This window comes from Hibiscus syriacus, unplaced genomic scaffold (genome assembly GCF_006381635.1).
Source record: "Hibiscus syriacus cultivar Baekdansim isolate YM2019G1 unplaced genomic scaffold, ASM638163v2 tig00113096_pilon, whole genome shotgun sequence".
Taxonomy (NCBI): domain Eukaryota; kingdom Viridiplantae; phylum Streptophyta; class Magnoliopsida; order Malvales; family Malvaceae; genus Hibiscus; species Hibiscus syriacus.
Window position 1 is genome coordinate 1413510 of NW_024063440.1, and position 288358 is coordinate 1701867.

At 33.8% G+C, this 288358-nt stretch overlaps 2 protein-coding genes and 6 pseudogenes across 2 annotated transcripts; 5 read left to right on the forward strand and 3 right to left on the reverse strand.

Moving 5' to 3' along the window:
* Positions 1-27938: 27938 nt before the first annotated feature.
* Positions 27939-29221, forward strand: LOC120185318. Its single transcript, XM_039189570.1, has 4 exons — positions 27939-28089; positions 28183-28389; positions 28520-28789; positions 29083-29221. Exons 1-4 carry the CDS (start codon positions 28084-28086, stop codon positions 29131-29133), a joined length of 534 nt encoding a protein of 177 aa, XP_039045501.1. The 5' UTR covers positions 27939-28083; the 3' UTR covers positions 29134-29221.
* A 6346-nt stretch (positions 29222-35567) lies between these two features.
* Positions 35568-51752, reverse strand: LOC120185274 (annotated as a pseudogene).
* Positions 51753-52416: 664 nt separating this feature from the next.
* On the forward strand, positions 52417-53581 carry LOC120185289 (annotated as a pseudogene).
* A 243-nt stretch (positions 53582-53824) lies between these two features.
* On the forward strand, positions 53825-132878 carry LOC120185290 (annotated as a pseudogene).
* Positions 87542-88304, reverse strand: LOC120185341 (germin-like protein subfamily 1 member 7). The gene is made up of 2 exons (XM_039189587.1): positions 88147-88304; positions 87542-88103 (listed from the first exon to the last, which is right to left on the reverse strand). The coding sequence occupies exons 1-2, from the start codon at positions 88302-88304 to the stop codon at positions 87566-87568; spliced, it is 696 nt and encodes a 231-aa protein (XP_039045518.1). The 3' UTR covers positions 87542-87565.
* Positions 128303-132308, reverse strand: LOC120185276 (annotated as a pseudogene).
* Positions 132879-146687: 13809 nt separating the features above from the next.
* LOC120185268 lies at positions 146688-230990 on the forward strand (annotated as a pseudogene).
* Positions 230991-267374: 36384 nt separating this feature from the next.
* On the forward strand, positions 267375-268182 carry LOC120185301 (annotated as a pseudogene).
* Positions 268183-288358: the final 20176 nt, after the last annotated feature.

Below are 288358 nucleotides of genomic sequence, written 5' to 3' on the forward strand. Positions count from 1 at the left end.
GTCAAAATAATATTACGCTATTTAAACTTTCATCCATCAATGTAACATATTACAATAGTCATCATCATTATACACTCGTATAAGTTAACATCTTTAGTCCCCAAACATCAAAGTGACAAGTTAAGACATTTTCATGCTATTTAAATTTCGATCCATCAATGTTACAACTTCCAATAGTCATCATCACTATACAGTTGCATAAGTTAACCTCTTTAATCTCTAAACATCAAAGTGTCCATTAAAATTTTGTAAGCTACACAAATGGTCATTAATGTTTGAGTAACTTTTCATTTTCCCATTAAAGTTTCAAAAGTAACAAATTAGTCACTAAAACATCAAATAGGTCCTTGGACAATGATTTTATATCTAATTTACCCTAAAAGCTTTCCAATTTTTTCCAATTTATATATATACTTTTTAAATTTTAAAAAAACTTAAAAGTTAACTTTTTTGGACATGAAACAATCGAAAATTTTGAATAATAAATAAATAAATTAGAAAGTTTTTGGAATAAATTAGATATAAAATCATAGTTCAAGGACCTATTTGATGTTTTAGTGACCAATTTGTTACTTTGAAAACTTTAGCGGGGAAACGATAACTAACGCAAACATTCGTAACCATTTGTATAGTTTACCCTTTTAATTTTATAAATTTATTGTGTCACGTCAACAATCTGTTAAAGGTCTAACAATAGTCAACCCTCAATGATCACATCTTATTTACATAAAAACGAAAGTGGACAAATCTTAATTAAATAAAAACAAAAGTGACCAATATTATGTTTTTCTGAATTTAGTGAGGAAAAGTATACAAAACTTAAAATAAAGTAATCAATCATGTAGTTTACCCAACTATATATTTTGTACTGAGTTATTCTTTAAAATATTTTTAGGGACATTTTGTCCCTTAGAGTTTAAATTGATACCTCATTTGTCTCAAACCATTAACTCTGTTAAAAATAAAAGGATAAATTACATATTTAGTCACTAAACTATTCCAACATTTTCATTTTGATCACCCAACTATTTGTTTTCAAAATCATTTCTAAACTTTTTTTTGTTTCGTTTTGGTCATCCAATTCAATTTAATTTATTTTCTAAATCTATAATACATAAAATTTCATTTATATCACATAAATTTTAACTAAAAAAATAAATTTAATTTATAATAATAAATAATATTATAACGTCAGAAAATGGTTCAAATGAATCCAGTCGAGCTGACCAAGATGATAACGAGTTAAGTTGAAGATTACATTCCCCCCCCCCCTCACTTTGGTTTTTGTTTCACTCTGTATTTTTTTTAAAGTTGAAAATTATGGGTTTTGATTATTGAAGCATGTTCCAATATATCTTAGTTTTATTTAAAACTGTTCTCTAAATTCATAATATGTTCGATTCATTATAAAGATTCATTTACAATCCCCCCCCCCTATAAACTATTGTGGGTTCTCAATTTTTTTGTTCCAATATATCTCAATTTTATTATTTTTTTCCAAGCAATGAACATTCATTTTAAGTAAATATTATTTATTTTTATAAATTAAATTTATATGTAAAGTGAAAAAATGTGATATAAATAAATTCTTATATATTACAAATTTAAAAATAAATTTAATCAAATTGAGTTACCAAAATAGAACATAAACTTAAGTTTAATGATGATTTTGAAAAAGAAAATAGTTGAGTGACCAAAATAGAATACTAAAATAATTGATTGACAAAATATGTAATTTATTCTTGTATTTGTTGACAGAAATAACAGTTTGAGACAAATAAAATAACAATTTCAACTTTATAGAGCAAAACGTCCTGAAATAAATTAGGTCATGTGGAGGGAGATCTTCTCCTATCTTTCATTGTTAAATGCATAAATGAATCGAGATTGAATAAATTATGTTATATTTTGTACGTTTATTTATTTTTGAAAATATCCATGTTTGATTTGTGTTCATTTATTTATTTTTGAATATGTTTATGTTCGTTTATTTATTATTCGTGAACATATTTGTTTAACGTTCGCGAACATGATTGTTTATATGTTCTTGAATATTTTCATTTATATTTTCAAAAATGGTGAAATTATACCACTAGTCCTTTAGCTCTTTTGGGTTAAAATTTTAAGTTTTATGCTTGTAAAATGGGTAAATTATACCACTCATCACTGAATTATACTCTCTCTCCTATTTTACTCACTATACTTTCAATTTTTCTAATTTAATCACTAAACTTTCTTATTGCTCCTATTTTGATCACTTTGAATTATTTTATTATTATTTTTATATGATGATCCATTTTTATTATTATTTAATTTAAAATAATTGAAAATATAAAATAAAAATAGAAGGTAGTTGAAAGCCACCGCCGACCACTATTGATCGCCATAGATGGTGGTCGTTCGGTCCCAAATTTCATGGGTCTTGTTCGTCTCGACAGCCTGATTCCAAATATGTCCTATATTTTGCTAGAACTTGCTCTGAAGTCCACGAAATAGAGATCGAAAGTGAGAAAGCTGAAATGTTTTAGTCGAGATTCATAGGTTTTGGGACATTTTTTGGTGAAACAACCATCAGATTTGAACTCAAGGGATTGAAACGAACAAGAACTATGAAATTTAGGACCAAACGACCACCATATATGGTGGTCGACGATGGCATCTAGCCACCTTCTATTTTTATTTTAAATTTTCAGTTACTTTAAGTTAAATGATAATAAAAAAATGTCACTTCATACAAAAATAATAATAAAATAATTTGGAGTGATAAAAACCGGAGCAATTCAAAAATTCAGTAGTAAATTAGAAAAATTAAAACTACGATGAGTAAAATATGAGAGAGAGTATAGTTCAGTGAGAAACGATATATTTTACCCCTGAAAATATTGTAATAGGTTAACCATAAGTTATCCTATAACCGAACTGTTAATAAGAGTTAACCTAACGGTTAACAGTTTCTTAATAGTTAGGTTATAGTTAACAAAATTCAATAACTGTAACGGTTATCCGACCGTTTAAACTTAGCAGTACAGTTAACCGACCATGAACAACCCTACTAGACATCACTAGATACACGAAATATACATGAAACATTGTTCTGAAGTTTTAATGATGCGTGTTATAAGAATATGATTTTTTAGAAGATATATATAAAAAGTAAATACCCATATAAAACAAGAGACTTACCACAGAATCAAAGTCCTATGGCATGAAAATCTTGAGTTTAATACGAATTACTAAAAGTATTAAGATTTTAAATGATTTAGGAGTATTTTATTTACAATATCATGATAATTTTTTTACATCATTAAATTTCTATTATATTTGTTATTTTATTTAAATAAATATTTTATTTTGTATTTGTTAATGAAAATATTAAATACTTTTTAGTATAAATGTAATATTTAAAGAATTTAATATATTGAACATTTTATCGAACAAATTTTTAAGCTCCATTAAGCAAGTAGGGTTAAGGCATTCAAAATTTAGTATTTTTTTCTTTTCTTTTAATAGACTAAGATGATTATAAGATAGTATATACTTATAATCTTACTTAATCATTGACAATGCACATACCTTACAGATGCAACTGCTCAAATCCAAAACCTTAAAAGAAAATAATAGTATCTTTAACCACTGAAACTACTCAACAGATTCAATATTATTATGTAAGTTAAAAGATGATATACGGAGGACCTTTGACAAAGATACACTATAAATATTTAAAATTAAATGTATTTTATGTCAATCATTTAGTGGTCATATCAATCCCCCATTAAAAATTAAGGTATACTATATAATTATTATTGAATTTTTCTCTCTCATATTTTGGTTATTAAACTTTAATATTTTTTAATTTACACAATAAATTTTGAAGATTGAATTTTTTATCACTCCATCATTTTTATGTAATTGTGTGATGACAAGTATTTTTTATTAATTTTTAAATTTATTAATATTATTTTTATATTTTTCATTCTCCACCACCTACTTTTCTGCTCATCTTCTTCATTCAAATCCTCGTTCCAAAACAATCATTATTAATAGATTAAACGTTAGAGAGAAACTACATTTCGCCAACAGTTCACTAATATAGACATCTAGAGGTATTGATGGTGGCCTAATGGGTGCATTTGGAACTCTCGTAGATGCACTTAAAGGCTTGGAGCTGTTGCAGGTGGTATGGTAGTTCTCCAGCTTCTCTGACTTTTATTCTTAGTCTTGACAAAAGTACTATGCTCAAAGTCTGACAATCACTGGAGGCGCATCGAAACACCACCCTTACGTCGACACCCAACTTCCTTATCAACATTTCTAGATCATAAACATATCTAAATCAAATATAGATGTACGCATAAAATTTCTTAATACATAAAAATCTCTTTATAATTATAAACCAAGCAACCCATTTCTTAGTTTAACCTAAAACAACAAAACAATTTACTTATAAAAACAAACACCAAATTTTTCCTTCTTCATGGAGGCACACTCAGATTGCTTCTGATTTTATTTATTGCATTCAAAAGCAAATATTTTTCTTCCCAAAACTTCATTTTGTTTCTTATTTTTCTTTGCATAATTTGGTTGGTCATGGCCTTATGCTTCTGATTCTATCTTAGAGGTCCTCCTGTTGCCACAAAACCAAATAACACCATTCTAGCACCACAATCTATTTTGATTGTTGGAAGCATGAACCTCATGGTTAACCTTGCTCACCGTAAGCTCTCCGCTATAACTAAATCTTTTGGTGTTAAGTGACTCATGACTTTTAGCTTGGATGATTCATAGATTATCATTATATGCAACCTTGATGTTGCCAAAAAGATTCTTAACAGTTCTATTTTTATTGATTGTTTGATTAAAGAATCGGTTTATAATTTATTAATGTTCAGTAGTGCAATCGATTTCGCTCCTTGCACTGTTTATTGGCGAACATTAGGAAGAATCATTGTAATACATTTGTTTTACCCTAAACCAATCAGCTTCATCGAAGCACAAAAGCTAGATAACACATCTCAAATGGTGTCTATAATTGCATGTCATCGTGAAGAGTTCTTCGTACGCGATATACTCAAGAAAGCTTCTCTTAACAACATGATGTGTTCTGTATTTGGTACTAATTATCAACTGTGACATCAAATAATTAAACTGAATAACTCAATCAGCATGTTGAAGAAGATTGCATCCTATTTAGGAACAGTGGCAGAACTTTGTGATAAAGTTTGGGAGAAAACTTAAAACTTTAAAAACTTCTGAGGTTTAAATTAAAATTTTTGAAAACTTTAAAAATCTAAATTATAATTTTATATTTCTTCCTTAAAAAAGGAAGAAAAAACATTCATATTTATAGATTTTAGTGGTCATTGAATTGTTGACACGTGTTAACATCCTAGCCATTAACATTACAACTATCTATATCCTTCTAATAGATAATTCTAGACAAAATATTAAATAATACAAAGATCTAGATTATTTTATGGGTATATCTGGATGATAATTTTATATTTACCTAGAAGTTGTATTGGATTTCAAAAAAAATTTTATTTCCTTTTTTATTAAGCTAAGATTATTATAAAGTAATATTTGTTCTAAATACTCTCAGCCATTTGACAATGAATACTCAATCACCCTTGCAATCACTGGTACGATAAACTTATGACCTCTATGAACAACAACAATTCCTTTAACCACTGAGGTTAGTTGATTTGTGCTTTCAACAACAATGTTAATCAACTTTATCTTCAAATATTTAATCTTTTAGTCCCTAAATTTAACATGATATGCCAAAATGCATTAAATACCTCATAAACTATCATATAACATGCTTAAAACAAAGTATAACATGTCTCTAATCTAAGTATATAACACATATATCCACTATGTATCACAATAGACCATCATTAAAATGTTTTTTCCCTTTGTTTTGAAACTCCATTTTCAACCCTATTTCACCCATGCCAATAATTTTGGGCATACAACATTACCAATAACTCTAGAAATTTGGGTGGTAATTTTAACCACCGGGTAAGTTGGTTTGTGCTTTCAACAACAATGTTCAATAAACCTTATCTTTAACTATTTAATCTTTTAGTCCCTAAATTTAACATGATCATGCCAAAATACATTAAATACCTCATAAACTATCATATAACATGCTTAAAACAAAGTATAACATGTCTCCAATCTAAGTATATAGCACATATATCCTGTAACCCCCTAGACCCGACCTATGCATTATTACCAGATCTAACGGATTACTACAAGATTTTCCAAAACATTTTACAATAATGTAAAACCATATTGCAAATACATATCTTTAAAAATGTAGTTGATAACATTAAAATTCAATTCCATATAATTAAAGTCGTGAATTGAATAAAATAAAATATTCTAACATTTTCAAAATATAGGCACATGTCACCCAAAATAAAGGCAAATCGAAAGATAAAAACATTACAACAAAAGGTACAGTATGAATTTGTTGATCCTCCAAGTGCCAGGTACGAGGGACCTATAAAAAAGTATCTGAAAGAGAGAAATTTGGTAGAGTGAGCTAGGGAGTTCAGTGTGTTCCAACAGTGCATAAATAAAACATGTAATTTAGATTTCAAAACCAGTTTATCAATAAAGTCATGAAACGTTGGTAGAGATTTCAAAATTAGTTCAGTTATAAATTGTGAAAATGTTAGTAGTTTTTTTAGCTTAAAAATACATAATTGTCCTCCAACCGAACACCATTTGCAGTTCCCAGAACTGCATCCATAAGGATTTACCCTAGGCTCAAAGGGAGTAGATGTCAACCTAAGGGAACACCTTAGGTCCATAAAGTCTTACCCTAACCAAAGCGTAGGTGCCCACCTGAGGGGAGTGCCCTCATGCCCATAAGGACTTGCCTAATGCATTTAGCAGAGGTGTCACCCTAAGGGAGTACCTTAGCGTCCATAAGGTCTTACCACTAGGCTCATTAGGCCCATCAGCCCACCCAAGAGTCGCCTTTGGTCTATAAGAATTACCAGTTCGATTAGTCTGAACCTATATAAGAAATTATCGGTTTGATCGATCTGAACATTCAGAGACTTCATACTAAATCCCAGAGTACCCCAGAGAAAAGTATTTTTTAGAAAATAACCAGTGATAGCAGGAAATAAGAGTTTATACATATTTATTTATCAATAAAAACAGTAATCATAGAACATGAATCAGACAATCAAGCTTAAACTTTAGTAAATCGGAAATCATACTTTAAATTAGATAAATCATACGGAATCAAGTCAAACAAATAATCACATTGCAAAAAAGATAAAACAATCATGTGCATATGACTTTTCAACATATATTTAAAACAGTTATGTGGCACACAAAGAACACACCTCACAAAAAGAAATATTCCAAAATATCTACCGAGCAGTAGCTTCACTACATTATTTGACTGTATGAGAACCTAAGTCATAATAGAACATAATTATTACCAGAGTAGTATACTAAACTGAGTATTTAACAGGATTACAGAACTATACGAGTATTCACGGGCTCGCGCTAACGGATATATCAAAAAGAATCGAGTCGAGTAGACGAACGGTCAGGAGATACTCGAGTACCTTAAATATACGATAACATAAATTAGTCATGGACCCTTCAGTTAAATTAGATGCACTGAAATAAATACTAAATTTCCATATGCACGCTCAGATTTACATGTCAATTTAAAGGCTTTCGGGTTCAAATTTGGCAAAACGGACTTCGTATTTGGACTCATGACGCCGAAAAACATGAAATATGACTTTTTGGTCAAAGTCAATGAGTCAAAATAAACGGGTTAACTCAGACGAGTTAACTTAGACGAGTTGACATAGTTTGGGTTAACACAGTTCGGTCCAAGTTGACTCAGACCGAGTTAACTTAGTTGGGTCAAAAAAGACTCGATTCAGACCGGGTCGAGCCAATTTGGACCTCCTGGACCGATTCTAAAAAGAACCAGACCTATAGATGAGCCCATGCATACGAGGTGGTATGTAGCGGCGACAACAGGTTGGGGGACGACTGTCGATTACTACTACGACTTCAATTAACCAATTACAATTGAGTTAAAGCCAAATATAAGCCAAAACCATGCCAAAAATATCCGAAATATAATTAGAGCTTAACCAAGATGGAGGTCGATGACGAGACGGTTTTCGACAGACAAACCCGATCGGGTTTTGGTCGCACGGAGCTGGAGATTTCAATGCTCATGACGGTGAGGCAGATCGATGAGCGAGGTGGCCGAAATCATTGAAAACTCAAATGGTTGGGTGGGGGTTTTCGACCGAACTTCTTTGACGTCTCCATGGTAAACAACGACTCCTTTCGATAAATTGGCAGAGGGGTTTCAGTCGGACGACAACTATTTCTTCACTGGGATGGGCGGTGACGTGCACCGCCAGTCAGAGGAGGGAGAATTGAGGAGGAAGGCAATGAGAATGGTTGATGAAGTTTGGTTTTGGGGTTTGGAATTCATCGGGGGGTTTTTGTATTTGGTTTTGGGTTATAACCCCAAACCAATATAGTATAATATATATATATATTATTTTTAGTCACAAACAGTGACCTAAGCCGATTGGTAGGGGATGGCTAACCATACCCTGGGTCACGGGTTCAAGCCTGGTCAACCCCCTATCTCCAATTTTTTATTTTTTCTATCAGATAAGTATGGTAAATTACAGTGCTAGTCCCTAAACTTCCTTCACATTCAAATTTAACCTAGAAATATTCAAAATTATTTATTTTGGTCCCTTAATTAAATCAAATAATTTAAATAATTTTATTTAAATTCGGGGTGTGATATATCCACCGTGTCTCACAATAGACCATCATTAAAATATTTTTGTCTCTTTGTTTTGAAACTCCATTTTCAGCCCTGTTTCACTCGTGTCAATAATTTTGGGCATACAACTTACCAATAACTCTAGAAATTTGGGTGGTAATTTTTACAGTTGTGTCAATAGCAAAGTCAGAGGATAATACACATGCTTTCAGCTTTTTCCTATGAACCTACTAGTTCTCCCTCAGTGTTTTTTTCTAAATCCTCCATAAGCTTGCAAATTTCTTCGTTTGATGCCTTTTGGGCAAACTTAACATGTATTTTAGCATTCTTACATGTCACTAGCCCTCTTTCAATTGTCGTTTGAGCCTCATAGTTGGCTTCTTCAGTTTTAACTCAATATATGAAAATAGGTTGAGTTAATCGATCGACGAAATAGCCAAGAGGAGGTGAATTGGCTTTAAAAATTTTGGTGGAAGCTTTTGCAGAAAATAGAAAATATTTGCACAGCGATTTAGAGTGGTTCGACTTTCTCAACCAAAGTCAACGTCCACTACCTTAGCTATCCACACTAAGGATTTTCCAATAAATTCACTAATTTGTTCTTTCTTTTGAGGACAAAGAGTAACCTTACAACTCCCTCAAGAATTATACCCCAAATTCTTAAGAACACTCTCTCCCAAAGAGAAATACACAAATTTGCAAACTTACAGAAAAACCTCACAAGGCAAGATGTTTGCACAATTCTAGAACAAAGAAAGAACACTCAAGAATAAATACAATTGAGCACAAATGGTGTTCTTGAAAAAAAATGAATATTGAATGAAAATAGGCTTGAAAATGCTCAAACGATAAGTTTAAGGCTTTCTCTTTGATTCTCTAGCTTCTCTTCTTAATTGTTGTTGATCAATGGCTTCTAAGCTTGTTTAAATACACCATGGATCACATCTGGACATTGGGGATCATTGGTGAAGTCAATAGAGTCGTTATTGAGTAATTATCATTTAAAACTCTGGTGGGAGTGTGGGTGCATTGGTACACACTTAAGGGTGCATCGATACACTATGTGTAAAATTCAAATATTTCGACCGTTATAAGACCTAGTGCATCAGTACACTTGGTGTGCATCGGTACACTAACATTCGATGTTTTAAAGGAGACATGAGTGTAACGATGCATGGTTTATGCATCGATACATAGAATGTATTCGATGTTTCAATAAAATTAGGAGTGCATCGATGCATGGTTGTGCATTGGTACACAAAATACATTCGAATTAGGGTGTGCATCGATACAGCAAATAGTGCATCGGTACATCCCTTCATAAAATTGATTTTTGGCTCGATTTTGGTTTGAAATACTTTGTAAAAATTATTTCAAAAAATATTTTAGGTTTAAAACACAATTTTACACTTTAGTAAGGTTTGAAATTGAACTTCGAAAAACTTAGAGTAATATTTGTGATATTCGAATAATTTAATCGAACATACTTTAAAAATTATTATAAAATCTTAAAATTCAATAACACTTAATTTGTTATATCGAAACATAAAAATATTTTCAACAATCTCCCCTTTTGATATAATAAAACATTTGAGTAATTTTAAGATTTTGCTTTTGAAAAATCATTTTTGAAAAACAACTTTAATTTCGAGAATTACTCCCCCTTACTATATTCTCCCCCTTTTTGTTAAATCAAAAATACTCTATAAAACAATTTAAACAAGGTTTTGAAAATTTAGCCAATTGATATTTAGATTGAGCTTAAGCTGCTAAGATCATAATCAAGAGAAAGATTAACCATTAGTTCCATAAATCAATATTTATAATATGAGATGATAATTGGTCATATTTCAACTAATATGTAAATGATGCAAAAACTAATAGACATTAAGCTCAAAATAAAAATTCAACCTAACCACATATATAAATATAAGCATTTAAGTTCAAACATTTCCAAATATCCATATCAAATTCAAACATTCAAACATCCAAACATCCAAATATATCAATCCAAAAACATCAAAATGTTTTAACAATCCAAAATATAAATCCTAAGTTCAATCAAAGAAAACAAAGCAAGGCAAGGTCTAATCATCATAGGAAGATCGGGAGGAGGATAATATGCTCTCATCTCGAGTGTAAACGCATTTAATCGTTCGTTCATAGCTTTATTGTTTGCACGCATCTCCCGTTGATTTTCCAATTGTTGAGCCCCCATAGCGGTTAAATAGGAGTCTATGGATGCAAACCTCAGATCAAATGACTCCAAAAATGATCAAAAATATGGAGGCATTTGATCCTCTTGTTGTGTCGGCTCGTTCTCGGGTACGTGATCGTCGATATCTTGAAATAACTCTTGAAGTTCTGGATCATCGTCCGCAGCCGGTGTTGGAGGAGCTCATAAAAAGCTAGCTCCCGGTGTTTGCTCAGTGGATCGAACCCAATGATCCTTATCCCCGGTCCATCCAGATTTCTTTAACGATGTGAAATTTATTTGGTTCTTGAGAGGGATGGGAATATCAAGTGATATCCTAAGGTTTAATTTGATAAACAAGTTGCTAAGAAGATAACCGTAAACTAAAGTTTCTACATTTTTGGATGGGACAGAGTTTATGGTATCTACTAATTCACCGAAAATGATCTGTGGAAAATTTATTTTCTTGTTATGTTGGATACAATGTATCCACCATAAATCTATAACTCTAAGAGATGAGAACCTACCTCTGGATGGTCTACCCACCAAGAGATGATCAAGTGCAGAAAACGCTCGTGATGAGTCCTTAAGGTACTTGCACTAGCCTTAGCTTTATAAGGTGTTGCCACAGTCTCTTTTTCATTATCTAAACCTATGTTATCTAGTCCAAAATTGGAAGCAATTGTGTCGGAGTCAATATAAATGAATTGACCTAGAAGATAGGATTGAATTCCTATTGTTTCAGTATGAGCTTCGTTTTGGACACAACCCGCATTAAAGTAGAAAATGTGGACTAGTTGATGATAAAAAATAGGTTTGAGGTAAAAGAGTTTATCAAATTCCCATGACTTAAGGGTAGGAAGATATTGAAAATTCATATCAACCATAGCTTGGATCGAGGGGATACACTCTTCCCGGATTTTGTATGACTCAAAACAATTATGATACCTATGGTAGAGATCTTGTCTACGACCAGGCTCATTGAAATAGGAGTTTAGAATAGTCATATTCGGGTCGTTCGGGTTTGGATTTGGATTAGGTGGAGGAATAGGAGGTCAGTTTTGAGGTTGGTTTGAAGACTGACTAGAGGATGACCTAGGACGTTTAGACATGATTAAAGGTCGGAATGGGTAAGATTACCTGTAAATTTGAAACACATGTATGCAATATAATCAATCCAAAAACTCAATACGAGTCGTCAATATTCAAGGTTCTCTAAAATCCTAATAGGAAAAATTTTGAAAACTATTTTGAAAACCAATGTATGAAAAAGCATAGTATGTATAGTTTTCATAATAATAATATAATTCAATAAAAAAACAACACTTTTAAAATCAAAAACAAAATATTTTTTATTTATTTCGAAAATTTCCAAAATATTTTGAAAATTTGTGTGTTTTTGAAGAAATTAGTTGTAAAATCTAGTTTAGAAACATCATATAATCAATGCCCGATATAAAGTTCAACCTAGAACAAATTAAAAACTAGTCCTAAGTTCAAGATTAATAAAATAGTAGTTTTTAGAAAAATACCTTGAAGATTTTTGGATTTGAGAGGAATTTGATGATTTTTGCACAGATTTGTTGATTCAAGCAGGATTAGGAGTTGATAAATGAATGGAATCCGACTTAAATTATTGGTTTTTTAGCAATTTTGAGAGTAGGGTTGAGAGAATAAGAACGGTGACAATAGAGTGATATTTGGGTTTTTGGAAAAATGTTAGAATTTAGGGATTTAAGCCTAAAACCCGACGAGTGTATCGATACACAGCAGAGTGTATCAATGCACATTCAAAGAATGCATCGGTGCAACTTCATAGTGTATCGATGCATATTCAAGGGATGCATCAGTACACTTTCATAGTGTATTGATGCACAGTGCACAAAAATGTTAAAATATGTTTTTAAACACTCAAAATGCTAAATTAATTAGCTCTAGTGGTATTGGCAACTCAAAGATCAAAAATTAACAATGTTCAATCAAATAAGACTATCCTTAAATTTTATTTGAACATACAATTAATTTTCACTACAGATTATAAACTCCCCCTAACTATTAGCAAAGAATGCAATCAAAAATATTATTTTTATAAGCATTTTTCAATTCTAATTTAAAAGTGCTAAAATTATTTTAAACACTAAGTCAAGGTAGGTTGGTCAAACCTAATTCTCTCCTAAGTGTCCAAAAACTTTCTTTATCTAAAGGTTTTGTAAAAATATCTTCTAATTGATGCAAAGTATCAACATATTCTAGAACTATATCTCCTTTTGTGACATGATCTCTAATGAAATGATGTCTAATTTCAATGTGCTTAGTTCTAGAGTGTTGGATGGGATTTTTAGTGAGACAAATAGAACTAGTATTATCACACTTGATAGGTATAGTACTAACTTCATAATCTAAAAGTTGTTGTTTCATCCATAAAACTTGTGCACAACAGCTACCGGCTGAAATGTATTCCGCTTCAGTGGTAGATAATGCAACACAATTTTGTTTATTTGAAAACCAAGAAATCAATATATTTCCTAGGAACTGACAAGTACCGGAGGTGCTTTTCCTATCTATTTTGCATCCTCCATAATCCGCATCAGAGAAGGCATGCAAGCTAAAGCTAGAGTCTCTAGGATACCAAAGTTCTAAACTAAGAGTGTCTTTAAGGTATCTAAAGATTCTCTTAACGGCTATTAGATGTGATTCCTTAGGGCATGATTGAAATGTAACACATAAGCAAACACTAAACATAATGTATGGTCTACTTGCAGTTAGATAAAGCTAAGAACCAATCATTGACCTATATAATTTAACATCCACACATTTACCTCATTCATCTTTGTCAAGCTTTGTTGATGAGCTCATTGGAGTGGTATGAGGTTTCCCATTTTCCAATCCAAATTTATTGAGCATATCCTTGATGTATTTTGCTTGATTGATGAAGATACCATCTTTTCTTTGCTTGATTTGGAGTCCTAAGAAAAATGAGAGCTCCCCCATCATGCTCATCTCAAATTCACTATGCATTAACTTAGAAAATTCTTAGCAAAGAACATCATTAGTAGAACCAAATATTATATCATCAACATAAATTTTAACTACTAATAAATCTTTACCTTTATGCTTTAAAAATAATGTAGTGTCAACCTTCCCTTTTGAAAAACCTTTTTCAATTAAAAAATTTGACAATCTTTCATACCAAGCTCTAGGAGCTTGTTTTAAACCATAAAGCGCTTTTGTCAATTTAAAAACATGATTTGGAAATTTTGAATCTTTAAAACCAGGAGGTTGTTCCATATACACTTCTTCTTTTATAAAACCATTTAAAAATGCACTTTTAACATCCATTTGATATAATTTAAATTCATTGAAACATGCAAATGCTAATAACATTCTTATTACTTCCATCCTAGCTACAGGAACGTATGTTTCATCATAGTCTATGCCCTCTTCTTGATTATAGTCTTGAGCAACAAGTCTAGCCTTATTCCTCACGATATTACCACTTTCATCAAGCTTATTCCTAAATACCCATCTAGTACCTACAGTAGATTTATTACTAGGCGTTTCAACTAATGTTCATACTTTAATTCTCTCAAATTGATTTAATTCTTCTTGCATAGCCATAATCCAATTTTCATCATCTAATGCTTCTTTGATATTCTTAGGCTCTATGCATGAAATAAATGTAACATAATTACATATATTTCTAAGAGAATATCAAGTTGTTACCCCTTTAGATGGATCACCTATAATTTCACCATCCTTGACATAGTTGTATTCTCTTGGGTAAGAGATTTCCCTTTCTTCAATGGTTGGATTCTCGAGAACATCGTGAGTTTCCTCATTTTTCGTTTCTTCTTTTGATGATGGTTCTCCAACGTCATGTCTAACGTCATTTGCTTTTACAATACCTACGTCATCATCAACACAAGAATCATTCCTCGGAAGGGGATTATCATCAAAAACAACATGTATAGACTCTTATACCACTAAAGTTCTTTTATTAAATTCCCGATAAGCTTTAGAATTTAAGGAATATCCTAGAAAAAATCCTTCATAACTTTTAGCATCAAATTTGCCAAGATTTTCTTTACCGTTGTTTAAAACAAAACATTTACATCCAAAAGGATGAAAATAACTAGTGTTAGGCTTTTTATTTTTTGAAAAGTTCATATGGAGTTTTCTTTCAAATTGTCCTAATCATTACTCGGTTTATAACATAACAAGCAGTATTTGTGGCTTTCGCCAAAATATTTTGGCAAATTATTTTCACAAAGCATGGTTCTAACCATTTCTTCTAAAGTTCAAATTTTCCCCTCAACAACTCCATTTTGTTGAGGGGTTCTAGGTGTTAAAAAATTATGGCTAATACCATTTGAATTACAAAAATCAGTAAATCCAAGATTTTCAAATTGAGTATCATGATCACTCCTAACACTAGTTATGGAGTAACCTTTTTCATTTTGGATTACTTTTAAAAACGTGATGAATTTTTCTAATGCTTCATCTTTAGTACTTAAGAATAGAAGCCAAGTATATCTAGAATAGTCATCTACTAATACAAAGCAATATTGTTTTCCACCCAAGCTAACAGTCCTAATTGGCCCAAAAAGATCTATATGGACCAATTGTAATACTCTACTAGTTGATACATCATTAATGGACTTAAAGGAAGCTCTTCTATGTTTTCCTTTAGCACATGCATCACAGATTTTATCATTATCAAATTTTAGCTTTGGCAAACCTCTTACTAAATCTCCTTGAATTAGTCTTTGTAAAATACTCATGCTAGTATGTCCTAGTCTCCTATGTCATAACCAACTATCATGTTCATCCTTAGCAACTAGGCACAAGTTAGTCATATTTATTCTATCTAAATGCACCATGTAATGTTTCCTTTTCTATGACCAACAAGCATAATCAAAATAAATGCAATGTCGATTTTCGAGATTAAGAGCATATGCATAAAGTTTTGGAAATGTTATGCATTAAAATTTTTTTGAATTCTATGCATAAACATTAAAAAGTTTAAGGTCAAATATTTACCAAAACCAAAGTATTTGAAAAATTGATATCAATTGTTAAAGAGATATCATTTACATTTAAAAATAATTTTGACCAAAAATTATTATGATGAACTAAAGTTATGAAATTTTTTTGAAAAATTTAGATTGTTCATCATAAAGCTTTTTCCAACATACATGAGATAAAACATAATTATTTAAGCTTAAATACTCATGTATGCATAAACTAAATGAGCAACCAAATAAAATAATAACATTAAGTTTAGAGGTTACCTATTCCTTTTTCATGTGTGGCTAGAGCATCTTGAATATCTTCACTTTTTTCACCATTGCTCCCACACACCTACAAGAGATATTTAAGTAGATTTTGGTATCCAAATTTCTTTGGATCCTTGAGCGTTAGTTTCAATGCCCCTTGTTCCTTTTGGAACCCATACTTTTCTAATTTTAAACCGTTTTCCTTTCTTTAAAGGACAAGTATGTTCCTTATGACCATGATAATGACAATGTGAGCAAATTGTCATTATTGAACTAGATGAATTATTTAAAATGATTTCTTTTTCTTTTGTTAAGCATTCAAGCTTAACTTTCAAATCGAAATTTTCTTTTTCAATACTTTCAAACTTCATTTTTGAAAGATCTAAATTCTTCTTCAATATTTTATTTTGATTTTCAAAATCCATTTTTGTTTCTAGAAGAAGTTTGCTTAATTTGAAAATTTCTTTTTCAAAGTTTTCAGATTTTATTTTTGAAAGCTCTAACTCCTTTTTCAACATTTCATTTTGATTTTCCAAGTATGTTTTAGCTTTCAAAAGAAGATAATTTTTAGCTATAAATTTAGAAATCAATTTCTTATATTTGGAGTTCATGGTCTCAAACTCTGAAAATAATTCATCATAGGCATCTTGTAACTCATTAAAAGAACCTAATTTTAACTTATTTGAGTTTGAAGATACCTTTGGCTCTATTAGAGCTAATAGAGACATCACCGGATTTTGCTCTTCTTTCTCGTCTCTATAGATTTCCTCAAGTTTATCCCACAGCTCCTTGGCATTTGAACAAGAAGAAACTCCTTTAAAGATTTCTGTATCAATTGTACAACATAACATGTGCATAGCCTTTGTGTTTTGTTGAGCTTTCTTCCGTTCTTGCTCATTCCACTTCTTTGCCTTCTTCATAGGAGAATAATATCCTTTCTTGATTATCATCCAAGCTTCCATATCATGTGCTTGGATAAATATCGTCATGAACCTCTTCCAACGACGATAATTTGTTCCATTGAAGTAAGGAGGAACGTCAATTGGTATGGATTCTTCCATGGAGAATGAACCGGAAGTGGACGCCATCTTTATCAATTTAACTCTTCCCGAATCGACTTAAGAGGTGGTTAAACCTTCAAATGAGTGAGGCTCTTATACCAATTGTTGAGTTAATCGATCGACGAAATAGCTAAGAGAGGGTGAATTAGTAATAAAAATTTTGGTGGAAGCTTTTTCAAAAATAGAAAATATTTGCACAACGATTTAGAGTGGTTCGACTTTCTCAACCAAAGTATACGTCCACTACCTTAGATATCCACACTAAGGATTTTCCAACAAATTCACTAATTTGTTCGTTATTTTGAGGACAAAGAGTAACCTTACAACTCCCTCAAGAATTATACCCCAAATTCTTGAGAACACCCTGTCCCAAAGATAAATAGACAAATTTGCAAACTTATAGAAAAACCTCACAAGGCAAGATGTTTTCACAATTCTAGAACAAAGAAAGAACGCTCAAGAATGAATACAATTGAGCACAAATGGTGTTCTTGAAAGCAAAATGAATATTGAATGAAAATAGACTTGAAAATACTCAAACGATAAGTTCAAGGCTTTCTCTTTGATTCTCTAGCTTCTCTTCTTAATTGTTGTTGATCAATGGCTCCTAAGCTTGTTTAAATACACATTGGATCACTTCTGAACGTTAGGGATCATTGGTGAAGTCAATAGAGTCGTTATTGAGTAATTATCATTTAAAAATCTGGTGGGAGCGTGGGTGCATCGGTACACACTTAAGGGTGGATCGATACACTATGTGTAAAATTGAAATATTTCGACCGTTATAAGACCTTGTGCATCGATACACTTGGTGTGCATCGGTACACTAATTATATTTGATGTTTTAAAGGAGCCAGGAGTGTATCGATGCATGGTTTGTGCATCGGTACATAGAATACATTCGATGTTTCAATAAAATCAGGAGTGCATCGATGCATGGTTGTGCATCGGTACACAAAATGCATTCGAACTAGGGTGAGCATCGATACAACAAATAGTGCATCGGTACATCCCTTCATAAAATTTATTTTTGGCTCAATTTTGGTTGTACTTTGTAAAAATTGTTTCAAAAAATATTTTAGGTTTAAAACACAATTTTATACTTTAGTAGGGTTTGAAATTGACCTTTGAAAAACTTGGAGTAATATTTGTGATATTCGAATAATTTAATCGAATATACTTTAAAAATGATTATAAAATCTTAAAATTCAATAACACTTAATTTGTTATATCGAAACATAAAAAAAATTTCAACAAAATATCATTATTCATTACTTCATAATTATAGTTTCATGAATAAATTTTACACACTAACAACAATTTATAAAAATGAGATGTCAAAAAATAAAATATGCATAATCAAATTAACAAATATCATATTAGTAATTCGCTAATCTGATCTCCATGTCATTTTTCTACCAACTCCTTAAGCTCAAGCATTTCTTGCTTGGAGTGACCCTTCTAAGAAGCATCATCTTCATTTTGGTGATGGATAGTTGTATCTTTTTGTCACATGAATACAATCACACACTGACACACATCCCTACTTTACACTAAGTTCCCAAAAGGAAACACTAACCTTAAGTTCAATAAATAATTCACCAGAATATGGTTGCCCACCATTTTGGTGCAATAATAGTAAGTGAAAAATCTCAACATTATTTTCTGGCGGGCTATTCAATTTTTTTTTAGTAAACCAAGGTTATTACTATCATGTTTTTCTTGAGAAAATAGATAATTAGAGGAATAGATTTGATTTGGACTTGCACTTAAGTCAAATTTCATCTCGTTTATTAACTGAATATTCCTACATTGACTTGTGTAACACGAGATCACATTTTATAAATGAAAGATTACGTTTTCAACCTCAATAATCAGAGACATAGAAGGAGTGTATATGTGCGTCTGCACGTGCATGCGTGTAAGTGTAAATTTTTTTAAAGATTAAAATTCATGAACCCACATAAAAATATATAATAAAATCATAAATATTTTTGAATTAATTTTTTTTGAAAAAAATTATCTTCAACTAAGATGAAACACTTTATAATTTTATTGAAGTCATCAACTCAAAGAAGATGAACAATTCAAAGAAGATGAACAATTCAAAGAAGATGAACAACCAAAGAGGGAAAAATACATAATTTTTTGTTATTTTTGAAATTAAAAAAAATGACAAAAGAAAATGGATATTAATTGTTTTTAATAAATACTATTTAATTGGTTTTCAAATTCTAAATTAATATACATATTTTATAACACATATCAAGATTCAAACTCACACAATATGAGACAATATGAATATCATTGATTATTTAACCAATTAATAAATTTCTAAGACAATTGAATTTAATAATTTATTATACACGTCTCTTGAGGAGATCATCCAGCTCAGTTGGTAGAGCACAAGGTTCTTAACCTTGAGGTAGTGGGATCGAGTCTTATGGAGGGCATTTCATAATTTGGAGGTCTCCTACGGAAGTTGCTCTTAACCTAGTATTGGGGCAACCTACTATCTTACCTCCCGCTTACCCCATTATATATGAGAACAAGGGACATCCATTTTTTTTTCTTGAGGAGACCAAACTTAATGATTTAGTATATATATATTAATAGTTTTGAGGGGCCAAGATCCCCACTAGCCTTAAAGGGCGTTCTGCCCCTGCTTAGGAAGCTCAATTGGTCTAATCATCTTCCATGGCTTGCTGGTTTAAACATTCAAAAAATTTGATTTATTTGGGTTATTATTTGTAATGGCTCCACACTAACGCACTTGAAAACTGTTTCGTTTGCTGGAAGGTGGAGCTGAGTCTCGCATCTCTAACACGTTGTTTCTTTCTCCTGTCATGTTGTTGAGGAGAGAAGGGAGAGGAAGAAAAAAGAAAAATAATTTCCTATAAGGAATTAAAACGATGTCATTTTGATCTAATTATTTTTAGGATATAAAATGATATTGTATTGGTATAAATTGTCATCTCATAATTTCGTTAATTTATTTAACGACAACATGATCAAAAAATTTCAATCTTCAAAGTTCAATGAATTAATTGAAAAGTTTTAAAGTTTAATGAGCAAAAGTGGAGATAGAAGAAAATACATTGGTAATTTATTTCACGTCGCTTGATTCTGATTTGTAATTTGTCGGTGATTTTTCAATAATTTGATCCTTTTTTGTGGTTCTTTTGGTTTTGAAGTCAGATATGTTCATACATATCTTTTGTTAAAATGTTTGGGTTAGATTTTAAACCTTTTCATTGTATTCATTATATGATCTTAAGTGACTAATTTCATGTGTTAATAATTATAAAAAAATATACTAATTATATGTTTAATTTACAATTATAATTATAAGTATTTATTTAAATTTTGGATATATCATCTTTCTAATAAAGCTAGTTGTTTCTATAATATATATATATATATATATATATATATATATATATATATATATATATATATATATATATATATATATATATATATATATATATAGTGATTGAAATGATATACTAAAATAATTATTTTAATATAAATATATTTTTCAAAAATCAAATAACAAAAATATTTATCTTATTAATAATCTAATAGTATTATTATTATCAAAGGTAATAATTATTTTGCGAAAAATATTCTTTTTAAAAGTCATTTCAGGATAGAGAATGGCACAAAAAAATAAAGCCTGTTTCCAACCCAGAAAATAAAGAGAAAGCCCACCCACTTTCATAAATCTATATAACACAAAAGGAAACATTAACCAGCAGTTCTAGGACGGATCTACATGACATCCATATAACATTGGTTTTTAATTTTTATAAAATAATTTATAAATATTAATAATAGAGGTGTACAAATTAATTTGTAACCATTAATTGCAACTATTAATTGGTATAATTGTTATATTTTATAGATCAATTAACTCAATTATTGAGATTAAATATCTTTGATTAAACTACTAAAAATAACGGTTAATGATTATTGATTTTGATAAATGATTAATCATAAGTTAATTGTTGTTAAATTATAGATATCTTTTTAAGGTAATTATATAAATACTAATGGGTTTAAGGATTGATTCTGTAATTAACTATTTTTTTAGCTTTAAAGCAATTCTGTTTCGAATTGATTTGAGAGTTGAGACCTATTCTTTATTTTTCTTTCTTTCTTTATTTCTTGATTTATTTTATTTATTTATATATATATATATATATAATACAATAAACCCTAAATGAGATCAATTTCAACCCTAATGAGTAAAAAACCTATAACCTATCATCCATATACCGAAGAGTTAAAACTGCGAATGAATTTGTAAAAAAATTGTTTACGCCTGTGAAGGTAAGTTCAAGCTATTTTATTGTTATTATCAATGTCCTTTTTTACTTATTTGTTTTATTCGATTCTTTAATATACATAAAGCTTGGCGATTTAATCTTAGAATTAATTTGTTGTGGCTTGTGGTACTAGATCTTGGAAGTTTCATTTTTCTTAGGTTGTATGTCGGAGTTCATTAAGTCGTTGTAGATTTTGAATTACCATTTTTATTTTATGTTAAAATAAAACAATTAAAATCTATAATCTTAATTCTTAATACTTAAATCCCAATTCTCAATCCACAACCTCACCGAAATCACTCTCAACATCCCAACACCAAAACCTCATTGATCACCCCAAAATCCACCAATCTTAAACCACGTATCAAACCCTAAACCCTACACTCATACCTTAAACCCAGACGCTAAATCCTACACTCATACGCAAATGTCTATTGCTCTATTGGAAGTTCTTTTTTCTTCAAATATAAGGTGAGATTAGTGGAGGTTGCTGTGGTCGGCGAGATTTTGGAGTTGTGGTTTAGGGATTGATGTTGAAATTATAGATTTTAATTAATTCAATCTTGTTTTGTATTAAATATTAATAATTTTTTCATATACTAAAAATAATGATAAAATAATCTATATCATCAAAGAGTGGCCAAAATAGGAGTAATTCAAAACTTTAATGATTAGATAGAAATTTTTTAAACTTCAACGATCAAAATAAGAGTAAGAAAATAATTGAATGATGAACGGTGTAATCTATCCTTATAATTAATATGTTTAATAAAACAAATAGAATTAACTTATTTATAATTTATAAATATTGTTAATAACTTAAGAACTTCTTAACTTGATGAAGTGATTAGGTCATGACTCTTTCTTTAAGAGATCCAAATTTAAACCCTATGACTTCTTAACTTATTTTTAAAAATTCTCATTAGGCCATAAAAATATACGACACAATGTAACCCATTGCAATGATTTGAAGGAGTTAATATGGTCCTCCATTTTATCTGTAATTTGCTTGGAGGACCACGTGAACTAATTTTCCAGCATGTTCTCATTTTTTCCATGGTGGTCCCCCCCACCGTCGACATTTTCTTTCAAGCCAGATAAACAAGGGCTGGTCAGCTAACAGTGCAGATCTGGTATTTGTTTATATATTTTCCACTCGGTGTTTTGACTTACACAACATCACCGTCAAAGTTTGCCTTGTGTGGTCTTTTGTTGTTATTGGGGATTTTGATACCCAAAGTCAAGCACTGATGGCATTTTTGACTCATTGTTGCTGGTGGCTTTTGGTCGTTGTTCAAGCCCCTAGGTCGGTTTATTTTTTAAGCACTTGGAAAATGGTGACCTTTTATCACTCCACGAGGTTTTAGCCTACCACGGCAGCTTGAGCCAATCAAATTACTTTGCCTTTTCCCATTTTTCCATGCCCAAAATCAACTCCTAATAAAAGGTTTCAACAAACTCGCATGCCCCATCAATTTTCCTTTTTCCCTGGCTCTACAACTTTGTGTCTATTTTAAATTAGGACATAATATCAATATTAATAGTCTAATAACGGGTCGATTCGGTTTATCAATCGAATTAAATTTTTAAAACTTTATTAATTGAATTTTTCTTTAACCGTTAATCGAATCAATTTTTTTTTAAATAATTAATCGAACCAAAAAAAGTTTGATTAATCAGTCGGTTGATTTAATTAAAATCAAACTTAAACACTCATAAGGCTAAGTCATATAAATAATTTATTAAAAATTTAAAAATTTCAGCTAACCGATAATCGAAGCTTGAGAAAATCATTAATCGTTAACCGATTGAACCTAAAATTATCATACCAATTAACCGATAAAAACTTGGGTTTGATCGGTTAAATCAGTTTTAACCGAAGTTTGAACACTCCTACGTCTAACATTTATTAAAAATTATTGTAACTCCTATTATTTTTGAAGTATTTTGATCATAACATTTTATCTTGGGATAAAAAGGTTTCTTTGCATATGAAAATCATAAGTAAACAAATGATCAATGCTCTAAAATATGAGTCTTTTTATCATAAAATGAAATATTGAGAATAAAAATATTACACAAAAGAGAGTAAGAGTCAAAGTGATTATTCAGTCAAATGTTAAAGACTTTTTTATCTTAGAATAAAATATAAAAATAAGAGTCAAAATAACTATTTTAATAATGATTGGGATTAATTTTAATATTATACCTTTAATTGTAGCTTTGGGCATTGGTATATTCTAAAAACATTTTACAAAATGGTCACAAAAGCAGAAGTTACTAAGCGAAAAGGCACAATGAGGGAAGTTCTACAGTACGACACCTTAATATAAGATTAAAATAAAATGTTATCGGTTTTATTATTATTTAAATAATAAAGCCGATAAAAAATTACTTAAAATATTATTATTTTTACTTAAAACATCAATTTTTTTAACATTTCTGGTAAAAGTGCTCAACAATAACAAAATCGATAGCACCTAATAATAGTTCCGGTCATTTTTATCAAATTCGATAAAGCGTCCAATAATAACAAAACCAGTAGCGCCTAATAATGTTTCCGATCATTTTTACCGATTTTATTATTTAAATAATAATAAAATCGATAACGTCTTTTTTAATCTTATATTAAAACTGTCACACGTGATTATTTTCGCACAGTGATTCGGTGCTGCATTTCACTTTTGGTTCATCTTTTTGGATGGTTTTTAATAAATGCAAACTACGTAGTCATCATCTTTGTCTCCACTCACTTACTCAATTTATGTCTTTATTTACCCCTCCCATCTCATACATTGTTAGTGTTCCATTTCAAGCAATATTCATATTTTTATTTAATTAAGCATTTAATTTAATTTCAAGGTTGAATTTAGTAAATAATTTTTTTGACCCAATCCCATACTTAAAACTTGTTTTTTAATAGTATGGAGTGTTTATAAGATAATATTTGTTCAGAAATTCCTTAATTTATCGAAAACGCACACATGTTTTTATAGACAATTGCTTGAATCTAGAATCTTTAGGAGAACAACATTACCTTTTATAAGACAATATCAGTTCATAATTCGTTTTTTAGTTTAAATTAATGCTTAAATTTAGTTATTCGGTCCAAATTGGTACTTATAGAAAATAGATTATTTAAATCATAAAATTCAATTTATATATATATTTGGAAAAAAAAAATTAAGTAACTAATTAGATATAAAAACTTTAAATACTGAATTAAATCCTAAGATCACATTTAAGTATCTAAAAACAAAAACTTAAATACTAAATTAACTCTTGAAATCAAATCAAGATGCTATACATATATATATACCCCTACACCAAAAGCTTTTTTTTTTATAATAAAAGCAGTTATTTTATCAAGAAAGAAAAAAATTCAAAATTACAATGAGAATTTATAATTAAATTTGTAAATTAATCACATAATTAGGATGTTCTCTCATAACTATTAAAACAAGAACTAGCTACTTGAGATTATATAAGGACTATACAATGAAAAGGTGAAAAACTCATTCGAAAAACTCTACGAATAGGTTATACGTACATATTTGACTGCTATGACAAATGGACCATAACAAGAGATTTAACTATTGAAAGACCACCGATAAACACAAATCAGAACTAAGCATCATGAGAAAACTATCTAAGAACGCATGTTTCGTATCCAAATCTAATTCGAGAGTCCAAAAGAGGAAAGATCAATGGGTTAACAAATGAGTGACATCTTAATCAGTCGTAAAAGGTAAAGAAAAATAAATAATAAAAACGACCAAAAGACTGAAGAAAAACTCAAAAATCATGCTAAATGGTAAAATAACGTATTAATAGAGAAAATATGTCATAAAGATATTAAATAAGAAAATAAAAGAAATAAAGAAATATCGAGAGAGACAATCAATATTATAAGACTTAAAGATAATAAAAAAAAAACGGGTAGTTTAGAGAGAGAGAGAGAGAAAAAGCAAGAGCCCCCCTCCCCCACCAAAAGTTGCATAAACTTTTGAAAAGGGTATTACATTGGCCAAGGAAGATAGCAACTATGCCTTTTTTGGCATGGTATGGTCAGGTGGGTTAAGTGGGTTTTGGCATTTACCATTTACTATTGAGTTATGGCTGAATTATTGATGTTTTTCGTACAAACAACTGCAAATGCCCTCTTTTGCCTCTTGTAAATGATGTTTATCAAATTTGCCAAAAAATTTCATAATTTTCTTTAAATATTTGAATATGATTATCTTTAAAATTTAAATTATTACCAACATATTTCAATAATAAAATTTATAAATAGATAATACTTTATAATTATTTCATATTAATAAAAAATAAAAAAAAATTAATATATTATCCAAAAAAAATTAAAGGAACTCTAATAGGGCGGATATCAATCTTTATCGTGGGCAAATAGAACTCTCATAGGGTAGATATCAATCTTTATCGTGACAAAAACAAATATTGAAATGAAAGTTTAAAGTCTTAGCAAATTCAAAGTTTGGCCAAATTTTTCAATAAAATTTCATATACAATTCACCCAGGAAAAACAAAACCAACACGGAATAAGTGAGGTAAATGAATTATTGTTATTTTTTTAGGTCTCGAGTTCAAACATTGATAAGTGTTCAGAATCGGTAATATTTACTCGTTAATTCTTCGATTTTATGGAATTATTGTTGTTGATTTAGTTGTGTGATGCTTGTTTTCGTGCTGGGTCTTATTTTCCAAAATTAGTAGTAAAACGGGCGTATTGTGTATTTTTTTTTATTAATTGGTCACGGCTAGAGAAATTGGCACGACTCTGTGCATGACACGGTTTGACGTGGTAGTTTCTAGAAGGTCCAGTCAGCGGCGGTTTCTAGAAGATCTAGTCAGCGCGCCTTCTCGAAGATGGACGAGCAGAGTTGCATTAGGAGACTTGTTTAAAGTTTGAATTTAGGAAAAACAATTATCTTTAGGATTATTTCATTTTAATTTCTTTATTTATATTTAGGTTTTTAAATGCTATAAATACCCTCTTGGGGTAAGCCTAAATTCACAACTCAGATTACAATTTTCTTTTCTTTCTAGTTTTATAAAAAAAATTCTCTCCTTTATTTTATTTTTCAAGTTTTCAGTTTTTACTTTATTTTCAAGCTTTGTTTTAAATATGGTAAGTATGACATTTGTCATGCTTAGCTAATTTTCTCATAAGCCGAGAGTTGAAGCGATCACTCAATTCTAACGGGAGAATTAAAACAGACCCTTAATAACTTTGGAATATCTCTCTCAATCTCTGCACTTATTTTTCAAAATCAAAACAGTTTTCAAAATCAAAGATTGACTTTGGTCAAGAGGTTATTGTGATTAAATGCGTGGGAGGAAGAATCGGCTTATTGAAAGCACATTCGACTTCCTGGGAACACATTTGGTGAGATAGTCTTGCCAAGAGGGAATTGAGATCGGAATTATTGGTTATTGAAACAACAATCCGAGTCGGTTTTAATGAACTTCAACGGTAATTGATCTACGACAATTGATGTTGATTTGATCAGTTTCTGAAGCCGAAATCAAAGATTGCCTTGGGTATTCGATACACAAAATTGAGTCACGGGGATTGCCCTTGTAGACAAAGTAACCGACGTGAATCCCGAAAGGAAAATCTAATTCGATGATCTGAAGGAAATTGAGTCAAAGCGAGGCTTGATGTTATTTTTACTATATCCATTTTCAATCTTTACTCTCCTATTTTACTTTAATTGCCTTTATTTATTTAATCTCATTTTACCAAAATCCCCCATTTTACTATATCACGCCTGGTATAAACAACTCAGAAAAAAATTCAGAATTTTCTAAGTCTATGTGGAATTGACCCTTACTTCTCTTTACCATGTATTTCCTTATTTATTAATTGAGAATAATGAATTTATTTTGACATCAAAATGACTGTTTTCAAACACCATAAATGTTAAGGGTGTGAAGGCTTAATGTCAAATGATTAAGAATTATCTTTGAACATCAAGTGCCTTGTACCTTACCAAGATAAACTAAAAAGAATAATAAACAATAACAGAAAATCAGAATAAAGAGACAAGATCCATAAATTAATGCATAATACAGGGACTAATGAAGAATTTGACCCTGATCCAAATCCAAGTGAACTGTGAACACACTCAGCCTGCATTCTCTTAAGGGTCCCGCTTTTCTGACTTCGACGCGTGAAACGGATTAAACGGGGAAAAATACAAACATTTTATAAAGGGAGAAAGTTTGACAAAATTAGTTCTTTTTTGTCTACTTTTAGGATATAAATGTGTGCTCCAAAGGCTCAGAAACTCCATATCTTTTCCCCTGTAGATTCTCCTCTTCGAAGTAATTCCTGAACCAGAATTTATCTCTTGTGTAGGTTTCTTCACAATCTGCAGAATTTATCTTGTTCTTCACAATGGGTGTAAGTTGTTTACATGAAAAAGTATTCTTCTTTGGATCTCGAATGGATCTGTTGTTTAAAGCTAATTCTCTCATGGGTTTTCTGTGTTTCTAGGATTATGGTAAGAGAAGTGGGCAGATACCAGCATTTGGAGACTGGGATTATGCAAATGATCTGCCTATAACTCAGTACTTCGAATGTGCTAGACAAGCAGGTTTGATTCGTTTCAGCTCTTCATCTGGTGAATCTAATCCTTATGTTCATGACTTGTATGAAGTTGATTCAAGGAAACATTCTCGTGGTCTTGCTCCTTCTAGAAAGGTTTGTTTGTTTGCCTGCTTTTCTCCATTCTAGTTTTAGTTTTACTCATCTATTTGCTTGCGAATTCAATTTTTTAGAGTCAGTTTAGTTTTAATCGTAATAATGGAGGGTGGGCGGTCGTGTATGGCAGGTGAGTAGGGTAAGGGAGAAGGGAGGAGCGCATGTTAAGGAGCAAAAGAAGGGAGGCAGAGTCCGTGACGTGACGGAACCGCCGAGGAAATATCAGCCCCACCATCATGTGTCGTTGTCAAATAATAATTACAGCACGACAAGAAATGGTAAGCAACTTAAATACGACGACGTTGCTACCAGTCCCAAGAGAGTTCCTGTTCGACAACCCAAGCCTGTTGATGAAGATCTCTACAAAATCCCCCCTGAGCTCCTCCACTCTTCCAAGCGAGTAAGTCCCCTCCACCATCTCATTCTTCAAATCTTTATTTAAAAAGTTTAAGATTTGAACAATTGTATCTATAAAATATGCATGCATTTATTGTATATGGACTAAGAAAATTATCAGTGGTGAATCCATAGCTTTTCTAGGGTGGGTAGGTATCTTCCCTGAAATTTTAATTTGTATTTACCCATTTAAAAATTTTGTATTATTAATATACGTGTTTATCCTAAAAAAATATTTTTCGATTCGCTACTTACGAATATTTGTTTCATGCATTGTTGTTTTGTTATGGAATGCAGAAGAAGATGCCAGGATTCTTTTCATGCTTGGTTCCAGCTTGTGCAACTTGAAGCTCTCATCGTTTTGTGCATGAAAATGAAGAATTTAATGTTTATATAGAAAGGAAAAAGATATGTAGTTCAGTCCAGTTTGTTTTTTCATTTTCATTTTGTTCCATCTGAAAATATGTTTTGACTAAACAAATCTTCAGTGAGAAATAGCTATCAAATGGTAATTTTATATAGAAGTGACTTGAACAATTAAATTTACAATCTTTACCTTTTTTTACACAACCTTCTACTTAAAATTTCGTGTTTCAAGTTACTTATGATTTCTAAAGTGACTTGATTTGTAACCCCCAGACCGATGCGGATAACCCGATCTGATCTGGGTTGTCACTTTAGGGCCACCAGAGCGACCCACCGTAAAAATAGCGGAAATTTTAAATTTTTTTATCAGAACATGTAAACTTATAAAATCATTTATCACTATTTAAAAATAAAAAAGATTTCCAAACTCGTATATAAATCAAAATACAATTACATGCCCCCTAATCACAAGTATCATACTCTGCAACCACGCCGGAAGAACTCCCTTACTGAAGTCGATAGATGCACTGGTACAATTGTTTTAACCTGAAAAGGTGAGTAATAGAGTGAGCTTTGGAAAGCTCAGTAATACAGAACTACCAGATGATGCTACATGACATGTAGATAAATGAAAAGCCATATAATTTCCTTATTGAATCATACGTATACCAGCTTGCAGAATAATTTGGGGTTCCCTTAGAAGTTCATCGAGTAGAAGCCATGAATATCAGTTCATAAGAAACCTTTCAAAGTATGACATTTTCAGGAGATCGAATAGGATGTCTAGTGTGTTCCAACAGTATAATAAAATCATAATAGGTACAAATCATAGTCCAGTAAATCTCACAATTTCGTAAAAGAGTTTAACTTTTGAAAATCATAGTTTAAACCCTTTTCTGGTACACCATCAGTAGTTCCCAAAATTATTTTCCATATAGCTTACTTTATGCACATAGCAAAAAGAAAGCCGACTTAAGGATAGGCTATGAAGCTTGTATCCTTAAGCCTAAGTCAATAAGTCCATATAGCTATCCTAAGCACACAACAAAGGAAAGCCGACCTAATGAAACATCTTGGGGCCCTCAAGAGTCACATTAGGCCCATTTAGCTTGATCAGAGCTATTCCATCGTAATTCAATTCCAAAATTCAATTGCACCGTGACATAAATTCCATAAATCCAAAAACATGGTAATCATATACCATTTCAAAACAAAAATTAGATAGCAGCCATATTCCATAAATTGTCACATTAAATTGGTGCATCCATAAAACAATAACCAATGAATTCGGTGTACCACATATTAAAACCAATAAAACAGTTCAGTAATAAGTAGGGAACACACTAGAGAATCCAAGTATTTCCAGAGGCCATTGTAGTTATCATTTTGGATAACATGAAACTTATGAAATTTGAACGAATTCCTGGAACAAGGTCCTATTGAGGAGAATCGATTACTAACCGATCTAGCCAGACATTTAATGTTGATACATTAGAATCCCACTATATTTTCGTATGCTTTAGGAAAACGTTCAGGAACCTTTATACATAATAATTCTAAATTCAGATTTACTGCGAGTGATTCCATTACCCAAACAATCAGGGGTATTCAGGAATATACTTTAAATTCATAGGATTTCAGCCCAATTGAACCAAATGAGATATTCAGAATCTTTTCCATCTGCGTTACTTGTTTTTTTTTCAAACATGACCGAAGTGATTTTAGATGAAATATAGAATCGAAGATTCAAGTCATTTAGAATCTACGACTATCGATCATATTATCAAACAACTCGAGTTACACAACTCTCAAACTGATGCATGTCAACAAGTCAATTCATTATCCTTCCAGTGTATTCACTCTTTAATACCATAGTGCAGATCCATAGATCATCCCCATAATCATCACTAAATAAATCTTCCAACGGTCTTTATTTCATTTCCACGTTTCAACAATATCAGGAAATACTGACGTACTTGATCCATGGCTCATAACCCATAATGACAATTCATCATGTAAGTTCAACAATGTTTCCAAACTCATCAAATCACCTATTTAATCCTTAGTCATTGATGTTACTTAGTTCGTTTGGTAAGCAAGTCTATCCCGATTACTTTAAAGTTTTCCAGAATAATTCAGACGTTTCTGAATTTCAAATACACGTTGTACTTCATTTCATTTCAATTTATTCATATAATAAAGTCATTCTGTTATTCGTGGTTGATTTGACTAACGACTACCCACTTATTAGTACTGTATGCGCTCTAGAGTTGAGCTGCGCCAAGTACTTCCAGAATTATCATCGATCCAAATTTGAGAAGATGAACAAACATTCAAGTGATACTTATATCATTCAGGTAATGATATAGTACTAACGTTGGTTAATCACTTAAGTTGCGTTCCACAACTTTTACTGGTAGCACAACATCCATGTTTATTTGGATTTCTTAATTAATCCAAGACATTTACTTATTCTAGGTCATAAGGGCATTTTGGTTATTTTGGTGCTTAACATTTTTTTCTATTCATTTCAAAGCTTGAGTATATCCATTCATTCCTGAGCTTGGTGACATTCTTGAGTCATTTCCATTCCAGGGGTAATTTGGTCATTTTATAATTCTAGAATATTTCAATCATTTCCTTCCATCCGGTCTTATTATTTAATTCAATCTTATCATTTACTTCAGTCCTTTCGAACAATTCTGTCAGCAGAATACCTCCGATAAATTACTCTTCAAGTATTTACTCCTTATTCGAATATTTTCGGGTCAAGTGTCTTCTCAGATTTTACAAACGGAATATTATAAATTTTTCTGTACAAAGACAGGATCTTAACAATTAAATTCGAACTTAATCGAGTTAAGTACAAATAACTCAAAGTACTCTCTCATTCAGGGTCAATTCAGACTATTTTATCTCTCAAGGGCATTTTCGTAATTTCTTAACCAGATAATTTCAATATTAGCTCTTAACGAAAATAATTATAATTTAGAGATCCTATGATCAATTGCTTTCCCGAACATTCTTTGATTTTGAAATGATTCCTTCACAAACTCTCATAGGATTAAAACCGGTTATCCATAATTTCCAAATAAAACTAACATTTCTTATGCACATCAGTAGTTATATCGGATCAATATGTCTTTTCAGAGTTATTAACCAACTTCCAGTGGCAATTCTTATCATTTTCCAACATAAGGGTAATTTCGTAATTTTTACCATATCGGAGTATTCTCATAATTTTTCATCAAAGTATCTTTAACATTTAACCCTTGATGATATAAAATATAAGTTACAAATCCAGAGCTGATTTCTTTATCACCAATCACAAACTTGTAATTTAATTCTAACAATTATCAATCTCTTATCTTAGTCATTCGATCCGTATTCAGTTACAGAATTTCTACCACATTCATATCGAGTGAATAAATTATTCAACTCCACAAAAGTGACCAACATTATCTTATTCATGCATTTACCAATATCAACATGTTCCATAAAGCATAAAGAGGTAGTAAAGTATTACCTCGATTTCCTTGCCATATTGCTCGACCATTTAAATTAAATTCGAACGCCCTCGATCTTGAAATCGACTTCCAATAATTCCTCAGATACATATTAACAGAAATTTTATCAAAAACGGAACTTAATTCCGAAAAACGGATCGAATTAGGTGATTAATCAGTGAAAAACAGCTTACCGGATTTGAATTTGGCAAAACGAACCTCAAAATCGGAACATCAACAAAACCCAAAATATTAGTCTTAAATTCCAGCTCACCAACTTGATTTCTAGCTTTCAATCTTTTTCTAACGAACACGGATAATTTATCGTACAAATACGACTTCCAATAATTTTCCTTTCCATAAAAAAATAACTTATTAGAATCTAATTAATAATTTGGAAACCCAATTTGCATAACTAAAAACTTGAAGAGCTAGTAATATTTAATTACTAACATCATGGACTAAATTGATCTTGTAAAAACAATTATGTCATAACTATAAACACTTGGAAATTAAGAGACAGTAAAGATCTCACCAAACTTGGATGACATACCTTATGGTTTACCCCTTTATTTTCCTAGACAACACCCACGCGAATTTTCATGTTGGAATCATAACCCCATTTTCCCTTTGTCTTCATATGATATTCCTTTTTGTTTTCCCTTAATTTTTGAATTTCCAAGAATCTCTTGGATCTCATTCTGTCTCTCTTAAAAAGGCAAACTGCCTTTTCTTTCTTGGTTTTAACGGGGCAGTAGTAGTAACCATAGTAGAGCCATCGTTAACTGCTCCATCTTCTTCCTCTGTAGTTTGAACCCCTCGGTTTGCTTGCTGGTAACTATGACCACCACAGAACTTAAAGCTGCTACAAATAGTAAGATCCGAAGAGCAACATTGACTAGCGAATAATTAAAAGTGAACTTAATTGGCGCTGCGACCGCTTCTTCTTCCGGCACTTCTTTACCAACAACATTTTCTCCGATGAAACCTTGAAAATAGTAAGTTTTTTTTTTCTGAACAAGGTCGACAATACCCTTAAAGTTTTCTTCTAAGCCAATCGGAACTTACACAGCTGCAACATGATGTCGGAGCTAGGACCTAGACTGGTTGAGAACTTTCCATGGTTCAGCAGAGCTAGTAGAGAACAACGAAGCATGAGAACGTGTGAAGATAAGGATAAGTTTGGGTTTGTATTTTGTCCTCCCAAATGATTTCCTCCATTACGTATATACACTATATAAAAGAGATACTTTCAAAATATCTCAATTGTATGGTTCATGGAAATCTAAATAAAATAATAATATATAAAAAATAATAAAATTCTCATCTCACCCAACAATTTGTCCACATTCAACCTAATTCTAAACCAACCACGTGAATGTTATAATTAACTAAAAATTGAGGTGTTACATGATTTATAGTTAATTTGCATATGGATTGAATCTTATAAAATCAAACTTTTCCTTTTTATCCATCATATCTTCATAAACATTTTTCATTTAAAATATGATCATATTCCATCGAGTTAAAAGTATTATTACAAAATCGAGTCTCTGATAATTGAAAACAAAATACAAATTAAAGTATAACACAATAGAATTTACAGATTAAAACATTTAGTAACGGTTATACCAATAATATTTATCCTCTAAAAAGAATTAAGGTATTGTACTCTGATTATCGATGCTAAAAACTCCTTTGATAATGTTGATGTTCCGACTCGAACACATAATCTAACAACTAATGCATAGTAGAATAATTAAGATCGATGAGCTTTGCGAAGCTCAATAATGTACAACTACTTTGTTATATTTCATGAAATATATAAACATAAAGAAACTAGTGACAAGCGGTGCATGCATTTTGTTTCAAGATTATGATTTAACATATCCTTATTGAGAAATTTAATATGTACATAAATAAGTTATACAAATAGGCAATCATTTAATAATCACATTAATAAAGAAGTCATATCATATTCATAACATTTAATAATCTTCATGATATGAACACTCGTTGGATTTGGTCTTCCATTAGGCCTGGAGTTGACAAAATTGTGTGGCATAAGATGATATGGTTTTCTCTCCATGTCCTTAAGTTTGCTATCATTGGATGGATGACCATTCCTGGGAGGCTTCTCACTAAAGATAGGCTGCTGCAATTGAGTGCTGTTTTTCTAAGGGTATTTGGGAGGCTATTTTGGCTCAATGTAACATTCACAGATCATCGTTGAGTTGGGAGGAGGAGTTTGAATGGGCTAGCTCTATCTTAAGGGTAAATCTTTGTAATCTTTTATTCTTAAGGTGGCTCGTAATGCTTTGATCTATTGCGTAAGGAAAATGAGATTATTTAGGGGGTATAGCCAAGTATCAGCAGGCTATTTTTGATGTTATTAGTGGCACTCTTAGAATTAAGCTTGCACATAGGAGTGTAGATGGGAGGGATAATGTAAATATGACACTTTGTGATAGTTGGGGTATTTTGCTGTAGGGTATCAGTTGATTGTAACAGTTTTACTTTTTTCTTGGATAATACATACATACTTATCCAAAAATAAATCTTGTTCACTCATTTATTGTATATAACTGTATAAGAAATGTGATTACCGATGTAACATACTCTAATATATGTATTTTTCGGTTGTATGATTTTATGTGAACTTAATGTTTGAGTTATTATGTAAAAGCATGACTTTATGATTTGTCTGATATGTGAATGTTATGAATTCTGAATTGATGTTATAAATTGATGTTATAAATTATGCAGAATATGTTATTTTGAAATTTGTATATGTGATTTGTTTTGTGTAAACATATTGTTAATTTGTTATGCATATTGGTAGTATGTCTTCTCATAATCTGTATCTCTGATTAATTTATGTGGTTTCTTTGATAGATGTGGAAGTGGTTGATTTTAAGATTTAATCAAGCCTTTATTATTTCTTTGTATGATTTCCCTCATGGTGATGAGGAGATTTTGCAAACAAGCTACACCACTTCATAGCTATTACTTCAAAGCCTATCCCCTCAGTTGTTTTTCCACCCGAAACGAGTCTGCAGATACTTCACTACGTTATTGTCAAGCTGGAAAGCTCTGGTAAGAACATCGGGATTGATGGGCGGATTCGACCCGAAAATGACATTCACTATGGTGATCACCCCGGGATTCTGGTTACTCAAACCAGCAAAGGCGACAACATTAGTCTTTCCCACAATAAGCTGGAAGTGAATGAGATAATAGGGAAGACCGATAGGTAACAAAACCGACATACAGCGTGCCTTCCAGAACAACTAGGATCTCGGTGGCACGAGGGTGAGTGTGAGGCGGGTTAAGCCCTCCGTAGGGTGCGTAATCAATACGAATCAAGGATACACCTAGAGTGTTGAGGCCCGGTATTTGCTCAACATTCACTGTAGTCACAACTGATCCAACGGGATTATTTGATGTGTCTGTTGGGGTGTTGAGCCATGAGAAGAAGAAATCATCTGTTGTGACAAACTTCAGGTCCTTGTAGAATTTTCCATTGACTAATACTGTAACAAAAAAATGTTTGGTTACTTAAATAGCAAGAAAAGGAGAGCATTAATTCAAACTTTACTGCAAAAAGAGAACATACTTACATTATTTTGGTCATTGATGGCTACACAGATATCCTGGAGAGGGTTTGTGTAACACCCCCAACCCGTACCCGACTCGGATATGAATCCGAGATGTCACATTGACTTTTCAAACATGTACATTTATAAAAACCACAGTAAATTTTAAGCTTTTATTAACATAAAAGCTGTATGTTACATAATTAAGTTCAAAACATTACAAAATTGATCTGAGCATACGTACTTTACAATCCTATTTACATGCCAACATTTCTATTACATAACCAAAACATACTGTGCTAAGTACTCCTGATCTGATTTGATCTGGTCCTCTTGTTTTCCTGTACCTACATGTAAAAACTTACACGCTAAGTCATAAACTTAGTGAGGCATAAACATATAATAATGAATTCCCTATAAATATGAACATGCACTATACTTTCCAAATACAATTATGCTAATCATATCGCCAATAAACAATGCCATATTAGAATCAATGTAAACAATGAGAACATGTTAATATGCAATCACGTACTTACTCTTTATATCCTTTATAAGCCCATGTACATCATTGAGAACTCAAGGTATGTGAGTATTATGAGGTTGTGCACACATATGTTGTCACCATAGCTCGTATAAGAATCCACTAAGTGGCATATAAAATCTATGTCCCGAAGGACCTATCCCTATGTTCTGAAGAACATAGGTAGTTTTCCTTATATCCCGAAGGACATAGGTAACCCTCGACTCTTGGCATGCCAACTATACCTAGAGCTCTCATATTATATAACATGGGCACTATATTCGTATCAACTCTCTTATGATCACATGTTTCCTCTCTTCTGTCACATATCACATATATGTGTAACATCATTTCATATCATATAACATGTGTTTATAGTATATTCACATAAAACAGATAGTATATATCAAATCATATAAACATATATAACTCATGCATGCGTCTATAATGATCATAACATATGCATATTCTTATCTATTAACTCATGAAACTAATATAGGAAATAGACTTCTCATAAGTCTTATTTCAATCGAACTAATCCTATAGTATGCACTCACCTTGATATCAACTACTTTTATGGATTCCTTTCTTTGGATCGAATTCTAACTCGGTGGTCGTTCCGAAACTGGCTTACACTCGATATCTACATAATCATACATTATACATATCAGTATTTTAAATAGCATACTCTGATTTCTCATTCTTAAACTAAAGGAAAGACGGAATTTCATTTTCTATTTGAAGTAGTATCGATACCCCCTATAGGGTATCGATACTTCCATAATGGTGGTATCGGTACCATGCCTAGGTATCGATACCCATATTGCATTATGTAATTCTTGTCCAAAGATGGTATTGATACCGTCCTGAAAGTATCGGTACCCTTGGTATCGATACTGTTCTTCAGGTATCGATACCTCATGAATGCCTTCTTTATTTTACTCTTAAAGTATATGTACCTGATGAATCAATACCGATACCCATAGCCCGAATTTTCCTTTTTAAGCCCGAAAACTCACTCAATCAACTTAAATTCTTCATGTTTTAATCTATTTCATACACTTAACTCAAGTGCACATACTTAAACCAATTTCTACTAATTCAACACATCCTTAACCTCAAAATCCTATCCTCCATATGTAAATCAAGAATTACACCAAATTTTCAATATGTTCTAATTCCAATTCTAGCACTTCATATCTCTTAATTCAATTATTGACAAGTCAAATTTAATTTCAAAATCCACTTATAAACTCTTTCATACTTAAAACTCCCTTTTCTTTAATCTCTCATAACTCTTTCATATTATAGTTTTAAGATAACTTAAGTTTTCCTTAAGCTTAAGTATTACCTAAGGATCATAACCCAACCTTAAATTCAAAAAATAATCAATTAACAAGGAAACTCACCTTAGCAACTTGGGGTTCACGGTTGAAAAAAAGAAGATGATGAAGAGAACTCTGGAATTTTCTTTTCCTCTTTACATATCCCACGTGTAAAATATATCTCCCCACTTTCACATTTTTAATTCATTAAATGATCAAATGACCATTTTGCCTTTCCATTAATTATTCTTTGATATTTAGTCCTATAAAAAATTTCCATATAAGTCACTGAACTATTCAATTTATCTACTTTAGTCACTTAATTCTGAAATTTTACAATTTGGTCACTAACCCGGTATTGAGGATGTTACAAATCTCCCTCTTAAGAAAATTCATCCTCAAATTTTCACTGCACAAAGAGATGGGGGTACTGATTCCTCTTGTCCTCTTCACGCTCCCACGTTGCTTCCTCTTTTTTATGATTCCTACACAATACTTTGACCAATAGAATAGTTTTGTTCCTTAACTGTTTTACCTCGTGAGCTAATATTTGGATTGTTATTCTTCATAATAAAAATCAGGATGAACCTCTATCTCTTTTGGTGTAACGATATGGGAGGGATCAGATATATACTTCCGAAGCATTGAAACGTGGAAAACGTTATGGATCTTCTCCATTTCAGGTGGCAAAGCTAATTGATATGCATATGATTTCTGCATATCAGCTGCCGCTTTCAAATTATTCTGAATTACTTGAACTTTTTTTCCACTTCCTGAATCAGTTCAGGACTAAAAACTCTCGATCCTTAAGGTCATACCAGTTCAAAGGTGTACGACACTTCTGCCCGTATAGAGCTTCATAGGGAGCCATTTGATACTTGACTGGTAATTATTGTTGTAGGCAAATTCAACAAGGGGCAAATATTTTTCCCACGATCATTTGAACTCTATTGTACAGGCTCTCAACGTATCCTCTAGAATTTGGATAGCTCACTCGGATTGTCCATCGGTCTGAGGATGAAACGTTGTGCTGAAGTTCAATTGAGTCCCCAACGCTCCATGTAAAGACTTCCAAAATATAACACCTCAACCCGTACCCGACCCGAATACGAGTCTGAGGTGTCATATTGACTTTTTAAACTTTAACTCTTTTGAAAAACAGAGAAATTTAAAACTTTGTTTAAAGAAAAATACGTTAATCTACATAAAAATGACCACAAAATACAAACTCCATCAGAGTACTCGTAATTAATGACTTATTACATGCCAACACTCTATACACAACAAAATACATACTTTGTCAATTACTTCTGATCTGATCTTCTAGTAATAATACTGTCCTTGTCACTTCTATTCTTTCTCTTCACGTTTCTTGGTACCTACGTGTAAATCACTTACACGCTAAGTCATAGACTTAGTGAGGCAATAAATTGATCATGATATTTCAATATGCATGGATATATTTCCTATGACATATATAATCAAGTCATGCACACATAAAACTTACCTTTTTGCATCACTTTCACTTTAATTTATATTTCAATTGTTGTTGTTGTTGTTGCCCATGTATATTATTGAGAATAGAGGTATGTGAGTACATTGAGGTTGTGCACCAATGCTGTCACCACAGCTCGTATAAATTCCCTCATGGGGCACCGAACATTTGTTCAGTATTCATCCCGAATGACTGCTATATATCTCGTAGGACCACTACATCCTGAAGGACTACGTCCGAAGGACTACAATACCCTCGACTCTTGGCATGCCAACTATACCTATAGCTCTCATATCATTACTATGGGGATTTATTGTGAATATATTTCTCATCACTTATTCTTTCTCTTCTGTCACATACCACATGTATGTGTAACCATATATTTCATTTCATATCACATATTGCATATTCATATTCATATGTCATTTCATATATTCACATAGCTTATTTCATTTCACATTGGTCATATCTCATAGCATATATCACATATGCATATAATCATGTATATCATATCATATATCTTATGTTTCATGCTCTTATGTTTATACATATCATGTATTCATGTACATATAAGAATAACATATCAAATAACATTTTAGGAGTCACTTCTTACCGTAGTAACTCCATCATTGGCTCATCGCAAGCCAATGTTCGTTCAATAATATAAGTACAATTAAAATTGCACACACCTTAGCCTTGCTTTGATTCGATTATAATCTTTTGATTATTCCGGAACTTGTTTAGGCTCAATATCTACATAAATATATCATTTCAAAACAACTATCAGAAGCCTAAACTTTAAACTTGATGTTAATAACCTAAATCGGTTTAATGAATCAAATTCCATTTTTTCATTTAGGGGGGAATCGATACCCCCCAGGGGGAATCTGTTCCCGGGGAATCGATACCCCCCAGGGGGGAATCTGTTCCCCCTGCACATACTGGAATTTTCGTCCAAGAGGAGGAATCGATTCCCTTCATAGGGTATCGGTTCCCTCTACCCATAAATTGTATTTTAACCCCAAAAATCATCAATTCTTCACTTAATTCTTCTATTTTAAACCCCGATCATGTCATTAAACTCAACTACCATTACTTAAACCAACTTATATCCATGAAAATCATCTATAACTTCAAAATCCTATCCTTCATATGTAATTCAAGAATCATACTCAAATTTCAATATGTTCTAAATACAATTCTAACACTTCTATCTTCTTATTCTCATAGATGACAAGTCAAATTCAACTTAAAATTAAACTTATCAACTTTATTCCATGATTTCATATAAAACTCGTTTTCTTAAATCTCTTCTAACTTCTTCATCTTTTGATTATAAGACAACTTAAGCTTTCCTTAAGCTTAGTTATCATCTAATGATCAAAACCTAACCTTTAATTTAACAAATAATCAACAAATCAAAAAACCCTTACCTTTGCCTAGCTTCCACGGTTGGGAGAAGAAGAAAGGAAGAAGAAAGAGTTTTCAGATAACTCTTTCCCCCACCCCCCATGTGATTTATTCATATTATTGGGGAAAAATATCTTTCATTCTAAATGACCATTTTGCCATTTAATTCTTTGGATAATTACTATAAACTTTTAGGAAATAATTTTGAACAAATCATTGAACTATTCAATCATCTTACTTTAATCACCAAATTCTGAAACTTTACAATTTAATCATTAACCCGTATTTTGGGATGTTACAAATCTCTCCCCCTTAAGAAAATTCGTCCTCGAATTTTCACTGTACAAATATATGGAAACTGTCTACTTATATAATATTTGCACTTCCATATTATACTACGATCCACCTCTTTTAAAGATCCATAAGGTCTAATGAATGTAGGACTGAGCTATACTATACAAAGAATCTTATTCGGAACAAGACATTAATAAATACTTTATCACTTATCTAGAAATTCCATTTTTTTTCTTTAAATATATATAGAACTTCTGTTAACTATCCACAATCTTAATTTTTTTTCCACTTTTCTTCAACTTCTTTGATCCAATCCATCCATACAAAATCTCAATATTTCTATTCAACTAACTTAATAGTTTCCAGCATTTCTTTTACACAATGTCACAAAAAAAAACTATTTTGATATCTTTCTTTACTTGCAAACCTACTACTCATTAAACAAACTCAATAATAACTCTTCCTATGACAACATTATCTGACTTTAAATCTTTAACTTTCCCTTCGTGGTTGCAATTACTAAACTTATTTTCAATCAACAAGGAATTACATTCATTTATATCTTTTCACTCATTCGATTCTACACATTTTAATCTTTATAAATTCATATAAATATAATGTCACTCATCATGGAAATAATAAGGTTCCATCCATACGGTAATCTCAATCCTTATCACTCAACATCATGAGTCCGTTGATTTCTTTCATCAATCTCTAATGACTTACAGCATAAACCAAACATTTATTCTTATACCATCTTCATCCAAATTATTATACACCTTTCTTTCTAAATTTTACTCATATCAATCTTGAAATTGATGTCAATACTTTTTTTTTTCATCTCAAAAGTAACATACTTATCTTTAACAACTTGATTAGAGAGAATACTATCATTCAAATATATCTCAAGTTTCCTTCATACATATAAATAAATCCTTATCTCTTTTACTATATTTACATGGCTAAGAAACACAACCTTAAACCAATACATGTTACACTTGGTTAACTTAGTCTGACATTCTTTTTCCGATCTTTTAAACTCTATTATACGCTCCCCTTTGCATAATTAATTTTTTTTCTAATACGATACTTTAAGAAAACTTTATCGTCTTCATAAAATTCAAATTATTTATGTCTCAAGTCTGCCTAATACTTCTGTCGATTAGATGTCATCTTGAAATTATCTTAAATTATCTTTACTTTATCCTCAATCACTATCAATAAATCCTGGAAAATAAAATTCTGATCCTTTAACTTGAACCAAATTAATGATGTCTGATATTTTCTCCCAAATAAAACTTCATACAGAGTCATCTTAATGCTCAATTGATAATTATTATTATAGACAAATTCTACTAAAGGTAAATAATTTTCCCATGATTCTTTAAACTCAATCATACATAATAATCTGTTAAACTCACTATTTGTCTATGCATAGATATCAATGCTACAATTAATTTAAATTCCTAAGACCTTTTCAAAGATTTCCACAACTTTGAGATAATCTTAAATCTTCATCAGATATAATTAAGACATGCAATTTACAAAATCCAACAATCTTTTCATATAACCTTACATATTTATCCAAGAAATATTTACCTCAGTATGATAAAGGATACTAACTTAATCAGTTTCTTCATAAACCTCCAAATTTAGTCTCTACTGAAACTCTGATACAAAATTCATAACTCTTTATCATTTCCACTTAGAATTGAAAAATTCTTACTTTTATACCAAACTTATACTTTACACCTTATCATAACCCTTTTCATTCTTAAACCTTTAAACTCTATCATTTAATTTCCTTATCTCTTTATTCCTTCACAAATCAAAATCTCCTTGCAATCTAAATCATTTCATTCATTTTTTTTACTCCATTACGTTTTTCATATCTATATGAAAAACATCATAATAACACTTATACTTATATTTGATTACTAATATTTATCACATTTTCATAACCTTAATATTTAACATTAATTTCACATAACTTTATTCTTTATCCTTTCTTATACTTGCATTATTTTTATTTCTCAAAGCGCCTTTTAAAACTGTAAATACTCTTCTCATTTCCTTAATCATATATATATGATCCAAATACCTAACCATATTCAAATCCATATCATACTTGATTAATTCACTTTATATTTTCTTCCAATCAGAATTATCTCAACAATTGTTTACTTAACTTATCAAATCCACATTCATTCTCATGTATCATGAAATGTAACACCCCAACCCGTACCCGACTCGAATACGAGTCTGAGGTGTCACATTGACTTTTCAAACTTTGACTCTTTTGAAAAACAGAGAAATTTAAAACTTTGTTTAAAGCAAAATACGTTAATATACATAAAAATGACCACAAAATACAAACTCCATCAGAGTACTCGTAATTAATGACTTATTACATGCCAACACTCTATACACAACAAAATACATACTTTGTCAATTACTTCTGATCTGATCTTCTAGTAATAATATTGTCCTTGCCACTTCTATTCTTTCTCTTCACGTTTCTTGGTACCTACGTGTAAATCACTTACACGCTAAGTCATAGACTTAGTGAGGCAATAAATAAACATGTAACAGTAGATTCATGAATATGCATTCTTACTATTTGATCATGATATTTCAATATGCATGGATATATTTCCTATGACATATATATCAAGTCATGCACACATGAAACTTACCTTTTTGCCTCACTTTCACTTTAATTTATATTTCAATTAGTGTTGTTGTTGTTGCCCATGTATATTATTGAGAATAGAGGTATGTGAGTACATTGAGGTTGTGCACCAATGCTGTCACCACAGCTCGTATAAATTCCCTCATGGGGCACCAAACATTTGTTCAGTATTCATCCCGAAGGACTGCTATATATGTCTCGTAGGACCACTACATCCTGAAGGACTACGTCCCGAAGGACTACAATACCCTCGACTCTTGGCATGCCAACTATACCTATAATTCTCGTATCATATACTATGGGTATTTATTATGAATATATTTCTCATCACTTATTCTTTCTCTTCTGTCACATACCACATGTATGTGTAACCATATATTTCATATCATATCACATATTGCATATTCATATTCATATGTCATTTCATATATTCACATAGCTTATTTCATTTCACATTGGTCATATCTCATAGCATATATCACATATGCATATAATCATGTATATCATATCATATATCTTATGTTTCATGCTCTTATGTTTATGCATATCATGTATTCATGTACATATAAGAATCACATATCAAATAACATTTTACGAGTCACTTCTTACCGTAGTAACTCCATCATTGGCTCATCGCAAGCCAATGTTCGTTCAATAATATAAGTACAATTAAAATTGCACTCACCTTAGCCTTGCTTTGATTCGATTATAATCCTTTGATTATTCTAGAACTTGTTTAGGCTCAATATCTACATAAATATATCATTTCAAAACAACTATCAGAAGCCTAAATTTTAAACTTGATGTTAATAACTTAAATTGGTTTAATGAATCAAATTCCATTTTTTCATTTAGGGGGGAATCGATACCCCACCCAAGGGGGAATCTGTTCCCCCTGCACATACTGGAATTTTCGTCCAAGAGGGGCAATTGATTCCCTTCATAGGGTATCGGTTCCCTCTACCCAGAAATTGTATTTTAACCCCGGAAATAATCAATTCTTCACTTAATTCTTCTATTTAAACCCCTATCATGTCATTAAACTCAACTACCATTACTTAAACCAATTTATATCCATGAAAATCATCTATAACTTCAAAATCCTATCCTTCATATGTAATTCAAGAATCATACTCAAATTTCAATATGTTCTAAATACAATTCTAACACTTCTATCTTCTTATTCTCATAGATGACAAGTCAAATTCAATTAAAATTCAACTTATCAACTCTATTCCATGATTTCATATAAAAACTCATTTTCTTAAATCTCTTCTAACTTCTTCATCTTTTGATTATAAGACAACTTAAGCTTTCCTTAAGCTTAGTTATCATCTAATGATCAAAACCTAACCTTTAATTTAACAAATAATCAACAAATCAGAAAACCCTTACCTTTGCCTAGCTTCCACGGTTGGGAGAAGAAGAAGGGGAGAAGAAAGAGTTTTCAGATAACTCTTTCCCCCACCCCCCACGTGATTTATTCATATTATTGGGGAAAAATATCTTTAATGCTAAATGACCATTTTGCCCTTTAATTCTTTGGATAATTACTATAAACTTTTAGGAAATATTTTCGAACAAATTATTGAACTATTCAATCATCTTACTTTAATCACCAAATTCTGAAACTTTACAATTTAATCATTAACCCGTATTTTGGGATGTTACCCAAAACCTCGATGTGAATCTAGGATCTCGATCAGAAATAATGGAAATTGGTACACCATGCAATCTGATAATCTCTCTGATGTACAATTCAACATACATATCCATGGAGAAACCGATATCACAAAATCCATCATTACATTCTCTCATTTCCATTGAGGAATAGACATTGGTTGCAACAATCTTGATGGAACTTGAAGCTCCGCTTTGACTTACTGACAAGTCAAACACTTGGACATAAATTCTGTAATATTTCTTTTCATTCCTGGCAACCAGTAACGATTCTTGAGATCCATATACATCTTGTTTCCACCGGGTGTATTGTCAAAAGACTACAGTGAGCTTATGTTAACAGATCATTCTTCAATTCATCATCATCTAGAATCACTAATCTCCCTTGAGAATATAGGTTCCCATCGGCTTTAATCTCATAATCATTAAGCTTTCCATTCTTTACTTGCTGTAACTTCTTTTAACACTTTTCATCTTTGGTTTGCAATTCCATGACTCTATTTAGCCATGATGGCTTAAGGGTTAATTCAATACATATTGCACCATCACCATCCAATGACAACTTAGCATCTAAAGCTCGTAAGGCTGCAAACGTCTTTCGGCTTAATGCATCCGCCACCACATTTCCTTTCCCAGGATGGAAATCGATTACCACATTATAGTCTTTTAGAAATTCCACCAATCTTCTTTGTCTTAAATTCAACTCTTTCTGAGTCATCAGATACTTCAAACTCTTATGATCGGTATATAAATAGCATCGTTCACCAGATAAGTAGTGACGCCAAATTTTAAGAGCAAATACCACTACAACCATCTCTAAATCATGTGTTGGATAATTCTTCCCATGCGGTTTCAATTGTCTCGACGCATAAGCTACCACTTTACCCTCTTGCATCAATACACATCCCAAGCCATTATGAGACACGTCACTATAAACCACATAGTTCTTGCTAGACTCTGGTTGAACTAATATTGGAGCTTCTGTCAAAATCTTCTTTAACATTTTAAAATTTTCTTGGTATTCTGAAGTCTAAGCAAATTTTATGTCTTTTCTCATCAACCTAGTTAAGGGTAAAGCTATCATCGAAAAGTTTTTAAAAAATCTTCGATAATAGCCAGCTAACCACAGAAAACTTTGAACTTCAGATACATTCTTGGGAACCTCCCATTCCAAAATGGCTTTTATCTTCTAAGGATCAACCCAAATTCCTTCAGCAGAAATTACATGTCCAAAAACGTTACCTCATTAAACCAAAACACACATTTGGATAGGTTGGCATATAACTTTTTGTCTCGCAGAGTCTGCAAAACTATTCTCAAGTGTACACTATGATCCTCATTCGTTTTTGAATACACCATTATGTCATCAATGAACACTACTATAAATTGGTCAAATAAGATTGAAATATTCTATTCATTAAGTCCATAAAGGAAGTCGGTGCATTTGTAACTCCGAAAGGTATCACAATGAACTCATAGTGGCCATACCTTGTTCTAAATGCAGTCTTTGGAATATCTTTCTCTTGAACCTTCAATTGATGATATCCAGATCGCAAATCAACTTTAGAGAAAACCAAAGCTCCTTTCAGCTGATCAAACAAATCATCAATCCTAGGGAGAGGATACTTATTCTTAATGGTTACTTTGTTGAGTTGTCTATAGTCAATGCAGAGATGCATTGACCCATCATTCTTTTTGACAAACAACACTGGAGCTCCCCAGGGCGAGACACTCGATCGTATAAATCCTTTGTCCAATAATTCCTACAACTATATATTTAACTCTTACAACTCCTTTGGAGCCATCCTGTATAATGCCATGGAAATAGGTGCAGTTCCAGAAATTATTTTGATTTGAAATTCCACTTCTCTATCTGGAGGTAACCCCAACAACTCTGCTGGAAAACATCAGGAAACTCTCCGATTATAGGGATTTCTTATAAACCTTTCTCCTTGATTCTAGTATCCATTATATTAGCCATGACACCCTGACATCCCTGTAGTAATAGCTTCTTTACTGTCACTGAGATAACATTTGCCGATGGATTCCATCTTTCACTGAACACTATCACTTCTAGTCCATCTGAACTGATTAGTGTTACCCTCTTCAGTCTACAATCAACATTCGCATGATAGTGATATAACTAGTCTATTCCTAGTATCACTTCCAATTCTCCAAAGGGTAATTCCATCAGATTAGCAGGGAATTCAATTCCCTGAATTCGTATAGGACACCCTCGACACACTCTATTTACCCGAGCATTGTACCCTAATGGATTCGTCACTATCACATCATTACTAGTAGCTTCTAATTGCATTCCCAATTCTCTCACTAATTTACTACTAATATATGAGTATATAGACCCTGTATCAATTAACACCATAACACATTTATTATACAATAGAAAAGTACATGCGATTATCTCTGGATCATCCCGGTCTTTATTGGTCTTGAGGTTATACACTCGAGCAGTAGAGCAAACTTCCTGCTGAGTGGAGGACTCTGGCTGACTTCTACCTCTAACTCTTCCTCGTTCTCTCTGAGACATCAAAGCAGTTCGCTCTAACTGTGAAGGCTCTCCTATCCCTAATGGACAATCTCTCATGAAATATTTTGTTTTCCCACATCGAAAACAATCTCTGGATTTTACTCTACATGTCCCACTGTTATATCTTCCACAAGTCTGACAGTGTCTCTGTCGTGTTCTTCCATCATAAGACCCTACTGATTGAGTCTGTCTAGCTCTCATATCATTTGATCCTCTAGCAGTGGATGCCACCAATTCAGACCTTACTTGAGATCAAAATCCAGAATCCCTGCCTCTCTTGGGTGGTGTAGAACTTGATAAAGCTCTAGTTCTTTTGGACGGTTGGGCTCTTTGTTCCCCAAACCGTTCATTCTGAGCTCTTTCAAGAGCTTTTGCACAATTCACTACTTCCTGGAATGATGACAAGTTCAACACAATTAACATTTCCTTTAGCTTTGGGCACAATCCCTCCACAAACCATTCACATGCATCCTTCTATGTAGGCACCAATTCGACCATAAAACGACTTAATTTATTGAACTCACACTCGTAATCATACACATTGCGGTTTATTTGCTTCAAGTTCAGGAATTCTTGCTTCATTTGCTTGATGAATTGATCTCCTATGTACTTATGCCTAAACTCTTCAAGGAATAGAGACCATGTCACCTGATCACTGGTCATCCTTATAGTAACATTCGTCCACCAGATTCTCGCTTGCCCAAGAAGCAAAGAGACTACTATATCTAGTTTCTTCACATCAGAACAGTGGAGCCCCTCTAAAATGATCTTTACATCATTGAGCCAAAGGTCCGCAGCAACATGACCTTTTTCGACTTTCCCCTTGAACTCAGGGGCTCCTAATCATTTTAACTCTTTAGCTATATTCATCCTTTGAGTTAAGGAGACAGGAGGTTGGAAACGCATCAAGATTGTGTCCAACGTCCTGAAGAAGACTTCTTGATCTTGCATAGGCACTCCAAAAGGTGCTGTCCTTTACCTTGCCTGGCCAAGGCAGGTGAATTACTGCTTTCAGCTAATCTCTCATCTACCGCTTCACTTCAAGAGCTATCTTGTCCGAAATCTAATAAGATATAACCAAATATCTCTATTAGCATAACAACATACTTATTACTCTTATCAGATCAGAAGTTCTTACTATCATGTTGGCATGTACACATTTTAAAACACTCTAGACTCCAGTTTATGCCGAGAATCGGCTAAACCATAGTTTTGATATCATTAAATGTAACACCTCCAACCCGTACCCGACCCGGATACGAATCCGAGGAATCACATTGATTTTTCAAACATGTATATTTATAAAAACCATAGTAAATTTTAAACTTTTATTAACATAAAAGATATATATTACATAATTAAGTTCAAAACATTACAAAATTGATCTGAGCATACGTACTTTACAATCCTATTTACATGCCAACATTTCTATTACATAACCAAAACATACTGTGCAAAGTACTTCTGATCTGATCTTCAAGTGAAGATAATACTGCTCTGCTGATCCTAAGACTAACACTTACATGCTAAGTCATAGACTTAGTGAGGCATAAACATATAATAATGAATTTCCTATAAATATAAACATGCATTATACTTTCCAAATACAATTATGTTAATCATATCGCCAATCAACAATGCCATATATGAATAAATGTAAACAATGAGAACATGTTAATAAACAATCATGTACATACTATTTATATCCATTATAAGCCCATGTACATCATTGAGAACTCAAGGTAAGCGAGTACTATGAGGTTGTGCACACATATGCTGTCACCACAGCTCGTATAAGAATCCACTAAGCGGCATATAAAATCTATATCCCGAAGGACCTATCCATATATTCCGAAGAACATAGGTACATGTCCATATATCTCGAATGACATAGGTAACCCTCGACTCTTGGCATGCTAACTATACCTAGAGCTCTTATATCATATAACATGGGCACTATATTCAGATCAACTCTCTTATAATCACATGTTTCCTCTCTTCTGTCATATATCACATATATGTGTAACATCATTTCATATCATATAACATATGTTTCTAGTATATTCACATGAAATATATAGCATATATCAAATCATATAAACATATATAACTCATGCATGTATCTATAATGATCATAACATATGCATATTCATATCTATTAGCTCATGAAACTAATATAGAAAATAGACTTCTCACAAGTCTTTTTTCCATCGAACTAATCCTATAGTATGCCCTCACTTTAATATCAACTACTTCTATGGCTTCCTTTCTTTGGATCGAATTCTAACTCGGTGGTCGTTCCGAAACTGGCTTACACTCGATATCTACATAATCATACATTATACATATCAATATTTTAAATAGCATACTCTGATTTCTCATTCTTAAACTAAAGGAAAGATGAAATTTCATTTTCTATTTGAAGTAGTATCGATACCCCCTATAGGGTATCGATATTTCCCTAATGGTGGTATTGATACCATGACTAGGTATCGATACCCATATTGCATTATGTAATTCTCATCCAAAGATGGTATCGATACCGTCCTTAAGGTATCGGTACCCTTGGTACCGATACTATTCTTCAGGTATCGATACCTCATGAATGCCTTCTTTATTTTACTCTTGAAGTATCGGTACCTGATGAATCAATACCGATATCCATAGCCCATATTTTCTTTTTTAAGCCCAAAAATTCACTCCAATCAACTTGAATTCTTCATGTTTTAATCTATTTCATACACTTAACTCAAGTGCACATACTTAAACCAATTTCTACTCATTTAACACATCCTTAACCTCAAAATCCTATCCTCCATATGTAAATCAAGAATTACACCAAATTTTCAATATGTTCTAATTCTAATTCTAGCACTTAATATCTCTTAATTCAATTATTGACAAGTCAAATTTAGTTTCAAAGTCCACTTATCAACTCTTTCCTAAAATTTCACTTAAAACTCCCTTTTCTTTAATCTCTCATAACTCCTTCATCTTATAGTTTTAAGATAACTTAAGCTTTCCTTAAGCTTAAGTATTACCTAAGGATCATAACCCAAACTTAAATTCAACAAATAATCAATTAACAAGGAAACTCACCTTAGCAACTTGGGTTTCACGGTTGAAAGAAAGAAGAAGATGAAGAGAACTCTAGAATTTTCTTTTCCTCTTTATATATCCCACGTGTAAAATATATCTCCCACTTTCACATTTTTAATTCAGTAAATGATCAAATGATCATTTTGCACTTCCATTCATCATTCTTTTATATTTAGTCCTACACAAAATTTCCATATAAGTCTCTAAACTATTCAATTTATCTACTTTAGTGACTTAATTCTGAAATTTTATAATTTGGTCACTAACCTGTATTGAGGATGTTACAGCTTGGGTCATAGGCTGAAGATCCCAAAAGGAAAGCCAATGCCAATAAGGCAAAAGCAGCTAGGAAACTATACTTGCCTTGCATTTTCACAAGCTAATCTTGAAACCCGCAATTATTGATAGAATCAGCGCAAATTCTTTCAAGGATTACAAGCTTATTTATAGGACCGAAACCTGCAATTATTTTTTTAAAACTCCACAAAGAAAATGTGGGATTTGCCAAGTCTTCAATGCTTATCCCGTATCTTGTTCCTACTTCAACCGAGACACATTTAATCTTATTTAATTGCCTTGTTTCTTCAGTTTTGACATCAAATTGATGAATTATATTTGGGTGCCTTGCTGCTAATCCCAAGATGTTCTGCCTATGAACTAACAAAATATAAGGCTTATTATAACAATTTAAGACAACTTTGACCCAAAAAGAGGCATTATCTAATATCCTGAGAGAAAAGTTGACACACACAAGTGGTGGGCGGCCTGATGAGCGAAGAAGTCATTGAAGGGTACGTGATGAATATGATGCAGTATCCACTAGAACCACGCACTATGAGAGTGGAAGTCGATGAGCTAAGATTAAGATTAAGGTTGAATATTTGTAAGTTTTGAATTATCTAAATCTTAATATACAAATTTGTCTAAAAACTGAATTCATTTTTCATTTGTTAATTATCTAGTATTGTTATTATCTAAATCTGAATTAAATATTATTACACGCCAATTATCCAAAAGCACAAAATATTTTTAATAGAACTAAAACAAAGGAAATTTGTACTTTCTATTCTCAAAGAAGCTGTTATTCTGATTTCTTCATGGCTGACAAAGAAACATCTTCAGCAACGGTGGAAGAAACAGAATTAAAGAAAGAGCTGCAGAGGGTAATGAATGTGATTCTCGAAGAAGATGACTGTGGGACTGATACGGTATCAAATGTGTAAGAATCTTGTCTCGTTTAGCAGAGTTGAAACTGCAACAATCTGTTGGTACACTCTCGGGTTCAGACCAGGTTAGATTTATCGCTCGATTCTTTTTTCTCGCTTCTGTGTTGGTAGATCTAATTTTCTTTAGTTACTGAGAAATGTTCTAATTCTTGGTTTTATTGAAGAATCTTGACCATGCCATTGTCTTTAGTTGACAATGTATATTCATCTGGTGTTCAGTTACAGAATCTGTGGTGGTGCGAAGAACATGGCGTTGCACCACTAAAGGTTGATCATGATAACGAACGAGATCCAGTGACCGATAAATGTTACGTTAACTCGTTGCTTGAGAGGTTGTCTTCACTTTATCATCAGAAGGAAGCTGCTAAAGAGCTTCAAAGACTGAAAAAGACAATACCATCATGTAGATGTAGGGCAGTTTTTTCTGAGTTTCCCGATGGCATCACTAGATTGCTTGATCCACTATCATTAACCAAGGTCGATTCCGATCCCGAGCTCCAGGAAGATCTGATCGCTATGGTTGTAAACATTTTGACTGATGACAACAATAAGAAACTTGTAGTGGATCATCCTGTTGTAATCCCTTTACTTGCTGAATGTTTGAAATCCGGAACCATTGCAACAAAGTGAAACGCTGCAGCTGCTCTTTTTTACATTATCGACACTCAATTCAGACAAGTTCAGAATCGGAAATTCCGGTGCTCTTGAGCCTCTACTCGAACACTAGTGTGTAGGGCATCCCTTGGCAGTCAAGGAAGCTGCCTCTGCAATATTAAGCCTTTGTGAAGTATCTGAGAACAAAGCAAAGCTTACTGAATTAGGGGCAGTGAAGCTAATCATACAGAAGATGGGTGATGGTATATTTGTTGATGAGCTATCGAGCATTCTTGAACTTCTATGTCAACATCCAGACGCCATTGATGAATTCATGGATCCTAAAATTTTCTTACCCATTGTTGAGATCAGAAAAGCATCTGACACTTTTTCTTTAGTTGTTATAATCTCTGGTGTATTTGGCAAAAACTGTTTTGTTTAAAGGAATTAGCAGAAATGAATGCATTAAAGATTTGGTTGGCCTATACTTGCCATACGTTAAAAGAATATTTAATCAAAGAATGTACATCAAGAAAGGGGAAAGGATCGAAATTGTAAATTAGCCATTAAAATATCATTTTATGTTATTTAAATTATAAGGTATGGAGCAGTTCAAGCTCACTGCCTATAGATAGACTTGTGGACCAACGAAAGGTGCTTGTTTTCATTTGGTTTCGGCTTCCTCATGTACCACTGCTTTTATGTAGCCATCAATGATACCAAGAATGGAAGTAACTTTCTTTGTCATATACTATGATTTTGTTCAGTGTTTGTGAATGGGAAGTTGTGCAAGGACCCAAAGCTTGCCAAAGCAGTTAACTTCTTCTTTTCAGGGTTCAATATGGGCAGAAACACGTCGAGTCCAATTGGATCAACTGTCACTCCTATCAACGTTGTGCAGATACAAGGACTCAACAGTCTTGGGATATTGTTGGTTCGAATCTCTGTTATAGTTTCACAACCAATTATTCATTTCTTTCACCCTCTCCTTCGTTCTTTTCAATCTCCGTCAACAAATGAACAATTGATTGAATGAAACTATAAAAGATGGATTCGGGAGAACGACGTTTACGATCATCATCATCATCATCTTCAACCATCATTCATTCAATTTCACCGTCTGTTTCTTGAGAGGTTCTATTTCTTGAGCGAAAATCAGAGAAGCTGTTGAGGGTTTATATAGAACTCTTTTTTGTACGAATGATTCTTGAATCTTACTTGATTGTGTGATTGTGTGACAGTGACTGTAACTGACAAGCCAAGGAGATAACGTAACGCCATGTCAAATTCCATAATCCAAAGGAGGAGAAAGGGAAAATAAAACCTAATAGTATGATGCATTCATTTCAATACATATTTATATCATCAAAATAACATGTCGATTTTAATAATCCCAATCATATATAAGCAAACGTCTTTATTTTTTATATTCTAGTTAGAGTATCGATTGAGTCGAATCAAATTTAACAAAAAAAATTGAATTAGCAAGTTGAACTTTGTCATTCAAATTTTATTTGAATTTCTTTGTCAAATTTATGAAATTTAAGTCGAATTGTTCAAACTTCAATTCAAATTTAATTATAATTATTTATAAAATCATAGTTTAAATTGATTTCAATTTTACAATATTCTCTAATCATATAAGATATAAACATTAATTTTGTTTGGGCCAAGCCCATTTAGTAGGCCTGAACCAAATTCAACACAAATCCAAATCCCATTAACACAAACCAAAAACCCATTCAGCAAGCTTAATTGATCCCAAAAAGCCCAAGATCCAAGTCAGTCAACCCCCCTTGTTGCTCTCATTTCCGAAAACCCCTCAACTTGGTTAGATCCAAGTCTCCCCACTCTAGCCTAAAATCTCGTAGCCTCTCCCATGATCCCGGAATGATCAGGACCACGAAACCATCCTTTAGATTTAAGCGCAAATTACAAAGTTCACCAATCTACTATCTTCTCATTCCTATTTTAGTCATCGAAGTTTAAAAAATTTCAATTTAATAAATAAACTTTTACATTGCTCATGTTTTAATCACTCCACTGTTTAAATTTTCAATTATGGTACTTTTTTCTTAATATTTTATACCAAGTAGGATTTAAAATAAAAATTAAATTGAAATTAAAATTACTAAATCCTCCAATCTCAAGCCCGCCAACCGTTTGAAATCACCAACACCACCCGCAAGTGCAGATCCCTTTGTAGGCCTGAAAATGAAGAATGTTTTTTTATATTATTTTCTAGAGTAGAGATTCTTAGTTGATCAAGTCTGCAAGGACGAGCTAGGTAAAATAAAAACTAGTAGTAGTATGATGCATTCATTTCAATACATATTTATATGATCAAAATAACATGTCGATTTCGATAAGCTCAATTATATATAATCAAATATCTTTAATTTTATATTTTAGTTAGAGTATTAATAGAGTCAAGTCAAATTAAATAAAAGTTTTTGAAGTAACAAGTCATATTTTGTCATTCAAATTTTATTTAAATTTTTATTCGAATTTATGAAATTCAAGTAGAATTATTCGAGTTTCAATTCAAATTTAATTATAGTTATTTATAAAATTATGATATAAATTAATTTTGATCTAACGACATCCTTTAATCATATAAGATGTAGACACTAATTTTGTCTAGGCCCAAAGCCTATTTACCAGGCTTGAACCAAATTCAACCCAAATCCAAAGCCCATTTACTTATACCTCTATCCAATCCAAACACAAACCCAAAACTCATTCACCAAGTCCAATTGACCCAAAAAACCCAAGACCCAAGTCGAACAATCTCCCATTTATGCTCTCATCTCCGAAAACCCCCAACTTTTCCTAGTCAAATCTAATTCTGCCTAATCCAACATAAAGTCTCGTAACCTCAGTCATAATATAATCCTTGAATGATCAAGATCACCAAACCACCTTTAGATTTAACTTGAAAAAATATAGTGAATGAGAGGTTAGCTACGAAAGAAATAGGTGAACTGAAAAATACAGATAACACAGAGATAAGAAAAAACAACTGACATTGAAGAAAAAGAAAAAAAAAAAAAAGGCTATAGCCAAGAGGCCGTAGTTCCACCATCACAATTGAACACCAGTACACACCTCACCCGTGTCACAAACATCCAAAAAAATTAAAAATAATAATTTTAGGGCTCCTTTTTTTACTAAAATTAGGCATTTTCTTTTTTATTGAAAAATGTGATTCAAAGAGTCAGTATCAATCTTTATTTAGCGTGTGTTTGGATCACCCAAATATATTTTGTTATTTTAATAAAATTTAATTTAAAAATCAGGGTAAACTACACCATTCCTCATTGAACTTTATTATCTCTCTTATTTCACTCACTATACTTTCAATTTTTCAATTTACTCACCAAACTTTTGAATTGCTTTTGTTTTGATAACTACATATGAAATTGGTAATGTGTCGCTTACACGTTGTCGTAATGGTGGAAATCCTGAGTCAAATATCAAGTTAAAATATGATCCATTTATTAAAGATTGATTAACTTGCTTCAAATCAATTGCTAAAACAGAAATTTAATGGACATAAATAACAAAACATAAACTGAAGTGACTAAAATAAAATAACAGAAACTAAGGTGTCAGAATCAGAAAAATACATAAATTTAGATGCTGGAATGAAAAACATGCATAAATATTTAGGGACTAAACAAAAATTATACAAAAATACATAATATGCATCATAAATGATTCGCCGCCATCGTCGCCATGCCGTCGTGCCGCCACCGACGACTTTCGTCGCGCCACCACGATCACCGGTGGTCGATGGTTACCAAATTTCACCAGAAAGTCCGTCTTGGCCTCCTCATCTTGGATCTAGAGTCGGTTTTACGTGAATCAGGTTCGTATTTATTTTTTCCGATCTTACGTAGTCCACCGTCTAATCGTCCTGATTTTTCAATATGTTGTTCGTGTTGACTTCACTCAACTTTAAACCGTTCGGAATGTTGATCGGAGATCCTTATCTCCGACAAGAGATAAAAAATGTCAAGATTTATTTTCTCCAATCTGCCACCGTCCACCTTCCGATGTTCTTAATTTTTCAGTATGTTGTTCGTGTTGACCGTGCGCAACATTTCACTATTCAGAATGTTGATCGGAGATCCCGATCACCGGCGAGAAATCCGGCAGAATCAAAGAAACTTTCTTTCTTTTTTTGTTCAATTTTCTCTCCTGTATGGCTCTCTGGTATCTCCACGTTTTTGCTCCTGGTATCCCCTCCCCCTCTTGTATCTATCATATTACCTATATATATCATAAGAAAATAATTGTTATGAGTGGAGAAATAAAAAAAATGGAAGAAAACATGGAATGATGGCATAAATCATGAAGTAGTGGAAAAGTTGAATGAGTTTTTATTTAATACTTAGTGGATGATTTGGTAGATAGTGGTATGGGTGGAGATGTAGTGGTAGGTTTTAAATAATAATAATAATAATAATAATAATATTTTTTTGACCTGGACAAAAACGGGTGTTTACACATGTAAAGGCTAAATTCAGAATCTTTAGTTACTACATTGTTTGATCTTGACGATGCCATTATCTTTAGTTACAATGTATATTCATCTGGTGTTCAGCTACAGATTCTGCGGTGGTGCGAAGAACATGGCGTTGCACCACTAAAGGTTGATCATGATAAGGAACGTGATCCGATGACCGATAAACGTCACGTTAAATTGTTGCTTGAGAAGTTGTTTTCACTTGATGATCAGAAGCAAGCTGCTAAAGAGCTTCAAAGACTGACAAAGACAATACCATCATGTAGGGAAGTTTTTTCTGAGTTTCCCGATGGCATCTTGCTCGACCCTCTATCATTAACCAAGGTTGATTCCGATCCCGACCTCCAGGAATATCTGATCGCTACAGTTCTAAACATTTCGACTGATGACAAAAATATGGCAATCTTAGTGGAGAATCCTGTTGTGATCCCTTTACTTACTGAATCTATGAAATCCGGAACCAGTGTAATAAAGAGAAACGCTGCAGCTGCTATCTTCACATTATCGACACTCAATTCGAACAAGTTCAGAATCGGAAATTCCGGTGCTCTTGAGCCTCTACTCGAACTCTTACGTGTAGGGAAGCCGTTGAAATGAAGGAAGCTGCCTCTGCAATACCCAGCCTTTGTCAAGTACTTGTGAACAAAGTAAACTTTACTGAATTTGGAGCAGTGAAGCTAATCATACAGAAGATGAGTGATGGTATACTTGTTGATGAGGTATCGAGCATTCTTGCGCTTCAAACTCAACATCAAGATGCCGTTGATGAATTTGAGAATCCTAAAATTTTCGTACCCTTTGTTCAGAGCAGAAAACACTGCACTTCCAAACTTGCTAAAAGGAACTGCGCTACCATCTTGCATAATTTTCTAGAGCCGAAAGAAGATATTAAAGAGAACACTCCAAAAGCACTTGCATCATATGGTGCCTGAAGAAAAAAATCCTAAGGGAAAGCCATTTCGTTTACATCTTCATTGTTCTTCTGAAACAATTTCAAGCTCACTCGCTTGTGTAAAAACACTAGACATGTCTACAAATTCCACACTCATATCAGTCAAGTTTTGGCAATATGATCTGCTTTTAGTTTCAATTGAAGTGATACTTTTTCTTTAGTTGTTATAATCTCTTGTTTATTTAGTTCGCCAGCCGCTTAGTCGTCGCATAGATCTATACGTGGTGAGACATTTTTTTTCTATTGAGTTGCGTTAAATTCTGGATAACTATTCCCACTTCAATGTGTGCTACATCCGACGATAGGCCAATGCTACTGCTCGTGCTTTAGCCCAATGGTTGTTGTCCACATATGTCTTAGTTGAGTTTTCAGAATTCATTTCAGCTAATGTACTCCAAGACGTTATTTCTTATTAATGCAAATTCGTATTCCTTCAAAAAAAAATTATAAGGGCAAGAATGGAGGTAACACATCTCGAAGAACACATCAAATTCAGTTGGATCAGTTGTTCATCAAAGTAAATGTTTTTATATTGACATGCACGATTGAATTAGTGGTTGTGGCTGGCTATGATACTCATATTATATTATTTTCATTGAATAGTATGAGTGATTATAAATAGCATCTATTCAAAATTTTCTTAACCGATTAACACCACCTCCTACAGACGCAGCTGCTCGAAGGGAAAACAACACTCACTTTTACTGTTGAGTTCACTTAATAAATTCTATGATACTCATATTATCATATTATATTTTTGGAACCTTTTCTACTTTAATTCCTATGTCAATTAGCACAGTCTGGGCACTATCTAACAGATCACATGCAGCTGGAGCCTAACTAACGCTAATAGATATTAGTTAAAGACCTTGTGCAGAAACATGTCGAATCCGGTTGGATCGACGGTCACTCCGGTATGCAAAGACTCTTGTGCAGCGTTTGGAAAAACGCAAGGCCTTTAAATTGGACATAAAATGGTGAAAAGTCTGCAATCCAAATTCGGATGATACAGCAAAATGTTGAATGCAAATTCTTTTGGAAATGTAAAAAAAAAAAAGTTGCAATCTGTTCAATGCATAAAAAGAACATATTCCATTATAGATCTGTAGAAGAAATACAACACATTACATTACTTAATTCAATGTCACCAACAGGAACAAATGATGTTATCTAAAGAATCAGACTAAGCAAGTTGAAGACATTGGTAAATCTAAATGAGCTTGTAATAGCAGTTTTTTCCAGAGAGAAGAATTTTATAGCCTTTGCCGCAGGGGCACTTGAAATGAAGGTCCAAGCATTCCCCAATCTTCTCCACTTTCACAGCTTCTTCACAATCTACATCATCCTTATCCTACATCAACAATCTTAACATGTTAATACCATGAAATCAAAAAGTTTTTTTTTCTTAACACCAAGATCCAAGTCAGTCAATCCCCCTTGTTGCTCTCATTTCCGAAAACCCCTCAACTTGGTCAGATCCAATTCTCCCCAACCTAGCCTAAAATCTCGTAGCCTTTCCCATGATCCCGGAATGATCAGGACCACGAAACCATCATTTAGATTTAAGCGCAAATTTCAAAGTTCACCACTCAACTATCTTCTCATTTCTATTTTGGTCAACGAAGTTTAAAAATTTTCAATTTAATAAATAAACTTTTACATTGCTCATGTTTTAATCACTCCACCGTTTAAATTTTCAATTATGGTATTTTTTTCTTAATATTTTATACCAAGTAGGATTTAAAATAAAAAGTAAATTGAAATTAAAATTACTAAATCCTAATCCCAAACTTCAACTCCAATCTCAAGCCCGCCTACCGTTTGAAATCACCAACACCACCCGCAAGTGCAGATCCCTGTGTAGGCCTGAAAATGAAGAATGTTCTTCTATATTATTTTCTAGAGTAGAGATTCTTAGTTGATCAAGTCTCCAAGGATGAGTAAGGGAAAATAAAAACTAGTAGTAGTATGATGCATTCATTTCAATACATATTTACATGATCAAAATAACATGTCGATTTCGATAAGCTCAATAATATATAAGCAAATATCTTTAATTTTTATATTTTAGTTAGAGTATTAATCGAGTCAAGTCAAATTAAATAAATTTTTTTGAAGTAACAAGTCATATTTTGTCATTCAAATTTTATTTAATTTTTTAGTCAAATTTATGAAATTCAAGTCGAATTATTCGAGTTTCAATTAAAATTTAATTATAAGCTCAATAATATATAAGCTTTCTTTCATTTTTTTGTTCAATTTTCTCTCCCGTGTGGCTCTCTGGTATCTCCACGTTTTTGCTCCTGGTGTCCCCTCCCCCTCTTGTATCTATCATATTACCTATATATATCATAAGAAAATAATTGTTATGAGTGGAGAAATAAAAAAATGGAAGAAAACATGGAATGATGGCATAAATCATGGAGTAGTGGAAAAGTTGAGTGGATTTTTATTTAATGCTTAGTGGATGATTTGGTGGATAGTGGTATGGGTGGAGATGTAGTGGTTGGTTTTAAATAATAATAATAATAATAATAATATTTTTTCGACTCGGACAATGTCTACACATGTAAAGGCTAAATTCAGAATCTTTAGTTACTACATTGTTTGATCTTGACGATGCCATTATCTTTAGTTATAATGTATATTCATCTGGTGTTCAGCTACAGATTCTGCGGTGGTGCGAATAACATGGCGTTACACCACTAAAGGTTGATCATGATAAGGAACGTGATCCGATGACCGATAAACGTCACGTTAAATTGTTGCTTGAGAAGTTGTTTTCACTTGATGATCAGAAGCAAGCTGCTAAAGAGCTTCAAAGACCGATAAAGACAATACCATCATGTAGGGCAATTTTTTTTTCTGAGTTTCCCGATGGCATCACTAGATTGCTCGACCCTCTATCATTAACCAAGGTTGATTCCGATCCCGACCTCCAGGAATATCTGTTTGCTACGGTTCTAAACATTTCGACCGATGACAAAAATAAGGCACTCTTAGTGGAACATCCTGTTGTAATCCCTTTACTTACTGAATCTATGAAATCCGGAACCAGTGAAACAAAGAGAAACGCTGCAGCTACTATCTTCACATTATCGACACTCAATTCGAACAAGTTCAGAATCGGAAATTCCGGTGCTCTTGAGCCTCTACTCAAACTCTTACGTGTAGGGCATCCGTTGGAAATGGAGGAAGTTTCCTCTGCAATACTCAGCCTTTGTGAAGTACTTGTGAACAAAGTAAAGTTTACTGAATTTGGAGCAGTGAAGCAAATCATACAGAAGATGAGTGATGGTATACTTGTTGATGAGGTATCGAGCATTCTTGCGCTTCTAACTCAACATCAGGATGCCGTTGATGAATTTGAGAATCCTAAAATTTTCGTACCCTTTGTTCAGAGCAGAAAACACTGCACTTCCAAACTTGCAAAAAGGAACTGCGCCACCATCTTGTATAATTTTTCTAGAGCCGAAAGAAGATATTAAAGATAGCACTCCAAAAGCACTTGCATCATATGGTGTCTGAAGAAAAAAATCCCAAAGGAAAGCCATTTCGTTTACATCTTCATTGGTCTTCTGAAACAATTTCAAGCTCACTCGCCCATGTAAAAACACTAGACATGTCTACAAATTCCACATACTCATATCAGTCAAGTTTTGGCAATATGATCTGCTTTTAGTTTCAATTGAATTGATACTTTTTCTTTAGTTGTTATAATCTCTGGTTTATTTAGTTCACCAACCGCTTTGTTGTCGCATAGATCTATATTTGTGTTAAAACTATATCGCGGTTAGATTCATGTGGCTAAGTAGTTAGTTGGTTATGTTATTTCAACAACTCTTTGGTGGTTAAGCAAGCTCATGTTAATCTCTTTAAATAACTGCCATTTCTTGTATATGATACATTGCTTGAAATACAATTGATGCATATTTCTTGGACTTGAAGGTTTTCTTGATGAGTCCATGGTGGTTCCAGTGAAGTTGATTCTTAACGGTGCTGGTGAGCAGATTATAAACCCAACTTATTTGTATTATGTCAAGCAAGATGATAATGTTCAAGTCAATGCTTTGATGGTTGATGGTCATTTGAGCTATGCTAAATGGTTCCTGATTTAGGAGCCACGCATCATGTGACTGGTACTTTCTCTACTATCACAAGCAAACAAGCATACACTGGCAGTGGTAAGGTTCATTTAGGGGATGGTTCAACTATTGCAATTACTCATATTGGTCGAAATGTTTTTCAAGCTTCTTCTAGAGACCTTTTGCTTGATCAGATGCTATATGTTCCAAAAATAAACAAGAATCTTTTGTCAGTTTCAAAGTTTACTCAAGATAATTCAGTTTACTTTAAGTTTCATGCAAATGTTTGCTATGTTGAGGATGAAAGCAAAGGAGTCGTGCTGATGGAGTGAAGGCTTGATGGAGGATTGTATATCTTTGTTTTTTCAAGTTATGGGAGAAACAATAGCAGTTCATAACACAAATGTTAAAGATACCAGTGAGTATTGGATTTGGCATAAAAGACTAGGACATCTTACAGTTGAGGTGGTGAAGTCAACACTTAATAAACATCTAAATGTAGATAAAACTGAAGTTTGTGCAGCATGTCAAATGGGAAAAAGTCGAGTTCTGCCATTTCCTATGTCACAAACAGTGTATAATCGACCCTTTGAGTTGGTTGAAATTGATGTATGGGGCCCTGCCCCTATTGCTTCTAGTAGTTTTAGATATTTTGTGAGTTTTGTGGATATGTACTCAAGGAATAGCTGGGCATATCTTTTAAGGAATAAAAGAAAAGTTGTTGTTTCATTTGAAATGTTTGCTGCTCTAGTTTCAAATCAATTTAATTCAACTATTTTAGCATTACAAACAGATAATGGGGAGAGTTTCGACTCCTATAGGATATCTCACATCGTCTTGGTGTTAAACTCAAGAGGTCATGTCCTCATACCTCACAACAAAATAGGGTAGTGAAAAGAAAGCACAAACATATAGTTGGAACTACTTTAGCATTATTGACATAAGCATCAATGCCTCTAATGTACCAGTCTCATGCAGTCCTCAGTGCGATCTATCTTATTAAAATGATGCCCTCGAAGCTTCTTGGTAATATTTCTCCTCATCAAAAGCTGTATGGTAAGCTCCTGACTATTGTTTTTTCAAAATCTTTGGTTTCCGGTGTTTTCCTCATCTCATGGTGTTTAATACACATAAGATGGACTTTTTTTTCCAAGGCATGTGTTTTTCTGGGCTATCCTCCAATGCATCACGGTTATCAGTGTATGGATGAAAATGGCAGAATATATGTGTCACGAAGTGTGGTGTTTAATGAAAATGTCTTTTCTTTTGCTCACAAAGCATTACCCTGTAGTAAAGGTGGCAATGTGATGTTTCGATCGAGATCCTTACCGGTTGTTTCTAATCAACAAGGAAATACCAGGCATGTGCGAGGATCAAGTCCCAATGATGACAAGATTTTAGAAGTTACTAATGTTGATCAATCTAAAGCTACAAGGAATGAGACAAATGTGTAGACTGTAGAACAAACAGATGATGTTTTTGGTGATGTTTCTCTTTCTCTTGATTCTGAACAAGATGTACCCGGTTAACAAGATCATAATCAAGAAAGTGTTCAGGGGACAAGAACAAATAATACTCATACTATGATCACTCGAAGCAAGCATGACATTTTTAAACCAAATTTTTTTTCCATTTAGTGCAAAGATGTACCTAAAGACATTCAAGTTGCTCTCAAAGATGATGACTGGAAGGTGGCTGTTATGGATGAATACAATACTCTTCTTAGTAATAACACATGGGATATTGTGGAATTACCAGCTGGAGAAAAGCCATTGGTTGAAAATGGCTTTTTAAGGTGAAGAAAAATACTGATGGATCTGTAGAAAGATTAAAAACTCGACTGGTTGACAAGGGGTACTCTCATATACTTGGGCATGATTTCACGGATACCTTTAGCCCTGTGGTTCATTTCTTTACAATGAATATTTTGATTTCATTGGCTGTTACATGCAAATGGCAAATGAGGCTGGTGGATGTGAATAATGCCTTCTTAAAAGATGACTTAAGTGAGGATGTCTACATGCAACAAACTCTTGGTTTTGAAGAGCGTTCCACTGATGGAGTTGACTTGGTGTGCAAGTTAAAAAAGACATTGTATAGATTAATACAAGCTCTAAGAAATTGGTTTCTTAAGTTACGCTAATTTTTACTTAGCTTAGGGTTCAAGTCTTCAAGGGCAGAATCTTCGTTGTTTATTCGAAAAGATGGAAGTGAAGTGGTATATGTGGTAGTCTATGTAGATGACATTCTTATCACAGGGAGCTCTCACCTGGAGATCGATCAAGTAATTCATAAACTGCATGAAAAGTTCTCCTTAAAAAATCTTGGACAACTTAAGTTTTTCTTGGCATAGAGGTGCATAGATCAAGCAGTGGTTTGTTTCTTTGTCAGAAGAAATTTATCACTAAATTGTTGCAAAAACCCAGAATGCTTGAAGTGAATATTGCCTCTACTCCCATGGAAACAACAATTAAGCTTAATAAAATGATGGGGAAGTGTTAAGCAATCCACAACAGTACCAAAATGTAGTAGGGGCATTTCAATATATTTTCCACACTAGACCGGACATCTCATTTGCAGTCAACAAAGTTGCATAATGTCGAAACGATTTTTTCCTTAAGAACGCGAGATTTTGAAAAACACACCAATTTTTAATTATCTTCTTTTTGATTGATTTTTATTAAAAGCTGAATGTGATTTAAAAAACCTCTCGTTTCGAAAATTTGAAAATTCCTTCACAATAAAAACACAGGTTAAAAGAGTTGCCACTAATCCTTGATTAGGGTGTGATTGGGCACCCAAAAATGTTTCGTCATTTTAAATAAAAAATTAATTTTAATTAAAACAACAAATTGAGGTATGTGTTACTAGAAAATGAGTTTGGGAGTCGGCTACGCATGGGGAAGGATTAACACCCCCACAACGCCCTAAATTGGTACCTAGTCGATTAATTAATGTATTCACAATAAAATTTACAAATTAGAATTTAATTTGATTTATGATCTCCAACAAAATAACAACATACGAATTTCACCATATTCAAAAACACCCAGATTGATTAAGTCAAAATTATCCAGACTTTAGAAAGATGAAGAATATTCGATTATTTAAAAAATTATCGAGACCAGATCTTAAATAGTTATAATAACCTTTTCTCGATAAATTTAAATAGTCAAATATTTCTTTTTCTTCCATTACCAAATTTTAAAGTGATGAGTCAATTTCTTAGGTGCCAATGATGGAATACACTTTTATTTTAAAATCGTTAAAAGCGGACCTCGAATAAGTTAAGACAACCCACTTAAAACGATTTTAAATTAAAAGAGTATTACCCTTAATCCAATTATATGATAGGTCGAGTTATGCACATGAGCATGTTGTACGTAACAAATACAAGAAACGGTGTCTATATACATTTGTGCCATATGGAAAACAATGGTGATAAATGGCAAGGGTCACTTGTACATTATAAGGCATATGCATTTGGCATGAAGTAATTATACATAGATATATTTACTTGCAGTGCACCACACATAATTTGGAAAGTAAAGAACTTAAAATAACAAGCCAAACACATAAACCGAATGAAATATAAACAAACAAACCAGATAGAATATAATAAAAGAAAGCTAAATGTGAGGACTGATTTAAGCTAAATATGCTAATTTTAGAATAATGACTAAATTCAAGTAAATGTAAAACTAAATATATAAATAAAAAATAAATCAGTGACTTAAATATAAAAATATGCAAAAATTATAAGGTTCTATATGCAATTTCTCCTATTTAATTTAAGTTAAAATAATATGGAAAAACAACTTAAATGGTACCTGAACATTTTAAACAAATCAAAAAAATTAAACGAATAAAGGATTGTTTCGTAAACATACGCATAAATTGAGAGGACCTTAACCTAATTTACCCCTACAAACTCGATGGCTTAACATTAATTTACCCATATTATATAATATAAAACCTATTTTACACTAACCCTAAACTAAACATGATCATTGTTATCAACCAATTCGGCTGCTTAGCTCTCTCCCCTTTCAAACTCTCATCTTCTTTTCATCATCTCTTAGCACGCTGCAGACACCAGAGAAGGAATCGGACGCTGCTTCATCGCTACTCAATAACGCTTCCTCCCTCCAATCGCCACCCTAACTCCACAAGGTAAACTAGATCGAAAACTCCTCCCCTTTTATTTTACATTTTTTTATCCTCTCGACCGAAACCTAAGGTCACTCGAATCATTCCTCCCACACGTGGGTCGGTCCCTGACAAAAAATCGAAGCCACTCTCCTCTGTATACCATCCATGGTGGCCTAAAGAACCTAAAAACTGACTCTAAAAGTAAAACACTATTTTCTCATTTTTTAGTTTTGTTTCGAAACTTATTTTTACTAAACTAATCTCAACCCATCTTCTGAAACAATGCAATCCTAACCGAGATGGAACAGAGTCATCGAGACTCCAACTGCGTTTGTACAACCCAAGTAAATCATCCCTAAACCCCTCTTGTTTGTTTCGAAATCACCCACTCACACACCCACACACAGATCGCACATTGGAGATTAAAATGAATTTCAATACCTCAAGAAATTGTTACGGTTTTTGTGAATGGTTGGTATCTTCCTTCAAATGGAAGAGTGAAATAAAGAGAAACTTTCTTTTTATTGCTTCGAAAATGATGGTCGAGAGACCTTTACAAACTATTTTTCCTCTTTGAATGGTTATACCTCTTTTGTTGATGTCTTCTCCCGTTATGGTTCTGGTTGTAGTGTGACAAATTTTCTTGTTCGAATCCTCTCCGGTTCCTCCTTTTTGTGATGTCTTCTGCTTTTTCCTTCCTCTTCTGTTCGTGAGTTTTCTCCCCTTTTAAGATTTCCAATATCCACTGAATCCTTTGTCCTTGATGTTTCTTTTCTCTGCATCTGGTGAGATAATAACAGGTTTAGGAGAAATTATCCCGTGATTTTCGGGTTAGGTGCTTTCTTGACTTTGGTTTGATTTTTTGTGTGTAATATGCTTCTATGGTGGCACGATTGGAGGCAGTGACTTGGCTTGAGCTAGTGTCAAATTTGCTAAATGTTTCATGTGAAAGGCATGGGTGGTGGCAGCATCTAAACGAGTCAATTTTGGATCCGGGTCTTGTAATTTGGCTGCAAAATAAAATAAACAATATTAATAATATAATAATAATAATAATTATATCCCGAACAAAATGAGTGCCTACAGCTGTCCCTCTTTGCTCATTATTATGTTAACAAGAATATGGTAAAAATAAAAAAGACAACGCGTTTTCGTCCAGTTCCATCTCATTGCTTTAAAATTTTGATATGGGATATGCTCCACCCTTTCTGCCGGGGAAGTCGGACTCAAGATCGATTTGCTTCACTACTCTTCGGTGAAGGCTTAAGATTGATTTGCTTCACTACTTTTTGGTGAAGGCTTAAGATGATTTTGCTTCACCACTCTTTGGTGAAGGCTTAAGATCGCCCAAAGGACTTAATCATCATGCTCGGAAGGCTTATTGATGGATTTGCTTCACTACTCTTCCGTGAAGGCTTATGATGGATTTGCTTCACTACTTTTTGGTGAAGTCTTAAGATGAATTTGCTTCACTACTCTTTGGTGAAGGCTTAAGATGGCCCGGATGACTTAATCACCATGCTTGGAAGGATTACTGATGGATTTGCTTCACTACTCTTCCATGAAGGCTTATGATGGATTTGCTTCACTACTCTTCGGTGAAGGCTTTAGATTGATTTGCTTTACTACTCTTTGGTGAAGGCTTAAGATGGCTCGGAGGACTTAATCATCATGCTCGGAAGACTTACAAATGACCTGAAGGATTTAAGCATCATGCTCGAAAGACTTACTGATGGGCCGAAGGACTTATAAATTTTTAAAATAGTTTACTGGATAAGAAACATTTCTTACTTTTCAAAAATTTTAAATTTCAAATTTAAATGAGAAACCTTTCTCATTTTTTGATAGACATGTGAAAAACATCCTGCCCGAATGACTTATCATCTTGCTCGAAAGACTTATAGATGACTCGAAGGATTTAAGCATCATGCTCGAAAGACTTACTGATGGCCTGAAGGACTTATAAATTTTGGAAATAGTTTACTAGGTAAGAATCATTTATTACTTTTCAAAAATTTCAATTTTCATATTTAAATGAGAAACCTTTCTCATTTTTTGATAGACATGTGAAAAACATCATGCCCAAAGGACTTATGGATAGCCCGAAGGACTTATAAATTTTGGAAAAATTTTACTAGGTAAGAAACCTTTCTTACTTTTCAAAAATTTAAATTTTCAGATTGGAATGAGAAACCTTTCCCATTTCATTTTTACTTATAAAACAACTTAATGGTTGGGGAACATGCCCCACTTTAAAGTAATGTTTCCTCTGTGAATTGGTCCCACCCTGTTCTTTAGGTTTGCCTCTCTAAATGCAATTTCTTGCGTTTGAGGTTTAAATTATAGCTTCGATTTGTTAGGATTTGGATATCATGAATATTTTTCCTTGGAAGATATGTAAAAACCAAATGTTTATGTGTGAAAGTGAATGCAATGCAATGCATTTTTTTATGCAAATGATGTTCTCATGCATGCGTAAATGCTGATACAATTTTCCTTTGACTCCAAAGTGAGGAACCATGCCTTCTTCCTTTTGATCATTCTTCTCTAGGGTTTACACAGATATTGCTGTAGCAGCTTGCAACTTTTGAAGATCTGCCCAACCATCTTGTGGTCTTTGTTTTCTGTCTTCATTTCGAAGGAAATGTTTTCTTTCTTGAATTCTTGCTACGACCATTAATATGATCTTGAGGCCCCCTTCTGTCCTTGGCTCAATTACGCTTTCTGAGTTGTTCTTTCAGGACTCTGCCATTGATTGATGCTCGGTTGGTTTTCTTTACAAGGTAAGCTCTGCTCAAATTCACGGTCTACCCCTGACACTTCAATTTGTGAGACTCATTCTCAATATCTTCTTGGTCTGAATCTTGTTATCCCAACATGATCTGGGTTTCTGGTCATGTCCCAAAGAGTAGTGAACCAAATCAATCTTAAGCCTTAACCAAAAAGTAGTGAAGAAAGTCCATTTTAAGCCTTCACGAAAGAGGAGTGAAACAAATCATCCCAAGCCTTCACCGAAGAGTAGTGAAGCAAATCAATCTTAAGTCTTCACCGAAGAGTAGTGAAGCAAATCCATCAATCTGATATTCCCTTTAGAAGAAGTGACACATGTCACTCTTTTGCAAGATTTGATATTCCCTGAGTGACAACGGAACAAGTCTACCCCATATCTGATATTCCCTGAGTGACAACGAAACAGGTCTCTCTTTTCCAAGATTTGATATTCCCTAACTGATAGCAGAACAAGTCTGCTCATATCTGATATTCCCTGAGTGACAGCGGAATATGTCAATCTTTTCGAAGATTTGATATTCCCTGAGTGACAGCAGAACACGTCTACCCCAGATCTGATATTCACTGAGTGACAGCGGAATATATTCCTCTTTCAAGATTTGATATTCCCTTAGTGACAACGGAACAAGTCTACCCGATTCAATGGATCAAATCCCTCAGATCTGATATTCCCTTTAGAATAAGCGAAACATATCCCTCTCATTCCAAGATCTGATATTCCTTGAGTGACAGCGAGACAAATCACTTATCAAGTTATAAAGCATGAGTTGAAACTGGACAAAAACTGATTTTCTTTTTTCGTCTTTGTCCTATTCTTGTTAACACAAAAATGCACAAAGAGGGGCAATTGTAGACACTCATTTTTGGCCGGGCTTAAAAAATATTATAAATATTAATTATATATTATTATTATTATTATTAATACAAATTACATTTTATGTAGGCCTGAAGCTCACGCCCGTATACAAATCAATTACAAATGCAGTTGGAGCTCAACAAGACTGACATCAGCTCAAGCCAAGTCACTGCCACCAATCATACCATCCATTGAAGCTGATACAACATCAAAACATAAGCAAAATCAACAGAAAAATCAGCCAGCAAAATCAAAGACAAATTCCAAACGTAATTTCACCTAAACCTATCAAAGTCACACCAAATGCAAAGAAAATATGTAAGAAGAGGACAAGGGGCTTTCGATAGAAAAATAAATAAAACGGGGTTAGCAAATCAGAATTGAGAAGATGAAGGAAACAAATTGTAAGCAGGGGGCTTATTTTTACCGATTTGAGGGAGAATTACATTGTAACGGGGTTCTTCCCCATTTTTTTTCCGAAAGCAATAACAATACATGGTTTTTTTATTTGATTCCTTTTTCTTATAAGAAACATACTACTACTATCTCTTTGGAATATATGATTCAATCATAGAAAACAAAATATTTCCAGTGTAACAATAAAGAGCATATTTGTTCTTTTGGTTGGCAAGATTTCGAAATAAAAAGAAAATAGTAAAAATAAAGAAGCCTTTCCCTGTTCGAATGATCCATCATCACTGTCGTCGGAGCAAAAACGGAACCTCTCTTCTGTTGAAGGTAGTCCCTAAGTCCTCTTTTATTTTTCTATGATTCAAGGTTTAGAAGAGGACCTAAGGTCTTCGTGGAGTCGGGTTTTATAGAGGGTTAGTTTTAGGAGCTCCAAATTTTCCTCGTCAGAGCCCCCGACTATAGTAACCGAGGGATAGAGATGGAGGTAGCCATGGTGTTTACTTTGGCCAGTGGAGAAGGGTTTCAAGTAGGTTACGTCGAAGAAGGAGATGAAGATTAGGGGGTTTTGTTTCGATTTGGCACCATGGGGGTTCTATAGGTTGAAGAAGAAGTAGAGAGGAGAAAAGTCCATGGAGGTTCTGGTTTAGGTGGGTGCGATCGAGAAGGAGATGAGAGCAGAGGGATGAGAACGGCGCTGTGAGATTGAAGGAGAAGAGATTACGAATGGGTTAGGGAAAGTGGAAGGGAATTAAATGGGAGTTAGGTTAAGCATTTTCACTTAAAATAATATATATATATTCATCAAAATGGCAGTATTTTAGGGATTGAAAAATGCAGGCTTTAATGCATCATAATAAAACGATAATGTTATCATAATTAAAATATAAGTTTCGTATCATCTTTGCTCTATATGTTTCAACACTTTATCGGTTATTTTGGAAGTAAACCCTTCCATGTTATGTTTTGATGCATTTTAATCCATGGTTTTTCCTTTTAAATTTTTTGGTTTTGCTGTTGATCTTTACGCATGCTACATCCTAGTCCTAGATTGTGTTGTTTTAAGTTCTTGCTATTTTGCATATTTGACATAACATTTTCATGGTTCCCATTTTAGTCTAATAGATATCTTTAGGTTTTTCTTTCTTTTTCTCTTTAGTTTGAATAGTTTATGAGCATTTCGATTTAAGGCATTGGATTTATTTTCAATTTTATAAGTTTAATTTTAAATTTATTTGAATTTAATCATTATTCTAAAATTGTTGTGTTTAGCTTAATTTAGTCCCTAATTAAAGGTTTGCATGTTTATAATTTTGTCTATTTATTTTAGGTACATTTAATTCCAGTCCTACTTGTCATTTTATTTAAATTTTTTAGATTTTATGATTATATATTTTTGCATGTTACCTTTTAGTCCTACTAATCTTTAGGGTTATTTTGATGTTAGTCCTTTATATTAGTATTTTGTTTTAATTCAGTTTATTTGTTTATTATGGTATAATATTCTCATTTCCATCTTAATTATTATTTTGTTTGCATTTAAGATAATAAAGTATGTTTATTCAAAATTAGACACTACTTTTCGGTGAAGGCTTAAGATGGATTTGCTTCACTACTTTTCGGTGAAGGCTTAAGATGGATTTGTTTCACTACTCTTTGGTGAAGGCTTAAGATAGCCCGGATGACTTAATCATCATACTCGGAAGGATTAGTGATGGATTTGCTTCACTGCTCTTCCGTGAAGGCTTATGATGGATTTACTTCACTACTCTTCGGTGAAGGCTTTAGATTGATTTGCTTCATTACTCTTTGGTGAAGGCTTAAGATGGCCCGGAGGACTTAATCATCATGCTCGGAAGACTTACAGATGACCTGAAAGATTTAAGCATCATGCTCGGAAGACTTACTGATGGTCTGAAGGACTTATAAATTTTGAAAATAGATTACTAGGTAAGAAACCTTTATTACTTTCAAAATTTCAAATTTCAGATTTAAATGAGAAATCTTTCTAATTTTTTATAGACATGTGAAAAACATCCTGCCCGAAGGACTTATCATCTTGCTCGAAAGACTTACAGATGACCCGAAAGATTTAAGCATCATGCTCGGAAGACTTACTGATGGCCCGAAGGACTTATAAATTTTGGAAATAGTTTACTAGGTAAGAATCATTTCTCACTTTTCAAAATTTTCAATTTTCTGATTAAAATGAGAAACTTTTCTCATTTTTTGATAGACATGTGAAAAACATCCTACCCAAAGGACTTATGGATAGCCCGAAGGACTTATAAATTCTGAAAAAAAAATTACTATGTAAGAAACCTTTCTTATTTTCAAAATTTTCAATTTTCATATTGGAATGAGAAACCTTTTGCATTTCATTTTACTTATAAAACAACTTAATGGTTAGGGAACATGCCCACTTCAAAGTAATGTTTCCTCTGTGAATTGGTTCCACCCTGTTCTTTAGGTTTGCCTCTCTAAATGCGATTTCTTGTGTTTGAGGTTTAAATTCTAGCTTCGATCTGTTGGGATTTGGATATCATGAATATTTTTTCCTTAGAAGATTTGTAAAAACCAAATGTTTATGTATGAAATGTGAATGCAATGCAATGCATTTTTTATGCAAATGATGTTCTCATGCATGCGTAAATGCTGATTCAATTTTCCTTTTACTCCAAAGTGAGGAACCATGCCTTTTTCCTTATGATCATTCTTCTCTAGGGTTTACACAGATATTGGTGTAACAGCTTGTAACTTCTGAAGATCTGCCCAACCATCTTGTGGTCTTTGTTTTCTATCTTCATTTCGGAGGAAATGTTTTCTTTCTTGAATTCTTTCTATGACCATTAATATGATCTTGAGGCCCCCTTCTGTCATTGGCTCAATTACGCTTTCTGAGTTGTTCTTTCAGGACTCTGCCATTGATTGATGCTCGGTTGGTTTTCTTTACAAGGTAAGCTCTGCTCAAATTCATGGTCTGCCCATGACACTTCAATTTGTGAGACTCATTCTCAATATCTTCTTGGTCTGAATCTTGTCATCCCAACATGATCTGGGTTCCTGGTCATGTCCCAAAGTGGGTACTCATGGATTTCTTCGTGTCTAACATATCCTAATTTGAATGTTCTCATTCTGGTGTCACTACACAGTAGTGTTGTCCAGTAGTTTGAGGGCGTCTCTTTATATCGTCATAAACACTTTTGAAATGATCAATTCTTCTAACAAATTGTCTTGTATTTTATACAATATGTAAAATTATGAATAATGAGGTCATTTTCTTCTTGATGGGTTATTGACAACGTCACCGGAAATGTTAGAAGTTCTTCATTCATTTTGTTCTCTTGGACCATCTACTTCAAGATTGTGGAATGCTTCATGTTCTGGAATCTTATTCCTTTTCTCCAATAGAACCTCACCAGCTTCAAGGACCTTTCACATTTGAAACTGACTGTTTGAAAATGTTTTATCATTTTTTTTTTGGAAATGTGAAAAATTTATGAATAAATTTCAAAAATACTGTCATTTTCTTCATACTCACAATCAAAACAAATTGTAAAACAAGAGTTTACTGAATATCAAATAAGTTAAATTTTCTTTTAATCCTTTAAAAAGTTATAAACATTTGAAAAGTGTAAAGATTAATGCTAATAAAAGGCTCAGGCTGACTTGGGAAGGTAATGTGGTTCAGGTTAATTTGGGGAGGTAATGTGTTTCAGGTTGGCTTCTTGCATTTTTAATTTTGGCATTAATTGATCTGATGAAACAATTGTCATGTTTCCCTTCCGAAAATGCTCACTGGTTCTCAGCCCTCGTGAGTGCCTTTGGACTGTACGATGCTTTATCAAGAGATTTATAAGATCTTCCTTCTGTACAGTGGTTGACAATCTTCATGTTCAGGCTGCCTTTTTAGGTTTCAACTTGAATCCTCATTTGGTTTCAAAATGTCATTCAAAATTTATGTCTTGAACCCCCCTTTGTTATTTTTCCTATCATGCATTAAAGATGTTATAAAACCTATTGCAAATAAAGATTAATCCTGATGGGCAGGATGAAATATGAAGATAGTCTCTCCACTTTATAAATTCATGTATGATTAGAAGTGACTTTTTAGGCACGTAACGTAGGCTAGGGCTCACGGTTATGAAAGAAGGAGATAAATAGACCTAAACAAGTGTTTAAGGGTTAACAAACCAAGGATCAATTCGTCCTGCTGTCTTCAATCTTGTCTTGCTTGACTTAAATTTGCTTTACTACTTGTCTTTCATCATTTCTTTTTCTGGATCCCTCTAGACCGTCAATTTTTGGGTTTATTTCCATTTATAGTATTTCTTGTGCTTCTTATTGAATATGAATCTTTGAACTAATTGCACTTGATCAACCTTGTAACTTGAAGCTCAATGATTTACCCATCTTGATTCAATTTCTTTTTTTCTTCTTTTATTTTCTCTTTTATTTTCTTTTTTTCTTTTTTTTCTACTTTTTTCTTCTTCTTTTTGATGGATGAGTATAAGACTTCCATTACTTTGAGTACCTTCTTTTCTTCTTCCATTTGTTATTCTTGACTAGATTTAATCATCAAGCACCTCATATTTGATCTACCTTGCAGTATCTCGTTATTTCTCACCTTATTTCATCATGACTTGCTTCTATAACAAAATTTGGATTGATGATCATTATACATGCGAACAGATGTTCTTCACCTTTTCCCTCAAGTGTGAATGGTGATCCTTGGTTTGGGTTAAATCAGAAGAAAAATACTATAGGCTCAAAAGGGGACCACAAGGGATATATATATATACATATATTAAAAGGATAAACGAAACAATGTTGTTCATTATCTTATACATAGAAGTATTTGTAAAAGAGGTATCCCGAGGGGGACGAGTATTCAGGATTAACCTTATTTATATGAAAACAATATAATTAATACATGATAGAATTATTTCAATGATTCCCTTTATTTCTTCTTCTTCTACGTGGTCTTAGTGTGCCTTTGATCTGTAATACTTCGTCTTGTCTTTCTTTTAGGAAAGGTCCTCGTCGTGCCCTTAGGATTTATTGAGGCTGGGGAATTGATGTCAAAGTTCAGTCCCGATGTTACTTCCGGGTGAGGAGCCCAATAATGGTTCTTTTGGCTTTGGATAAGATATGGAAGGTTTAATCTTGCCTCTTGTCAAAAGCTTATAATTAATGAAGTAGTAAAAGAACCTTTAATTCATTTGATATTCAAAGAATTAAAAGATTAAAACTTGATTCATTGCTCATGACCTTGGAAAATGACGTAAGTTCGTTTAAAAGTCCTTTCAAAAAACTGAGAAAAGGGACAAAAATATGTTCAAACAAAATGTTGCGAATGACAAAAAGTTTCACGATGAATTAAATGATTTTTCACATAATTAGGATGCCCCATTATTCTTCTGATGCAGTGGCGTTTGACTCGATCGTGTGTTACACATTGCGCTCGGATTCCCTACTCAAGCTCATCATCCATTGTTCCACCAATTCTTGTGTCAACGTCCCATTTTCAACAAACATCTCTATCTCCTTGAACAAGATCCTACAATTCCCCTTAGCATGCCCCAATGCCCCTAATTGAAAATCACAGTTACTATCTGATCGTAGTTATGGGCAGAAGAGTTTGGTGGTAATTTCATTGGCTTCAGTTTGAGGTATTGACCTTTAACCAAATGGGGATACATATCCAAGATAGAAGTTTGGAATACTATCAAAGTATTTTTTGATCTTGGGTTCATTCGAACGACTCGAGTATCCTGCTACCCCTTTTCTTTTACGGTTGTGGAAGCTCTAGATGTGACATTCTATCACCTCATCAGCCTTTTCCTTTTGATCAGTTGGACGTTTGAAAGTGACTTTCAAGTTTCCTTTGCTAATTGCATCTTCAATTAATTCTCCAACCATTATAAGATCCTTGAAGCTCTTCGTCGAATTTCCCAACATTAACTCAAAGAAAGAAGCTGGGAGAGAGTCGTGAAACATACATAATAGTTCTTCTTCTAGCAAAGAAGGCTGAACTTGTGCTGCCACTCCTCTCCATCTTAGGGCATATTCTTTAAAGCTCTCAGTAACTTTCATTCTTATCTTTAAAGCTCTTTGTTCAAGCAGTTATACCATACTACAGTTGGCCCAGCAAGGTTGTCATGGAAGAAATTAATCAGCAAATTATCATCATTTAGGTACCCTTTCATCTTTCTGCAAAACATTTTTAGATAAATTAGGGGGCAACTGGTGCCATCATATTTCTCAAAATTAGGCATCCTAAATTCATGTGGGATGACTAAATCAGGGACCAAACTGGGTTCCTTAGCTTCTAACTCCTTGTGAGAGGCATTAACAACCTTTATATCTTTAATAGCTTCCTTCAACCTTTATATCTTTAATAGCTTCCTTCAACAACTTGAACTCACCTTCAAATTGCTCAAAATTGACGAGGCCCATCCCTAGGTCTGAGTTAGATGCTCCAGAGAAAATTATCACTCTTGATGTACTAGTCTGATGAGATTGATTTCCTTTATCCTCAATTTTTCTCTTTACCAGCAGCATGTGGTACCAGCACTTGGATCATTTGATTCGATACGTCTTGCAGAGAACCCGATGCTTGATTCCTCGTTCCTTGTTGTAACCCGACCAACTGCTCTTGCAACCGATTTTGTGATTCCTTGTGAGATTGCTCCATTATTTCCATTTGTTTGTTCATGACGATGAGGAGCAATATGAATGAATGATCTGGTTATTACTAGAGCATTACCTTTCATAAGTTATTTTCGTGTTTTCATAATTAATGCATATAAAATGCTTAAATGAATACATGCGATGCTAGTGCAAATGCTAAATGCAAATACAAAATGTGTCATTCCAGAGTGACCATCTTAAAACAACTTTCATTGAACACAAAGGTCTCGGTACATCAAAAAAACTTTATATATAATGGACAACTTTCACTCCGAACTTTTCTACCTCATTCAAAAGCCAATTTAACTTCCACTCATGCTCGGGTGTTGAATTGTCAATATGCTTCAATTCTCTTGCAAAGCCAGCTAAATCAACCCATTTGTGAGCCATATTGTTTTCTTGGGTCATAGCTTTTTTTATGACTTTGTCCCTTTTCTCTATCTTGAGTGTCAATTCTCGGAGCTGTAGACACTGCTGTTTAATCTTCCTTGTAAGAAAGTCATTGTGGTTATGAAGCTCTTGCATATGATCACTACAATCATCCATAATCTTCATCAACTTCTTGTTCTTGGCTTTAGTGACTTCTAGCTCAGCTTCATTCTCCCGCTTGTGGCGTTGATATGAAATTTCCAAGTTGGCTATGGACAAATTCAACGTTTGATTTTCGGCTTGATATTTTCCCAAATTATCAACAGCTATATTGCACATTCTTTCTACAATCTGTAAATCATGAGCAAATTTCTTGGTTCGACCTTCGTGTACCTTGCAATTCTTTCTCCATTGTTCAGTGTCATTCTTTAGTTTAGTGACCCCTGTTATCCACTCATCTGGGACATTTTCTATACCAGCAAATTTAAAAGCTTGACTGATCCTTATAAAAATATCTCGCATGGGTTTCATCTCTCTGCTCAATTTATTATTTTTTCTCCTTAAATGACGAATCTGAGCTTCATATTTTGGAAAACAATCCTCTTCTTGGATGCCCTCACTGATACCCTTACCTTTGGTCACTTCTGGTTCAAACTCAACAGGATAATCCATTACCAAACTGGGTTATCCTTTCAATTCAAACTCAATACCCCATGATCTAGAAGAAGTTGGACTCGACATTTGAATGTAGAATAATTCTCAATAGAATGTCCTTGAACTCCAGCATGATATTCACAACGAACGTTGACATCATACTAACTTGGTTATGGAGGCTGCAGAGGTTTCACGTAATGCGGGGCCACTTCTCGGGCTTCTAACAATGTATCATACAACTCCTTATATGATATTGGGATGAAATCACAACGAGAGCCAACTCTCAACTTGGGTTAGGCTGGAGTTTTCAGTTTTACTTCCCCTGATGTTGGGAGTAGACTATCAAACACCAACGAGTTCTGACTGCATGGCTTCTTTTTATCCTTCTGAACTTCTATAGTTTCCACTATTTCCTTGGCGTTTCCAAACAGCTTGTTTATACGAACAATGATTGTGCGTGATTTCTCATACTGGCTAGGATCAACGGGCTCTAAAGTAATCTCTTGTATATTTGACACCTCAAGATTGTTTTCATCGAGCTCTTTCTGTTCTGTTGTAGAAGTCTCACTTCCTTTTGCCAAAGCATCTATTCTAGCTATCATCTTGGACATCTTCTCTTTTAACTCTCTTATATCCTTGTACTCTTAATCAAACATATGATCTTTGTGTGCATAACTCTTTACTATTCTCGAATCTTTCATAGGATGCCACTTTTTGACTGTGTTATAGCCTGTTAGATCACGAAATCCTTTGTCCGTCACAAAACCCTCTTACTATGATGACCACTAACAAATCAACACCTTTTGATTATATCATGATCATGCAATGCATACAAAGAGAAAAACAACATAACAAACAAGTTAGTACAAATAAGATGACAAAAAGTAATAATAGCAAAATAAATAAATTAATAAGTTTATGTAAAATAAGAATGCAAATGCAAATGTAAATGCACAAGGTGTTAATTCCAAAAGTGACCACTATAGAACAACCTTCATTTAGACAATAAGATTTCGTTACACCATGCAATCAAAATACAATTTTGATTCTTCATTTCTTCATTTCCTTATATCGTACTCTTCATGGAATCTAACATTACACCCTAAAGTTATCGGCGTATTCTATCACCTTTGATGACGTCGGGTGCCTCCATATTTACTTTCAATGCAAAGTGATCTTCATGTCTTTATGAAGGGTCTTCTCATCCTTAGTATTACTGTATCTATCTCCTGAGGGAACATCTTTGGCCTTCGCTCGTTTGAAAAAATCTTCGATCAACTTCAAACTTCTTCATTCATCGGATGTCTTTCTTCATGAATCCTTTGAACATCTTTGGATCTACTGATTTTGACTACATGGTCAAGAATTTCTTGTCTCATTATGACCAGTCTTCTTATTAGTCAATCACTTGTGAATTAACACCTTTGAATGACATGGAGATGCAAAAACAATAAATCCAAAATAAAAATGGACATAAAACCAAAATGAGTTAGTACACATAGTACGAACAACAAAATAATAAGTATCGAAATCATTAAATAAAACCTACCCTTACATGCTGACTACCCAATCATGCTTAGTAGATCCTACCCAACATGATATCTACCCTCATGCTTTGTTTATAGAACATCCTAACCTCATACCATCTAGTTTGTATGCTTATTTGGAAAAAATAAAACGAACCGCATGATTTCTAGTTTGCATACATTTATTCGAGAAATTAAAATTACACTAAAGAATGCTCAAATAAGTTTTTCCTTGTGTACTCTCATCATAGGATCATATGGTATGGGTAAGGCCGTATATGAGTTATAAGTTTACTACATATTGGGTTCGGCTCTAAAGTAAGGGGTCCTTGAATTGTCCTTTGTCGGTGCCTCCTTGGGCTATCGAACCCTCAATCCTTACCCATCACAGGGTTTCGGATCGAGTTCAATTCAAGGGGACACACTTCCTTATGTCATTGCGGAGGTGAAAACCTCACGAGGATCATAAGGCGTGAGCCCAAGGAACGTTTCACTATCACACACGGAGGTGAAAACCACACGAGGGAGTAGTTACTTACTCCTACTTAAATAGGAAAGAGCGGGGTTTTACCTCATGTTATGCAAATGCAACTGTGCAGTGTGTAAGAAAAAACAAAAACAACACATAATCACAAGACATTAAAAAAGTCAATCCTCTTTAGACATAATTAATCTGAAACCATTAGCAAACAAATCAGTACAACTATTTATTGGTTAATCAAATTTTGAACAAACAATATTAAAACCAAATAGGGGATCAAAACCCAAATTATAAAGAATTTATAACTTTCAATTTCAAAGATAATCAATTAATCGACTATAGCCCTGACTCTCTAAAAATTCCCCAGCAGAGTCGCCAAGCTGTGGAAACGATTTTTTTCCTTAAGAACGCGAGATTTTGAAAAACATTCCAATTTTTAATTATCTTCTTTTTGATTGATTTTTATTAAAAACTGAAAGTGATTTAAAAAACCTCTCGTTTCAAAAATTTGAAAATTTCATCATGATAAAAACACTTGTTTGAAGAGTCGCCACCAATCCTTGATTAGGGTGTGATTGGGCACCCAAAAATGTTTTATCAATTTAAATAAAAAATTAATTTTAATTAAAACAACAAATTAAGGTATGCGTTACTAGAAAATGAGTTTGAGAGTCGGTTAAGCATGGGGAAGGATTAGCACCCCCACAACGCCCTAAATCGGTACCTAGTCGATTAACTAATATCTTTGCAATGAAATTTATAATTTCGAATTTAATTTGATTTATGATCTCCAACAAAATAACAACATATGAATTTCACCATATTAAAAAACACCCAGATTAAGTCAAAATTATCCATCCTTTAAAAAGATGAAGAATATTCGATTATTTAAAAAATATCGAGACCATATCTTAAATAGTTAAAACAACCTTTTCTCGATAAATTTAAATAGTCGAACATTTCTTTTTCTTCCATTACCAAATTTTAAAGTGATGAGTTAATTTCTTAGGTGCCACTGAGAGGATACACTTTTATTTTAAAATCGTTAAAAGCGGACCTCGAATAAGTTAAGACAACCCACTTAAAATGATTTTAAATTAAAAGAGTATTACCCTTAATCCAATTATGTGATAGGTCGAGTTATGCACATGAAGATGTTGTATGTAACAAATACAAGAAACGATGTCTATATACATTTGTGCCATATGGAAAACAATGGTGATAAATGGCAAGGGACACTTGTACATTATAATGCATATGCATTTGGCATGAAGTAATTATACATATATATATTTACTTGCAGTGCACCACGTGTAATTTGGAAAGCAAAGAACTTAAAATAACAAGCCAAACACATAAACCGAATGAAATATAAATAAACAAACCAGACAGACTATAATAAAAGAAAACTAAATGTGAGGACTGATTTAAACTAAATATGCTAATTTTAGAATAATGACTAAATTCAAGTAAATGTAAAACTAAATATATAAATCAGAAATAAATCAGTGACTTAAATATAAAAATATGCATAAATTATAAGGTCCTATATGCAATTTCTCCTATTTAATTTAAGTTAAAATAATATGGAAAACAACTTAAACGGTACCTGAACATTTGAAATAAATCGGAAAATTTAAATAAAGGACTGTTTTGTAAACATGCGCATAAATTGAGAGGGACTTAACCTAATTTACCCCTACAAACTCGATGGCTTAACATTAATTTACCCAAATTATATAATATAAAACCTATTTTACAGTAACCCTAAACTAAACCTAATCATTGTTATCAACCAATTCGGCTGCTTAGCTCTCTCCCCTTTCAAACTCTCCTCTTCTTTTCATCATCTCTTAGCACGCTGCAGACACCAGAGAAGGAATCGGTCAGCGCTTCATCGCTACTCAACAACACTTCCTCCCTCCGATCGCCACCCTAACTCCACAAGGTAAACTAGATCGAAAACTCCTACCCTTTTATTTTACATTTTTTTATCCTATCGACCGAAACCTAAGGTCACTCAAATCACTCCTCCCACACGTGGGCCGGTCCCTGACCAAAAATCGACACCACTCTCCTCTGTACACCATCCATGGTGACCTAAAGAACCGACCCCAAAGGTAAAACACTATTTTCTCATTTTTTTAGTTTTGTTTCGAAACTTATTTTTACTAAACTAATCTCAACCCATCTTCTAAAACAATGCAACCCTAACCGAGATAGAACAGAGTCACCGAGACTCCATCCGCGTTTGTACAGGCCAAGTAAATCATCCATAAACCCCTCTTGTTTATTTCGAAATCACCCACTCACACACCCACACAGACCACACACTGGAGATTAAAATGAATTTTAATACCTCAAGAAATTGCTACGATTTTTGTGAATGGTTGGTATCTTCCTTCGAATGGAAGAGTGAAATAAAGAGAAACTTCCTTTTAATTGCTTCGAAAATGATGGTCGAGAGACCTTTACAAACTGTTTTTCCTCTTTGAATGGTTACTCCTCTTTTGCTGATGTCTTCTCCAGTTATGGTTCTAGTTTTAGTGTGACAAATTTTCTTGTTCGAATCCTCTCTGGTTCCTCTTTTTTGTGATGTCTTCTTCTTTCTCCTTCCTTCTCTGTTCGTGAGTTTTCTCCCCTTTTTAGCTTTCCAGTCTCCACCGAATTCTTTGTCCTTGCTGTTTCTTTTCTCTGCATTTGGTGAGATAATAACAAGTTTAGGTGAAATCATCCTGTGATTTTCGGGTTAGGTGTTTTCTTGACTTTGGTTTGATTTTTTTTTTGTGCAGTATGCTTCTATGGTGGCACGATTGGCGGCAGTGATTTGGCTTGAGCTAGTGTCAAATTTGCTGCAGGTTTCACGTGAAAGGCATGAGTGGTGGCAGCATCTAAAAGAGTCAATTTTGGATCCGAGTCTTGTATTTGGGTTGCAAAATAAAATAAACAATATTAATAATATAATAATAATAATTATTATATCCCGGTCAAAACATATGTCTACGTATTATTTTTGCAAGAGCTCACCGAGGTATATTGGCTAGCTGTCAAGCAAATTTTACGTTATCTACGAGGAACATTAGAGGCTGGTCTTTAGTTTTCAGCTCAAGTACAAAGAATGATGGTACTTAATGCTTTCTCAGATTTTGATTGGGGTGTAGATGCTGATGACAAAAGATCAATATATGGGTACTGTTAAAATGGGAGTCATCTACTGGCATGGATTTTGAAAAAAAAGCGGGCAATATCTAGATCCATTGCAGAAGCTGAGTACAGGAGTCTTGCTGATGTTACATCTGAGGTTGTATGGGTAAAGGTTGTTCTACATGAAATGGAAGTTGCTTTGCCTGAAGAGCCTGAAGTTTGGTGTGATAACACTAATGCGGTTGTTATGGCTGCAAACCCTATTTTACATGAAAAGAGCAAACATATTGAGCTAGATTTACACTTTGTGTGAAAAAAGGTTGCAACACATGAAGTCCAAGTCAACTATGTTCCAACTAACAGCCAGGTTGCAGATATTTTAACAAAACCTCTTCCCTTGGTCAAGTTTGAATTGTTTAGGAGCAAGCTGTGTGTTTTGAATTTAATGAAATTTGTAAGAAGAAGGGTGAATGTTAAAACTATATCTGGTTAGGCAGTTAGATTCATGTGGCTAAGTAGTTAGTTGGTTATGCTGTTGCAACAGCTCTTTAGTGGTTAAGCAAGCTCATGTTAAGCTCTTTAAATAGCATTCATTTCTTGTATATGATACATTGCTTGAAATACAACTGATGCATACTTCAGTATACTTTCTCTCTGTTTAACAATGTGGTGAGACATTTTTTTTTTCTATTGAGGTACGTTAAATTCTGGATAACTATTCCCACATCAATGTGTACTACATCCGACGTTCGGCCAATGCTACTGCTCGTGCTTTAGCTCAATGGTTGTTGTCCACATCTGTCTCAGTTGAGTTTTCAGAATTCATTTCCGCTAATGTACTCCAAGACGTTATTTCTTATTAATGCAAATTCGTATTCCTTTAAAAAAAAATTATAAGGGCAAGAATGGAGGTAACACATCCCGAAGAACACATCAAATTCAGTTGGATCAGTTGTTAATCAAAGTAAATGTTTTTATATTGACATGCACGATTGAATTAGTAGTTGTGGATGGCTATGATACTCATATTATATTATTTTTATTAAATAGTATGGGTGATTATAAGTAGTATATGCTCAAACTTTCTTAACCGATTAACAACACATCCCCTACAGACACAACTGCTCGAACCCGATAACACAAAGGAAAACAACACTCACCTTTACTGTTGAGCTAACTTAATGAATTATACGATACTCATATTATCATATTATATTTTTGGAACCTTTTCTACTTTAATTCCTATGTCAATTAACACATTATGGGCCAACTATCTAACAGATCACATGCAGCTGGAGCCTAACTAACGGTAATAGAAATCAGTTAAAGACCCTTGTGCAGAAACATGTCGAATCCGGTTGGATCGACAGTCACTCCGGCATGCAGAGACTCTTGTGCAGTGTTTGGAAAAACGCAAGGCCTTTAAATTGGACATAAAATGGTGAAAAGTCTGCAATCCAAATTCGGATGATACGGCGAAATGTTGAATGCAAATTCTTTTGGAAATGTAAAAAAAGTTGCAAATTGTTCATATCCATTATAGATCTGTTGAAGAAATACAACACGTTACATTACTTAATTCAGTGTCATCAACAGCAACAAATGATGTGATCTAAAGAATCAGACTAAGCAAGTTGAAGACATTGGTAAATCTAAATGAGCTTGTAATAGCAGTTGTTTCCAAAGAGAAGTATTTTATAGCCTTTGCCGCAGGGACACTTGAAATAAAGGTCCAAGCATTCCCCAATCTTCTCCACTTTCACAGATTCTTCACAATCTACATCATCCTTACCCTACATCAACAATCTTAACATATTAACACCATGAAATCAAAAATTTGTTTTTTGTTATACCATTTTCTTGGAAACCAAACAGAAACTAGAAAGTAACCTTTGGCTCTGAGAGTGCATCTTAAACTTCTTTTATAGTTTCACCCCACCAATTGTTCATTTCTTTCACCCTCTCCTTCATTCTTTTCAATTTCTGCCAACAAAACCTCAAGATTATTCATTTAAAGAAACACATGAAAAGAGTTCCAAGAAGAAGAAAACAAATAAAACCCACCTTGGCACTGGGACTCTCTTCCTGTATCAATTCCACACACGTTTCTTGTGGGCTTGAATTCCTCGACAAGGGCTTATAGGGAGAGAAAATGGGATCAGATATCGACCTGATTAAATCACGGGGTTTGGGAGGCAATGAAGAAGAACCAGTTGCTTTTGACAATGAGGAATCTTCCAAGACCTTGGCTAGTTTTGTAGGCGTCAAAGGTTCAGAGATAGTGCGGTGAAGCTGTCGAAGTGGGATCTTGGAGAGGCCAGAGAGGGAGTAGGGATGATTCTCTACCAATGGCCTTTTCGATTTGGTGTCAGGAGAAGGGCGTTTCATTGGGTCGGAAGCAGCGAGATTGCATGCGCAGGTGGTGCATGAATGGCTGTTTTGGTGGGTGGTGTTCTTGAAGTTGTCGAGGTGGAGGAGGGATAAGTTGATGGAATCCTGGAGTTTATGATCATAATCTTCTTCTTATTCTTCATGGTGTTGAACTTCAAGCTTTGGTTCTTGATTCATTTCACCAATTATTGATTCTTCAAGCTCTTTAATCTTTGTTTTTTTACTTGAGAGTTGTGTTCTTAGTTGAATAGATGTGGGTTTATATAGAATGTTGTTTTAAGGATGATTCTTGAATTTTACTTATGGCATTATTTGAATACATAGTTATATGATAAAAAATAGCATAAGTAGGTTTGACCGAACTACATATAATCAAACATCTTATTTTTTATATTTAAATTGAGAGTAAATATTAGATCGAGTAAAATTGAGTAAAACTTTTAAGCTAACGAGTAATTTTTTAACATTTAAATTTTATTTAATTTTTTAATCAAATCGAGTTAAGTTAAATGTCGAAATATTTGAATTTTTATTTAAATTTAATTATAATTATGGTATATATTAGTTTCTATTTAACTACTTTCCTTAACTATATATATATATATATATATATATATATACTTTTTCATATTTTAATATTATTTAATAAATTAAATAGCATCTACAATTGTAAAATATATTTATTATTTTTTAAAATAATTTTTTTTGGAGATAAAATATTGATGAGGATATAAAGGAGTTAAGGAATTGATTAAAAAAATTTGCAAAAAAAATATAATAAAATATAAAATTGATGGACTAAATTGCAAAAAGAGTAAATTTATTGTTAAAAATAAGAATTGAAGTTACATGAATATTCTATGTGATAGATGAACATTTGATTCAAATTTAATAAATATTCTATTTTGAATTAGGGGTAAGAGGAATTAGGACAAAGTGTTTGATTAAGTTGAGTTGAATCGGGTTAAAAAATTTCGAATTACTCCAGTTGACAAATCATATTTTATCATTCAAACTTTATTTTTTTCCAAATCGAATCGAATTTTATTCATCCCTAATTTCGATCTAATTAAATAGAGTTAAAATTTGACTCAATTGAGTTGACAAATCATACTTTATCATTCAAATTTATTTAAAGATCAAAATTGATTTTTTTATACAATCGGATTTTACTCATCCCTAAGTTCAATCGAGTTAAAAATTTGGAATTAATCGAGTTGGTTTAAAGATCAAATCGATTTTTTTCGATACAATCGATTTTTACTCATCCCTAAATTCAAACTTCATTTAAATTTGTTTTGAATCGAGTCGAGTTTTCGAATCGAGTTTTACTCCTACTTTCAATATCAATAAATACTAAATTCAAAGCAACAGGTGAAACGTTATCTAGACAATCAGCTCCTTAACTGCATTTGGTGAACAACATTCTTATCCATCCGGAAGGCCTTGGCAAGAACATCAGGATCAATGGGAGGGTCTGAGCCGAACACTGCATCTGAAATGGCAATATCCCCTGGGTTTTGGCTATTGAAAGCAGCCAACGCCACTGCACAACTACTCCCTATGTTCTCCTGGAAATGAATCAACCCCGCAGGGAAAACAAACACATCTCCAGGGTTCAACTCTTTAGTGAAGAGACGGTTGTCGGGGCTCGACGTAACGAAGCCAACACGAAGCGTGCCTTCCAGAACGACCAGGATCTCGGTGGCACGAGAGTGGATGTGAGGAGGGTGTTGGCCACCTAAAGCTGAATAATCAATCCGTGCAATAGATATACCTAATGTGTTGAGCCCTGGTATTTGTTCATCATTGGCTAGTGTGACCACTGATCCTACTTGGTTTAATGGATCTCTCGGATTGTTAAACCCTGAAAGGAAGAAATCCTCTGGGGTTGCAAGGGTTGGGTCCTTGCAGAACTTGCCATTAACGAAACTGCATAATTGGAGAAAGAAAAGTTTTATGTGTCAAAATGAACATCTTTTTGAAGAAAACAAAGAACATACCACCATCTATGCCATTCTCATCATTAGTTGCTACACAGAAATCCTGAAGAGGGCTGGGATCTGAAGCTGAGACGAATGTCGAAGCTGAAGCCAACAGGACAAATGCTACAAGGAAATGAACACCTTCCATTGTTGTAAGGAGCAGTGTTGTTTGCTTGAAATTGGCTTGAAAGCTGGTGTATTTATAGAAGGGTTTTTGAACTGTGTTAGGGTGTACATGCATATCTCAGATGAAACCACAAGCATCGAAGATTCTTTTGCAATTTTTGCATGTGCAAAAACGATTTCTTGGATTTTTTTTACAATAAAATAGTGGAGAAAAAAAATGAAGGACAAAGTAAAACATCTCATTCCGACTGATCTCCACCCTATACTCCATGGATATGACCTCATTTTCTATGATTGGCTACTTAATATCAATTGAACACTATTTTGAATATTTATAATTGAGTTAAATACAATAATAAAAATATATTTCATCTTACTAGTTTTAAAGTAGATCAGTATCAACTGAATTTTATTTTTAAATATTATTTAAGTTTAAATAAAATAATAAAATTGTGTATTTGTATAGGAGAATTATGTTAAATTTTAAATATTTTAGGGTTTTAAGTCTTTTACTTCTGATATTGTGATGTTTACACTCGGAGAATTATGTTAAATTTTAAATTTTTTAGGGTTTTAAGTCTTTTACTTCTGATATTTTGATGTTTACACTCGGATATTAAATTTTCATTACTTAACAAAGAGGCTTCTGGGTACATGATCAAGCACCTTTCTTATTTATTATTTTCATTGACTAACTCGTATTTGACCCGTTAATTATTTCATATCTGATTCGTTGATTTATTCGTATCTGACCTATTGAATGATTTGTATATATTGATCATTGACCATTGACTTTAACTCATACTGATAGCTTTGATTTTGACCCATTTACTTTAGATTTCCAACTTGCTTCTTTTGTACGTCCTATTCTACATATTCTGAGTAAGTTAATATTGTCGAAACGATTTTCAAGTAAGGGGCGAGATTTTAAAAAAACCGCATCATTTTTTAATTATAATCTTTATAATTGATTTTAATTGAAAACAATACGATTTTAGAAAATTTCTCGTTTCGAAGAGTTTGAGATTTTATTTACAAATAAAAATGGTTCGAAGAGTCACCACTAATATTTGGTTAGGGTGTGATTGGATACTCAAAAACGTTTTGCCATTTTAAGTAAAAAAAATTAATTTTAATTAAAACAACAAATTTAGGTATGCGTTACCAGAAAATAAGTTCGGGAGTCGGTTACGCGTGGGGAATGATTAGCACTCTCACATCGCCCTAAATCGGTACCTAATCGATTAATTAATGTCTTTACACTGAATTTACAAATTCGATTTTAATTTGGTTTATGATCCCCAACAAAACAATAACATACGAATTAGAATATTCTAAAGCACCAAATTGATTAAATTAAAATTACCAAGTCTTTAGAAAGATAAAGAATATTCGATTATTTAAAAATATCGAGATCAGATCTTAAATGAGTTATAACAACATTTTCTCGATAAATTTAAATAGCCGAACATTTCTTTTCTTCCATTTCCAATTTTAAAGTGATAAATCAATTTCTTAAGTGTATTGATGAGATACACTTTTAATTTAAAATTGTTAGAAGCGGACCTCTAATAAGTTAAGAACCCACTTAGAACGTTTTAAACTAAAAGAATATTACCCTTAGTCAGATTATGTAATAATGCCGAGTTATACACATGAGGATATCATACATATTATGCAAAAGAATGTCATGCGAAGATTAATTAATCAAAATACTATTATTACCTAATCACTAAAAATTATCATGCAATAATATTTCAATATCAAAATTACATATCTTTTATAACTATGCATCATAATCTATATATATTAATATGTAATACATCCATGTGACTAAAATGAAGAGATGAAACAAAACACCTTAAGGAATATAGATTTTAGAAATCAAGTGAACTGTCTAAATTAAATACTAAATAAAAACAAAAAAAAATTCTATTTTGTTAACATAAAAATAATGGAAGTAAAAATAAGCATTAAACCATTTTAATTACCGAAACTAATATAAAATCACTATCGTCATAATATACTGAAACCAATTAACCCAAACATCTTCAAGACCAAAATATAACATGTAAAAAGTTAAAAGTTAAATGTCCAGAACAGCAAAAATTAAATTCCATAATATTTAGGACTAAATAAAATATGCATAAAATAAGGAAACTAAATTAAATACTAACACATTCGATTTAAGAACCAAAGTGAATTACAAATAAAATCTGAATGGCTTACAAAGGAATTAATCATTTAAATAAGGCTTAAACTAAAGATAAAAGCTTCTAATAATGACTAATATGAAAATACCCCTTAATTACATAAATTTCGTGTAACAACCCGGAAAAATTTAGAATAATATTAAATTGAAATTGGAGGTTAATTGTGAAAATTGGTAAATTTTGGGGACTAAATTAAAAGATTTTAAAACATGGAGCTTGTTTTAGAGTTAAATGAAATTCTGAGACCAAATCCTAAATTTATCCTAAAAGTGTCGACAGCTTTGGTGATTTAAGCATGTTTCTGGTTTCAAATTAGAAACCACAAATGTTAAATTGCTTAAGTTTCTCTCCTTCCGTACCCTTACTTCCAAGTCCGATTCTGAAGTCGTTCGACCTCCAATCGTAAAATTGAAACCACCGTCGTGTTCATCTTCGACCCGTGAACAAAACCCAGTAAATCAATTATAGCGAAACGCTGCCAAACGACGTGAATTTCGAGTCAAAGTCTCGACGTTTATTTAGCACTACCGTCGAGAAAATCTTAAATTCATCTCCGATCGTTGATCGGTTTTCGACACCTCCTACACCATCGTGTTCCTTGTGCCGTTTCGAGTCCGCCGGTGTCAACTTTGTTCGCCATCGACGGCTGCGCGTGAGGAGGTGGAACAGTCAAAGATTCGGCTGAGTTGAAATTCGAGCTCTCCGCCGTTCAAAAATTTGAACCGATCGTTGTAAGTATCTCGAAATCGCTCAAAATAATTTTTAGAAATTTTTCTGGAATTTTTAGGCCACCGGAGAAGTCCTCACGCGCCACACGCGCCGCCACAAGGAGAGTGAACTGCTGGAAAATCGGTTTGACCGGTTTTCAATCGGTTTTGACCGGTTTTCGATCGGTTCGAACCAGTTTGACCGGTCTAAACCGGTTTGACCGATCTGACCCGACCCGACCCTACTGACCCGACCCGACCGTTGACCGTTGACCGTTGACTTCCTTTGACCAAAACATAAAATAGCTTTGACCGAGCATTAAACGACCGTTAATCTTTTCCGAGTATACCTATCCTGATAGTTTTCGACGTCCCGAATCCGTTTCCACTGTCCGTTTTGTAAAATTCGAACCCGAAGGCCTCCAAATCGACGGTCAAAGTGGTTGACTTTGACTTTGACCAAGAATCCGAATTTTCGGAAAGTCATACCTTATGTTTTTCGATGTCCTGATTCCGATTCTGTAATTTGTTTGGTCAAATTCAGACTCAAAATACCCCAAATTGATAGTCAAACCCGAAAAATGCTTATATACTTAAGAATTCTAGCTTTGAACAATTAAATAAGATTTGAGGCTGATTAATTATTATTGTTTGAAGGTACAAGAGACTCTCCAGATCGTTCGACAGCTCGACCCAGCTCTTCTAGACCAGTTAAACCACGTGTGCCAGTATTCACCCGTAAGACCCGTAAATTTTATGATTTTAGAGATCTATTTATATTACTCATAAGTAATATAGTGTTATTGTAAAATATGTTCGAAAACTGTAGCAGAGCGTGGTGAAATCAGCAATCAGTAGATTTGCTATTTGAACCTATTGTTGAGGTGCGTTCCCTACTTATTACTGAACTGTTTTATTGGTTTTAATATGTGGTACTCCGAATTCATTGATTATTGTTTTATGGATGCACCAATTTAATGTGACAATTTATGGAATATGGCTGCTATCTAATTTTTGTTTTGAAATGGTATATGATTACCATGTTTTTGGATTTATGGAATTTATGTCACGGTGCAACTGAATTTTGGAATTGAATTACGATGGAATAGCTCTGATCAAGCTAAATGGGCCTAATGTGACTCTTGAGGGCCCCAAGATGTTTCATTAGGTCGGCTTTCCTTTGCTGTGTGCTTAGGGTAAGCTATATGGACTTATTGACTTGGGATTAAGGATACAAGCTTCATAGCCTATCCTTAAGTCGGCTTTCTTTTTGCTATGCGCATAAAGTAAGCTATATGGAAAATAATTTTGGGAACTACTGATGGTGTACCAGAAAAGGGTTTAAACTATGATTTTCAAAAGTTAAACTCTTTTACGAATTTGTACTGGATTATGATTTGTACCTATTGTGATTTTATGGAAATGTTGGGACACACTGAGCCTAGCTCACCTTTCAAAAATGTTTTCCCCCTTTTAGATACTGTTGGTTAGATACCTCGGTTCGAGCACTTGGAGGATCAACATATCTCTTGAAGTAAATCAGATTGTAATGTTTTTATTTTGCAAGTTGACTTTATTCTGGTGAGATGGACCTATTTTAAAGTATTGGATTTTATAATGATGATTCTTTTGCTATTACTATTTAGTTTATCATGGTTTTGATTTTTAAGATATGTTTTAAATTAATTTATTACTGATTGGTTTTATATTTAAGAGTTGAGTTTTAATAGTATAATTTATTATAATTTCATGTCATGAATAATGTGATTTTACATTGATTGGATAACGGTTTTGGAAAATGTCTTTGTGATCCACTAGACTTAGTCGAAACGCATAGGCCGGGTCTAGGGGGTAACATTTCGAACAAACAGCAAACCAGCAAATAAAAAGGATTAAAACATAAATATAATAAACTAACAACCCAAATTATGAAAATGCCAATTTTGATTGATGACTGAATCGAAACAATACAGAATACAAAAAGACCTACACGATCATTACACCAATTTCCTAAAATGCGGGTGATTCTAACCCTCAAAGTGCCGTCGTTTTGACCCTATACTAAGTGATACCGTTTCAACAAGCCATATAGAATGTTTTAGGGTAAAAATCTTAACCTAATTTATTTTTTCATTAGCTTGAACAAATTCCACACCTCCCCAGCCGTTTCCTCTCATTTCCTCTCCCTCAATCTCTCCTTTGCAACCTAAACTCACAAGCGAAAACCCAAACATACATCGAGACCTCCTAGATTACTAACACAAATCATATATCGAAGGTTTAGAGCGGTTACCTTGGGCAACTGGTTATGGTTCGGACTCCAAGCGACGAGGAAGGTAAGGGTCTTACTTTCGTTTCTTTCGTTGTTTTGTTTTCTGGTTGATGATGGATATTTTGGGTTCGGATCCTTTCTTTGGCTGTCGACGGATAGATTCGAATGGGTATATTTTTTGGGTTCGAATCCCCTTTGGTTCTTGATGGACTGTTTTTTTTCCGATCCCCCACCTTTGTGATTTCCTCATGGTTAATATATGACCCCCCCATTTTAGTTGATGATGATCTGTTTTTGTTTTCTTTTTCTTTAATTTTCGTAATGGCTATTTTTTTTATCGTAACCCCCATCTCTCTTTGCTTCCTCATCCTGCTGTTACAAGGCATATGCGTGATCGGGACGAGCATGGCCGACAGGCGTGGGTGGCGCCATGTTTCGGTGGGTGGCTGACCAGCATGTCTTACTTGGTGGGTTCACGTGTTGGCTCGGGATTTCTGGGCGTGTTGTGAGCGGTTGGATCACATCAGATCCAACGGTAATCCCGTTGTGGCGCTGGAGTCTTTAGGGTTTAGAAAACCCTAAATTTGCCATCAATCTTCTTGAGCCGTTGGATGAGAGCCTCCAGATCCGACGACTCTCTAGGTGCGGCGCTGGGAATCCCTTCAGAGAAAACCCTAACGGGTTTAGGGTTTCTTCAATTGGACTTGAACATCCAAGTCTGGTTATTCTGATTTTTGGGATAATTTGGTCCAGCTTATTGTAATTTGGACTGTAACAAACACAAGTAAAACGCTAATTAGTATTTATTTATTTATATTTTTATATAATAATATATATACTCGCATATATTACTACTATAGAATACTTAACACTATGTAATCAAACTAATAATAACATCAACTAATATCAACCCACAATTTTAATATTAACCGAAAAAGAAAATAATTAAAAAAATATGAATATAAATTCAAAAGAACATCCCGGACTAAATGAGCATCTACAAATATGTCATCTGTTATCTAGTTTAATTTTCTGACATTTTGTTACATAGTCTCTTATATGGAATCTAAGTTATAAATATATTATGTTCATTGATAGAGTTTTCGGACCACACTGAATCTTTCGCTCAGCCTGTTTCTTTCTTTCCTTCAAGACAACTATTGCTTTGTTTATTAAATTGTGATAAGAGTTTGTAAAACTATTATTTTGTATGACTGGTTTTATCTGTATGTTTTCGAACTAATATAATTTATATATATATGATTTTATATTTGTTTAAATATGAAAATTTTAAAATTATTTTCATGTTGCTTCACTGATAACTGTGGCATTCTACACTCAATCGTAACATCTAGGTCGAATGTCGAATTACAATTGAAGTAAGAGAATCCAATTGTGAAAGAAAATAAGTTGAAAGGTTCATATTAAAATATCATCATTGTTACAAGTCTTCATTGAATGAGTATTTAATTAAGAACATGGAAAAATCAAGGGGGTGCTGAAAGGTGATTGTATACCCTTAGAAATTTTAAATTTACAGATAGATATTTATTTTGATTTTTATTGATAATTTAATTTTGCGCTCCTTGAAATTTTATAATTTTACGTCATTTAATTTCTCATAGAACTTTCTAAAAATTTGCACTCTTTACATAAAAAAGTATGTACGTTTCTATTGAAGTTATATGTAGTGCATCAATTTTTTGACGATCAGGAAACACTATTGATAGAACAATGCAGATCATCAGAAAAATTAAATATCAATCATATAATTGTTGTCCCAACTCTCGATGTGGTGCTTGCGATAATTATATTTAGGAGTGTAAAAAGATGACCCGACCTGTAAAATTGACTGAAATCGTCTCGAGTCAAAATTATTTTTGACATGCGCTGTGACGATTCGAAACTGATTCAAGTCGGAATTGGTGTTAACTTGAACTCGAATTGGACCTGGAAATTGTGGATCTGAACCCGACCTGAACCCGAATTGAACTAAAAATATGATACCCGAACCCGAACTGCATCCGACTGATATGAATCCGAATCCAAGATTGACCTAATAAATAACTGGTATTAACCTGTTTTCAACCACACATGTTATGAACCTGACTTGGTTTCAACCCGACATGTAAACGATCCAACTTGTTATTGATCTTATATGATATTACTTGACTTGATATTTACCTAACTTATATATTACCATGATGAAAATATAAGATTTTAATAAAATTATGAGATTTTAAGTTTAATAAATCATACTAATTAATATGATTTTTAAATGTTATAAGAAAATATTAATTATAATAATTATATTATGATTCTTATGTTTAAATCTTCAATATAATCATTAAATTTATTTATTAAGTAATTTATGTATTGAACATTATTAATTAAATTAATTATATTATTACAAATTAGAATAATTTATTAGCATTAAACATTAATATAATTATTTTAAATTTAAATTCTATAGTTTAATTTATGCAAAAAAATTATCTAATAATTATAACATATAAAACATAATATAAAGATTAATTTAATTGATATTGATAATGTAAATAACATTTGATCTAAAATTTGAATAACATTTGATTTATTATAGTTGAATACAATAAGATGGCAATAAATGAAAAAACAAAATTTTTAAGCTCTTGATCTTAACAAAAGTTTTATAAGGCTAAAAGTCTAACTTTGCTACCATAAATTTCTTCATCGAGCTTTTGTATCAAAATATCTACATGCTATCAACATTATTAAATTATTGGTAACTTTTCAGCTTTTCAACTTTAAAGCCACCAAAATAATTTAACATGAGTAACAATATAGAAAAAAATGATAAGGCAACAACATCCAAGAGGCAACAAGCAACAGGCAACAACGAATATTTGTGCATTAAACAAGCATGAAGTCAGTGGTAAATTCAAAGGGAATTCGACGACCAACAATGCTAAACATTTCCGACTTTACCAAACCCTTACAAAATCAAGCATTCAACATAGTTTATAATAAAAAACAATATCAAGCAGAATGAGGAAAAAAGCAGCAAGAAGCATTTAGAATAATGCTTGTTGTAACTTGCAAGGTACCCTACAAAAAACAGAAACATTAGTAAACAATGGTTTCAGTTTCTATTAAACATAATAAATATAATAAGTCATTAGTAAATAGAAGTTACCTGTAAAGGTAAGAAACAAGACAAAATCTCCAATTCCAATGGTTTCACTGACTGTGAAACACCCTAAAACAATTAAAATTAAAATTAAAATAATTAATAAATAATTTGAAATATTAATGAAATTAACATAAAAAAATAAAACAATTTGGATTACCTTTAAATAGAAGACTCATTAACCACAGTAACATAATCTTCATCCTTATCCTTCGACACAAAACTATACAACCAATTATGGGTTGTTACAAAAATATCAACATTTTTAGGTAAGAGTTTAGCTCTTAATTTGTTCAAAAATCGACCTACTAAAGGACGATTTAGATGTAACTGAAGTAATTGGAATAGCCAATATGTCTCTCTCCATGCGAGAAAGTACCAGATATGAAATACTTTGATTTTTCCAATTATCCAAAATATCAAAGTCAGATTCACCAGTATGAGGGACAAGGGGCAAACTAATGTAAGAATCAACATCAGATCGTCCACTCCTTGAAGCAACTAAATTGACATCAAAATTCTAAAAAATAAAAGAGAAAAATTAGTAAATGTAAATAGGAAATAAATAAGATAAAATTCAACTCGAAATTATAATAACTAACCTAAAATAGATATGACTTTCTAAATGTTCAAGGTCGATTGGAACTTGAGTCACTTATGCCTAAGGATGTGTTACTTTGGACAGAAGAAGAAGATAAAGAACCACAAGGTGCATTTTTCTGAATAAAGTATATATAACTCAAGAAACTCATTATAAATGAGACTTACCCTCCGTTGAACCTCATCCTCAACATAAAGAACATTGTACAACTCTTTCAGAAGTTGTAATTTTATATTGAGGAGCAAGTAAAACATCAAAAGACAAAATCATTGAGTGATCAGACCAATATTTCTCATATAGTTCAAGCATGGGTCATGCCATTGTAGAAATACCTTCATAGGGATCATTTTGAGCATTACACAATGAGTTTTCAGTTGCAACAACGTTAGCCAAATACAAGTTAAAAGTGGGATACTTAGAACCAGAGAACATGGTAGTAATTTCATAAAAAAGGCTCAAGAAAATCACATATTATTTGAACAATTTCCCACTCATGATCAGTAATGAAATCCAACTCATTTTACCTATTAACAAACAAGTTAATTGCTAATATAGCCTTAAGTGTCCTATGAATAATCAAGTAAGTATAATTCCATTGAGTAGGAACATCCAATACTAAGTTACCAGAGAAAAAAGAATCACAGTCTTTAACAGCTAATTCAAATGCACAATTAGAAGAATAAATAAACTTAACAATCTCACACAGTTGAATAACAGAAGAATCAATTACCTTCAAACCTTTTTGAACTATCAAGTTCAAAATGTGGGAAACACACCTTATATGAAAGTACTTACCATTTCAAGGAAGAGGAGAAATGCCATTCAAATCATCTTTCAGTCTCCTGACCATTTTATCATTTGCAGAAGCATTATCAAGTGTAATGGTAAATGCTTTTTTTTAAGACCCCACTCACATATCATCTTTTTAAAAAACTTAATGTAACAACTCGAATTTTTACAAAAATAATATTTAATTGAAATTGGAGGTTAATTGTAAAAATTGGAGAAAATTGGGGGCTAAATTAAAAGATTTTAAAATTTGGAGCTTGTTTTAGAGTTAAAGAAAATTTAGGGACTAAGCCCTGAATTTACCCAATAAAATTAGGTAAATTTTGGTTATATATGTTATATGCGTGGGTGGTTTTCTGTTTCAAAACAGAAAACCACCACCCTAAATTCCCTTTCCCCTACGTCCGTTTCCGACCCCGATCTAGACGCCGTCTGAACTCCGATCGTCGTTTTGAAACTACCGTTGTGTTCATCATCGAGCGAGAAACAAACCCTTTAATTTAATTGAAGCGAAACGCTGCCAACGTCGGGAATTTACAGTCAAAGTCTTGACGTTTTTATTAGCTCTATTACCGGGAAAATCTTAAATTCACCGCCGATCGTTACTCCGTTTACGACACCTCCTGCACCATCGTGTTCCTTGTGTCGTTTCGAGTCCGCTGGTGTCAACCTTGTTCGCCGTCGATAGTGGCGCGTGAGGAGGTGGAGCACTCAAAGATTCGACCGAGTTAAAATCGAGCTCTCCGCCATTCAAAAATTTGAACCGATCTTTATAAGTATCTCGAAATCGCTCAAAATAATTTTTAGAATTTTTTCCAGAATTTTTAGACCCCCGGAGGAGGCCTCACGCGCCGCCGCAGGGAGAGTGGAGGGCTAGAAACCGATTTGACCAGTTTTGACCGGTCTGACCCGACCCGACTGACCCGACCCGACCGTTGACCTGACCGTTGACTTCCTTTGACCAAAACTTAAATTGGCTTTGACCGACCCTTAAACGACCGTAAATCTTTTCCGAGTATACTTATTTTGATAGTTTTCGACGTCCCGAATCCGTTTCCGAAGTCCGTTTCGTCAAATTCGAACCCGAAGGCTTCCAAATTGACGGTCAAAGTGGTTGACTTTGACCAAGAATCTGAATTTTTGAAAAGTCATACTTTATGTTTTTCGACGTCCTGATTCCGATTCCGCAATCCGTTTGGCCAAATTCAGACTCGAAATACCCCAAAATGATAGTCAAACCCGAAAAATGCTTATAAACTTAAGAATTTTAGCTTTGAACAATTAAGTAAGATTTGGGGCTGATTAATTATTATTGTTTGAAGGTACAAGAGAATCTCCGGATCGTTTGACAGCTCGACCCAGCTCTTCTAGATCAGTTAAACCAGGTATACCAGTATTCACCCGTTCGAAAACTGTAGCAGAGCGTGGTGAAACCAGCAATCAGTAGATCTACTATCTGAACCCATTATCGAGGTGTGTTCCTGTTTACTTCATAATGGTTTTATATGTTTTGAAATATGGTACATTGAAATCTATGGATTATTATTGTTGGTACACCGATTTATTGTTGATGATTTATGGACTTTGATAACTGGTATATGGATATTGATTTTGGGATGGATTGAACTACAATTGTATAGCTCTGATCAAGCTAATAAACGGGCCTAATGTGACTCTTGAAGGCCCCAAGATGTTTCATTAGGTCGGCTTTCCTTTGCTGTGTGCTTAGGGTAAGCTATATGGACTTATTGACTTGGGCTTAAGGATACAAGCTTCATAGCCTATCCTTAAGTCGGCTTTCTTTTTGCTATGTGCATAAGTAAGCTATATGGAAAATAATTTTGGGAACTACTGATGGTGTACCAGAAAAGGGTTTAAACTATGATTTTCAAAAGTTAAACTCTTTTACGAATTTGTGAGATTTACTGGACTATGATTTGTTTAATGTACATATTGTGATTTTATGGTAATGTTGGGACACACTGAGCCTAGCTCACATTTCAAAAATGTTTTCCCCTTTCAGATACTGTTGGTTAGATACCTCGGTTTGAGCACTTGGAGGATCAACATCTCTTGAGTATCTGATTGTAATATTTAATCTTGCAAGTTGACTTTATTCTGGTGACATGGACCTATTTTAAAGTATTGGATTTTATAATGATGATACTTTTGCTATTACTATTCAGTTTATCGTGGTTTTGATTTTTAAGATATGTTTTAAATTAATTTATTACTGATTGGTTTTATATTTAAGAGTTGAGTTTTAATAGTATAATTTATTATAATTTCATGTCATGAATAATGTGATTTTACATTGATTGGATAATGGTTTTGGAAAATGTCTTTGTGATCCACTAGACTTAGTCGAAACGCATAGGCCGGGTCTAAGGGGTTACACTTAAAGATTGACTCATCATCACGAGGAGGAGGAAAATGATGAAAATTAAGTATTTTAGACTGAAGTTTCCATTTATTATCAACATAATGAGCAATAAGAGCAAAATAAGAACGTGAAGTGCAGGCAGACCAACCATCACATGTAAAACAAACACGACTTGAAATTGAATACATTGAATCAAGTAGCAATTTTTTATGTTTTTCATGCTCCAACATGGAATACTTAGTAACAATATACCTAGATATATCATTAATAGAATAATTAAGGTAACGATGCAAATCGCTAAGTTTTTCATGCTCAACAAAAGTAATGCATAACCATGGCACAAAATAGCCTCAACAACAATTCACAGTATTTGTTTTGATCAAAAGAACTTACCAAAACAGGATTTTCAATAAGATATTCCTTATAAGAATGGCATTTCTCAGTATGCCTTCTAGGGTTAGATGTACCAATCTAAGAATCAACTTTATACATTTTATTTTTGCAATACTTACATTCGGCATAAACAGAACCATCAACAGATTTGATGAAGGTTTAATGCTCTCAAACAGGAGAAGTTCCTCTCCCGAACTCGGCTAAACATTTAGCCTTCCTCTTAGATGATTTATTTATATCAACTGCTTCTGATAGTAGATCATTTACATCACCTTGCAAAACAAAATATGATTAGTATACAAAATTAAATTTTTTAAATATATATAAATAAAGCATATACAAAAAATGAATGGGTAGTTTACCTATTTCAGAATGTTCTCCATTATGATATGTTAGGTTTTCTCCTATAAAACAAATAAATAATATGTTAATTTGAATATTAAAATAAAAATAAAAAAATAAAAAAGGAATGAAAAATACTTGGATAATTCAACTCGTAATACAAACTATCCATGAATCTGTAGAAAAAAAATAAAGGTTTTGAATAGTTTGTAACAGTAAGGGTTAAGGTTAAAGAAAATGAACAGAGATAGAAGATGAAGAGGCTTGGTTTAGGTTTAGGGTTAAAAAAGATGAACATAGATAGAAGATGAAAAGGCTAGGTTAGGGTTTAGGATTAGTGTTGAGTTAATTGATTGATGGAATCGGCCAAGAGGGGGGTGAATTTACAATTAAAATTTTGGTGGAAGCTTTTGCAGAAAATTGAAAAGATTTGCACAGTGATTTATAGTGGTTCGACTTTCTCAACCAAAGTCTACGTCCACTACCTTAGCTATCCACACTAAGGATTTTCCAACAAATTCATTAATTTGTTCTTTCTTTTGAGGCCAAAGAGATAACCTTACAACTCCCTCAAGAATATACCCCAATTCTTGAGAACACTCTTTCTCAAAGAGAAGATTACAAATTTGAAAACTTACAAGGAAAAAACCTCACAAGGCAATATGTTTGCACAATTCTAGAACAAGATAAGAACACTCAAAGATGATTAAAAATGAGCACAAATAATGTTCTTGAAAGCAAAATGAATATTGAAAGAAAAATAGGCTTGAGATGTTTAAACTTGAGGTTTGATGCTTTCTCTTTGATTGTCTCTTGATTGTTTTGTTTTCTTGTTTTTGATAAATGGCTTCTAAGATTGTTTAAATACACCTTCAAATGATTCTGAACATTGGGGATGCTTAGTGGAGTCAACAGAGCCGTTAAAATTTGAAAACAATTAATTAAAGCAGTTGGGAGAGTCAGTGCATCGATGCATACCCATGGTGCATCGGTGCATCAGTGTAAAATTCAAATATTTTCACCGTTGGACCCTTAGTGCATCGGTGCACTAAGAGTGCATCAATGCATCAAGTGCATTCGATGTTTCAAAATAGCCAGAGTGTATCGATACATGGCTTGTATATCGATGCATCAAATACAGTGAGTGCATCGATGCATGGTATGTGCATCGATGCATAAAATGCATTCGATGTTCAATTTAATCCATGGTGCATCGATGCATGGATTGGTGCATCAGTGCATCACTATGAAAAATTGATTTTAGGCTTGATTTTGGTTCAAAATACTTTGTGAAAATTGTTCTAAAAATAGTTTAAGTATAAAACACAATTTTACACATTTAGTAAGGTTTGAACTTGATCTTGAAAGACTTGAAATAATAATTTGATATTCGATTAATTAAATCGAATATACTTAGAAAATCATTTGTAAAATCTTAAAATTCATTTAAACTTAATTTGTTATATCGAAACATCAAAATGTTTTCAACAATCTCTCCCTTTTTGATATAACAAAACATTTGTATTATTTTAAGATTTTCTAAAAATTTGAAATCAATTTTAAAAAATTACTCCCCCTTACTATAACACTTCTCCCCTTTAACACTTTAATATTTCTCCCCCTTTTTGTTAAATCAAAAAGACTTTAAAAAAATGTTTTAAACAAGGTTTTGAAAAGCATAACCAATTGATTTGAAATATATATAGCTTAAGCTACTAAGATCACAATCAAAAGAGAGATTAGCCATTAGTTCCATAATCAATATTCATAAACAAATGTGAAATGACATAATTGGTCATATATATCTAATATGTAAATGATGCAAAAAAAAAATTAAAAATAAAATTTAAGCTCATAATGAAAATTCAACCCAAACCAAATATATATAAAGTTCAAAATCCAATCATCCAAATTATAACAAATTCAAGCATCTAACAATCCAAAACAAACAATCCAGAAACATCAAAATAATCCAAGTTTGAAATAACAAAGAAAGCATGGAGAAAAGGTCTAATCCATCGGAAGGTCGGGAGCAGGAGGATAATGAGCTCGAACTTCAAGAGTGAGCGCGTCCATACGTTCATGCATCTCCCGCTGAAACTCAGTAATCTAAGACTCCATGGAGGCAAACCTCAGATCAAATGACTCCAAGAAAGATCGAAAATATGGTGGCATTTGATCTTCTTGCCGTGACGGTTTCGGTGCAGGCTCATCGTCTGGTACGTGATCGTCGATATCTTGCATAAGTTGTTGAAACTCAGGATCATCATCAGCAGCCGGTGCTGGAGGAGAAGGAGGAGCATGAGAAGAGCTAGGAGCAGTTCGTGAAGAACTTGTTCCCAGAGTTTGCTTACCGGGTCGAAAGACCCAAAGACCGGTATCCTCGTCTTGTTTCCAATCCACTTTCTTCAAGGATGTAAGATTGATTTGATTTTAGAGTGGGATAGGATTGTTGAGAGACACGTTTAGACCGAGTTTGATAAACATGTTACTAAGAAGACATCCATAAATCAATGTTTCGACATGTTTTGAAGGAACAATGTTTATGATGTCCACTAGTTGACTGAATATAATGTGGGTCAGATTTATTTTGATCTTATTTTTAATACAGTGCATCCACCATAAATCCCTAGCACGAAGAGTGGAGTACCTACCTCCGGATGGTCTAAACCACCAAGAGATCATCAAATGAAGAAAACGATCGTGATGAGATAGTAGAGTACTAACACTAGAGTTTGGAACATAGGGATATTCCACATTTTCATTCTCATTATATATCCCATCATCATCTAACCCAAAACGGAAAGCTATAGTCTTGGGGTCAATATTAATATATTGGCCTAAAAGATAGGATCTAATGGCTATAGTTCCACATTGAGTTTCGTTTTGAATACATACCGCATTGGAATAGAAAATGCGGACTAATTGTTGATAGAAGATAGATTTGAGATGAAATAATTTATCAAACTTCCACGTTTTAAGAATCGGAAGGTATTCAAAGTCCATATCTATCATGGCTTGAAGAGAAGGAATACGCTCTTCACGGATTCTATAAGATTGTAAAGAATTTCTATACCTAGAGTACAATTCGTCTCTACAACACTCAGGCATGTTAAAACAAGATCCTAATAGGCTATTAGGAGGAGGAGGAATGGGATTAGGAGGTTGGTTTGAACGAGAACGACTCGATGAAGTTCTAGGGCGTTTGGGATTTGACATGGTTAACGAATCAGATTTAGGAATAAAACCTGCAATTTTAAAACACATGTATGCAATATAATCAATCCCAAAACTCAATTGAGTCCTCAATAATTCAAGATTCTCTAAACCGAATCCTAATGAGCAAGGTTTTGAAAACTATTTGAAAATAATTTTTGTAAAATCATAATATGTATAGTTTTCATGAAAACAACATAATTAAATAAAAAAACATCAAATTTAAAAATTAAATTCAGATTTTTATTTTTTTTATTATTTCGAAAATTCAAAGATTCTTTGAAAATTTTTGAGTTTTTGATGAAATTAGTTGTAAAATCTAGTTTCTAATCATCAAACAATCAATGCATGATATAATGTTCATCCTAGAACTAATTAAAACTAGTCCTAAGTTCAAAAATCAATAGAGGTTTTTGAAATATTACCTTGAAAATTTTGGATTTGAGAGGAATGTGATGTTGTTTTGCACGATTTGATGATAAAGGCAAGATTAGGAGTTGAAGAATGAAAGATTTTCGATCAAAACCGAAGGATTTGGAGCAAATTTGAGAGTAGGAGAGGGAGAGGAGGCGAATGGATGAAGAGTATAGTTTTTAGGGTTTAAAACAAATGAGAAAATAAGCCTTATAAACCCCAAAGCCCGACTGATGCATCGATGCATGACCTTGTGCATCGATGCATGACCTTGTGCATCGATGCACATTCAAGGCGTGCATCGGTGCAACTTCATGGTGTATCGATGCACATTCAAGGATGCATCGATGCACTGTTAGGTGTATCGATGCATTAAGCACAAAAATGTCAAAAATCCATTTTAAACACTCAAAATGCTAAATTAATTGGCTCTAGTGGTATTAGCAACTCATATAATGAAAATTAATCATGTTCAATCAATCAAATTAATCCTTAAACTACATTTGAACATAAAATTAATTTTCATCAAGCAACATAAACTCCCCCTAATTAATAGCAAAGAATGCAATCAAAAATTATTATTATAAGCATTTTTCATTTATTCTTTAAAAGCGCTAAAATTATTTTAAACACTAAGTGAAGATAGGCCAGTTAAACCTAATTCTCTCCTAAGTGTCCAAAATCTTTCTTTGTCTAAAGGTTTTGTAAAGATATCTGCTAATTGGTGCAAAGTATCAACAAATTCTAGAACTATATCTTCCTTAGCGACACGGTCTCGAATAAAGTGATGCCTAATTTCAATATGCTTAGTTCTAGAGTGTTGGATGTGGTTTTTAGTAAGACATATAGCACTAGTATTGTCACACTTGATAGGAATAGTACCTACTTCAATTCCATAGTCAAAAAGTTGTTGTTTCATCCATAAAACTTGTGCACAATAACTACCAGCTGAAATGTATTCACCTTCAGTGGTAGATAATGCTACACAATTTTGTTTCTTTGAAAACCAAGAAATCAACATATTTCCAAGGAATTGGCAAGTACCGGAGGTGCTTTTCCTATCTAATTTGCAACCTCCATAATCTGCATCAGAGAAGGCATGCAAGCTAAAGGTAGAGTCTCTAGGATACCAAAGTCCTAAAACTAGGAGTGTCCTTAAGGTATCTAAAGATTCTCTTAACACTAGTAATGTGATTCCTTAGGAATGATTGAAATCTAGCACATAAGCAAACACTAAACATAATGTCCGGTATACTTGCAGTTAGATAAAGCAAATAACCAATCATTGACCTACATAATTTAACATCCACACATTTACCTCCTTCATCTATGTCAAGCTTTGTCGATGAGCTCATTGGAGTGTTATGTGGTTTTCCATTTTCCAGTCCAAACTTCTTGAGCATATCTTTGACGTATTTAGCTTGATTGATGAAGATGCCATCTTTTCTTTGCTTGATTTGGAGTCCCAAGAAAAATGAGAGCTCCCCCATCATGCTCATCTCGAATTCACTTTGCATTAGCTTAGAAAATTCTTGGCAAAGAACATCATTAGTAGAACCAAATATTATATCATCAACATAAATTTGAACTACTAATAAATCTTTACCTTTATGCTTTAAAAACAATGTAGTGTCAACCTTCCCTTTGTAAAAACCTTTTTCAATTAAAAAGTTTGACAATCTTTCATACCAAGCTCTAGGAGCTTGTTTTAAACCATAAAGCGCTTTTGTCAATTTAAGAACATGATTTGGAAATTTTAAATCTTCAAAACCAGAAGGTTGTTCCACATACTTCCATTATAAAACCATTTAAAAAATGCACTTTTAACATCCATTTGATATAATTTAAATTCATGAAAACATGCAAATGCTAATAACATTCTAATTGCTTCCATCCTAGCTACGGGAGCGTATGTTTCGTCATAGTATATGCCTTCTTCTTGAGTATAGCCTTGAGCAATAAGTCTAGCCTTGTTTCTCACTATATTACCATTTTCATCAAGCTTATTCCTAAATATCCATCTAGTACCTACAGTATATTTATTACTAGGCCTTTAAACTAAAGTCCATACTTTACTTCTCTCAAATTGATTTAACTGTTCTTGCATAGCCATAATCCAATGTTCATCATTTAATGCTTCTTTAATATTCTTAGGCTCTATGCATGAGATAAATGCAACATAATTACAAATATTTCTAAGAGAAGATTGAGTTGTTACCCCTTTGGATGGATCACCTATAATCTCACCATCATTGACATAGTTATACTCTCTTGGATAAGATACTTCCCTTTCTTCAATGGTTGGATTCTCGAGAGGGTCATGAGTTTCCTCATCTTTCGTTTCTTTCTTTGATGATGGTTCTCCAACGTCATGTCTAACGTCATTTGTATTTATAATGCCTATATCATCATTTCACACAAGAATCCTTCCTCGGAAGGAAATTATCATCGAAAACAACATGTATAGACTCTTCTACAACTAAAGTTCTTTTATTAAATACTCGATAAGCTTTAGAATTTAAGGAATAACCCAAAAAAATTCCTTCATCACTTTTAGCATCAAATTTGCCAAGATTGTCTTTACCACTGTTTAAAAGAAAACACTTACATCCAAAAGGATAAAAATAACTAATGTTAGGCTTTTTATTTTTGAAAAGTAAATATGGAGTTTTCTTTAAAATAGGTCTAATCATTACTCGATTAATAACATAACAAGCGGTATTTGTGGCTTTCTCCCAAAAATATTTTGGCAAATTGTTTTCACAAAGCATGGTTCTAGCCATTTCTTCTAAAGTTTGATTTTTCCTCTCAACAACTCTATTTTTTTGAGGGGTTCTAGGTTCTAAACAATTATGGCTGATACCGTTAGAATTACAAAATTCAGTAAATCGAAGATTTTCAAATTCAGTTCCATGATTACTCCTAGCACTAGTTATAGAGTAACATTTTTCATTTTGGATTACTTTTGAAAACGTGATGAATTTTTCTAATGCTTCATCTTAGTATTTAAGAATAGAACCCAGTATCTATAATAGTCATCTACCAAGACAAATGCATATTGTTTTCCACCCAAGCTAGTAGTCCTAGTTGGCCCAAAAAAAGATCTATATGGATCAATTGTAATACTCTACTAGTTGATACATCATTAATGGATTTAAAAGAAATTCACTTTTTTCCCTTTAGCACAAGCATCACAGATTTTATCATTATCAAATTTAAGCTTATGCAACCCTCAAACTAAATTTCCTTGAATTAATTGTTGCAAAACACTCATACTAGCATGCCCTAGTCTCATATGCCATAACCAACTATCATGCTCATCCTTAGCAACTAGGCATAAATTATTCATATCAATAGAGTCTAAATGCACCATGTAAATGTTTCCTATTCTATGACCAACAAGCATAATCCGATTAGATGCAATGCCAATAACTTTATAACCATTAGTTTCAAACATGTCATTGAATCCCTTATCATAAAATTGACTAATACTCAAAAGATTATTCTTTAATCCATTCACATATAAAACATTTTTAATTTGTATGGAAGAGGTATTACCTATTGTACCTATTCCTTCGATGTGACCTTTGAATTATCACTAAAAGTCATCTCTCCTCCATTTTTGGCGTTAAGCTCTATGAACCGCTTTTATCTCCGTTCATGTGTCTTGAGCATCCACTACAGGTACCATGAGTTTGAATTTGTTTCCCGTGCCTTGTAGCAATGCCCTTTTCCTACAAACATAGATTAATTTCTAATTTTTGGTACCCAAATTCTTTTAGGTCCATATTCAGTAGTTTCCAAAATCATAGTCCCCTTAGGTATCCATTGTTTAGGAATCTTATCTTTAGTAGTAATGAGTCCTTTAGGAACCCATATACTTCTAACGATTTTTCCATTAGAGCTTCTTCGGGGACCTTTATGATTGTAGTTTTTAAAACTTTCTAACAAAGTTGGATTTTAAATTTTCTCCATTTCAACAACGTTTTGTTCCAACTTTATCAAAAGAAGCTTTAAGATCATCAATTTTCTTTTGATGATCATCATTGACTCTTGAAAATAAAATTTCCAAATCCGAATTTTTTCTTTTCAAACTCTTCTAGTTTGATTTGCAAATCTTTGATTTTACTTTAAAATCATTGTTGGTCTTGGATATGAGCTTATTTTCATTTTTCAATTTTGAGACATATTTTTATATTTAAAAACAATTTCTCATATCCGAAGCCAACCCATTATTCCTCTAATAACTCATCATAAGATAAATCATCTAAATCAAATCAGTTAGAGGTTACCTTAGAATCTTCCCGAATGCCATCTAACAAGTTTGCTACTTCTTGTTCTTCTTCATCGGAACCTTCTTCATCGCTCCATGTAACCACAGAGCCTTGTGCTTATTCTTTGATTAACCTTTCTCTTCAATTGTGGGCAATCTATTTGACATGCCCGACTTTTTGCATTCATAGCAAATGATAGGGTCATTCTCTTTTAGTTCATTTTAGCTTTCATTTCATTGAATTTCTCCTCGGTAAGGTCTCATCATTTTTCTGAACCGTTTGTCAAACAATGCCATTTCCTCGTCATCATCATCTTCATATAAATCACTCTCATCTTTTGTGGATTTGAGATCAACTCTAATGTTTTTCTTCTTCTCTTTCTCCTTTGGTGTCTCGTCAATATTATCGAGGTCCACCTCATCTTCAAGCATCATTTCATGAGTGAGGAGGGAACCGATTAGCTCTTCAAGAGTTAAGGACTTTAGGTTCTTAGCCTCGATGATTGTTGTCTTCTTGGATTGCCACAATTTTGGAAGTGAGTAAACTAACTTCCTCACAAGCTTTTCGTTTGGAATGAGCTCTCCATAGGATTTGAGACCATTTACAATCGTTGAGAATATATTCATCATAGCTTTGATATTTCATTTGGTTTCACCCTAAAAATTTTCATAGCTATGTGTTAGAAGACTAATTTTAGATTATTTTACTTTCGGTGCCTTCATGAGTGACTTGTAGTTTATCCCATATTTCATTGGCGGTTGTACAAGATGAAACTCTTCCATATTCATTTGGTCCAAGAACACAAAATATGATATGGATGGCTTTGGAGTTGAGCTGGAACATTCTTGTATCTCCTTCACTCCACAATCTTGGATGAGTGAGAGGCTTGATATATCCGTCTTCTACAACATTCCATGCTCCCATGTCACTTTCTTGAATGAAATACATCATCCTATTCTTCCAATAGGCATAGTTAGATCCATGAAGAAAGGAGGCTTGTTGACGGCGTCGAATCGAGACCGGAGTCGACATTTTGAAGTAGGCCATGATGACTTGATAATCGATGTAACTCTTCCCGAATCGACTCAAGAGGTGATTAAACCTTCAAATGAGTAAGGCTCTGATATGAATTGTTAAATTAATCGATTGATGGAATCGACCAAGAGGGGGTGAATTGGTAATTTAAATTTCGGTGGAAGCTTTTGCAGAAAATTGAAAAGATTTGCACATCGAATTAGAGTGGTTCGACTTTCTCAACCAAAGTCTACGTCCACTACCTTAGCTATCCACACTAAGGATTTTCCAACAAATTCACTAATTTGTTATTTCTTTTGAGGCCAAAGAGATAACCTTACAACTCCCTCAAGAATATAACCTTATAGTAAGGGGGAGTAATTTTTTTAAAGTTATTTCAAATTTTTAGAAAACCTTAAAATAACACAAATGTTTTGTTATATCAAAAAGAGGGAGATTGTTGAAAACATTTTGATGTTTCGATATAACAAATTAAGATTAAATGAATTTTAAGATTTTACAAATGATTTTCTAAGTATATTCGATTTAATTAATCGAATATCAAATTATTACTCCAAGTCTTTCAAGATCAATTTCAAACCTTACTAAATGTGTAAAATTGTGTTTTATACTTAAACTATTTTTAGAACAATTTTCACAAAGTATTTTGAACCAAAATCAAGCCTAAAATCAATTTTCATAGTGATGCACCGATGCCAATCCATGCTCGATGCACCATGGATTAAATTGTACATCGAATGCATTTTATGCATCGATGCACACACCATGCATCGATGCACTCAGTGCATTTGATGCATCGATGCACTCAGTGCATTTGATGCATCGATGCACAAGCCATGCATCGATGCACTCTGGCTATTTTGAAACATCGAATGCACTTGATGCATCGATGCACTCTTAGTGCACCGATGCACTAAGGGTCCAACGGTCAAAATATTTGATTTTTATACTGATGCACCGATGCCCATGGGTATGCATCGATGCACTGATGCTCCAAAACTGCTTTAATTAATTATTTTCACTTAAATGACTCTGTTGACTCCACTAAGCCCCCAACGTTCAGAATCATTTGAAGGTGTATTTAAACAAGCTTAAAAGCCATTGATCAAAAATAAGAAACAACAATCAACAAGAATCAAGAGAGAATCAAAGAGAAGGCATCAAAACTCAAGTTTGAGCATCTCAAGCCTATTTTTCTTTCAATATTCATTTTGATTTCAAGAAAACTATTGTGCTCATTTGTAATCAACTTTGAGTGTTTATCTTGTTATAAAATTGTGCAAAATATTGCCTTGTGAGGTTTTTTCCTTGAGGTTTGCAAATTTGTAATATTCTCTTGAGAAAGAGTGTTCTTAAGAATTGGGTATATTCTTGAGGGAGTTGTAAGGTTATCTCTTTGGCCTCAAAAGAAAGAAAAAATTAGTGAATTTGTTGGAAATCCTTAGTGTGGATAGCTAAGGTAGTGGACGTAGACTTTGGGTTGAGAAAGTCGAACCACTCTAAATCACTATGCAAATCTTTTCAATTTTATGCAAAAGCTTCCACCAAAATTTTAATTGCCAATTCACCCCCTCTTGGTCGATTCCATCAATCAATTAACTCAACAATTAGAGAGTATGAACAAAGACAGAAAGTGAATAGGCTTAATTAGGGTTCAGGTTTAGGTTCAAGTTTGGATTCAGGTTCGAGTTTGGATTCAAGTTTAGGTTTGGGACCGGGATTAGGTTTGGGTTTGGTTTTAGGTTCGAGTTTAGGTTTGGGTTCTGGTTTGGGTTCGGGTTTGGATTCCAGTTAGAGAAGATGAACAGTGGTGGGTTTGATATAGACAAACAATTTTAGTTTCGATTTTTGGTGTTTGTAAGGATCAAAGAAGGGTTTTGGGATGGACAATAATGAAATGGTGTTTGGGTTTGGTGTTTGATTGGAAAAAAATAAGTTAGTTTTAAGTTTTGGGTGTTTTTAAGGGTTTGGGGAAGAACATAGATGAACAAGGGTTTAATTTTTGGGTGTTTGATCGAAAAAAGCAATGGGTTTAGGTTTTGGTATTTGTGAAGATAAAATAATGGTTTGGGGAAGAATTGGGTTGAGCATGGATAAACTAGGGTTGAATTTTTGGGTGTTTGATCTTAAAAAACACAAAATGGTTTGGGTTTTGGTGTTTGTAAAGATCAAAGGAGGGTTTTTGGGATGGACACAAATGAAAAAAGATGAACATATGAATTTCTAGAGAGAATTTGAGAGAATCCGAGAGTTAGAGAGAGGCAAAATAAAATGAGAAAAGAAAGGAAAATGGCTGAAATCGGAAAAATTTGCCTTTTATACGGGTTCGTTTGGGTTTCTGGTTTGGGTTTTGACTCGCGTGTTTTTAATTTCATTTGGTATTGTAGCGTTGTCTCCTAGTTTTAATTTTTTTCAATTTAGTCCAAATTTAATGATGCAATGTATTGATTTAAGCTTCATATTTATAATTTGTTCAATTTAGTCCAAATTTAATGTTGCAATTTATTAATTTAAGCTTCATATTTAAAACTTGTTCAATTTGATCATTATATATTTTCCAATTCTTTCAATTAATATATATGTTTATATTAATAAATTAATAGATAGGTTATATATACTAATGAACTATATAAATATAGTTTATATATACTAATGACTATATAATATAGTTTATATATACCATACACTCATATACTTTATACATATATAGTTTTTATATATAGTTCATATGTAAACTATAGTATATAAAACTATATATGTAGTATATACTATATGAATAGTTTATTAATTATGTATCAACTATATAGTATTCATGCATAATATATACTTTGAATTATATAGTAAATTATATAAGTATAAATTATATTATATAGTATAAATATCAACTATAGTGTATAGTATATAAATATCAACTATAGTATAGTTTATATATAATTATAGTTTGTGTAGTTTATATATATATAGTTTTTATATATAGTTCATATGTAACTATTTAGTATATAGTTATATATGTAGTATATACTATATAAATAGTTATATATAGTTCATATGTAAATTACTAAACTATTATTATAGTTTACATAGTTTATATATATAGTTTATACATATAGTTCATATCTAACTATATAGTATATATAGTTTACATATAGTATAAGTTAATATATATTGTTTATAATAATTTATATATTACTATCTATAAACTATATAGTTTATGTATAATTCCATAAATTAACCTTAAACCATATATACTATATATATAAACAATATAGTTTATATATAGTTTATATTAATAAATTATATAATTTATACATAATATATATTATTTATAATTATATATAATATATAATTATAAGGTGTATAATTTATATATAATTCATATATAATTTATATATAAACTATATAATTTATATTAATAAACTATATAGTTTATATATAGTTCAATAGTTCATTATATATAGTTTATATTAATAAACTATATAATTTCTATATATATATATATATTATAATTATTTCAATTTTTTCTTAACTTTTGAAATGAATGTAATTTATTCTATTTTATAGATCTTCTTCACATTTTACAATTATTTCGATTTGATCCCTTTGTGTTGTTTATTTCTTTTAAAATTTTATTTGCAATTTCATATTTATTCAATTTAGTCCTCAAAATTATATTTGCATATGAAATTGGCCCATACTTATCACTTATTTATATTTTTTAATTGGCCCATAACTTTTTAAATGGGTATAATTTAGTACTTTTTATATTAATTTCAACCACACATTTTAAAATTATTTGATTTGGTCCCTCATCACTGTGTGTTGTTTAATTTATTTAAATTTTTACTTGTAATTTCATATTTGTTCAATTTAGTTCTTAAATTTTTATTTTTCATAAATTTGATCCATGATTATTTATATTCTTAGTAATTTACTCTAAATCATATACAATTACAAATTGCAATTGAACGTTTGCGAAATATGAAAATAAATAATTCAAAAATAAAAATTGACCCGATTTGAACTGAATCTGATAGAGATCTTACCTGAATTTTATCTGCCAATGATGTGACCCGATCTAAACGAGATTAGCTTAAAGTCTATCCGAACCTGAATTAACATGGCCTTTAACTGCTTCGGACCTGAACTATTTTGACCCGAACTGACATCGATACGAACTGAAAGTAACCCAACCTGAACCAGAACTATACATGGTGTCAAATCAACCTGAAAATGACCCAACCTGATTTGATATGGACCCGACCTGATCTGAGTCGAAACATCAAATTTACCTTACTTGACATGTATCGGATTTTATCCGACTTGACAAGATCCGACTGAAATTTGAACAATTATCCAATTTTATATCCCTAATTATGTTGTATATTTAAGTTAAATTTTGAATTAAAATAAGAAGAATCTAATTGCGAAAAAGAATAAATTAGAAAGTTAAACCAAAAATATTATGCGATATCCTATTTTTGTCTCAATAATTTGAGTCAGATTGAAGACCAATTGAGAATTGTTCATGTGTTCATAAACTCAAATTGGACGGGTGAAGAGTTCGTTCCAAATCAAGGAATTGTTGGAAGGCTTGTTCAGGTTAATGGGTTTGAATCGGATCTAAATGTCGGTATTCATAAACTCTTATGCCTATTCCCATTCTTTGTTTTCACCACATTTATAAACATGGATCTTTTTATTTTATCCATCTTTTCTACCATTTTCTGGACAAGTGGACAATTTATCTGATGTATGGTCATGCTCCATGAACAGAAGAATTTTTGTGGTGTTAGAAAGGAAGTCATGTGCAAAAAAAAAAAGTTCTTTTATTTTAAAAAAAGGAAAACAACAGTAGTTAAAAAAAACAGGAAAAAAGAGAACAGAAAAAGACATGAGAAAAAGTGAAAAAACAAAACAATAGTAAAAGTGTAGAAAAGTCTAATTTAATTCGAAAGGAAAGGTGTTGTTTGATGATTTGTATCTTTTTATCTTGTTGTACTTAGTTGATTGATGGAGTTGAACTTGTTATTTGTTAGTTCCTTGCTTGAATTTTAGCCATATTATTAGTCTTTTTTCCTCACCATTACCTAAGTGCCGTTACAACCAATAAAAAATCCTTAGATTTATGCATATTGTTCTTATTAGTAGTGGAGATTTTATTTACTTGGAAGCCTATGGTAATATCGTGTCGGTTCTGACATTGAGCGTTTACATACTCAAACATATTGAGTGATTTGAGTGAATATGGGTAAGGTGTTGAGTTAGGTGGCACTGAGGTTGATGAATGACTGGATGTCAAAATTATATTTACCTTACTCCAATTAGTGTTGTATAATCGATAGGTGTCTTGACTTGGATGATTATTGTGGTCTCTACTTATATTGCTTCCTTTGATGTAAGACTTGACAAAGAAAGGTAAATAGAGTTTTTGGTTAATTTGATTAAAACATACTTGAGGACAAGCATGAGATAAGTCAGGAAAATTTGACGAGTGTTCTTAATTGATAAAATATTTTCTTGTTAATTCTTTGATCTTGTGGATTTATTACAGTTTATTTGGTTTTCCTGTGCTTATTTTCATGTAGGATCTTATTTTTCAGAATTAGTAGTAAAAAGGGTGCATTATGTATTTTTTTATTATTTGGTCAGGACTGGAGACATGAGCATGACTTTAGGTAAGACACGGTCTAACGTGGCAGTTTCTAGAAGGTCCAATCAACAGTATTTTCTAGAAGATCTAGTCAGCACCTAAACTAAAATTGTTTTTGCGATAACGATGATTGTTATAGTTGGTTAAATTAAAAGTTGGATTTCCAAAGATTGGCCTTAGAAAAATCGGTTACTAAAGTGAAAAGCAAGTTACAAGGGAATGGGTCTTGTAAACTGTAACCGGAGTGAATCCTGAAGTGAAAGTCCATTTTCGATGATCAGAAATGAATTGAGTCAAGGCTAGGCTTGAGGCTGCTTTTTACCATATTTATATTCAACTTTACATTTTCTATTTTCTTTATTTTCACTTTAAATTACTTTTCCTTATTTAATCCTTTTTATCAAAACCCCTATTTTATTTACTGCATATTGCCTGGTCAAAGCAATTTAAACCGAAATTTAAGAATTTTCTAAGTCCCTGCGGATCGATCTTTACTTCTCTTCACTACGTATTTCTTTCTTATATATTATTGAGAATATTGACTTTATTTTGACAACAAAACGACAATTGTCAAAGGAGCAAGGTAGGAGCTTTAGTTTTCTCATTGCTTTCCTTGGTCGAGTACGGCGATGATTGAGAGGGGAATGACCATCAAGGTGGTGGCCGACGTTGACCTTGTGCCTTGGTTTTTATGGACGAGCGGCGACTGTGTCTTTTGATGAGGTCATCGACATGATATAGAAGAGTGGGAGAGGGAGTGAAAGCTTTGAGTTTTGTTTTTAGTTTAGGTTTAACTTTTTTTTAACCTAAGTGGCATATTAGCATATATTCATAGGATTTAGGTTTAATCCTCTATTAGTCCCTAAACCCTTGTCACATATTTTCATATTGGTCACCTATTCCCATCTTTTTATATTTATTTCGAATTTGGCATGTTTTTTATTTATTTTTAATTTAGTCCACCCATTCATATTGGTTTGTTTACTTCAAATTAACTGCTAACTTTTATATTATTTTATTTTATTCATCCATTTATATTTTTATTTATTTATTTATGAATTTGACGTGGTAGTTTTAATTTATTCATTTTAATCACTATTTATTTATGATTTGCTCGCTTTTACTTTTATTTTTATTACATTCTGGTCCCAAATACTAAAATACGAATATTAAATGTTTAGTGGTGGCCCGCCTTGGGGTATGATCCTCATTATTCATGGTCTGGGTAAAATTTTAATTTTAACTGCTAACTCGCTAATTTTCTAACTTCTAACATCTAACTTATATAAAATATATTCGAATCATTCTAGGACCTCGCGATGACCCGCCTTGGGGTATGATTCACGTTATTTATGGTTCGAGTAACAATTAAAAATATTAACCCCTAACTTATATTTTTTATTTGTTTGGTTTATTTTCGTTATTTAAATTTTTACTATTTAAATTTTGTTATTTTAGTTTCCCCCTTAAAATAGCAATCTTTTCATTTTAATCCTTTAATTTTCAGTTGCAATTTCTTGTTGATTATACTTTATATTCTATTTTTATTTCAATTTAATCACTAGTTTTGCCTATTAATTTTGATTATGTATTTTATAATTATTTTAATTTAGTCATTTTATGTTTATTAACTGCATTTAATTTTTTGGCTTGCCAACTTTAATTTAATTTAATTCAATAGTCTATTTAGGTTTTTAGATTAAATCCTTAGATTTAGACTTATCACATTTTGATTCTAATTTAGGTTACCTTATCCTTAATTACTCTTTAAATTTAGATTCCCTTCGATTTAGTCCCTAGAGATTTTAATTATTTGAATTGCATAATTGATTAAAATATTAATTTGGATTAATATTAGAGCCTTCACTTTAGGCCTAATTTTAAATTTAGTCCTTAAATTTAGGTGAATTCTTAATTTGATCCTCACTTTTACTCGAGGTTCCATTTTAATTATTCGAATCAAATAATTGATTAAAATTAATTAGGACTAATATTAGAGACAACATTTTAGGCTTAATTTCACAATTAGTCCTTAAATTTAGGGGAATTTTTAATTTGGTCCTCGCTTTTGCTCGAGGTTCTATTTTAATCATTCGAATCAAATAATTGGTTAAAATTGATTAGGCTAATAATTAGAACCTCCATTTTAGGTTTAATTTCACACTTAGTCTTTATATTTAGGAGAATTTTTTATTTGGTTCTCATTTTTGCTTGAGATTCCATTTTAATTATTCAAGTCAATAATTGATTAAAATTGAATATATTAATATTTAGAGCCTTCATTTTAGGTTTAATTCCAAACTTAGTCCTTAAATCTATGAGAATTTTTGATTTGGTCCTCGCTTATGATCGAGGTTTCATTTTGACTATTCGATTCAATAATTCACTAGAAATGATTAGGATTAATATTAGAGCCTACACCTTTAGGTTTAACCCCATAGGTTCTTTAAATATCATAATTTGACACTTTAAGGTATAGAGATGCTTTAATTAATTCATTTAGTCTGATTAGGTTCAATAAATGTATGTTTGATTGCACGTTGTTTTAAAAAAAACAAGGCAATGTTCATTTATTAGGGGGTTAGTAGTGTATCTCCCGCTTTTGTCCTAGAGTGACTCCTATTGATTCACAAAAGTAAATAAACATCCTTTTTCAAAACCCCACATCATGATTTCTAAATTATGAAGGCAATGTCCATTTATTGTGAAGCTTTCGCTTTTGCTTGGGGGTGGTTGTTATCAGTCGTGGTAGATCAAAATACTTTTTTTAAAATATGCATACATAGTGGATTTTAAATTAAAATAAAATTTCAAACTCAAAATTTTCAATTTCAAAATACAGGGTAATCAACTAGGTACCAATTTTGGCGCTGTGGGGTGCTAATCCTTCCCCGCGCGTAATTGACTCTCCAACTTAATTTTTGATTTTGCAGACCAAAACTTGGTATTTTTGATAAAATAAAATTGTTTTATTACCTGGTTTCAGGTGTTCCAATCTCACCTTAAAAATGATTGGTGGCGACTCCCATTCTTTTCATAAAATACATTTATTTTCAAAAAAGTCATATCGATCTTCCCCCAAATATCGATTACGACACGTTGATATATGATATTTTAACTGTCGAGACGTTTCTCTACCCGACGACGGAGAGTGCAAATAGTACACCCCAGACGGTTTAACTAGTCTCGAAAAAGTAAGTGCTTATCCTCCGTGAATCAGATAAAACACCAAATTGTAGAGTCGCCACCAATCTTTTAATTTGGTTAGATTGGTCACCAAAATGTCATATTATTTTAATAAAAATTCCTAAGAATAATATTAAATTAATACAACTCGGGTCTGCTTACCAGAAAAATGAGTTCGGGAGTCAGTTACGTATGAGAAAGGATTAGTACCCCCATAACGCCCAAAATTGTTACCGATATTTATTAATTAACCGCTTTGCAATAAATGATAAATTTGTTTAAATAATTTACAAATAATTTAATATAAATGATTGCTAAATAATATTTAATATAAATATTATTAATCTTATTATAATATAAAATATTATAATTATATAGTTTAGATTAATCTAATAAAAGTATTATAATAATTAATCCTATAATTAATAAATAGTGATTAAAAAATAGTAAAATTAATCAACTTTATTCGAAATAATATCAAAATTATGAACTAATTATGTAATTTAACCTAAATACTAATATAGGATTAAAATATAAATATTTAAAATTAAAAGACTAAATATGTAATTTTACCTAAAATATATATATAGGCGGGGTTAAAATATAAATAAATGAAATTAAAAGACTGAATTAAAATGTATAAAACCTGTTTCTGGGACCAACATAGAAGATTACAGTACCAGGGGGACCACGCTTGTAGTTTACCCATACCAAAATTAAAAAGATACCATCCCTAAAACGACATCGCATGAGAAAGGGCATTTAAGTCCCAAAATCGGCCCATAGAGACACATTTCTCTCATTTCCTCATTTTGCTTCTCTCTCAAAGGAGAGAGAAGCTCTGAACTCTCTCTAAAAATCCCTCGCTTGAGGGATAGCCACCACCGAGCGGCAACCTTACGTCGTCGTATTTCGTCGCTGCCGACCACCATCCACGGTGGTCGGAGATATACAATTACACCCAAAATGAAGCTCTCTCAACCCTAATCACTATTCTGAGCTTCTTTTACCATAGAAACCTTCTAATAATCCAGATCTAAGATTTTACCTTCGTTAAAATGCTTTCTTCGACGGCGTTTGGACTTCAACGCTTGGGTAAGTTCTTCTTTACTTCTTTTTTTGCATTTTGTTGTTGTTGTGGATCGTTGTGGTAGACTTCTGTTTGCTCTCTTTGCTCTTGTGATTTTTCCCTATCTTTTCTCTCGTGTTCATTGTTCTTGTTGTTGTTTGCAGGGTCACCTTATATAGGCCTCGGAGATCCTCTGTAATGATGAGGAAATCCGGTGAGTCACCGGACCTATGGCAGTGACTCACCATAAACCGATGTGTTGTGCGATCCTTGTTGATCTTCTGGATCATTTGGGTTAGCTCTGTAGAGGCGACGATCGTTGTGCCATGCACTGGTTGAAACAACGAGAGGTGGTGGCCGGAATAGACATTATGGTTGCAATGAGCACCCTAGGGTTTTGCTGGTTCGTTTTTGACCCTTCGATCTGCCTTTGATCTTATGGTCGAGATGATATGGCAACGCTGGAATTGTGTGAGAAAACCCTAGCTACTGATTTGGGTCTTCTGGACTTGTTAAACTTTCGGTTTAGCTGGAATTAGGTCGGATCTACTGCTTCTGGGCCTCCAGGGTTGGACTTGTATCTGCATATTGTAACCGGGCCTCCTTACTTGTAATTTGGGATTCCGAGCTGTAACCAGGCCTTCGGGCTTTGTAATAATAATAATATTATAATAATTTATAGATTATATATAATATTATTTATAATAATATTATAAAACATTACTCGAATGAAAACTAGTGTCAACAGCTGCCTTTCTTTACTTATTTTTGTGTAAACAAGAATAAAGCAAATATAAAAAGACAAGTTTTCGTCGAGTGAACTTCTTGCTTTGCTGGGAAATTCATTCCACTACTCTTTCATGGAGATCAAATTTTGATTTGATCGTGCTCCTGCTTCACTACTCTAGGCTGAGGATAACTTGCAAATGATTTGCTTCATTACTCTTCCGTGAAGGCTGAATTTGTATGACTTGAACAGAATCTGTTTCACTACTCTTCCATGAAAACAACTGAATGATTGAGAATATAATTTCACTACTCTTCTTTGAAAACAATTGAATGATTGAGAATCTAATTTCACTACTCTTCCATGAAGATCAAACTCACAATTAACTTACTTCACGATTCTTCCGTGAAGGTTTCATACTTTGCTGAAAAATCCTTTCCACCACTGTTCCGTGGATTTCGAATTTTGATTTTGCTTCTTGCTTTTGCTTTACTACTCTTCCGTAAAGATCTCACACTTTTCTAAAAAAATCCTTTCCACTACTCTTCCGTGGAATTCAAATTTTGATCTTGCTTCTTTACATTGAAGTCTCAAAAGAACTATTTCATGGGACTTTTTCCATTCTCAGAATTATGACCTGGTTGCTCCACTTTGTTTTTAATAACACCAGCGGTCTCTATCTGAACTTGTGTAGAAATCTGGTAAAGTTTTCTGTTTTTTGAAAAGAGAATCTATTATCTTTGAAAAGAGAATCTATCGTCTTTGCAAAATGTAGACATAACTATGCCAAACTCATCAAAGATTTAATCAAGATTTCAGCCACGTCTATTCTAATTTGACTCTTGAAGCATATCACAAGAAGGATTTATCCTAATTCCTTTCATGTCTCCACATCTAATCAGATCTTGAATAAGATTATTTAGATCATATCATGTCAAGATGTTTAACAACAATTCATCGTTCAATCTTATTTGACTCTACTAGTTTCTTGTTGTTAAAGTTCCAACATCTCTTCATGGAAAGAAATATTCATCGTTTCTCATTTTTTACTCTTGAAGTGTAAAGACAAACTTCATCTTATGTCAACCACATGATTTTAACATTGGTTCAGCGCTATAATTACTGATTCGTAAAACATTTGACAACACATTCATCATTTCTTGTGGTTTCTACCTAGATTTCTCAATAGAGAACTCTTTGAATAACATTCAGAGCTTTTGTATAATGTCACAATGATATTTCAGTAAGAATACAAATGGGACGCTTTAGCTGGCTAGCATTATATCAAGGAACATTTGACAACACATTCATCATTTTCTCATAGCTAATACGGGGATAATGCGTTCACATGGTGGACAAAACAATGTTGCATAGTCAACTCTATTATTATTGTTTCACCATTTTCACTCTTCATACCTTTCTGCCTTAGTGGAAATATTTTTCTCTAGAATAATAAGGGTCCTCAGCATGCCCCAATATTTTGCTAATATAAATGCTACTAATATGATCGTTCAAAATACCTGGTTGGATCATTTTTATCTAAAAGGGGATTTCATCATGCCCCACATGTTATCTTGTCTGATGTGAGCCTTCAATATATCCAACATTCTGGGTTGTAAAGTTCACTTTTAATGTTCATTCAGGCTTCTCACGAGGTCTAATTTTGATAATGCCCCCTTGTGGGTACTTGTGGCTTGATTTGTACCAAATCTCTTGATCTTGAATGCTCTCATTCTAGTGTTACTAAACAAAAATGTTATTAAATAACTTGAGGGATTCTTTTCATGTTGTCACAAACTTAAGAGATGTTCAATCCTTCTGACTGAGATATGTGCATCTTCTGAATGAGATAACCATCTTTTCCTTGATTGGTAGTTATACAGGGAATATTATAAGTCCAATTCCCCAGACTTTTGATTTCTCAGACCACTTGGTTTCAAGAATGTGAAATGCTTTTCCGTTCTGGCCTTGCTAATTTTTTTCTCAAATAGGTAGAATATGCATCAACTTGATTAGGATCCTCTCTTTTTAGGGACAATCTTGTTTGAAAATGTTCTTCCTTATTTTTTATCGAAGAATGAAAGAATTTTGTAAAATATTGTACCTTACAGGTTCATAATAGAATTAGGTCATAAGCATGAATTCAAAGAATATTTAAAGAATCAATAACTTTCACTACTTCAGAATTATAGTTCTTTGACAAATATCAAAATTAAGAGGTTAGTTTCAGGTTGGCTTTCTTATTATAGTTACATCTTAGTGAAGATGTCAATCCTCTCTTGCTCTTTGTAAATATTATCACATGCCTCACTTTCTTTGACTTGATATCTTTAACCGGATGCGCACAAAATGACACAATCTAGTATAACAGTTACTAGACCTTCTAAAGTACCTCCATTTCAATTCTCTGAAATCTTTGATTCTATTCAAAGCAGTGTGAAAACATTGATCTAATAACGAGATTCATGTGTGCACGTGTGTGAAATAGACTATAACAGACATTTATTTCACTTTCTTACAACAACTTTTTTTTCCTATTTTGGCTAGCTGAATTCAGCTTTATTGAAATTAGCCTTCATTGGGCTAACTTGAAACTTATCCATAAAACCGAGGCTATTAACCAATTACTCTAGAGGGATTGCTTTATTATATAGATGACTCTTACTTTTTTACAGAGAATCGGTTATAGTCTATGTGGTTTGGTGAATTTCAGAAAATCTCATTACCAAACTTCAATTCCAAAGGAACTGACTTTAAACTTAGAAAAAGTTTCATCGTCGAACCTCATTAATAGAAAAGTAATCTAGTCAGCTTCGCAATGTTACAAAATATGCCCCATGTTGTATGCTTCTAAATATCAATACCAAGGCTTTTTTTCTAATTGCTTGCATTGGAGAAAGCTCTCTCATATTTGTGGAAAGGTAATATTTGGGGAATGTATTTTTTTTAGGTATGGTCAGGGTCCTTTTTTTCGGGTATTCAATCTTGATACTTTGTCAAAGATATATGACTCTAATTGTAAAAAGCTTTTAATCTAATGATATTCAAAGAACTGCAAGATTAAAAAATTGATTCAATACTTATAACCTTAAAAACAACACATTTTATTACAAAAGGTGGAGAAAGGAACAAAAACATATTCAAACAAGATGCTACAAGATGAAAGGTACAATAGTGGTAGATAACAACTTCCATTGCCCCATTATTCCTTGGATGTCGAGTATATAGTTAGACCATGATTTCTGTTTATATTTGTACCCCATTTCGTGATCATTTCTTGGGTAGCTTCTTTGGATGAGCTTTTAGGTACAAAAATATCAGCTTTCTCATGAGTTATCTCTTGATCCAATCTTATCATCATCTTCTCTGACTGGAAATTGGGCTCAGTTTGCATTTCAAAACCAATTTCTTTGGTGGAAATTGTTGTATCCTGGTTCTGGATGTTTCTTGCAGCTGTATTTGGAGTAGCATTCTTTAAATTGCTCCATACTTCCCTTGATTTCGAAAGATCTGATATGGGTGTCTCTAAGGTTGTATCTACCTTGGTTCTTTTTAAACCTGTAGGCCAGTCTCGGATTACCTTTCCTTTTGTTTTTTCATTTCTTCTTTTTGCATACATACTTCATCCTCATTAGCTTTACCTTATCCTCCATTTTTTTTCCATACATACTTCATTCTCCTTAGCTTTACCTTATCCTCCATTTGTTTTGAAATTATCAACTTCATTCTTGGAGTCGACTCCCAAATGATTGATCACAATGGATTGACTGTTGGCATCCACTTCTATAATTCCATGAATCATAAGATCTTGAATTTATCGTTTGAAGTTGCCACAATTTTCGATGGAATGTCCTCGGATTCCAGCATGATACTAACAAAAGATCTTTTTATTATACCATCTTCGATAAGGAGATATCAAAGGTTTAGCTAGACATGGGGCAATAAGTTGGGCTTTGTGTAATTTAGATTATAACTTGTTGCATGAGACTGAAGGAAAACAGGATATAAATTCCCTTGATATCACCGTTTCTTTACTATTTTCTTCTTGAAAATGTTTGCTTTGAATGTCTGACTTTTGACCATCATCTTGAGAGAAATGATGACTTGAAAATTTCTCTTTTTCAATCAGCTTCGAGTTTTTGAGGAGCTTAGGTTTCCTATTTTCGAAACATAATAACCTTTCTGCCATAAGGTCTTGGACTTTTAATTTCAACATTATGCAATTTTATGTAGAATGAACAAAATCTCCAGAGTGATAATTGCATGGATTCTTGATATTTTTCCAATTTGGATGCAAATAAGTACTAGGAGGGATGGGTGTTACAAGACCACTTTCAAAAAGAAAGGGTAACAACTCTGAATACAAAATTGGAATTAGAATGAGATATGTCATCCTTTTTTCCTTATTATCATTTTATCCATTTTTAATGGGACTTATTCCATGTTTTTCTTCTTTGAACCAACTTCAATGTCCATGTTATCTGTCATATTTCCTGATTCATGAAGATGAGTTAGATTTATATATTCAATAACAGGTTCTTGGTCATTTGTCATCATATCATTGAAATCCAAACTTTTTCCTAAAACCTTCATCTTTTCATGCTCCATAGGGTCTTCTAACATTTTTCCTCATATAACAAAGTAACCATCATACTCTTTATCTTGGACATCTGTTCCCTGGAATCAAATTGGAACCTTCTTGTTGGATTTTCACAAATTGTTCTTGGATTCTCTCAATCTTTTCAACTCGAGCTAATATTCTATTCATTGCTTTTAATCTTTTAAAGATCTGCCACTGATTCTTGAATGTACTTTCAGAATTCATGACTCCAAAATCCTTTACTGATTATCCCCACGTGATGTTATGCAAAGCATGAATACAAATATAAATGTATATGTAAATGCATGTATGAAAGAGTGTAATTCAAGAGTAATTATCTTAAAACAACTTCCATTGAACACAAAAAGTTTTTTTTTTCAATACATCCAAAGGATCATTACATATAAGGGATATATTTCCCTCCTAATTTCTCTATCTCCTTAAAAAGCCAAGTTAATTCCCATTCATACTGAGAAGTTGATTCGTCATTCTGCTTCAGCTCCCTTGTAAAACCAGCTAAGTCCACCAGCTTGTGGGCTACCTTGCTTGCTTGAGCAGTAGCTTTCTTCAGCTCATCTTCTTTTTCTTGAATCTTACCTGTCATTTCTCGAAATTGCAGACAATATTGTTCATTTTCTTTTCTCAGAGAACCTTTATGTTCAAGAAGTTCTTGTATCAGGTCTCCATAATCATCCACCATTTTCATCAATGTGTGGTTCTGAGTTCTAGTGGATTTTAATTCAATATTAATATCACATTGATGGATCAGATATGAAGCTTTCATGTTGGGTATATCCTTCTTCAATATCTGGTTTTCAGCTTGACATTTCTCCAAATTGGTGATGGCTACATTGTATATTTCTTCATCAATTTCAAAGTCATAGGAGAATTTCTTTGCTTGGTCCTCATGTATCATTTTCCAATACTCAGCATCACTCTCCCTTGTGGCTGCTTCTATTGATGCTCTTACCATAAAAAGCTTTTGGTACCAATCTAACAGGAATTTTATGTGTATACCCTTCCTCAAGATACCCTTCTTTGGTTGCTTTACAGTTTACTTGATCATGAAACCCTTTGTCCATAATAAAAGCCTTTGATTTTGATAATTACTCTTGAATCAACACCCTTGAGTCTGTCATGATTATGCAAATGCAAACAGAATAATTAATATATGCATTTTCAGAATATATACGAAAACTAGTTAGTATTGCTTAATGAAAAAGGAAAGATCCTATATACATCCTAACCTTAAGCTTTCTAGTTTCATGCTTTATTCATAAAATAATAAGTAAAATACTTAACATGCTTTTCCTTGTGTACTTAACCTTACAAGACTCGATCGGGCTAGGTTCCGCCTAGACTTCAGTTCTAGGTTTGCTATATGCTGAGTTTTGGCTCTAGAGTAAGAAGGGTCAACGAATTGTCCTTTGTTTGTGTCCCCTTGGACTACCAAGCCCTCAATCCTGGTTTATTACAGACTTTCAGATTAAGTTTAATTCGAAGGAACACACTTCCTTATATCCATACGGAGGTGAAAACCACACGAGGAACATAAGGTGTGAGCTCAAAGAATGATCCCCTATCCCATACGGAGGTGAAAACCACACAAGGGAATAGTTTCTCATTCCCTTAAAGAGGATAAGAGTAGGGTTTTAGCTCATGTCATGAATGCAGTGCATAGTGGGTGAGGAAAAACATAAAAAGAAATAAAGTAATATATACTCTATTATTCTATTCTAATGACCCAAAATTAAATCTGTATACATAAAAAACAAAAGTTAGTAAAATAATAAAAATAATTAAAACAAAATTAAAACAAATTTATTATTTACTGCAAAGACAACTAATTAATAAATTGGTGGCTAGACTCTTATTTTTTAAAAATTCCAGTGGAATCACCAAGCTGTCGAGATGTGTCTCTGCCCTGGCGACAGAGTACACCCTAGACGGTGTAACTAGTCTCGAAAAAGTAAGTGCTTATCCTCCGTGAATCAGATAAAGCACCAAATTATAGAGTTACCACCAATCTTTTAATTTGATGAGATTGGTAACCAAACAGAAACCAGAAACTAACATTTGGCTATGAGAGTGCATCTTCAACTTCTTTTATAGTTTCACCCCACCAAATTTTCAGTTGTTTCACCCTCTCCTTTTTTTTTCAATCTATGCCAACAAATCATCAAGATTACTATTTTAAAGAAACAGATGAAAGTAGTTCCAAAAAACTCACCTTGGCTATGGGACTTTCTTCATTCATTCCCCATTGTCGAAAGGAAAAAAACTTCTCAAGTAAAAAAAAGATTAAAAGGCTTGAAGAATCAACAATGAATGAAATGACTCAAGAACCAGAATTGGAAGTTCAACACCAGGAAGAAGAAGATGATGTTCATAAACTCCAGAAATCTATAAACTTATATGTCCTTTCACATCGACAACTTCAAGAACACCACCCAACAAAACCGAATGAAAAACCCTTCTTCAAAACCCAAATCCAAATGGCCATTGGTCGAAAATCAACCTTGTGGATTTAAGTTTGGGAGAAGGTGTTTCATTGGGTTGCAAGCGGTGAGATTGCATGCGCAGGTGGTGCATGATCGAAGTGGAGGAGAGATAAGTTGATGGAAAAACTGTTGAGGATTTATATAGAACTCCTTTTTATAAGAATGATTCTTGATTGTTAGATGGTGTCTGTAATTGACAAATCAATGAGAGAACGCCATGTTAAATTATAAAATCCAAAGGTGGAGAAAGAGAAAATACCAACTAATCGTATGATGCAATCATTTCAATACAAATTAAAATTTTATTTATAGTTTTCTCGAATCGAACTGAGTTTATAAAATTTAAGTCAAGTGAAATTGTTTGAGTTTTGTTTAAATTTAATTATAATTATTTATAAAATTTATGGTATGGATTAATTTATAACTTGAATCCAATATATAGTTTATAGGTGCACACCTTAATTGTTAGCCCATCAGAATTAGGACTGAAGATTTTTCACCACATCATTGTCTAATTAAAATGCCTTGACAAGAATATCAGGATTCATGGGAGGATTTGATCCAAACACTACATTGGCAATTTTAATGACACCCTGATTCTGGCTGCTCAAACCAGCTAACGCAACAACATTGGTTTTCCCAGTATTGAACTGAAAGTAAACGAGACCAATGGGGAAAATAAAAACATCTAAAAATATCTCCAAGGTATAAGACCTTTGTATTGAGACGATTTTTGGGATTGGATATTACGAAGCCAGTGGAGAGTGTGCCCTCCACAATGAGTAGAAGTTCGGTGGTACGAGGGTAAGGGTGAGTGTTGTCGGGAATCACGATCTTTCCCGCTTCGTGAAGTTAAGATAAACACTTAGAGATTAAGGATAGTAACGAGAGCACAAGAGTATAATTCTCTAATTGGAGATTCTTCCACTATACAAAAGAATAGTAGGATTACAATGATTTGTTTACAAAATTTGACTCACACTTGGTGGCTCACTCAAGCTTGAGGATAAAGACTTCTCAAGCTATCTTTCTTCTCTCTCAAATAGACTCTCTAACTCTCTAGTTTCTCAAGCTTGGATTTTGGATGGTTAGGAATGAAGTCTCTCACCCCTATTTATAGCACTCTACCTCCATAATGAATGGTGGAGATTACTTACATCCAAAGGTGGAGATTAATTATCTAGAATGCTCCACACACTCTAGAAAGATCTACACTCTTCCACTCCCTTTCATATTCTTCCATACTCTTCCATAAGATTTCACACATCTCTAGAATATTCCAGAGGATTCCACAAGCTTCTAGAGAGTTCTACACTTCTCTAGAGTTTTTTGGAATGTTCTAGAAAATTATACACTTCTCGAGAAAGCTCTAGAATTTTCTAGAACCTCTCCAATTAAGGATAAATCCAACAAATCTCCCCCTCTCGACTTAATTGGGAGGTAGTAGCAAGCTGACACCTTGACAACAATCTTCAAACTTCTTTGTCAGTATTAACTTGGTCATCATATCTGACCAGTTCTCATATGTGTGAACCTTGTCAAGATGTATTTGCTTTTCTTCGAGAACTTCTCAGATCCAATGATATCTAGTGTCTATGTGCTTTGTGCGGGAATGAAATGTTGAATACTTTGCTAGATAAATTGCACTTTGATTGTCGCACTTTAAGACATACCTTTCTTGATCTATTCCCAGCTCCATCAACAAATTCTTCATCCACAACATCTCCTTGCAAGCTTCAGTAGTTGCAATGTACTCTTCCTCAATAGTGGACAATGCAACACACTTTTACGGCTTTTATTTCCACGAGACAACTACCCCTGTAAAAGTAGTTAGGTATCCCGATGTTGATTTTCTTGAATCAATATGACCAGCCAAGTCTGCATCTATGTATCCTTCCAACACATGTTTTGTTTTTCCAAAGCATAAACACCTTTTGGAAGTTCCTCATTGATATCGAATGATCAATTTTGTTGCAACCCAATATTCATTCACTGGGTATGCCAAGAAGCAACTCACGACTCCAACTGCATAGGCTATATTTGGTCTTGTGCATATCATTGCATACATGAGACTGCCTACTACAGACGAGTATGAAATTTTCTTCATTTCCTCCATTTCTTTCTCACTTGTGGACTCTACTTCGAACTTAGCTTGAAGTGTCCAACAAGTGGTGTGTTAACTGGCTTTGATTTGTGCATGTTGAATTTACCAACACCTTCTTAATGTATCTCTCTTGGGATAGCCATAACAATCTCTTTGATCTATCACGAGTTATTCGTATCCCAAGGATTTGTTTAGCCGGTCCCAAATCTTTCATGGAAAAACTCTTGCTTAGTTATTTATTTAAAGTATCTATCTTCATGCGATCTTGTTCAATAATTAACATATCGTCAACATATAGCAGGAGTATGAGAAAGTCGCCACTTGCATACCTTTTCGAGAAGACGCAATGATCGCTTTTCATCTTTTTAAAATCATGTTCTGCCATGAAAGAGTCGAACTTTTTGTACCATTGTCTTGGTGCTTGCTTAAGCCCGTATAGACTCTTAGTCAGACGACACACTAGATTTTCTTTGCCTAGAACTTTGAATCCCTCAGGCTGTTTAATGTAAATTTCTTCCTCTAGATCACTACGTAGGAACGTCGTCTTGACATCGAGCTATTTAATCTCCAAATCTTGCATGGCTACTAAGCCAAGGACCATTCGGATGGATGCCATCTTTACCACGGGAGAGAATATTTCTTCAAAGTCTATACCTTTTTCTTGTTCAAATCTTTTGACGACCAACTGAGCTTTATAACAAGGCTTTGAGCTGCTATCTTCGGTCTTGATCCAATACTCGTATTTATTCTTCAAGGCTCTTCTCCCTTTTTGTAGCTCCACAAATTTATAGGTATGATTCTCATGCAAGGATTGCATCTCTTCTTGCATGACTCTTATCCATTATTCTTTATGACTATCACTCATTACTTCGTTATAAGTTTGAGGCCCCCCCTCTTCAGTGAGCATAACGTACTCATCTGTATTATACCAAGTAGATGGTCTTCTATCTCTCGAGGATCATCTCGGCTCTGGTGCTATTGGAGAGCTCTGATACCACTGTTGGAAATCACGATCTTTCCCACTTTATGAAGTTAAGATAGACACTTAGAGATTAAGGATAGTAATGAGAGCACAAGAGTATAATTCTCCAAGTTGGAGATTCTTCCACTATATAAAAGAATAGTAGGATTACAAGGATTTGTTTACAAAATTTGACTCATACTTCGTGGCTCACTCAAGCTTGAGGATAAAGACTTCTCAAGCTATCTTTTTTCTCTCTCAAAGATGCTCTCTAACTCTCTAGTTTCTCTAGTTTCTCAAGCTTGGATTTCTTGGATTTTGGATGGTTAGGAATTAAGTCTCTTACTCCTATTTATACTGCTCCACCTCCACAATGAATGGTGGAGATTACTTACATTCAAGGGTGGAGATTAATTATCTAGAATGCTCCACACACTCTAGGAATATCTATACTCTTCCACTCTCTTCCATATTCTTCCATACTCTTCCATAAGGTTCTAAACATCTCTAGAATATTCCAGAGGATTCCACACTCTTCCACAAGCTTCTAGAGAGTTCTACACTTCTCTAGAGTTCTCCGGAATGTTCTAGAAAATTCTACACTTCTCCAGAAAGTTCTAAAATTTTCTAGAACCTCTCCAATTAAGGAGAGATCCAACAAGTGTGAGGGGGTTGAGGCCTCCATTTGGTGCATAGTCAAGTCGAACAAATGAGATGCCAAGAGTGTTGAGGCTCGGTATTTGGGCAACAATGGTTGGAGTCACAGTCGATCCCACTGGATTGGATGTGTTTCTGGGCATGTTGAGGCCTAAATAGTAGAAGTCTTCTGCTTTGGCAAGCTTGGGGGTCCTTGCAGAACTTGCCATTAACAAACATTGCAAAAATAAAGAGTTGAAAAGAAGATTGTTATTTCCATAATGGTACATTATGCCATGAAAATATTTGAGATTGTATTTGAAGCAGAAGAAGAGAAACATAGCAGCATCCTTGTAGTCATTGATGGCTACGCAGAAGTCCTGGAGAGGGCTAATTAATCTTACAATAGGATGCCGGCATATTTGATCTGATTATTTGTGGATTTAGGAATAGTTTATGAACCAACCGAGCTACTTAATTAAATAGTTAAAATGTGAAAGATACTGCCACTATGGGTTACGAATTGTTTTTCTGGAATGATTTAGTAATTACAAGTATTTGCTTTGAAAGATTCAAGACTTGTCTCTCCGGAACAGTTCAATCTAAGAGATAAACGTGCATGGGTGAGTTAAGCAAACAGAAGCTACAATATTATATTAAATATTGTGAAATCTTCACCATTCTCTAGATATATAGCAACACTGAACCTTTGAAAAAGAGGCTAATCAATTGAATGTTATTTTATTAGTTTTTTAAATATCAATAGAGTAGTTAAACAAGACATTTGCTGCGACCAGTTCCATTTCAAAATATGAATGGGAAGATTGAAATTGGACGAGGATCAGCACTTAGAGTGGTTAAAGAATAATTCCAGGAAATACTTCAAACTAAGTAGGACCAATGGTGAGTCAAGCCAGTGGTGGACAAATTCCAGGACTTAACACTCTTGGCATTTCTCTTGTTCGAATTGACTATGCACCTTACGGTGGCCTAACCCTCCTCACACTCACCCTCGTGCCACCGAAATTCTAGTTGTTGTGCAAGGCACCCTTTACGTCGGCGTTATTACATTCAACCCTGAGAAGCGTCTCTTCACCAAAGTCCTGTTCCCCGGAGATGTCTTTGTGTTCTCTGTTGGTCTCATTCACTTCCAGTTCAACATTGGGCACACCAATGCAGTTGCCTTTGCTGCTCTCAGTAGCCAAAACCCAGGTGTAATCATCATTGCAAATGCAGTGTACGGCTCACACCCTCCCATCAATCCCGAATTCCCGATCTTCTTTCCAAAGTCTTCCAGCTCGATAACAATATTGTTAAACAACTTCAGTCCCGTTTCTGGTGGGATAACAACTAGACGTCTAGACCAATATTTCTAAATTCCATTAAACTTGTACTGTTTGATTTGTTTCTCTCGTTGAATTTAGCATTTCATTTGTTGAAAAATAATTAAGAGGTCTGCATATCTAAACCTCTCTTAATGTTAATTGTTAATTTGTTCATTTCATGTTATTTGATTCATCATCCAAGTACTATAAGTAAAACAATAAAACCTAAACTCATTTAGGGAATCATGAAATATAGAATTTATGTCAAACAATTATTTAGATGATTAATATGCTTTGAATTCATATTTGATTTTTGTTAGAGAAAAAGAGTTTGATGGAAGCCCCTGAAACTAAAGAAAAAACTAATGCCTTCGATTAATCTGTTGATTGGAGGTATTCTAAAAGCTCGGATTAGGTGAATATAGTTATAACCGAGTCTTTAGTCTTTGTGATTCTGTATATATATTTCGGTTTTGATTATGTAGGTTGAGAAGTGTTTTTTTTTGGTAAATCATATACTTTGACTCAAATAATGAAATTGGACGGCAATATCCTTTCCGTAAGTTTCGGTAAATTATTTCGATAATTTGAGTATATTTGGTTTCCCTTCAATTGATGAATTTGATTATTGATATGTGATTATGGAGTTCGAACATGTGAATCAAAATAAATTAAGCATTATGCTCATACTTTGTGAATATATGATCTTTGTGAAGATATAATGACTTGTATGTGAAATTAGAGTTCGATGCATGAAATTGAACTAAATTATGTCCTCTTACTTTGTGATAATAATTCTTTGTAAAAATCTATCATGAATTGATTGTGATATAAGCTTTAATCTTTAATAAATTATATTTTAAATATTTTACTCGAGTCTCGAATACAATTGACATGTCACATAGTTCATAACGCTTTTGTACTGTAACACGTTGAAAACTGGTCTATAATTATTCTAAAGTCCAACCATTGAAAAAACATATTTTTGGGCATTAAATTATTAATGTGAGTCGTTTTGTGAATTTAGTAAAAAATTTAATTTGACTACCCTAGGACATTTCTCCTCTTGCTGACGCTTCACTTCCATCAAAGAAGGCACCTCATCCCCGCAGCACGTAGATTTGGAACCTTTAGAAGGATACTCCATAAATTTTGGTTCATGGACAATCGACGATGAAGCTGCCACAATACCCTCCGACAACGATGATTCGTCCCAGATGTTTTTGAAAAAATCTGTATGATCGTATGACCGTTGACTTTGATCGGTATGACCGTTGACTTTGATCGAAAAAGTTAAAATTTTTGAAAAAAATTATTTTATGTTTTCTACGTCCCGAGTCCGAATCCAAAGTCTATTTTGCCAAATTTGCACCTGATATGTTGTTTTTTAGTGTTTTATATTCGAATTCAAGTTGGTTTCTCAATTTAGTTCAGTTTCTGATGTAAATTCGATTGCTATGTATCTGAGAAATCATTGGACATTGAATTCAAGTTCGAGAGTGATCGAATGTAGTTTAAATGATCGATCAGTGGGGCACAAAAATCGAGATAGTACATTACTACCTTATGCTTGCTTTATGGAACATGTTGGAAATTGATAGATACACGGATGAATATGATTGGTCCCATCTATATAGTAAATTATTTCTAAACTCGATCTGAATATGATAAAAGTCAGTAACCGAATATGGCTTAGATGGCTCGCGTAAGTAACTGAAAGATCGATAGGAATTAATTATAAGTTTAGTGATTCATTAATAAATGAATTAACTTTAAGATCCATAAATTGTGATAAATTTTCTTTAAAGGTTAAATACTGGGATTATTTGGATATGAACTTACCAAAACTAACCCTATGGGGTAAAATTATAAAAATGACCTTCTTTTGTAAAAGACCAAGACTTTCCCTAAAAGTGAATAATAACCTAGAAAGGACATAACTGACCAATTATCATAAAAAAGTACATATTATTTGGATTAAAAGGAATTACCGAAATGTCCTCGAGCTACGAAATAACCTCAATGGTTCAAATGACCAAAATAACCTGAACTCTAAAGGAATTAGAATATATTGAAGCCTAAGTTATCAGAGGTAATACCACTAACAACATTGAATGAAATGACGTTAATACCCTTAAAATGTAAAAAAGACTATGGATTACTATGATAAGGGAGACAACCTGAGAAGTTATATTATGATCCACTTGAATCTTAGAATCACCGATTAAATTCCTGGTTTAATTAGAATGCCCCTGAAGGGTAAAATGATTCGAAGTACTTCGAAGCTCTGGAATAACCAAATACCCTATTCTCTGAAATGAATAAATCAACATTGAATACCAAAATGACTATATTATAAGATCATATTGAACTGCATAGAAGTACTGTATATATTTGAATTTGCGGAGACAACCAAATTACTTTAGAAACTCTGAAGTGACCGGGATAGACTTAACTAATAAATGACCTAATTAACCCCAAAGACTTAGAATTAAAGGAATGACTTGGATAAGTCTGGAAACACTAATGAACCTATATGTTGTATAGTCCATAAGGATTTTGAACCACAAATCAAGCACGTCGACATTTCCTGATATCATTGCAATACTGAAGTGAAATAAAGACCATTGTCATATATGTTCGTCTCTCTAAGATCTATTCAACGATGATTCTGAAGATGATCAATTTGAAAAGAGTTGTTTGTTTTAAAGAGTGAATACCCTTGAAGTGTAATGATTTGACTAGTTGAAAAGTATCAATGCTGGGATTTGTTCAGTTCGAGTTAACTCGATATCACGATAGATCAACACAAATCTTAAATGCCCTAAATCTTCATTTCTTCTTGATTAGATTAAATCACTAAGAATTCTCCAAGAACCTAATACCCAAAATGCCTCTGAATTCTTGAATAATGGAATCACTCTTATCATATCTGAAAACACGAGTAACTATGATGTAAAGAATTTTGAATACCTGTTTGTTTATATAGTGCCCATGAAAAATATCCAAATACTATATGATCCTGATGAATCACGTTTTGAATAATTGATGAATCTGTCAGCTATCAAACCCTTTTATAGGGATTTCATCTCTAAATTTAAGCAATTTACATAAATTTCATGATTCCCTATATGATAAATACCAATTATCTTTGAATAATATTTGGAACATCTAGTGTGTTCCTTGATCACACTAGTGTTTTCTCTGATTTTAAAAACATGTCTATGTTATCTGAAATATAATCTGCCTCAAATTTATGTCTTAAACTTTGATATCTGTTGATATCTGTTATGATCTCTGATCTTTGCTCTAATTTCTTATATCTCCATTTAATGACTGAAATTATTTTTATACGGGGTACTCTGGGACTCTGTATGACTGAAGACTATGGCAGGTTCAGTCACTGCTGGTAATTCATTGTATAGGTTCAGCACCAACTGGTAATTCCCTATGGACCTAAGATGACTCTTGAGTGGGCTTCTGAGCCTAATGGGCCTAGTGGTAAGACCTTATCGATCCTAAGGCACTCCTTTAGGGTGGCTCATCTGCTGTGTGAATTGGGTAAGTCCTTATGGGCCTGAGCACACTCCCCTCAGGCGGGCACCTACGCTTCGGCTAGGGTAAGACCATATGAACCCAAGGTGCTCCCTTAGATTGCCACCTACGCCCTTTGGGCCTAGGGTAAGTCCTTATGGATGCAGTTATGGGGAACTACTTATTAGTGTTTAGTTGGAGGGTTTTACTCTGGTTTAAAAATACATTTTAAACTGCTACTGTTTTAAAAAGATTTATACATTTTCATTGGTTTTGTGGGAACACACTAGACACCCTATTCTGATCTCATGACTTAGTTCTCCAAACTTTTACTCTGAACTAAAAGCTTCATGTCCTTTACTACCTCAAATATTAATAGGACTTCACTTCTAACAAAACTCTGTAGATGTTTGAATCAATAAGGAAAATTATGCTTACCTATTATCTGCATGTCCTTCAACATCATTTAGTAGTTTTGTATTACTGAGCTTCCCAAAGATCACTCTTTTACCTATTTCAAGTTAAAAGGATTGAACTAGTGCAATTATCGACATCAATAAAGGAGTTTCACCGGCTTTGTTTGTGTAGTACAGTGAATGTGATTACAGGTATGTAGATTGTATTTTTTTATATACGAGTATGAAATCTGTTTTATTTCTGAATATCAATAAATTTTACTTTTGTATTTATAATTGTTTTATGATTTAAGCGTTTTAATAAAATTTTTAATTTTTTGGGATTTTTACGGGGGTCACTCCGGTGGCCCTTATATGACACCTCAGATCAGATCGTGTCACCTGTATCGGTCTGTGGCTGTTACATTTAGTGGTATCATAGAGCTTAGGTTGAGTCAGTTTTTATGGGTAGACCGGCTAGTCTACTGTCATAGAATGTCTGGTCAGTACATGCCCCTAGACTATAACCGTACTTCTCTAAGCCGAAACTCCAAGGTCGAGATCCTCTATGTAATGAGATAAACTAAGTTTTCTATTCGTTAGAACTCGATCTATGCATAAAAAGAATACCAGTAATGTTTCTCCAAATTCTGTAACGTGCCTCACGATTAATGTGAGAGTTACTCATCCGAGAAATTTTGATCCGACTCCAGAAATGAAATTGGAATATGTTACCGCTCTATGAACCTAACCTCATAGCCAAGGTCGAATTGATTCCACAAGGATAATTCTGTTTAACTTTTTTTTATTGGAATGAGGGAAAGTTTTGACTAGAATGTACATTCAGCTGGTTAAGGATTAGTAAAGGAATCATACTTTTGTAAAAGCTACTTGAAGATATTGAAGAACTGATAGAAGCTTCATTTTTGTATTTTTGTGACTTGAACGAATTTTGAGGATGAAATTCTTTTAAGGAGGGGAGAATTGTCACACCCCAATTTAGGGGCTAAATTTTAATAGTTATAAGTATCGAATTAAGGTCGTAACAAGGGAAAAGTTAGGGACTAAATTGTAAATTTTTAAAAATTGTAGCTTAGTTTTGAAACATGTGGAAAATTTAATGACTTGAACTCCAATTATCCCATTTTTTTACTTAGTGAAAAATAAACCCCCGTTAAAGCAACCCTAAAATTATCAACCCCAAATCATAACCCATAACCCCCAAATTTCTTCTCCCTGTCGGCCTCTTTACCGCCTCAATCTGACATCGTCCGGCCGCCCCAGCCTACTTCACTACCATCAAAACGACCGCTACCCTGCTCTGATAAAAAACCCGACCCTTATCCCGCCCTAAATCACCATCGTTCATCGTAAAAATGACCGTAAAACTATGTATTTTCAACCCTGCCGCCACCAATTTTGTTAGTTCCGGCCAAATTGTCGACCATCGTGCCTCACCTTCCTCACTATTGCAATCACTGATGTCATGCGACCAAAACCTGATATGGTTCATCGGCATTTTCATCGATCACCGATGTGGGTAAGAATTTTCGTCATTTTTTTATTTCGATGGATTTTGGTTGATTTTTGGATTGATTGTTGGTTGTTTTTGTGTTTGGTTGCTTTCTGGTTAATCGGTTATTACCCCTATCCTCGTCGTCCACTGCACGTGTTTTCATGCACCTCCAATGCGCTTGGGCTTTGTTTCAACTGAGTATTCTAGAAGCTAAGTCAACTTGGACCAAGTTGACCGAGTCAACTCAAATCGAGTCAACTCATTTACGTTGACTTTAACCGAAAAAGTCAATTCTTCTGAAAAGCCCTATTTTATGTTTTTTGATGTCCTGAGTCCAAATCTGAAGCCCGTTTTGTCAAATTCGCACACGGTAAGCTATTTTTCAGTGTTTTATCTTCAGATTCAAGTTGGTTTCTGAATTAAATTCAGTTTTTGACATAAATTCGATTGCTATGTATTCGACGAATTATTAGACATTGAATTGAAGTTCGAGAGTGATCGAATAGAGTTTAAATGATCGATCGATGGGGCACAAAAATCAAGGTAATACATTACTACCTTATGTATGCTTTATAGAATATGTTGGAAATTATTAGATACAAGGATGAATATGATTGGTCTCATCTATATAGTAAATTATTTCTAAACTCGATCCGAATATGATAAAAATTTAGTAACTGAATATGACTCAGATGGCTTGTGTAAGTAACTAGAAGATCGATTAAAATTAATTATAAGTTCAGTGATTCATTAATAAATGAATTGACTTTAAGATCTGTAAATTTTGATAAATTTTCTTTAAAGGCTAAATACCAGGATTATTTGGATATGAACTTACCAAAAATAGCCATTTGGGGTAAAATTACGAAAATACCATTCTTATGTAAAAGACCAAGACTTTCTCTGAAAGTGATGAATAACCTAGAAAGGACATACTTGGCCAATTATCATAAAAAGTGCATATTTTTTGAATCGAAAGGAATTATCGAAATGTCTTCGAGCTACGAAATAAGCTCAATTGTTCAAATGACCAAAATAACATGAACTCTAAAGGAATTAAAATATATTAAAGCCTAAGTTATCAGAGGTAATACCACTGACAGCATTGAATGAAATACAAATAATACCCTTAAAGTGTAAAAAGGACTATGGATGACTATGATAAGGGATATGATATGAGAACTTATATTATGATCCACTTGAATATTTGAATCACTGATTAAATTCCTGATTTATTTGGAATGCACCTGAAGGGAAAAATGATTCAAAGTACGTCCAAGCTCTGGAATAACTAAATACCCTTAACTCTGAAATGAATGAATCAACCTGGAATACCAAAATGAATATATTATAAGATCATGTTAAACTGCATGGAAGTACTGTATGTATTCGAATTTGAAGAAAAGATTGAATTGCTTTGGAAACTCCAAAGTAAATAAAATAGACTTAACAAATAAATGACCTAAGTAACCTCAAAGACCTAGAATTAAAGGAATGAATTGGATAAGTCTGGAAACACTAATGAACATATATGTTGTATCGTCTATAAGGGTTTTGAACCACGAATTAACCACATCAACATTTCCTGATATCGTTGCAATGCAGAAGTGAAATAAAGACCATTAGAATATATGTTCGTTTCCATAAGATCCATTCAGCGATTATTCTAAAGATGATCAATTCGACAAGAGTTGTTTGTATTAATGAGTGAATACCATTGAAGTGCAATGATTTGACCGGTTGACAAGTATCAGTGCTGGGATTTGTTCAGTTCGAGTTAACTCCATATCCTGATATATCGACAGAAATCTTAAATGCCCTGAATCTTCGTTTCTCCCTTATTAGATCAAATAACTATGAATTCTCCAAGAACCTAATGCCCAAAATGCCTCTAAATTCCTAAATAATGGAATCAGTCATGTCATATCTGAAAATACGAGTAACTCTGATGCAAAGGATTCTGAATACCTGTCTGATTATATAGTGCATGCCTCTGAAAATTATCTAAATACTATATGATCTTAATGAATCACGTTCTGAATAACAGATGAATTTGTCAGCTATCAAACCCTTTAATAGAGATTTTATCTTTGAATTTATTCAGTTTATAGAAGTTCATTACTCTCTATCTGATAATTACCAATCACCTCTGAATAATATTTGGAACCTCTAGTGTGTTCCCTGATCACAAAGATGTTTTCTCCGATTTTCAAAGTATGTATTTGTTATTTGAAATACAATCTGACCTCTGATTTCTGTCCTGAACTTTGATATCTGTTATGATCTCTGATTTCTATTTTGAGCTATGATCTCTGCTCTGATTTCTAATATCTCTATTTACTTATTGAAATTATTTTTTACGGGGTATCTAGGACTCTGATATAAATGAGGACTCTGGCAGGTTCAGTATCTGCTGGTAATTCCTTGTATAGGTTCAACACCATCTGGTAATTTCTTATGGACCTAAGGCGACTCTTGGGTGGGCCCCTGGGCCTAGTGGTAAGACCTTATAGACCCTAAAACATTCCCTTAAGGTGTCTCCTCTGCTGTGTGCATTGGGTAGGTCCTTATGGGTATGAGGGCACTCCCCTCAGGTGGGCACCTACGTTTCGGCTAGGGTAAGACCTTATGGACCTAAGGCACTCCCCTAGGTTAGTACCTACGCTCTTTCACCTAGGGTAAGTCCTTATGGATGAAGTTTTAGGGAACTGCATATTGGCGTTTGGTTGGAGGGTTTTACTATGGTTTAAAACTATGTTTTAAACTGGTTCTGTTTAAAAAGATTTGCAATTTTTTACTGGTCTTGTGGTAAGAAACTAGACACCCTATTATGATCTCTTGAACCTAGTCCTCCGAATGTTTACTCTGAACTGAAAGCTTTATGTCTTTTACTACCTGAAATACCAGTGTGACCTCCGCTCCTAAAAAAAATATGTAGATGTCTGAATCAACAAGGAAAATTATGCTTACCTATTATCTGAATGTCCTTCAACATCATTTGGTAGTTTTGTATTACTGAGCTTCCCAAAGCTCACACTTTTACTCCCATTTCAGGTTAAAAGGATTGAACTATTGTAACTATCGACATCACTAAAGGAGTTCCACCGGCGTTGCTTGCAGAGTACGATCAATGTGATTAGGGGGCATGTAGATTGTATTTTGTTTTATATACGAGTCTGAAATCTATTTTGTTTCTGAATATTGGTAAATTTTACTTTTGATTTTATAAATTGTTTTATGATTTTAATCATTTTAACAAAATTTTTAATTTTCTGGATTTTTACGAGGGGTCGCACAGGTGGCCCTAATATGACACCTCGGATCGGATCAGGTCACCTGTATCGGTCTGTGGGAGTTATAAGCGTGCTATATTTTAAATTTATCTTGATCTAGATATACAATTGTACTTTATAACATAGTACTAAATTGCGGCCGCAACGTAATGTAACGCCCACATCGTAACGTTTATGAAGGTTATCGTGACGTAATATCGGTGCAACGCGATAAGGGAACCACATCACGATTATTGCGGTTAAAAATCATTACGTAACACCTCAACACACTATAAATTGCGTCGCAACTAATCTGAAATATAAAATTACATGAATTGTTCTAATTTAATTATTAAAACTGAATTATAAATATATATCATTGATAATATCGTAACAGTTATCCTTAAAATTATTTACTTAAATTTGAATTAATTAAATTATTTATTAACATTATTTTAAAATTAAATTAATTTCAATTTAAATTAAATTTTTATCATATCTAAAATTGCGTGATTAATTTTAACTTAAATTTTTATATTACCATTAAGTATCATAATTATATATTTATTTATTATTATATAAAATTTGTATAAGAGAGGAATTCACTTTATACTATAATAGTACATGTAGTTTATCTATTTACTATGAAACTATAAAATTTTATCTAATCTATAATATAAAGAAAAATAAATAAATAATATTATAAATAAATAAATAAATAAAGGAATATATTCATTGAAAAAAAAAGTGATGGTGTGTGCGTGTAGAGGTAGAGGCGCAGAAAAGTAAATAAGTGATAAGCATGGTTACATAATTTGGTATGAGACCAATGCAAATAAATAAATAATATTATAAATAAAATAAAAATGGAATATATTCCTTGATAGTGTGTGTAAGAGATAGGGCACTTAAAGCAAATAATTGAGGGCACTAAAATTAATAGGCACATTTTCATTGACTTAGGGTCTAAAAGCTTCCTGCTGCAATAGAGTTTCATATTTAGTGAGTTATGGGAGTACTTCTCATATTTTTTATAAGAGAGTTTGTTTCTATGGTGGTGCATTTTCTTTAAAGATCTTTCAGTTAGTCTGCTTAGTAGGAAATGTGTTTTGTAGTGAAGTGACTCGCAAATTTTTTTTTCTGCAAGTAAGTTATTTTATTATTATTTTTTATTAATTAATTTATAAATTAAACTTATCTTAAAAGTTGAAATTAGGATTTTTATATGGTTGTTATGAAATAATTTTTTTTAAATATTTAATTAATAGTCAGTTACATTCATATTTTGTTATCTAAATATTTGTTCATTTTTTAATCTTGTTAGTTTTAAGTTTTATAATTATTATTTTATTTTTTGAATACTCTATTAGCTTATTTAATTATATGCAACTATAAGAAAAATGTCATGTTCAAAAAGTAAACAAGGAGAAGCTCATAGTGGTGATTATGGTTGGAGGTGGGGAGAACATGTTGAAGACAATCGTAATAATGTCATATGCAAATTCTGTATCAAAGGAGGAATAATAAGATTGAAAGAGCATTTGGTTGCAAAAAAGGAAATGTAGCACCTTGTCAAAATGTCTCGGCTGAAGTTAGGAAAAATATTGCTCAATAACTTAAGGAATATCATAATGAAAAAGCTTTGAAACAAAAGAGAAAAAGGAGAATTAGAGGAAAGAATAAGATTAGAAGATCATGGAAACTATTGCAAGACAAGAAAATACTAAATCCAAAATTGAATGGGAAGAAAGACAATGCCGAAGAGCAAGAACTGGTCAAGATTCAATTTATGAACCTGGAGGAGGTAGTACTACTGAGACTCGAGACTTTAGAAGATCATTTAGTACTATTGATTCAAGAAAAAGTGGGAGGGAACATCAGTGGATTAATTTAAAAGTTAATATTGCATGAAGCTTTACCAGCAAGAATTGCAGACTCACCATTTCTATAGCCTGTACTTCAAGCTGAGGTTGAAGTTGGAAAATCAGTTAGGGATCCTTCAGTTTATGAGGTAACATGAATTTATTAGGATGAAGAGTACAAAGAAATACAAGAATGGGTGAATGGCTTTAAGCCTATATGGGAAGAAAGAGTTGTGACCATTATGTGTGATGGGTGGAAAGGAACTAGAAACCAACATATAATCAATTTCTTGATTTATAGTCCTAGATGTACCATCTTTAAAAAATCAATTGTTGCTAGCAGTTTCACCTCTCGTACTGCTGAGTATTATTTTGATATAATGGAAAAAATGGTGGATGAAATTGGTGAAGAATTTATTGTTCAATTTGTTATGGACAATGAAGCATCAATCAAAGCTGGTGGTAAAATGTTGATGCAAAAGAAAAGACACCTTTATTGGTCAGTATGTTTTACACATTGCTTGGATCTTATTTTGAAATAAATTGGTAACAAAAAAAGTGTGAAAAGTGTCTTAGATCAAGAAAAAAAGATCACATCCTTTATATACAATCATATATGGACGATTGATTATATTACGAGGTATACCAAAGGTATATAACTCTTACGCCCTGGGATCACTAGATTTTCTACCAATATCATTGCTTTGGAGAGCATTGTTAGAAACAAACAAGCATTTAAAGAAATGGTGATTTCTTCAGAATGGAAAAGGTCCACATATGCAAGAAAACCAGCTGAATTAGAGATGATAGAAGTCATTAACTCCAAATAATTTTGGAAAAAGTGGGTGATGTCTTAAAGATCCAAGAACTGTTGGTTAAAGCATTAAGGACGTGTGATGGAAATGAAAAACCAACTATGGGTTTTATTTATGAAGCCATTGATAGAGCAAAATTGGTGATTCAAAGGGATTGTCACTATTACCATAAATATTGGGAAATAATTGATAGACGATGGAGTAAACAACTTCATAATGATTTACATTTTGTTGGTACGTTATAAAACTTTAAAATTTAAATTGTGATATATTGTTTAGATATTTATTATGCTATTTTTTATGTAGGATATTTTCTAAATCCACAATTTCTATATGGAAGCAATTCCACAAGTGAAGTGATTCGTGAAACTAGGAATGGAGTTAGAAATGTCATATAGAGGATATAACCCAACTTCAATGATCAAATTCTTGCCATGAACCATGTATATATTTTTATATACTTAAATTGTTTCAAAAAACTCATAAATTATCATGTTTAAACTACTAATCCATTTATTTTTTAGTTGTTAGCATATCGAGACAAATGAAATCTTTTGGAACACCATTAGCTCAAGCTACAATTTTGAAGACTAACCCTGGTAAACATAAAGAATTTATCCTCTATAGTTTTGTAGATAATAAATATATTTGTATAAATACTTTATGAATCATATCTTATTATTTATGTTTTTTGTAGCTGAATGGTGGATTAATTATGGAAATTGTGCACCGCAACTTCAACGCATCGCTGTCAAAATTTTGAGTCAAACAACTTCATCTTCAAATTGTGAACATAATTGGAGTACTTTTAGTTTGATCCATAAAAAAAAAGAGAAATAGACTCAAACATAAAAAAACTTCAAAATTTGGTTTATGTCCATTATAATATGATGTTGAATTGAGACACATGCAAAGAAAAAGTGCACAAGAATTAGAAATAGGTTTTAATTCGATTAATCTTGAAAATATTTTTGAAGAATATAACCTACTAAATGAATGGATTGAAGAAAGAGAGAATGCTACACTTGATAGTGAAAAAAATTTCTCATGGTTGCCTAAGGAGTTACTTAATGAAACTGATGAAGAAACTCAAGGTGAAGATATGAACAATTTACCTACTCCATCTAATGAGGAAAATGTTCAACTATCGACGTCAAGTTATGATAATGATGACGACGACGACGACGACGATAATGATGGTGGTTGTGATGATCATGGTGGTGATAATGAAGGTACATACCAACCAGAATATGGACACATTTATTCTATTGCTTTTCATGGAGATCAAGGTACGTCCAAATATCCTTATGATGAAAATTCATGTTTGTATAGAACAAATGCATCACAAAATAAAAGAGATAATGATGATAGAACTCATAGGAGCATGAGATAACACTTTTATGATTCATTTGCAGGTTCATCATCATATAGTTCAGCTACAAATGATAATGAAATTAGTGAATCATCTCATGGTTCTCATTCTTACCAACCAAATTCATGTTATCCACCTTACCTTTAACAAAATCCAAGTTATGGATTTTTTTGTCATCATTTATCATACAACATGTTTCCTACCAATGATGCATCTTATGATGCACATAATGTGATGTATTCTTCACATGGAATAAGAAGGAATCAAAACCAAGACAATGACGAAGATGAAAATGCTTTAGATCCGCCATGTCATTCATTTTGGTGGTGAACTTAAAGATATAAAATTTTTATATTTGTAGTTATGAATTTTTTTTTCTTTCTAAGTTATGTAAAATGAACATTTTATGTTCAATATAAAAAAATTGATATGATTTTAGTGATATTTGTTTATATGTTATTCATTAACATTATAATTGTTATTACCCATTATCCATTATGATAAAACTTCTATGGTTTATATTTGTTTTTAATAAATTTTTATCTATAAAATTTAATTTTTATTTTAAAAAAAATATTAAAAAAGTATATTAATATTAGAATCTTAAAAGATACTGTAAAATGTATAAATATAATATTTTAGACGTACTGTGATTTTTGAGGAAGATATCACGCTCACAACAACAGCAACACGTTACGTAAGGTCCGTAACATCTGCAATCATGACACTACAACTGCATCTGCAACAAAATCCACAACCACAATTTGATACTATGCTTTATAATGATTGACTATGCTTATAATATCTCGGAAATGTATTATTTGTAATGGTAACTATGACTATACTTATAATTTTGCCATCAAAATAAGAAATTAGCATTATAAAATGTGAAACTTTATTCAACTGTAGGAACTTGAACGGTTAAATTAACATAGATGTTAATTAATTCTTCACTGTTTTCATTTTGTACGACTTTTTCAAATCCAGTCTAGACTGCATAAACAACATGGTTGAATAATTATGAAAACTTCAAAGAACATTTTTATGTAATTTAAGCAGCCTATAGTGAGTAAAATAATGCAATATGAACCAAATCATTTGAAAACTTCTCTTGTTGAAAACCCTTTACCTGCTGCTGCAAGTAAAGGAAAATAGAGACCAAGTCATTGGTTTCAATCTATAATTAGCCATGCTTATCTTGTAAAGTTTCCCACTCTTCTTCAAAGCAATATCAAATAAGCAGCCGTGTTATTCTTAATAATTTTGTACTGGATGATATATATTAACTAACAAGTCTTTCGTGCAGTGTTTGTTAATGGGAAGTTCTGCAAGGACCCAAAGCTCGCTGTAGCGGATGACTTCTTCTTCTCCGGCCTCAACATGCCCGGAAACACATCGAATCTAGTTGGATCGAATGTAACTACTGTCAATGTTGATCAAATTCCAGGACTTAACACTCTCGGCATATCTCTTGTTCGAATTCACTACGCACCTTATGGTGGCCGAGACCCTCCCCACACTCCGCCGTTGCCTTTGCCGGTCTGAGCAGCCAAAATGCAGGGGTTATCACCATTGCTAGCACTGTGTTTGGCTCGAACCCACCAATCAACCCGGATGTTCTCATAAGGGCCTTCCAATTGGACAAGAATGTGGTTACACATCTGCAGTCACTCTTCTAAAGAGACACCTCAAAAACCAGAAGCTTGTTGCTTGTTTTGAATAACTTTTCCACTCATTTTCCTGATTGAAGTCATATTATTTTACTTTAGTATGAATCAATAGATGAAACTCCCCATAATTCACTTTCATCTCTCTTGAGATTTTATTTGTAAGATCACAAAAGTAATAAAACGTTTTCATCAAATATTTAATAATCTGGAAAACGTTTTCATCACATAAGTAGTACAGCTCGTAAGTAGTAACACTTTCTCATTAGTGATAACAGCCCTAAAGATTTAATGCAAAACAAATAACATAATCTTATATAAGTTGTTCACCATTTTGTATCCCGAAATGCTTGTGAAGTAGGATCATCCCATAACAGAAGTAGCACTCTTAACACCTTCCTGGAACTTGAAAATAAAAGGATGAGTAAAATATATTAATTACTTTTAAGATTAGTTTACACATCAAAGGTTCGTTTCCCTCCCCTCTCGTTTCTTTGTAATGGGAAACCCTAACCCAGCCCAGGTGTTTCCTAATAGCAGTTCTAAAGTCTAAAAACACATATCCAGCCTCAGCCTCCTCTCACAGGTTTTATTTTATTATATATACCACACTCCTCGCCGCTGCCAAAACCATCTTTTGTCTTTTAAAAATAATAATTCAAGTCATAATGCCGTTGCAATCATCAAGAACCAAACCGCGCCCATCACCGCCTCCAACCATTCCCACTTTCATAACCATTTTTTATAAACAATTAAAATATTATTTTTAAAAACGATTATAACTTTTATTTTGGAAAATTGGTGATTTGGAATTAAGTTGGATGATAATGGATAGGAGTCACCATCGACCTTTGGGTTAAGTAGGTCGAATACCTAAAAACGTCTTTTAAAACAATTTTAAGAAAAATCATTTTATAAGACAAAAATTAGTCTTGTAACCAATGATTCGATTTAAAGAGTATAGGAGTCGGTTACGCGTGGGGAAGGGGAAGCACCCCCACAATGCCCAAAATTAGTACTGTGTCGCTTACACGTTGTCGTGATGGTGGAAGTTGTGAATCAAATATAAAGTTAAAATATGATCCTTTTATCAAACATTGATTAATTTGCTTCGAAATAATTAATTAGAAAAAATTCTTTAACTCGAAAAGAAATATCCAAGTTAGCAATCCTCCGTCGGGAAAGCTAATTCGACTATATCTTATCAGTAAAAGAATATTCCATCCTCATTGATATTAATAACGCGAATCAAATATAAAATGGAGAATCGACGTTTGCATGAAATAAATTGTTATTTAGAGTAACATGCATTGCATTGTTCGATTTAAAATACGAAAATGAATTAATTAACAAAATAAAGTTGATTTCAAGTTCACATTTTGTTAAAATGTCGTATCGGATCGCATCACTTCGACCAAATGAAGCTTTCCACTCTCATTTTACAAATCGGTGTTCTTGAAAAACATTCGAAATAAAATATTTACAATAAAATAGAACCAAACATATCCATTAATTTAATTACAAAACATATAAAATATATACATATGTAAAAAGAATCAATCATAACAAGTAAATATTACATATCAAATTACAAATAATAAAAACAATAAATAACCATATTAGATTTAAAGGACCAAAAATAACAAAAACAAAAACTTAAAGGACTAAAATAGAAAAAATAGAAACTTAAGGGACTAAAATAGTTAAAAAACTAAAGGGATTAAAATAGCAAAAACAAAAACTTAAGGGACTAAAATAGAAAAATAGAAACTTAAGGGACTAAAATAGCAAAAAAACTTAAAGGGCTAAATAGAAAAAAAAACTTGAAGGACTAATATAGTAAAAAATAAATTTGAAGGACTAAAACAATAATTAAAATAAACCAGAGCCCAGATAGCAAACATTAAATAATACAAGCACCAAAAATGTAAATAACCCATTAATAACATTCGGGACTGAAATGAAATAAACCAGAAACAATACATGCCAAATAATAATTAAACTAAATGTAAAGCAGTGACCAAAATAAAATATTTACAAATGTCATGGTCGAATTCAAACATCAAAGAAAGTATATAACACATGAAATCAGTGACTAAACATAAATATAGAAAACTCAGTTCCCAAAGTAATATATCACACGAATTCATTATTTACCAAAATAATATAATACAAATAGGTGAGGACCTAAACTGTTATTTACCTTGAAAAATATGACAAATACAAATGGAATTACAAAAGTCAAGGACCTAGAGTGCTATTATCCCCTAAATCAAAAACATGCTGAAACCCTCTGATAACTCCATAAAAGACTTAATTTCCAGTCTTTTCACTTAAGTTATTGGTCGTCTAAACAAAGTATGCATAACATTTTAGTTGCGTATAGGTCATATTAGCTTGTGGTGGATAAATTTTGCTTAGGCAAGATTTATTTGGTTTGACTGATGTTGCTGAGGAGAAAGGGTTGTTTGGATTGTGTTTGTACAGGAAACCTACAGAGGAAGAACATTTCAGTTGTGACAACGTAAATTTGCAAAGGCCAACGGAACAGACGAGAACGTGATGAGCAAATTTATCTCGCTGAGGCAAGGTTTATCTGAAGAAGTCTGAAGCAGGAGTGACGAAACCGCCGATGTCATATGCCAGCTGGATGACCTACTTCACGTGTCAGCTGGATGACCTACTTCACGTGCAAGCATGCCTTAATTATACTGATAGCCGCCTTTCCTTTTTTAGTCTAGACATTTAATAACAATTATTTAAGGAAACTCCAAAAGCATGCAAAGCCTTAAGAGAAATTTCCTTATAAATAACCAGTCGTAGCCGACAAAAGAAGAGATGGCAAGGAAGAAGAGAGAAGAGCTTTACCTAAGGCGTGAACGAGCAACTACAATATTTCTTCACCGTCTACCCTCCGACCTTCCTTACTGTCCTCCATAGCTAGACTTTAGCAGAGCAGTGATCAGGCCTCGAGAGAGGGTGATCACCAAGGCAGGCGTAATGTTGATCAGAATCGTCGCGACAGAGCCCTCGATTTTGTGATTTGTTCTTCCTTTGTTCTTAACCTTTTATCTATTTGGGGTTGTACTACACGTTCAATTCTGGATGATCTTTGATAGCACCATGAATGTCTTACTTGGTGTTAAATTTGGTTTTGCCTTATCAATATTTTTATGTTTTATGAATGATGAATTATGTTTTGCGTATGACTGTTTTGCTCAATATTTAAATATTTTACCTTACGCTATAAGAGCATCGAGAGATCGCCTGGGGTACTGGTAAACATGTCTTGGCAATATAAGAGCATCAAGAGATAACCTTTTGTCTAGATAGTGATTCTTAGATTCGAGAGAATTAAGATAGATCCACGTGAGCAATAGAATGACTTCGATATGGTGAAGTTCTAACTTGTTACCTTAGAGATAAGGAGTGAGTTTCAATCGACTAAAAGGGATAGACGCTAGAGTAGGATAGACAACGCTTGTAGTTTATGCTGAGAGGTATTGCTACAACAACAGTTTGACAAACCAAGGGTTGTAGTTAACGCTAAGGAGTATTGCCATAGCAACCGTCTAAGAATACCTAGTAATCCTGTCGGGCAGTTTTAGCAAGTCATAATAATTCATTTTAGACTTAGAAATAATTGTTGACAATACAACGGTTTAACATAAGTGCTCTGTGATATATCTGAATATGTGAGGTTGTTTGCATTATATCTGAATCAACACTTGTCTAGTTTTATTTTACTTTAGCATTCTGTATACTTATTTTGCCTCGACCAAACTTTTCTGCAATTGTTAAATCAAATCTTATTAATATTAGTTCTTAAGTGGATATTTAGTAGGATTAGTTTGTGACATTAGTTCTAGTTGTGGTGAAAATATATTTCTCGACCAATCCTTGTGGAGACAATACTCACTTACCCTATATTAATTGAATTGATTGTGTATACTTGCACAGATTTGCTTGCCTTAACATATACATTTACAGGCGATCAAGTTTTTGGCACCGTTGCCGGGGATTGATAACTGACGAATTTTTTTAGCCATAACAAGTTCTTTTTGTGTCAACTTATATTTATTTAGTCTAACTTAGTTTACTATTTTCTTTTGTAGGTTTTTATCATTGCATGACCCTGAGATCTTCTGGTAAGCCTTTGGAACCATTTGACCCTGAAGTTGAGCAATCACTCAGAGAAAGGTTTCGAGCCCAAAGAACCAGAGAACAATTGAACCAAACTCAAATGCAAGACAACATGGGAGATTTAGGACCCGACGCATCTATCAATCTTCAAGTTACAAGGCCAAGAGCAATACGAGATAATTTAAACCCGATTCTCGATGATATCAATCTAGGCATAGCGTCACCTGATATACAAGCCACTCACTTCAAACTTAACCAGTGATGTTTAACATGCTAAACTCTATTGGACAATTTGGTGGTTCGCCCAATGAGGATGCTAGGCAACATGTTCACACTTTCCTTGAAGTATGTGACTCGTTTTGGCAACAAGGAGTATATGAAGATGTGCTCAAACTGAAAATTTTTCCTTACTCCCTATGCGATAGAGCAAGAGCCTGGCTCAGCGGAGTTCCTTCAGGTTCAATGGAGTCATGAGTAGATTTATGCAAGAGCTTCTTACTGCGATACAATCCGCCCAATATGAATACACAGCTTCGCAATGACATTGCTAGTTTTCGCCAAGGAGATGATGAGTCAATGTACGAATGTTAGGATAGGTACAAAAGCCTACTTCGCAAGTGTGTTAACCATGGCTTTCACGATTGGACACAAGTGGTGATGTTTTATAACGGAGTCAATGCACCAACTAGAATGATGCTAGATGCTTCAGCAAATGGCACCTTATTAGACAAATCACCTGAAGAAGCTTTTGACATCCTTGACAGGATAGCAAATAATGATTATCAATTTCCAAATACAAGATTGGGAACCGGCAGAAAAACATTATGAGCATATGAATTAGAGGGTAAGGATTCGGTAGCTCAACTTTATTCCATAACCAATATGTTGAAAATTTTGCAACGTCCTAATGAGATAAGAGAAGTCAAGGTGAAAAATAACATATGCTTATTTTGTCACGACAACCATCATGAGAGCGAATGCTCGGAAAAGCATGAGTCATCCAATTTTATGGGTAACTACAATCGGAGCAACAATAACCCCTATTCAAACATGAACAATCCTGGCTGGAGAAAAGCATCCAAATTTCTCATGGAGTAATCAAGGAAACAACAATAATCAAGCAACAAATTACAGGCCACAACAAAATAATTCTGATCATCAACATTTTCAAAATCAGCATCATCAGCAGCCTTGGCAAAACAATAAAGGTATAGCTTCTTCCTCTAATACTAATTCAAATACTAATTCCTTAGAGTTATCATTGCAGGAATTTATGGCTTCGACGAAAGATTTCATGGCCTCCACAAAGTCCTTGATGCACGAACATTCTACAACAATTCAAAATCAAGGAAATTTGTTACAAAGCCAAGCAACACTTTTGCAAATCCATAGTTCATCCCTAACAGAATTGGAGAATCAAGTGGGACAAATTGATACGGCATTACATTCTCCCCACAAGGAACCTCCCTAGTGATACAAAGATCACTAAACATCATGGGAAGGAACAATGCAATGCACTTACACTAAGGAGTGAAAATCATGTCAACCAAGATGATAAGGTTAGGGGAGAAAACTCCAACAGTTTTCGCCATGGCATAACACAACTAGAGGTTCGAACTGAAAATGTTGAACGAGAGGAAGCACCTGAAGAGAAGGATAGAACTGAAGGTTCAAAAACACATCGCTCAAACAATGAGGAATTCATGGCCGGGGCCATAAATATTTCAACAACAACAGAAGATAATGCGAGACCTCCACCACCATTCCCTCAGTGGTTGAAGAAGTATGATGATGACAACCAGTTCAAGAAATTCATTGATATTTTGGATCAATTGTGTATCAATGTACCCTTACTGGAAGCCATCGAACAAATGCCTTCCTATGCCAAGTTTCTTAAGGACATCGTTACAAAGAAACGAAAGGTAGAACGTGTTGCCTCAGCAACAAAAATCTGTTCAACAGTGAGCAAACTCCCACTAAAGCAAAAAACACCTAGCAACTTTATAATACCATGCTCAATTGGTAATGACTTCATTAGACGAGCTCTTGTTGATTTGGGATCAAGTGTAAACTTGATACCAAAGTATATATTTATGAAACTAGACGTGTATCACACCTGTCCAACCTCAGTCATCTTACAGCTAGCCAATCGGTCATATGTGCGGCCAGAGGGCATAATAGAGGACGTCATAGTAAAGGTGGATAAATTCGTATTTCCATTTGATTTCCTTATACTGGATTTCGAAGCTGATGAAAACACCCCGATCATCCTGGGACAACCATTTTTAGCCACAGGGAGAATCCTAATAGATTAAGAAAATGGAGAGTTTACAATGCAAGTAGGAGAGCAAAGCATCACTATCAATGTGTTCAATTCCATGAAATATGTGGACAATCCAGAAGAATACCAATGCATTAGATAAGTAGAGGAGAAGACAATCATTGGACGAGGTGAATCACTAAGACTTGATGAATATAACACTTTGTACCATGACCTTACAACCGATATGCATGAACAAGACACATTCGAGTTATGTTCAAAAGAGGATTCAGAGATTCATGGTCCTGACAACAAAAAACTAAACATTGAATGCCCTAAAAATGACACCAATGCACGATACGGAGGAAAGACAAATGATCAATCGAGACTTCTTCATAATAGATCGGGTATCAAATTCGAACCCTTAGATTATGATGAAGTTAAGTCCCAAGAACATGCACCAAAACTGGAATTTAAAACTTTTCTATCACATTTGAAATATGCGTATCTAGGAGGTGATGAAACTTTACCAGTAATAATTTCTGCCAACCTAACCTCCGAACAGGAGAATAGTTTGTTGAATGTTTTGTCACAACATAGAAAAACTCTTGGATGGACAATGGTAGTCTTGAATGGAATCAGTCCGACCATATGCACGCACAAAATCAACCTCAAAGATAACCATAACACTTCGATAGAACCCCAAAGAAGGCTCAATCCAATCATAAAGAAGGTAGTCATGAAAGAAATCATAAAATGGTTGGACGCATGAGTAATATATCCTATATCTGATAGTTCATGGGTCAGCCCGATGCAGTGCGTGCCAAAAAAGAGAGGTGTGACTGTGATTAAAGGTGAACAAGACGAACTCCTCACCACAAGAATAGTTACGGGCTGGCGCATATGTATAGATTACAGGAAGCTCAATAAAACCACAAAGAAAGACCATTTCCCCCTCCCCTTCATCGACCAAATACTTGATAGGTTAATAGGAAAAGCATTTTACTGCTTCCTCGATGGATACTCAGGGTATAACCAAATAGCCATAGCACCGGAGGACCAAGAGAAAACCACTTTCACATGCCCATATGTTACCTATGCATTTAGAGGAATGTCATTTGAATTATGTAACGCTCCAGCCACATTTCAAAGATGCATGATGGTAATCTTTTCAGATATGGTGGAAGAATACATAGAAATATTTATGGATGATTTCTCCATCTCGGGTGATGATTTTGACTGATATCTCGGCAATTTATCCAAGGTATTAAAATGATATGAAGAAGCCAACCTAGTGCTAAATTGGGAGAAATGCCATTTTATGGTGACCAAAGGAATAGTGTTGGGTCATAAAATTTCATGCTGAGGCATTGAAGTCGATAAAGCCAAGGTGGACGTGATTGTTAACCTACCCCCACCCACCAATGTGCAAGGTGTACGCAGTTTTCTTGGACATGCAGGCTTCTACAGGTGGTTCATAAAAGTTTTTTCTCAAATCTCTAAACCCTTATGTCTTTTGCTTCAACAAAATCATCCATTCAAATTTACTAATGATTGTGTGAATGCCTTCACAGATTTGAATAAAAAACCTTTCGGCGGCACCAATCTTTGCCCTGCCAGACTGGAATGAACATTTCGAGCTAATGTGCGATGCTAGTGACTACGCAGTCGGAGCAATGCTAGGGCAACGAAAAAGTAAAATCTTTCATGCCATATACTACGCGAGCCGTACTCTTAATGATGCACAAGTAAACTATACCACCACTGAAAAAGAACTTTTATAGTAGTATTTGCATTCGATAAGTTTAGGAAATACCTAATAGGAACGAAGGTAATTTGTGCATATAGATCACACATCTATTAAATATCTGATTAATAAAAAAGATGCAAAGCCTATACTAATTCGATGGATATTATTACTACAAGAGTTTGATTTACAGATTAAGGATAGGAACGATATAGAGAATCAAGTGGCATACCATTTGTCTAGGCTAGATAAAAAACCTGATTGTCTTGACATAAAAGAAATTAAAGAGGATTTCCCTGATGAGAAAATATTAATTGTCACGGCTGCGCCATGGTATGCTGACATTGTTAACTTTCTTGTTAGTGGTATTATTCCTCCTGATTTATCTAGCCAGGGCAGAAAGAAGTTTCGACATGATGTGCGATAATACTACTGGGATGAACCGTTTTATTCAAGCAATGCGAAGACCAAATAATCCGAAGATGCATTCCAGAAGAAGAGCAGAGATATATTCTACACCAGTACCACTCATCACCATATGGAGGGCATTTTGGTGGAATGAGAACAGTAGCAAAGGTGCTCTAATCTAGATTTTATTGGCCAACCTTATTCAAGGATGAGCATGAATTCTATAAGTCATGTTATAGATGCCAATGAACAGGAAACATATCAAAAAGGCACAAAATGCCATGGCAAAATATTATGGAGGTATGGGGAATAGACTTCATGGGACCTTTTCCCACATCTTTTGGAGATTTATACATTCTCTTGGCAGTGGATTATGTATCAAAATAGGTTGAGTCCATCGCAACACTTAAAAATGATTCCAAGACGGTGTTAAAATGTTTGCACAAAAATATATTCACCCGATTTGGAACACCACGAGCTATTATCAGCAATGAAGGCACACATTTTGATAACAAATTGATTGCCAAGGCACTGAAGTGATATGGAGTATGACATGAGATTGATATGGTGTATCACCCTCAAACAAATGGATAAACCGAAGTGTCTAACCGGGAAATTAAACAGATCCTTGAGAAAGTGGTCAACCCAAGTCAAAAGGACTGGTCGCCGAATCTAGATGAAGAACCATGGGCTTATTGCATAGCATTTATGACACCATTGAGAATGTCACCATTCAAACTGGTCTATGGAAAAGAATGTCATCTTCCTATTGAATTATAACATAGAGCCTACTGGGTCATCAAGAAGTTAAACATAGATGCTCAGCTTGCTAGAGAAATAAGACTCTTGGAACTGAACGGGATAGATGAATTCAGAGTACACGTATACGAGAATGTCCACCTATACAAGGAGAAAACAAAATGATGGCAAGACAGAAAAATATTACCGAGGCAATTATAGTCTGGACAATAAGTAATGCTCTACAATTCACGTCTTAAGTTATTCCCAGGCAAGTTAATATAACGATGGTCAGAACTATTTATAGTACACCAAGTCCATGACAATGGAACAATTGAAATCCAGAACCAAAACGATGGTTCCATATTCTAAGTTAACGAGCAGAGACTCAATGAGTACAAAAGAGCCCCAGTCATGCGTGACAAACCGGCATCGTTGCCACATGATGCCCAAGAGTTTGCTATACTTTCTTGAAATTCGTTTCCTAGGCAACGAAAATTTGAATTCTGTACATAAATAAATTAAGTTATTTTCTTATTTCATTATCCGTTTTATTTAATTTTCTTTCTTTATTATAGGTAAGCAAAGAACACGTGGCAGCATGGGGAGCTAGAGCATGCATGAGAAGAAAAATAAACCCTATAATACATGGTTTTGGTGGCATAATAAAGAGGGAAAGAGATCTTTCCCCCCACTTTATGTCCAATAAGATATTTATCATTCAATGCAAAAATATTTCCCTTGCACGAAAAGGCAAAAATAACCCGAAACCACTAATTGCTTTCCAAAGAAGAAAACTGCCTAACTTTTTCTTCTTCATCGTGCCTCATTCTCTCTCTACAAAACAAGAAAAACTTTCTTTCTCTCAACAAATTCCTCCCCTTTTCCACCACTGATTTCAGCCAAGAACAAGGAAAGCCCCATCCCCAACACAGAGTTTTTGAACAATTCCAAACTACCGAAGCAGAATCACGTTTCAAAATCTTTCAGAAACACCAAGTATATTTGGAAGATGGATTCGTCTTCCCAGCCACGGATGAGGAATCGTTTGGACCGAAAGTGATGGACGTGATACGGAAACACAACTGGGAGAAGTTTGTTTGCCATCCCAACGCTGTAGCATGTCGATAGTAAGGGAGTTCTATGCCCATCTCGAAGACCCATTCAACCATACAGTGTACGTTCGAGGGAAGTTGTTTTGATTTTCCCCCTCCATGCTCAATAGATACTTTAACTTGGGGAAAGTGGAGGAACAAGACAAGAGATTCATGGCTGAGGCGGATCAAGAAATGTACAATGGAGTACTACATGATTTATGCTTCGGGTGGGCCAAGTTTGAAGGAAATGCCCCTACGAGGAAATGAGTAGATCACCGAGCCCTAAAACTGAATGTGAAGTTGTAGAACCATTTTCTCAAAGACAAGCTAATGCCAACCTCCCACAATACCACTGTCCTCGTCAAAATATTGATGCTCTGGTACTCGATCATATACGGGAGAAATATCGGCGTTGGAGAACTCATCTTAGAGCAGATCCATGAATATGCCAAGAGGAACCGAGGTAACTTACTGTTTCCCAACCTGATAACTGCACTGTGCAAGAATAAAAAGGTTCCTGAGGAGCCCTTCGAGGATTTCATTAAATCCTAGGAGGGCATCACCAAGAAAAAGGTACCTGAGTTGATGAGTTTTAATGACAACAACCCGCAGGAAGGTTTGGAGCGGGGAGCAAAATTAGGTTCTGTAACTAGAATGGTTTGTTGTGATCACACACACTCGAGAAACGCGTGAAAAGATCGGACTCCTGGAGGACCATATGGAAATCTATTTCAAGTATGCCAAGGCGAGGACATACAACTCAATGCCTTCTTCAAGGAGTTGCTCCCGAACACTAACACCAGACTACCAACCTTGCCTAGTGTAATCCTCAAATACAATGCGGGCGACAACACATTCCATGCCTCGACGTCACATGTCCCTCCAGAAGTTCCCCCATAAGTGCCCACTGATGTGCCACCACTTGCAACCCATGTCCTACCCGTACCAAAAGAAGGCCAAGGAGACACAGAAGAGTTCCTCAGCTCCTCCTCCTTTTGCACCTCCAAGAGTAGTCAAGATAGATTCAACATCGAAGTAACTCGAGCACGATTCTATACAGTCCCAAGTCAGTCAAGCAATACCGGTCCCAACAGCATATCCTAGTCTAGCACCAGTTTTCGCACAACCAACTCCTACTACCGAGCAGTCAACTCTAGCATGTGCCTCGTCCAACAAAAAATGCTACAAGAGAACGACATGACATAAACTTCAGTCATCAACAGTAGCAGCAGTAAACTCAAGATCCGAGAGTCCCTCTTCTCCCAAATGACGTTGAATGAGGGCGTCTAGCCAAGCCACCCCACCACAATGCATCCCTCAAGTTTGGGGGAGGTATTGTACCATATTCTATCATACTTTGTTAGAAACCAATTGATGATAATTGGTTGAAAATTTTGATTGTCATGACATAGCAGGTTAAGATTATTGTTAGGAATGAATTAGGGATGCCTGATGATGAACAAATAATTTGATTGCCTAGGCCATAATTATTTGTTAAGACTGTCTAAAAAAGAGAACCAACCTTAGGCCTGATTATTTGACGTTTATAAACACGATTGTAGGCTATCTTTGCTTAAGGAAATCTGTAAATTTTTGCAAATGAACTTTCTGCTTACCGAGACTTCAAAAATATTTTAATGGTGAAGTGAAATCTCTCTAGTGTTTAAAAACTTGAAAAATAAGAAGGAAATTAGAAGGGGCACTCCTCTGTGCAATGACATAAACAGAAAAACTCCATAAGAATTTAAGAGTAGCCACGACATATGAGTAAATGAAAGTAGTCACAGGATGACTCTGCCCGACTAGCTTGGGGGGTGAAAGGTATGCTCCCTTTCACCTAGAGTGTGGAACGGTAGGTGTGATGAGCTGCTGACTCCCCTGTGAAAAAAAAGTTCATAAATAACTAAGAGTATAAACTAAGCCTGACAAATAATTTGTTGCCTTAACAAACCAGAAGTGTTTGCTTAATTTTTCTAATTACCTTTATGCATGGACTGGTTACAATCATGCACACACTATAACAAAGAATACTGCCTAAGGAAGGGACTTGACTGATATGACTGTCGAACATGTTGAGGCCAAACAATTTTTGTTGAGGGCTGAAATCTCAAACCCTATGATTTTTTAACATTGCTTGCCATGATAATTTTGATTTTCTTCTCGCTATTGTACATTGCTTGAGGACAAGCAATACCTTAAGTTTGAGGGTATGATAACTCCGTAAAAAGACTTAATTTCCAGTCTTTTCACTTAAGTTATTGCCCGTCTAAACAAAGTATGCATAGCATTTTAGTTGCATATAAGTCATATTAGCTTGTGGTGGATAAATTTTGCTTAGGCAAGATTTAGTTGGTTTGCCTGATGCTGTTGAGAAGAAAGAGTTGTTTGGATTGTGTTTGTGCAGGAAACCTACAGAGGAAGAACATTTCAGTCGTGACAATATAAATTTGCAAAGGCCAACAGAATAGACGAGAACGGGAGGAGCAAATTTATCTCGCCGAGGCAAGGTTTATCTGAAGAAGTATAAAGCAGGAGTGACGAAACCACCTATGTCACATATCAGCTAGGGGTGACACGACTCCTACATGATGAGGAGGTTTGGTCGGTGGATGACATAATTTCCTATGTGATGAGGATGGTATGCCATCTTTAGGGATGATAACACGCTTCCTACGTGATGAGGACGACTAGTTATCTAAGGGTAACACAGCTCCTACGTGATGAGGAGGTCTGGTCGGGGGATGACACAGTTCCTATGTAATGAGGATGACATGCCATTTTTATGAATAATGGTTTCAAGGGAAACTGACTCAAAGATGATGCTTCAAGAGAAGTTGTCTCAAGCAAGACAAAATTCATTTCAAGGAAACGATCTCAAAGATGTATGTTTCAAGAGAAACTGTCTCAAGGGAGACAAAACTTATATCAAGGGAAACAATCTCAAAGGTTGGTGTTTCATAAGAAACTGACTCAAGGGAGACAAAATTTGTTTCAAGAGAAACAAACTCAAAGATTATAATTTTTTTTCCAGTGAAACAACTTCAGAATTTCTGTTTTAAAGAAAAACAATGTCTCAAGTGAGACGAAATTTGTTTTGATAGAAATTGTCTCAAGCGAGACAAAATTTGTTTTTAAAGAACTGTCTCAAGAGAGAGAACATTTTATTTTTCCAAGAGAAACAATCTCAGTGACGATAGACAGTCTACTTGTTCCTACACGTGGAGAGGCATTCAGAAGATCTGATCGTTCACATCGGGATGTGAATCTTTCTTACTTCAACATTGATTTTAAGCATGAGCTTTGTGTCTGAGAGCCATATGCCAACTACCAAGATCCACTCCCCAGAGATTGCCTTGTTTGAAAAATGTTTTTATTCTTATTTTATTTTCAAAAGTATGAAAATATCAATTAACAGGATGTTGAAAATTGTTTAATCAAAGATTTTGAGAAAATATTGCCCCTTTCAAGGTTTCACAATTGACAAATTATAAAACAAGAGTTCATTGGATATTAAAGAATTAATTACACTTTTAATTCTTCAATAAATTATAGCTATATGACAAGTGTCAAGATCAATGCTATCTTTGAGGTATGGTTAAGTAAGGAAAGGAGAAAAAGTCTCAGGTTATTTTCTTTGGTAAAAGGTTTGGTATTCTTATTTCCTTGATGGTCACTGATATGATGGGGTAGCTGTGTACTCTTCTACTGGAAGTGTTCTTCGACTCCCAGCTCTCATGGTCACACTCGGGTTGTGTGATGCCTTATCAAGGGATTTGTGTTATCGCCATCTATACAACAGTTGTACAGTCTTCATATTCGAGTCGCCTTTTCAGGTTTTCAAATCGAATCCTCCTTTGGTTTCAAAACGTTATTCAAAATTTAAGTCATGATCACCCCTTTTTTATTTTTTTCTCTATCATGCATTAAAGATTTTAGAAAACCTTTTTATAAATAAAAGATTAATCCTGATGGGCGAGATGAGATATGAAGATAGTCTCTTCTGTTTAGAAATTCATGTATGATTAGAAGGGACCTTTAAGGTATGTAATGTAGGCCATGGTTCACGGTTATGAAAGAAAGGATAAGTTGGCCCAAACAAGTGTTTAAGGTTATTGAACCAAGGATCAATTCATGTTGATACCTTCGATCTTGTCTTGCTCAATCTGAATCTGTTCGTATGTCCTTTATTTTCCTGATGCTCCATGATCTTCCGGTGAACTGATTTTGGAATGATTTTGCTTGATCAATTTCATAGTTTGAAGCTTGATGCGTTATTTGACTCGAAAAAATCTTTGCATATGCTTCTTATCTTTTTTCTTTTGTGCTTTGCTTTGTTCTTTGCTCTTTTTTCTCTTTGCACTTTGTTTTTTTCTTTGTTTCTTTTCTCTTTGTGTTTCTTTCTTCTTTGATTTGATCATTGAACTCTGGATTTGGTACACCTTTCGGTATCTCATCAGGATTGATAGTTTTCACTCATACGAGCAAATTTCCTCCAACTTGCCCCCAATATGAAGGGTGATCCTTGGTTAGGGTTGAATCAGAAGAAAAAATAATTTAGGCTCAAAGGGGACACAAGGGTTATATTTTCTCCTTTTTTGAAGGGATAAAAAAAAAGTCATTCATCATTTCATACATAGAAGTCCCTACAGAAGAGGTATCCCTAGGGGGATAGATATTCAGGATTAATTTTATTCACTTGTAAACAATGTAATTAATGCATGATAAAATTATTTTGAATTAATTTCATTTTTATGCCTCTCGCTCTCAACATGTCTCTATATTCATGCTCCCTTTCAGAAGATTAATGTGAGATGCCACAAGTTATATCTTATTGTATGAAGGTTCATGTTCCAGTGAACATCTTGTATTCCATGCCTTTAAGTTTTATTCGTAGAAAAAAATGTTGGTTTTGCATCTAAGAAGACGATGGTGACTTTATTGGCTTAGAGAAAGGTATGTGTAAGACTTTTAGGTCTCAAAAAAAGATAAATATGATATTTCAAGGTCTCAAATAGAGGTAATGTCAAAATTTGATCTTTTGGTAGTGACCATGAAATATTTCGGGTAAAGAATTGAGAGATTTTATTTTATTTTGGATGGTATAAGAAAGGTTTAATCTTGTCATATGTCAAAAATCCATAATTCTTGAATAATTAAAAGAATCCTTAATTCATTTGATATTCGAAGAACTAAATATTAAAACTCGTTCAATTATTCAACCTTAGAAGGTAGTATAAGTTCAATCATTAAAAGATTAAGCAAATATGAAAGACAAAACAAAAACAAGTTCAAACAAAACAATGCTCTCAATACAAATGGTAGATGCAATGCCCCTATCCCTCTTCGATTGTCCATGTCCCCTAAATCTATTAGGTTATGGATCTTGTGTTTCAATGTCTTACTGTTTTTAGTGGAATGTCTGGAGCTTTCTATACAGCTTCAACATCATAAACCTAAAGATATGGGGACTCTTTTCTCATATCATCCTGGAAGGCTCAACCTTACAACCAGTTGAACAAGCTCCCACCGTACTGATTTCAACTTCTTCTTTTAATTGTTCAAATCTTGCTTCTATTCTTAATATGATTAGGACCACTTCATCAAATCCTTCGCGGATTAATTCCATGTTTTTATGAATAATGCATGTGAAAATGCATAAAATGCAAAGATGCAAATGCAAAAATATTGATCCCAATGATGAATATCATAGAAACATTTTCACCAGAGATAAAAGCCTTCACATTACAAGACAATCCACTTTACAAATATTTCTTTGCTTAGATGTTGAGTCTGAAGAGGATCACTGATTCATCTCGGATCTTCGTCCTCGAAAATGATGCCCCTCAAGCGCTTTGTAACCTAACTCAGTTAATGCCCCCTACGATGGTGAAGTCAGTGCGTCACTCCTTGGCGATTAGCGATGAAACGATTGTAGATAAGAATCTACTGCTAGATTACTACTCAGATCAATAGATCATCATATCAGTCTCAAATTTTGCACGATCTTTGAGCAAGTCTTATTCTAGTACTCTGAACTCCTTTTAGCCTTCAATGTATGTCTGTATATGCGACTGCTTAATTGAAAACTTTTTATCTCTTCTTGTGAAAATTTTCTCTTGAATATCACCTTGTAAATCAACATTTTTCGCATTATGTCATGACGATGCAATGCATAGAGGATAAAAATGACACAAAAAAAAGAAAAGAAATAAGTTAGTACAAGTATGATAATTAATAGAATTAATAGATGTTATTTACAGGTAAATATAACACCTACCAAATCATGATATCTTCCCAAGCATGCTTTTATTAGATAACATTCCTACCCGGACATGCTTTATACCCACAATGATTTTTCAATAAATTGTTCCTAACCACATGGTATCTAGTTTGCATGCTTTTATTCAATAAAATTTAAAGCAAAAGGTAAGGGTTAGAAACGCTCCTCCTTTGTGTACACTTATTTTGGGTACCTACTGACGAACAGATGTTCGGTATGACTATACCTAGGGTGACCATTCTACGGTTCACTATATGCATGGTTTTGGCTCTATGAGGAAACGGTACTCGAATTTTCCTTGATGTCGGTGCCCCCCTTGAGTAGCTAGACCCTCGATCCTCACCCATTACAGGTTTCGAATGGAACGAGTTCAATTCGAGGGGATTCATTGCCATATACCCATACGAGGAATAAATCCCTACGAAGGTATAAGGTATGGATCCCATGGGTTATTTGCTAAAACTCATGCGAATAATAAATTCTTACAAGAGTAAAGTATTCACCCTGACTTATTTGGATCGAAAGTCGTGTCTAGAGCTCATGTTTTGCAAATGCATGTGATGTGTGTGAAGAGGAACATACCTACCTTTGACTCAAAAGACGAAAAAATAAAAACTCTCAACAAAACTTGGACAGAGCTGAAAGAAAAAAAATTAAAATGTTAGAATAACAATTAAAACTGAAGAAATTAAAAACTTCAATAAATGTATCATAAGTTAACTAAAGATTTTGAACTCATAATTTCCACCATAACGACAATATGTAAGTGACCTACAACCTGACTCTCTAAAAAAAGGTCCCCAGTGGAGACGCCAAGCTGTCATAACCATTTTTTGATAAACAATTAAAATATTATTTTAAAAAACAATTATGAATTTTATTTTGGAAAATTAGTGATTTGGAATTAATTTGGATGAAAATGGATATGAGTCGCCATCGACCTTTGGGTTAGGTAGGTCGAATACCTAAAAACATCTTTTAAAACAATTTTAAAAGACATTTTTATAAGACAAAAATTAGTCTTGTAACCAAAGATTCGATTTAAAGGGTCTGAGAGTCGGTTATGCGTGGGGAAGGGGAAGCACCCCCACAATAGCCAAGATTGGTACGTGTCCCTTACACGTCGTAATAGTGGAAGTTGTGAATCTAATATAAAGTTAAAATATGATCATTTTATCGAACATTGATTAATTTGCTTCGAATTAATTAATTAGAAAAAAATTCTTTAACTTGAAAAGAAATCTCCAAATTAGCAATTCTCCGTCGGGAAATCTAACTCGATTATTTCTAATCAATAAAAGATTATTCCCTTCTTATTGATATTAAAAAAGTGAATCGAATATAAAATGGAGAATCAACATTTGCGTGAAATAAATTGTTATTTAGAGAAACATGCATTACGTTGTTCGATTTAAAATATGAAATAAATTAATTAACTAAATAAAATTGATTTCAAGTTCACATTTTGTTAAAATGTCGTATTGGATTGCATCACTTTGACCAAGTGAAGCTTTCCACGCTCATTCTAAAAATCGGTGTTCTTGAAAAACATTCGGAATAAAATATTTACAGTAAAATAGAACCAAACATATTCATTCATTTAATTACAAAACATATAAAATATACAAATGTAAAAAGAATCAATCATAACAAGTAAATATTACATATCAAATTACAAATAATAAAAACAATAAATAATCATATTAGATTTAAAAGACCAAAAATAACAAAAACAGAAACTTAAAGGACTAAAATAGTAAAACCAAAAACTTAAGGGACTAAAATAGCAAAAATAGAAATTTAAAGAATTAAAATAGCAAAAATAGAAAGTTAAGGGTCTAAAACAACAAAAACAAAAACTTAAGGGACTAAAATAGCAAAAGCATAAACTTACAATGCTAAACAACAAAAAATAGAAACTTAAAGTACTAAAATAGAAAAAACTGAAACTTAAAGGGCTAAATAGTAAAAACAAAAACTTAAAGGACTAAAATAGCAAAAAAACTTAAAGAACTAAAATAGTAATTATAAATAAACCAGAGCCCAGATAGCAAACATTAAATAATACAGGCGCCAGAAATGTAAATAACCCATTAATAACATTCGGGATTGAAATGAAATGAACCAAAAACAATACAAGCCAAATAATAATTAAACCAAATGTAAAGCAGTCACCAAAATAAAATATTTACAAATGTCATGGTTGAATTCAAACATCAAAGAAAGTATATAACACATGAAATGAGTGACTAAAACATAAATATAGAAAACTCAGTGCCCAAAATAATATATCACACGATTTCATTAATTCTCAAAATAATATAATACAAACAGGTGAGGACCTAAACTGTTAATTACCATGAAAAATATGATAAATACAGGTGATATTACAAAAGCCAGGGACCTAAAGTGTTATTATCCCCTAAATCAAAAACACACTAAAACCCTCCCCATATGCGACGTCGTTTTGCCTATGCTATATATATATTTCACTAAAGCCAAAATGGGATCATTTTCCCATTTGTTTCATTTCCCAGTTTTGAGAGAGACAGAGAGAGAGAGATACAACCAGAGTAAAGAAACCCAGAATCCGACGACGTCTTCGCCATGCTGGTCGTCGCTGACCGGTGGCAACCGTCGTCCGCCGACACCGGAGGAGGGAGAAAAAGACACCACCTAAAGCACTTTTCCTTTCTTAGTTTAAATTCGAGGTCATTTTTTCGATATAGTGGTTAGATCGGAGTAGATCTAGAGATGAAGGTAAAAAAATTTCTTCATTTCTCCATTATTTTCTTTTCTTTTTCTTTAAAGTTTTATCTCTTATTTGATCTCTGTAAACTCTCTTGTTTTTTTCATGAAACCCCGAATCCTCTCATTTTCTTTGTTTTTCTATATTTTCTTTCTATATTTCTCTATGGTTTATTTCTCACCGAATAGTCCTCCCCCTCTTCTCTCTCTAGATTTTTTCAAACCTCGAATCCCTCCTCTCTGGAAACTCATATATCTTCTTTTATTTTCCTCATATAATTGATCAGTTGCTGGATATGATAGGGAATGATTTCCCTATGCATAGGTTTGAGTGACAACCCCGATTGCTTCAGGATTACATCATATTTTTTATTATTTTTTTCTGATTGCTCTAATTTTTACTGACTGATGTGGTAGTTGTCACTGTTGGTATTGATCGAGGGTTGTTTAGCGGTGACTCGGTGGCTCAGTAGCGACTCATGCAGGTATGACTAAGCGATGATGTGCACGCGCATCAATGGAAGCTGGAAGGCCAAGCGGCTGCGGCTGGGTTGGGTAATATGGGCTCTAGGTGAGTGTTGGGCTTCGAGACATTGTAATGGGTCAGTTGGGTCACTTGTAATCAGACTTTAATTATTAAGCCTATAAAAATAAGTGTAATAATAATAATAATAATAATATTTTTAGTAGACCCGGACAAAAACGGGTGTCTACACCCACTATTCTTCTTCTTCTACCTCCGAGTACACTTAAAAGTTCAACCACCTTCTTCCCGCGTGCCGCTTCTCCCGGTCCCCTCAACCTCCATGGAAAAAGCTCTTCTCCTCCGTCTTAGCCTTCCTTTGGCTTCTCCTCCATCTCTACCCTTTCCCACTCTTCTTCTTCTTCCATCTTCTTTCCGCATTCCGCTTCCCCAGTCACCTCAACCTCCATCTTCACCTTCCCTTTCGTTTCTCCTCCATCTCTACCATCCCTTCCCTCTCCTACGACAGCAAGAACATCGCGCTTCCGTCTTGCTCTCCCCATAACCCCCGGAAGAGGACCTGTTTGCCTACAACGCACCCTGGGTCTTTTCACTGTTCTCTCCATAAAGGATTATCGCTGTCCAGGAATCATATGAATGCTCCTGCAACGTCGTTCAAGCCGGGGAATCCTTTGAGTTTGAGGAGATCGGCCTTGAAGAGTTCGTTAGTAAGAATCGGAGGAGCGGAAAGAGAGTTGGTTATGAGAACTTCAAAGTTCGTTAGTAAGAATCGGAGGAGCGGAAAGAGAGTTGGTTATGAGAACTTCAATGACACTTATAAGGCCTTCTTCTCCACAACAACAAGGCCGGGTCACTCATCACCCGAGGCCTAGCCGGCTTTCCATTATGTCTAAAGCTGATGATTCTTCAACTGTGGTGGGGTTTCTTTCAGACGAGCTTACTCAGTCATTTGGTAAACAGGGCTTGGTATAATTCGGATTTTCTTGAGGTTCTTTCATGACTGTTCTTGATTTTGTTTAAATGACGTAATTTTTTAATTTGGTTTTCCTTTTTTGGGGAGAGATCGAACAGCTTTCATCTTATTGCTTTTAGCTCTCTTTGCTTTGGTAAAGTGTAAAAGTGTAACCTGCTGCTCCTTGATTTCACATAAACAACTGAGTGCCTTCTGCTCCTTTTGATCTTCGCTTTCTGTGTTTATTGATCTCCTGCCCACTCACATTCCCTTTATCGAATCCTTACAGGCAGATAGGATTACTCCTGCTTGCTCTTGGCCTTGGCTGCTTAGAGACATGCCTTTAGTTCGTCTTAGAGAATGGAATTAGGAATTCTATTTTAGTCTTATTGTATTGTAGGTCGATCATCTCTTCCTTTTTGAATTCCATCTCTTGTTTGAAAGAGTTGCTTTGGTAAGGCTCTATGTTTCATAGAGATGGAGGCATACTATATAAGAGATTGCTAGCAGGGATCATTTTTCATGTAGAGTGAGAAGAGGAATTAGAATGATAGACTACTGATGCGCTTGCAACTCATACTCGAGCTTATGAACCTATTTCATACCCTTGCCCTTGGCTTGTCCTTTCTTCTTGTCGATTGATGAACTTGCCTTCGTTGATGGACGAGCCTCCTGCTGTACACATTATGAAATTTAGGATTATTCAAGTTGAGTTGTTTGAAAATTTAAATAATAAAAATTTTGAAAACGATATCTCTAAATCTTTAGTTATGTAATTTAATTATTTTATAATTTTATAATTTAATCTTTTATTTTTATCTCTAATTATTATGATATTATATTAGATTCAACTTTCTATTTATCAGTTTCATTTAATAATTTTATCTCGAAATTTTTGCAAGTGTTGTCCCGACATTGATATCAACATCACCTTTAATTTTGTACCGTTATTGTTATTCATAGAAGAGTTTCAAATAGCAGCCGAATAGCAGTATTGCGGCCGTTATATCGCGGTCGTGGCGGTATCCGAAACCGCTATCACAGAAAATAACGGTGTGAAGAAAGATCACACAAATAGTGGCGGATATTTTAATTTTTTTTTTTAAAAAACAGGTTTTTTATTAAAAAAAATATCAGCTCCTTCGAAAAAATTCACGATCGCGATTTCCGTAATGACCACAATAACATCAGTTATATCTACAACCGTGATAAACGCGACGCGACCGAAAATGTGATCGCGAACGTTATTTGAAACCCTTATCCATAGAGTCATAGCATGAGCATGAGAGTACAAGTAAGCAACCTATGTCGACCCAACTCACTAGGGGAATATCTCTGTTTCCTTTACATTCTGCATTTAATTTTTTTTTATTTCTTTATCTGCATGCATTAAGGATAATGCACATCTTAAATTTGGGTTCGTTCATTCATTTTGCATTTGCGCACACATAGACTAGGAAAATAAGTGTATTAGACTCTTTATGAGATTAGAATTTTATAGGTTATTGTTGATACAATTGATTGTATGGCTTCAATACTTATAGATGTTAGAAATTTGTTGAACCTTGAATAAAAATTGTAGTAATATTCAAACTCCCACAAAAAAATGCTAGAGGTGCATATATGGCTCTAGTAAAAAAAAGAGAAAAAATTACTAGAAGTGTCTATCTGGCTCTTGTAGAAAAATATTATAGGTGCCTATCGGGCTCTAACAAGAAAAAAAGGGTGCTTAATTGATGTTCGAAGCTTTATTTTGTAAATCAAAGAATTCCCTAAAAGAATGAATAATTGGAGGGAGATGTAGCGATAATACCCAAGTAAGGTCGCATTTTTTTTAATTTCATTTAGTATTGACTGGATACACCCAACACGCACACAACATCGAACTTGTAAGTTTTAGTCTTGGCAAGAAGACATCACACTTCTGAATTAAAAAAATTACACAATGCTATGAAAATTTCTGGTAGCAAAACAAAATTCTGAGAACTGAAAAGTGAGTTTAAAATAACTTAGTTTGGCAGCATAGTTTTACTTTGTTATCATTCCATGCTTTGCAGATGCTTGAGAACAAATAAACATTTACGTTTGAGTGTGTCATAACTTTAAAATAGTTATTGCTTAAAACATTTTTACTTATTTCTATCTTTGTAATACAACAATTTAGAACCATATTTCAAGCATTGTAGTATAAATTGCATCATATGCATCATGATAATGAGTTGGTATTGGCCTAATGTGGCTAATTTTATTGTGACAATCTGATACTAATGAGCGGTTATGAGTTTGTTTCCCCTAAATGTTGGTATTCTTTTCCTCCATTTAAGATTAGAGAGTTTTTTTAATGAGGCCTACAATCTAGGTAAATTTTTTGTTATAATAAAATTTATCTTACTGAGAAAAAAAAAACTTTTGTATTAGTTTAAAGTTTCAACACAATACAAAATACACCATAATAAATTTAATCATACTACAAATTTCAACTCATAACAATAGTTCAATGTACTGTCATAGTTTCAAAGATAAATTTTTAACAAATGTGAAGCAATTATTATTCTTTTATTTTCCCTTAAAATATATCTATAATCTAATAATTGTTATATGATGGATAATTATTTTTTCAAAATTCATAATTGTAAACGTTTATTATTATTTTTAGCAGTTTAATTAACTGAAATCATTTAACTTTAACGATTTAATTAATTAACATATAAAATATAAAAGTTATTCAATTAACAGTTATGATATGCCTGCCTCTAGTTCTTGTGTTAAATTTTATATGCACTTACTTTCACGATTGAAAATCTTAGGAGACAGATGTGTTCTTAAGGTGACTCGAACACAAATAACTTAATGTGAATATTTTTTTAAAACTCTAAATTTTAAACCCTAAAATTAAATCACCTAATTAGATTTGCTTTTGTTTTTAAATGGAAATTTAAGTTAAAAGTCCACAACTGTACTCTACTCTGATAAAGATTACAAATAAAAGAGCTATTACAAACAAAGACTTAGGTGTAGGAATATGATAATTCTCCAAAAGAGTTTTACTTTTATCCCATTAAAATTGTCCTTTATTGATTTTTTTTTCTGATCAAAATTTTTCAACTTTGACTCTTTATTATTTAAAATTTATTATTGATAAAATTATGAAAAAATATATTTTTATAAAATTTAAATTTGTTTAAAAATTTAGAAATTTTGACTTTTGAGAAGTTAATAAGGGACACTTTTAATAGGACAGAGGAAGTATTATTTTAGTTTTTTACTTATGTTTATGTCTGTAATTCCACAATTTAAGATCATATTTTAAGCATTTTAGTATAAATTGCATTTTATGCATTGTGATAGTGAATTGATAAATATTGGCCTAATGTGGTTAGTTTTATTGTGAAATTGCTTATTAATAATTTACCCTAAACTAATCTATTAATTATTACAAAAATTTGAGTTATTCAAGTTATTTGAGTTCTATTTTACAACTCGACTTGAATTTGAATTTTTTTTAGTCGAGTTGAGTTTATGAAATTTCAACTCAAAGTGAATTCAAGTTGAGTCGAATTAAAAAATTAATTATTCAAGTCGAGTCCAATTTTTTTTCCAGTTCTATGTTTGGTGTTGTTACAGTGGCGTTGCTCATCAACTTCCAAAGGAAGGACTACGTTTATCAGCAGATATCGTCTTTGAAATGTTGTCTCTCTCCGTGTATTTGAATTTTAGTGTTGTTTTGAATGGAATAAAATGATCCACTTCAAAAAAATCTTGCTAAATTTGAGATTATTTAAAAACGTAATTTAATATCTTTAAATTTTAATGTACTATAGTTTTTCCCTAAGCTTTCTCCTAACTTTTGCACCACTTGTCCCTTGTTTACATCTTAGTTTTGGCTGATGACGGTACCATGTTTGGTGTTGGTCATCGAAATTCAGTATTTCTTATTTTTTAAATTTTTTTATTTCACATCTTTACTTTTTATTTGTAATTTTAATTTCTAATAACTTCGTCTTTTATGACACGTTTTTCTCTATATTTTGATACATTTTAGATATTCTTTATTGGTCATTTGGTGTTCTCTTCATTTAATTTTTTGAAGGTTAGATTTGATGTCACCTCGACTGATCAAGATGACGCTTATTTATTGTCATATTGATCTTCACTGCTTTGAACCTCCGAATTGGATTTGAATACACGATTTACATTTGAAGATAGTTTTTCACGACACTCGACTTTGATTTGTGATTTTCTGTAACCCCCTCAGACTGATGCGGATAGCCCAATCCGATCTGGAGTGTCACATTAGGGCCACGGGAGTGTCCCACTGTAAAAATAGCGGAAAATTTAAAACTTTAATTAAAACATGCAAATTATAAAATCATTTATCAGTATTTAGAAGTAAAATAGATTTTCAGACTCGTATATAAAACAAAATAAAATCTACATGCCCCCTAATCACATGTACCATACTCTGCATGCAACGCCGGAAGAACTCCCTTACTGATGTTGATAGCTGTACTGGTACAATCTTTTAACATGCAATGGTGAGTAATATAGTGAGCTTCGAAAAGCTCAGTAATACAGAACTACCAGATGATGCTGCAAGACATGTTGATAAATGGAAATCCATATCATTTCTTATTTAATCAAAGGTATACCGATTTTCGGAATAATCTGGAGTTCCACTGGTAATTCAACGAATAGAAGCCATGAATATCTCAGTTCATAGGAAGCATTCATAGTATCACATTTTCAGGAGATCAAATAGGATGTCTAGTGTGTTCCATCAATACGATAATCATAATAGGTACACTAATCAAATGATAGTTCAGTAAATCCCATAAACCATACTGTAGTAGAGCTTTTTAAACTCGTATTTTAAAACCATCGTACAAAGAGTTAACCTAAGGGAAATCTTAGGGCCTGAGAGCCTATCCAAGAAAGTTCGGCCACGGGGCCTACGTAAGAACACATCTTAGGGCTACGGGGCCTACCCGAGAATGATCTCAGGGTCGTAGAGCGTACCTTAGAGTCATATTAGGTCCATAAATATTTTCCAGCTTGATCAGAGATGTACTTTACAAATCTGTATCTCCAAGATACAATTATACTATGATACAAATCTATAAGCCATCACCATTAAGTCGGTGCATCCATAAAATAGTAACCGTAAATTTCAATGTACCTCATGTTAAAACAATAAAACAATTTTTCAAAATATAAGAAACACACCAGAGAATCCAAATATTTTTCAGCTGCATTTTGTAGTTATCAGAATGGATAACATGAACTTGTGCAATTTGATCGGATTCCAGGAATAAGATCTTATTGAAGAGAATCGATTTCTAACCGATCTAATCAATCATTTCAGATTGATACTTTAGAATTCCACTAAGTTTCCATGTGCATCAGGAAAACGTTCAGGAACCTTTATACATAATAATTCTAAATTCAGATTTACTACGAGTGATTCCATTACCCAAACAATCAGGGGTATTCAGGAATATACTTTGAATTCATAGGATTTCAGCCCAACTGAACCAAATGAAGTATTCGAAATCTTTTCATTATGCGTTACTTGCATTTTCAAACATGACCGAAGTGATTTTAGATGAAAATATAGAATCGAAGATTCAAGTCATTTACAATCTATGACTATCGATCGTATTATCAAACAACTTGAGTTACATAACTCCCAAACTGATGCATGTTAACAAGTCAATTCATTATCCTTCCAGTGTATTCAATCTTTAATACCATAATGCAGATCAATAGATCATCCCCATAATCATCTTTGAATAAATCTTCCAACGGTCTTTATTTCATTTCGACGTTTCAATGATATCAGGAAATACGGACGTACTTGATTCATTGTTCATAACCCATAAGGACAATTCATCATGTAAGTTCAACAGTGTTTCCAAACTCATCCAATCATCTATTTAATCCTCAGTCATTGAGGTTACTTAGTTTGTTTAGTAAGCAAGTCTATCCCAGTTACTTTAGAGTTTTCCAGAGTAATTCAGACGTTTCTGAATTTTGGATAAATATTGTACTTTCTTTCAGTTCAATTTAGTCATATAATAATCATTCTGATATTCGTGGTGGATTTTATCTTCCGGATACCCATTTCTCACTATCGAATGTGCTCTAGCGTTGAGCTGAGCTGAGTAATTCCAAAATTATCATCAATTCAAACTTGAGGAAACGAACAAGCATTCAAGTGGTTCATATGCCATTCAAGTAGTGATACAGCACTAGCATTTGTTGACCGGCTTAAGTTGCGTTCCATAACCTTTAAAAGCAATACAACTTCCATGTTTATTTGTATTTCTTAAATAATCCAAGACATTTACTTAGTCTAGGACATAAGGGTATTTTGGTTATTTTGGTGTTCAATGTTTTTCCATTCATTTCAAAGCTTGAGGATATCCATTCATTCCTGGGCTTTGTGATACTCTTGAGTCATTTCCATTCCAGGGGTATTTTGGTCATTTTACAGATCCAACGTAATACAATCATTTCCTTCTGTCCGATCTTATTATCAAATTCAAACTTATCATTTATGTCAGTCCCTTTGAACTATTCTGACAAAATATCACCATCGATAAATTATTATTCTTCATGTACTTACTTAAGTCGGAGATTTCCAGGTTAAATGCCTTCTCAGATGTTACTAACGGATTATCAAAATTTTCCATACAAAAATAGGATCTCAACAATCAAAGCAGTAATTTATTGATTTAAAAAACAAATTCTCATGTTACTTCCTCATTCAGAGTCAACTTGGACTATTTTTACCTCTCAAGGGCATTTTCGTAATTTCTTAACTAGATAATTTCGGTATTAACTCTTAATGAAAATAATTATACTTTAGAGATCCAATGGTTAATTGTTTTCCCGAACATTCTTTGATCTCGAAATGATTCCTTAACAGACTTATAGTATCTTGTACAAACTCTTTTGGGGTTAAAAACCAGTTATCCAAATTTTCTAAGCAAAACTAGCATTTCTTTTGCACATCTGTAATTTTATCGGATCAATATGTCTTTTCAGAGTTATTTACCAACTTCCAGGAATAATTAATGTCATCTTACAACATAAGGGTATTTTCATAATTTTACCCTACCAGAGTATTCTCATAATTTCCCATCCAAGTACCTTTAACATTTAACCTTGATTATATATAATATAAGTTACAAATCCATGGCTGATTTCTTTATCACTAATCACAAACTTGTAATTTAATTCTAACAATTCCTCAATCTCTTATATTAGTCATTCGATCTGTATTCAGTTACAGAATTTCTACCACATTCATATCGAGTGTATAAATTATTCAACTCCACAAAAGTGACCAACATTATCTTATTCATGCATTTACCAATATCAACATATTCCATAAAGCATAAAGAGGTAGTAAAGTATTACCTCGATTTTCGTGCCATACTGATCGACCATATAAATTCCATTCGAATGCCCTCAATCTTGAAATCATCTTCCAATATTTCCTCAGATCCATATCAACAGAAATTACATAAAAATGAAGTTTAATTCTGAAAAGCGGATCGAATCGGATGATAAACCAGTGAAAAACATTTTCAAATTTGGTGAAACGGACTTCAGATTCGGATTCAGGACGTCGAAAACATAAAATATGACTTTTCAAAAATTTGGAATTTTTGGTCAAAATCAAAGTCAACGGGTTTGACTGGCAATTACGAGGCCTTCGGGTCTGAATTTCGAAAAACGGACTGCGGAATCAGATTTGGAACGTCGAAAAACGTTAGGATAGGTATACTTGGTCAAAGTGAAAGGTCGTTTAATACCCGGTCAAAGTTCTGGTCAACTGCGGTCAACGCCGGTCAACAGTCAACAGTAGACGACACAAATATTTACTAAACTAACACCCGAATTTTACACAAATAGCACCCAAATATAATTAATTACAAAATTAATACCCAGACGATGCCCACTCTCGGGGGGTGGCGCGTGCGGCGTGTGAACAGTGCTACGGTGTCGGAAAATTCCCGAATATTTTCCTAAAAATTATTTTAAACGATTTTGAGCCACTTACAAAGCACGGTTCAAAATTTTGCACGGCGGAGAGCTCGATTCTGAAACGTCGGAAACTTTGACCGCTTCACCTCTTCATGCGCTATCACCGACGGAGACAAGGAGAACACCCAGCAGACTTCTAAGGGCACAAGGAACACGATGGTGCGGGAGGTGTCGTAAACGGATGACCAGATCGTCATGAATCAACGAAAAATCAACTAAAATTGAGTTATTACCGACGATACTTCCGACTGAAATTAACAACGAACGGCGACGATTCACAACGAAAGGTTTGAAGGGTTTTGTTCCTCGGTTTACAATGAACACGATGGTGGTTTCAGTTCGTCGATCGGAGGTCGGACGACGAGTAGATCAGAGTTGAAAGGAGGGTTGAGGGGAAGAAGAAAACTGAAAATAATATGGAAACTGAGCACGACAAATGAGGTTTATAATTCATCCCATAAAAAATGGTTAAATCACAGGTTTAGCCACTGAATTTCCTGCACTCTATAAAACGGTTTCCCAACTTTGAACTTTTACAATTTAATCCACTGTTTCTTTCAAAATACCAATTAAATCCACCACTTTATAATTCCTAAAATTTAGCCCCTAAATTAGGGTGTTACATTTTCAGTGGTCTTTTAGTAGTTTGTTCTCTTATTGTGATTCGTTTGTCAATATAGTAAGATTTGTTCATATTTATATTTTGTTTGAGCTTTTTGGATAAGTTTTTAACCTTTTCTTTATATGATCACTGTATGATCTCAAATATCTAGTTTCTTGTGTCAATAGTTATAGGAAATGTGTTAATTGTATGTTTAGTTTACATTTATGATTATAAATATTCATTGTAATTATAGATATTTTCTTTTTTAAAAATAAAATTAGTTGTTTCTTTTTATTTTTTGCATAACAAATATCTTTTAATTTTAAAAGCCAACAAACTAAAACAATCAATGAATTGACAATATTATTAAAATAATACTTTTTTAATATTTCTTTATTGAAATATCACCCAAATAACATTAATTTTTTAAAATGACATTCATTTGTGTCATATAGTATTAAGGTGTTACCACAAAGATGCGCTTTCGTCCTATGTGGCCAGGGACAACACTCTATTAGGGCTGAAAGGGCTTCCGGCTCCTGTAAAAATTTTATATATTCGATAAATTTTGGTCTACTATTATTTTGGTTCATATAAAAATAAGTATTTAAATTAAAAATATAAAAATTTATTAAATATTTAATTAAGTAGAGGTCGAACTAATGATGGATAATCTTATGTTCTCATTTCTTTTGCTCGGCAAAAGATTTTATTAAATATTATATGCGCTTAAACCTGAGTTGTGTGCCTCATTAAAAACTTTACTAAACCTAAATCAAGGAAAAGATTACACCCAACCAGGTCAAAACTAAATACATGAAAATCCAACGCATCACAAGGAGAATACATCATCTTACTTTAAATCAACCTGCTGCTCACTATCCTCAATAATAACAAAGATTTAAGCAAACACAAAAAATAAACACTTACCATTACTCCCCCACCTTGAATAATTCATTTCTACTTAGACCGCTTTCGCAATATTTAATCCTTGAACAATTCAGTTCTCAATTTTTTTTTGTCTAATAACAATTAAGTTATTATAAATTTAAATATTAAATAAATAAACATTGTCTTCTACATTTTGAGTTTATCATTATATTTCTAAAATTTCAATATTTTGATCTCCGCCAAATATTTAATCTTGGTTTTGTCTTTATATGTTACAATACGGGGTCAAAGATGCTATATTGTGACGGTTCCTTCCTTTAAAAAATAAAAAAATTAAAAATAAAAGATGTGGTTCGTTTAAAATATTTAGAATTTGGGAAGCTGCGAATTTGAAACAATGTCTTCCTTTTAAGAATTTTATAAATTGCCAAATTAATAAAAAATAATACATTAAAAGGAAGGTGCTTCCGTTAAAATAAGGGTAAATTATATTGTTTCTCATTGTACTATATTTTCTCTCCTATTTTCCTCACCCAATTTTTAATTTTTCTAATTTGCTCACTGAACTTTGTGAATTGAATCAATTTTTTCACTCTGTCATTATCTATTTAACGGTGTTATGACATGGCATAAGAAATGTCACAAGCATCAAAACGATGTCGTTTTTGAAAAACTCAAATATAAACCAAAACGATGTCATTTTGAATCCATTGTGATGGTCGTTCGGTCCCAAATTTCATAGGTCGGTTCATCTCGACCCCCTAAGTTCGAATCTGGTGGTTGTTTCACAAGAAAATATCCCAAAACCAGTGAATCTGGATTGAAATTTTTCGACCGAATTACCACTATCTACGGTGGCCGACAGTAGCATCGGACCACCTTTATTTTTTTATTTTCTCATATATTTTATATTAAAAAATAAAAAAGACTGACACATCATCAAAACGCTAGAGAGATAACGGCCGAGTGAGAAAATTGATTCAATTTGTAAAGTTCAGTGAGCAAATTAGAAAAATTGAAAGTTGTGTGAGGAAAATAGGAGAGAGAGTATAGTTCAGTGATGAACTGTGTAATTTACCCTTAAAATAATTTATAATTAAATTTTATTGATTTATGTTGTAATTAAAATAATTTATAATTAATTAAATTATGCATTATAACTTTAATTATGATTTAACCTTAAGACATTAATTAAATTATATATAATATTAATTCAAATTATAAAATTAATTTCAGTTAATTTTAAACTATTTATTTTCGATAATGTGACAAATCACTTAATTGGAAGTGTTTGTTATATATTTTTAGATAGAAGTTGCTAATTTTACCAATTAAATGGTAGTATATGCTATATTCTTATTAATAATGGTATGCTGTTAACTTTTTTTTAACACATGTTATTAACTTTTTTCCTGATTTAATGATTAACTAAATAATGATATATATTACTATATTATTGGAGATGACTATTGAAGACATCATAATGTGGCTTCTCGACTGTGTACTGCAATAACATTGATAAGCTGATCTTGTTTGCAATTAGATCAACTATCAGAGACAATGCATACACCATGAATATATTCACTGCTGCCAACTCTTTTTTCAACACTCCTGTAACATTCATTAAGCAAGGATGTTCTTACCTTTTCAAATGAAGGTGATTTTGTAATCATTTCATGCCACTGGGGACTTCTGAGATAATTAAAACCAATAACACTTGAACAAAGAAATCTCATTATCTTCATAACAAAAACTTCTCTTATCATAGTTTCTGAAGGACATTTCAAGTGGTGATATATTATGAACGTATATTTGTTTTTTGATGATTGTATGTTGTCGCAATCTTCCTGATAACCCTTCACCTTCTGCTTCTTCAACTTTTTTCCTCACATTCACATAAATATCTCAATAATTCATGAGTATTCTACATCGTTGGATACTTACTTTGTTCCTAGCTTCATGACCAAAGAAATGAGTGTGAATTTTGGTGTAAGTGCTTGTAAATTTAATCTTACACCGATTCCAACACCATGACCATGCACCTCCCAGATTCTTGCCTGGTGCACTATTAAGCATCGTAATCACATCAAGAAAAGGTCGAATACCTTGCTTATCTTGCTTCTCCTTTGCTTTGATCTTGGAGTAGATATGAGATGCAATTCATGTTCATCTTCTTGTTGATCTTCCTCTTCTCCTTCATCATCAATCTTTAAGTCTAAATTATCAGATGATTTGAAATTTTCACGTTCATTTAAATTTTGGTCTCTCCTTTTTCCAAATACCATGATGGAATTAGTGAGATAATTAGAGAATAAGATATTTGGTAATAGAAATAGGAGTGAATTTGGTGATGACTTATTTAAGATTAGAAATATATTTCTCTTCTTCCATTTCTTAATAAAAGTATAATCCATCAACGATTAGGAATGTCAAAAGAAAAAAAAAGAGAAGCTGATATATTCAGCCTTTAAAGGTGTTATTAATTGCTCTTTTCTTCCTAATGCTAATATGTTCGACCATTCAAGAAAATCATCATCCATTAACAGCTAGAAAAGTCTATTGTTTTATTCTCATAAAAGATGTGCACTACAACTTAGATTTATCTTATTCCCAATATTCTATATTTATTGCAGCTTAACTTTTTCCAAAAAAAAGAGAAGCTAGTATATTAAGCCTTTCAAGGAAAGAATTTGTGTTATCAATTGCTCTTTTCTTCTCGATGCTAGTGTATTCTACCTTTCAAGAAAAACATAATCTATAGGCTAGTAGCCTAAAAATGTCCATTGTTTTATTCTCATAAAAGTTGTACATTGCAGCTTAGATTTATCTTAATCCCAATGCTAGTATATTGATTACAACTTAAGTTTATCTTATTCTTGGTATTAGTATAATAATTGTGGTGTTAGAATATCGATGATTCCTTCTCTTCCCTCATTATTGAATTTGTTTTCTTCTGTTGTGCTGGATTTTTGGTTCACCGATCTGATCATTCCAATACGCGTTCCATAACAAATTGACACATGAATGAACCCTGAATTGGAATGGACGAATTCAAATGAGACTAATGGGGGATGGAGAGCAAATTAGGTAACATTAGTTTATCGAATGGTATGGTGATGGAAAAATCATGAGTATTTTACAGTTTGAAATGCCTACAAGTTCTTGTTACATATCAATGAGTATCGGGCATCTATCCCTAGCACCGAGTAATGTTTTTATTTGCATTTATGGTCCCAATGTATTACATATTAATCTGATGGCTTCGATTTGGTTGTACGTGGTCATTCAAGTTATTATATGCTGGTTGATCTCCATTTATGCCTTATGCAAATGATGCTTTCATAGTTGAAGCTTTTGCTTGCCTCTCTCTACACATGAGTCATAATAGAACGAGACTCTCATTTTGTGATTGTTCAAACTTCTACTGCTGAGCTGGATTTCTCATTTGGAGGTGTGATTATGTCTCAAATTTGTGCTTTATTTGCCCTCTTTTTCCTAGTGTGTATTCCAACCTTGGTGTTGGTCACCAGTAGTCGGTATCTCTTTTTTTTTCTTCACTTTATTATTTTGCATCTTTATTTTTTATTTGTTTTTTAGTTTCTAATAACTTCATCTTTATGACAGTTTTTCTTTATCTTTTGACACATTTTTGAAATTTTTTATTGGTCTTTTGGTCTTTCTCTTCATTTAATTTCCTTAAGATTAAATGTGACGTCGCATCGACTGATCATTTGTTATCCCACTAATTGTCAAAATGATTTCTTAAAAAACAAATTTATTTATTTATTATGTGATTTAAAAAATCTCATATTGATTAATTTGGAGTCTCCTTTAAAAAATAAAATAAAATATAAAAAAGGGTTCGAGGAGTCGTCTATAACCCCCTCAGAGCGATGCGGTTAACTCAATCCGATCTAGGGAGTCACATTAGGGCCACTGGAGCGACCCACCATAAAAATCTCAGAAAAATTAACATTTTTATCAAAACATGTAAACTCATAAAATGATTGATCAGTATTCATAAATAAACCAAATTTTCAGACTCGTAAATAAAACAAAATACAACCTACATGCCCCCTAATCACATGTACCATACTCTGATAGCAACGCCGGAAGAACTCCCTTACTTATGTCGATAGTTGTACTGGTTCAATTCTTTTAACCTGAAAATGTGAGTAACCGAGTGAGCTTTGAAAATCTCAGTAATACAGAACTACCAGAAGATGCTGAGGAACATGCAGATAACATATAGGCATAATTTTTCTTATTGGTTCAAACATTTACAAATCTTTATGTTGAGCGGAGATCCTACTGATATTTCAGGCAGTAACAGACAATAAGCTTTCAGTTCAGATGGAAATATTTTGGATGGCAGTTCAGGAGATCAAGATAGATTATCTAGTGTGTTCCCGCAAAACATTTAAAATAGTTATGCTTTTTTATAATCAATACAGATCGCAGTCATTAAAACATCATAGGAGTTTTTAATTTAAAAACTCTGAATCGTCCTCCAACCAAATGCCATATGTAGTTACCCAGAACTACACAACCTAAAGGAGTCCCTTAAGGCCTGCGAGCCTACCTAAGAAAATTCTCGGGGCCACATAGGCCTACCCAAGAAAAATCTCAGGGCCGCAGAGCCTAGCCAAAGGTTGTCTTAGGTCCATAAGGAATTATCAGTCGTTGCAGAAACTATAAAAGGAATTAACCGCATTGCCTGAACCTGCCACAATCTTCATACCAGATCCCAGAGTACCCCGAATAAAACATTTTTCATCAGTAAACGGATATATAAGAAATCAGAACAGAATTCATAGCATAAATCAGAGCAAAATTCAGATCAGAAATCAATACAGAATTCAGAACAAAAATCAGATAAAACATTCATATGATCAGGGAACACACTAGAGGTTACAGATATGGTTCGGAGGTACTGAATAATCTTATCAGACAGAGAAACATGGATCTTTAGTTTACCGATAGAATACTGAAAGCTAGAATCACTATTGGAAGAGTTCATTAACTGATGGGATCATCAATTATTAAGAATTTGATTTGAGATGATAAGGAAGAGACGAAGATTCAGAACATTACAATCTATGTCGATAGATCGAATTATCGAACAACTCGAGTTGAACAACTTCCAGAACAGATGCTTGTCGACTGGTCAATTCATTTCCCTTCCAGGGTATTTACTCATAACTCATAGATTTTCGGGTCAAGTTCCTTCTCAGATGTTACAAACAGGTTATCAGGAACTTTTTGTACAAAGACAAGATCTTAAAAATTAAATCAATAATTTATTGGGTTAGGTACGAATTCTCAGGGTACTTTCTCATTCAGAGTCAACTCGGATTATTTTTACCTCACAAGGGCATTTTTGTAATTCCTTAATCATGTGATTTTGGTATTAAACCTATTAACAAAATTAATGAGAATTTAATAAATCTGAGGTCATTTTCTCTTCATATTACACATTGTACTAGACATTATTTCTTACCAGTCTTCTCATTCCTTTATGTAATTCAATAGAGTCTTAACCAATTTATCACTTAAACCGTATTCCGTTCGAGTCCATCCATAATCAAACATGCATAATAGACCAATTATATACATCCATGCATTTACCCATTATCAACATGTTCCATAAAGCATGCAAAGAGGTAGTAAAGTATTATCTCGATTTTTGTGCCATATTGATCGACCATTTAAATTCCATTTGATCTTCAATTCAACTTCCAATAATTCCTCAAATACATATCAATATAAAATTCATCAAAACGGAGTTTAATTACGAAAAACGGATCAAATCAGGTGGTAAATCAGTGAAAAACAACTTACCAGGTTCTAATTTGGCAAAATAGACTCCGGATTCAGATTCAGAACGTCGAAAAACATAAAATATGACTTTTCAAAAATTTTGACTTTTTCGGTCAAAGTCAATAGTCAATGGGTTGACTCAGTCAAAGTCAATGAGTTGACACGGTGAGTTGACTCAGTACAGGTCAAGCGGGTCGGGCAGGTGGGTCAGGTCAGTGGGTCGGATCTGGGAAACTCATTTCAAGCTGTCCACCAGGCGGTGGACTTTCCCCACTCTCAGGGGTGGTATGTGGGGGCACGTGCAGGGTCGGAAAAATTTCACAAAAAATTCTAAAATTATTTTTAAGGCATTTTGAGACACTTACCAAGCTCGGTTCACAATTTTGAACGGCGGAGAGCTCGATTCCAAAATGTCAAAAAATTTATCTTCCTCACCCCTCACACGTCGATGAAAATGGAGACAAGAAGGAGATCGATGGACTCGAAATGATGCAAGGAACACGATGGTGTGGGAGGTGTCGAAAACGGGTTGCAGGATAGACCGTAATCGATGGAAAACCAACGATGATCGAGTTACAACCGATGAAGCTTCCGGTTGAGATTTACGGCGAGCGATGTAGATTCACGCGAAATAGAGGTTGGGTTTTGTTATCCGTTCAATAGTGAGTCTATTGGTGGTGTCGGATCGAAAAACGGTGACCGGACGGTGGAGAAATCAGAGCTAAAAAGGGGTTGATAGGGGAGATAAAATAGGGAAAATTAGGGTTGCTTTTTCTCTGGTTTGAAACTAGAAACCAAACATAAATTTTCTCTGCCGACACAAAATGAGAAAATTTGGATTCAAGTCCTGAATTTTCCTACACTTCCTAAAATCGTCTGCCAACTTTGCGATTTTACTCTTTAATACTCAATTTCTTCCAAAATACCACTTAAATTCAATACTTTATAATTTCTAAAATTTAACCCCTAAATTGGGGTATGACAACATCACCAATATTTGATTAGGGTGTGATTGGGCCCCAAAAATATATTTTTCATTTTAATAAAAAATTAATTTTAATTAAAACAAAAATTTTACGGTATGAATTACAAAAAAATTGAGTTAGGGAGTCGGTTACATGTGGGAAAGGATTAACACCTCCACAATGCCCTAAATCGGTACTTAGTCGATTAATTAGTTGTCTTTGCAATGAAATTTATGAATTCGAGTTTAATTTAATTAAAGATCCCTACAAATAATATCATTTGAATTTTAGGATGAAACATAATTTAATTATTTCCTATCAAGAAGAAATGACATCTCATGCCTTAAAGCAGTCAATTCCTTCTCCAATTGAAATAAAGAAATATTACTATTCCATCCAAAAGTTCATTATTAATTCCAAATTCAAATGCGTAAATAACAATAAACTAAATTAAAATAAAACAAATTAAATTAAATTTAAGGCTATTTTTTAAACACATTCCTTGAATTTTAGTACGAAAAACAATAATATTTAATTATTTCCTATCGAGAAGAAAATACCTCTCATGCCTTAGAGTAATCATTTCTTACACCAATCAAAATAAAGAAATGTTACTATTTTCATATAAAATTCATTATTAATTCGAATGCATAAATGATGATAAAAATAAAAATTAATTAAATACGAATTACCAATCTTTTTAGAAAGAAGAAAGATATTCAATTATTTAAAGACGTCGAGACTAGACCTTTTATAAGTTCTTACAATCTTTTTCTCGAAGAATTTAAATAGATTAACATTTCTTTTACTCTCATTCCCAAATTTTATGTATAGTCAATTTTTTTAGGATTTGACTAAATGACATACACTTTCATTTTAAAATTATCGAAAGTAATTTTCTTATACGTTAAGGAAGTCACTTCACAACAATCCTAAAATGAATGGATATTACCCTTAGTCAGATTAGTTTGATTCGGTGAAGTTATGCTCATGAGGATATCATACAAATTGATTCAAATTAAACCCTAGACCTATATGTACAAACAAATATATTTACATACATATTTATATGTAATATACAAATGATATTTAAAAATTAATATTTAATATAACATCAAAAAATAGTACATGAAAACTATACACAAATGAAAACTATAACATTAAAAAAAGTACATATATGTAATATACATACATATTTTAATATGATCATACAAAGGAAAGAAACACTAAAACATAACAATATAAAATAAAGGAATTAAACCAAAAGCTATAAAAGTCTCAAATCAAGGACCAAATTGCATTAACTCTTAAACTAAAATGATCCCTAACATAATAAACCCCAAAAGATAAAAAATATGTAATCACATATCCCATAAAGCTTGAAATGACAACACTTTAATCTCATTAAATTAGATTTAATGAAACCCTAAAATCCCATTATATTAACCATTCTAACTCTCAGCTTTTCCCTCTTCTCCTCACCCTTCTCAATTCTTTTTTTTTTCATTTTTTCTCAAATGAAGAAAGGAGAAACAAATCCCCACATGCCACCGTAAGGCTCTCCCCGATGGTCGTGAACCGGCATTGACCGAGAGAGATAATGATCCTAAACGAGCCCACTCTTTTTCTCTAGTTTAAATCTAAAGCTTCATTTTCTTAGAAACAAACAACTAAGACTAGATCTAGGAATTTACCTTTGGGCAACTCAAATTCCGGCGAACAATGGTCTCTCCAATGGTCACCAAAGCATGATAAGACTTTCTCTCTCTCTCATTTGTTTTTTTCTTTTTTTGAATGGTTTATCTGTGTTTTTTTTATCAAAAATCTCCTTTTCCTCTGTTTCTTTTTTTACTTTATTTTAAAAATATCGAATGCTCCTTTTCTTTTCTTTTCAAGATTCCCTTCATTTTTCCTTTTTGTTTCGGATTAAACTGAACTCCTCTTCGAAAAAGGATTCCCTTTTTTATCAATCCCTAATTAATAGTAATTTGATGAGGCTATCAAAGGCAATGAACTCTGGTTGGTGAAGAAAAATCAAGATTTTTAATGTCCTAATATTTTTTTGAGTTTAGGTTGTGATTTGATGTGGTTTGGTTGAATTTTTATATTTTGGTTTGATTTGGTTTGGTTTCTGGATAATTTTGTTTTATTTATTCATTGTTTACTGGATCTCTTGGCAGCGGTGGCAACGAGACATGGAAACCCTAGGGTTCAAAAAACCTAATTGTTTTGGTTCTGTTGGGCTAGGGTTTAGGCTTGTTGTAGGGTTTGTTTTGGTCTCGATTGAGCCTCTTGAGTTGTAACTGGGCCCAATTTAGGCATGTTGTAATGGGCCTATAAAAGAAATAAAAAAAAAATAAAAAAATAGTTAAATAATAATAATTAATAATAATATTAACGATTTTGACCCGGATAAAATGAGTGTCTATAGCTGTCTCTCTTTACCCATTCTCGTGTTAACAAGAATAGGGCAACGACGAAGAAATCGGTCGAATCTATGCTTTGAAATTTGATATTGTCTCAAGTGAGACTGGATATAAACAACATCTCAAGAGAGATTTTTGAAGAGTAAATCTAAAAAGAGATTTGCTTCGTTTCTCTTCAGGGTAGATCAGATCTGGAAACATTGATTCACTTCACTGCTCTTCACGGAAGATTGAGTCGAGACAGATTTATTCCACTGCCCTTCAGGGAAGATCAAATATGAGAAAGGGGATCTTCTCCACTACTCTTCAGGGTAGATCAAATATAAAAACATTGATTCACTTTATTGTTCTTTAGGGAAGATTGAATAAAGGTAGATTTGTTTCACTACTCATCAGGAAAGATCAAATCTGGAAAAAGGGATATGCTCCACTGCTCTTTAGGGTAGATTAGATCCGAAAACTTTGATTCACTCTACTACTCTCTTCAAGGAAGATTGAATCGGGTTTGGTTTATTTCTCTTGTCTTCAAAAAGATCAAATCTAAAAATTAAATATTACCACTTGTTAGTATATGTTTGAGAATTTGAAAACTTCATACCTGTTGGTTTTGAATTCAAGAGAATCTTTGAAAATTAATTTCTCTTGTGGAAACTTATCTTGTATTCACCAGATATGGGAATTTTCCTTGACTTGAGTGTCATTTGAACTTCTCTCTTTTTGGACTTTGAATTGGTTACTTTTATCTTGGTGTTTCAACATCTTCAACCTTCAACTTTCTTTTAGAATACATGTAAGTACTCAGTTGCATTTATCGTCATCATGCATTTTATGAATGTCATGATCCTATTAATGCCTAATATGTATGTAACGATGCAACTTTTGGTATATTTTCATCTTCAAAGGAGAACCCACTCTTGTTGACTGCCTTGTGATTCAGTCAAATCTTGGGCACAAAAATCACCACCATTTCACCCCAACTGACAATCCTGATCACATATAATTTGGTTGAGTATGATCTTATTTTGTTTTTTGAAACCAGATAACATTCATGACCAATTACTGAATCAGTGACAAACGTATTGGATTATCCCCAACTTGCTAAAACTTTTTATGTAGCCCAATGTTTTAATTTCATGTAGCCCAGTATCATGCAAGCCTTATGCTAAAGCAATTGTTAGCTTTAAAACACCTACACTTTTTCAAAACCTTTTGCACACTAATACACGATGATCTCATGTTTGTCAAGTTAAACTACATGTTTTTAATTTCAAAGTAGGATGCTTACAATAAGGTGTTAACAACAAAAAGATCTCTTTCTATTTATATTAATGTAAAGAGTTTTTTGGGTAAATACATGGAAAACTTTTAACTGGAAAAAAGATAAAGAAAATAAAGTAGGTGTCCCCAAATATCAATATTTCAAATTCTTTTAAACTGACACACCGCAGATTGACTCAAGCATAGCTTCTATTAAATAGATCTCGAGGATTGTAACAATGCGTAAGGATGTGAAGCTTCCTCTAGACTACCAAATCTCCAAATATTGGATTCTATAAACCAGTATTGAATCTCGTATGCATTCAATTTATTCTCTACTTGTTTTAATCGAGACATTTTCAATCTCTAGTCCCAACCCTGATCACAATTTGATATTATTGATCAAATCAGGAGCTCTTTAAAATTAATTCAGAACCTCCACCATGCACGAATCATGAATTTAAATGACACTCAAGCCACCCTTTGCGGGTTTTCAACTTGAGACCTCATTTGGTTTCAAGACGCCCTTTACAGATTTTCATCTTCAACTCCCTTTTATTTTTTCTCTATTTATTTTTTTCTTTCTCTTTTTTCCCCCTTTTTCTTTCTTTTTTTAGGCAAATTCTTCTTGATCGCATCACAGTTTATTAGATTGGGTAATTCTAGTCTATCCATCTTAGTAAGGATCAAAGCTCCTCTAGAAAATTCTTTCTTCACAGCATAAGGTCCCTCTTAATTTGGCATCCATTTACCTCAGAAATCTTTTTGAATTGAAAAAATCTTTTTAAGTACAAGATCTCCTTTATAAAACTCTTGTGGGCGAACCTTTTTATCATGTTCCCTCATTATACACTTCTGGTATATATGACCATGACATCTAGCTTTCAATATTTTTCCTCAATCAGATTCAACTGCTCATACCTGGCTTGTACCCATTCTACTTCATTTAGCCTAACCTCTAATAGAACTCGAATTGACGGAATTTCTACCTCAATGGGTAACATAATTTCCATCCTATAGACTAAAGAAAATAGGGTTTCCCAGTTGATGTTCGTACCGAAGTTTGATAAGCAAATAGAGCAAATGGTAACTTCTCATGGAAGTCTTTATAAGTCTCAGTCATCTTCTCTATAAGCATTTTGATGTTCTTATTAGCTGCATCTACTGCCTCATTCATCTTCGGGAGATAAGTGGTGGAATTATGATCTTGAACTGCTTATAGACTGATTCCATTATCTTATTTTTTAGGTTCAAGGCATTATCAGAGATGATTCTTTCTGGTAAACCATATCCACATATGATCTCTTTCTTTAAGAACTTGCAAACTGTAGATTGAGTTACATTTGTATAGGATTCTATTTCTACCCATTTGGTGAAGTAGTCTATTGGTACCATAATGGAACGATGACCATTTAAAGCCTTGGGAAAAATTTATCCAATGCATCCATGCCCCACACAGAGAAATGCAATGATGCAGTCATCACGTGCAATGGATGAGGAGGGGTATGGATTTTATCTCCATAAATTTGGCACTTATGACATTTTCTGGCATAATTGATGCAATCGATCTTCATGGTTGACCAATAATAGCCGAATCTCATTATTTGTCTAGCCATCGCATGTCTATTGGCATGGGTATCACAAACTCCCTGATTCACTTCTTCAATGATCATTTTAGCTTCTTTAGCATCAACAAACCTCAATAAAACCTAATATGGGCTTTTCTTGTACATGATCTCACCATCAAGTACATACACTACATCCATCATTCTAATAGTTCTTTTATTATTCTCAGTTGCCTGCTCAGGATAACTTTGATATCTAATATATTGCAAGATATCATAATAACATGGATTTCTATCTTCTTCCTCTTATATACTATAGTAGTGGGTTGGATACTCATAAGCTTACATCTCAATGGGTATTATATTTGAATGTTCATTTACTTTAAAGGCTTCTGCCAAAGTAGCTAAGGTGTTCGCCATTTGATTTTCTTCTCTGGGAAGGTAATTGAATGTCACTTATTCAAATTCTTTGATAAGCTCCATGACCAATTTATGATACTCCACCAACTTGGAATCTTTGGTTTCTTTCTCTCCTCTAAGTTGATAAATTACTAGAGGTGAATCCCCATATACTTTGGGTATATTTACCTTGTGCTCAATGGCAACTCTGAGACCCAAAACACATGCTTAATACTCAACCATGTTGTTTGTGCAATCAAAATTCAGTCGACTAGTGAAAGGATAGTGTTCTCCACTATGTGAGACCAAAATTGCCCCAAGACATTCGAAGCACCATCAAAGTTCAACTTCCAATGTTCATTGGTAGAAGTAAATGCCTCTTCAACTGAAATGACCATCAAATCTTCATATGGTAAATCAAAACTTAACGGTTCATATTCTTTAGAAGTCTTACTTATGAAAACATCTACTATAACACTCCCTTTAATTACTTTTTGGCTCACATATTGGATGTCAAACTCAGACAATAAAATCTTCCAATGAGCCAATCTTCCAGATAGATCAAGTACACCTATAAAATATTTCAGAGGGTCAAGTCTAGAGATTAACCAGCTGGTGTTGATACAACATATATTGTTTGTGCCTTTGAGTAACCCAAACCAAAGAACAACATAACTTTTCGATAGATGAGTACTTTGCCTTACAATCAGTAAACTTTTTACTGAGGTAGTAAATTGCTTACTCTTTCTTCTCAGTTTGGTCATACTTCCCTAAGACACACCCCATTGAATTCTCAAAGGATGACAAATAGAGAATTAATGGTTTGCTTGAGATATATGGTACTAAGATTGGGGTATTTGACAAATGTCGCTTAATTGCTTCAAAAGCTTATTGGAAATCATCACTCCATACTCTTGGGTTATTTTCGCGGAGAAGGTGAAAAATGGGATCATATTTCTCGGTTATTTGTGAAAAAACCGAGCAATGTAATTTAATCTCCCCATGAATACTCACACTTCTTTTTGTGCTTTTGGGGTGGTAAATTTTGAATAGCTTTGACTTTGTCTGGATCTATTTTAATCCCTTTTTTGCTTACTATAAACCCCTTTTTGCTCACTACTAACCCAATTTGCTCACTACAAACCCCAAGATCTTACCAGACATAACCCCGAAGGTACACTTGATTGGATTGAGTTTCAGTTGACATTTCCTCAATCTCTGGAAGAGTTTCCTTAAATTCTCTAAATGTTCTTCCTTTTTCTTGGCCTTAACGATCATATCATTGACACAAACTTCTATTTCTTTATGCATCATGTCATGAAACAATGTTACCATGGTTTTATGGTATGTTGCCCCCTCATTCCTTAGCCCAAAAGACATCACCTTGTAGCAAAATATGCCCCACATGGTGACAAATGTAGTTTTTTCCATATCTTCAGGGTACATCTTTATTTGATTATATCCAAAGAACCCATCCATGAATGAAAATATGGAATTTCTAGTTGTATTGTCCACCAGTGTGTTTATGTGTGATAAAGGAAAATTATCTTTTAGGCTCGACCTATTGATATCTCTGTAGTCAACGCAAATACGAACCTTCCCATCCTTCTTTGGTACCGGGACAATATTTCCACCCACTCAGGATACTTCGCCACTTGAAGGAAACTATCATCAAATTGTTTCTTTACTTATTCTTTAATTTTCAGTAGCATCTCAGGTCTCATCTTTAGGAGTTTTTGCTACACATGTTTACACTATGGCTTTATCAATAATTTGTTTACTACTAATTTAATATATAAACCTGATATGTCCTCATATGACCAAGAAAACGCGTCTTTGTACTCTCGAAGCAGTTTAATAAAACTTTATCGTCCCTCAGCAAACAAGGTGGTACCAATCTTTATTTATTTCCTATCTTCATCTGATCCCATATTCAAAGTTTCAGTAGGATCTTCATGAGGCAGAATCTGCTTATCTTCCCTTTCCACTATTTTAAGAAGTTCAGAAGGTAAGTTACATTCCTCATCATTATCACAATCCTCAATTTCCCCTTGACATATGGACGTTCAAAATCAATTTCTGGGTCAGTGTCATTAGTATTTATATTATTGATATATGGGGTCCTGAAAGAATAAAAAATACAAGGATATATAAATATACACATACAGGAGAATCTATCCCATATCAAGATAATTACAATGAAATAATATATATATAAGTAATACAGAATGAAGAAATACATGGGATAATGTTTTCCATTTTGTGAATTAATAGGAATGCATATTTCATTGAAAATTAAAAACAGATAGATTAACCCTTTACAAAAGATCACCTATTGCCTTGGGTTTAGATATCAGAGAAAGTTTTCATGTATTATTCTAAAAAAGCTTTGTAAACTACAGGTAACTCCTTTGCAGTTCAATTGTTCAACATGAAGCCTGGTGGTTTGGGGTAGATGCCGACATCTCTTCCTTGTTTAGCCTCATCATCCAGTATCCCATTAATGCACATATCTCCTAAGGCATCCTAAACAATTGGTTCCTTAGTTGGCTAGTTTCCTTGAAACATATGACCTCCATATACAAAATTATCATGCAGTGGTGGGAAAGTCATTGGCTTTCACTTAAGATCATCTCCAACTAACATTCATCTTCTCTTTTCATGGCTTTTTTGGATTCATTTCAATTTTCCCCTCATGGTTGGCTAATATCCCAAGACAAAGTGATCTCTTTTAGCAGTGGAAAAACTGGATTAACATATCCTTGTAGGCAAATCCCTAGACCTCTTCCAGCTTTGCCTACCCTTCCCAAAGTTAGCTTTAGTTCCATCTTGGTACAATTGGACAGTCTAGGCTTTGGTATCTTCCTCTCTTAGCCACGAATGTGGCATTAACAAACTCTAGGGATCTGAAGGAACATTCAACAGCTTTCTCCTCTAATTATGGAGCAGTAGTAGTCACAGAAGCGATAATGTCTTCCTCAGTATTGATGCATATCAATTTCCCCTCAATCACAAATTTGAGTTTCTGATGCATCGTTGATGGAACTACCCCTGCCTGATGGATCCAAGGGTTTCCCTGTAGAAAATTGTAGGTAAGCATAATTTCCATGACAAGGAACTCGACCTCATGAGTAGATAGACCAATAGTTAGAGGGGTGTCAATATTTCCTAGAACTGCTCTTTTCGTTCCATCAAATGCTCGAATGACACTTTGACAATTCCTCATATGTGTACTATCCATATTCAACTTCTTCAGGGTTACCAATGGTATTACATTCAGCGTAAAGCCATTATAACCTAGTACTTGAGATAATACATAACTCTTTCATCTAATAATGATATATAGAGTTTTTTGGTTGTCAATCATCCTAGATGGGATCTCATCAACGAAAAAAAAGATAAAATTATTAGCTTGAATATTTACAACCAATATATCTAGCTTGTCTACGGGTAAGTCCTTCGGCGAGAAAGTTTGATTCAAGACTTTCAACAAAGCGTCTCGGTGTGCCTCAGAGCTCAATAGAAGGGCAAGTATCGAGATGCGAATAGGTAGGTAGCTAGTCAACAACACTATATTCACTCTGTTTAAAGAATTTCAAAAATTTCACGCCTCGTTTTCTGTCACAGGCTCGTTAATGATTGGCCCATCCTCTTACAATAATAATTCAACATTTTTTCCTTTTTCATTAGTAGATAACTACTCAGGGTCTTTGGACGGATTAGGAGAGTAACATCTCCCACTCCTGGTGAAATGACCTACTTCATTCACTTCTTCATTCTCTTTCTCCACCTAGCTCATCTTGCACTCATTTTTCCTGAAACTTGTCTGTTGTCCTTGTAAGGGAATGGGGATAAGGGTGTGATTACCACCTTAGGAGTTATTTTTCTACCACACGAGTTTTTGGTGTGATGACTAGATGACAATTAGTGCTATAAACTTTCCTATAAGACCCTTTAAATGCACAAGGCTTTTCTTTTCTTCTTCAATAGCTTGTTTTTAAAATTCTATCTCCTTATCATCCATCATTCCTTACACCAGAGATCGAAACTCAGAACAATCTTGTATGGTGTGACCCTCATAGTTGTGATATTGGCATGCATGCTTACTCTCAACTTGTTTAACGGCCTCATTAGAGACCAACAAGCCTACCTTGATCATCTGACACCATATCCAGTACGTAGGTATTTTACCTCACTCACCCTTCTTATGATCTTGTTTCACACCATATTCATTATATAGGTATTTTACGTCACTCACCCTTCTTATGATCCTCTTTGCTCTTTCCTCAGCAATTGCATTAACCCATGTACATGCATGGTTTGGTAGTGGGTTTTGAGCCACATTTGGTTTCTCACTATCACAAAAGTTGATGACGTTCTTTTTCCTTAATCTTTAGACAATCTTCTTAATGGAAATGCAATTCTCTATTGATTGTCCTAGAACCCCTACGTGATATTCACATTGGATATTAGAATCATACCGTTTAGGGTAGGGAGATTACAGTGGTGATGTATGGTAAGGTGAAACCACATGTCTATCGTATAAAATCTGAAGAAAAAAAATCTTTGTAGGACATGGGGATTGGGTCAAACTAAAGTTTATTTCTATCTTGTCTTGGCTCATTTGCCCCTTGTCTAGTAGAATTCTGTAGGGATGATCCTGTGGCTTGAGGTCAAGACATAGTGATGTTATTTGAGTCATACTTCCTCATGTTATTAACTTCGTTTTCATTCTTTTTCTCTGGTGGTTTCTTGCTAGACTCACTCCATCAAGCCTCCCACTCTTGATTGACATTTTGATTATCTCCCATGCTGTAACCAAATCAGCAAAACTCTTGTATGAATTTTCTATGAGGTGGCCAATGAAATGAGTTATTAAAGTGTTTATAAAGAGCATGTTGTTTTCCTCTTCCTCAAGAGGTGGATGAACTTACACAACTATATCCCTCCACCTCTGAGCATGTTGTTTAAAGCTTTCATTATATCTTTTCTCTATTCTCTACAGCATGATTCGATTAGGCCTCACATCCTTCATGTGATTATATTGCTCAAGAAAAGCTTTAGCTAAATCCTTCAATGACTTAATGTGAGCCTGCTCAACTGATTATACCAATGGATGACTAAACCTGTTAAGCTCTCTTGGAAACAATGGATCAACAGTTGATCATCCCTTACGTAGCCAGTCATTTTCTTACAAAACATAGTAATGTGAGCAGAGAGACATCCCATGCCATTGAATTTTTTAAAATCTGGAACTTTGAACTTGGGAGGTAGTACTAAATAAGGAACCAGACTTAGCTCTTTAGCATCTCTCCTATACATACTAGTGTCCTCTTTTATAACCTTAATTTTATCTTCCAGTTATTTGTATTTATGTTCTATCTGCTTGTTATATTCTTTTCTGCCATTCTCATCAAAATCTGGGATGTTTTAACTTGTTGTGGGTTTGCGGAGGTGCCAGATAAGTTATGTGCACTCTTCCTGGATGAGTAGTAGTTCCTTGTTGTGTTCTAACATGCAGTGGTGTAAAGCCATGAGGGTATAGGGGTTCTTCACTGGTACCAACAGTTGGAGCCTTTCAATGATCCGCCCGTGGTTCAAAGCTCTGGGGTACAAAGGTTCTTCGGTAATAGCACCGAAAGTTAGAGTCTCTTCTCGGTTTGTATTCCTTTCATGTAGCATGCTTGCAAGTTTCTCCATCATATCATTCTGGGATTTCAGAATTTGTGCACACATTCTACTTGAGATTTCCTTAAACTCTCCTGTATTTCTAGATGAGTTCTCTCAATTTGGGCTATTCTCTCGTCCATTGCCTTTTTACTAGTATTGTACGGGTGCTTGGAAGTTTCCAGTATTCTGCCATACAACATTTTTATTAATATTGATCTTATATTAATGAATATGAAGAATATGACTATTAATGAATAAAATGTAATGCGAAAAGTAAATGCAAGAAAGTAAAATGTAGATGCAAAAATGCAAAGTGTTGATTCTAGAATTATTCCTTAGAACAACTTTTTTATATTACAAACGATGTTTGATTACAAGGCTTAAAAATATCACAGATAGATCTGAGCTATCTCACTTAATTGTTGCATGTGCCCGAATAATTCTAAGATCTTTTAAGCTTCTTCAGTCTTAGGCTCTAATCATTCACTTACAGTAGCAGCTTCATGTGCTAAGTCAACTAAGTACTGAGCAACTCCTTGGGCATGTTCCAAGTAGCTTGCGATGAGGTCATCCCTTTGCTTAACTCTCCACCGAGCCTACTCCCAATGATGGTGCCACTGTATAAATCTTTCATAGGGGACTATCAATAATTCATTTTCCATTCTCTGAAAATCTTGACCTCAAGTTCATTCACACACTTCCTCAAGTTTTCAACTTTCCCACGGCTTGAAATACCTTATCGACTTCGGTATCGTCATAAAGTTGACTTTAAACTCAAGATCATGTCCTTCAATTTCTCGTTTTGAGCTTGGATCTCTTGTAGTTATTGCTCTAATGCATTCTTTTCTTTTGAAAGTAACTTTACCTGATGTCTACTATGCTTGAGCTCTTCTTTGCTTTCCCCAGCTTCTCTATTTGAACTTGCCACTTCTTACCTCCATTCAGGAAATGATTTACTTGAGCTAGTGGCTATTTAAGTTTTTACCATTCGTTGGTATGATAACGGAAGATCCTCAAAATCCAATAGGAGTTGTTTTTTTACTTTTTCAATTGATTCAGCTTGACCTTTTTGGATATCAATATCTAATCCTTTTTAGTACATATCATCTTCTGCCTTTTGTAACATTTCTTTCCACTGCTTTCTTTCAGCCTCAAAATCACGACTGACTAATTCTAACAGAGATAGTACAACTCTAAAATGTTTTTCCATAGGCTGAGTATTTTCGGTACTGACCATCAGGATATTATCATTAACTCATTTTCTTCTTCATTCCTCGTATTCTTGGGAAAGCTTTAGGTCGAAAGTGAAGAGATTTACTCTATGAGTCTACTTCCATGCATCAGTAACCCCTTTAACTTTACTCTTATATTTCCTGAAAATAGTAAAGGACTGTATCCTACGAAACCCCATATGCTTGGCAACGAAACCAAATCTCACTTTCCACACCTATAAAGTATGTTTGAAGAGATGTTCCATGAAGCGCACCATAATATATCACAATCTCGGATATCTATAAAGACAATCTCGGATATCTATGAAGATGATCATCCATTTCTCTTCATTGAAACCCCTAGGCCATTCTTGAGAAAGGAAATCTTTTAAGGGAAAAACCCTTCTACAAACACTCGACTAGGTGCCATCTAAACGAGTTTGAAGTGATTAAGGATCCAAACTAACAATAATGGTGCGCATCCTATGAAGCGTCATTCTCCTTCTCATCTATAGGAATTTAAGGAATGTAATGTCTCTACCAAAATAACCAGAACGAGATCCACATATCTGTCCAATCTCTCAAATAGATCAACAACTGACACTTCAACATGCCCTAGGACCTTTGGGAATATGACTAGCCTATAAATACCCAGATCAAACAGGTTTATCTTCTTTCTCTTATCAAGATGATGATCAATTACTTTTCTTAGAGCAATCCAGGTAATGAATTTACTATCTCCTTTCTTCTTGATACTTATAGCGACCCATTCTTCACTCATTCCAATCATCAAAAATAGTTTCTTCATGAAAAGAGTGTTTAGCAGCTTGGTGTACACTCTGTCTACTTGGAAACTCAAACAACGAATAAAGGCATTGTACTCCTATATAGTAGGGGTCATATCCACTCGGCCAAAAGTTAAGCAAACTGTTGGTGGGATTCCATAACTGCACAAGAGCTCTAAACAAATTTTGATCAATCGTAACTTCTAGGAGATATGAGATGTCACCATAAAGATGATAAAACAACTACTTATCAATTGCTTCCCATTTTCGCCAGATCTCTTTTAGCTTGCTCAAGTCATTTTGACAAACAATGATGTGGGTGTAACCAATTCAATCTGACACGTACCCAGGCTATAAGCTATCTCCATTGGTAAGTTGAGACTGCTCGAACCATCTCAAAACATCTGCATTGTCTTCTACCTCTTTTTGGCCTTTCAATCCATATTACTAGCCTTCTATATGGACATCAATCATGGATCAACACCATAGAATGAATAGTACAATTAAAAATGTAAACAAAATAAAATAAAATAAAATAAAATAACAAAAGAAAATTAGTCAGTAATCATAAAGAAATCAATTGAGCATAATCTAGTTTGTCAATAAAACGTACCCTCACATGTTGACTACCCTATCATACTTTAGCAGATCCTACCCAAACATGATTTCTACCCCAATGCTTTGTTTAACATAAAAATCCTAATCGCATGCCATCTAGTTCACATGCTTATTCAAAAAAATAAACCTAACCATATGATCTCTAGTTCTCATGCATTTATTCGGAAAAAAATTATACTAAAAAAATTAAAAGATTCAAAAGAGTTTTTCTTTATGTATTCTCCTCACAAGATTCTTAAGTTTAAGGTTAGGCTCCACCTAGGTTCGTGTTCTAGGTTCACCATATGTTGGGTTCAGCTCTAAAGCAAAAGGTTCTCGAATTATCCTTTACAGTGCCCCTTGGGCTACCAAGCCCTCAATCCTGGCCCATCACATGCTTTCGGATGAAGTTTAATTTGAGGGGACACACCTCTTTATGTCCATACGGAGCTGAAAACCATCACGAGGACCATAAGACATGAGCCCCAGGAGCGATTCACTACCCCATACGAAGGTGAAAACCACACGAGGGAGTAGTTTCTCACTCCTACTTAAATAGGGAAAGAGCGAGGTTTTAGCTCATGTTATTATAATGCAAGTGCATAGTGTGTGAGGAAAAGAGAAAAACACACAATCACACAACACAAAGAACTTATTTCTCAATTCCCTTTAAGACACGTATTTAATATGAAAACATTGGCAAACAAATCAATACAACTATTTAGTGGTTAATCAAATTATAAACATAAAGTTTATTTAAACCAAACAAGGGATCAAAAACTAAATTAGAATGAACTTGTAATTTTCATTGAAAAGCAATTAATTAATTAACCGCTTGACTCTCAAAAAATAAATCTCCAACGTAGTCGCCAAGCTGTCGAAACGATTTCATAAAAAAATATTTAATTTTTATGTGATTTAAAAAATATCGTCTTGATTGATTTAGGGTATCCTTTAAAAAATAAAAATAAAACATAAAAAATGGTCCGAGGAGTCGCCACCAATATTTTATTAGGGTATGATTAGGAACCCAAAAACATATTTTTCAATTTAATAAAAATATAAATTTTAATTTAAAACAATAGTTTTATAGTCCGTGTTACCAAAAATTTGAGTTAGGGAGTCAGTTACGCGTGGGGAGGGATTAACACCCCCACAGCGCCCTAAGTTGATATATAATCGATTAATTAGTTGGTTTTGCAATGAAATTTATGAATTCAAGTTTAATTTAATTAAAGATCCTTACAAATAATATCCTTCAAATTTTAGGAAAAACATAATTTAATTATTTCCTATCAAGAAGCAACGACCTCTCATGCCTTAAAGTAGTCAATTCCTTCTCCAATAGAAATAAAGAAATATTACTATTCCATCATAAAGTTCATTATTAATTCCAAATTCAAATTCATAACTAACAATAAAATAAAATAAAACAAATTAAATTAAATTTAAGGCTTTTTTAAACACATTCCTTGAACTTTAGTACAAAAAGATAAAATTTAATTGTTTCCTATTGAGAATAAAAGATCTCTCATGCCTTAGAGCAATCATTTCTTACTCTAATTGAAATAAAGAAATATTACTATTTTCAACTAAAATTCATTATTAATTCGAATGCATAAATGATGATAAAAATAAAAATTAATTAAATACGAATTACCACTCCTTTTTAGAAAGAAGAAGGATATTCGATTATTTAAAGACGTTGAGATCGGACCTTTTATAAGTTCTAACAATCTTTTCTCAAAGAATTTAAATAGACGAACATTTATTTTTCTATCATTCCCAAATTTTAGGTATAGTCAATTTTTAGGATTTCACTTAATGGGATACACTTTCATTTGAAATTTATAGAAAGTATCTTTATTATACGTTAGGGAAATCACTTCACAACAATCCTAAAATGGATGGATATTACCCTTAGTTAGATTATTTTGATTTTGTGAATTTATGCTCGTGAGGATATCATACAAATTGATTCAAATTAAACCCTATACCTATATGTTCAAACCAATATATTCACATACGTATTTATATGTCATATACAAATGGTATTTAAAAATTAATATTTAATATAACATCAAAAAGATTGATATGTACAAAAATTAATATGTTGGGCTAGGGTTTGGGCTTATTGTAGAATTTGTTTAGGTCTCGGTTGGGCCTCCTGAGTTGTAACTTGGCCCAAGTTGGGCATGTTGTAATTGGCCTATAAAAGAAATAAAATATAAATAATAATAATAATAATAGTTAAATAATAATAATTAATAGTAATAATATAAACGGTTTCGACCTAGAAAAAATAGGTGTCTACAATGATTTTCCCTACTTTAAACCTCCGAATTGGATTTGAATATTCACATTCGAAGATAGTGTGTTTTTTCAGGATACTCGACTCTGATTTATGATTTTCAGTGGTCTTTTCATAGTTTGTTCTCCTAGTGTGATTCGTTTGCCAATATAGTCAGATTTGTTCATATTTATATTTTAATTGAGTTTTTTGGACTAGTTTTTAACCTTTTCTTTGTACGGTCACTATATGATCTCAAATGACTAGTTTTTTTTGTGCCAGTGATTATAGGAAATGTGCTAATTATGTGATAATTTTTTGAGTAAACATTTAATCATTAGATTAAGGCATATATGGATAGGGTTGAAAAAAATCGACCCGACCTGCAAAACTGATTAAAATTGGCTTAAGTCAAAACTGTTTGTGACCGAGATGGAGATGATCTGAAACTGATTCAAGTTCGAACTAACGTTGACATGAACCGAGTAAATGAAATCCATTAAAAAAACCTTTGTCCCAAATTACAAGCTCAACATGATACAAAAGTTAAATCCATTAAATGACTCCATCGTTTTAGGTGCCATGTCACCATCTTGGAGAACAAAATCAAATCAATTAGGACTCTTAATAGGTTTTGATCAAATGACCATTATTCCTTGTCACTTACATATATATATATATATATACTTTTATAAATTGAAAAAGATGAGCACTAAATGACTCTAACTTTTTAGATGCCATGTCACCAATCTTCATGAACAAAATCAAATCAATTTGGACCCTTGATAGGGTTTGATCCAATAGTCGTTATTCATTGCCACTTATATGCAATTTAGTTCATTTTACAATTTTCCTCCACATTTTACAATTATTTTGATTTGACCATTTTATGTTGTTTCATTTACTAAATTTTAATTTGTAATTTCATATTTGTTCAATTTAGCCCTTAAAATTATACTTGTATATGAAATTGACCCATACTTATTTACACGTTTTTTTGTAATTTACTTCAAACCATATAAATCACATAATAAATTTCATTTCATATTCTATAAACTTTTCTTCACCAACCTTTTAAATGTATTCAATTTACTCCATTTTTATATTAGTTTTAACTTCACATTTTATAATTAATTCGATTTGATCCCTCTTCCATGTGTGTTGTTTTATTTATTTAAATTTTTTTTTCTAATTTCATTTTTTTCAATTTAGTAGTTCAAATTATATTTTTATCAAAATTGACCCATAATTATTTATATATTTTGTAATTTATTCTAAATCATATACAATTACAAATTACAATTAGACGTTTTCACATTCATGAAACATTGAAAGGTGAAAAATAATTAACCCAAAAATGATCCAACTTGAAGACAACCCGTATCCCGTAAGATCCGACCTGAATTTTGCCTGTCAATGATATGAACTGATCTTAATAAGATCTGACTGAAGTCTATCCGACCCTGAATTAACCTAAAATTTAACTGCTTCAAACCTGAACTATGTTGACCTGAATTTACATCGATCTGAATGGAAATTAACCCAACCTAAACCCATATTGAATCTGATGTCAAATCAACCTAAAAATGACCCGAACTAATTTGACATGAACCCAAACTGATCCGAGTCGAACCATTAAATTGACATTACTCAAATAGTATTAGATTTAACCTAGCCTGACATGATCTGACTAAAACCTGAATGATTACTTGATTTTACAATCCTATATAAGGATCAATTAATTAGCAAGATTAGATTCTTTAGGCAATGTATGGGCTTAATTGAGAGACAATTGGATCAATTGGCTATAAAAGGATATTTTTGAATTGATGATGAAAGATGAATGACTAAGAGTATGAATTACCCATTAAGAAAAACATGGTTGAATCCAATTCAATTTTCCTTATTTCTATATTGGATAAAGAGGTTCAAAAAGCTGACGTTGTCATTACCCTCGTCTTTCCACCCTATCTCCTTATTTCACCATGCTTCATCTTTGTACCAAAACCTAAGGCTTTGGTGTGATAAAATAGCAAACTTTTGGAGCTTTTGCAACCATCTAGGATTGAGGAAGATAAATATCATCATCATCATCTCTAGAGCTTCAAGAAATTCTCATTAACTCCTTAAAGGATAGTGTGGAGCTATCGTGAAGGTTTAAAAGGGGTTTAGACTTTAGAAGTTCATCCAATTAGTTTTAGTTTGTTCTTATGTTGTAAATTCATAATTTTTCTTCTCCTAATTTTTTCCACCATATGAATTCTTTTTATGCTTGTTTGATTAGTTAAAGAGGTTGGTGAGTCCTCTATAGTAAAGATGAAGAAGAAAGTTAGAGGTAGTTGAGCAAGGGACTCTCATGATGTTTTACATTAAGGTAGTACACCTTTAACTCCGAAATGTCATGAAAATCATAATTGTGATGCTTGTATGTCAAATGAATGCATTTTGAGTGTTTTTGGTGTATAAGCATGATCTGATTATTTGTTTTTTTTACATTTTTGCTAGGTAATTATGATTTTATTAAGGATTTAAACAAATCATCCCAAAACCTAAGTTGTATGCCTCGTTAAAAACATCCCCAAACTTATATGGAAGAAAAAAGTAAAACATAACTACATACAACTAAATTAGATACAACTCAAAAACAATAATCCAAAAACAATAAGACACCAAACTCAAAACATGACGCCGGACAGGATAGTGATTATCCTGCAGGCTAGTTTCAACAGATGATTCACAAGAGAAAATTCACCCAAAGCCAGAGAAAAAAAAAGTCTCTAGGGTTTAACAGAATATTATAAAATCAAAACAATGCGAAAATCAGTCCACAAGCTGGATTGTTATAGCCAAAATCGTCTTTATCCGAATTTTGCCAAAAATAGCAAAATCTCATAAATCACTCTAAATTGAAATTCGAAATAAATTAAGAAATCTGCAAAAAATCCGGCCCAAATCGGATTTAAAATGACTTCCTAACTGACAAGCGAAATATTATAATAAATAGTAAAAAATAAATAAAACTAGTGATTCAGAGGGGAAAACGGCAGAATTTGATGTCCAAAAAAGGTCACATGGAGCCATGCTCATGTTGACAACATGCACGTCAAAAGGGGCTTTCCGAATTGGGGTCTTATGCATGATTCTGACACCCGTAGCCAAAGTTATGGCCAAAAGACTGAAACACACTCAAAACGGTCCCAATGAGGAACATATAACAATCAAATCCCGTCTTTTCACTGATCTGCCAACTCATGGTATCTCAGCACCATCAAGGTGCAATCTGACAGCTCAGCATCATCTGTCTCGGATCCCCTGCATCAAAACATCAATGGGAAACACAACAAACACGAAATATGACGAGGAGCTTAACTCAACACTATTCCAGAGAAAGAATAATATCACACTGATATCCACCAAGTCATTGTTGTCGAGGAACTCTATAGAATACAAGCAACACCAACATAAAAACATGATCTATTTAAGCTATCATTTTCCATCAAATCTTCGACATTGAAGAACCCCACTTTACACACCATATTGCTATTACAAAAGGAAATCAAGCCACCAGCTTCGCCAAAACACTCTATCCAACACTTAGGATAACCCATAGAGAGCATGGGTAATTCTACTTGGACGAAACAAGGGACGCTAAGACCAGGAAAACAGACTAAATACGCCTTCTACCTAGAAAGAGCATCCAGTGAAATCCACTAAGATATCAAAAGGCCATTCACTCCACCACGACGCTTTTTCTACCAACAAACTCAACATGGTCATCCCCAAGGCAGTGAACGACCAACGTGCTCAACAAGTTAATAATTGAACTCCTCTAGACAACATAACAGTTGAACCACACAAACTCTAGAGAATCTCCAAAACCAACATCACAAGAATAACAAGAACGATTATAGGAGGATCGTAACATCACCTTTCAAGTGTATCATTTTTAGATGAGCAATATCGATACCTCAAGAATGAGTATCAATACTTCCTTCAAAATTTACTCAGAGTTTAAGGTGTTTTCTTATGGTATCAATATTATATGAATGTTAACGATACTAAAGCAAAAAAAATGCAATTTTGACCTTGAAAGATCATTCTAAATTAGCTTTGAACATTTGGTTTGAAACCCTAAATGATTTATAAATTCCATCGGTATCGACATTGCTCATCTGAAAATGATACTCTTTGGATGGTATTGATATTGTGACGTTTGATATAATTCTAGTGTGTCAATTTGATAGTAATACTTTACAACAATATCGATATCTTAAATAGAATATCGATACCTCTAATATAGTATCAATACCATATGATGTATAAGTCTAGTGAATTTTATGAATAAATTATCCTTAATTATTCAATAAGACTTAAAAGTATTACGAGGCCCAAAAGGATTAACTTATAATATATTCTAATTTAAACAAGGTTGAAATTTTAACCTCTAATTGAATTTGTTTATAATAATAGTTATGGATCCTTGATTCAATTTGCTCAGTTTGAAGTTTTGTGGTTAAAAATATTGAGCTCCTCTCTGATTATCTTAGTTAAGAGAAAATAAATCCTTAGATCCGAATTATTTCGAGAAACAGTAGACAATGTTGATTGGATTCATGACCACGTACCCATAAGCCTCTTTGTTAAGTAATGAAAGTTATTATCATCAATGTTTCTATGTATTGATATACAAGATCATATATCAATACTTCTGATATGACTTTTCAATCTGAAACTTTCAACTTATTTTCTTTCACAATTGGATCCTTCTTACTTTAATTCAGCACAATTTAAATTGAATATGCATCATATCTTACACAATTAAGAAGCTGTTGGTATAACCTCTGAACTCCAAGATCTGAACTAAAAAGAAATTGCCATTGCAAGATGAATTTAACGAAAATAACATTAAGAGAGGTTTTGATATGCAAATCTCTTTGTTTTTTCAACAAATGAAATACTAAATTCAACAAGAGAAACAAGTGAAACAGTATCCAGAAAATAATTAATTAGCTAGTACATAAGTTTGATGGAATTTAGAAATATTCCTCTAGTTGTTATTCCACCAGAAACGGGACTGAAATTGCTTAATTATTTTCTTATCGAGCTGGAAGGCTTTGGAAAGAACATCGGGATTGATGGGCTGGTGTGAGCCGAACACTGCATTTGTAATGGTAATTACACCTGGGTTTTAGGGGAGGGAGTGGGTTTGGTCTTGTATATTATGCTTGACGTTTTTTTAGATGTTTCTCATTTTGTTTTATCTGTTTTAGTACTGTATATTGGAGAGATTGTCTTAATTAAAAAAAAATGGATGCTAGTGGTGAAGTTATGAATGTAACAACCCGGAAAAATTTGTAGAAAAAAGAATTATTATTAATTAAGTAATTTGGCAAAGTTTGAGGATTAAATTTGAAGTTTTGAAAATTTGAAGACTATTTTAGAAGTTAAAAAAAATCAATGACCAAGCCCTGAATTATACCTTTGAGTGTCGGCAGGCTTTTCTTTTAAATGAAATGAATTGGTTTTATGCGTGAAAACACATAAAACCAATTCATAAAATTCCATTTCCAGCAACCTTCTTTCAACTCTGATCACGACGCCGTTCGACATCCGATCGTCAAATTGAAACCACAATAGTGTTCATATTCGACCCGTGATCAAAACCCAGTAAACCAATTATAGCGAAACGCTGCCAAACGACATGAATTTTGAGTCAAAGTCTCGACGTTTATTTTAGCGCCACCGCCGAGAAAATCTTAAATTCATCTCTGATCGTTGATCGGTTTTCGACACCTCCCGCACCATCGTATTCCTGGTGTCGTTCCGAGTCTGACGGTGTCGTCCTTGTCTCCGTAGGTGGCGGCGCGTGTGAGAAGTGGAGCGGTCAAAGATTTAGCCGAGTTGAAATCGAGCTCTCCACCGTTCAAAAACTTGAACCGAGGTTGGTAAGTGACTCAAAATCGCTTAAAATAATTTTTGGAAATTTTTGCAGGAATTTTTGGAGACCAGAAGAGGTCTCACGCGCGTGACTAGCTTGACCGATCCAAACCGGTCTGACCCGGGTTGACGGTCTGAACCGGGTTGACCGGTCTGACCAGACCCGTTAACCCGACCCGACCCAATGATATTTTGGGAATTATTTTGAAAAAGTGACATTTTGGGAATTTTTTAAAATAGTGACATTTTGGTAATTATTTTTAAAACGATGACAATTTGGGAATTATTTATAAAATGGTGATATTTTGGGAATTATTTTTAATAAAGGTGATATTTTTGTAATTTTCGAATGTGGACTATTGAACCCCTTTGACCATAACTTTGACCTGCTTTAAACGGCCATTAAACGACCTTTGATTTTGTTCAAGTATACTTATTCTGATATTTTTCAAAGTGACGACTCCGTTTCTGAAGTCCGTTTTTCCAAATTCGAACCCGAAGGCCTCCAAATCATTAGTCAAACCCGTTGACTTTGATTTTAACCAAGAATTTGAATTTTTAAAAAGTCATAATTTATGTTTTTCGATGCCTTGATTCTGATTCCGTACTCCGTTTGGTAAAATTCAGACTTAAAAGCTTCCAAATTGATAGTCAAACCCGAAAAATGCTTATGTACTAAAGAGTTTAAGCTTTGAATGGTTGAGTAAGACTTGGGACTGATAAATTATTAATGTTTGAAGGTACAAGAGACTCTCCTGACTGTTCGACAGCTCGACCCAGCTCCTCTAGATCAGTTAAGCCGATAGTGCCAGTATTCACCCGTAAGACCCATAAATTTTATGATTTCAGAAATTAATTTTGTTACCCATTAGTAATATAGTATTATTATGGATTAGGTTCGAAAACAGTAGCAGAGCGTGGCGAGGCCAGCAATCACTAGATCTACTATTTGAACTTATTGTCGAGGTGTGTTCCCTGTGTACTACTTGATTGTTTTATATGTTTTGAAATATGGTATATTGAAAGCTATGGTTTAATGTTTTATTAATCCATTTATTTACTGGTGATAGTTTATGGAATATGACTGATATATGATTATTGGTTTTTATTGGTATATGATAATAATGATTATGGAATTATGGAAATTATGCTTACTGCATAAATAGTATTATTGAAATACTGATTTTGGGTTGGATTGCATTACGGAGGTACAGCTTTGATCAAGCCGGTAAACCTTATGGACCTAATGTGGCTCTTGGGTAGGCTCACGGGCCTCAAGATGCTTCATTAGGTTGGTTTCCTTTTGCTGTGTGCTTAGGATAAGCCCTACGGACTTACGGACTTAAGGATACAGACCCCAAAGCCTATCTTTAGGTTGGCTTCCTTTCTGCTGTGTGCTTAAGGTAAGCCCTATGGACGCAGTTCTGGGGAATTGCGGATGGTGTACAGGATAAGGGTTTTAAATTACGAGTTTCAAAAGTTAAACTTCATTATGGTTTGATGATGAATTTCTGAATGTTTACTCATTTACTGTATCTACTATGATTTTATTATACTATTGGGACACACTGAGCCTAGCTAACTTTTCGAAAATATTTTTCCCTTTCAGATACTGTTGGTTAGATACTCGGATCAAGCACTTGGAGGATCAACATATCTCTTGAAGTATATTGTATTGTAATGTTTTATCTTTTAAGTTGACTCTATTATGGTAACATGGGTCTTATTTTAAAAGTATTGGATTTTATAATGAGTACTCATTTTGCTAATTTATATTGGTTTATTGAAATTTGGATTTTTAAAACATGTTTTAATTAATTTGTTATTTTTCACATAATTATGAGTTAGTTTTTTATAGTATAATTTATTATAATTTCATAAATGTCATTTATAAATATGATTTTACGTTGATAGAATAACGGTTTCGGAAAAATATTTTTAAGAATCATGAATGTGATCCACTAGACTTAGTTGAAACGCATAGGCCGGGTCTAGGGGGTTACATTTAATTGGTATCAGAGCTTTTAGTTTTTAAACCTCGGGCTGTGTATGAGTACAAATTGAAAATACAGTTTTGAAATATGTTACAAAATAAGTTGATAAGGCCATGTCTCAAAGTTTTTACGGTTTTAATTGTGTTAGATACTCCAAGTGCTTATTTAACCCTAAGTTTTATCTTCTGTAGTAAACTAGAGTTCTACCAAAATGAGTGCTAGACGTGGACGTCGAACTAGCCGTGGATGATGTCGAATGGCTAGATTTGCAGACCCAATCGATGAGATTCGACTAGATTCCCCACCTCCGACAGGTGATCCTGCTCCTGTGACCCCGACGAATTTGCCTCCTACCGCTGGTATTGGCATGACTACACCGATCATAGGAGTGACTGATATTGAGCCTGATTCTACCAGAGTTGCACCTGATGAGAATTTTGGTAGACAATTTCTACAGTTGATTCAGGGAGCGATCAGAGCTGCTGGTGTTGGATCCGAGGTGCCTATTTCTCAAACTCTGATTGCCAATGGAGTTAGAACTTTTGGAGGACAGATTGGTGGACCTCCTACTGAAGCGGAAGATTGGCTCCAAGATACAGAAAGACGCATGGATCAGTTAAGATTGGATCCAACTAAGAGATATATGGGTGCAGTGGCGATGTTAGATGGCAATGCCCACACCTGGTGGGAGTCAGTAGTCAGTAGTGTTTCGGCTGATCTTCTGACTTGGGATTTCTTTAAGGAACGCTTTAGGAGCTATTTTCTGGGATAACGTTACTTAGCTCAGAGACGACAACAGTTCCAGGGCCTGGTTCAGGGAGACAGGACCGTTTCTGAGTATGAGATCGAGTTCTTGAAGTTGCTAAAGTATGGATTCAGTATGGTACCTACTGAGAGAGATCGATGCCGTAAATTTGCTCTCAGACTCAGATATGATCTACGTAGGCAGGTTGTTACCCATCAAGATGAGATTTTTTATGTGCTGGTGGGCAGAGCGAAGGATGTTGAGGAGGTAGAGACCTTAGCTCCAGTAAGATATCGTGTTGATCGAGAGCGGCCTGGGAAATTTTCTAGCCCGAACTAGTTCTCTGTACGTCCTGGAAAGAAGAATCGTACTTCAGGTCCTTTGAGAAGCAATATCAGTTCTAGGCCTGCAGTATCTTCACCTTCAGTTTTCAGTCGAGGTGATTCCTCGCCGTTTTATTATGGGCCCCTATTTGAGTATTGTGGTATTCGACACAGAGAAGAATGTCGTAAAAAGATGGGACTTTGTTACCAGTGTGGATCCAATGGTCATTTCTGGAGGGATTGCCCACAGTTAGTTTCATCTGAGAGGACAACTAACCAGACTCCACCCAGAGGTCGTAGTCAGGGAAGACCTTCCGGATCAGCATCCATAACAGATAGTAGAGCCCGACCTCAGCAGAATAGAGAGCCAATAGTTTCTGAGGCTAGACAGCCAGCGTTGGTTTATGCCACTAGACGTTAGGATGACAGAGATGAGCCTGAGGTTATTGCAGGTACATTTACTATATATTCTATTCCATACTTTGCATTACTGGACAATGGCTCCACCCACTCATATGTATCGAGTTCAGTATCTCGAAATCTTCAGATTCCGATCGAGAACACTGATAATACTATTACAGTTACGAGTCCAGTAGGACAGGAAGTACTAGTGAATAAAGTATTTCGGCGTTGTCCTCTAGAGGTTCAGGGAGAAATTTTTCTCGCTGATCTTATGGAACTTCCTTTAGAGGAGTTCGATCTAATTCTTGGGATGGATTGATTGAATAAACACAAGGTAAATCTGGATTCCGAATATAAGCGAGCTACTCTGAAGACTTCAGATGGTCGGACTGTTGTGTTAATTGGAGAACGACGTGACTATCTCTCCAATATTGTTTCAGCTATGGAAATTGATCGTATGATCAGGAAGGGATATGAGACTTTCATTGCCTGTATTTTGAACACTAAAGGTTCCTTGTCCACGATCGAGGAAATTCGTATAGTTAGCGAGTTTCCTGATGTTTTTCCGGAGGAGTTGCCTGGGTTACCTCCTAATAGAGAGGTAGAGTTCGAGATTGAGACTTATCCGGGATCTTCACATATTTCTATGGCACCTTATCGCATGGCTCCAAAGGAACTTAAGGAGTTGAAGGTCCAATTGCAAGAATTATTTGATCGAGGATTTATTCGGCATAGTACCTCACCCTGGGGAGCTCCAGTTTTGTTTGTGAAAAAGAAGGATGGGTCGCTAAGGCTATGTATTGACTATCGGAAGTTGAAAAAGATCACGGTCAAGAATAAGTACCCATTACCCAGGATTGACGGCTTATTTGATCAGTTGCGAGGAGTTACTGTATTCTCTAAGATTGATTTTTGTTCGGGGTATTACCAATTGAAAGTTAAGAGGTCTGATGTTGCAAAAACGACCATTCGCACTAGATATGGTCATTATAAATTCTTAGTAATGCCTTTTGGTATGATGAATGCTCCCGCATCTTTCATGGATTTGATGAATCGTGTGTTCTGACCATATTTGGATTAATTTGTGGTTGTCTCTATTGATGATATTCTAGTTTATTCTCGGACAGAAACAGAGCATGACGAGCATTTGAAAATCGTTCTACGAACCTTGAGAGAGCATCGTCTATATGCCAAACTAAGCAAGTGTGAGTTTTGGCTTTAAGAAGTGTCATTTTTAGGGCACATTATTTCTGCGCGAGGTATTCAGGTCGATCCAAGCAAGATCGAGGCTATTGTGAATTGGAAACAACCCAATAACATCTCTGAGATCCGTAGTTTCTTGGGCTTGGCTGGATATTATCGACGTTTTGTCGAGGGCTTCTCGATCATTGCTGCTCCTTTGACAAAGCTGTTAAGGAAGAACGTGCTGTTTGATTGGGGCGAGGCATAACAGGAGAGCTTTGAGAAATTAAAGGAGGTTTTGACTCAAGCACCAATGTGATTCAACCAGAGTCCAGGAAAGATTTTACAGTGTATAATGATCCTTCACATTCAGGACTTGGTTGTGTTCTAATGCAAGAGGCTAAGGTAGTGGCTTATGCGTCACGTCAACTGCGACCGCATGAGTGTGATTATCCTACTCATGATTTGGAGTTAGCAACAGTGATTTTTTCCTTGAAGATTTGGAGACACTATCTTTATGGAGAGAAGTGTTACATTTTCACTGATCATAAGAGCTTAAAGTATCTTCTGACCCAGAAGGAGCTTAATTTGAGACAACGGCGCTGGCTAGAGCTTCTAAAGGATTATGATTGTGTGATTGATTATCACCCTGGTAAAGCTAACATTGTGGCGGATGCTTTGAGTCGAAAGGAGGTATCAAAGTTGAGGTCTTTAATGGTCAGGATGAATTTATATGACGATGGCACTTTGTTAGCAGAATTACAAGTTAAGCCGACTTTGGTTGATGAAATTAAAGTTAAGCAGCCCCTTGATAGCTCCTTGCTATCCATTTTTGAGCAAATAGAGCATGGGACAAGCTCAGATTACGCCCTTGATTAGGATGAAGTTTTATGCTTTAAGGGTCGATATTGCGTGCCTGATAATTCTAAGTTGAGGCAGATTATTCTTAATGAGTCTCACAGTAGTCCATATGCTATGCACCCCGGTAGAGATAAGATGTACATGAATTTGAGAGAGAGGTATCATTGGGTTGGCATGAAGAAGGACATCTCATATTTTGTGGCTAAGTGTTTGACTTGTCAGTAAGTTAAAACAGAACATCAACATCCATCAGGTTTGTTACAGCCTATCAAGATTCCTGAATGGAAATGGGAGTGTATTACTATGGATTTTGTTACCGGATTTCCTATGACTCCTTTGAAAAAGGATTCAATTTGGGTGATTGTTGACAGACTTACAAAGTCAGCTCACTTCATTCCTGTGCGGGTAAATTATACTTTGGACAAGCTGGCGAGATTGTATATTTCGGAGATTGTCAGATTGCATGGTGTTCCATTGTCTATTATTTCTGATCGGGATCCGAGATTTACTTCGAGATTTTGGAAGGCACTACATACAGCTTTGGGAACAAGATTGGATTATAGTACATCCTTTCATCCACAAACTGATTATCAATCTGAGAGAGTGATTCATATTCTGGAGGATATGTTGCGGGGTTGAGTAATTGATTTTCATGGTAGTTGGGAGAACTTTTTGTCGTTGGCTGAATTTGCTTACAATAATAGTTATCAGACCAGAATTCGTATGGCACCCTACGAAGCACTCTATGGGCGTAAATGTCGCACTCTGATATGTTGGACTGGGTTGCGTGACCTGAAGACTTTGGGACCTGAGTTAATATGCGAGATGGAAGACACAATCAGATTGATTCGTGACCGTCTGAAAGAGGCATTTGATAGATAGAAGTTTTATACAGATCAAAGGAGGAAAGATATTCAGTTTAAAGTTGGAGATCAGGTCTTTTTAAAAGTATCACACTGGAAGAAAGTATTGAGATTCGGGCGTAAGGGTAAATTGAGCCTAAGACATATTGGACCATTTCATATTTTGAAGAGGATAGGACCTGTTGCATATCAGCTTGAGTTGCCTCCTGAGCTCAATCGTATTCATGATGTCTTTCATGTATCAATGTTGAGGCGATACTTTCCAGATCCCGGTCACATCATTCAGGTTGAAGAGGTAGAGCTAAGACCTGATTTGTCATATGAGGAGGAGCCCGTTCAGATCTTAGAAAGAGATGAAAGAGTTCTTCGTAATAGGCGTATTCCAATGGTAAAAGTTCAATGGAGTAACCGAGGCCCCTCTGAAGCTACTTGGGAGACATTGGAGTCTGTGGAGGCTCAGTTTCCTCAACTATTCTCATGAGGTAAATTTCGGGGACGAAATTTCTTATAGAGGGGGAGAATTGTAACAACCGAGAAAAATTTGTAGAAAAAAATTATTATTAATTAAGTAATTTGGCAAAGTTTGAGGATTAAATTTGAAGTCCATTTTAGAAGTTGAAGAAAATTCAATGACCAAGCCCTGAATTATACCTTTGAGTGTCGGCAAGCTTTTCTTTGAAAGGAAATGAATTGGTTTCTGCGTGAAAACACAGAAAACCAATTCATAAAATTCCATTTCCAGCAATCTTCTTTCAAGTTTGATCCCGACGCCGTTCGACATCCGATCGTCAAATTGAAACCACCATCATGTTCATCTTCGACCCGATCAAAACTCAGTAAACCAATTATAGCGAAACGATGGCAAACAACGTGAATTTCGAGTCAAAGTCTTGAGCCTTTTTTTAGCACCACTGCCGAGAAAATCTTAAATTCATCTCCGATATTTGATCGGTTTTCGACACCTCCCACACCATCATGTTCATGGTGTCGTTCCGAGTCCGACGGTATCGTCCTTGCCTCTGTAGGCGGTGGCGCGTGTGGGAGGTGGAGCGGTCAAAGATTTGGCCGAGTTGAAATCGAGTTCTCCACCGTTCAAAATTTTGAACCAAGGTTGGTAAGTGACTCAAAATCGCTTAAAATAATTTTTGGAAATTTTTGCAGGAATTTTTGGAGACCGGTCTGACCCAACCTGACCCGTTGACCCGACCCGACCCAGCGATATTTTGAGAATTATTTTGAAAATGTGACATATTGGGAATTATTTTAAAAAATGTAACATTTTGGGAATTATTTTGAAAAAGTGACATTTAGGGAATTTTTTAAAAATAGTGACATTCTGTTAATTATTTTAAAACGATGACATTTTGAGAATTATTTGTAAAATGGTGAAATTTTGATAATTATTTTTAATAAAGGTGATTTGTAATTTTTGAATGTGGACTATTGAACCCCTTTGACCATAACTTTGACTAGCTTTAAACGGCCATTAAACGACCTTTGATTTTGTTTGAGTATACCTACTCTGACATTTTTCGACGTGCCAAATCCATTTCCGAAGTCTGTTTTGCCAAATTCGAACCTGAAAGCCTCCAAATCATCAGTCAAACCCGTTGACTTTGATTTTGACCAAGAATTTGAATTTTCGAAAAGTCATACTTTATATTTTTCGACGCCCTGATTCCGATTTCGCACTCCGTTTGGTAAAATTCAGACTCAAAAGCTTCCAAATTGATAGTCAAACCTGAAAAATGCTTATGTACTAAAGAGTTTAAGCTTTGAATGGTTGAGTAAGAATTGGGACTGATAAATTATTAATGTTTGAAGGTACAAGAGACTCTCCTGACCGTTCGACAGCTCGACCCAGCTCCTCTAGATCAGTTAAGCCGATAGTGCCAGTATTCACCGTAAGACCCATAAATTTATGATTTCAGAAATTAATTTTGTTACCCATTAGTAATATAGTATTATTATGGATTAGGTTCGAAAACAGTAGCAGAGCGTGGCGAGGCCAGCAATCACTAGATCTACTATTTGAACTTATTGTCGAGGTGTGTTCCCTGTGTACTACTTGATTGTTTTATATGTTTTGAAATATGGTATATTGAAAGCTATGGTTTAATGTTTTATTAATCCATTTATTTACTGGTGATAGTTTATGGAATATGACTGATATATGATTATTGGTTTTTATTGGTATATGATAATAATGATTATGGAATTATGGAAATTATGCTTACTGCATAAATAGTATTATTGAAATACTGATTTTGGGTTGGATTGCATTACGGAGGTACAGCTTTGATCAAGCTGGTAAACCTTATGGACCTAATGTGACTCTTGGGTAGGCTCACTGGCCTCAAGATGCTTCATTAGGTTGGCTCCCTTTTGCTGTGTGCTTAGGATAAGCCCTACGGACTTACGGACTTAAGGATACAGGCCCCAAAGCCTATCTTTAGGTTGGCTTCCTTTCTGCTGTGTGCTTAAGGTAAACCCTATGGACGCAGTTCTGGGGAATTGCGGATGGTGTACAGGAGAAGGGTTTTAAATTACGAGTTTCAAAAGTTAAACTTCATTATGGTTTGATGATGAATTTTTGAACTATTACTCATTTACTGTACCTACTATGATTTTATTGTACTATTGGGACATACTGAGCCTAGCTCACTTTTCGAAAATATTTTCCCCTTTCAGATACTGTTGGTTAGATACTCGGATCAAGCACTTAGAGGATCAACATATCTCTTGAAGTTTATCGTATTGTAATGTTTTATCTTTTAAGTTGACTCTATTATGGTAACATGGGCCTTATTTTAAAAGTATTGGATTTTATAATGAGTACTCCTTTTGCTAATTTATATTGGTTTATTGAAATTTGGATTTTTAAGACATGTTTTAATTAATTTGTTATTTTTCTCATAATTATGAGTTGGTTTTTTTTATAGTATAATTTATTATATTTTCATAAATGTCATTTATAAATATGATTTTACGTTGATAGAATAACAGTTTCGGAAAAATGTCTTTAAGAATCATGAATGTGATCCACTAGACTTAGTCGAAACGCATAGGCCGGGTCTAAGGGGTTACAATGAATGTAATAAGGATTGATAATTGGGAATATAGAGTTCGAGAGGAAGCCTGGCTCCGGAGGCATAATGGACTTTTGTAAATTGTTTTAGAGGCAACCGTAGTAGACTTTAAAGTCGAGGGTGCAATTATGGTTTGGCAAAGCTGGAGTTGTCGGAATTATTGACAATAGTGGCAGCATTTGCCATGGTAAAGTTGCTATCGGGGGCTTTTAAGGATGTTGTTGGAGGTGTTGAGCAGCTTGTTTTATGTTGTTTTATTGCCGCTGGGAGGTTGGGAGATAACTCTTTTCTTAATTCTGTGGAGCATGCAGAGTAGAATTTAATCGTTTGCAGATGGCCTTATGTTCGATAGGGATTGGGTGATGGGCAGTCATAGAAGAGAGAGACTTTCATGGTAATGCTTTGTTGATATGTTTTGGTATTATATTTTCGTAGTTTTGGAGTTAGCTTTTGGGTTCTGTTGTTTGATCTGTTTTATCCTGGTTGTATGTATTATTTTACTCTATTTAGAACTACAAAGGTTTTAAATGAGGCATACAATCAAGTAAGACTTATGCAATTATATCTAATAAAATCATCTTGTTAAGCAAAAAAAGTACAAAAAACGAAAAAGATATAATTGTAATTGATTATGTGGATCGTGTTATTCATAATTTTGTTCAGGTGAAACAATGGCGAGCAAAATTGGCACTTATGATAATCTTACTGATGTGAAGACTAAATTACTTTGTACATCCAAACTTGATCAAGGATTAAATCTGATTGAGAATCATTGTTGAATAATACCCTTTAAGGGATTTTATGGAAGAAATCGAGAACTTATTCGTTGAGGAAAATAATTGATTTTTGTTGTTTGAGTGTTTCATCGAATTTGAGATTTTGTCTCAAATTCTTGTACTTGCATAATTTGTTTCAAGCTAAAGAATGTTAGAGTTTGACCCTATCTGACTCAAATCAACGAAGATATAAAATTAAGAGAAATTTGAGAAAAGTAAAAAATCTAGTTTGATTGAAAGTGAGAAGCATGTTTTATTTTATGTTGATTAAAAGTATAAAATCTAGATCCAATATATTTCTACTAAATAAATTTTATTTTTAATTAAGTAATTATCTATTTAAAAAGATACCGAAGATTAGAGTTAGAAGTCATGTTCTTTAATGATGATTTCTTTTGTATTTTTTAGCATGGCAATTAATTTATTAGAACTAAAAGTACCACTTAACAGTGAATTACATGACCCTATTTGAGGGGGAAAAACCAAGATCAACACCCAAGCCAAAACACAAAGAGACGAAAATTAAACAGACAAAACGACGAAATGCCCCTATGCCTAAGCAAGACACGACACAAACAGCCCGAAAATCTTAGTGAAAATTCTACTCTTTTGCTCTTAATCTTTTTCGATAGAGTTTTTAACATAAAATCTTAGTGCCAAATATCGTTTTGATGTGAAAATAAATTCCTTCTTCCTAGTAGAATATAAGAAATACGTAGTAAAGAGAAGGAATATTCGATCCTCAAGGACTTAGAAAAATCCCAAATTCCAATTTGAATTGCTTAAAACAAGCAATATGTAGTAAAGAGAATTGGGGGTTGAATTAAAACCATTGAATAAGGAAAAATAATTTTAAGGAAAAAATAATTTAAAGCAAAAATTAAGAAAGTAAACAAAGATTAGAAAAATAATTATAGTAAAAAGCAGCCTCAAGCTTTGTTTAGACTCAATTCGTTTCTGATCATCAAAATTGGATTTTCACTTCGGAATTCACGCCGGTTACAGTCTACAATGCATTATCCATGTAACTTGCTTTTCACTTTGGTAACGATTGTCCCAAAGCCAATCTTTGAAATCCAGCTTTTAATTGAACCTACTATGAAAATCGCCGTTAGTGCAAAAGTAGTTTTAGTTTAGGAAAAACCCGACTCGATTATGTTGTCTCTTTGAGAATCGAACCCGATCTCAGTTTCCCTTAGCAAACCGCCGCTAAATGTGTTCACAGGAAGTCAGATTTGCTATTCGCCGATATTTCCTCCCAACTTTAAATCAGATCAACATCCTGACCAACGTCGTCTTTTTGAAAAGAAAGTGACTTGATTTTTTAAGGATAGGTCGATTACCTATCCAAGTCTTTAAGAAAGTTGAGACTTAGCTTGTTTAAAAATAAAACTTAAAATAAAATAAAATGAAAACTTGAAAATAATGAAAAGAAGAACTTTATAAAATCAGAAGCAATAAGAAGAATGAAATCTAAATTGTGTGTTTAGGCTTACCCTGAGAGATATTTATAGTCTCTAAAATCCTAGAGATAAACATAGAGATTAAAAGAAAAATAATCCTAAAGATAATTTAAATGTTTCCAAATTCAAACTTTAAAATTAAAAATAAATCTCCTAAGATATCTCTGTCCGTCCATCTTCCAGAAGGTGCTGACTAGATCTTCTAGAAAACTGTTGCTGACTGGACCTTTTAGAAATTGCCACGTCAGACCGTGTCATGCCCAGAGTTGTGCTCATATCTCGAGTCGTGACCAAATAATAAAAAAATACAAAATGCACCCTTTTTACTGCTGATTCTAGAAAGTAAGATCATACACGAAAATAAGCATAATACAACCAAATCAGCAGCAATAAATCCATAAGATCAAAGAATCAACAAGTAAATATTATTGATTTAGAACACTCATCACTTAATATATATTCTATTGTGTGATCACTATCAATGTTTTTAAAACCGGACCGGACATTGAACCGGTGAAGGTACTGGTTCACAGGTTCAACTGGGTTCAACCGCGGTTGAACCGGATTTTATATAAAAATATATTTTTTTAATTTTACATAATATTCAAAGCAATATTAATATATATGTAACACTTTTTTTAAGTTTACAATATTAAAAGGTATAAAAATATCACGAGTCATAACATATAAATTAAAAACCATAAAATCAAGTGAAACAAAATGATTCAAATCAACTACAACATAATATTTAAGGTAAAACATATTAAATAATAAATATAATTATATAACTATAATAAAAATAAATAAAATTGGAGCTTAAAAAAATCATAACAAATGATGTCATTTGGTTTAATTTTTTTTTTAAAAACAATCCACATGGCTAAAAACATAGAAGAGCATCCCAAAGTTTAAAGAGTAAAAATATGAGAACAAAACAATCTCACATGGCTAAGAAACATAAAAGAGCATCTCAACTTACTTCTATAAATAATAGAGGTAATTTGACATTCAAAATCATGTAGCCTTTTGGTGAGCACAGCGAACTATTCTTTCGCTTCAATTGAGCTCAAATTTTAGGCTTCAATCGAACTTCTAAATTTTTTTTGAGTTCAGGCCTTTTTGAGTTCAAGTTTTAATATTATATTTTGAGTTCGAGTTGAACTTGACAATTTTTAGCTCGTGAGTTTTTTAGGCGAGTTGAGCTTACTTTTAAAGTTTTCGAGTTTGAGTCGAGCTCAGCAATACTCGAATTTGACTTGACTCGTTGAACAAACGACGTCGGTTGGTTTAATTTTTTTTAAAAGAAAAAAAGTGAACCGGCGGTTCAAACCGGTTTTGTCGGTTTTCAGCCGGTTCACCCCGATTTTACAGGTTTTCAGCCGGTTCATTGCCAGACGGGTTTTGTGAGGTAATGTACCAGACAGGCCACGATTCACGGTTCAATCGGTTGAACCGGCCGGTCCGGTCCGGTTTTATAACCATGATCATATATTTACCATTATCTTCTAACAATAAGCATAGATGTCACAACGTATATGAACTTCTAAATAGACTTTATTATCCTCATATAAAAATCTTAATAACGAGTTATCCTTAAATTAGCCATCACTATAAGAAATTATAATAATTGATTATGCTTATAATATTTCGGATATGTATTATTTGTAATGGTAACTATGACTATACTTATAATATGCCATCACTATAAGAAATTAGCATTACAAAATGTGAATCTTTATTCAACTGTAGGAACTTGAACGTTTAAAGTAACATAGATGTATGTTAATTAATTCTTCACTTTTTCATTTTGTACGACTTTTTCAAATCTAGTCTAGACTGCATAAGCTGTAACACCCCAATTTAGGGGCTAAATTTTAGAAATTATAAAGTATTGGATTGAATTGGTATTTTGGAAGAAATTGAGGATTAAATTGTAAAATTTCAAAGTTGACAATCCGTTTTATAAAGTACAAAAATTTAGTGGCTAAACTCATGATTTGACCATTTTTCTTTAGGAGAAACTATAAACCCCTTCCCCATGCGCAGTTTCCAGATTGTTTTCCAGTTTTCCTCTTCCCCTCAACTCACCTTTGAACTCTGATCTACTCACGTCCAACCTCCGATCGATGAACAGAAACCACCATGTGTTCGTTATAGACCGATGAACAAAAGTCCTCAAATCTCTCGTTGTAAATCGACCGTTCGTCGTTAATTTCAATCAGAAGTATCTTCGGTTTTAACTCGATTTCAATTGGTTTTCGTTGATTCACGACGATCCGACCATCCATTTTTGACACCTCCCGCACCATCGTGTTCCTTACATCGTTTCGCATCCACCGGTGTCTTCCGTTTCTCCGTCGTCGGTGCGCAGGGGTGAGAGAGTCAAAGTTTTCGATGTTTCGGAATCGAACTCTCCACCGTTTAAAATTGTGAACCGAGCTTGGTAAGTGTCTCAAAATGCCTTAAAATAATTATTAGGAATTTTTCGAGAATTTTCCGACACTGTATCACTGTTCACGCGCCGAACGCGCCACCACTGCGCGTAGGGGGTGTTAATTTTGTAATTAATTTCTGTTAGGGTGATATTTGTGTAAAATTCAGGTGTTTGTTTTGTATATACTTTTAGAAGGTGGTAATTTTGTAATTAATTTCGGTTAGGGTGATATTTGTGTAAAAAGGTCGACTGTTGACCGTTGACATGCATTGACCACTGTTGACCAGAACTTTGACCGTCGTTGACCGGGCGTTAAACGACCTTTAACTTTGATTGGGTATACCTATTTGACTTTTTTGATGTCTGAATCTTTTTTGGGGTCCGTTTCGTCAAATTCGAACTCGATAAGTTGGTTTTCACTGATTAATCACCTGATTCGATTTATTTTTCGGAATTAAGCTCCATTTTTATGTAATTTGTTGATATGTATCTGAGGAATTATTGGAAATTGATTTCAAATCGAGGACATTCTAATGAAATTTATATAGTCGATTAGTATGACACAGAAATTGAGGTAATACTTTACTATCTCTTTATGCTTTATGGAACATATTGATATTGATAAATGCATGAATAAGATAATGTTGGTATCATTTGTGTAGTTAATTAATTTTTGCACTCGATCCGAATACGGTAAAAATTTGGTTATTGATTATGGTTCAGGCAACTTTTATAAGAAATTGAGGGATTGTTGTAATTAAATTACAAGTTATGTGTTTAGTGATAAATGAATCAACCTGGATCTGCAACTTATAATTTATATCATCAAAGGTTAAATGATTAAAGGTACAAACGTGAGAAATTGCGAGGATACTCTAGTTTGGTAAAATTATGAAAAATACCCTTTTGTTGTAAAAATACAATAATTAACCCTGAAGTTGATAAGAAATTACAAAATTACCCTTGAGAGGGAAAAGTAGCGAATTGACCCTGAATGGACAAGTACTCAAGAAGTTATGCTTAAATTGATGAATTACTATCGTTAAGTTATACGTTTATACATAAAATTTCTGATAATTCGTAAATCTCCGGGTTATGAATAAATACATGAAGAACATTTTATAGATGGTGCTATTTTGTTAGAATGGTTAGAAATGACTGAAGTAAATGATAAGTTTGGACTAAATAATAAGATCGGACGGAAGGAAATGATTGAAATACACTAGATCTATAAAATGACCAAAATACCCTTATGGCCTAAACTAAGTAGATGTCTTGGATTAATTAAGGAATCCAAATAATCATGAGTGTGGTATTGCTCTTAAAAGTTATGGATCACATATTAAGCCGAGCAACCAATGCTAGTGTTATATCAGTACCAGAACGACATAGATGTCCCTTGAATGCGTGTTTGACTTCTCAAGTTTGGCTCGATGATAAGTTTGGAAGTATTTAGCTCAGCTCAACTCTAGATCGCATTCAGTACTAAGAATTTGATATTTTTACGAAAAAGCAACCATGAATACCGAACTAAAATGAACGGAAGTACAATATGTATCAGTAATTCAGAAAACGTCCGAATTACATTGGAAAATTCTGAAGTAACCAGATAGAAGTGATTGTTAAATGAACGAAGTAACCTCAATGACCGAGTCTAGAAACATGTTGAACTTACATGATGAATTATCCTTATGGGTCATGAACCATGAATCAAGTACGTTAGTATTTCCTGTTATCGTTGAAAAGTGGAAATGAAATAAAGACCACTGGAAGATCTACTCAGTGATGATTACGAAGATGATTTATGAACAAGATTGTTAGTATTAAAGAGTGAATACCTGGAAAGGCAATAAATTGACGGGTCGACATGCATTAGTTTGAGAGTTATTCAGTTTGAATTATTCGATAAACCGATCGATCAACATGGATTGTAAATGTCTTGAATCTCTATTTTTATTTTGTTAGATCAAATCGTTCCAAACATGCCGAACGCTTTCCTAATGTAAATGAAAACATAGTGGGGTTCTAAAGTATAAACCTTAAATGTCTGATTAGATCGGTTAATAATTGATTTTCCTTAATAGGACCTTGTTCCTGGAATACGATCAAATTGCACGAGTTTCATGTTATCCTTACTGATAATTACAAAATGCCTCTGAAAAATACTTGGATCCTCTAGTGTGTTCCCTATGTACCACATAATTGTTTTATCTGTTTTGAAATATGGTACATTGAAATCTATGGTTTATTGTTTATTGATACACCGACTTATCGGTGATGGTTTATGGACTATGACTAATATATGATTATTGATTTTCACTTATATATGATAACGATGATTATGGATTTATGGAAATTATGTTTATTGCATAAATTGTATTTTGAAATACTGATTTTGGATTGGATTGAATTACGGAGGTATAGCTCTGATCAAGCTGGTAAACCTTACGGACCTAATGTGACTCTTGGGTAGGCTCACGGGCCCCAAGATGCTCCATTAGGTTGGCTCCCTTTGTTGTGCTTAGAGTAAGCCCTACGACCTAAGGATACAGGCCCCAAAGCCTATCCTTAGATGGCTTCCTTTTTGCTGTGTGCCTAAGGTAAGCCATACGACAGTTCTGGGGAACTGCGGATAGTGTACAGGAGAAGGGTTTAAACTAAGAGTTTCAAAAGTTAAACTTCATTATGATTTTATGATGATTTACTGAACTATTACTCGTTTATTGTACCTACTATGGTTTTAAAAGATTTATATCTTTTCACTAGTTTTGATTGGAACACACTAGACGTCCTATTCAATCTCCTGAAAATGTCATACTTTGAACGCTTCCTATGAACTGTGATCTTCATGGCTTCAACTTGATGAACTACCGATGGAACCCCAGATTATTCCGCAACTGGTATACGTCTAATTCAATAAGGAAATTATATGGCTTTCCATTTATCTGCATGTCATGTAGTATCATCTGGTAGTTCTGTATTACTGAGCTTTTCGAAGCTCACTCTATTACTCACCATTGCAGGTTAAAAGAATTGTACCAGTGCATATATCGATATCAATAAGGGAATTCTTTCGGCGTTGCTTTCAAAGGATGGTACATGTGATTAGGGGGTATGTAGATTGTTTTCTGAGTATGAAAAACTGTTTTATTTCTGAGTAATAATAAATCATTTTATGATTTTACATGTTTTAAGAAAAGTTTTAAATTTTTCGCTATTTTTACAGTGGGTCGCTCCAGTGGCCCTAATGTGACACTCCAGATTGGATCTGCATCGGTCTGAGGGGTTACATAAGCAACATGGTTGAAAAATTATGAAAACTTCAAAGAACATTTTAAGTTATTTAAGCATACAGCTGCCTATGGTGAGTAAAATAATGCAATATGAACCAAATCATTTAAAAACTTCTCTTGTTGAAAACCCTTTACCTGCTGCTGCAAGTAAAGGAAAATAGAGACAAAGTAAGGATCTTTGTAAAGGAAAACAAACCTAAACAAACTCCAAAGATCCTTACGAAAAAGCAGAACCCAGAAGGCATAACTTAAAAGAAAAATATTGAAGTAATAGATATAGAGAACCATACTCATGCCGGTAAGAGCCAAGCTAGACCTGAACAAAACATGGAAACATCCGTAAAGGAACACATGAAATAACTAGAAGAGTCAATGTTAAAAAACATCAAGGTGGTGCCAAACTAGAGCGACAAATACCCGAGGTGGTAATACAAGAAATAGCTAGGGCAGAGAGCAAACATGTTGCAATAACAATATTGGAAAAGGGCGGCAGTGCTAAAGGAGAAGGAAAAAAAAAGGAATAACTTAGGAGCAGGAGGTCCCATTCGATCAAATAATGAAGGCTCAAAACGAGTGTTAAGAATTAGGAAGCTTTATGCCTTACGGCCTTCGAATAAACCCAAAATCACATACTGGGTGGATTCAGTAGCTAATCGGTTGAATTCCCTCACACCTCCAGGCCACGACACTACAAGTCCAGAAACGAGCGATTGGAAAAATTCAAGGAAGGCATAAGTGTTGAGGATTTTGATCATGAAAATCAAGAAAGTGAAATGATGGAAGTCGAGGTTCAAGATAGAACACGTTTGTGATGTAGAAAAGCAGTTAATGCATCCATAAATAATTTTTTCAATGATTAAGTTACTATTTTGGAATTCCCAAGGGGCGTCTAGCCCTTCATTTAAAAGAATATTTAAGGACATTATCCGAAGAAACAAACCTCAAGTGGTGGCACTAACGGAAACCAGAACCAGTAAAAAAGCAGCAAAAGACGTTATCAAGAAATTGGGATTCGCAAATTCCTTTCAAGTTAAAGCACAATGTTTCAGTGGCAATATCTTGATATTTTGGGGGGAGAATATAGATATAGAAATACAAGAAGTAGCCAACCAATTTGTACATGCAAGATGCAAAACAAAAGAAAGCAGTATATGGTTGGTATTTTCTGCAGTCTATGCAAGCCCACAAGTAGAATTAAGAGAGCTACTCTGGGACAAACTAAAACAACTTGATCCTGGTAGTAACGAAACATGGGTTCTAGGAGGAGACTTCAATGCAATTTTAAGCTGGGACAAAAGGAGGGGAAGATCTCCACGTGGAAATGGTACAAGCAAAGCCTTCGCGGATTTCGTCTTTGACTTAGGACTACATGACACTCGTTTCGTAGGTCCTAAATTCACTTGGAGAAGTGGCGACTTGTATCAAAGGTTGGATAGATGCTTAACCAAAAAGGGATGGCACAAACAATATCCAAATTCTTTGGTTACACACCTTGATAGGATGGGGTCAAACCATCGTCCTATAATCCTCCAAACAAAAATTGAACTAATAAATAAACAAACCACCCATTTTTCTTCATATCCACATGGAACGATCATCCTCTTTTCAAGAAGTTCTTGGAAAATAATTGGGACAACGATAAGGACGCAATAACAAATGTGGAAGAATTCAAAGCTAAAATATCAATTTGGAACCAAGAAACCGTTGGTCACATCGGAAGGAAGAAAAAGGAGCTTCTCGCAATGTTAAAAGCCATAGATAAAGCATTGGACAAAGCACATTCAGGCTTTCTAATTGAACTTGAAAAACAATTGAAAATAGAACTCGACATTATACTGGAATGAGAGGAAAAACTTTGGTTCCAAAAGGCAAGACAAAAATGGATCCTCCATGGAGATAAGAATACCAAAATTTTCCATGCATCCACTATGAATAGGAGACAAAAAAATACGATTGTGGCACTTAAAACAACAGAAGGAACATGGTACACTGATCAGGAGAAATTGAAAGCAATGCGGATGAATATTACCAAAATCTTTTCACTAGTTCGGGTGTAAACGGACATGGGTATGAGGTGCGAGGAAATTTCCCAATTATTGAGCCAAAATCAATGAAGCACTACTATTGAAAGTCACTATCAGGAGAGTGGTGCTAGAGATGAATCCATGGTAAGCACTGTGGGTGGACGACATGCATGCAATATTTTTCAACGGAACAGGAGGATAGTAGGTGAATCGGTTTGCCAACTAGTCAGAAAATTCTTTGAGGATGAAACTCTAGATGACAGTCTAAACCGCACACTTCTTGTCCTACTTCCAAAATTCAAATCCCTGAAGTACATGAGGCAATTTCGAACAATAACTTATGTGGAATATTTACAAAGTAATTATGAAAATCTTGGTTAATCGGATCAAACCATTCCTTCTAGACTAGATTTCCTACACACAGGCTAGCTTTGTACCAAGCCGCTCTATAACGGAAAACATTATCATTACACAAGAAGTGGTTCATTCAATGCGAAAGAACATAGGAAAACAAGGTTGGATGGCCATAAAAATCGACCTTGAAAAAGCTAATGATCGATTAGAATGGTCATTCATTGAGGACACACTTCAGGACATTGGATTACCGCACAAATTAAGAAGATTGATCATGCAATGCATGTCCTCAGTATCTACACAAGTATTATGGAATGGATCCACAACAGTCTTTCAAAGCTATGAGAGGCATCAGACAAGTCGACCCTCTATCACCATACCTATTTGTGATGTGCATGGAGAGGTTATCTCAAGCAATAAACGGGGAAGTACAAAATAAAAGCTTTGGAAACCTTTTAAAACAAATAAGGATGGTCCAGAGATCTCACATATATTCTTCACCGACGATATGATCCTTTTTGCCGAAGCATCAACAACCAACTAGAGGTTAGAAAAAAGGTTATTAAGCACTTTTGTTTAGCCTCCGGATATAAAATTAGCATTGAAAAAAACATCTTTTTTTCAATGAATGTAACAGAGGGTGGGCGAAAGTCAATAAGCGAGGATTTTTGGTTTTAAGGAGGTAAAAGATCTAGGTAAATACCTAGGAGTGCCTCTAATTAATGAAAAGGTGACAAGAACCACTTACCAATACCTAGTGCAAAACGTGCATAAAAAGCAGGCTGGTTGGAAAGCCAAACAATTTTCTCTAGCAGGACGAATCACCTTGGCCAAGGCGGTGCTGGCAGCAATACCTTCTTACACTATGCAATCCACTTCCTTAGCTGAAGGTATATGCTTGGAAATAGAACAAATTATAAGGAGGTTTGTGTGGGGTAATTCAGAAGTTAAGAAAAATAATCAACCTTGTGAACTGGAATGCATTATGTAAACCAATAATGAAAAGAGTCATAGGATTGAGAAATATAATACCACAAAATGAGGTTTTCACATAAAAGTCGTATTCCAGTTACTCAGGAAGAAGAACAAATTGTGGGTTCAATTGTTGCGATCAAAATACAAATGGAAGGATAATTTACCGGTAAGCATCAAAAGAGCAAATTGCTTAAATATATGGAGATGGCTGACCAAAATTTGGGAGGATGAATGCTCTAGAGTAGTTTGGAATATAGGTAATGGCCAGTCAAGAAAGTTCTGGAGGGATCTGTGGTTGCAAGAAATTGGTCCTTTAAACAACCATATCACGGGCGACGAATTTCTGAGTATAAATTCAAACTCAGCTGCTTCCATGGTGAATGAAGAAGGTGAATGGAAGTGGGATGAAATTGAGCCTTATCTTTCACAATGAATTCTTGTAAAGATTGCAGAGATCAAACCTCCGCTAGCCTCGTTCCAAGATGATTCACTAGGATGGAAATGGAACATATATAGAAGATTTTTAGTTAAGTCCGCTTATGAATCCCTTACAAAGCAAGAAGATGACGGAGAGGAAAAGATATGAAAATGATTGCAAATCACAAAGGGACAAAAGGATCAAGATGTTCTTGTGGTTGGTGTTAAGAGAAGCAATACTAACGAATGGAGAAAGAGTGTGCATACATATAGCAACCGATGCAAGCTGTGGCAATGGATGGGAGAACGTGGATCATATACTACGAAAATGTCCAGTGGCAAACTCATCATGGATTATTCTTATCAAAGAAGATAAATGGGCAGATTTTTTCTCAACAAACATAAATAAAAAAGAAAGGAAAAGGTAGTATAGAGAAGCATGATCGATCCACATGGACTGTGGTGTTTCTGAATTAGTATTATTGTTTCTTGATTTTAAAAGAAAATAAAGTTTCAGATGAGTTGAAAAGATATAATAAAATAATAATTATAATTTTAAAAGAAAAATAAAAAATAAAAATATTAATAAATAAAAAAAAAGGGGTTTTGAATTGTTTAAAGAAGTATAATGAAATAAAAATTAAATAAAAAATAAATAAAATAACTAAATTGGGATAAAGAAAACTTATTGTGAAAGCAGGCTCAGACTTCAGGTTTGCCTCAAATTCTTCGAATCATCGAAACAGATTTTTAATTCAAGATTCACGTCGGCTTACAAGGACAATTTTTTGTTGTCAACTCGGAATATGTCGTTTCAACAATAATTGATTCCGATCTTAGTTTCCTCTTAGCAAACAATTTTGCTAAGTGTCTTATGGGGAAGTCAAATATGCTTCAATAAGCAAATCATTCTTCAAACATTAACCATAACAATATCAGGACCAATGTCGAAATTGTTTTAATTTGAAAAGTAAGCTCAGAAAACAGAGTGAAAGTACGAAGCAATTTAAGTACCTTACAATACTCACGTTTGGAATTGAGCATTCGCTTCAGTCTTCGACTTGAAAGAAAATTAGTTAAGCATGACTAAAGTCTTACTTAGCAATTGTTGAAAACCAAATTTAAAGAAAAATAAAGGGGTATGCGAAAAATAGAGAGAAAGCTAGAGATGAAAAGAAGATTTTATTCTCATATGAGAGAGATATGTTTCTAGGGTCACCCTTAGAGGGTATTTATAGCCTTCAAATTCTTAAAAATAAGCTAAAACATCTTAAATCCTAATTAAAACACTTAAAACTATTTAAACTAAAATAACTAAAACAAAGATAAAATATAAAAATAATATCCTAAAACTTAATTAAAATACTAAAACCTATTTAAACTAAAATACCTAAAACAAAGATAAAATATAAAAATAATATCCTAAAACTTAATTAAAATACTTAACCCTATTTAAACTAAAATACAAAGATAAAATATAATGTTTAAAATATTATCATAAACTTGAGTTTAATTCAAATATGAATTCCATAAACATGTTGTCAATCCATTCGTGCTTCTAGAAACGCTGATTGGATCTACTAGAAGGTTCTGACGTCATTGTCTCGTCGGATGTTTCATGTCTGAAATCATGCCACTAATCCAGCTTCGATTCCGAAAATTAAAAAAAATACAAAATTATGTCCTTTTTGTGAATTTTTTAGAATCTGACGTCCTGCACAGAAAATGAATCAAAACGAACAATTAAGCCACAAAAACCAATGATTAAGGAGTAATTTAAAAGTAAAATATTAACTAAATTAAGCACTTATCAGGAAGGGTGGAATTAAACACATATGGTGCAAAGGACAACTCGACAAATCTATCGTTATTGTGGAGGTGTTATAAGAGATAATACGGGCCAATGCAGATCGAGATTCTACAAGTTGATTGGTTCCTACTCGATACTAGAGGCTAAGATGCGGGTAGTATTGGAAGGATTAAAAGAAGCCTGAGAACTAGGTACAAGGAAGATAATAGTTGAGGTGGACAATAAGGAAGTATGGAAGAACATGCAAAGGAAAGAACAATCGCAACTAGAACTCATGCTGGGACATCATATTTCTATGATGCTGCAGAAGGATTGTGAGGTCAAGACCACCCACTTGTTTCGGGAAGGAAATCAAACGACGGATAGACTGGCCAAGATGAACCTAACAGGAATTGGACATCTATGCAGGTTCACTACACCGCCTGTTGAATTGAAGGAACAGTTGGACATTGAAGGATGCATTAGTGATTATATTAGGTTAGTTTTCTTTGTTACCGAAAAAAAGCAATGTCAAATAACCAGCCATGTTATAATGGAAGGAATCAACTTTCTCTTGGTTGCATATGCCCTCTTGGCCTTTGCTTCCTTCTTGGTCTCGGCGTTTGACCCCAGTCCTCTTTAGGACTTTTGTGTGGCTATCGATGACCCCAATAATGGCGGTAGGCTCATGATGCAGATGCTATTCTTAATAATATTGTATTGGATGATATATTATTAGCTAACTTGTCTTTCGTGTTGTGTTTGTTAATGGGAAGTTCTACAAGGAACCAAAGCTCGCTGTAGTGGATGACTTCTTCTCCGGCCTCAACATACCTGGAAATACATCGAATCTGGTTGGATCGAATGTAACAACTGTCAATGTTGATCAAATTCCAGGACTTAACACTCTCGGCATATCTCTTGTTTGAATTGACTACGCACCTTATGGTGGCCAAAACCCTCCTCAAGGAACTGAGATCCTGGTTGTGGTACAAGGCACACATTATGTTGGCTTTGTTACATTCAATCCCAAGAATTGTCTAATCCCTAAAATCCTATATTTCGGAGATGTTTTCGTTTTCCCGATTGGTTTGATCCACTTCCAGTTCAATATAGGAAACACTCTGGCCGTTGCCTTTGCCGGTATGAGCAGCCAAAATGCAGGGGTTATCACCATTGCTAACGCTGTCTGGCTCAAACCTACCAATCAATCCGGATGTTCTCACAAGGGCCTTCCAATTGGACAACAATGTGGTTACACATCTGCAGTCGCTCTTCTAAAGAGACACCTCAAAAACCAGAAGCTTGTTGCTAGTTTTGAATAACTTTTCCACTCATTTTCCTGATTGAAGTCATATTATTTTACCTTAGTATGAATCAATAAATGAAACTCGGCATTTGCACACATATTAGGTTTGAGGTTGTATTGTTCATTCATTCATTCGGCATTTGCATACATATAAACTAGGAAGTAGTAGTGATGTTTCTGTGATGTCACGATATTAAGATAGGAAGCTGCCTTAGTTAAGGAACCTTTAAACTTTTTTGATGATGTTCAATGATGATAAAATTTAAACTATGAAGTATAGAAAATAAGTGTATTAGACTCTTGTTGAGATTAGAATTTTATGGTTATTCTTAACACTATTGGTTGTATGCTTTCAATACTTAGAGACGTTAGAAATTTGTTGAACCTTGAATAAAAATTGTAGCGATATTCAAACTCCTATAAAAAAATGATAGAGGTGCCTATCTGGCTCTAGAGGAAAAAAGGGAACAAATTACTAGAGGTGCCTATCTGGCTCTAATTAAAAAAAAGAAAAAAAATTACTAGAGGTGCCTATCTGGCTCTAGTAAAAAAAGAAAAAAAATACTAGAGGTGCCTATCTGGCTCTAGTAGAAAAATGTTAGAGGTGCCTATCTGGCTCTAACAAGAAAAAAAGGGTGCTTAATTGATATTTGAAGCTTTACTTTGTTCAGTACACTAGGGGAATTGGTGTTTGCTCCATTCTTTTCTTCAAGTAGGAACGACATTTGTAAAACAAAGAATTCCCTAAAAGAATGAATAAGTGGAGGGAGATGTAGCTACAATACATAAAATAATAATTGATAGTAAGGTCGCATTTTTTCTAATTTCACTAAGTATAACTGGATACACCCAATATTCACATAACATCAAACTTGTAAGCTTTAGTCTTGGCAAGATGACATCGCACTTCTGAATTAAAAAATCACACAATACTATGAAAATTTATGGCAGCAAAACAAAATTTTGAGAACTGAAAAATGAGTTTAAAATTACTTAGCTTGGCAGCATAGTTTTATTTTTTTTTTCATTCCATGCACTGTAGTTGTTTGAGGATCATATTTCCAGCATTTTAGTATAAATTGCATCATATGCATCATGATAGTGAGTTGGTATTGGCCTAATGTGGCTAATTTTACTGTGACAATATGATACTTATGAGCAGTTATGAGTTTTGTTTCCCCTAGCTGTTGGTACTCTTTTCCTCCACTTAAGATTAGGGAGGTTTTTAATGAGGTCAACAGTCTAGGTAAATTTTATGTTTTATAAAAAAAATTCAAATTTTATGTTATATAAAAAAATTCTTGTAGAAAAATAATACTTTTGTATTAGTTTAAAGTTCCAACAAAATTTAATCAAAAAAAGTTTCAACAAAATACACCATAATTAATTTAATCATGTTACAAAGTTCAACTCATACAATAGTTCAATTTACTATCATAGGTCCAAAGATAAATCTTTAACAAACATGAAACAACTATTATTCTTTTATTTTTCATAAAGATATATCTATAATCTAATAATTGTTATTCAATGAATAATTAATTTTTAAAATACATAATCGTAATCGTTTATTATTATTTTTAGCAGCTTGGTTAACTTAAATAATTTAACCTTAACGATTTAGTTAATTAACATATAAAATATAACAGTTATACTTATTAACAGTTATGATTAACAATCATAGATTAATATGCATACCTCCCGTTCATGTGGTACAATTTACATGCACTTACTTTCACAATTGAAAATCTTATGAGAAGATTCGTTCTTAAGTCAACTCAAACACAAATAACTTAGTGAGAATATTTTTTAAAAGCCTAAATTTTAAACCCTAAACTTAAACCACTTAATTAGAATTGCTCTTGCATTTAAATGGAAATTTAAGTTAAAAGTCCACAACTGTACTCAACTTTGATAAAGAGTACAAACAAAAGAGTTATAACAAATAAACACTTAGGTTTAGGGGTATGATAATTCTCCAAAAGAATTACTACCTCTATCTCATTAAAATTTTATTATTGATAAAATTATGAAAAATATATTTTTATAATTTTTAAAAAAAAAAGTTTAGAAAAATTGATTTTTCAAATGTTAATAAGGGACAATTTTAATAGGACAGGGGGAGTATTATTTAAGATTGTTTTTACATATGTTTATGTTTGCAATTCAACAATCTAAGATCATATTGTAAGCACTTTAGTATAAATTGCATTATATGCATCGTGATAGTGAATTGGTAAATATTGGCCTAATGTGGTTAGTTTTACTATGAAATTGCTTATTAATAATTTACCCTAAACTAATTACTAATTGTATACACTAATTTTTTGTCTCATTTTATTTTAATAGTTTATTATTATTATTATTATTAAATAATTTAATTTACAACAATGACCCAGAAGGCCCAGATACAAATCCCGGAGCCCAATAACTCGAATGCCCAGACGAGAGGTCCAAACCTGATCTGGCCCAGATCGCCCAAGACTAACCCTAGTGTAGCTAGGATTTCTAACCCACCTTATCTCCAGCCGTCGCCGCTGTTGGGATTGAAGATAAACAGTCGTCACTGCCGACGCTTCCACTACCAGGTGACCCAACCAGCTGCTGCCGACACTCTACCGTTGCCACGATGCCTCACCAAAGATTCCAGAGGCCAACTACCCCTCAACACATCGAAGTTCTATGGTGAGTCACCACATAGTTTGGTGACTCACCGAACTTCACTCTTGGGACCGGTCCGAGAAGAATACCGGGGTGGGCTATAAAGCCTGGCCGTACCTGCGAAAGAAGAAAACACACATAAAAACAAACAGAGCAAGATCGATAGCCACTAAAGATAAAAAAACAGCAACACTGAATGAAAAAGAAGCAACCACGAACAGCGACAGAGACGAAACCACATCTATAACAACTAAAAACAAACAAAAGGAAAAGGAGGGAAGACTTACCATCGTTGGAGTTCTTCGAAGCATCACCGAAAAACTGAAAATTCGGAGGTAAAATATCCATATCTAAGGTTTTTGGTGGATTTTTTAGAGAAAAGAAGTTTGAAAATAAGATTGTGGCTTCTTGATCTACGGTGGCTGGTGGCTGTCGGGTTTCCCTCTGGCGAAGGAAACCGAAAGAGAATGAGAGAGAATTTTTCATCTTTCTCTTTAAGAGAGAGAGTGAAAAAATGAAAATGAGGGGAAATGGCCCTTAGGGCCTGTTATTTGGGGTTTAAATACACTCCCTCATACGATGTCATTTTGGGGGAGGGGTGTTTGTGTAAATTCCCGCTTGGGTAAACCACACGCTTAGTCACTCCAAATTTGTAATTGTTATATTTTGGTCACGAAATCTAGTTTCTAAACATTTTAATTTCGTTTTATATTTTTTTTAATTATAATTTAGTTACTACCATACTTATAAATATTTAGGGGTAAATACTTATTTTGTTCACGTATAATTTTAATAGTTTTATTTTAATCTTGTATATAGGTTAAATCACTATTTATACATATATTTTATGATATATCTAATGTTGTCCATTAATTTTTATATTTTGTAATTTAATCACTAATTTTTATAATTTTCAATTTTGACCATGAATTTTATATATTTTGCAATTTAATTCTATAGTTTTAATTTATTTTATTATGGTCATTATAATTGTCATTTTAATTTTATTATCCTTTAAATTTCAATATGTTTAAATTGGTAATTTAAATATTATTTTATTTTAGTCATATATATGTGTATATATTTGATTAAATAATAATACTTATTTATTTTTTAATATTAAGAAAGGGTTGTCTTAAATTAATTGGAAGTTCTATTCTGATATTTTTAAATAAATAAAATACTATATTTAGTTCATTTTTATTTAAATTATATTTTTCAGGAAAAAATATTATATTCTTATTAATATTTATTTATTTATTTTAATATTGAAGAAAGGGGCTGTCTTAAAATAACTAGATGTCATTTTCTAATAATTTTAAATAAATAAATACCCTATTTCTAAAACCCTAAAAATATATATTTTTACTTTAGTTTTTTAAAAATTATTTTAATATATTTTCATTAGAATTATTTTATTGAATATGAAATAACAGGATCTTAAATTAAATTGATATTCGAATTCTTAAATTTCCAGTATTAGAGACAATATATAATTGACAGGTACCAATTTTTGGGCGTTGTGGGGGTGCTAATCCTTCCCCAAACGTAACCGACCACGAATCACTTTTTATTTCTAAAAAGAATGAATTTTTGGTTAAACGCATACTGGTTTATCTTTTAAAATGGTGTTTTCGTAAAAACTATTTTAAAAGGTGATTTTTTAGGTATTCGACCTACCTAATCCAAAAGGTTGATGGCGACTCTAAAGAATTTTATAGAAACCATTTATTTTATTTACCTTACTTTTCACGCCAAGAAAAATTCGTGACCCGTCGACTCCACTGGGATCCTGGTCAACCTAAGTCGATTATATATTGTCTCTATAGTTGGAAATTGAGAATTCAATTTTTAATTTATGATTCTTTTGATTTCTTTCAATTTATACTCTTGTATATTAATATTTCATTGATTTTTAGGTATTAATTTTTTGTGTGAAAATTTCTCCTCACACACATCACTTGCATTGCATAACATAAGTTTTATAATCAAGCTTTTCCCTTTTTAAGTGGGAGTGAAAGCGACGTCTTCGTGAGAATTTATTCTCCGTGTCAGACCTAGCAAGTAGTTTTCGGGGTTCATATACTCTATATCTTTTTGAGAATTTATTCTTTGTGTCAGGCATAGAGAAATGTGTCCCCTCGAATTGAACTCGATCCGCTTAAGTCTGTAGTGGACCAGGATTGAGGGTTTGGTAGCCAAAGGGGGCACCAACAAGGACAATTCGAGTACCTTTCCCTTAGAACTGAAACCCTGCATATAATAAACCCTAGAAATTCACCCTATCTAAGACAATGTCGAAACTTTATCCGTAGGTGTACACAAAGGAGAAATAAGCTCTAGCTTTTAATTTATTTGATTCAATAAATGCATGTGAACTAGTAATCATGCGGTTAGGTTAATTTTTCCAAACAAAGCATGAAACTAGAAAACATGAGGTTAAGATTTATATATAGATACTATGATAAATAGGATCTTTTCTTTCAAACAATTGGTACTAACTATTTTATTTTTTATTTTTTATTTTTCTATGCATTTTATTTTGCTTTAACTTGTTTATATTGATTTCTTTTGTTTGCATTGCATGATCATGACATGATAAGAAGATATTAATTCGAGAGTGGACATCAAATTGGAAAGTTTTCATAAATGAACAAAAAGTTTTATGATCAAGCAAACTATGACGCAACCAATGAATGGCGTCCTGAGGGAACTCCAAGGATAAAAGAGAATTATGCACCCAAAGATCGTATGTACGTTGAAGAGAAAAATGATATACGAGAAATAAAAGAGCAAATGTCCAAGATGATGGGTAGAATATCTGTTTTAGCAAAAGGAAAAGAAATTCCTGCACAAAAAGAGAGAGTGCTCAATGAATATAATCCTGCAATTTCAGATATGCAAGGGATTTCTGATCTTAACCAATTTGAAAAATTACATACAGTCATCATTCGTATTCACAAGTTATCTGGAGATATCAAGGAAATGGTGACAACTGTAAAAGCTCCCAGAGATGAGATGAAATCATCGAAGTTTAATTTGCTCCCTACGTCAGGAACTCTGATTCAATCCAAGACAAAAGGTGGTTCTCATTTTGATGTTATCCCTATATCATATAAGGAGTTTTACGAGAAGCTACTTGAAGCACAAGAAGCATCTCCGCATTATATGAAACCATTCCAACCTCCGTATCCGAATTGGTATGACATCAACGTTTATTGTGAATATCATGCCGGAGCTTAAGGATATACCATTGAGATTTGCCTTGCCTTCAAGCATCGAGTCCAAAGTCTTTTGGATCATGGAATACTAGAGTTTATTATGAATGATCAACCTAGTTTGGTCACTGAAGATCCTATTAGATTGATACCAAAAGTATTCAGTGGTAAGAGTATCGGTAAGGGCATCCAAAAGAAAGAAGATTTGTTGAGATCTGAGGCTCAAATACGTCATTTAAAGATTGAAAACGATAAATTAAGTACAGAAATGGAAACCATGCGTGTGGATTTTCAAAACACCAGTCAAGCCTTTAAAAATGTTGGTACAGAAAATACCCCAGAAGAATGGATAATAAGGGTCACCAAACTAAAAAAGAACTGCAAAATACATGAAGGACGAGCCAAGTAGTTTTCTCGTGATTTACGAGTTGCAGAAGAAAGAAACAATACAACTGTCATTGAATTGAGAAAATATCAAGCTGAAAATCAAATGTTAAGAAGGGCCATAGCCAACAAGGAAGCATCATATCAGATTAATCGATATGGGATTGATGCTGAATTAGAAGTCACTAAGACCAGAAACAAGACATTAATGAAATGTTTAGATGATTATAGATATCTTGTACGAGAACTTCTTGAACACAAAGGCTCTCTTACAAGGGATAATGAACAACATTGTCTACAACTTCGAGAATTGACACAGAAAATGAAAGAAAAAGACAATATCATGAAGGAAACTGTTACCCAAGCAAGCAATGTGGCTCATAAAATGGTTGACTTAGCTGGCTTCACGAGAGAATTAAAGCAGATTGATAACTCTACACCTGAGCATGAGTGGAAGTTAATTTGGATTTTAAGGGAAATAGAGAAGTTATGAGTGAAAGTTATCCCCTACATGTAAAAGTTTTGTTTGATGTATTGAAACTTTTGTGTTCAATGAAATCTGTTTTAAGATTATCACTCTTGAGTAACACCTTTTTCATACATGCATTTTCATTTTGCATCTTTGCATTTTCATTTTGCATTCATACTTTTATGTTTGTTTTTGCATTGCATAGTATTCATTCCCATTTTTCATTTCTGCATTTACATTACATTTTTATTTATTTTAGTATTGTTATATGCATTAGTTATAAAAGTATGTAAATAATTCATGAAAGGTTTTGTAACAGTAAAATCGAAATCATTTATTCATATTATTGTACCATCATCATGAAAATAATGGAGCAATCTTATAAAAACTACAAGATCAGTTGCCAGAACAATTGACAGGGTTACCTCAAGAAACAAGGAAAGAAGCATCATAAGATGGATCGAATCAAATTATTCAGGGGATGGCATCTGATAAAGAAATGATAACTTCTGAAGAGCAACCATGCTATCAGATTAATGAGTTGAGAGTGATAACATACCCCAGGGCATCCCACTCGAACCCAAAGAATAACCTCATTAATTATTCACAATATGAGGAAGGATTCAAGAGGGTGGATGAACCAATTAAAAGTATGAAAGTTTTTAATGCCTCCCACAAAGAACTAGAAGCATGAGAACTCAGCTTGGTTTCAGATTTGGTTATTCCCCATGAATTCAAGATGCCTGATTTTGAGAAATATGATGGCACTAGTTGTCCCCTAATCCATTTAAAAATATTTTACAGAAAAATGGAAGTATATTTCAATTCTGATGATTTGTTAATTCACTCCTTCCATGATAGCCTCGTTGGGCCAGCAGTAGTATGGTATAATCATTTGAATCGAGAGCAGATTAAAAGATGGTTTGATATAGTTGATGCATTTTTGGGACAATATTGGTATGTTAAAGGCTTAGCTCCAACACGTATGGATCTTCAAGGAGTAAAGATGAAAGCCAGTGAATGATTTAAGGAGTATGCCTTAAGATGGAGAGAAGTTGTAGCACAAGTTCAACCTCCATGTTAGAAGAAGAGATATCACATATGTTTTGTGATTCCCTTCCCGCTTCTTTCCTTAAGTTAATGCTGGTAAATCCAACGAAAGAATTCGAGAATTTATTGACAAATGGAGAATTAATAGAAAATGTAATCAGAGAAGGAAACTTAGAGGTCACATCCAAAAGCCCAATTGGTCAAAAAGTGAAAGTTGATGATGTGAATGAATGTCGCATCTAGAGTCCCCGCACTCACAAAAGAAAAATAGCAACTAGTTGCTCGGATCGACCAAAGAAAGTCACGCGATCAAGAAATACTTTGGAGGTGTTCCAAACTTCCATCTTAGATCTCTACCCTCATTTGATTAAAGGTCAGTACATCACACGAAGACCAATGAAAATGCCACCAAACCCTTATGCTCATAGCTATGATCAAGGTAGTGTTTGTGATTTCCACTTGGGGGTATCTGGGCATTCTACAGGCAATTGTAGGTCACTGTTAAAAGAAATAAAGATGCTCGTTGACAAGGGAGTCTTGACACAAGAAATGATCAAGAAATGGGGGGCAAATAAGGATGAAAATCCTGGACCAAGTACACACCCGACATTCGAGGAATGATAGAGCAAGCTTAATAAACAAGTAGAAGTTGTTATCTACCACTATAGTACCTTTCTATTTTCAGCATCTTGTTTGAACTTGTTTTTATTCCTTTCTCCGCCTTTTGTACAATAAATAAATTTGTGTTGCTTTTAAGGTTATGAGCATTGAGTCAATTTTACAGTCTTGCAGTTCTTTGAATATCATCTGGATTAAAAAAACTCTTCATAATTAGAGTTATAATCCTTGGCAAAATATCAGGATTGAAAACCAGAAAAACAAGGACCCTTGACCTTACCTCAGATGAAGTATACCCAAACACTATCCTATTACAAATATGAGATAGCCTTCTCCTATTGAAAAGAATTGCGAAAATGCTTGGTATTTATATATATATAAGCATACAACATGGGGCATCATTGGTGTATTACATTACAAAACTGACTAGAGTATTTTTCTATTGAGAAGGTTCAATGGTGAATGTAATCTTCACAAATAGGTAAATCTAGTTTAATTCAGTTGATTGGGAATTGAATTCTAACGAAGAGGTTTTCTGACTTCCACCAAAACACCTAGACTATAACAGGTTCTTCTTAACAAGCTTAAGAAATTGGAGCTGTATACTCATATTATATTATTATATACAATAAAGCTTGAGTTATCCCCCAAAAGCAATTGGTTAATAGCCCCGACTTTATGGATAATATTCAACTAATCTGCTATGTTCGAGTTGTCCCTCTAAAGCAATTGGTTAATCACCCCAGCTTTATGGATAATATTTAGCTAACCTATTATACTATTATATGCAATAAAACTGTCCCTCTAGAGCAATTGGTTAATCGCCCTGGCTTTATGGATAAGTTTCAACTAGCCTGATAAAGGTGATTATATTATTATATACAATAAAGCTGAATTCTGCTAGCCAAAATGGCAAAAAGTTGCTAAATAAAAATGGACTAAGGGAGTTGCGAAACACCTGTTATAGTCAGCCTCACACGAGCACTTAGAAATTTCATTTTTAGACCGATATTTTCGCACTGCTTTTGCTAGAGTTTACAAAAATTACACAAATGGAAAATTTCAGAGAATTGAAATAGAAGTATTCCAGTAATTAGTTATACAAGTTACGTCATTTTGTACGCATCCGGTTAAAATACCAAGTTCTTAAAGTGATGCATGTGACAAAGTTCACAAAGAGCGAGAGAGGAGTGACATCTTAAATGGATGTAACCATAGAAAATAGGAAAGCCATCCTGAAACCAAACCAAATTCTGATACTTGTCAAAGAGCTATAATTCTCAAACATTAAAGAGTTGTTGATTCTTTTTGATATTCTTTGAATTCATGCTTATGATTTAATTCTATTGTGAACCTGTAAGAAGTAATATTCTACAAAATTCTTTCATTCTTTGATAAAGAAAGGAAAAAAACATTTTCAAACAGGACAGTCTCAAATGAGGAAGGTCATTGAAGCAAGTTGATGCCTATTCTACCCCTATTATAGAAAAATAATAAGTGATGAGGTATTTCACATTCTTAAAGGCAAGTGGTCTGAATGCCAGAAAGTCTGGAGAATTAAACTTGTAATGCTCTCTTGTGACATTATCAGCAACTCGTCAAGAAGGATTACCCTATTCAAAAAGGGAAATATCTCAAAGTATAGCGAAAGACAAGAATGCGACCAATCAAGAAGAAAATGATCACTCATTCAGAAGATACACATATCTCAGACATTTCTATCAGAAAGATTAATCACTTCTAAGTTTGTGATAACATGAAGAAAATTCCTCAAATTACTTGATAACACTGCTATTTAGTGACATTAGAATAAGAGTATTCAAGATTAACGGATTGGGGCACGAATAAAGCCACAAGTATCCATAATAGTGCATTTTCAAAATTGAACCTCGTGAGGATAATGATATTCAAGTCAAACACACGTTGAGAGTGAACTAGAAGCAAAATGTTGGGGCATTTTGAAGGCCCATTTCATACAGAAATGATCTATGTGGGGCATTTTGAAGGCCCACATCAGTATGAATACTTGGCCATCTTTGAAAGCCTATATTAGCAAGAAGCAAATGTTAGGGCATGCTGAAAGCCCATTTCAATCAGAAATTGGAATATTAATGCATTTTGAACGTTTGTATCAGCAAATACCAGGGAATGTTGAATGCCCATTTCAATCAGAAATTGGAATATTACCGCATTTTGAACGTTTGTATCAGCAAATGTTGGGGCATGCTGAAGGCCCATATCATCTTATGGAAAAATAATTGCTTTGAGCAAATATTTCCAATAAGACATAAAGGAATAAAGAATGAAAATGGTGAAACAGTGACAGTGGAGCTGACTATACATAATTGCTTTGTTCATCAGGCAGTTACATTAGGGTCCTGTTGTTGAACAAATATTTACTTAGTAAGTATGGTTTCAAATACGCAATCTTCTTAACCATTTGTCACATGATAGTGTTTTCTTTGTTAAGCTAAATCACAGTTGAATGGATAAAGATGGTCCCCAGCAGACCATTCAATCCAGGGTTCAGTTCCTCAAGATCTCAGCTTTGAATTTGGTCTTTCATGTGTCGGTGATGATTGAAAATATTTCTTTAAGGTTCCTGGTAGTTAGTTTCAATCATGTTGTTGAGGCTACGAAGCCGTTTTTCACATCAATTTTCGCTTACATGATGACATTGAAGAAATAGGCTCAACTTACGTTACTCTTATTCCCGTTGTTACTGGGGTTATCATTGCCAGTAGGGTTGAACTGAGTTTTCATCTATTTGGTTTTGTCATGTGCATTTCATCTACAGCAGCAAGAATTCTATGAACCTCCTTCTATACATAGCTCCTATAGCTGATGTGTTTCTATTTCCTACAACACTCAGTATAGAAGAAAACATGATCGGTATCACCTTTGCCCTTGCCCGAGATGATATCAAGATCAGTTGGTATCTCTTATTCAATTCGGCACTAGCATATTTTATGAATTTGACCAACATTTTGGTCATGAAACACACCAGCATCTCACTTGTATTACCACTGACTTTTTCTCTTGGTGTCTTTGTAACATCATACAAAAGCTCTGTACACTATGAAAGAGCTTCACTGACGAAAAATTTGTGCAGAAGCCACAGGAAAGGATGAATGTGTTGTCAAATATTTTATGAACATCTGGGCAAAAGCCTCAAGAAATGACGAATGTGTTGTCAAATGTTTTACGAACTAGTGATTATGGTGCTGAACCAATGTTGCAATCATATGGCATTTCCATTTATGAACCCAAGATGATGTTTGACTTCTTCCCCTAAGGTTAGAAGTTAAATATGATGAAGATTCCACATAAGGAAAACTAAAATTTTAACAACAAGAAACTAGTGGAGCCAACTAAGATTGAACAATAGGTTGTTGTTAAACATCTCGACATGATATGGTTTGAATTGCCTGGTCGAGATCTAATTAGATGTGGAGACATTAAATGAATTAGGATAAATCCTCCTTGTGATGTGTTTCAAGAGTCAAATCAGAATAGACGTCGATCTCCTAATTAATCTCTGCTGAGTTTAGCATATCTACATCTACATTCTTCAAAGATGATAGATTCTCTTCTCAAAGATGAAAGATTTATTGGATTTCTACACAAGTTCAGATGAAGAAAACCAAATTTATCCATGACAAAATGGGACATCAATGTCATAATTCTGATTACGGCAAAAGTTCTATAAATGAAACATTTCTTTTGAGACTTTAATGAAATAAAGAAGACACAAATATACAAGTTGATCAAATGGTTCTTCAGAAATGAAAGCTTGATAGCATAAGTTGCTACACTGATATCCAAAGGTAACCTTGGAAATAAATTGTTAGGATTTTCGAAAGCTCAAATCGATAACCAGAATGGTTTGCAAAGAGGGGTCGGAACGGTTTTGTGTTTAGGGAGTAAGGAGATTGAAAGATAGAGAATTGCACAGTGATTTATAGTGGTTTGACTTTATCAACCAAAGTCTACGTCCACTACCTTAGCTCATCACCAAGGATTTTCCAACAAATTCACTAATTTGTTCTTTCTTTTGAGGATAAAGAGTAACCTTACAAACTTCCTAGTTTTTCCGGGCTAAACTAGAACCTTTCCCTATATTTTACAAGGGCTAAGCTAGAACCTTTCCCCTTTACAAAAGGATAAAAGATGTAAACAAGAAAACCTCTCTAAGGTAGGTGTTTACAAGATTGAGCTCACAAGAACAAAATATTTACAAGAGAAAGATGAAATAAGATTGAAAAACTCTTCTCTTGTGTTTGATTGCTTGGATAGTTGTTCTCTTACTTCTTCAAGTGTCCTTAGCTTGTATTTATAGCTTGGAATGTGTTTGAAGTCATATATAGTCGTTGGGGATGTTTTGGAGCCGTTTGGAGATGAGAAACAATTAATAAAACAGCTTGGAGCGTGGGGGGAATCGGTACTCCCTCATAGGGAATCGGTTCCCTAAGTGCAATCTATTTTTTACTGTTAGACAGGGGGGAATCTGTACCCCTGGACAATCTGATTTTTCTTGGCTTTGAAACGGTTCGAAATACTTTGTAAAATTGTTTAAAAATAGTTAAGTATAAAACACAATTTTACACTTTAGTAAGGATTAAAATGAACTTTGAAAGACTTGGAGTAATTATTTGATATTCGAATAATTACATCGAATATACTTAGACTCTAATCTTTAACCCCCTTACTTTAACACTTCTCCCCTTTAACACCTTAACACTTCTCCCCCTTTTTGTTAAATCAAAAAGACTCTAATCTTTGAAGTTCAAAATAACTTTGGAGAGTAAGTAGTAAGTTTGACATTTTAAAAATCATTTGAAAAAATCAAAACTCCCCCTCAATAAATACATTCCAAATAAAATTATGCTTTTAGGATCTTGACACTTAAACAAAATTGAATTTCAACAAAGAATAACAAACATGTTAATAGAACATGAAATTCAATACATCCAAGTCTAAAATACTTTATGCAATATCAATTATTGAAATTAAGTGCATGTGCATAAAGTTTTCCAAAAATGTTATGCATTTGAAAATTTTGATATCAATTGTTAGAGAGATATCATTTTCATTTAAACCACATGCATAAACATTTAAATTTAGGTCAAAAATTTATAAAATCAAAATTTGAAAAGTTGATATCAATTGTTAGAGAGATATCATTTGCATTAAAACCGATTTGACCAAAATTTTATTATGATGAACTAAAAATTCTGAAAAATCGTTACAACTTTAAAATGTTCATCATAATCATCTTTTCAACATACATGAGATTAAACAATGATGCCTATTAAAACCAAAACTCATGCATGCTTAAAATCAAATGAGCAACCAAATAACCAAAATTAAAAGTATTAAGCTTAGAGGTTACCCATTCTTTTTTCATGTGCGGCTAGAGCATCTTGAATATCATCATTTTCATCACCATTGCTCCCACACACCTACAAGAGACATTTAAGTAGATTTTGGTATCCAAATTGCTTTGGATCCTTGAACGTTAGTTTTAATGCCCCTTGTTCCCTTAGGAACCCATACTTGTCTAATTTTAAAACGTTTTCCTTTCTTCAAATGAGAAGTATGTTCCAAATGACCATGATAATGACAATGTGAGCATATTGTCATTATTGAACTAAATGAATTATTTAAAATGATTTCTTTTTCTTTTATTAAGCATTCAAGCTTAACTTTTAAATCAAAATTTTCTTTTTTAAAACTATCAATTTTTATTTTTGAAAGCTCTAAATCCTTTTTCAAAAATTCATTTTGGCTTTGAAAATCTATTTTTGTTTTCAAAAGAAAATCGTTTTCGATTTTAAATTTTGAAATCATTTTCTTATATTTGGAGTTCATGGTCTCAAACTCCGAATATAACCTATTAAAAGCATCTTGTAACTCATCAAACGTATATGAATTAAATTCATTTGAATTAGAAGATACCTCAGGCTCTTCATAAGCCATTAGAGAAACCACCTTTGTTGGTTCTTCTTTCTTGTTTCCATGGATTTCCTCAAGCTTATTCCAAAGCTCCTTGGAACTTGAACATGAAGAAACCCCTTCATAGATTTCATGACCAAATGCACAAAATAACATGTGCATGGCCTTGGCATTAAGTTGAGCTTTCTTCCGTTCTTTGTCACTCCTCTTCTTCTCCTTCTTCTTTGGAGAATAGTAGCCGTTCTCGATTATCTCCCATGCATTAAGATCATTGGATTGGATGAATACTTTCATTAATTTCTTCTAATGATGATAGTTGACTCCATTGAAGTATGGAGGTTTGTCGGTTGGTAGGGAGTCTTCCATGTGGAACGAGCCAGAGGTGGAAGCCATCTTCTCGGTTGTCTAGGGAATTGGTAGAGCTTCTTCTAGGATCGTCTCAAGGTGGTTAAACCTTCTTAACAAGTTAGGCTCTGATGCCAATTGTTAGGATTTTCGGAAGCTCGAATCGACAACTGGAATAGTTTACAAAGAGGGGTCGGAACGGTTTTTTGTTTAGGGAGTAAGGAGATTGAAAGATAGAGAATTTCACAGCGATTTATAGTGGTTCGACTTTATCAACCAAAGTCTACGTCCATTACCTTAGCTCCTCACCAAGGATTTTCCAACAAATTCACTAATTTGTTATTTCTTTTGAGGATAAAGAGTAACCTTACAAACTCCCTTGTTTTTCCGGGCTAAACTAGAACCTTTCCCTAGCTTTTACAAGGGCTAAGCTAGAACCTTTCCCCTTTACAAAAGGATAAAAGATGTAAATAAGAAAACCTCTCTAAGGTAGGTGTTTACAATATTGAGCTCACAAGAACAAAATATTGACAAGAGAAAGATGAAATAAGATTGAAAAACTCTTCTTTTGTGTTTGATTGCTTGGATAGTTGCTCTCTTACTTCTTCAAGTGTCCTTAGCTTGTATTTATAGCTTGGAATGTGTTTGAAGTCGTATATAGTCGTTGGAGATGTTTTGGAGCCGTTTGGGGATGAGAAACAATTACTAAAATAGCTTGGAGCGTGGGGGGAATTGGTACCCCCTCATAGGGAATAGGTTCCCTAAGTGCAATCTATTTTTTACTGTTAGACAGGGGGGAATCGGTACCCCCTAGGGGGGATCTGTACCCCCTAGACAATCTGATTTTTTCTTGGCTTTGAAATGGTTCAAAATACTTTGTAAAATTATTTTAAAAATAGTTTAAGTATAAAACACAATTTTACACTTTAGTAAGGATTAAAATGAACTTTGAAAGACTTGGAGTAATATTTTGATATTCAAATAATTACATCGAATATACTTAGAAAATCTTTTTTAAAATCTTAAAATTCATTTAACTTAATTTGTTACATAGAAACATCAAAATGTTTTCAACATAAATGATCAAGTGAAGGAAGACCGAGTTCACCACTTTGAAGTCAAATGAAGATTGCATCAACATTCATGCATTCATAAGAACATCATTTGCACAATAGACAATGCATTACATTGATACATTCGATTGCATTCAAACATGAAGTTTTATAGATCTTCGTATGAAAAAAGAAGATTCATGATGAAAAATACCTTACAAACAGAAGGTATAATTCAAAATTTCAAATGCATGAATCACGCAAACATATGAAGAATAGATGGACGCAATCCACAGAAGAAGTATTATTTTGAAATAGGGCATGTTACCCAATCAACAAATTATTTTTAAAAATGAGAAAACGATTTCCAAAGTTTCTCATTTAATCTTTTTTGAAAATGAAATTGTTGAATAGTAAAAAAACGATTTCCAAAGTTTCTTAATTAGTAAACTATTTCCCACATCTGTAAGACCTACAGTGCAAGATGATAAGACCTAGAGTGCAAGATGTTTTCAAAAAGCCTTCGGGAGTTTTTTGATATTTAAAACCTTCGGGCCATCTATAAGACCTCCAGGTAGGATGTTTTTAATGAGATTTTGGAAACTAAGCCTTTAAGGGGTTTCTTAATTATCTCAAAAGAGTTGTTAAAGGAAGTTAAGCCTTTTAAGGGGTTCCTTGACAAACAAGAAACTAAGCTTGATTTTTAAGGGTTTCTTGATGTTAAATCCTCTGGGTCATCTGTAAGCCTTCCGAGCAAGATGATAAGACCTCCGGGCCATCCATAAGACCTTAGGGAAGAATGTTTTTAAATGATTTTGGAAACTAAGCCTTTCAGGGGTTTCTTAATTATCTCAAATAGTTGTTAAAGAAAGCTAAGCCTTTTAAGGGGTTCCTTGACAACTAAGAAACTAAGCTTGATTTTCAAGGGTTTCTTGATGTTAAATCCTCCGAGTTATCTGTAAACCTTCTGAGCAAGATGATAAGACCTCTGGGCCATTCATAAGACCTCTGGGTAGAATGTTTTCAACATTTTCGTTGTTTGATTCATAAAATTTCGAATCAGCGATGTCTCTCAAAACAAATTTTATCTCACCTGAGATGGTTCCTCTTCAAACAAATTTCTTTGCATTCATTTCATATTTTTATCCAGATTTAGATATTTGACAGGAATTCTAGAGATTAGCAAAGAGTTCAACAAAAAATTACCATTCTTTTCAAAGCTATGAAAATATGGATTTCAGCAAAGATTTGAACCCATCAATGGAGGGTTCAACAACTCTATCTTAATCAAGAGAAATCAAATAGACAAAAAATTATTGTCTTTTCGTCTTTGCTTTATTATTGTTAACACAAGAATGAGCAAAAAGGGGCAGATGTAGACACTAATTTTTTATCTCATTTTATTTTAATAGTTTATTATTATTATTATTATTATTATTAAATAATTTAATTTACAATAGTGACCCAGAAGGCCCAGATACAAATCCCGGAGCCCAATAACCCGAAGGCCTGGACGAGAGGTCCAAACCTGATATGGCCTAGATGGCCTAATACTAACCCTAATATAGCTAGGATTTCTAACCCACCCTATCTCCAGTCACCGCCGCCGCTGGGATTGAAGATGAACAGCCGCCACTGCCGACGCTTCCACTGCCAGGTGACCCAACCAGCTGCTGTTGACGCTTCACCGTTACCATGACGCCTCACCGAATATTCCATAGGCCAGCTTCCCCTCCACACGTCGAAGCTCTATGGTGAGTCACCATATAGTTTGGTGACTCATCGAACTTCACTCTTGGGACTGGTCCGAGCAGAATACTATGGTGGGCTATAAAGCCTCGTCGTGCCTGCAAAAGAAGAAAACACACAGAAAAACAAACGGAGCAAGATTGACAGCCACCAAAGACAAAAAACAGTAACACCAAATGAAAAACAAGCAACCACGAACAGTGATAGAGACGAAACCACATCCATAACAAATAAAAACAAACGAAAGGAAAATTAGGGAAGACTCACCATCGTCGGAGTTCTTCGAAGCGTCACCAGAAAACTAAAAATTCAGAGGTAAAATATCCATATCTAAGATTTTATGTGGTTTTTTAGAGAAAATAAGTTCAAAAATTAGATTGTGGTTTCTCGATCTATGATTTGGGGGTAAAATTGTAATTTTCAGCCATCGTAGGTGGTCGTTGGCGGCGGCGATCATCGTCGGAGCATGGTGGCTGATGGCTGTCAGTTTTCTCTCCGGCGAAGGAAACCGAGAGAGAATGAGAGAGATTTTTTCATCTCTCTCTTTAAGAGAGAGAGTGAAAAAATGAAAATGAGGGAAAATAGCTCTTAAGGTCAGTTATTTGGGGTTTAAATACCCTCCACCATACTATGTCATTTTGGGGGAGGGGTTTTTGTATAAATTCTCACTTGGGAAAACTACACACTTAGTCACTCCAAATTTGTAATTGTTATGTTTTGGTCACGAAATCCAGTTTCTAAACATTTTAATTTCGTTTTATAATTTTATTTTAATTATAATTTAGTTACTGCCATACTTATAAATATTTAGGGTAAATACTCATTTTGTTCACTTATAATTTTAATAGTGTTATTTTAATTTTGTATAATTATATAGGTTAAATCACTATTTATACTTATATTTTATGATATATCTAATGATGTCCATTAATTTTTATATTTTATAATTTAATCACTAATTTTTATAAATTTCAATTTTGACCATGAATTTTATATATTTTGCAATTTAATTCTATAGTTTTAATTTATTTTGTTGTGGTCATTATAATTGTAATTTTAATTTTATTATCCTTTAAATTTCAATATGTTTAAATTAGTAATTTTATTATTATTTTATTTTAGTCATATATATATATATATATATATGTGTGTATGTGTGTGTGTGTGTGTGTGTGTGTGTGTGTGTGTATTTGATTAAATAATAATACTTATTTATTTTTTAATATTAAGAAAGGGTTGTCTTAAATTAACTAGAAGTCATATTCTGATATTTTTAAATAAATAAAATACTATATTTAGTTTATTTTTATTTAAATTATATTTTTCAGGAAAAATTATTATATTCTTATTTAATATTTATTTATTTATTTAATATTAAAGAAAGGGGTTGTCTTAAAATAACTAGATGTCATATTCTAATATTTTTAAATAAATAAATACCCTATTTCTAAAACCCTAAAAATATATATATATATATTTTTACTTTAGTTTTATAAAAAATTATTTTAATATATTTTCTTTAGAATTATTTTACTGAATCTAAAATAACATGATCTTAAATTAAATTCATATTCGAAGATATTTTTTCACAATACTCGACTATGATTTGTGATTTTCACTGGTCTTTAAATAGTTTCTTCTCCTATTCTGATTCTTTTATCAATATTGTCATATTTGTTCATATTTATATTTTATTTGAGTTTTTTGGATTATTTTTTAACGTTTTCTTTTTATGATCACTATATGATCTCAAATGGCTATTTTCTTGTATCAATGGTTATATGAAATGTGTTAATTATATGTTTAGTTTACGTTTATGGTTATAAATATTAATTGTAATTTTAAATATTTTCTTTTTTAAATAAATCAGTTGTTTGTTTTTATTTTTTGCATGACAATTATCTTTTAATTTTTTTGAATAGAAGCCACTAGTCTTATTAAAAAGTTAATATCCAAGATTACAATAGCAATTCACAACTATCATCGTAAACTAAATACATAATTTCAATATTTTCCTATAACATTGAACTAGCCACTTTAGATCATATAAAGACATATATGGAAAATGTTAAAAACTCAACCAAAAGATTTCAACAAAAAATAGATACAAGCAAATCTGACTGCATCGATAAACGAATCACAAAAGGGGATTTAGCTATTAAAATACTACCGAAAACCACAAATCAGAGCCGAGAGTCATTAGAAACAATCCACAACCGCAAAATCGCGTATCCAAATTCAATCTGAGGGTACATAATAGGGAATATCAATTAGATTACAAATAAGCACCATCTTGGTCAGTTGTGGCGTCATCAAATCTAATCCTGAGAAAACATAAAATAAAAAGAACGACCAAACTACCAAAAAAGAAGACAAAAATGTGCCATAAATGACTAATTTTTTCACGATACTTGCCTCTGATTTGTAATTTACAGTTTTCTTTCAGTAGTTTGTTCTCCTATTGTGATTTGTTTGTTAATATAGTCAGTTTTGTTCATATTTATATTTTGTTTGAGTTTTTGGATTAGTTTTTAACCTTTTCTTTATATGATCACTGTATGATCTCAAATGACTAGTTTCTTGTGTCAATGGTTATAGGAAATATGTTAATTATATGTTTAGTTTACATTTATGGTTATAAATGTTCATTGTAATTTTAGATACTTTATTTTTTAAATAAAATTAGTTTTTTATTTTTTTGCATAAAAATATATTTTAATTTTAAAAGTCAACAAACTAAAACAATAAATGATGAAATTGGCAAAATTATTAAAATAATTTATATTTAATATTTATTTATTGAAATAGCACCCAAATAACACTAATTCTTAAAATGACATTCATTTGTGTCACATAGTATCAAGGCATCGCCACGAAGAAGCGCTTTTGCCACGAAGACGCGCTTTCGCCCTAAGTGGTAATACGGGGGAAAAGATGATATACTGTGATGGTTCCATCCTTTAAAATTTCAAAAAATAAAAATATAAGACTTTATTTTGAAACAACGCCTTAATTTAAAAATTTTAGAATTTGAGTTTTCTCTCCAAGTTTTTTTTGTTTGTTCATCCTTTTTCTATTTGTTTTTGTTGATCGGTGGCAACACCAACTTTAATTTTAGTTTTCGAATGCCAATATTTTTTATTATCTTTTTATTTTCTTATATTACATCTTTATTTTCTTTTTTTATTTTTATTTTCAATAAGTGTGTGTATAAAACGTTTTCATCTGCCTTTGGCATTTTTTTTTTTGCCTTTTGGCATGTTTTTCGGTCATTTTGTCGTTTTCTTCACTTATCTTTTTCTAGAGGTTGATTAGACATCGCCATGACTGATGAAGATGACACTTCTATGTTATATTGTTGATCTTCCCTACTTTAGGCCCTCATATTGGATTTGGATATCAATTATGCGTCCGTGGATAGCTTTTCACGTCGCTCGAGTCTGATTTGTAGTTTTTCAGTTGTAATACCCCAAATTTTTCTCTCATTCTCAAATTTTAGGTATAGTAAATTTTTAGGATTTCACTTAATGTGATACACTTTCATTTTAAAATTATAAAAAGTAACTTTCATATACGTTAGGATATTCACTTCACAACAATCCTAAAATGGATGGATATTGCCCTTAGTCGGATTATTTTGATTCGGTGGAGTTATGCTCATGAGGATATCATACAAATTGATTCAAATTAAACCCTAGACCTATATGTATAAACAAATATATTTACATACATATTTATATGTAATAAACAAATGGTTTTTAAAATTAATATTTAATATAACATAAAAAAAGTTAATATTTACAAAAATTAATATGTTGGGCTAGGGTTTGGGCTTATTGTAGGGTTTGTTTGGGTTTGGGCCTCCCCAATTTGGGCATGTTGCAATGGGCCTGTAAAAGAAATAAATAAAATAAAAATAAAAAAATAGTTAAATAATAATAATTAATAGTAATAATATTAATGGTTTCAACCCGGACAAAACGAGTGTCTACACTAATCTTCATTGCTTTGAACCTCTGAATTGGATTTGAATATGCATATTCGAAGATAGTGCATTTTTCACAATACTCGACTTTGATTTATGATTTTCAGTGTCTTTTAGTAGTTTGTTCTCCTATTGTGATTTATTTGCCAATATAGTCAGATCTGTTCATATTTATATTTTATTTGAGTTTTTTAGACTTTTTTAACATTTTCTTTGTACGATCACTATATGATCTGAAATGACTAGTTTGGTGCCAATGATTATAGGAAATTTGCTAATTATGTTTTAATTTTCTGAGTCAACATTTAAGCATTGGATTAAGGCATATATGGATAGGGTTGTAAAAAGTTGACCGGACCTACAAAACTGATCTGAAACCAACTTAAGTCAAAATTGTTTGTGACCAGGGTGGAGATGATCCGAAACCGATTCGAGTTCAAACTAGCGTTGATCTAAACCTAATAAATGAAATCCATTACAAAAGAAAAACCTTTGGCCCAACTACAAGCCCAACATGATACAAAAGTTAAATCCATTGAATGATTCCATCTTTTTAGGTGTCATGTCACCAATCTTGGTGAACAAAATCAAATCAATTTAGACTCTTGATATGGTTTGATCCAATGACCAATATTCCTTTTATATATATATATATATATATACTTTTATAAATTGAAAAAGATGAGTATTAAATGGCTTCAACTTTTTAAGTGCCATGTCACCAATCTTGGTGTACAAAATCAAATCAATTTGTACCCTTGATAGGGTTTGATCCAATGACCATTATTCATTGCCACTTATATTATATAGTTTTTACTTATACTTATACTTTACTTATACTTTATATATGTATACTCTATATTTATACTTTATAGTTTATATATACACACACACATATATATATAACGAGCACATAAGTAGATTTTTTTTTACTCAGCAAAAACCAGAAACTTTATTACTCTTAGATATAATATTCACATTCCCAACTAGGAGCCTCATTAAAACCCCCCTAAACCTAAATGGGGGAAAAGAGTACTCCATAGTCAGGGACTAATATAATCAACCTGCAGAAAACACAAATAGACAAGGAGATAAATTGACGACACATTCCACATATTCTACCAACAAAGCTCTGCCTAGGAACACCTTGACTATCCCAACATAACTAGCCATATTGTGAAATAACATAACCTGCTAAACATTCAAGCGCAAAAAGACCAGACCACAAACTTACATTGAAATTTAACCTTCTATCTTAGCAATTTTCTTTAAACATAACACTTCTTCTCGAACTAATTTTGGCAAGGTGATCGGCCATGTTGTTGCTTAATCTTGGCGTGAACTCAAACCTAACACCCCTTATCTTCAACACCATCCTATCAATTTCTTCAAAAGTTGTTCCCCACCTCTAATGTCGATTGAAATAAGATTGTATCCAGTTTAAAACTACTAAAGAATCAGATTCTATGATCAACTTACCCTCCCTAACCACTTAGAATCGCAAAATAATTATAAGGCAAATTTAATTGCTAACAGCTCTGAAAATTCAGCATTAACCTCGGAGACAGGCCCGAAAAATATTGCCACCACGTGCCCCTCAGAATTTCTTAACACTCCACCATAACCCGCTGCCTCTTTTGTAGCAGACCCGTCCACGTTAAACTTTATTTACCCCAACCCCAGAGGATGCCAAATTATGTTCTGCCTATTCTGTTCTTCGCAAATTTCAACAGTAGACCCCGGACTAACCCACCACTGTTTCTCATCAAGATCATTAAACTCATTGAGTGCGTAAACCAAACCAAAGCTCATATTTTAACTAGACAGACAACGTCTTTAAGTTTTTCTCTTTTCTCCCTGAATACCAATTCATTTCTGACCAACCAAAGACTTCATAACGCTGCCGCAAAGCTAACATGCCATGCTATTATTCTTGAATCAGATCATCGAGCTTGGAACCAAAATTCAAATAGCTCATCTATAGTTAACACGTTACATCCTCTAGTTTGCCAGCACCTACAAAAATAATTCCAGAAATACGCCACATAGATAAAAGAGACAAACAAGTGATCCAAATCTTCTTCTGCAACACCACACCATGGGCATAAGCATTGATTCTCAGCTAGCGTAATTCCTCTTCTTTTAAGGAACGCTTTTGTTGGCACTCTATTCTGTTTTAGCATCCATAGAAAGCATTTCACCTTTGGGGGAACCTTGAGACTCCATATTTTATCAAATTTGGGTTGGTCGGCTTCTATGATGTTATCATTACTAAGCAGTAATTCTGAAAATTTTTTAATTGAGAACTTCTCATCCTTCTCATGAATCCAAATAATACGATGAACCACTCCCGGTTTGATTTTAGCTAAGTCTACTTCTCCTTTAATTTTGTTGACTATGTTTCTTTCCCTATCCAATAGTTGCCTGTCGAATAGAACTGATGTATCTTGCCACTCCCCTTCCCTTAGCACCTCAAAAACCGTCCGAAATTTTCTTGACACTAGCCTATATATTCAAGGGAACCTATTCATCAATGATTTCTCACCCAACCACACGTCCTCCCAGAACCACACTATTTTCCTGTCACCTACTTGCAATCTAAAGGAATCAACACTCATCCATTATGATATATCTTCACTCTTTAGATTGTTAATGATCCCCCTCCATATAATGGAAGCATCCTTGTTTTTTGTCCTCAGATCAATTATTCATGCCCCTCCTTTCTTTTTCAGTTTACACATCCTTCCCCAGTTCACTCTTGACATCTTCTTGTTCAATCCATCTGAGCCCCAAAGAAAACCTCACTAATTTTATTTATCTTTAATAATACAGCTTTTGGGACAGGAAATAGTGACATATAATACAACAGCAACATAGATAAAACAGAATTAATTAGTACTACTCTTCAGCAAATGATAGAAATCTTCCTTTCCAACTCGTCAATTTTGTTCTACATTTATCAATTACCGGATCCCACACAGAAACTCTTCTAAGATCAACTCCCAAAGAAATGCCCAAATATTTAAATGGTAACTTACTCGTCGTACATCCACACACCACTATTAATTGATGAATTAAATCCTCCTCAATCTCCACCATTACGAGACATGACTTTCTAAAATTTATTGTTAGCCCTGAACCCATCTCAAAACATCTTAAGATTATCTGTACATTTATGAGACTTCCTCGATCTGGCCGAAGAAATAAAATTATATCGTCCGCAAATTACAGATGCGAGATAATTGCATTTGGAACCACATTATGAATGCCTTCTATGTATCCTTTACTCAATGCTCCTTCCAGTAGTAGATGAAGAGCCTCTGTGACCATCAAGAACAGGAAGGGAGATAATGGATCTCCCTACCCTAATCCCCTGTGCATTTTAAACTCTTTAGTAGGTGAACCATTTAACAAAACGGGAACTCTTACTGTGGAAATACATTCCCATATCCACCCTCTCTACTTGCTTCCAAACCCTATTTGATACTAGACCGAATCAAGGAACTCCCAACAAACACAGTCGTAGGCCTTTGCGAAGTCCAGCTTTAAAATCAATCCTCATCTCCCAGCTGACTCCTTATACAAAAAGTGAATTACCTCGTTTTCCACCAAAATACCATCAAAAATATGCCTTCCCGATAAAAACGCACATTGTGTCTCGCTAATAACTTTCCCTATCACTCGTTTTATTTTTTCAGCCAATACCTTCACTATTATTTTATATAAATTATTTTCTATAGAAATCGGCCTATATTCTGAAATTTTGGAAGGACTATCCACTTTCGAAATCAACGCTAAAAAAGAAGTATTAACATTCTTTCCCAATTTACCAAATCTGAAAAAACGCTCTATTGTCTTCATTAGATCACCTTTTATCCATTCCTGTAATTTTTAAAAAAACAACATATTAAAACCGTCAGGACCCGTTGATTTGGACTCATAGCAGCTCCACACAGTTTCTTTAATTTCTTCAACTGAGATCGACGCTTCCAACTCTTCAACATCTACCGCTGACACTTGCTTGAAAGGGAGGTTAATCACCGTATTCCACTTATCTTTTTGCTTTTAAAATGACTACTAAAAAATTTAAAACTTTTGCCCTCAATTTTGATGGATCAGTTTCATTTGCCTCCCCCATATTTGCACCTAAAATCAATCTCTTTTTACTTCTTAACTTTACAACTCCGTGAAAGAATGCAGAATTTTCATCCCCAAGTTTCATCCACTTCATTCTAGATTTTTGTCTCCATATCTCCTCTTTTTCTCTCAGCAGCTCCCAAAGCCTTCTTGTACACTCTACAACCTCATCCCTCTCTCGATCATCCAATCCATCTATATCACCTTTTCTATATAATTCATTTATCCTCTGCTTTATTCCTTTAACTGCATTATCGACATTCCAATAACTTTCTTTATTCCATTTTTGCATAGTACCCTTCACCCTTCTTAGCTTTGCACTCAAATCTTCATTATGTGAAAGATCGAGCTCTAATGTATCCTTGATGACCTCTACATAACTCTTCTAATCAAGCAAACTATTAATCAGCTTGAAAGGTCTTGGCCCCCAATCTATCAACTCCTTGCCCAATACAATAGGTATATGGTCTGAAACAGTTCTCGGTAAACTCCACAACGTTACTTCACTATTTTCCTGAAACCAGTCATACTCCATGAAGACTCTATCTAACCGACTTCTCCTGTTTCTCGATCCAAAAGCAAGTAAATTTCCTCCCTACTAGTGGTATGTCCAACAGATTGCAATTATCTATGAACTGATTGAAAGCTTCGACCTCGGTCTTATTAAAATGACATCCACTTCTATCACTTTGATATCTAACAACATTAAAATCTCCAACCATGAACCATCTATTTTATTTCTTTTCTTTTCCATCACTATCTAATTCCATAAGGTGAATTGATCTCTAACTTAACAAGGAGCATAAAAATTAACTATTAAAACAGCCGAATCATCAAATGTACACTTCCCTCTTATCAGTATGAATCTATCATTAATAATACTACTTTCCACCTTGAATTTGTTTTTATCCCAAACCAACAGTAAACCCCCTGATTTTCCAACTGCTTTTGAGAACCTAAATTCGAAATCATCATCACTCTAAATGCACCCTATTTCAACTTCATTAAACTCTTCTTTCTTTGTTTCTTGAATCAACATAAATTTAATCTTATGAACCCTAATTACCCTCGTAAGTTCAGAAAATTTAACTACAGAATCCATACCTTTTATATTCCAAGATAAAATCTTCATCCTGAAACTTCTTCAATTAAAGGCGATAGATAGCAATTGTGATACGCATTCTGATTCCTCCACTGCTACAATTTCCCGAACTAAAATATCTTTTGGACCTTCAAACTCTATCCCCAACGCTCTTCCAATCTGCAGTGTTTTCTTTGCTTCCCCCTTCTGTCTCTGCCATCTAGATTGAAGATCGGAATATGATAGAGACCTTCCTTCTAGTTAAGTCCAGCTTCCTCGCACTCTATTTTCTTCTTATTTTTCTTTGCATGGCTATTTTGCTCTTCCTTGGAATGTTAGCAAAACTGTCTTGAATGCATTGTAAAGAAACATATCTTTTATTTTTCCCGACCTTTGCTATTGTATTCTTTTGCTTTTATTCGATTTGAAATCCCCACTCAAATACATTGGGTCATTTAACCTCTAGTCCAGATCCTCCCCTTCATTCCCTATTTTGGGTTTCCCTCTAATTTGATATGCTAGCATCCCATCCACTTATCTTCCTCCATCTTGTTAATATTTTTAGCACTTGTAATTTTAAGACCCATACACATAATATCCTCCACTACCCTAGTATAAGATGTTTCATCCCAAATAGATAAATCTCTATAATTATCTTCATTTTCTACGTTAATATGTATTTGACCATTTAAAAACCTTCTAGCTATAACTTCGACTCCGTCCACATTTTCAACCTCGTAATTAATTCTCTTCTGCACAATCCCACTGCCATCATCATTCGTTCTCAGCCCCATAATTGCTTCTTCGCCAATATTCCTTTCCTCCACGTCCTCACCCGACAAGCAGCCGCCTCCTGATAAATTTCTCATACATCATAATTGGAATTCGTCTTCCTCAAGCCACCTTTCTGTAGTATCTTCCTCCGATGAAGACCTTCTTTTTGCAGCTAAAGATAGAGAGTCACTAGCCATCTTAAACTCTTTTTTATCTCTCTTTCAAACCATTATTACACTGCTGCCAATAATATGTTCAATAATTCTAACTTTAAATAAATCTCGACCTACTTCCAAATCGAGCACCTCATCAATAGACTCTTTCCTGTCTGTTGCAATAAGAACTGTCACCTCACCACAGCCCCTCTCTTGCAAAGCATTTTCTCCTATCGCTAAGAATTCACCCCATTGTTCTGCTATCCTCTTAAACATAACATGGTTCCAACAATGCAGTGGCACTACAAATAATTTGATCCAAGTTACTCTTTGATATGGTCTATACGATTATATCCAAGGTTGTACATCCAAGAAGACTTCCTTAAGATACAGCAAGTTATTCTCCTTCAGTATCATGTGTAACTCATCGTCCTCAATCTCTATTAAAAGTCTCTCCCTCCCAGGGATTTAGTTCTTATTTCTCCTAGGCCTCCAGCCCGTAATCTATCTTTCACTTGACTTGAAGAACAAATTGTCGCCATCGTCCCTACCAAGCATTTTTGAAGCTTTCGTAGAACATTCTCATCTATTTCCCCTGAATAAATTTGCTTCTCTTCAATGCTTGCTCCTCCTTGCTAGCTCAGAAATACTATTTTTTTCTTGTTTTTCCATTGATACAACTTTGGAATCTGATGGCGTATACAATTTCCTGCTTTGGCTCTTATCTCTGTACCTAGCTTCTTTGACTGTTAACCGGTATCCAAGAATCCATAAACCATTCAACCTAAGAACTGCTCTATCTACATCATTCATGTTGGAAAAACTATCAAAGCCAAAACGCTTCCCTGCTCTATCATACTTCCTCACTATGAACGAGCTCACCACATCTTCGTGTCTACCAAAGAGTTTCCTCAGTCCTCTCCAACGATATCTCGGTGGAATATTCTGAACAAACAAAGTTGTTGTTTCGCCTTCCTTCCTCTCCATTTTACATTATATATACATGCATCATATCATAACATTCATATATATATATATATATATATATATATATTATAATTATTTCAATTTTTCCCCAACTTTTAAAATAAATGCAATTTAGTCCATTTTACAAATTTCCCACATTTTACAATTATTTTGATTTGACCATTTTATGTTGTTTAATTTATTTAAATTTTAATTTGTAATTTCATATTTGTTTCATTTAGTCCATAAAATTATATTTGTATATGAAATTGACCCATACTTATTTATATGTTTTTGTAATTTACTTCAAACCCTATAAATCACATAATAAATTTCATTTCAAATTCTATAAACTTTTCTTCACCGGCCTTTTAAATATAGGCAATTTAATCCATTTTTATATTAATTTCAACTTCATATTTTATAATTAATTCAATTTAATCCCTCATCCATGCGTGTTGTTTAATTTACTTAAATCTTTGTTTCTAATTTCATGCTTTTTCAATTTAGTAGTTCAAATTATATTTTTATCAAAATTGACCCATAAATATTTATATATTTTGTAATTTATTCTAAATCATATACAATTACAAATTACAATTCAACGTTCTCACGTTCATGAAACATTGAAAGGTGAAAAATAATTAACCCAAAAATAACTCGACTTGAAGTCAATCCGTATCCGGTAAGATCCGACCTAAATTTTTTCTGCCAATGATGTGACCCGATCTGATCAAGATTCGAATGAAGTCCATCTAAACATGAATTAACATGGAATTTAATTGCTTCGGACCTGAACAATTTTACCTGAACTAACATCGATCCGAAATGAAATTAACCCCAACTGAATCTAATATCAAATCAACCTGAAAATGACCCGAACTAAGTAGATCTGGATCTGACCTGATTTGAGTTGAACCATTAAATTGACCTAACTCAAATAGTATCTAACTTAACATAACCTGACAAGATCCGACTGAAACCTGAACGATTACCTGATTTTACAATCCTATATATGGATCAATTAGTTAGCATGATTAGATTCTTTAGGCAATGTATGGGCTTAACCGAGATACAATTGGACCAATTGGCTATAAAAGGATTTTTGAATTGATGATGAAAGATAAATGACTAAGAGTGTGAATTACCCATTTAGAAAAACATGATTGAATCCCATTCAATTTTCCTTATTTTATATTGGGTAAAGAGGTACAAAAAATTGACGTTGAATTCATTTCCCTTGTCTTTCCCCCTATCTCCATATTTTACCTTGCTTTATCTTTGTACCAAAACCTAAGCTTTTGGTGTGATAAAAGAGCAAAATTTTGGAGCTTTTGCAACCATCTAGGATTGAGGAAGATAAATATCATCATTATCATCCCTAGAGCTTCAAGAAAATCTCATTAACTCTTTAAAGGATGGTGTGGAGCTATCGTGAAGGTTTAAAAGGGGTTTAGACCTTAGAATTTCATCCAATTAGTTTGAGTTTGCTCTTATGTTGTAAATTCATAGTTTTCTTCTCCTAATTTTTCCACCATATGAGTTCTTGTTATCCTTGTTTGATTAGTTAAAGAGGTTGAAGGAGAAAGTTAGAGGTAGTTGATCAAGGGACTCTCTTGATGCTTTACATTAAGGTAGTACACCTTTAACACCGAAATTTTATGAAAATCATAATTGTGATGCTTGTATGTCAAATGTATGCATTTTGAGTGTTTTTGGTGTATAAGCATGATCTGATTATATGATTTTTTTCTTAATCTTTTTTGCTAGGCAATTATGATTTTATTAAGGATTTAAACAAATCATCCCAAAACCTAAGTTGTATGCCTTGTTAAAGCCTTGTATGGAAGAAAAGAGTACAACACAACTAGATACAACTCAATTAGATACAACTCGAAAACAATCATCCAAAAATAATAAGACACCCTAAGACACCAAACTCAAAACAAACAATAATGGGAAACACAACAAACACGAAATACAACCAAGAGCTTAACTCAACATTGTTCCCGAGAAGGAATAATATTGCACTGATCCACCAAGTCATGGTTGTCGAAGAGTTCTATAGAACACAAGCAACACCAACATAAAAACATGATCTTTTTAAGCTATCATTTTCCATCAAATCTTGGACATTGAAGAACCCCACTTTACACACACCATATTGCTATTACAAAAGGAAACCATGCCACCAGCTTCGCCAAAAAACTCCATCTAACACTTAGGATAACCCATAGAGAGCATGGGTAATTCTACTTGGACGAAACGAGGGATGCTAAGACCAGGAAAACCAAGACTAAATACGCCTTCTACCTAGAAAGAGCATCCAGTTAAATCCAATAAGATATCAAAAGTCCATCCACTCCACCACGACACTTTTTCTACCAACAAACACAACATGGTCATACCCAAGGCAGTGAACAACCAAAGTGCTCAACAAGTTAATAATTGAACTCCTCTAGACAACATAACAATCAAACCAAACAAACTCTAGAGAATCTCGAAAACCAACATCACAAGACTAACAAGAACAATCATAGGAGGATCCTAACATCATCTTTCAAGTGTATCATTTTTAGATTAGCAATATTTATACCTGAAGAATGAGTATCAATACTTCCTTCAAAATTTACCCATATTTTTAAGGTGTTTTCTTATGGTATCAATACTATATGAATGGTAACCATACCAAAGTAAAAAAATGCAATTTTGACCTGAAAAATCATTCTAAATTAGCTTTGAATATTTGGTTTGAAACCCTAAATGATTTATAAAGTTCATCGGTATCGACATTGCTCATCTGAAAATGACACTCTTTGGACGGTATTGATATTGTGATGTTTGGTGCAATTCTAGTGTGTCAATTTGATAGTAATACTTTCCAAGAGTATCGATACCCTATATAGAATATCGATACCTCCAATGTGGTATCAATACCATGTGATGTATAAGTCTAGTGAATGTTCTTAAATGCACCCAAATGATCCTTAATTATTCAATAAGACTTAAAGTGCTATGACGGCCAAACTTATAATATATTCTAAGTTAAACAAGGTTGAAATTTTATCTCTAATTGAATTTGTTTATAATAATAGTTATCATTCCTTGATTCAATTTACTTGGTTTGAAGTATTATATGATTAAAAATGTTAGCTCCTCTCTGTTTATATGAGTTAAGAGAAACTAAATCTTTAGATCCGAATTATTTCGAGAAACGGAAGACAATGTTGATTTGATTCATGACCACGTACCCATAAGCCTCTTTGTTAAGTAATGAAATTTATTATCGTCAATGTTTCTATGTATTGATATACAAGATATATCAATACTTCTGATATGACTTTTAATATTGAAACTTTTAACTTATTTTCTTTCACAACTGGATCCTTCTTTAATTCAACACAATTTAAATCGAATCTGCATCATATCTTATACAATTAAGAAGGTGTTGGTATAACCTCTGAACTCCAAGATCTGAACTAAAAAGAAATTGCCATTGCAAGATGAATTTGACCAAAATAACATTAACAGAAGTTTGATATGCAAACCTCTTTATTTTTTTCAACAAATGAAGTACTAAATTCAACGAGAGAAACAAGTGAAACAGTATCCAGAAAATAATTAATTAGCTAGTACATAAGTTTGATGGAATTTAGAAATATTCCTCTAGTTGTTATTCCACCAGAAACGGGACTGAAGTTGCTTAATTATTTTCTTATCGAGCTGGAAGGCTTCGAAAAGAACATCGGGATTGATGGGCGGGTGTGAGCCGAACACTGCATTTGTAATGGTAATAACACATGGGTTTTGGGGGAGGGAGTCGGTTTGGTCTTGTATATTATGCTTGACGTTTTCCTAGATGTATCTGATTTTGTTTTATCTTCTAGCACTGTATATTGGAGAGATTGTCTTAATAAAAAAAATCGATGCTAGTGGTGAAATTATGAATGTAATATGGATTGATAATTGGGGATGTAGAGTTCGAGAGGAAGCCTGGCTTCGGAGGCATAATGGACTTTGGTAAATTGATTTAGCGGCAACCGTAGTAGACTTTAAAGTCGAGGGTGCAATTATGGATTTGACAAACTAGAGTTGTCAGGATTATTGACAATAGTGGCAACATTTGCCATGGTAAATTTGGTATTGGGGGATTTTAAGGATGTTGTTGGAGGTGTTGAGCAAAGATAGGTATGACTCATAAATATACCAGTAAAGAGGACAGGGGATGGAAATACACCCAAACTTTCGTGAAAAATCGTCAATAAAAGTAACATAATACCTAGATTCACAGTTCTTACACTTCTGTAAGGAGCACGGGATTAAGAGACATTTTACAGTGCGCAAGACACCACAACAGAATGGTGTTACGGAACGGATGAACAGTCGTTGAATGAAAGAGCCAGATGTTTGCGGTTGAATGTGGGGCTTCCCAAACACTTCTGGGCCGAGGCTATTAACATGGCGTGTTATCTTATCAACAGATCGCCAAGGGCATCATTGGCTGGGAAAGTTATAGAAGAGCTATGGACTGGTCATGATGTTAGTTTTGATAACTTACAGATTTTTGGTTGTCCTGCTTATGTGAATGTATCTGCTGATGAGAGATCCAAACTTGATGCAAAATAGAAGGAGTGCATTTTTCTGGGTTACAAGAAAGGTGTCAAAGGATTCAAGTTCTAGGATCTAGTTGCGAAGAGAATTGTGATCAGTAGAGACGTTGTTTTTTATGAACAATCCATGTTGCAGCAGAAGAAAGACACGACAGTGGTGGATTTCGACAGTTTCCAGTTGAGAAACCATAAACTTCTCAACCGACTTCTGGTGGTTCCGCTACGATGATTTGCAGGATTATAGTCTCGCCAGAGACAGGGTGAGACGGACAAATATAAAGCCCCCGAGCATATTGGGTTTTGAAGACTTGGTCTCTTTTGCACTTACTGTTAGCAGTGATGATCCAGTTACTTTTCATGATACCGTTACTAGTCAGGAAAATGACAAGTGGATGGCTGCCATGGTTGAGGAGATGGAGTCTTTGAATCACAATCGTACATGGGAGTTAGTTCCCCTTCCTGAGGGTAAGAAGTCGATTGGTTGTAAATGGGTGTATAAGAAGAAACCAGCAGTAACAGAAAAAGAGGGGGAGAAGTTCAAGGCTCGCTTGGTAGGAAAGGGTTTTTCACAGAAGAAATGAGTTGATTATGATGAAATCTTTTCTCCTGTGGTCAGGCACATTTTAATCCGAGCAGTACTTGCATTGGTGGCTAGTTGGGATTTGCATTTAGAGCATATGGATGTTAAAACTGCTTTTTTACATGGTGATTTAGAGGAGCAGATCTACATGCGACAGCCTGAAGGTTTCACTCAACTTGGAAATGAGCATTTAGTTTGCAGATTGAAGAAATCTTTGTACGGGTTGAAACAGTCTCCGAGACAGTGGTATAAATGGTTTGACTCCTATATGATCAAGATTGGCTACAACCGATGTGAGTATGATTGTTGTGTCTATGTTAAGAGCCTTGATAATGGTTCTTGTATTTTTGTGTTATTGTATGTTGATTACTGCGAAGAACATGGATGATGTTATTGGTTTGAAAACCTTATTGAGTCAGGAATTTGATATGAAAGATTTAGGTGCTGCAAAGAAAATTCTTGGAATGGAAATTTGCAGGGACAGAGACTCAAGGAAACTGTGGCTATCTCAACGGGGTTATGTTGAGAAAATGCTAGAAAGGTTTGCGATGAGCAGCGCAAAACCAGTTAGCACTCCATTGGTGAATCACTTTAAGCTCTCATCAAAACAGTGCTGAAGACAGATAAGGAAGCTGAAGATATGGCAAAGGTTTCGTATTCTATGTTGTTGGCTGCTTGATGTATGCAATGGTATGTACTCGTCCTGATTTAGCTCATGATGTTAGTCAAGTTTGTAAGTACATGTCTAAACCTGGTAAGCAACATTGGGAAGCAGTCAAGTGGATTTTTCAGTATGTAAAGGGTACTGTGGGACATGGAATTGTTTTTGGTAGTCAGCGGGATAATCCTTTGGTTGTAGGATATGTGGATTCATACTATGCAGGTGACTTTGATAATAGAAGATCTACGACAGGGTATGTGTTTACTCTTGGTGGAGGGCCTATTTGTTGGAAGTCTACTGTTCAATCTGTTGTGGCACTATCTACAACTGAAGCTTGATACATGACAGCGGCTGAAGCTGCAAAAGAAGCTTTATGGCTTACTGGTTTAGTGAAGGAGTTGGGTGTTTAACAAGGTGGAGTTTAGTTGCTTTGTGATAATCAAAGTTCTATTCACTTGGCTAAGAATCAGGTGTATCGTGCTAGAACTAAACATATTGATGTAAGGTTCCACAAGATTAGAGAGTTGGTTGCATCTGGAGAGGTTTTGTTTCAGAAAGTACATACTGATGAGAATGTCGCTGATATGTTCACCAAGCCAGTTATGACAGACAAGTTCAAGCATTGCTTGGACTTGTTGAATGTTTCGAGTTGTTAAAGAAGTAAGGTAACCCAACCCACATTGAAGTTTCCAAGGGGCAGGATATTCACCAAGGTGGAGATTTGATAGGTATGGCTCATAAATATACCAGTAAAGAGGATAGGGGATGGAGCGGTACGGTACAAGGTTAATTATGTAATTATGTACCAAGTTTTTTATTATAAATAGATATAACCTAAACCTATGAGTCATTGAATAAAACTTCTAGCGCCGCCTAGGCACCGAGGACGTAAGCACATTGCCGAACCTCGTTAAAAATTCTTATGCTCTTTCATTATCTTTGCACGATTCTTCAATAAGCAGCTTGTTTTATGTTGTTTTATTGCCGCTGGAGGTTGGGAGATAACTCTTTTCTTAATTCTGTGGAGCATGAAGATAGAATTTAATCGTTTGCAGATGGAAGATGTGCAAGCTGTGGCAACGGATGGGAGGACGTGGATCATATACTACGAAAATGTCCAATGGCAAGCTCATTATGGATGATGCTTATCAAAGAAGATAAATGGACAGATTCTTCTCAGCAAACACAAAAGATTGGATATACGAGAACTTAGCCAATCCATCGCAGTTTGTAAGAAAATGGGAAACATGGGATATACTATTAAGTGTCATTATATGGAATCTTTGGAAACAGAGGAACAAAAAACTCTTTGATCCAGAAAACTTCGAAAAAAATTGTATTGGAACGTAGTAAATGGCTAGTAGCGGAGACTTGTAGGGCTACAACAACGGAAAAGGAAATACATGCCAACGAAGGACGTAAATCAAGGGCAGAAACCAAATGGACACCACCTCTGAAAGGGTGGTCAAATTAAACACATATGGCGTAAAGGACAACTCGACAAATCTATCATATTGTGGAGGTGTTATAAGGGATAATAGGGACTAATGCAGATCGGGATTCCACAAGTTGATAGGTTCCTGCTCAATACTAGAGGCTAAGAGTGGGTAGTATTGGAAGGATTAAAAAAGCCTGAGAACTAGATGCAAGGAAGATAATAGTTGAGGTGGTCAATAAGGAAGTATGGAAGAACATGCAAAGGAAAGAACAATCGCAACTAGAACTCATGCTAGGACATCATATTTCTATGATGTTGCAGAAGGATTGTGAGGTCAAGACGACCCACGTGTTTCAGGAAGGAAATCAAACGGTGGATAGACTGGTCAAAATGAACCTAACAGGAATTGGACATCTATACAGGTTCACTACACCTGTTGAATTGAGGAACAGTTGGACATTGAAGGATGCATTAGTGATTATATTAGGTAAGTTAGGATAGTTTGTTTATTAGTTTTCTTTGGTTACCGAAAAAAAGCAATATCAAATAACCAGCCATGTTATAATGGAAGGAATCACCTTTCTCATGGTTGCATACGCCCTCTTGGCCTTTGTTTGCTTCTTGGCCTCGGCGTTTGACCCCAGTCCTCTCTAGGACTTTTGTGTGGCTATCGATGACCCCAATAATGGCGGTAGGCTCATGATGCAGATGCTATTCTTAATTAATAATATTATATTGGATGATATATATTAACTAACTTGTCTTTCGTGTTGTGTTTGTTAATGGGAAGTTCTACAAGGACCCAAAGCTCGCTGTAGCGGATGACTTCTTCATCTCCGGCCTCAACATGCCTGGAAACACATCGAATCTGGTTGGATCGAATGTAACAACTGTCAATGTTGATCAAATTTCAGGACTTAACACTCTCGGCATATCTCTTGTTTGAATTGACTACGCACCTTATGGTGGCCAAAACCCTCCTCAAGGAACTGAGATCCTGGTTGTGGTAAAAGGAACACATTATGTTGGCTTTGTTACATTCAATCCTGAGAATCGTCTAATCGCTAAAATCCTATATTTCGGAGATGTTTTCGTTTTCCCGATTGGTTTGATCCACTTCCAGTTCAATATAGGAAACACTCTGACCGTTGCCATTGCCGGTCTGAGCAGCAAAAATGCAGTGGTTATCACTATTGCTAACGCTTTGTCTGGCTCAAACCAACCAATCAATCCGGATATTCTCACAAGGGCCTTCCAATTGGACAAGAATGTGGTTACACATCTGCAGTCACTCTTCTAAAGAGACACCTCAAAAACCAGAAGCTTGTTGCTTGTTTTGAATAACTTTTCCACTCATTTTCCTGATTGAAGTCATATTATTTTACTTTAGTATGAATCAATAAATGAAACTCGGCATAATTCAATTTCATCTCTCTTGAGATTTTATTTGTTTGAACTACAAGTGCCTAAACAAATATTATTCAGTCCAGTCATGTAAGATCACAAAAATAATAAAACGTTTTCATCAAATATTTTTAATAATCTGGAAAACGTTTTCATCACATAAGTAGCACAGCTCGTAAGTAGTAACACTTTCTCGTTAGTGATAAAAACCCTGAAGATTTTATGCAAAACAAATAACATAATGTTATACAAGTTGTTCACCATTTTGTATCCCGAAATGCTTGTTGAAGTAGGATCATCCCAGAACAGAAGTAGCACTCTTAACACCTTCCTGGAACTTGAAAATAAAAGGATGAGTAAAATATATTAATTACTTTTAAGATTAGTTTACAGATCACAGGTTCGTTTCCCTCCACTCACCTTTCTTTGTAATGGGAAACCCCAACCCAGCCCAGGTGATTCCCTAAAGCAGTTTTAAAGTCTAAAAATCCATATCCAGCCTCAGCCTCTTCTCACAGGTTTTTTTTATTATATATACCACACTCCTCGCCTCTGCCAAAACCATCTTTTGTTTTCTAAAAATATTAATTCAAGTCAAAATACCGTTCCAATCATCAAGAAACAAAGCGCCGCCCTCCACCCATTCCCACCCTTCTTCTTCTTCCACCTCTGAGTGCACTTCAAGTTCATCCACCTTCTTCCCGCGTGCCGCTTCCCCCAGTCCCCTCAACCTCCACGGACGAAGATCTTCTCCTCCATCTTCGCCTTCCTTTGGTTTCTCCTCCAGCTCTACCCATTCCCACTCTTCTTCCACCTTCTTCCCTCGTTCTGCTTCCCCCAGTCACCTCAACCTCCGTCTTCCTTTCACATCTCCTCCGTCTTCGCCTTCCTTTCGCTTCTCTTCCTTCTCTACCAACCGTTCCATCACCTCCGACAACAAGAACAACCCGCTTTCATCTGGCTCTCCCCACAACCCCCGGAAGAGGACGTGTTTGTGATCCCCTACAATGCACCCTGGGTCTTTCCGCTGTTCTCTCCACAAAGGATTCTCGCTGTCCAGGAATCATAAGAATCCTCCTGCGACGTCGTTCAAGCCGGCGAAACCTTTGAGTTTGAGGAGATCGGCCTTGAAGAATTCGTTAGTAAGAATTGGAGGAGCGGAAAGAGAGTTGGTAATGAGAACTTTAACGACTCTTATAAGACCTTCTTCCCCACAACAACAACGACGCCGAGCCACTCATCACCCGAGGCCTAGCCGGCTTTCCATTACGTCTAAAGCTGACGATTCTTCAACTGTGGTGGGGTTTCTTTCGGAAGAGCTTACTCAGTCATTCGGTAAACAAGACCCGGTATAATTCGGATTTTCTTGTGGTTCTTTCATGACTATTCATGATTCTTGTTTAAATGATATAATTTTTAAATTCTTTTCCTCTTTTTGGGAGAGATCGAATGTTGGTGGTGATATCAGTAAATCTTGTCTCTCTTTTGAAAAATTTAGGAGTTCAATTCTTTCATCAAGAAGTTTCAAGTCCAGATCTTTGTTGAAAACTGAATGTGCATTCTTGTTTTACTTCTTTTCTGTTAGTATGTTGATAATACTGGACCCAAGGAGAAAGATGTAGCTGAAAATTATTATATTATGGATTTTGGGACTCTCCTTGTTGCTAAAAAAAACTGCTGTACACGTTAGTGAAATTTAGGATTATACAAGTTGAGCTGTTTGAAAATTTAAATAATAAAAAAATGAAAAAAGATATCTCTAATTATTTTATCATATTATATTAGATTCTACTTTTTATTTATTAGTTTCATTTAATAATTTTATTTCAAAATTTTTGCAAGTGTCCTCCCCACATTGATCTCAACATCACCTTTAATCTCGTATAAATATTATTATCCATAGAGTCGTACCATGAGCATGAGAGGACAATGTAAGTAACCAGTGTCAACCCAACTCAGTAGGGGAGTATCTCTGTCTCCTTTACAGTCTACATTTCATTTCATTTCATTTTTTGTTTCTTTGTCTGCATGCATTGAAGATCGTGAACATATTAGGTTTGAGGTTGTATTGTTCATTCATTCTGCATTTGCATATATATAAACTAGGAAGTAGTAGTGATGTTTATATGATGTCACGATATTAAGATAGGAAGCTGCCTTAGTTAAGGAACCTTTAAACTTTTTTGATGATGTTCAATGATATATAATTTAAACTATGAAGTATAGAAAATAAGTGTTTTAGACTCTTGCTGAGATTAGAATTTTATGGTTATTCTTAACACTATTAATTGTATGCTTTCAATACTTAGAGACGTTAGAAATTTGTTGAACCTTGAATAAAAATTGTAGCAATATTCAAACTCCTATAAAAAATGCTAGAGGTGCCTATCTGGCTCTAGTGAAAAAAAAGGAAAAATTTACTAGAGGTGCCTATCTGACTCTAGTTAAAAAAGAAAAAATTATAGAGGTGTCTATCTGGCTCTAGTAGAAAAATGTTAGAGGTGCCTATCTGCTCTAACAAGAAAAAAAAAGGTGTTGAATTGATATTTGAAGCTTTACTTTGTTCAGTACACTAGGGGAATTGGTGTTTGCTCCATTCTTTTCTTCAAGTAGGAATGACATTTGTAAAGCAAAGAATTCCCTAAAAGAATGAATAAGTAGAGGGAGATGTAGCTACAATACATAAAATAATAATAATTGATAAGTAAGGTCACATTTTTCTAATTTTACTAAGTATTGACTGGATACACCCAATATTCACACAACATCAAACTTGTAAGCTTTAGTCTTGGCAAGATGACATCGCACTTCTGAATTAAAAAATCACACAATACTATGAAAATTTATGGCAGCAAAACAAAATTCTGAAAACTGAAAAATGAGTTTAAAATGACTTAACTTGGCAGCATAGTTTTACTTTGTTTTCATTCCATGCACTCATATTTCAAGCATTTTAGTATAAATTGCATCATATGCATCATGATAGTGAGTTGGTATTGGCCTAATGTGGCTAATTTTACTGTGACAATCTAATACTTATGAGCAATTATGAGTTTTGTTTCTCATAGCTGTTGGTACTCTTTTCCTCCACTTAAGATTAGTGAGGTTTTTAATAAGGTCAACAGTCTAGGTAAATTTTATGTTATTCAAAAAAATTTCTTGCTGAAAAAGAATACTTTTGTATTAGTTTAAAGTTCGAACAAAATTTAATCAAAAAAAGTTTCAACAAAATACATCATAATTAATTTAATCATGTTACAAAGTTCAACTTAAAAATTTAACAATTTAACAAAGATAATCTATATTTTATTCATAAAGATATATCTATAATCTAATAATTGTTATTCAATCAATAATTAATTTTCAAAATCCATAATCGTAATCGTTTATTACCATTTTTAGCAGCTTGATTAACTAAAATAATTTGACCTTAACGATTTAATTAATTAACATATAAAATATAACAGTTATACCTTTTAACAGTTATGATTAACAATCATAGATTAATATGCATACCTCTAGTTCTTGTGGTGCAATTTACATGCACTTACTTTCACAATTGAAAATCTTATGAGAAGATTTGTTCTTAAGTCGACTCAAACACAAATAACTGAGTGAGAATATTTTTTAAAAGTCTAAATTTTAAACCCTAAACTTAAACCACCTAATTAGAATTGCTCTTGCATTTAAATGGAAATTTAAGTTAAAAGTCCACAACTGTACTCTACTTTGATAAAGAGTACAAACAAAAGAGTTATTATAAATAAATACTTAGGTTTAGGGGTATGATAATTCTCCAAAAGAATTACTACCTCTATCCCATTAAATTTGTCCCTTACTGATTTTTTCTAGTCAATTTTTTCAACTTTTACTCTTTTTTATTTAAATTTATTATTGATAAAATTATGAAAAAATATATTTTAATAATTTTTTTAAAAAAAGTTTAGAAAATTTGATTTTTCAAAAATTAATAAGAGACAATTTTAATAGGACAGAGGGAGTATTATTTAAGATTTTTATAACATATGTTTATGTTTGTAATTCAACAATCTAAGATCATATTGTAAGCATGTAACAACCCAAAAATTTCAAAATAATATTTAATTGAAATTTGAGATTTTAATTGTGAAAAATGGTAAATTTTGGGGACTAAATTAGAAGTTTTTTAAAATTTGTAGCTTATTTTAGAGTTAAATAAAATTCAGAGACCAAGTCCTGAATTTACCCAAAAAAGTTGGTCAAATTGGTTTATATATACGTGGTTTTCTGTTTTGAAAACAGAAAACCACTTCCCAAAGTTCCCTTCCCTAACCTCAACTTCCGGCAACGATTCCGACGCCGTCCGAATTCCGATCGTCGTTTTGAAACCACCATCGTGTTCGTTATCGAGTGAGGAACCATTTCCTTAAATTAATTGAGGTGAAACGCTGCCAAACGCCGTGAATTTCAAGTCAAAGCCTCGACGTTTTTTAGCTCAATCACCGAGAAAATCTTAAATTCATCGTCGATCGTTGCTCTGTTTACGACACCTCCCGCACCATCGTGTTTCTTGTGCCGTTCCGAGTCCGCCGGTGTCATCCTCGGTCTCCGTCGATTGCGGCGCATGGGGAGGTGAAGCGGTCAAAGTTTCCGATTTGTTGAAATCGAGCTCTCCGCCGTTCAAAAATTTGAACCGAGCTTTGTAAGTATCTCGAAATCGCTCAAAATAATTTTTAGGAATTTTTCCGTGAATTTTACGCTGCTGGAATAGACCTCACGCGCCCCCACGCGCCGCCACTGCGCGTGGGGAAAATTACTATGACCGGTTTTTCAGAGGGTTTGACCGGTTCCGACCCTACCCGTTGACCCGACCAGACCCGACCCGTTCACCGTTGACCGTTGTTCGGGTGACATTTTAGTAATTATTTTGAAATTGGTGACATATTGGGAATTAATTCGAAAAGGGTGCTATTTTTGTAATTTTTTTTAAAAATACTATTTTCGTAATTTTTTTAAAAAATGTTGTTTTCGTAATTTTTTTAAAAAATTACATTTTAGTAAATATTTTGAAAATGGTGCTATATTGGTAATTAATTTTAAATTGGTGCTATTTTTGTAATATTGAAAAATATTAATTTCTTAAAATGGTTGACCACTTTTGACCAGAACTTTGACCGGCTTTGACCGGCTATTAAACAGCCGTTAATCTTTTCTGAGAATACCTATCCTGACATTTTTCGACGACCCGAATCTGTTTTTGGGGTCCGTTTCACAAAATTCAAACCCGAAAGTCTCTAAATCGTCAGTCAAACTCGTTGACTTTGATTTTGACCAAGAATTCAAAATTTCGGAAGGTCATACTTTATGTTTTCGACGTCCTGAATTTGATTCCGAAGTCCGTTTTGCCAAATTCTGACCCAAAATCCCCGAATTGAGCATGTGAACCCAAATAGGCTTAGTACTTTAGTATTTTGATTATTTATTTGAAATATAGTTAATGAATTGATTAAGTAAGATATTTTATGAAGGTACTCGTGTTTCACCTGAGCGAGGATCATTTAGGTCTGGTGTTCCGTTCGTCAGATCAGTCCGAACCGCGTAATACAAGAATTACCCGTAGGTTTCTGTATATTATTTAAATAAAGATTAAGATTATTTATATTAGGATTCCAATATGGATTTTTTTTTCAATTCGTAGGATCTAGCGCTGCAGCAGAGCGAGATCGACAAAACCAGTAATAGGCTTCCCTATCTGATTTCTCAGACTGTTACAGGTGTGTTTCCTGAAGGTGTTATTTTAATGTGTTTAAATATCGGTATGAATATCGTTTGTTTAATATATGATTTATGGCACACTTATTATATGATCTCTGGTTACGGTATATTTTTATACCTGATTTCTAAATATGGCTTATCTGATATATAATTTACTGTACGTTAATGATTCGATTTTTATTGTTTTCTGTAATTCTGAATATGAATTTTAAGCATGAAACATTTCATGTTTTAAAGTATTAATCATTGTTTTCACTCGATGCATTCATGTTTAGTAATATCATTGGGGGTATATGTTGGAGGAAGAATATATGCAGGCTCCTCGGTTGTGTGCTCAGGGCCTTACTGTTGTGTCGGGATTGTTTGGTTATGGGAAACCTACACATTTTGTTGTGATCAGATGGGGGTAGTGTTCATATTTTTTTAACGACATGCTTGCATAAATCGATTTTAGTGAAATATTTTTATCAGTATGTTTTTATATACATTGTACGGAGCACACTGGGCTTTTTAGCTCATTCTATAGTTTTTACCCTTTTTCAGATAACAGCAGACCGTAAGCTAGCAGATTTGGCATAAGGGAGATCAACTACTTATTTTGTACGAACATATATCTCTATATGTTTTTCGATTATATTTGGTGACATGTATTTGCTATCGTTTTGGATATATCTGTATTATTAATACATTTTGGTTCTGTATTAAATCTAATGTATTGTAAGATATTTAAAAAAAAAACTCTGAATGGGATATGTGACCACTTAGGTTTGGGTCTAACTTACAGACCGGGTCTGGGGGGTTACATTTGGTGGTATCAGAGCCTTCGGTTTTAAACACTCGGGTTGTATATGGGTCCTAATTTTGGATTTTTAAGAAAAAAATGTTACCTTATTTTATGATTTAAAAGTTTTCTCGAGATACCTGATGTTAATCTAACATATGTTTCAAACTCTTTCTGTAGAGCCTTATAGATCCAACAATGAGTGCTACTAGAGGTCGTAGGACAGAACGTGGCCGTGGTCGAGGGCAAGTCGCTCGACCTTCTGTTACAATCAACGATCCGATGTCTCCACATGATCCTCATGTTCCGCAAGTAGATCCGACCCTTTCTCATGATGATCAATTTACTCCTCTGAGAGATCCTCCTGTCACTGGAGATGAGGATACTGACATGAACGAAGGTGCATTAATAGAGCTATATTCCGTATGTTTCAGAGAGCTGTCAGAGCCCCTAATAATATGACTGCGGTTGAGATTTTAAATTCTCTGGTTGCTGCTGGTGTAGTTCCATTCGAGGGTATTACTGGTGGACCTCCGACAGACGCTGAATATTGGCTGGATGACACAGAGAGGATTATGGATGAGATGAACCTCAGACCTGAGCAAAAGTTAAAGGGGGCCCTAACTATGTTGAAGAAAGAAAGCTTCAGATGGTGGCAATCCATTTCTGGTAGTATTCTGAGAAACCAATTAACATGGGATCTTTTCAAGACGCGCTTCCGGAGTCGCTACATCGGAGAGAGATATCTACAGGAGCGACACCAGGAGTTTCAGAATCTAGAGCAAGGTAATATGTCTGTTATGGATTATGAGGTGGAGTTCATCCGATTGAGCCGTTATGCTCCTGGACTTGTTGACATGGAGACATATCGATGCTTGAGGTTCGAGAATGGACTCAGGTATGAGATCAGAAGTCGAGTCGCTACCCACCGAGAGAGGAATTTTGATCCTTTGGTTGAGATAACCAAGACTGCTGAGGAAATAGAGCGACTGGGTATGGAGCACAAGAGAGATAGTGATCGAGATCAAACCCGATTCAGGAGGCCTTCTGGTTCCAATTATTCATCTGCACACCCCAACAAAAGAGGCATGAGTGAATCTTTTCAGAGAGGCGGTGCAAGTACCAGGTCTGTGGCATCCGGTTCTTCAGCTGTTCAGCCTTCTAGACCTGTTGATTCTGGGTCGCAGCCATTTAATTATTGTGGGAAATCTCATCCTGGGGAATGCATAAAAAAATTGGGTACATGTTTTAAATGTGGTTCTAGTGACCATTTTGTAAAGGATTGTACAGGATCAGGTCCTACGGTTCAGACACCAGCTCGTACTCCACTAGTTCTCATAGCACAGTCCAGACTCCAACAGGGGGTCGTGCTCAGGAGAGAGCACCTGGATCAGCTAGTAGAGGCCGAGCATCTTAGAGTAGGGGTCCAGTCAGATCTGAGGCCAGACAGCCTGCATTGGTTTACACTGCCAGAGTTCAACAGGATCGCGATGGGCCTAATGTGACTGCAGGTACTATTATTATTCATTCAATTCCCTATTTTGCATTATTTGATAGTGGCTCTACCAATTCCTATGTATCGTATTCCGTTTCTGAGGGTCTAAATATTCCTGTTGAGAATACTGAGCATTCGGTGATAGTTCAAAGACCCTTAGGCAAGTCCATAGTGTTGGATCGTATTTTTAGAGAATGTCATAAAGAGATCAATGAGAAGATTTTTCTGGCCGACCTGATAGAGTTACCCTTTGAAGAGTTTGATTTGATTCTTGGAGTAGATTGGTTAGACAAACATCGAGTAAATATTGATTTTAAGACCGAGAAAGCTGTTCTGAAAACCACAGATAATCGAAAGATTGTAATGATCGGAGAACGTCGTGGATTTCTGACGAATGTTGTGTCTACTTTGGTAGCTGAGAAGATGATCAGGAAGGGTTCTGAGGCGTTTCTTGCTTATATTTTTTATACTAGGAGTTCTCAATATGATATTGAAGGTATCCAGATTGTCTAGGAATTTCCTGATTTTTTCCCTAGGAGTTGTCTGGATTACCTCCGGATAGAGAAGTTGAGTTTGAGATTGAAGTATATTCTGGTTCCACCCCGATTTCAATGGCTCCTCATCGCATGGCCCCAAAGGAGCTTAAGGAACTGGAAGTCCAACTCCAGGAGTTGTTGGACAGGGGATTTATCCAACCCAGTGTATCACCGTGGGGAGCCCCAGTTCTCTTTGTCAAGAAGAAAGATGGGACATTGAGACTCTGTATTGATTATAGGAAACTGAACAAGCTCACGGTTAAAAACAAATATCCTCTGCCTAGGATTTATGATCTATTTGACCAATTTCGAGGGCTTCTGTCTTTTCAAAAATAGACTTGAGGTATGGTTATTATCAACTCAAAGTGAAAGATTCAGATATTCTGAAGACTGCTTTCCGTACTCGGTATGGGCACTATGAGTTTTTAGTGATGTCATTCGGGTTAACAAATGCCCCTGCCGCTTTTATGGATCTGATGCATAGGGTGTTTCGACCTTATTTGGACCAGACATACTGGTGTATTCTAGAAGTAAGGCAGAACATGAGGAGCATCTAAGGATTGTTCTACAGATTCTCAGGGAGAATAAGTTTTATGCTAAGTTGAGCAAGTGTGAGTTTTGGCTCAGCGAAGTGACTTTTCTTGGACATATAGTTTCTACTGATGGCATTCAGGTGGATCCGAGCAAAGTGGAGGCTATTCTGAACTAGAAGCAACCCAGGAAGGTCTCGGAGATCCGTAGTTTCTGGGCTTAGCTGGTTACTACCGTCGTTTCGTTGAGGGGTTCTCCCTTATTGCAGCTCCTATGACCAAAACTATTGAGGAAGGATGTTCCATTTGTCTGATCTGAGGACCAACAAGCTAGCTTTGAGAAATTGAAAACTGTTTTAACTCAAGCTCCAGTGTTGATTCAGCCTGAAACTGGGAAAGATTTTTCTGTCTACAGTGATGTTTCTCATTCCGGATTAGGATGTGTTTTGATGCAAGATGGGAAGGTTGTCGCTTATGTGTCGCGTCAATTAAAGCCGTATGATCGTAACTATCCTATTCACGATCTGGAGTTAGCTGCTGTGGTCTTTGCTTTAAAGATCTGGAGACACTACCTCTACGGAGAAAAGTGTTATATCTATACTGATCATAAGAGTCTGAAGTATCTGCTTACTCAGAAAGAATTGAATTTGAGACAACGCCGCTAGTTGGAGCTTCTAAAAGACTATGATTTAGAGATAGAATATCATCCAGGGAAGGCTAATGTAGTGGCAGACGCCTTGAGCCGTAAGGCGATATCAGATCTCAGAGCCTTATTCTCCAACTTGAGTTTAATTGATGATAATAGTCTGTTAGCAGAGTTGCAGGTTAAGCCTACTTTGGCCGAGGAGATTAAGACAAAACAACTTCTGGATAGCTCATTGCTCTCCATTATTGAACAAGTTAAACAAGGATCGAGTTCAGAGTATACTGTGGATCATGATGGTATTTTGTGTTTTCACGGTCGTTACTGCTTTCCTAAAGATGATGAATTGAGACGAGTTATTCTTCAGGAGGCTCATAGTAGTCCTTATGTTATGCATCCTAGCGGGGACAAAATGTACAATAATCTTAAAGAGCGCAACTTCTGGACTGGTATGAAAAAGAATATTTTAGATTTTGTGGCGAGGTGTTTGACTTGTCAGTAGGTTAAGGCAGAACACCAGCATCCATCTGGATTGTTACAGTCAATTAAGATTCCTGAGTGGAAATGGGAGCGCATTACGATGGACTTTGTTACTGGTCTTCCTCTGACTCCTTCCAAAAAGGATTCTATTTGGGTGATTGTTGATAGACTCACCAAGTCAGCGTACTTTATCCCTATTTGGGTTAATTATTCTCTGGACAAATTGGCTAAGTTGTACATTTCTGAGATCGTTAGACTTCATGGTGTTCCGTTGTCTATCATATCTAATTGAGATCCGAGATTCACTTCCAGGTTCGGGAAAGCTTTGCACGAGGCTCTGGGTACTCGTTTGAATTTCAGTACAGCTTTTCATCCTCAAACTGATGGACAGTCTGAGCGAGTGATTCAGGTGTTGGAGGATATGTTACGGGGTTGTGTGATTGATTTCCGTGGTAGTTGGGAAGATTTCTTGCCATTAGCTGAGCTTGCTTACAATAATAGTTATCAGGCGAGTATTCGCATGGCACCGTACGAGGTTCTGTATGGACGTAGATGTCGTACTCCTATATGTTGGCCAGAGTTGCATGATAGAAAAACTTTGGGTCCAGACTTGGTTCGAGAGACTGAAGATACTGTCAGACTGATCCGTGATCGCTTAAGAGAGGCATTTGATAGGCAAAAGTCATACGCAGATAAGCGACGTAAGAATATCGAGTTTGAGGTTGAAGATCAGGTTTTTCTTAAAGTATCTCCATGGAAGAAGGTATTGAGATTTGGACGTAAAGGTAAACTGAGTCCGAGATTTATTGGGCTGTATCGTATTCTGAAGAAAGTCAGACTTGTTGCTTATCAACTTGAGTTGCCTCCCCAGCTCAGTCGTATTCATGATTTTTTTCATGTGTCTTGTTGAGGCGATACCGTCCAGATCCAGATCACATCATTCAAGTTGATGAGGTAGAGCTGAAACCTGATTTGTCATATGAGGAGGAGCTTGTTCAGGTTTTAGAGAGAGATGAGCGAGTTCTTCGGAATAGGCGTATTCCAATGGTCAAAGTTCAGTGGAGTAATCGTAGCCCCTCAGAAGCTATTTGGGAGACATTGGAGTCGATGGAGGTTCAATTTCCTCATCTGTTTTCATAAGGTAAATTTCGAGGACGAAATTTCTTGTAGAGGGGAAGAATTGTAAAAACCCAAAAATTTCAAAATAATATTTAATTGAAATTTGAGGTTTTAATTATGAAAATTGGTAAATTTTGGGGACTAAATTAGAAGTTTTTAAAACTTGTAGCTTATTTTAGAATTAAAGAAAATTCAGGGACCAAATCCTAAATTTACCTAAGAAAAGTTGGTCATATTGGTTTATATATACGTGGTTTTCTGTTTTGAAAATAGAAAACCACTTCCCAAAGTTATCTTCCCCAACCTCAACTTCCGACAACGATTCCAACGCCGTCCGAATTCCGATCGTCTTTTTGAAACCACCATCGTGTTCGTTATCGAGTGAGGAACAATTCCCTTAAATTAATTGAGGTGAAACGTTGCCAAACACCGTGAATTTCAAGTCAAAGCCTCGACCTTTTTTTAGCTCAATCGCCGATAAAATCTTAAATTCACACGTTGCTTTGTTTACGACACCTCCCGTACCATCGTATTCTTTGTGTTGTTCCGAGTCCGCCGGTGTCATCCTCGGTCTCTGTCAACGGTGGCGCGTGGGGAGGTGAAGCGGTCAAAGTTTTCGATTTGTTGAAATCGAGCTCTCCGCCGTTCAAAAATTTGAACCGAGCTTTGATAGTATCTCGAAATCGCTCAAAATAATTTTTAGGAATTTTTCCGTGAATTTTATGCTGCCGGAAGAGACCCCACGCCCCGCCACTGCGCGGGGGATTAATATGACCGGTTTTTCAAAGGGTTTAACCGGTTCCGACCTGACCCGATCCGACCGTTGACCCGACCAGACCTGTTAACCGTTGACAGTTGACCGAGTGACATTTTAGTAATTATTTTGAAACTGGTGACATATTGGGAATTAATTCTAAAAGGGTGCTATTTTTGTAATTTTTTTAAAAAAAATGCTATTTTCGTAATTTTAAAAAAAATGACATTTTCAAAATATTTTGAAAATGGTGCTATATTGGTAATTAATTTTAAATTGGTGCTATTTTCGTAGTTTTGAAAAAAAATATTAATTTCGTAAAATGGTTGACCACTTTTGACCAGACCAGCTTTGACCGGCTATTAACAGCCGTTAATCTTTTCTGAGAATACATATCCTGACATTTTTTGACGTCTGAATCCGTTTTTGGGGTCCGTTTCACAAAATTCAAACCCGAAGTCTCCAAATCATCAGTCAAACTTGTTGACTTTGATTTTGACCAAGAATTCAAAATTTCGGAAGGTCATACTTTATGTTTTTCGACGTCTTGAATTTGATTCCGAAGTTCGTTTGCCAAATTCTGACCCGAAATCCCCGAATTGAGCATGTGAACCCAAATAGGCTTAGTACTTTAGTATTTTGATTATTTATTTGAGATATAGTTAATGAATTAATTAAGTAAGATATTTATGAAGGTACTCGTGTTTCACCTGAGGGAGGATCATTAGGTCCGGTGTTGTCCGTTCGTCAGATCAGTCCGAACCGCGTAATACAAGAATTACTCGTAGGTTCCGTATATTATTTAAATAAAGTTTAAGATTTTATATTAGGATTCCAATATGGATTTTTTTCAATTCGTAGGATCTAGCGCTGCAGCAGAGCGTGATCGACAAACCATAATAGGCTTCCCTACTGATTTCTCATACTATTACAGGTGTGTTTCCTGAAGGTGTTATTTTAATGTGTTTAAATATCTGTCTGAATACCGTTTGTTTAATATATGATTTATGGAACACTTATGATATGATCTCTGGTTACGGTATATTTTTATACATGATTTCTGAATATGGCTTATCTGATATATAATTTACTATACGTTAATGATTCGATTTTAATTGTTTTCTGTAATTCTGAATATGATTTTTTAGCATGAAACATTTCATGTTTTAAAGTATTAATCATTGTTTTCACTCGATGCATTCATGTTAGTAATATCATTGGGGTATATGTTGGAGGAAGAATATATGCAGGCTCCTCGGCTGTGTGCTCAGGGCCTTACTGTTGTGCCGGGGTTGTATGGTTATGAGAAACCTACACCATTTTGTTGTGATCGGATGGGGGTAGTGTTCATATTTTTTTAACGACATGCTTGCATAAATCGATTTTACTGAAATATTTTTATCAGTATTTTTATACACTGTACGGAGCACACTGGGCTTTTTAGCTCATTCTATAGTTTTTACCCTTTTTTTAGATAACAGCAGACCGTAAGCTAGCAGATTTGGCATAAGGGAGATCAACTACTTATTTTGTACGAACATATCTCTATATGTTTTTCGGTTATATTTGGTGACATGTATTGCTATCGTTTTGGATATATCTGTATATTAATACATTTGGTTCTGTATTAAATCTAATGTATTGTAAGATATTATAAAAAAAACCTCTGAATGGGATATGTGATCACTTAGGTTTGGGTCTAACTTACATATCAGATCTGGGGGGTTACAAGCACTTAGTATAAGTTGCATTATATGCATCGTGATAGTGAATTAGTAAATATTGGCCTAATGTGGTTAGTTTTATTGTGAAATTGCTTATTAATATTTACCTTAAACTAATCTACTAATTATTAAAAATTTTGATTTATTCAAGTTATTTGAGTTCTATTTTATAACTCGATTTAAATTTAAATTTTTTCGGTTATCTTTGGTGACATGTATTTGCTATCGTTTTGGATATATCTGTATTATTAATACATTTTGGTTCTGTATTAAATCTAATGTATTGTAAGATATTTATAAAAAAAACCTCTGAATGGGATATGTGATCACTTAGGTTTGGGTCTAACTTACATATCAGATCTGGGGGGTTACAAAGCACTTTAGTATAAGTTGCATTATATGCATCGTGATAGTGAATTAGTAAATATTGGCCTAATGTGGTTAGTTTTATTGTGAAATTGCTTATTAATAATTTACCTTAAACTAATCTACTAATTATTAAAAATTTTGATTTATTCAAGTTATTTGAGTTCTATTTTATAACTCGATTTAAATTTAAATTTTTTTTAGTCGAGTTGAGTTTATGAAATTTCAACTCAAAGTGAATTCAATTTGAGTCGAATTTAAAAACTTAATTATTTGAGTGAGTCCAAATTTTTTTTTGAGTTCTATGTTTGGTGTTGTTACAATGACATTGGTCATCAACTTCCAAAGGAAGGACTACGTTTATCAGCAGATATCGTCTTTGAAATGTTGTCTCTCGCTCATGTATTTGATTTTAGTGTTGTTTTGAGTGGTCCACTTCAAAAAAAATCTTGCTAAATTTGAGATTAATTAAAAAAATAAAAGTAATTTACTATCTTTTATTTTAATATAAAGTAATTTTGCCCTAACTTTCTGCTAACTTTTGCGTCACTTTCCCTTTTTTCATCTTTGTTTTGGCCGGCTGCGGATCTAGCCTTGGTATTTGTCACCAATAGTCGGTATTTTTTAATTTTTACTTTATTATTTTGTATCTTTGTTTTTTATTTAGATTTTTAGTGTCTATTAATTTTATATTTATGACACGTCTTTCTCTATTTTGGACATATTTTTTATATCCTTTTTTGGCAGAATGGTCATTCTTTTCGTTTAATTTTCTCAATGTTAGATTGACGTCATCTCGATTGATCAAGATGATGCTTATTTGTTATCCTACTGATCTTCTCTGCTTTGAACCTCTGAATTGGATTTGAATACGCAATTTACATCCGAAGATATTTTTTTCACAATACTCGACTATGATTTATGATTTTCAGTGGTCTTTAAATAGTTTCTTCTCCTATTGTGATTCTTTTATCAATATTGTCATATTTGTTCATATTTATATTTTATTTGAGATTTTTGGATTAGTTTTTAACTTTTTCTTTTTATGATCACTGTATGATCTCAAATGGCTAGTTTCTTGTATCAATGGTTTTATGAAATGTGTTAATTATATGTTTAGTTTACGTTTATGGTTATAAATATTAATTGTAATTTTAAATATTTTCTTTTTTTTTAAATAAATCAGTTTTTGTTTTATTTTTGCATAACAAATATCTTTTAATTTTTTTTAATAGAAGCTGCTAGTCTTATTAAAAGTGAATATCCAAGATTATAATAATAATTCACAACTATCACTGTAAACTAAATACATAATTTCAATATTTTCCTATAACATTGAACTAGTCACTTTAGATCATATAAGGGCATACATGGAAAGGGTTAAAAACTTGTCGTAACCGTCTTTCGGCGGGACGATCGTTTATTGATTTAAAAACAAGTTACGACTTTTAATTTGGAAAATTGGGGGGTTTTTTGGATTAATTGGAATTAAATTGAAAAGGGTCGCCATCGACCTTTGGGTTAGGTAGATCGAATACCTAAAAATGTCTTTAAAAACAATTTTTAAAAAATTATTTTTAAGACAAAATTAGTCTGCGTTTAACAAAGATTCGATTAAAACGGGTTCGGGAGTCGATTACACGTGGGGAAGGATTAGCACCCCCACAGCGCCCAAAATTGGTATTGTTGCTTACACGTTGTCGTAATGGTAGAAATTACAAATCGAATACAAAGTTAAACTATAATCCATTTACTGAAATTTAATTAATTTGTCTTGAATTAGTAATTTAAAGAAAATCCTTTAACTCGATAAAAAATCTTGAAATTTGCTATTTTTCATTAGGAAGGCTATTTCAACTATTCCCATTGGTAAAGAATATTCCTCCTAAATGATAAACACGAATCGAATATAAATTAAAAATTGACACTTGCATAAAAATAAAAATAAATTATTAGAACTGCATTAAATCATCATTAAAAATATTTAATTAATAAAATAATATATATATATATATATATATATATATATATATAAAGAATACGAAATTTTATATTTAAAATAATGATATGTATAAATAATACTTAGAACCAAAACATATCAAACCAATATAAATATGAAATATGCTATTATAGATGTAATTAAGTGCATAATATATTATATATATACATAAAATGATAACGATAAATAAAACAAAATTATGAATTTGGATTAACATGCACATTTATAATCATGACAATCTAAAATAAAAAATAAGCATGTTTATAAAATAATTGAAGATACTATTTTTTATCCATATTATTATTATTATTATTATATTATTATTATCATTATTAATATTATTATTATTATTATTATTATTATTATTATCATTATTAATATTATTATTATTATTTTTATTATTATTATTACTATTTTTATTATTAAATATATTAAATACATATAAATTACAAACCAATTACAATTAAACCGGCCCAGTTACAAACCAACTGAAACCGGTCTAAATCCAACCAGAAATCCTAAATATTTGGTTTTCCAGTTAGGGTTTCCTAACCCTAATCATCCTCAGCCGCCTCACACAACGTTGGATCTGGCACGATCCAACGGTCCACATGGTTCCAGAGAGAAACCCTAGGGTTTGATACCCTAGGGCCACGCGGCGCCGCCCCAGCTTCCATGCGGCTGCCGACAGTCTTCTCGCCGCTCCGCCGCTGCCACTCCCAGCCGAAGACTCCAGAGCTAGAACACCAGCCGGCCACGCCAAGGCTACGGGGGTGAGTCACCACTGGTAGTCCGGTGACTCACCGAGCCCCTCTTCGGACCGGTCCGAGACGAACACCGGTGGTGGCTATAAAAGCTTATTTTATTTCATTATTTACATTTCAATTTCATACACACAAAGCACTGGAAAATAGAAAATGAAATAAAAAAAATACCTCAATGATTTTGTATTGCTTTCGATGAAAAAATGGGATGACCATAGTTAAAATTTGTTATGTTTTTCGAATCGTAGCCTTACACCTTTTTTCACTCAAATTTTCCAGTACAAAGAACCCCCTTTGGTCGCCTATTTCCCGAATGCTTTTCCCCCCTCTCTTTTTAATCTTTACATGCATCTATTTATAATAGATTGTTGAATGCGTTTTCCACTGATTCGAAATAATGGTAGGGTAGAAAACCAAATTTCGGGATTTTATTTGGTTTAAAAATGTTTAATGGAGCACTAATATTCTGTTGGATTTTTGTATGTGCTTTTGAGTGATGTTTGGCATAAGTGATGACGACCATGTTGATCGGCGAGGACTCGGGGACATTCAGCGGTTGCTCATTCGCGAAGGAAGGACGATGGCGTTCACTGTTGCGGCAGTTGGAGAGGCTGTCACTGGCGGATACATCTGGCTTGAGAGTAAGCTAGGGTTTTGAACACCCTAGTTACATTGGGTCTGGTCCAATCCGGGCCTATTACTGGGTTTGAGTTGTAATCTGATTTGGGTCAGCTGTTATCTTCAAGTCTTGGGCCAAAACCGGGACTGTATTGTATTGGACTGTTGGCTTTTGATTTGTAATTTGGGCTGCACATTAAGCCTGCCAAATATGTAAATAAAATGATATTAATAATAATAATAAATATAATAATAATCTTTTTTAAGTCCGGTCAAAAACAGATGTCTACAAAACTAAACCAAAAGATTCGTTCAAAAAATATATGCAAGTAAATCTTACTGCATCGATAAATGAACCACAAAAGGGGATTTAATTATTGAAAGACCATTGAAAATCGCAAATCAAAGTCGAGAGTCGTTAGAAACAATCCATTGAAACAATCCACAATCGTAAAATTGTGTATCCAAATTTAATCCGAGGGTCTATAACAGGAAAGATCAAATAGATTATAAATAAGTACTATCTTGATTAGTTGTAGCGTTATCAAATCTAATCTTTAGAAAACATAAAATAAAAAGAATGGTCAAACGACCAAAAAAGAAGACGAAAATGTGCCACAAATGTCTAATTTTTTCACGATCCTTGACTTTGATTTGTAATTTACAATTGTCTTTCAATAGTTTGTTCTCCTATTGTGATTTGTTTGTTAATATAATCAGTTTTGTTCATATTTATATTTTGTTTGAGTTTTTGGATTAGTTTTTAACCTTTTCTTTATATGATCATTATATTATATCAAATGGCTAATTTATTGTGTCAATGGTTATAGGAAATATGTTAATTATATGTTTAGTTTACGTTTATGGTTATAAATGTTCACTGTAATTTTAGATATTTTATTTTTTTAAATAAAATTTGTTTTTTCATTTTGAATAAAAATATATTTTAATTTTAAAAGTCAACAAACTAAAACAATAAATGGTGAAATTGGTGAAATTATTAAAATAATACTTATTTAACATTTATTTATTGAAATAGCACCCAAATAACACTAATTCTTAAAATGACATTCATTTGTGTCACATATATCAAGGCGTTGCACGATGACACGCTTTCGTCCTATGTGGCAATACGGGGGCAAAGATACTGTGGTCTTTGCTTTAAAGATCTGGAGACACTACCTACGGAGAAAAATGTTATATCTATATTGATCATAAGAGTCTGAAGTATCTGCTTACTCAGAAAGAATTGAATTTGAGACAACGCCGCTGGTTGGAGCTTCTAAAAGACTATGATTTAGAGATAGAATATCATACAGGGAAGGCTAATGTAGTGGCAGACGCCTTGAGCCGTAAGGCGATATCAGATCTCAGAGCCTTATTCGCCAACTTGAGTTTATTTAATGATAATAGTCTGTTAGCAGAGTTGCAGGTTAAGCCTACTTTGGCCGAGGAGATTAAACAAACAACTTCTGGATAGCTCATTGCTCCATTATTGAACAAGTTAAACAAGGATCGAGTTCAGAGTATACTGTGGATCAGGATGGTATTTTGTGTTTTCACGGTCGTGCGCGTTCCTAAAGATGATGAATTGAGACGTTATTCTTCAGGAGGCTCATAGTAGTCCTTATGCTATGCATCCTGGTGGGGGACAAAATGTACAATAATCTTAAAGAGCGCTACTTCTGGACTAGTATGAAAAAGAATATTTCAGATTTTGTGGCGAGGTGTTTGACTTGTCGGAAGGTTAAGGTAGGACACCATCATCCATCTGGATTGTTACAGTCAATTAAGATTCCTGAGTGGAAATGGGAGCGCATTACGATGGACTTTGTTACTGGTCTTCCTCTGACTCCTTCCAAAAAGGATTCTATTTGGGTGATTGTTGATAGACTCACCTAGTCAGCGCACTTTATCCCTATTCGGGTTAATTATTCTCTGGACAAATTGGCTAAGTTGTACATTTCTGAGATCGTTAGATTTCATGGTGTTCCGTGTCTATCATATCTGATCGAGATCCTAGATTCACTTCCAGGTTTTGGAAAGCTTTGCACGAGGCTCTAGGTACTCGTTTGAATTTCAGTACATCTTTCATCCTGAAACTGATGGACAGCCTTAGCGGTGATTCAGGTGTTGGAGGATATTTACGGGGTTGTGTGATTGATTTCCGTGGTAGTGGGAAGATTTCTGCCATTAGCTGAGTTTGCTTACAATAATAGTTATCAGGCGAGTATTCGCATGGCACCGTATGAGGTTCTGTATGGACGTAGATGTCGTACTCCTTATGTGGACAAAGTTGCATGATAGAAAAACTTTGGGTCCAGACTTGGTTCGAGAGACTGAAGATACTGTCAGACTGATCCGTGATCGCTTAAGAGAGGCATTTGATAGGCAGAAGTCATACGCAGATAAGCGACGTAAGAATCGAGTTGAGGTTGAAGATCATGTTTTTCTTAAAGTATCTCCATGGAAGAATGTATTGAGATTTGGACGTAAAGGTAACTGAGTCTGAGGTTTATTGGGCCGTATCGTATTCTGAAGAAAGTTGGATCTGTTGCTTATCAACTTGAGTTGCCTCCCAGCTCAGTCGTATCATGATGTT

Excerpts from the sequence above, each read along its gene's own strand:
- LOC120185341 (XM_039189587.1), bottom strand. The coding sequence starts at position 88,304 with ATGGAAGGTGTTCATTTCCTTGTAGCATTTGTCCTGTTGGCTTCAGCT. Across the intron at positions 88,104-88,146 it reads TTTGTTTTCTTCAAAAAGAT|TTTCGTTAATGGCAAGTTCT; the intron begins GTTCATTTTGAC and ends CCAATTATGCAG.
- LOC120185318 (XM_039189570.1), top strand. Across the intron at positions 28,390-28,519 it reads GTCTTGCTCCTTCTAGAAAG|GTGAGTAGGGTAAGGGAGAA; the intron begins GTTTGTTTGTTT and ends CGTGTATGGCAG. Across the intron at positions 28,790-29,082 it reads TCCTCCACTCTTCCAAGCGA|AAGAAGATGCCAGGATTCTT; the intron begins GTAAGTCCCCTC and ends TATGGAATGCAG.